The 288,358-nt window shown below is 41.8% G+C and overlaps 3 protein-coding genes across 14 annotated transcripts; 2 read left to right on the top strand and 1 right to left on the bottom strand.

Moving 5' to 3' along the window:
* The first annotated feature begins 1,550 nt into the window (after positions 1 to 1,550).
* On the top strand, positions 1,551 to 62,871 carry syt13 (synaptotagmin XIII). 4 transcript variants are annotated; one of them, XM_041197032.1, is made up of 7 exons: positions 1,891 to 1,905; positions 5,349 to 5,427; positions 8,959 to 9,181; positions 13,403 to 13,537; positions 15,446 to 15,756; positions 17,140 to 17,263; positions 20,133 to 21,888. In XM_041197032.1, exons 2-7 carry the CDS (start codon positions 5,416 to 5,418, stop codon positions 20,435 to 20,437), a joined length of 1,110 nt encoding a protein of 369 aa, XP_041052966.1. In that variant the 5' UTR covers positions 1,891 to 1,905; positions 5,349 to 5,415; the 3' UTR covers positions 20,438 to 21,888. The 4 variants fall into 4 exon arrangements, with proteins under 4 accessions (XP_041052968.1, XP_041052966.1, XP_041052967.1 ...); XM_041197033.1 differs by lacking the exons at positions 1,891 to 1,905; positions 5,349 to 5,427 and adding exons at positions 2,906 to 3,141; positions 62,670 to 62,871 and having other exon boundaries at positions 20,133 to 20,364; XM_041197034.1 differs by lacking the exon at positions 5,349 to 5,427 and having other exon boundaries at positions 1,551 to 1,905.
* Positions 62,872 to 69,458: 6,587 nt separating this feature from the next.
* prdm11 (PR domain containing 11) lies at positions 69,459 to 260,766 on the bottom strand. Of its 8 annotated transcripts, XM_041196775.1 has the most exons (13): positions 260,497 to 260,766; positions 238,123 to 238,486; positions 217,991 to 218,116; positions 210,694 to 210,814; positions 205,210 to 205,322; positions 204,583 to 204,845; positions 188,875 to 188,942; positions 177,430 to 177,617; positions 159,196 to 159,984; positions 137,876 to 139,002; positions 112,359 to 112,581; positions 98,066 to 98,214; positions 94,261 to 94,324 (listed from the first exon to the last, which is right to left on the bottom strand). In XM_041196775.1, the coding sequence occupies exons 4-12, from the start codon at positions 210,807 to 210,809 to the stop codon at positions 98,078 to 98,080; spliced, it is 3,024 nt and encodes a 1,007-aa protein (XP_041052709.1). In that variant the 5' UTR covers positions 210,810 to 210,814; positions 217,991 to 218,116; positions 238,123 to 238,486; positions 260,497 to 260,766; the 3' UTR covers positions 94,261 to 94,324; positions 98,066 to 98,077. The 8 variants fall into 8 exon arrangements, with proteins under 8 accessions (XP_041052710.1, XP_041052706.1, XP_041052707.1 ...); XM_041196774.1 differs by lacking the exon at positions 94,261 to 94,324 and having other exon boundaries at positions 96,277 to 98,214; XM_041196769.1 differs by lacking the exons at positions 94,261 to 94,324; positions 98,066 to 98,214; positions 112,359 to 112,581; positions 137,876 to 139,002 and adding exons at positions 69,460 to 77,391; positions 216,417 to 216,445.
* Positions 260,767 to 263,143: 2,377 nt separating this feature from the next.
* znf408 (zinc finger protein 408) lies at positions 263,144 to 276,601 on the top strand. Of its 2 annotated transcripts, none has more exons than XM_041198140.1 (7): positions 263,144 to 263,271; positions 264,617 to 264,713; positions 267,929 to 268,203; positions 269,948 to 270,021; positions 271,565 to 271,761; positions 273,102 to 274,055; positions 275,271 to 276,601. In XM_041198140.1, the coding sequence occupies exons 2-7, from the start codon at positions 264,632 to 264,634 to the stop codon at positions 276,539 to 276,541; spliced, it is 2,853 nt and encodes a 950-aa protein (XP_041054074.1). In that variant the 5' UTR covers positions 263,144 to 263,271; positions 264,617 to 264,631; the 3' UTR covers positions 276,542 to 276,601. The 2 variants fall into 2 exon arrangements, with proteins under 2 accessions (XP_041054074.1, XP_041054072.1); XM_041198138.1 differs by lacking the exon at positions 263,144 to 263,271 and adding an exon at positions 263,346 to 263,919.
* Positions 276,602 to 288,358: the final 11,757 nt, after the last annotated feature.

Genomic DNA, 288,358 nt, shown 5'->3' with positions numbered 1-288,358 from the left:
GCACTTACACAGCAATAACCTACTCACTGATGCTCAGTTTGGGTTCCGCCAGAACCACTCAGCACCTGACTTTATTATGGCCTTGGTCCAAACGTGGACATGAGCTGAACTCCAGAGGTGAGGAGAGTGTGACTACCCTTGATGTCAAGGCTGCATTTGACCGAGTGTATTTTCAAGAAGCCCTAGTAAAATTGAACTCAATGGGAATCTGGGGGGAAACTCTCTGCTAGTTGGAAGCCTATCTAGCACAAAGAAAGATGGTTGTGATTGTTGAATGTCAATCATTTCAGCTCCAGGACATCACTGGTTCTAAGCCCAACCATCTTCAGCTGCTTCATCAATGACCTTCCTTCCATAACAAGTGGGGATGTTCACTGATGATTGCACCATATTTAGTACCATTTGCAACTCCTCAGGTACTAAAGCAGTTTGTATCCACATACAGCAAGATCTGGAAAACTTTCAGGCTTGGGCTGATAAGTGGCAAGCAACATGCAGGCCACACAAGTCCCAGGTAATGATCATCTCCAACAAGAGAAATCTAACCGTTGCCATTCAATGGCACTACTATCATTGAATCCCTCACCATCAACATTCTGGGGACTATTATTGATTATCCCCACCACCTTCTCCAGGGCAACCAGGGATGGGTACTAAATGCTGGCCCAGCCAGCAAAGCCCACATCCCATGAATGAATAGAAAAAAAAAAGAAACTGCACTGGACTAGCCATATAAATACTGTGGCTAAAAGAGCAGCTCAGAGGGTGGGAAACCTGCAGTGAATAACTCACCACCTAACTCCCCAAAGCTTGTTCATTATCTACAAAGTACAAGTCAAAAGTGTGATGGAAAGCTCTCCACTTGCCTGGCTGAGTGCAATAAATGCTGCCCTTGCCAGCAACATTGATCCAATGAAAAATCTTTTTGAAGTATGTCAGCTTTGGCTCAATAACTAACAGTTCGATTAACATGCACACTGAGTGTAGTCATGGCCAGGCACCAAAATGTCATATTATTCAATACCTGCCAACATTAATGTCAACTGGAAACTAACAAAGAAGTCAAAAGGCCTGTTTCTTGCCAACTGCACCAGTGCCACCTGTACTGAAGACCAGGAGGAGGCAGGGTCTGTGAACAGGGCACTGCACAACGGCAGCTGGAACTGAAGGAGGTTGGGTAAAATAAATGCCCCAGTAGCAATAAAAGTGTCCCCTGTAATTCGGGTCTGAAGATGAGGTGAGTGCTGTGTTCATAATTTTTTCTAAGATTAGACCATCAAGTGGCAAGGTAAAGCGAGTCAAAAAAGTGTGAAAAAGCATATTGCAAGCATAAAATGACATGCAGGAAAAGACCCTCTGGTCTATCCAACCTTTCCCACATCACCATAATGTTTTACAATACATATTGGGCAGAACTGGGGAAGAATAATAAATTCCTGTCTCGTTACATTTTTTGCAGAAGTTATCATTTTTTTTCACTTTGGGTAATTACCTGTGAACAGACCCCTTTTTTAAGTAGCTAGATTGACATGAATCTGCATGGTATTTAAAAAGATGGAAATATGTAACTTAGACAAATATCTCCTTCCCTCCCTCCCCTTTGCCAGTGGTTCAGATGACTTTAGGCATAAAACAGAAGTTAGCAAATTGAAAATCCGTTTAAATTTCAATTCTCTTTTCCTTTGAAGAAAATCATTCAAGGTGTGAAAATAGCTGACCACTTTGCTATCACTTGTTTTCTCCCACTGATAAAAGTTAACTTTACTCCCACTGAGTGCGAAATCACAAGAGTATTAACATCCAGTTCATCTTTGTCAGATATAACATATGTGGAATGCAGAATTAAAGCTCCCATTATAGTTGCATGGTATTGCACCTGAACCTTTTTGAGAGCATCTTCTAGAGGTCAGTATGATTTTTCCATTTTCTTTAACCATCCTTGTGAGCTTATTATATAATCGATATGGCACCAAAATAGGCCACTTGGCCTAACCTGTCTATGCCGTGTTTATACTCACCTTGAGCCTCCTCTCATCTTTCCTCATCTGAATCAACTATCATAGCCATCTATTCCTTTCTCTCGCATACACTTGTCAAGCTTCACCTTTAATACATTTACACTGTTTGCTTCAATGACTCGCTGTGGTAGCGAGTTCCACATTATCATCAGTGTTGGGTGAGGAAGTTTCTTTTGAATTCCCTATTGGATTTTTTGGTCTTATCTTATACTGATGGCCTTGAGTGATATTCTTCCCCACAAGAAGAAACGTTCTCTCTGTGTCCACTCTATCAAAGCCTTTCATAATTTTAAAAATATCTATTAAGTCACCCCTCAGTCGTCTTGCTTCCAAGAGAGAGGAGGCCCAGCCTGTCAATCCTTTCCTAATACGTATACCCACACATTTCTAGTGTCATCCTTGTAAATTTTCTCTTCACCCTCTCCAGTGCTTCTATATCCTTTTTATAATATGTTGACCAGAACTGCATGCATACTCCAGGTTCAATATAGGTTTAGCATAACTTCCCTACTTTTCAGTTGTATCCCTGTGAAAGTGAAGCCTGGTGGTTGGTTTCTTTTTTTTTTTGGCCTTGCTAACCTGTGACACAACTTTTAGTGATTGATATATTTGAATGCCGAGATCTCTTTGTTCCTCTACTCTGCCTAGACTTGCACCTTCCAAGTAATAAATAAGCAGCCTTTTCTTCTCACCAAAAGGTACTACCTCATATTTATGTGTTGAACTTCATTTGCCAATTATTTGCCCATTTTGCAAGTTTATGAATATCCTCCTGGAATTTGTTACATTCCTTCTCAGTTGATTATTTCCCCACCCCTTTCCCCTCCCAATTTGGTGTCATCTGCAAATTTAGAAATATTATTTTGGATTCCAAAGTGTAAATCATTAATGTCAATTGAGAACAGCCGTGGTCCCAGCACTGATCCTTGTGGAACACCACTTCCCATATATGCCACTCTGAATTTACTCCTACTCTCTGCTTTCTGTCTTGAAACCAGCTAGAAATCCATTCTGCCACTTGTCCCCGACTCTACATTCTTTGACCGTTATTCATTAGTCTATTATGGGGCACCTTATCAAGGTCTTTTGGAAATCCAGATACATTGTTTACTCTCACATTAAGGTCAGTAATAACTAGTCACTGCTCAGTGAGATAATTTTAACCTATGGGCAAAAAGGGAAAATTTTAGTGTTAGCAATAGCCCATCGTTTGATGTTTTGGGTGTGTATCCTTCATAATGTCACCCCAAGGTTCCAGAGGCATGTGCCTTCACTTCAAGGCCTCTCAAACCCATACAAACTTGTACAGACTTTCACACCAAAGCTACACCCAGCATAGTCTATTTATCTGATGTAAGGAGCTAAAGTTTGATGATGACCACAAAACCATTGCCCATTGTTGTAAAAACCCATCTGGTTCACTAATGTCCTTTAGGAAAGGAAATCTGTGTTTACCTGGTCTGGCCTACATGTGATTCCAGACCCATAGCAATGTGGTTGACTCTTAAAAATGTGCTCTGAACATGGGCAATTAGGGATGAGCAACAAATGCTGGCCTAGCCAACAACGCCCACATCCCATGAACAAAAAAAATAAATCACCTTCAGGCTCCAGTTCTTTGCTATTCTGTTTCCATCAGTTTCACTGAATGTAAATGTACTTGTGTGACTGAGGAGGATATTCAATTTCAAATTCTTCTTCCAGGCTACCTCTGACCAGCAGTTTAGATTTGTAAGCACAAAAAACAGAAAGACTGTCAAAGATCAGTCAGTGAGCAGTTATCTCTCATTATAACATCTAGAGTTATGAGGCAATTTCGATGATTATATTTCAATTTAATGTGGGTCTTCTTCACAAGACAGATGATATAGGCAGAGACGCGATACTTGTATGCAATATCTGCTTGCCTCAGGTTAATGCACAATGGGTAATCACATTTAATAGAACAGGATGGACTTGAAAATCTAATTTGCTGGACCAAAATCTTGAAGCTCTGCAGTGAAATTAAATTTTATGTTCATACAATGAAACCCAAGTTTCTTCACAGCTCCCTAACTCAATATGAACATCAATAGTTCCCAGAAACATTTTCTTTTAAAAACCAGCTCCAGAACGAACTGTTCTCGCAGCTTCCGATTTAGGACACTGCCTTTAATGAAACTAAAATATAATTAAAATATTTCGACTGCAATCGGAATGAAACTTTGGAGGAATACCTAAAAGGCAACTGAGCCAATATTGATGTAAATTGGGGAGAGGTTTAACAGGGCTGGACATTCTGATAGATTTGCCTGATGTTTTGGTCAATTGCAGAGTAGGGCAGTTAGTTTATGGCCAGTGGTTTCAAGAGGATGAAACTAATGGACCACATGGGCTTTTTGTATTTGACCCCACTTATCTTCAGCTGGGCAATCTCAATACATACTGCTTCCCAAAGTCTGTGTGTGTGGATGTAATCAAGTGTTAACTGCTGCAAGGTCTGTTCTTTCCCCTATGCCCTTACTCTCAGAGGGGGTGTCCCCCTCCTTGTCCTTATTCTCAGTGGGTGCTGTCTCTCTCTCTCTGTCCCTGTCCTTGTCCACTGCAGTTGCTCTAAACCTCCCCCCCCATCATTACCCACCATACGCACTCTACCCCCAGCTGATTGTTCTGCTTATCTTATCTTTCCTGGCTGAAAGTCTCTGATCATTTGACCACTGCTGCCCCTTCCCTTATCACGTGGCACTCCATTGTACATCCCATGATACACAGTATTGCATCCCATGGTGTCGCAGCCTATTGCCATCATGGTTCACTAGTGTCCTTTAGGGAACGAAATCTGCCATCCTTACCCAGTCTGGCCTGTTTGTGACTCAAGACCCACAGTAATATGGTTGGCTTTTAACTGTCCTCTGAAATTGAATGGCTTGCCATGCAATTTCAATCAAACTGCTGGGAAAATCAATAAGAATAAAACTAGTTGAACCTCCTGGCATCAAACTAAGCACCAGAGATGGCAAAGGCACACCTTATCTAGACATCCCTGCAAAATCATCCTCACTAACGTCTGAGGAATTGTGCCACAATAGGGATAGCTGTCCCCCAGATTTGTTGAGCAACAGCCTGACATTGTCATATTCACCCAGGAATAGCTGTAAGGTATGACTTGGTATGTCCTGTCCTACTGGCAGGGTAGACCCATCAGAGATGGTATCATTGTGCTATACAGTGAGGAGGGAGTTGCCCTGGAAGTCCTTAACATTGACTCTGGACTCCATGAAGTCTCATGATATCACATCAAATATGGGCAAGGAAACGTCCTGCTGATTACCACCTACTGCTCTTCCTCAGCAGATGAATCAGTCCTCTTTCGTGTTGAACAAAACGTTGAAGAAGCACTGAATGGCAAGGGCACAGGATGTACTTTGAGGTAGGGGACTTCAATATCCATCAACGAGAGTGGCTCAGTAGCATTATTGCTGGCCGAGTCCTGAAGGACATATATGGCAAAGCGAGCTTGCGGCAGGTGATGAGAGGACAAACACGAGGGAAATCCTACTTGACCTCATTCTCATCAACCTACCAAGCGCAGATCCACCTGTCCATTGCAGTGTTGGTGGAAGATCAAAATGGAGCATCCATGTGGCACTGTGGGCCATCAGCAATGGTAGAATTTTACTCCACTACAATCTGTAACCTCATGGCCCAGCATGTTCTTTACTCTTCCATTATTATCAAGCCAGGGGACCAAACCTAGTTTGATGAAAAGTGCCAGAAGCAGCACCAGACAGACCTAAAAATCTGTTATCAACCTGTTGAAATTACAATATAAGATAAAGTTGAGGCCTTTGCAACCATCCTCAGCCAGAAGTGCCGATCCCTGCCTCCTCCTGAGGTTTCCAACATCATAGATGCCTATCTTCAACTAATTCAATTCACTCCATGTGCTATCAAGAAACAGCTGAAAGCATTGGATATGGTAAAGGCTATGGACACCGATACCATCCTGGCTGTATTAGAGAAGACCTGTGCTTCAAACATAGCCATGCTCCTAACCAAGCTTTTCCAGTACAGCTACAAGACTAGCATTTATCAAACAGTGTGGAAAATTGTCCGTGTATGCCTTGTCCAGAAGAATCGGAACATGTAGGTCCTAACCTCATTACAGCCTTGGTCCAAACATGGACCAAAAAACTGAACTCCAGAGATGATGTGAGAGTGACTGCCCTTGACATCTATCGAACATTTGGCCAAGTGTGGCATCAAGGAACCCTGCAAAACTGAAGTCAATGGGAATCAGGGGGAAAACTCTCCACTGATTGAAGTCATACCTAGCAGATAGGAAGATGGTTGTGGTTGCTGGAGGTCAATCATCTCAATCCCAGGACATCACTGCAAAGTTCCTCAGGGTAGTGTCCTAGGCCCAACCATCTTCAGCTGCTTCATTAATAACTTATCTTCCATCAGAAGCAGGGATGTTCACTGATAATTGTACAATATTCAGCACATTCATAACTACTCAGATATTGAAGTAGTCCATGTCCAAATGCAGCAAGACAGGGACAATATTCAGACTTGGACTGACAAATGGCAAGTAACATTCACACCACACAAGTTCCAAGCAATGACCATCTCCAACAGGAGAGAATCTAGCCATGTCCCCTTGACATTCAATGGCATTACCATCACTGAATTCCACACTATCAACTTCCTGGGGGTTACCATTGACCAGAAACTGAACTGGACTGGCCATATAAATACTGTGGCTGCAAGAGCAGGTCTGATGCTAGGAATTCTGCAACGAGTAACTCACCTCCTGACTCCCCAAAGCCTGTCCACCATCTACAAGGCACAAGTCAGGAGTGTGTTCGAATACCCTCCACTTGCCTGGACAAGTGCAACTCCAACAGCGCTCAAGAAGCTCGACATCATCTAGGACAAAACAGCCCACTTGATTGGCACCCCAGCCATCATCTTAAACAATTACTTCCTCTGCCACCGACGCACAGTGACAGCAGTGTGTACCATCTACAAGATGCACTGCAACAACTCATCAAGATTCTTTTGATAGCACCTTCCAAACTCTCAACCTCTAACACCTAGAAGGCCAGGGGCAATAGGTGCATGGGAACACCACCACCTGCAAGCTCCCTTCCAAGTCACACACCATCCTGACTTGGAACTATATCATTGTTCTTTCACTGTCACTGGGTCAAAATCCTGGTTCTACCCCCCTTCCCCCAATAACATTGTGGGTATACCTACACCACATGCTCTGCAGCATTCAAGAAGGCAATTCAGCACCTTCTAAAGGGCAACAAGGGATGGGCAATAAATGCTGGCATCCTGTGAAAGAAATTCTTAAAAACCCAATCCAGCCAATTACCATCCTATCAGTCTACTCTCGATCATCAGCAAAGTATCAGAGTTGTTGTTGATAGTGCTATCAAGCAGCACTTATGCTGCAATAGCCTGTGACCAATGCTTAGTTTGGTTTCCAACTGGGTCACTCAGCTCCCGACCTCATTAAAGCCTTGGTCCAAATAAGGACAAAAGATCTGAATTCCAGAGGTGAGGTGAGAGTGCCGGTCCTTGACATCAAGGCAACATTTGACTGAGTATCAAGGACCCGAACAAAGTTGCAGTCAAGGGGAAATCTCTCCATTGGTTGAAGTCATACTTGGCAGAAAGGGAGATTTTTGTTGTTGTTGAATGTCAATCATTCCAGCCCTATGTAGATCTCTGCAAGAGTTCCTCAGGGCAATATCCTAGGCCCAACCATATTCAGCTTCCTCTCTCCGTCATAGGAACAGAAGTGGAGATGTTCACTGATGATTGCACAATGTTCAGTCCCATTTGCAACTCCTCAGATACTGAAGCAGTCCGTGCCCACGTGCAGCAAGACCTGGACAACATTCAGACTTGGGCAGATAAAGCCTTTGTGCCATGGAAGTGCTCGGCAATGAGAGAGAATCTAACCACCATCTCCCTCTTTGACATTCAACAGTGTTACAATTGCAGAGTCCGCCACCAACAACATCCTGGGGTTAACATTGACCAAACACTTATTTAGACCAGACATATAAATACTGTAGCAACAAGAACAAATCGGACATTGGGAATTCTGTGGTGAGTAACTCACCTCCTGACTCCCTGTCTCCATCTGCATAGCATAAGTTAGGATTATGATGGAATATTCTTCATTACCTGCTTTAAGTGCAATTCCAATAACACTCAAGCAGCTCGACACCATCCAGGACAAAGATGTTCTTTCGACACCCTATCCAACACCTTAACCATTCCTTCCCTCCACCACCAGTGCACAGTGGCAGCAGTGTGTACTATCTACATGATGCACTGCAGCAACTCACCAAGCCTCCTCCAACAGCACTTTCCAACCCATGACTTCCACCATCTAGAAGGACAAGGGCAGAAGGTGCATTGGAACACCACCACCTGGAAGCCTCCCTCCAAGGAATCCTGACTTGAAAATATATCACTGTCCCTTCATCATCACTGGGTCAAAATGCTGAAGCTCCCTCCCTAATAGCACATTACCCACATCACATGGGCTGCAGCGGTTTGAGAATGCAGTTCACTACCACCACCTCAAGGGCAATTAGGGATGGGCACAAATGCTGACCTTGTCAGTGATACTCATATCCCCTGAGTGAATAATAAAAAATCCTTCATCTGTGCTACTGAGATGAATTTGCTTTTTAACTACCAATAGCAGAGCTGGGGACAACAAATCATCTCCTTCCCATCTTCAGGTACTACTTTATACAAACCAAAGAAACTAGTGGGGAAGGAAGTAAGCAGAAAGCAGCCTTGTTCACATGTGCAAAAGATGCCCAAAAATCACCTGATACCCAAAACTTGCCAGAACATTCCAAGTTCAATTTCTTATAAGCAATGTAAGGTGATGAATTCAACTCTTGTTCTTTAATTGCTGTCACAGTTTAGAGTGAAGAAGACAACTAAGCCAGTCCAGCCAAGGACACGGCTAACATCACCAAAAATTTACGGCCCTGATCCAGTAGCAACATCACCAGAATTCATTAATTACACCGACTACGCAGTGGGATCAACAAATGAACCTCTGTCAGCCTCCTCCCTGTTGGCTGACAAACCCAGTTTAATGATGGATTCGTCTGAAGAACTGTTTGTTGTTTCCAAGAATGGTAAGGTGGGAAGCTCGCGAGCAAATGGAGTGCTGTGGATTCTCCATGCTTTAACACATTGCCAGAATAGTAACATCGTTTTCAGTTTTGTTTTATAAATCTGCCTAAAATGATTGACTATTTTGTATCTGGTGTACAGCTGGGACAGCCACACCCCACCCAGTGTAAAGTCAGGTATATAAAGTCATGATTTATCATAAATTCTAGGGTGTGTCTTATAAGTGGGTGAAATTTCTTTTAAACTGAAACAGTACTGACTGAATTAGAAAGCGATGTACAACAGATTTTACAAAATGCTGCATCGTGTTAATCCCAAGGTTGTTTGCTAGATCAATTTTTGTCACGGAAAAGTGTCCCAGTTTGCTGGTGTACTGACATGGTGCTGAATTCCTGATCTTTGTTGAGTTTTCAAGAAAGTCGGTGAAGACGAAGTTCAGGTGAAGGTGGCATTTCTTTTGGGAAGGGAGGCATGGTTAAAATTAAAGAGGGGTTAAAATTCCTTCAGGCCCATTTTCAACTCTGAAACGAGGAGCCTTGAAATTGGGCCACAGACTTCATTAATGTTACTTGGGCGCGTATTGTACTAATTCTATACCTTAACCAGTTAGATATAAATACAAATAATCGTTGAGTGATATTTCTAAACTTGAAACCCTAATTAGTTAAATAAAATACAATAGAGATGGCAGGGCAGATGATGTGTTGCAGCTGTAGCATACGGGGGCTGGTGGACACCAATGTGCACCACAGCAACAACATCTGCAGTAAATTCTGCAGCTCAAGGGACTTTGGCTCAGAGTTGATGAGCTAGAATCTGAGCTTTGGACACTGCGATGCATCATGGAGGGGGAAAGTTACTGGACACTTTGTTCCAGGAGGCAGTCATCCCCCTTAGGATAGGCACTTCAGATTTTGTCCGTGGTCAGGGACAGGAGGGTATGACTACAAGTGAGGCAGGTATGGGCATCCAAAAGGTAGCACTGGAGGAGCTGCAGCCTTTGCAAGTGTCCAACAGGTTCGAGATTCTTATAGCTTGTTGGATAAGAGCAGGGACTGCAGGGAGGATGAGCAAACTGACCATAGCACCATGGTATAGGGGGCCATTCAAGTGGAGAGAGTAAGAAGGCATGTAGTAGTAGGGGACAGTATACTTAGGAGGATAGGCACTGTTCTCTGTTGCTGAGAATTTGAGCCCCAAAGGCTGTGTTGCCTGCCTGGTGCCAGGGCTATGGACATCTAAGGGCTGGAGAGGAACTTGGAGTGGAAGGGGAAGGATCCACTTGATGTGGTTCATGTGGGTACCAGCAACTTAGGTAGGACTAAGAAAGACATTCCGATGAGGGAGTATGAACAGCTAGGTACTAGATTAAAAAGCAGAGCCACAAAGCTACCAGAACCATGAACATATTGGCATAGGGTAAATAAGACCAAAGAGTTGAACGTGTGGCTCAAAGGCCGGTGTGGGAGAAATAGGTTTCGATTCACAGGTCACTGGCACCAGTATTGAGGAAAGAGGGAGCTGTTTGGGCGGTCTTCACTTGAATAGCACTACGATCGTATAACTAGGACTGTAGAGGATTTAAATTAAATGGGTGGGCAAGGGTTCACAAGAGGGGCAATTTAGAAAATTAACAACAAAGGACAAAGCAATAGTGTAGGGTAATGGTACAGGGAATGATAAACAGAGTGTGACAGGAAGGTACATAGTGTACAAACATAAGGGTGCACCAACAAATAAGGTCAGAGTAGAGAAAAATGGCAAAAAGGCAAAATTAAAGGTTCTTTATTTGAATGCACACAGCACTTGCAACAAGATGGATGAATTGATAGTGCCAGAAATAAATGGAAATGATATGATTTCCATTACAGAGACATGGTTGCAAAGTGACCAAGGCTTGCAACTGAATATTCAAGGGTATCTGACATTTCAGAAAGATAGAAAGGAAAAGGAGGTGGGATAGCTTTGTTAATAAAGAACAAGTACAGTAGTGAGAAATGACCTTGGTTCAGAAGATCAAGAAGTTGAATTAAGTTTGGTAGAAGTGGAAAAAAAAGTAAAGGGAAGAAGTCACTGGTGGTAGTTTATAGGCCTCCTAACAATATCCTTGCAATTACCTTTATTTAAATTTAAGACACTAGTTTCAGACCCACCAACAGCAAAGGATGACTTAAAAAAAATAGAGGGACAAACTGAAGCATGAGAGAGAACTAGAAAGAAATATAAAAACAGACAGCAAGAGCTTCTACAAGTGTATATAAAAAAGGAAGAGAGTAGCTATGGTGAGTGTTGGTCCCTTAGAGGATGAGACTGGGGAATTAATAATGGGAAACAAGGAAATGCTTTCGGTCTCCCTCCTTTCTTGAACAGAGGTGTTACATTTGTAATTTTCCATTCCACATGGACCTTTTCAGACTCTAGGAGATTTTGGAAGATTACAACCAATGCATCCACTATGTCAGCAGTCACTTCTTTTAAGACCCTTGGATGCAGGTCAGGGTCAAGGGAACTTATCAGCCTTTAGTTCTATTAGTTTTCCTAGCACTTTTTCTCCCTAGTGATAGCGATTGTTTTAAGTTCCTCTTTTCCTTTTTACCCCATGATTTTCTCCTATTATTATCGGAATGCTTTTTGTTTCTTCTGCTGTGAAGACAGATACAAAATACAGAAAGCAGAAAACATCTGTCCTAAGGAATCCGCAGGACATTTAGAAAATCACAATAAAATCTGGCACAGTCAACATGGTTTTATGAAAGGGAAATTGTATTTGACTAATTTATCAGTTCTTTTGAGGATGTAACAAGCAGGTTGGATGAAAGGGAACTGGTAAATGTAGTGTATTTTGATTTCCAAAAGACCCTCAATAAGGTGTCATATAAATGGTTACTGGACAAGATAAGAACTCATGGTATTAGCATGGATAGAGGATTGACAAATGAACAGGAAACAGTCGGGATAAATGCCATGATTGTCAGGTTTGCAAACTGCAACCAATGGAGTGCCACAGGGATCAGTGCTGGGGCCTCAACTATTTACCACCTCTATTGACATTGAAAGGATCAAATGTTTTGTAGCCAAATTTGCTGACGATCAAATAGGAAAATAAGGAAATCAAGTGAGGAGGACTCAGAGTCTGCAAAGGGATATAGATAGGCCAAATGAGTGGGCAAAAAATTGGCAGATGGAGTATAATGTAGGAAAATGTGAGGTTGTCCACTTTGGAAAGAATAGAAAAGCAGGAGATAGACTGCAGAATTCTGTGGGATAGAGGGATCTGCATATCTTCATACATGAATCACAAAATGTTAGCATGCAAGTACAGGAAATAATTAGGAAGGCAAATGGAATATTATCCTTTATTGCAAGGGAAATGGGGTATAAAATAGAGAAGCCTTGCTACAGCTTTACAGGACATTAGTGAGAAGGTACCTAGAGCACTGCAGTTTCAGTCTCCTTACTATGTTATGATAATTGTTGATTGTGGTAGTGGATTCCAATATTAGATACTATACAGTACTCCGTACTAGATATGGAGGTCACCTGACCTGGGAGTTGATGGTCAGATAGTACATGTTGGGACCTATAGATAGAAATCAATTACTGCAGATATGTGTTTATGTTAGGAAAATGTGTTAAAAATAAAGTTAGCTCAGCTACAATGTTGACAGCCTGTGTGCATCATTGAAACAAAAAACAAGACAGAGTGGGCTTGAGGGACCAAATAGCCCAATCTTCCTATTTCTTATGTTCTTATCCTTTACTCAGACAAGGCACAGCATTAACACTTATGTGAAATAAACTAACCTAAATGTAGGTAGGAGTGATCCTTCCTATGTTTTATTCAGAGGTGAGTCTATATGTAAATGTTCTGTGTAAGGGCAGCCCTCTGTGATATTAAGTAGTTACCCTGTTTGGGTAATTATTAGCGTGAGATAAACTTCATAAGATTTTGACCTGTCATATAATGTCTTAGAGATCAGTTTAACAGGTAAAACTTCAGATGGTATTAGGCCATGATGTAGGACTTTATAGAATTTTAATCAATTGCAAAAGTATCACAGTTCGTGATATACGAACTCGAAGGATAAAATACTGGGTTTGGAGGTGACTGGTGAAATAGTTAATAGTGGGCGAACCGGTGGTCATGTTGTGTTAGAAACTTTTCCTCATACTTTATCTGAACCACAGCTCACTACTATTCCTTCTTTCTGATTAAATGTCAGCTGCTGTTGATGCTGTTCCCCTATCATATGATCTGGAGAACGAAATATCCGAGGATTGGATGGCGACTGTGAAATTGCACTATGCAATGAAATATAACTACCAGAAGTCGGAACTGCATCTCACCATTATTAAAGGTTCAACATTGGTTCAATACTATTAACAGCACAGTATAAAGGAGGTTGTTGCCAAAGTAATAATTACATGGTACTGGAGGGGCTGAGTGTTTTGCTATTACCTACCATAATGAAGCAATTATGTGTAGTAATGTGACCAGTAATATGAATGCTGTTGATGATATTGCTATATTGCCTGTTAGTAAATCCCAGACACAATTTTACACACAGTCCAATTAATTGTCCCCACAGTGACACGTATATAATCAGTTGGGATAAAGAATATTTTTAAAGTTTCATTTTCTTTCCTCTTCTTTAGGTTGCCGTCCATCAACATGAGTGCACAATCCAGCATTGTCTGTCTAGCCTCTGCCCATCTCGCCTCCCCATTCCTGCTATGACTGAGATGGGGAACTTGCCATTCAGAAATTCACAGTGCCAATATTGTCATGGCACCGTATGTGTGGATCTGTCACTCTTACAGCCTTCTTCAATTTCAATCATTGCTCGCAAACTCTATCTAACAGCAATAATGATCTGAGGCATGCCCATATCAAGAACATTTTGGACTAATGTCTGCTTTAGGGAACAGCTTCCCATTGTTCCAGAACTGTCACAGATGTGGTGGAGTCTCCAATCACTCCAGTCACCTTGGTGTACGTGATTTACCATTTGTAAATAACAGTGCTATGATAGGCTACTTCAGCACTGTGATTTCCTGCTCCCCCACCCACTGTGGTTCACAGAATAGTCATTGTAACTCCTTCTACATTTCCATTTTCTTCCATTCCTTAGTATCCTTGTGCCAGCTGCTTGTGAAAGGATAGACCAGTGAACTGACCCAACATCTCCACCAGTGTTACTCTGAGTCAGGCATAAGAGATGTATATGGGTATCCCAGCATTCTCTCTCCCTTTGATTTCCTTCAGCATTCTGAGGAAAAGAAATTAGGATGGATGTACTTTGTATTTTCTATAGCACCTTTCTCATCGGCAGGGTGTCCCAATGTGCCTGAAAGACAATAAATGACTTTTGAACGGTTGTTTTGTTGTCAAACATGATTGTCAATTTGTGTGCAGCAAGGTCCCATAAAAGCAATCAGGTAAGATCATAGAAACGCAAACAGAGCTAGGCCATTTGGGTATTCAAGTCTGTGCTGGTGTTTGGGCATTCAGGTCTGGGCTGGTGGTTTACTTCATATATGTCACCTCATCTAATCGTATGTCCTTTCTCACTCCTCATTTACCTTCGTCTTTTCAGATACCTCTTTTACAAACTCTGTTCCAACAACATTGTGTGGTAGAGAATTGTACTTCCTAATCACCCTCTTTGTAAATAAACCCCCCATTATTCCACCGATCAGTGAAAACTGTCTATTAACACTTACCCTTTATAATCCTTCAAAACTTGAAAGGCACCTATCATGTCACCCTTAACATTCACAGCTCCAACCTCCTGAGGCTGATTCATATTCTACCACAGCAAGGTGGTTGCAATGAATTATCTTTGGTGAAGGATATTAAAGTCTTGAATTAGTGGCCTAGAACCTCACTAAGGCTGCATGTGAGGATTCCAACACACATTTTGCATTGCAAACACTATTCTGAATTTTGGTTTTCTTTGCCACGTCTCTTGTTCCTTCAACACAGGCTGTCATTTGTAACTTTAAATCTGGCTTCTTTATTTAGTATATTGGTAAATACTGGTAAAATGGAGAAATTTGAAAAAGCTGAGACCCCAAAAACCTTCCACCATGCTAGTGACTATTATAGCACCTGGTTTCACTTCGTGTAAAGCCATTCTCAGTGGTGATGACACCCCACGGTATGTGTCTTCATTCATTAAATATGGTACAAAGTAATATTGCTGCCACCAGTTCAGATTCTAAATTCATCTCTAGTCCCTTAACTTTCTCTCATTGTTCTCCAGCCCAGTATGCAGATACGGTGGAAAATATGAACTACTGCGACATCTATGTGGTAGGCACCTTGGTCACAAAACTGGGGAAGACCGAAGCTGAGACCTCCAACCAAACTAAGACCTTATACCCAGTTTGGCAGGAGACTGTGGTATTGCCAATCTCAGAGGAACATGTGGAGGAGGGGACTTTAACACTGGCTGTCTACAGCTGTGATAAGTATTCCAGACAAAACTGTTTGGGGGAAGGACAACTCAACTTATCTGATGTATTTGTGGATGTAAGAACCAATTCTTGGATCAATCTGAAGGCCCCTAAAAAGGTATCTTTTTCTTCCTTCTCCTCAGTTCAGCTTGCTCACTGAGATTGCAATGCGTGCCATTATGAGGCCCTGGGACAACATAGATCTACATAAGTGGATGCTGCAAGGCAGCTCAGCTTCTGAATCATTAATGGGACTAGTCAGGCAAAGCAGAAGTATTTGTAGGTTGTGGAAATGTATCTTGATTTTATGAAGATTTTTTTTTAAAGAGAAAATGAAAGCCATTGAATTGCCTAGTACTGTAATGCTAAATGTTATAAAAGGATATGCTGTCTCTACATTTACCAGTGTTTCCTTAGCCATCTCTTGTCTTTCTTTATAAAAACAAGGACAGACAGAAAAAAAGCCTCTGGTCCATTCAGCCCACTATAAACAGCTGTCACACTGTGTGTCACTGTACACGTGGGCCCTGATTAATGTCACACTGTGCTTACCTTTTTTACTAGGTGATCTCTATTCCAACCAGAAACAGGTTCAGCTCTCACTTGCAACAGTTCAATGAGGCAGTGTTCAACGCACAAACCAATACACTGGTGGGGGGAAAAAAACTTGAAGCCTAAGGTGTGTTTCCGTTGACCAGATATTATGGTCTCTCCATGTTATGCTCCAATTCCAGCCTAGAAGACAGGCTGCAAAGCTGCTCTGAGACCTTCACCTTTTTGCAACACATTTGTAGCGAATCCTTCATTGGTCCCCAGCCGCCTTCCTGTAGGAGGTGAGTGAGTGCAGTGCACGGAGTTGATTATTCCATCCCACCTCCCCAACTTTTTCAGAGAAGTCTGTCTTGCCGTTGTCACAGTCTCGAGCAGCAGCATGACTTTGAATAAGGAATTCACACCCTCAACAACTTGTTAAAGGGCGTTCAGGAATCATATGGGTTTTAGGTATTCAGCTGTAGACAATAAATCTACTTTTATGACCCTTGATTATATTTTTGCCTAGTGCATAAAATTACCCTTTCAAATTCTGTTTAAAAATAATGGGGGTATAAAATCTTGCCCTGGGCATATGGGACCTGTAAACATGTTTTTCTCTCTTTCTCTAAATAGGACTGATGAAAATCCAATTAGCTTGCGTTCAATTGCATGTGATTCTGAAGTGTTTATAGGTCTGAGATAAAACCGGAATCTGTGTGAGAAGCTCTGTTCCGTTTTCAAATTATAGGGCAGTTCAATGCTCAGAAATTCAATTGAAGAGTGACTAAGTGTAGCTCCATTGAGCTGCCTAATCTATATTTAACACATTTCATTGGAATTACAATGTGATTTTTGTCCTAATGTACCTAGGTAAAATTGATTTGACAAGAGGAGAATTTGCTCTGGGGAGCAGCTAGACCTGATGTTTAAGATTTTTTCGAATTGTCACCAGTGATTTGTTTTCTAGGACTCTGTAACATCGCCTGGTGAGATTTTGCTTTCCATCAACTACCTCCCGGCTGCCAACCGTTTGATTATTGTTGTTATGAAGGCACGACACTTAAACTTAGATAAGCTGAAAGATCTGATAGGTAAAAGACAGTCAATGCATATAGATATGCATGTGTATACTCGTTTTAAAAAAGCATTCTTATGCCGTATTTCAAGAATTAGCCCATTTATTCTTTGTGTAAAGCTCCATGCATCATGTCATGACCTGTCCTCTGATTGCGCTAATGATGAATAGTCTGATACCAATTATCCTGATGGTTGTTCTAGTGGTGTGCTCAGTACTGTCTCTTCAGATGTGGCCTCTGCCCGTGGTCTCTTCAGGTGCTTCCTGCTCAGATGCAAACTTAAATCAGACAGTTATCATAACACCTTGTGCCATCACACTGGCCTCAATGCCTATCCTTCAACTGTTCCAGAATATGTGCATTCCACCCATGCCCAGTGTTTTTCTATATTTGCAATAAAAGTTGTTGCTGCTTTATAATTTCTGATGTTTTACAATCTGCCATCAGCATTGGTTGGCCTATGGGAGTCAAACTTGTAGTGAAGCAGAGCAGGTGGAAGAATCTTGCCTCCGTTAAAGTGGAGTGTGCCATCCCTACATCTGACAGAAGATACCCTGGTATCTTTTGGCAGATCAGACTGGAAGGCAATTTTAAAGATCAGACCTGAAAATACCCAGTCACAAAATTCATGCCAATGCTGCTAGGCGGTGGCTCCATTATCAATGTATTTGCAAAATGATAGCTGCTGCTGCTGCATTATTAATCCTTGGTGCATTTGACCATTTCTCATTTTGTGTTCAATTTGTTTCTAACTTGTCAACAGGGCCCTGTTATAAAAGAGCCCTTACTCTCCAATAACAAATTAAATAAATTGGTGCAGGGAAGCTCAAAACATTCCCGCCCAGCAACAGCATAAATCAAATTAAGTACATGCAAAAATTCAATTTGGGCAGAATATACAAGAATTAAAATGCGTGCCTTCAGTATGTAGTGTATTGTAGTGTCGACCACACTCTTGATTCTAGTTATAGGTTTTAGGTCTGCCCCATGACTTGAGTGCACCATCTAGGCTAAATACTCCATTGCAGTACTATTAGAAGACTTGTCCTTCATAAGAGATGCCCTTTATATGAGATATTTATATCTACCAGTTCAGGTGGATGTTAAAAGTCGTAGGGTTGGCATTTAGAAGAATGAGATCGAATAGGTCAAAGGGTCTTTAATACCTGAACTTATGAGTGATGTGTGTTTACCCAAGAGAGGGGTAATAGTAATAAAAAAGCAAAGTACTGAAGATGCTGGAAATCTGATATAAAAACAGAAAATGCTGGAAATACTCAGTAGGTCTAGTAGCATCTCTGGAGAGAGAAACAATTAATTTTTGCTATCTAGGTGGCTCGCTCAAGTAGGAAATTTTCTGACTTGGCACACTCATCTCAATATAAAGAGCCCTTGTCACATGCAATTTTTGCACTGGTGTGGGTGGCCATCTGTCTCTCTTCTTACAATTCCCAAGTAGCTTTATTATGAATGTTTGGCTGAGCTCCAAGACTCACTAATGGATTAGCCCAGCAGGGGTTCTGTTACAACAGGTAGAAATTGAGTGTTTGCTTTGATTGGCATTGTTATGAGGTTATAATAAGATATCCTTTCTTTGTTCTGTTTTGTCAATGTCTATATGTTGATTTGGATATGATTGAGGTCTGAAGCAAGGGAAAGCTTCTGTCATTGATACTATGGCTCTGTCTGATTGGCACTTCTATACATAGTGCATACAGGATGAGGGTGCATGGAAGGACCATGAAAGGCATGGCAGGGGCATGGTTAAGACCTTTTTAAACATACCTTTTAAAAGATTCCTGAATTCAGACTATGGCTCATGACTTCTCAGAGGGGCTGTGAACCACAAGTCATCTAGAAGCTGGCCTACCTCCATGAAATTTCCAGTGGGGTATGAGATGCCAACCCCAAAAAAGAGCCGGCCAGATTGGGAGTGCAGGTTATGGGCTCGCTAACTGCACCCACACAAATATTGCTGGCACTGGAAATGGGAGCATGAATTCTGCCAATTTTTAAACGCCTGCAGATTCAGCCTGACTCTGCGAAAATCTAGGCCAGTATGTAGCAGGTCTGTGACCTATCACCAGATTTCATCAGTCCTATCATGGACCTGAAATGTTAACTCTGTTTCTCTCTCAGATCTATTAAGTATTTCCAGCATTTTTTTGTCTATATATGAGGGGAGACAGTTTTGGGAATTGGCACATCATTTTTACTTCCTGCTCCTGATGTCACGTTCATTGTTAGATGTGGTATACCCACATTCAGAGTAAGGGTACATCAGCTCTGTTCCATTGACACACTTTAGACCAATTTAGAAGACTGCTTCTGTGATGCTTTGGTCCCTGTGACCTCTGTGAGATTACCACTGCACTTTAAGTTACATTACTTTGTGCACTAGGGATTGGGTTGGTGGTGCCACATACTCGCTTCATTAAGGATTCATTCAGCCAGTAGAGGGAGGTGACTTTTAACCCACGAAATAAAGGCATGCCTATCTGCAGCTCCTTTAATGATTTCAGGAGGTCTCAATTGTAATGTAGGAAACACATCAGTCAATTTGTGTACAGCAAGATCTTACAAACATCAACTTAATAATGACAAGATAATCTGTTTCGTTGTTGTTGGTTGAGGGATAAATATTGGCCAGGACCAAATGAGTTTCCCAGGTTACGTCATTGGCATTCACTTTTTAGACAATATTCAGAAAATAACCTGTCAAATGACAACATGTTTTGATTCTTAAAAGCACCATTGTAAAGGGAATATCATGACAAAGGTCCAACTTCAAGTTACTCTTGCGTTAGCTTAAGGGCAGTAATATATAGTTAGAGAGTTTGTTACCCAGCCTCTGCTCTAGTCATTTGTGATTTATTTCTTACAGATATATCAGTCAAGCTCACCCTATTGCACCAGTCCTTGAAGCTGAAGAAAAAACATACTAGGCATGTGAAGCACAAGATAAATCCAGTCTGGAATGAGATGATAATGTTCGAGGTGCCCTATGAGCTGCTGTCTAAATCCTGCCTTGAGCTGGAGATGTTGAACAAGGACTGGACGGGGCAAAACCACTTACTTGGCAAATGTAGCCTGGGTCTGAATTCCAACAATTTAGAGTTAAGTCACTGGCAGGAAATGCTAAACAAGCCCAGGAAACAGATTGCAATGTGGCATAAACTGCATGCATAATCCCCTTCCTGCTCCACCTCATTTACTGGCAAATACCTAGCTCCCTTTTCCTGAACTATTGGCCTAGAAATTCAATAGTGCTGGGCCCACTTTTCAAGCAACAAGTGAGCTCATTACACACTGAAAATGCACTGCCTTATTAGTAAATGCATGAACAAAGAGGCACATGGAGCCCATGTTTGAAACATGTTTTTTTTAGATCCTTTGATTATGCAATTTGGGGCCTATTGACCGCCTCGTTTTAAGATTGGGATTCCCTGAACTCAAGAAAATATGCCCTACATGCAGGCTAACTAACTGTTCTTAAAGGGACCACTGAAGGCTGCCACCATAAAGGTAATTTTGTTGATAAATGCTTATCTGAATGTGGCGCCAGAATGTACAGGAGTGATTGTCCTACTACAGTCCACTATAGTGAGATGACCATTGCCAGTCACTGCTTAAACCCCCTCCTGATTGCCTCTGTCTCTCTCAATTTGCCTCCTTCTGATTGCTACTTTCCTCTGTCCCTACCTACTTCCTCACCCTCACTTCCCCATGTCTCTTCAAACATACCTGAGGACCACTGCCTGTAATGTGCTGGGTCGCAACTAAATTTCTTTTCTCTGGTGAGCTGACCATGAATGCCCAACAGGTTTCTGCAGCTGACTGTTCCCAAGTATAAGAGGCCCATTATCAGGTGGCTATGGGCTTACCCATTCCAGTGCACAGATCAGTTCCTGCACCCAATTTGCAATACCATCTAATTTCAAAGTCCTATTTTATGGTAAAAATGTAATGTTATAATTTGATTCAGGTGACAATTCATTACTGCATCAGTTGAAGGGTCTCACACATACTTGTCCAATTTTGTTTTTAGTTTCAACTGAAAACTATTTAAAACTTAGCCTTGGTAACCTGTCATGTGACCACATCTAAAATTTCAGCAGAAAAGCTTATTATAAAAATGAATACATTGTAAAATGCACCATTGATATATATGGAATCTGTTTGTAGGCTTTGGTGAAGCAGATTGTTACAGGCCTAGTGACTCAGTCAATTAGTAGTCCAATCCATGTGCAATGTGGTGTTAAAACAAACTGGGCTTTCCTGGCTGCAGTTCCTGATGTGCTGAATTCCTGATCAACAAAATCATCCAAGCAAAATGTTCCTTTGACAAGTGGTTGTAGCCTTATCAGAATGTATCTGTACTGTAAAAATATAGTACAGTATGTGCTGACATGCTTCATTTCATATCATTGTGCTTTGGTCACATGAGTACCAGAAATGTTCAACTATTATTATTCAAAGTTTACTTCCAAAATTTAAGTTCTGTTCTTGCCAATTTTTATTAGAGGGAAGCAAGACAATACTAATGGAAAGAAATTCTTAACGTTTTTGTTACAACTTCAATATTGGGTGTTATGTTAACCTTCAACTCTTCAAAATAATTGAACTCAGGAGCACAGTAACCTTTCATGCTTCAGATTATTAGGACACAGTCATGTTCATATGCTCTGAAATCATATCCATTTGATCACCATGCTCTTTGGACTGACATATATATTGGATATCTGCCATGGAGTTCCCAGTTAACATTATTATGTCGCTGAGTGACATTGAGCAGTGCATTACACAACATATCTGTATTGACTGACCAAGGGGGCGTTTATTAACGGAATAGCACATTACTTAGGGAAACCTACATGGACTGAACATTGTGTTACATAGGAACCAGCGTGTTACATTGTGGCCGCTGCATGGTGCAGTGGCAAGCAACATTCCTTCATTATTCATTCTCTTTGAATATTCTGATCAGCATCAAGTTTTATCCACGGCAAGCCTGTTGCATTTTCCGCTCTCTGGACTAAGAGCTGTGGGGCAGCGAAGATGTCCATGTTCAGAAATCATTAAAAGCCAGTACATAGTCACAAAAATTAACTAAAAAGCCTAATCAAATGTAGGCCTTTATCTCAAGAATGCATGAATTCAAAAGTGAGGAAAGCTTGGTCAGACCCTCTTGGGAGCGCTGCATTCAGTTTTGAACATCAAACCTTATGAAGGATATGCTGGCCTTAGAATGTGTTCACCAGAATGATACAATGGCTTAAAGAATTCAATTATAAAATCGCATAAACATAGCTGTGTTTGTAGAAAGTTGACAGATTATCTAACTGAGGTATTTAAATGATGTAGGGATTTGATAGGTTAGATACAAAGAAATTATTTCCTCCAGGAGGGGAATTTACGACAAAACACCATAATTTGAATTGGAGCAAGACCGATTAGGAGTGAAGTGAGGAAGCATTTCTTCCACACAAAGGATACTGGAATTCTGGAAATCATACCTCCAAAATGCTGTGGATGCTGGGTCAATTAAAATTTTGAAGACAGAGATTGAAGAGTATTAAGGGGTATGCAACAAAGATGGGTAAATAGAGTTCAGGTACAGATCAACCATGATCTAATTGAATGGTGAAACAGGCTGGAAGAGCAGAATGAGCTACTCTAGTTCTTAAGTACCTGATGGTGTTTCTTCCATTATCCATCTGACGCTCTGAACCATCTATATCATATGAATCACATTATAGGAAGGATGTGAACACATTGGAGAGAGTACAGAAGAGGTTTACAAGAATGGTTCCAGGGATGAGAAACTTCAGCTATGAGGATAGATTGGAGGAGTTGGGACTGTTCTCCTTGGACAGAAGGCGGCTAAGAGAAGATTTGATAGAGATGTTCAAAATCATGAAGGGGTTGGACAGAGTAGATAGGGAGAAACTGTACCCACTCATAAAAGGATCAAGAATGAGAGGGCACAGATTTAAAGTGATTTGCAAAAGAAACACATGTGACATGAGAAAGCTTTTTCGCATAACGAGTGGGTCAGGTCTGGAATGCATTGCCTGAAAGTGTGGTGGAGGCAGGTTCAATCGAGGCATTCAGGAGGGCATTAGGTGATTATTTGAATAGAAGCAATGTGCAGGAGCATGAGAAAAAGGCGGGGCAATGGCACTAGGTCATAATGCTCATTTGGAGAGCTGGTGCAGACACGATGGGCTAAATGGCCTCCTTCTGTGCAACTAAAATTCTGTGATTCAGTGATCTTTTTAAGCTTTTTCAATTAGACCACTTTTGCTTCTTGATAATCTGGTCATGTTCAATAATCATTAAGAAGGTTAATCTCCTGTTCCTTCTAACAACTGCCCTATTGCTCTTAATGTTGGTATTTTCTAAAGTTATGGATCTGAGATTCAAAATTAACAGTAGTTTTAGCAACAGTTTTTTTATTCATTCACAGGATGCGGGTGTCGCTGGCTGGGTCAGCATTTATTGCCCATCCCTAGTTGCTCTTGAGAAGGTGATGGTGAGCTGCCTTCTTGAACTGCTGCAGTCCATGTGGTGTAGGTGTACACACATTGCTGTTAGGAAGGGAGTTCTTGGGTTTTGACCCAACAACAGTGAAGGAACGGCGATATATTTCCAAGTCAGGATGGTGAGTGACTTGGAGGGGAACTTCCAGGTGGTGGTGTTCCCATCTATCTGCTGCCCTTGTCCTTCTAGGTGGCAGTGGTCGTGGGTTTGGAAGGTGCTGTCTAAGGAGCCTTGGTGAATTCCTGCAGTGCATCTTGCAGATGGTACACACTGTTGCTACTGTGCATCGGTGGTGGAGGGAGTGAATGTTTGTGGATGTGGTGCCAATCAAGCAGATTGCTTTGTCCTGGATGGTGTCCAGCTTCTTGAGTGTTGTAGGAGCTGCACTCATCCAGGCAAGTGGGGAGTATTCCATCACACTCCTGACTTATGCCTTGTAGATGGTGGACAGGCTTTGGGGAGTCAGGAGGTGAGTTGCTCTTCATATGATTCCTAGCCTCTGACTTGCTCTTGTAGCCACAGTATTTATATGGTTAGTCCAGTTCAGAATATAATCAATTGTAAACCCCCAGGCTGTTGATATTGGGGGATTCAGTGATGGTAATGCCATTGAACATCAAGGGGTGTCGATTGGATTCTCTCTTGTTGGAGATGGTGATTGCCTGACACTTGTGTGGTGCGAATGTTACTTGCCACTTGTCAGCCCAAGCTTGGATATTGTATTTGGACATGGGCTGCTTCAGTATCTGAGTTGTCACGAATGCTGCTGAACATTGTGCAATCATCAGCAAACATCCCCACTTCTGACCTTATGACAGAAGGAAGGTCATTGATGAAGCAGCTGAAGATGATTGGGCCTAGGACACAAATTACTATTTGTGCAAAAGAAATTTCCAAACCCCTATCACCTTTTGTGTAAAGAAGTGTTTCCCAGTTTCACTCCTGAAAGATCTGGCTCTAATTTTTAGACTATGCCCCCTAATTAATGAATTAATTATCATTGTCACAAAATCTTCAAAGGTTTAAAGAGGATCTGGTTCAGTGCAGTTCTAAACAATTCCCAGTCATCTGGCCTCTCATTAAAAATACGTTGATGCTCACTTAATTCCCTCTGAAGTCGCCCTGTGCTGTAGTTGATGGCTCACCTTTGACAGTCTTTCCATTAGTCACCAACTCCATGCTCACTATATCATCCAACGACCAGAATGATTAACGCAAAAAAATGGACCTTGGTCTTTTCTCATACAGAAATTTCTGTGTTCTTATGTGGCTAGGATTTATATTCCCTCAATTCTTTGCTCTTTGTCATCCCTTCAAACACCCCAATATCCAAATTCCTTGCTTTTAAATTCTATAATGTTATTTTCCTGTAATGAAAGATCTCTGCCAATGATTTGTACCATGTTGCAGTGCTTTGATGAAATCCAGCTTGTAGCAGTGGTTTCTTTTATCAGCATTGGTAGTCAGCTGTTGCTTCTCTGTCATGCAATACCTACCAGTAAGAGTGTAGCCAAGTTTATGTTCTCCAGTTTGGATACCTGGTGACCGTAAACAAAGCTGACATGTATTTATGCCAACAAGCAAGTTAATATCTGAGCCAATGTTCTTGGATGAAACTTTAACTCAGAAGTTGGCAATAAATGATGTTATCCTTTCCAAACAGGAACAAAACAGTTCAGCAGGCTAAAGAGTAGTTTAAAAACTACAAGAAGTCAGTATAGCCAGTCATCAGCATCCCCTTTCAAGAAGGAACAGGGCATTAGCCTGCAATGTTTGTTGTGACTAAACTATTTTGTTCTTGGTTTCTTTTTTTGAAGTGTTGCTTTATTAAAATTTTAAAATGTAGCAATTTAAAAACAAGAATGTTAGCTACTGAGATGAAAGATCTACCGTAATCCTTTGAAGGGAAAGCAGGAGGTGAAATTAGTTTTTGGTAGTAACACTAACATGTTCATTGTGATTTAGCGTGTCTTTTTTACACTGCACTCAACTTCCTTTTCCACTGACTTCAAGCAAAACACAATGCAAACATTTTGGTTCCAGTGGCACATTCAATACGGTAACCAATCATGATAATTTAACTAAGGGGTGGTGTGAAGAGGGAGGTCAATGTGGATGGGTTCTCTGGAAGGTAGGGAACATGTGTGTTCACCTGGACATCCTGGAATGTGAAAAGTTTAAGCTGGAAGGTGATTGTGGGGAGGTCAAAGGTTATGCCGTTGGGGTCTATTGTTATGGGGGAAAGGACATGGGTGACTGGGGGAAGGGAAATGGAGGAGCTCATCAGAAATATGACTGCAACCATCACTGTGATATCGAAAGTGGACGGACACAGGTGCTGCATGGGAGTGTGATCAGTGCGTGGGCGGAGATTTAGGTCAGCTTAGATGGATAACTGAAAGAGAACCCCAGCAGGCAGCATTGAAAATGCTCTGGACGTAGAGATGAGTATGATGGATGAAGGTTCCACATGTGGGCGAGTGCTTGCACGAGGCTCTGAATGGCCCAGCCACAGACACATTTCTCCCTCCAGAATCACCCGTGGTCTGGCTGCATGCAGCTGAACTGCTAGTGTTGTAGGGAATTGGATGATGGGCAGTCTCACCAAGTTTATATAATGACACTGAAACACAACAGTAGACGTTATTTAGTGAGAGTGAATATGTTTGCAGCTAATACAGTGACAGCATTCATCCGTGAAAGCACTTGAGATTAAAATTTCTTGATGTTACATTGCCTACCACTTCTAGGTGCTGCCCTGACATCTGCAACAGGGGTGGAGGCAGCCTGTGGAGTTATTTGCACTGTTGCCTTTGCAACATCATTGAACTCCATCATGGAAGTCATGGGTGAGTTCATGCAGTGGCAGCATAAGGGGTATGGGGCAACTTGATGTCCCTTCCCCTCAAGGAGTCAAGCCGGGGTTATAGGGCACCCAAAGGGAGGAGGAGTGGCAGCTAGACAGTTGGGCCATCCACTCAGGACTCTCACAGGTTTAAGAGGCAGCTTGACAAATACATGAATAGGATTGGAATAGAGGGATACGGACCCTGGAAGTGCAAAATGTTTTAGTTTGACAGGCAATATGATCGGCACAGGCTTGGAGGGCCGAAGGGCCTGTTCCTGTCCTGTACTTTTCTTTGTACTTTGTTCTTTGATAGATTGGAGAAGCTGGGACTATTCTCCTTGAAAAAGAGAATGTTGATGAGATTTGATAGAGGAATGAAAGTTCATGAGGGGTCTGGACAGAGCAGGTAGGGAGAAACTATTCCCATTGGTGGAAGGATAGATAACCAGAGGGCACAGGTTCAAGAATTTTTAGATTTAATATTTAAAAAGAAGCAATGGCAACTTGAGGAAAAACTGTTTTTAAGCAGTGAGTGGTTAGAATCTGGAACACACTGCCCAAGAGTGTGATGGAGACAGATTCAATCATGGCTTTCAAAAGGAATTACATAAGCACCTGAAGGGAAAAAGTTGCAGGGCTATGGGGAAAAGTTGGGGTGGTGGGATTGGCTGGTTTGCTCTTGCAGAGAGCTTGCACAGACACAATGGGCTGAATGGCCTCCTTCTATGCTACAACCATTCTATGATCTTGAGGTCAGAAAATAGATTTTCAAGAGATGTTATTTGGCTAATTTGTCTGCTTAACTCCATCATGAGCCTGTTCCAGAGTGCTGGTTTTTACAGCTTGCTGCTGTAATTAATTATATTTATGAATCTTCAGTCGTTTGGTTTGCTACATATAGTGTTTGGTATGGTTGATATAATTGTCTTCTGAAGTGCTGTAGTGAATTTTTGTTTGCTATCTAGTGACAATAAAAAAAATTCTTTATCCATCCAAGGTGTACTAATGCCAGTTTATGTTAGACATGAGATAATGCTTTGACTCATAGGGAGTGAAATGGAACCAGACTGTCTGCTTTGGGTGTGAGAAAAAAAGAATGTACCTGAACTGTGATAATTTGTCAATCGTCAGTGCCCCTTTATTTAAGGCAAGGAGAATGGGGTTGGAATTCCCTCCCGGAAGGGAATAAAGCCATTGATATACCTTTGTCTAGTTTATTTTTTGAATAAATTACTCTGATTTCCATGAGCTATGATGAGCCTCCTGTGGGCGAAACTATAGATGGCTAATCACAGCACAAAATTGCCCATAACCCGGCACCAGGTTAGCAAGTCTCACTGGAGAGACCAGCAGGAAAGTTAGTGAGGTGAAAGGAGATGTCCTATTGTGGTAGCATGAAGTACTCTTTTAGCTTCTCAATGGCCTAAAGAGTGAAGGCCATACTGACCAAAAAGCCCACCTTCAACTCACCATTGTCCCAAGTTGTCTAACCTCAGGTAGGACAGCAGTTGGAGTGTGACAATTGGTTTAAAATCTCTTTATTAGGCAGAAGAAAAATAAGCCAGGATTATCCAAAAGCTTTACATTTTACCTTTGCTTTAGCTGACTTGTAAGTGTTTGATGGTAACAAAAGAGGGAAAATATTGTCATCATCCTCAGCTCAACTTGATGAGTACAAAAAATATATAAACAATGAAAAAATGACAGTTTTAGAAATCTGGATCATGTCATTACATTACATATTCACTGCAGACTAATGTCACACCTAAAACAAAGTTGCAAAAAGGAACAGGAATAGCAGTGGTCAGCCAGGAATATTCGTCAATCACAGACAATTTTATTCCATCAATGTTCAGCTAGTGTACAACCACAAGTAAAGGATCATACAGGTTCTTTGGGAGCCACCATGATACTACAGCAGACCAACATTCCTGTCCTGTTGATGCCTGGAAACACCCTTGATAGTTGCAAGCTGGGGATAAGGAATCCGACTTCTAACCCATGACAAACCCCATGAGCACTTCAGTGACAGACAGGCTTAGCATCAAGAAATTATAAGTCTGCTGGAGACATTTTTCAGGTGCCTGGACATGCCTGAGAATTGTCCTTCAGTTCATGTCAGTGAGGATGTCGGGGATAATTGTGTGCTGTGTTTTGTACAATGTAGGACAACAGAGAAGACTAGAGTACAGGAGGTATAAGCCACTCAGCAGTGCTGATCTGATGAGGATTCCATTGGAGAAGACAGTGAGGAGCACCCAACATCACCCTCACATTGCCTTTTGAAATGTCAGGGATTCCCTAATAGCTCAAAGATTCACTTAGTCATTCATACTGGGCCCAAGTTACTATCACATCCCTGAGCACTTCCACTTCATTCACCATCACTATTCCCAATGACACAACCATCCACCATGTACCAATCGGTCCCCAACAAGTCAAGTTCTCACCATCATCCCCAAGCAACTGAAAGGCAAGTTGCTACTTGGTTGGAAAGAATGGTGAACATGGGAAAGTAGGGCAAATTAATTTTTTTTAAAATTCCACATGTAGTATTTTTGCAAACAGCCAGATGCATACCCTTAGTGAACCACAGCTTTTCATTTCCTTTCCCTAACATTCCAATGAGGTGCAACACTGGTGGCTTCAGCAGAGGTAGACGCTGTTATAATCCTTGTTCTGACTTTGAGATGCTCGTGGCTGAGAAGCTCTGAGTGTTGGAACCACGATAGCCAACTCAAAGACTTCTCAACTTGCGACTGTACAGGGGTAGTCTCAGCCCTTGGGAGAAGAAGCAGCAAGTTGAGTATTGGTTGAGAGGGATGCAATGTATGAGATTTAGGGGCACTTTGAGCAATGCTCAAATTCTCATGTCCACTTTAGCCATCATCCCTCTCCTGGATCAGCAGCACTTCACTCCTACCTCCCTGTAAGGGAAATTGGCGCTATCATCCTATTTAAGACCATAGACAGGTTAGCATCCACAATTTTGCATGGCTATGCTCTGAGTCTTCAGGGGCTGCTTAGCTTACCATGATCGAAGTTCCACTGTATCTATTGAAGACACCCTCACAATGGACTGTGATTTCAATCCACAATTGCTTATGCTGAACTCTTCCATCTGGTATAGGGTTGTTTGGTGTCTTACTTAGAGGTCTGAAAGCCTGTGTGGTTGAATGTAAACTGCTTGTTGGTAACCCATAACTATATATGTATCTCCAAAGTATAGCCCTATCTAGGTGCTATCATCATGCCGACTTCTCCCAGACCCTCCTCTGCACCACCCTGTCTACTGTCATGTGGTTCTCTATATCATAATGTGGACGGTATGGTTTTCCCAGTCCCACATTAACCCTTACAAATTCGAACACCCAGATACTACTCCTCCCCCAAGTCCTTACCCAAATATATTTACAATATAATATTTCTAGGCTAACCTTTCTCTCCCCGCCCCCCCCCCCCACCCCCCCCAAGTCCCTGACTTAACAAATTCAGAGTGTCTGGAGGCTTTATGACTCACCCAGATCTTGTGTTATTCCCATTCGGAGGAGTGATAGTCTCAGTTGCTCTGGGCTGACTTTGTTGGTTCAGAATTGAAGTTATTGTACTTGATGTTTCAAATACACATGTTTGCTTCTTGCATACATACAAACATACGAATTAAGAGCAGGAGCAGGTCACTTGGCCCCTCGAGCCTTCTCCACCATTCAATAAGATCCTGGCTGATCTGATTGTAACCTCCACATTCCTGCCTGCCCCGATAACATTTCACCCCCTTGTTAATCAAGGATTTATCTAGCTCTGCTTCAAAGACTCTGCTCTACCGACTTTGAGGAAGTGAGTTCCAAAGACTCCTGACCCTCTGACAGAAAAAAATTCTCATCAGTCTTAAATAGGTGATATCTTATTTTTAAACAGTGACCCCTAGTTCTAGATTCTCCCACAAGAGGAAACATTCTTTCCACATCCACCCTGTCAAGACTGCTCAGAATCTTAAAGGTTTCAATTAAGTCGTATCTTACACTTCTAAACTCTAGTGGATACAAGCCTAACCTGTCCAACCTTTCCTCATAAGGCAACCCGCCCATTCCTGCTATTAGCCTGGTACACCTTCTTTGAACTGCTTCTAACACATTTACATCTGGACTTAAGTGTGGGAGGCACGATTGAGAAGTTTGCAGATGACACAAAAATTGGCCGTGTAGTTGATAGTGAAGAGGATAGCTGTTGTCTCCAGAAATATATCAATAGTTTGGTTGAGTGGGCAGAAAAGTGGCAAATGGAATTCAGTCCAGAAAAGTGTGAGGTAATGCATTTGGGGAGGGAAACAAAGCTAAGGAATACTCAAAAATAGGAGGATATTGAGAGGGTTTGAGAAACTGAGAGACCTTGCAGTGCATGCCCACAGGTCCCTGAAGGTGACAGGACAGGTGGATAAGGTGGTAAAGAAGGCATATTGAATGGCTTTCTTTTTTGGATGAGATATTGAATACAAAAGCAGGGATGTAATGTTGGAACTGTATAAAATGCTGGTTAGGCTACAGCTGGAATTTTGTGTACAGTTCTGGTCGCCACATTACAGGAAGGACATAATTGCTCTGGAGAGAGCACAGCGTAGATTTACAAGAATTGTTGTCAGAGCTTGAAAATTGTAGCTATGAGGAGAGATTGGATAGACTAGGGTTGTTTTCCTCAGAACAGAGGAGGCTGAGGGGTGACCTAATTGAGATTTACAAAATTATGAGGCACCTAGATAGACGGGAAAGACCAGTTTCCCCTAGCTGAGGGGTCAATTACCAGGGGACATAGATTTAAGGTGATTGGTAGAAGGAATGGAGGGGACATGAGGAAAAACTTTTTCACCCAGAGGATGGTGGACATCTGGAATTCATTACCTAAATTTGTGGTTGAGGCTGAAATGCTCAACTCATTTAAAAGGTACCTGGATCTGCACCTGAAGTGCTGTAACCTGCAAGGCTACAGACCAGGTGCTGGAAAGTGGGATCAAAATGAGTGCCTAGTTACTTTCTTTTTCTCTTTTTTTGAGCAGCGCAGACACAATGATCTGAATGGTCTCTTCCTGTGCACAAATTTTCTATGGTTCTATCTTTCCTTAAATAAGGAGACCAATACTGTACAGAATACTCCAGATGTGGTCCCTCCCCCACCGCTTTTGTAATCAATTCTCCTCACAATAAATGATAATATTCTATTAGCACTCTTTAGTGTTATGTTTTTCTTTGTCAATGCACTGCAGGAACTCACCAAGGCTCCTTAGGCAGCATCTTCCGAACCCACGACCACTACCATCTAGAAGGAAAAGGGCAGCAGACACATGGGAACACCACCACCTGGAAGTTCCCCTCCAAGCCACTCACCATCCTGACTTGGAAATCTATCACTGTTCCTTCAATATCACTGGGTCAAAATCCTGAAACTCCCACCCTAACAACACTGTGGGTATACCTACACCACAGAGACTGCAGTAGTTCAAGAGGGCAGCTTACCACCATTTTCTCAAGGGCCATTAGGGATGGGCAATAAATGCTGGACAAGCCAGCAATGCCCACATCCCATAAATGAATAATAAAAAAAAGGACTCGGTTTTCTTTTTCCATGGGGTCTGACATGTTCTTCATGAAGCCTGACCTTTCAAAAATTGAACCTTCAGTTCCACTTGTTTCATAATTTTATCCAAATATTTGTTTATTATTTATTTTCCAGCTCTTTTTCAAACCGATTAATCTTTTCATTCAGTTCAGCAACTATTCTGGTGAGTTCAGTTGTCTTGTTTCAGAGTTATCTGTAGAACCCTTGTACAAGCTTAACAACTTCACCTGGGCATTCAGTTCCTTTTGGAATCTTTCTTCTACGGTCACTGGCTGTTCCTCAGACTTTTCCAATTTGCTCATTAGATCCTCAGTCTGTTTCTTAGAATTTTCATTATCTGCTTTTAAAGACTGGATTCGCTCTTTCATACTGCATATATCATCTTTCATGTTCTTCAAATTGGATCGAAGTTCAAGAATTTCATTGCTCTTTTCATGATGAAGTTCCAACATTTCATCAGTTTTGGTTGTTAATTCTGCTTTCATCCAGCCATTCTGATTCATTAGTAATTCCTTTTCTTGTTCCAGGAATTTTTTATGATACTTAATAGAGGCATCTGATACTTTATGTTCATCAAGTGCTAACTTTTCATTGGGCAGGGTTTTATGCCCCATGGGCAGGCAGGCGTGCACCCAACCCGATCGGATGTAAAATAGTGCACAATATTTCGGTCGGCAGGCACATGCGAGAATCGGCAGCACGCCCACGGACAATTAAGATGCCTATTAAGGCCCTTAATCAAATAATTGAAACCCATTTTTCGCTGCCCATCCAACCTTATGTTGGCAGGTGGGCAAATCGACCAGGCGGCATTTGGATTTTTATGAAACCTCATCCACGGGCAGGATGAGGTTTCCAACAGTAATTTTAAAAAATAAAAATTTTTGGACAACATTTTTAATATGTTCCTGTTAATGTGACTGTGTCACATATGGGGACATGTTTCTCTCATTTATGAAAGCTTTAGTTTTGTTTTTACAACTCTTCAGCTCCCTGAGGCAACTCTGTACCTTCAGGGAGCTTTCAGAGTGCGCTCCCCCGTGCATGCGCAGATTTCAGCACTCGCCCTCCTCCCGCCCTGACCCCGGCAGCGCTGAGCTTCTCAGCGCACCTTTCACGCTGACTCCGGATTAATTGGCCAGCCAGTGTGAAATAGCGGCGTGCCCACCGGACAACTGGAAAATCCTGCCCATTAGCAAACTCATGTTCTGTATTTGAGATTTGGTCCCCCCACACTCAACAGATTTTCCTTAGCAGCGTTTAATACCCCTGTGCCATCCTTCAAGCTCACATTTTGTAATTTTACTTCTGCTAATTGTTTCTGAAATTATCCCCACTCCTTTGTGAGAACTTCTACTTTCTCTTGCAACTGTTCAACTTTTTCTTGACATTCTAGGTTCTTGATTTTCATTTCGGCCATGCTATTTTTCAAAAAGCCAAAGTTTCTCCATAAATTTGAGGAATCCAATGCTTTGCTTTCTAGATATTTGATCTTGATCTTCATATTTACATTTTCCAATCTTATTTCTGTCTTTTCTTTCTCCACCTGCAGCAGCTTCATTTTGGTTTCACTGTTGGCCAGCCCTGGTGAAGTCTCAATTTATTCCAGTCTGAAACTTGTGCTACTCGTGGTTCTAGTATCAGCTAGCAGCTTGGAAAGCTCTATGGCTTGCCCTTTCAATTCCTCTTCTTTTTCATTCAGCTGGTTCTTCAACCTAATAATATCCATGTTCATCTCCTCTTTCAATTTGTTATAATGCAAAAGTGGCAGATAACTTTTTTTCTGACTGTTGAATTGGAGCAGCAAGTTTTCTACATTTTGTTGCTCCTTTGCACAAGAATCCTTCATCTTTTTCTTTTCTTCCTGCAGTCTTTCATTTTGTTGTTCAACTTCTGCGTAATTCCTCATCATTTTTCCACACGCTCACCTTTTCACACATAGCATTAACAAACTTGCTTTCCATTTCTCCAGATATACCTTTGGAAATGTAATGTTTTTCCAACACAAAAACAAAAATAGCTGGAAAAACTCAGCAGGTCTGACAGCATCTGTGGAGATGGTGGTGATATTATCTGAGGAATGTGCTAATGGTGACATTAAGGGTAGAAAGCAGGACAAGCAAGTGGCAGATGGCCCTAGTGGGGGTGGGGTCGGGGGAAGGAATCGAAACAGGCTAAAAGGTGGAGATAAAACGATAGGTTGAAATAAATTTTAAAATAGGTGGGTTCGGACTCGAAACGTTAACTGTGTTCCTCTCCACAGATGCTGTCAGACCTGCTGAGTTTTTCCAGTTATTTTTATTTTTGTTTCAGATTTCCAGCGTCTGCAGTATTTTGTTTTTATCTTAGTGTTTAATTGACTGCCACTTCTCTTCCAGGAATGTCTACCTTGAAGAAGTACTGTTCTTCTCTCCGACAGGATTTCCACTTGTCTCTTTTGCCCTGTTCACCTTCACTGCTTTCCATTTCTCTCCTGGTGGTTTGACAAGCTGTTTATTAAAACTCGCTTTCACAGCCATATTTCCTTCCTCAGTGACTGTCTCCATCTCCGACTCACCCCACATGGATTCCAAGTGAAGTTCCATCCCTCATGTTTCGAACCCACCCAGGATTACAGGTATCTCCGGGACATACAATGCTCCTCGGCCTGCTGTTCCCATTGCATCCTGAGATCCACACTCAGTGCCATGCACCGCCATATGAACACACTGGACCCCTCCCTCCAGCAGCACTGACTCACCCTATCTCTAAGCTGTCCTTGCCCCCAGTTTCATTTTAGTCTTCGTCTCATCCGACATCTCAACCAGAAACTTTGTCTCTTTCTTTCAGTTGCAAAGGAACGCAAACTCCAACAACTCATCGACACCAACGCCTATCCAGGATCCTCCACCCCTACCTATCCCGCTGACCCCATCCTATCTTTCTATACCAGCCCCAGCCATGTATTCACCATACTCCCTGACCTTCCTCTCCCTGATGCTGAACGTTCAGTGCTCAGTAAAGGACTCAGTTTCATACCCTTACGCCCTCATCTCAATGAATTTCGGGTTCGGCATGATGCTGAACTCTTCTTCCGCCGTTTTTGTCTCCATGCTCTTCCCATTCAATGGATCCTTTTACCCGCCTCCAATATTCTCCCTCCACCTGGACCCCTCCCTCTGGATTCTTACATGCTCTTGATCTTTTCATTGAGAACTGTCGGCATGACATCAGTTGACTCAATTTCTCTGTGCCTCTCATCCACCCTAACCTGTCTCTTTCCGAACTTGCTGCACTCTGTTCTCTCAACCTTAACTTTGTCATCAAACCTGCTGACAAGGGTGGTGCTGTTGTTGTCTGGCGCACTGACCTCTACCTCGTAGAGGCTGAACGTCAACTTGCAGACACTTGCTCCTACCTCCCCCTGGACCAAGACCCCACCACTGAACATCAAGCTATTGTTTCCAGGACTGTCACTGACCTCATCTCCTCTGGAGATCTTCCCTCTACAGCTCCCAAGCTCGGATGGTCCGCTTCTACCTCCTACCCAAAATCCACAAACAGGACTGTCCCAGCAGACCGATCGTGTCAGCCTGTTCCTGCCCCTCAGAACTCATTTCTTGCTATCTTGACTCCATTCTCTCTCCCCTTGTCCTGTCTCTTCCCACCTACATCCACGACTCCTCTGAAGCCCTACATCATATCAACATTTTCCAGTTCCCTGGTCCCAACCACATCCTCTTCACCATGGACGTCCGATCCCTCTACACCTCCATCCCTCACTGGGATGGTCTGAGGGCTCTCCGCTTCTTCCTCGAACAGAGATCTGAACAATCCCCATCCACCACTACTCTCCTCCGTCTGGCTGAACTTGTTCTTTCGCTGAACAATTTCTCCTTAAACTCGTCTCACTTTCTCCAAATAAAAGGTGTGGCTATGGGTACCCGTATGGGCCCCAGTTATGCCTGTCTCTTTATGGGGTATGTGGAACATTCCTTGTTCCAGTCCTACTCAAGCCCCCTCCCACAACTCTTTCTCCGGTACATCGATGATTACTTCAGTGCTGCTTCATGCTCTCATCGGGACCTGGAAAAATTTATTAATTTTGCTTCCAATTTCCACCCCTCCATCATTTTCATGTGGTCCATCACTGACACTTCCCTCCCCTTCCTTGACCTCTCTATCTCAATTTCTGGTGATAGACCATCCACCAATATTCATTACAAGCCTACTGACTCCCACAGCTACCTTGACTACAGCTCCTCACACCCCTCTTCCTGTAAGGACTCCATCCAATTCTCTCAGTTCCTTCGCCTCCGTTGCATCTGTTCTGATGATGCCACTTTCCAAAACAGTTCTTCTGATATGTCTTCCTTCTTCCTTAACCGAGGTTTTCCACCCACAACCGTGTCCGGCCCATCTCCCGTGCATCCACCCTCACTCCTTCCTCTCCCTCCTGGAACCATGATCCCAGATCCCGCTTGTCCTCATTCATCACCCCACCAGCATTCAAAGGATCATCCTCTGCCATTTCCGCCAACTCCAGCATGATGCCACCACCAAACACATCTTCCCTTCACCCCAATCCCGGTGGCATTCCGCAGGGATCATTCCCACTGGGCCACCCTGGTCCACTCCTCCATCACCCCCTACACCTCAACACCCTCCCATGGCACCTTCCCATACAACCGCAGAAGGTGTTACACCTGCCCCTTTACTTCCCCCTCCTCACCGTCCAAGGGCCCAAACACTCCTTTCAAGTGAAGCAGTGCTTCACTTGCACTTCCCTCAATTTAGTTTACTGAATTCGCTGCTCCCTATGCAGTCTCCTCTACATTGGAAAGGCCAAACGCAGACTGGGTGACCACTTTGTGGAACACCTTCTGTCTGTCCGTAAGCATTACCCAGACCTCCCTGTCGCTTGCTATTTCAACACACCACCCTGCTCTCAAGCCCACATGTCCATCCTTGGCCTGCTGCAATGTTCCAGTGAAGCTCAACTGGAGGAACAGCACCTCATCTTCCGACTAGGCACTCTACAGCCTTCCGGACTTAACATTGAGTTCAACAACTTCAGATCATGAACTCTCTCCTCCATCCCCATCCCCTTTCCAATCCCCCTTTTTCCAATAATTTATATTTTTTAAATATATTTTTCTTTTCCCACCTATTTTTAAATTTATTTCAATCTATCATTTTATCTCCACCTTTTAGCCCATTTCAATCCCTTCCCCCCACCCCATCCCCATTAGGACTATCGGTCACTTGCTTGTCCTGCTTTCTACCCCTAATGTCACCATTAGCACATTCCTTAGATAATATCACCACTGTCAACACCCCTTTGTCCTTTTGTCTATGACATCTTTGGCAATCTCTTCTTTGCCTCTACTTATCACTGGCCCTCTATCTAGCTCTACCTGTCCCAACCCCCTCAACCAACTTATATTTCACCTCATTTCTATATTTCTTTAGTTCTGATGAAGAGTTATTCAGTCTGGAAATGTTAACTGTGTTCCTCGCCACAGATGCTGTCAGACCTGCTGAGTTTTTCCAGCTATTTTTGTTTTTGTTTCAAATTTCCAGCATCCACAGTATTTTGCTTTTATCTTAATGTTTTTCCAAGTTTTCTTCCAAATGTCCAACGTTTTCTTCAGCTCTGCAGTCTCTTTCTTGTGCCTCTTGGTTTCATCCTGGAATATTGAACATTGTTGAGTCTTCTCTGCCAAATGGTTCTTCAGTTCTTTCAGAGTTACATTAAATTTCTTTTGCTTCTCTTCGTAATCTTCCAGAGGAACAAACTTTGACCTGAGGGATCCTTATAGAGTGTGACAGCCCTTCAACAGGTTTTCCGTTTCTTTGTGAAGCTCAATTGCTTCATCTTGAGTTTTCTGTAATTCAATGATCTTCTCAATTTTTTTCTGCTGTTCCTCCATTCTCTTGTTCAAGGCACTCTTAATGCTGCTGAAGGGTAATGTAACCCTTTTGCAGTTGATCTTGAAAGATAATTAGCTGCTCTTTTAACTGTTTATTTTCTTGTTGACCACTTGCCAACTCCTGCTGTGCTAGAGTGTATTGCTTTGTTGCTACTGATAGTTCCAAGCAGCTCTTTCTGAAGTAGTATTCATCTTTTTTAACTCTTCATGTTTTTCCAGGGCCATATATAGATTCTTCAAAGAGTCTTTCAGGGCAGTGACTTCTTTGACTACCTTTTCTGCCCGCTGTTATGTCTGGCTATACCTCTGGTAAAGTACCTCCAACTCTGCTTTGATACGAACATTTTCCTGTGGAATAGTTTCATTTCCTTTTTGCAATTTTGTTGCTTTTGGGTTACATTTGATAACTTTCCTTTATTTACAGCCATCTGCTTGCTCTGCACTGCCTCCTGCTGTTGCAGTTTGGATACTGTGCCAGCATTTTTAAAAAGCTCTATTTTGAAGCCTTTTGGCTGTTTTTCAGCCCTTTCTTTCCTCTGCACTAAACTCTTGGACTTGTGCACTTCATTGTGCTGACATGGTCTGTAACCAACTTGTGTTTTGCTTGAGTATTGTTTCCCTTACCCTGGGGTCCCCTTACCCTTTTCGTGCTGTATTGGGGGTGTTCTGGACCTTTTCTTAAGGTCTGTGCTCCACACAACTTGGGGGAGAATTTTCCCCATGTCGGGTAGGCCGGTCGGGAGTGGGCGCGGAGCCAATCACTGTCCGTGATCAGCTCCACGCTGCCATTTTACATGGGAGAGCCAATTAAGGCCCGTCCAGTGTGATGCAAGGTTGGGAGCGCTCAGCATTACCTGTGCAAGTGGGGGGAAGAGGGAAATTCGGAGCCTGCACTCTTTCATGCACGCGTGCAAAAGAGCACAGAAATCTTCCTGAGGCACGGAGATGCCTCAGGGAGATTAAGAACGTATTGAGAATTTTTAATAAAGAAAGTTAAAAATCATTTACATGTCCCCTCATGTGACAGTGTCACATGAGCTGGGACATGTTTATGAATTGAGCAAAATTTATTTATTAATTTAATAAAACCTTCATGAAACCTCAACCCACCCATGGATGAGGTTTCATGAAAAATATGAAGGCCACTTGGGCTTTTTGCCTACCCGCCAACCTTAAGGTTAGACGGGCAGCATTGATAATTACATGAATTGGTTTTTAAATGGCCTTAACAGGCCTTTGACAATTCAGAAGGTATGCAGCCGCCACTGGCGCTTGCCCACCAAACAAAAGATCTGAGTGACGCGCAGTGATGTCGGGGCACATGCCTGACATCACTGCATGTCATTTTACAGGTTGGCGTGCCAGGCCCGTCCCTGCACGCCAACGTGAAAATTCTCCCCTTGGTGTTTACAATACTTGTTAAAGGCTTTTAGTATCTCACCAAATGTGGTTGAGGATTCATCTGTACCTTGTCTTATGATTACCTTGTCAGCAATTTCACCAAATAAGTACAAGATTGTATTAATTGTACTTCCTCTGGTTTCCTACTTAATCCTGATGTACTCCTGTAATCTAAACTTTTCTTCTCCATGACACCCTATTTTGCATCTTGTTTGGTCCTTGCATGAGCTCAAATTGGTCTGGTAGTTTTAATTTACTCCCCAGAACTGTTTTTCAGAACTAGATACAGCTTTAATGATTCTTTTTCAAGGTGGCACCACAGTAGCCATATTTTTCTCTTCTTCCCATGCTTGTCGGGTTTTGGCAGGATCCATTGCAATCTCGGAGCAGTCTCTGCAACTTTGCAATTCTACAGGAAATCTTTCAAACTAACAGTTTTGCACAGCGATTTACTTCATTGAGTTTGAAAAATTGATTTGAAGGTGATTTTTTTTTAATGCTCTGCCTTCGGTTTTAATTTTTTTTCCATTCATTCAAGCTTGGCCGCCACTTGCTTGCATGGACCCAGCTGCAGCGTTCTTTCAGCTACACTGGTGAAACAATCAGAATGCTCCACCTGATTAGTGCCCTGATTATTTTTAAAAGGTTAGTTCAGCCTTTTCTCTGAATTTTCCTCACCCATTTTGTGATCTGGCTAGGTCCTTTGACTCTGCGTCTGATCAGCTTAGGCAATGGACCTCCACATGCTCTGGTGGAGTCCTTTTCAGCTGCACAGTGGATTTTACTTTTGCCCTTCAGTCTCCATGTCTGTAATGGAGCTTTTTAGGCGATCTCTTGTTGTGTTTTCAATTTAGATGCATTTCGCTCAGGTAAGACTGTACTTTCTTTATTTTTACATTCTCTGGGATTTCAGGGTCCTTCACTTGCTGCCACCATTTGTAAGGTTGTTTGGTGTCTCACTAAGAGGTCTGGAAGATTGTGTGGTTGAACATAAGCTGATTATTTGTAACCTGTAACCATATATATTTCCAAGGTATAGCCCTATCTAGGTGCTATCATCATACTGACTTCTATCAGACCCTCTCTGCACCACTCTGTCTGTCCCCAGTCTACTGTCATGTGATGCTCTACATCATAATGTGGGCAGTACTGTTTCCTGAGTCCCACATGAACCTTTACTGACCCAAATGTCCTTATACTGTCTGCTATAGTGGAATTATTGTCAGTAGTTCATGGGTTTACTATCGATCAGGGTTCTCAACAGTGATTAAATGTATTCATCGAGGTTTCATCACATGACCTGCCCCACAATCCAGCCATTAATCGGCCAACACATCCATCCTTGTGATATACTGCCTTCCTATGCCAATTGGAAAGCAAAAAGATTCATTACCCAATTAGATGATGCTTGACTATCAGCCAAACAGTCTTTTTTCTCCCCAATATTTTTATATCTGGTAAAGAGAAATGTTCAAAGAAAATGACAGAAGAAAACAACATTTTTGCTGTCCCTATAATTTTTCTCCAGGGTTGCATACAGAAGCATCCTGGAGATTGATCTTCAATTCCTGGAGATTTAAGGCCAATCCAAGAGAGTTGGCAACCCTCTGGTTGACCCTGTGTAATTATTCTTTTCGGTGATGGCACAAAGATGTGGGGACTTCTGTCAACGAACAGGAAACTTGGAAATGCTGGAATGTGGAGATGCTGCTGAATTTAATAGTAGGGCCCTGCATCAGCTAGGTTAAGAGGCTAACCAGCTAATGATAGGAAAGTCTGCAACACAAGGAAACAGCCAGGGATGGTCTTCAACAATCCACAATGCCAGCAATCATGGGGGGAGAAGGACAGCTGGTGCCTCAGAGAGTGGCGAAAAAGAGAGAGGGAGTGGCAGCTTGGAGAGTAGCAGAGAAGAGAGAGGACATGGTGGCTCAGAGAGTGGCGGAGAAGAGATGGGGATTGGCTGCTTGGAGAGTGGTGGAAAAGAGGGAGGGAGAGATCAAGGGGTGGGTCAGAAGTTCATGAGAGAGACCGGAAGAGTGGGGTGCAGGGTGAAAGATCATGTGGGCTCAGAGTGTGGCAGCGAGACCACCGGGGAGAGCAATCCTGAAATTTCGGAGCGTGATGGAGAAATTGCGGGACAGAGGTTATGGGACAAAGGATCGGCGGACCTCAGCTGATGGTAAGGGTGTTTGGTTGATTGGAAGGGAGAGATTGCAGCAGGTTTTCTTGGGGGTGTGGGGTGATGTGAGAAGCATTCCTGCTCTTCCTGGCCCAAAAGCAGTGCTGGAAAAGGGGACACATGCTGCATCTGGCTGCTCCCACCTCCCTTTGGCTGCCAGCTTTCCTGAGCCCTGGGAAACAGGCCTGCAGCTGGTAAATGCAAAAGACTCTCAAAATCTGAGGTATGGACCCTCATTTAAATATTATAGTTACCAACACACCTGTCTGAACTGGTTACTTGGCTAATCCCAAAACCACCATTGTTAAACCAGAAGTAAGTGTCTTCACAGTAGATTGGTATCAAGTTTCAAATTATATCAGGTTTAAACCCTTCTCCTGCCATCATGAGATAGGTTAAAATTATTCCAATTTGCCAAAATTAGTTAAAAATGCATTAAAAGGAATGAATAATTACACGTTATTCAAAGCAGAACCATTTTTGAGTGCTAGCAGTAACAGTAAAGTCAAATTATCTGAGGATGAGGAGAACCGTTTAAAAAAAATTATATTCACCAATATTTTGAACATTAAAGACATTTTGATTCTGGGCAACATGCATGAAGCAGAGATTAGACACATGCAGAAAAACATGCTCCTTTCTTCTTATGTCACATCAATAATTGAAAACTCCTTGAGATTGGAATGAGTAATTTAACTGTTAACTATTTAAACCTTGCATACAGACTGCAGTGTGAAGACACACTCACTAAGCCTGACAATAATGTAGAGGCCACCTTTGACTGGGTAGGGTGGCCATAGTAGGCCAAAAACATGGAATATGGTGGGAACACGGGAATGTCCGATTTCAACAGACAAGGCTCATCACCATCTTTATTCTGGGTATTACATTTCCACTGCAAATGTGTGGGTGTGATGTATGTGGTTTTACCTGGATTATTTAAAGGGTCAGTGCAATCATGAAATTTGAAAGAGTTAGGATAATTGCATTAGAGATGAAAAAATTAGAAATGGAGTCAGGTTGATCTGTTTCAATGGTGAGTCTTTTGATGTACTGCTGGGTGTCATAAGGAGCAGGAAAGGTACTATTCCAAAGCAGAAACCTATTGCTGTCCCAAAGAAAGAATGGGTATAGGTGGCTGAGTAGATCAGCAGCAGGAATATTGCGCCATATACCTGAAGTCAGAACTGTTTAATGGCTTAACCAGATCAGGAAAAGTGAGCACCAATTGTAGGTTTGCATACGTCCTGTAGTGCAATCCCCCCTACTCTGTCTTGTGAAGCGTACTCCATCACATCACCCCTCACAGCCACTTAGGTTTTAAGAGCACACATTGTTCACTTTTATACTTCCACATGTTTCCATTTATCAATTCACTCATCCCAAAACTTATGCAATGTCATTCCATCTCAGCCAACTCACTCAACTGTAAAGCACACCCTCAAATTCATGCTAGTGGCAATCATGATTTGATAGTTAACCTCATCAAATGCCCTGGATACATCATAGGTCTGTCGTTCCTCCTTGAAGAAGATGAAAGCACAAAATACAAGGGAGAGGGAAAAGTCTGGAGATGGCCCACCACAGATAGTGCAGCTGACATCGGCAAAGGAAGAGGCTATGGAGATTAGTGGCAAACATCCATCACAATTATCGGAGATGGAGAGACTGAGACTTCACAGATACAAGGGGACAGCATTAATTAACTCCAAACCAGATCTTACAAAAGACTTAGTCAGATTGACTTTACTTCTATTCTGAACAACATTTCTTCAGTTCATTGTGCTAAAAACAAGGCTAAAATCCATATAGTAATAAATAATTTGTATTTGCTGTTTGATTTGTCCCTTTCAGTTCCTCATACAATGACTTTCCTATGTCAAGCCAGGCCTACTGAGAGAAGGTGATAATTCCTTATGCTGGCAAAAGAAGGGAGGAAACTTCAGAGAAGGCAAACCCTGGGTTGTCTTCCACCTATATCCTAAACGCTGGACCAGGACCAGCACTGGCAAAGACTGAGGACAGACTCCATGTCCACCCTCTATGCAAATGTCTGCAGCAAGAGAACTGTATGAAAATAAGACAGCTTCCACTTGGCTAGAAAATATCCTGACCATTTGGAAATCAATGCTGGCTAGCACATGTTCTCCAGGAAAATGTTACATTCTTCTGAAGAAACTTATGATTGGGGAGAGAGGTTTCATTTGCTTTACAGTGCTTCTCTTTTCAGTTACTTTCTTCTTCAACCTGTTTCGAATGAGGAATACATTTTTGCATTGGGAAAATGGCCATCAGCTGCCAATAGACGAGATTTGGGAGAACAATCCATTCTCAAGGCAATATATCATAGTGTCATGACTCACTGGGAAGAGTGCGCTGTAATATCAAACCCCACTGTTCCCTGACCTGCAACACGTGAAAAAAATTGAACAAATCACCAGATTGCCCCAACTCTACTTGTTTAATTTAGCCTAATAGAATAGGAGCACCAGGTTTGTAGACATAATGGGCAGAATTTTCAGCCTGTTGGGTGGGCGGGCGCGGCCCAATCTCCGGCGGGCGGGGAGCCGATCCTTGCCAGCAAAGTGGGACGTACCGCCATTTTACATGGGCGTGCCAATTAAGGCCCGCCCAGCATGACCTCCGGCGGGATGCACTATGCACTTCCTGTGCGGGCGGGGGGGATTCCCTAAAAGTGACAGTGTGCTCTTTCACGCATGCACACAAAACAGCACACATCTCCCTAAGGCTATGTGCAGCCTCAGGGAGATTGCTTCCACTTTGAACAATATTAAAAATAGAAAAAAAAATTCCCTAACATGTCCCCCTCATGTGACAATGTCACATGAGATGGGACATGTTCTTAATTTATAGATTAACTTTATTAAAATTTTTAACACCCTGCACGAAACCTCATCCTGCCTGTGGATGAGGTTTCATATTTTCTCTATTTGCTGCCAGGGCTCCTGGCCTGCCCACCAACCTTAAGGTTGGATGGGCAGGTCCTTTAATTGTTTAAATGATCCTGTCAATGGCTTCAATTGGCCATTGACAGGTCGGCAGGCCCGCAGCTGATTTTGCTGCATCCCCGCCTTCCTGAAAATTTAAGTGGGGCGGGGTGAGGTCGGGGGGGCTGCCCGATGTCATCCCGCGTCATTTTACACGTTGGCAAGCAGGCCTCGCCACCCTCCCCCCCCCCCCCCCCCCACCACTCACCGACGGCAAAATTCTGCCCAATAAGTAAATAACTGTTTACTGAACAAACTGTCGTTAAACAGTGGCAAAAGAAAGAAATATGAATTGCTAATTTCTAACACTATAACTTAAACTCTACCCACCCCCCCCCCCACCCTTCCAAAATCCCGATACACACACATACAAGACACACAAAAACATGGATTTTAAGGGTAGGATAAAACAGTTCAATAGAGCTAATTCTGAAGTGCAGGATTCAATGGGTTGATTTTGTCCAATGTTTTCCAAATTCCTTTCAGTTCTTGTTGATGACACGAGGTGGTCCTCCAGCACTTTCAGTATTTAGTTCACTGGCTGAGCACATGCCTTTCAATGTCTCTAACAGTGATTTTTCCCTTTGTCTCTTGAAAGGGCTTTCAGAGAGAGAGTGGGTTATAGAGATATGGGAAGAAGCAACCAACCAGCTATTATTGTGGAATTACTGGAATCTTCCAGACACAGGAGAAAGAGATTTTAGGTCTTGTTCCTTTCAGGCTAGGAGCTATTCTGCTCTGCTCTCACACAAAACGTGGTTGCCTGGTCAGGAGCCAATTAAAATGCTGTTGTCAGGCAGCTCCCTTGGTCCAGGACTCCTTTCCGGCACCACCCTGTCTTTTATGGCACACACTGTTCCATGACTGCAACATTGTATATATTTCTCATCCTGTTCCAGTGGACATGTCTTTCAACCTGCAGCCATTATATTTTTAATTCACAGTCCAAAAGAAAATAAAAAGATATGTTCTTTACAACATCCAACAGAAATAAAAAGATATGTTCCTTACATGCCTCCACCCTTAAAGGAGATGAAACGCCATTTCAAAAATGTATTTCATCACAAGGTATGTGACCCATGGGCAACCAAACACAAGACTTATTTTCATTCATCCTTCCTCCCCCTTATACAGCTTATACAATCTTCAGCATTTCTTACCCCTTTAACTTACTCTAGTATTTTACACCTGGGGCAATGCATCTGCGATCACATTATCTTTGCCAGCAATGTGAACAATCTTTGCATTGAATAGTTGAAACAATAGATTCCATCTAAACAGATTTACATTTTGAGTTTTAAACTTTTCATTGTACGTCAGCGGATTATGGTCAGTGCAGTTTAGTGTTTCTTTGTTATTGTGTCGGACATAAACTTCAAAGTGTTGAAGAGACAACAACAATGCTAGAGTTTCTTTTTCTACTGTACAGTACTTCCTCTGATATTGATTTAGTTTCTAGAAAAGTACCCCACCGGCTTCTCTATCACTAATTGATCATCTTGTGAGGGGACTGCACATACCCCCAAGTCACTAGCATCAATTGCCATTTTAAAAGGTTTGGTAAAGTCAGGGGCAGCCAACACTTGTTCCTTTATTAAGATTGCCTTCAGTTTTTCAAATGTTGCTTGGTATTCTGCTGACCATATATCTTTTGCTTGTTTTCTTAACAAATTGGTGAGAGGTACAGCTATTGTGCTGAAGTTAGACACAAACTTCCTAAGTAACCTTATTAGATCTTTCCTTGGTCCTTCCTCTGAATATGAGAACAAATTGTCTAACTGTCCCAGTATTGTCGTATGGACTAATCGAATTGTAGGAGGTTTGCTTTGGGCACTGTCTACTTCTCCTTCTACCTTGTCCTTATTGTCTCTGTCATCCTCCACTACTCACACCACCTGGCACACTTCCTCTGTCTTAACATCTTCTCAGCGATGATATTGTTTCAACGTGTTTACGTGACATAACCGTTTCTTCTTCCTACACGAACAGGAGAGAGAGCACATCCTGAGTGGGGCACAGCCAAAGTGGATATTCGGAAGTTGGTGCAGAGCGGGAATTGGGTGCATAGGGGACGAGGTGCTCTTTGCATTTTTTCCTTGCTATCCAACTACTTAAATCTTCAGAGTGTGCTGCAGCAGGAGAGGCTACAAGGGAAAGGAATCACTGGTAATCACTTATAGTTTAAGGTCTTTTTGTGGTTTACAGTTTGTATATTCTACAGTAACGAGGATCAGGAAAGAAGGGCCCTAGAGTAATTGACTTAAAAGGTTTAATTTAAAGGGATAAGTCCTGGCAGGAGCGCTCAAAGCCGTGAAGTGCTCCTTGTGCTCCATGTGGGAAGCCGGGGACATTTCCAGTGCCCGGGACCAGCATGTGTGCAGGAAGTGTGTCCATCTGCAGCTCCTGGAAGCTCAGGTTTCAGAGCTGGAATGGTGGCTGAGGACACCGTGGAGCATCCGCGAGTCTGAGAGCATCGTGGATAGTACGTTTAGTGAGGTGGTCACACCGCAGATGAAGGGTCTTGAGGAAGGGAATGGGTGACCACCAGGCAGTCCAAGAGAAACAGGCAGGTAGTTCAGGAGTCCCCTGGGGTCCTACTCGCAAATCGGTATTCCATTTTGGAGGCTGATGAGGGCACTGGTTCCTCCAGGGAGTGCAGACAGAGCCAAGCTTCTGGCACCACTAGCAGCCTGTCTGTACAGGAGGGGAGGAAGAGAGGAAGAGCAATAGTAATAGGGGATTCTATAGTCAGGGGAACAGATAAGTGCTACTGTGGCTGTCCATGTAACTCCAGGATGGTATGTTGCCTCTCTGGTGCCAGGGTCCGATATGTCACTGAACGGCTGCAGGGCATCCTGAAGGGGGAGGGTAATAAGGCAGAGGTCATGGTACATGTTGGTACCAATGACATAGATAGAAAGAGGGATGAGGTCTTGCATCAAGAATTCAGGGAGTTAGGAAGTAGACTAAAAAGCAAGACCTCTTGGGTTGTAATCTCTGGATTACTCCCAGTGCCACGTACTAGCAAGCTCAGAAATAGGAGGATAGCGCAGATGAATAAGTTGGTTAAGAGTTGGTGCAGGAGGGAGGGTTTTAGATTCCTGGATCACTGGGACCATTTCTGGGGAAGATGGGACCTGTACAAATGGGACAGTCAACATCTGAACCAGAGCGGGACTAACATCCTTGTGGGCGGGTTTGCTAATGCTGTTGGGAGGAGTTTAAACTAATTTGGCAGGGGGAGGGGACAGAGAATGTTAGCAGAATAGGGACACATCATAATACAGTAAAACAATCAAGTCAGAGGGAGTACAGCTGCAATAAGCTTCAAGGGAGTAAGGCAAGGCTGGATGGCCTCTACTTTAATGCCAGGAGTTTACAGGTAAAACGGATGAGTTAAGGATGAAGACTGACACATGGAATTGTGATATAATAGCCACCACTGAGACGTGGTTGAGGGAAGGGCAGGATTGACAGCTCAACATTCCAGGATATAGAATCTTCAGGTGAGACAGGGGAGGGAGTAAAAGAGGAGGAGGCATTGCATTATTAGTTAAGGAATCAGTTACTGCAGTAAGGAGAGATGATATCCTGGAGAGGGCATTGAATGAAGCCTTGTGGGTAGAGCTTAGGAATAAAAAAGGGGCAACCACATTGTTAGATGTTTATTATAGACCCCCGGATAGTCAGCTGGAAATTGAGGAGCAAATATGTAAACAATTTATGGAGGTGTGTGAAAACAATAACAATAGGGTAATTATATTAGGTGATTTCAACTTTCCCAACATTAATTGGGACAGACAGAGTGTTAAGGGTTTGGATGGAGTGGATTTCTTGAAATGTGTACAGGAGAACTTTTTAGGTCAAAATGTAGAAGGTCAAACAAGGGTCGGTGCATTGCTGAACCTGATTCTGGGGAATGAAGCCGGACAGGTGGCTGAGGTGATGGTGGGGGAACATTTTAGTGATAGCGACCACAACATGGTACAGTTTAAGCTTGTTATGGACAAAGAAATTGACAAGTTGCAAAAAAATGCTTTGGATTGGGGAAGAGTGGATTTTAGTAAAATAAGGCAGGATCTGGCCAAGGTGGACTGGGAACAGCTACTTGTGGGGAAATCTACAGAGGAACTGTGGGGGGTGTTCAAAAAGGAAATGGGGAGAGTACAAGCTCAACATGTTCCCTCTAGGGTGATAGGAAGGAGAACCATGGATGACCAGAGATATTCAGGTTACGATGAGAAGGAAAAGAGAGGCTTTTAGCAGGTACAAGGGAAGCAAATCAGCAGAGGCATTAGTGGAGAACATAAAGTGCAGGGTGGAACTTAAGAAAGCAATTAGAAGAGCAAAGAGGGGATATGAGAAAGCTCTGGCTGGTAAAAGTAGGGAAAATCCCAAGATATTCTATAAGCATATCAATGGGAAGAGGATAGCCAGGGAAAGAGTAGGGCCCATAAGGAACTAAGGGGGTAATCTGTGGGTGGAGCCAGAGGCCATCGCTAGAGTGTTGAATAAATACTTCACGTCCGTCTTCACCCAAGAGAATGAGAATGAAGGTATGGAACTCGGGGAGAGAGATGGCAAGGTTCTTGAGCAAATTGATAGGGGGGGTGACAAGGTATTGGAGGTATTAGAGGCTTAAAAGTGGACAAATCTCCAGGTCCGGATGATTTGTGTCCCAGACTACTGAGGGAGGCAAGGGAGGAGATCGCAGGGGCTCTGACCCGAATTTTTAATTCCTCTCTGGCCACGGGGGAGGTGCCAGAGGACTGGAGAACAACTAAAGTGGTTCCGCTATTTAAGAAGGGTTGTAGAGATAAGCCAGGGAACTACAGGCCAGTGAGTCTCACTTCAGTGGTAGGGAAACTATTGGAGAAAGTTCTGAAGGAGAGTATCTATCTCCACTTGGAGAGGCAAGGTTTGATCAGGGATAGTCAGCACGGCTTTGTCAGAGGGAGGTCACGTCTAACAAATTTGATTGAATTTTTTGAGGAAGTGGCCAGGTGTGTAGATGATGGTAGTGCAATTGATGTAGTTTATATGGATTTCAGCAAAGCCTTTGACAAGGTCCCACATGGAGACTTATAAAGAAGGCAAATGCACATGGGATACAGGGTAATTTGATAAGGTGGATTCAAAGTTGGCTTAGTTGTAAGAGACAGAGGGTGATGACAGAAGGATGCTTTAGTGACTGGAAGCCAGTGTCCAGTGGCATACCACAGGGATCTGTGCTGGGTCCCCTATTATTTGTCATTTATATAAACGACATAGATGACTATGTGGGAGGTAGGATTGGTAAGTTTGCGGATGACACAAAGATTGGCCAGGTGGTTAACAGTGAGGTTGAGTGTCTTGGGCTACAGGAAGATATCGATGGGATGGGCAGATACGTGGCAGATAGAATTTAACTCTGAAAAGTGTGAGGTGGTATACTTTGGAAGGAGTAATTTGACAAGGAAGTGTTCAATGAATGGCATGGTATTAGGAAGTTCTGAGGAACAAAGGGACCTTGGTGTGTGTGTCCATAGATCTCTGAAGGCAGAGGGGCATGTTAGTGGGGTGGTGAAAAAGGCATATGGAACACTTGCCTTTATCAATCGAAGCACAGATTACAAAAGTAGGTAGGTCATGTTGGAGTTGTATAGAACTTAGTGAGGCCACAGCTGGAGTACTGTGTGCAGTTCTGGTCGCTACATTATAGGAAGGATGTGATTGCACTGGAGAGGGTGCAGAGGAGATTCACCAGGATGTTGCCTGGGATGAAACATTTAAGTTATGTAGAGAGGTTGGATAGACTTGGGTTGTTTTCATTGGAGCAGAGAAGACTGAGGGGCGACCTGATCGAGATGTACAAGATTCTGAGGGGCATGGACAGGATGGATAGGGAGCAGCTGTTCCCCTTAGTTGAAGGGTCAGTCACAAGGGGGCATAAGTTCAAGGTGAGGGGCAGGAGGTTTAGAGGGGATGTGAGGAAAAACATTTTTACCCAGAGGGTGGTGACGGTCTGGAATGCACAGCCTGGGAGGGTGGTGGAGGCGGGTTGCCTCACATCCTTTAAAAAGTACTTGGCACGTCATAACATTCAAGGCTATGGGCCAAGTGCTGGTAAATGGGATTAGGTAGGTAGCTCATGGTATTACTTTGACCTGTAGTGTTTCTCACATGTCGGTGCAGATTCGATGGGCTGAAGGGCCTCTTCTGCACTGTGATTCTATGCTCAGGAGTATCTGTCAGATAAATCACTTTACTAACTCTCCTAACCATCTTATCGGGGCCACTGAATTTCACTTTCAGGGGCTCACCCTGCAATGGTAATAATACCAATACTTCATCTCCTGCTTGGAACGTTCTAGTTGTAGCACAATTGTCTGCCCATTCTTTCATTTTGGCTTGGGAAATTTTTAAGCGCTCTCATGCTAATTTGCATGCTCCTGTGAGTCTTTCTCGAAGTAGGGACATGTAATCCAACATTCCTCATTCTGCTTTAGAAACTTTTCCTTAATCACCTTTAATGGACTTCTTATTTCATGACCATAGATCAATTCGAATGGACTAAATCCAGTAGATTCACTTTGAAAACCCCTGGTAGCAAATAGTAAGAAATCTAATCCTTTGTCCCAATCCTCTGGGTATTCAGGGCAATAGGTCTTAATCGTGGTTTTGAAAGTCTGATGGTATCTCTCTAAAGCTCCCTGTGTCTGTGGGTGATAGGCAGTAGACTTTAGTTGTTTGATGCCCAAACAGCTGATTATGTCCTTGAAAAGTTTTGACATGAAGTTAGAACCTTGGTCCGATTGTTATGGCCTACCAATTGAAATACAAGTGAAAAATTGAGTTAAATTTTCCACTACTACCTTAGCTGTAATTGTCCTTAAAAGAATAGTTTCTGGAAATCGGGTTGTCATATCCATGATTATAAGGATATACTGATGTCCTGCTTTCATTTTGGGTAATGGTCCTATACAATCTACTAACACCGGACTGAATGGTTCTTCAAAAACTGATATGGCTATTAAAGGTGCTGGTTTGATTACATGTTGAGGTTTACTTACTACCTGACATGTATGACACGTTCTACAAAATTGCACAACGTCCTTATGAAGTCTTGGCCAGATAAAATGCCTGTTTATCGATGCTTGGGTTTTCCATATTTCTACATATCCTGTCACCTGGATATCATGTGCTACTCACAATATCTCCTTACGATATTTGGGCGATACTACTATCTGATGAACAACCGTCCATTCCTCATCAGAAGTGTGTGAGGGTGTCTCCACTTCCTCCATTTTTCAGGTAATAGCATTCCAGAACTCATTCTGCCTCTGCTTCAGTGTGAGCTGACTATGCTAACTTGTTTAACTCTGGATCTGCTTTCTGAGCCTCAATTAATGAAGACCTGCCAAACACTTCCTTTGTATTGTCCACGTCCTTAAAGAAAGTTTAGGCTACTCTAACATCTGCTCATGGTATTACTTTGACCTCTAGTGATGGACTTTGTTTAGCCATTGCTCCGATCACCACACATAATGGAAAAATACTAGGAACCTGTGCTTGTAACTGCTCCATCTCTTTAGCCTCTCTCGGACTTTCTATAATTATGGGCAAAGCTATAACCTTCAATCCTGCCAAATCATTCCCCAGGAGTAAATCAGCTCCATCCACAGGTGATTTCTTAATCACTCCTACAACCACCTATCCAGAGAACAAATCACATTTCAATTGCACTTTGTACAACGGAACTGGGACATGCTCTCCACTTATCCTGTTTACCAATACTTTAGCTTTCATTAAACTTTCTGGAGGGAAAACTAGGTCCTTCTTCAGAAAGAGACTTTGAATAGCTCCTGTGTCCCTTAATATAGTTATAGGTTTAGCTGCAGCATTTGATGAAAAGGGGGATATCTTTCCTTTAGGCAAAAACCCTTTATATTTCTCATCTACCTTATTCACTTCACCTACATTCACAGAAGTGTTTATCTCCAGACCCTTATTTGTAGCTAAAGATACAATTTGATCCATGGCATTTTCTTTTTGATTTCCCTTTTCAGACTCACTCTTAGGAACTCCAATAAGTCCCATGGGCTTCCCTTGCAACTACCAGCATTCTGAATGAATATGTCCCATTTTATTACAATGGAAACACTTTGGCTTTCGAGTTTCACCTCTACCCTCAGTACCTTCCTTCCTGATCTGGGGATGAGATCTCAAGGTATTCCCAGCTATCCATTCTTTACCCTGGCTGCTTACCTTCCCTTTACTCTCCCACTTTTCAAATTTATGGGGTGATAGAAAAAGGTTTAGTTTTATGGATCAGCTCATAATCATCAGCCATTACTGCTGTCTGTCTGCCAGTTTAAACCTTTGGTCTTCAACATGGGTTCTTATTACAGAAGCTAGGGAGTTTTTAAATTCTTCCAAAAGAAAAGTTCTCAGAGAGACCAAATAGGTAGTTTCAACTCCTAATGCTCGTATCCACCTGTCAAAACTACTTTGCTTAATCCTTTCAAATTCAATGTAAGTTTGCCCAGGCTGTTTCCTTAAATTTCAAAAAATCTTGTCTGCATGCTTCAGGGACTAACTCATATGCACTCAAAATGGCCTTTTTTACCACATCATAATCCCTAGAAACCTCCTCTGACAGCGAAACATAAATTTCCTGTGCTCTACCTGTAAATTTGCTCTGCACAGGCAATGTCCAATTTTCTTTTGGCCAGTTCATCTGGCCAAATAAAGAATGCCTCAACATCCCTTTCCTCAAATTACGGAAGAGCTTGTACAAACTTAAACATCTCCCCGCTGGATTCTGATCTGGAAATAAGTCCAGCCTCACCTATTCTCTTTTTTAACTGCCAGCATTCTAAGCTGGAATTCTTTGTCTTTCTCTTTTTCTCTTTCTGTTCTTTCCTGTTTAAGTTTATGTTTCTCCATTTCTAACCTCACCACTTCCAACTCCCTTTGGAATGTTCTCTCTCTTTCCTTTTCTTTCTCGGCCCTTTCTGCCTGTTCCCTTTGGAATGCCCTTTCTCTTTCCTTTTCTTTTTCTTCTGCTTCTAGTTGCAATTTGTTTATTTGCAAGTGAATTTGAGCCCATTCCAATGAACCACCTCTTGGAGGACTTGGTCTCTCGGGTATTCCTTCCAATTTCAAATGCTGTGCCATCTCTTCAATTATCTTTGCTTTCCTAGCTTTGGCAGGCAATCCTACTCTTAATTTACTTGTCAATTCAACTAACCTGGCTTTTGAGATCCCTTGTAAGATGATCAGGGACATCCCTTCCACTTGCAGGAAAGCTTTAGCAGTTTCCAAGGCCTTATTTATCTTATTTGAGATATCTTATTTTTGACAGTACAAACCTGGTGTTTCCTTATAGCTTTTACTTACTAAATCTACACCCAAATCGTCTGTCTTTTGTTCCAAAATATCTCGGTCAAGCTACCAAACTTTGTCATGGCTCACTGGGGATAATGCATTGTAATATCAAGCCCCACTGTTTCCTGAGCCATGACAAATGTGAAAAGCTTGATCAAACCACCAGATTGCTCCAATTCTACCTAACTGTTTAATTTAATTAACAGAATAGGAGCAGCGAGTTTGTAAGCTTAATAAGTAAATAACTATTGCTGAATAAACTGTCATTAACCAGTGGCAAAAGAAAGAAATATGAACAGCTAATTTCTAACACTATAACTTAAACTCCACCCCCTTATCAAATCCCTATACACATACATACAAGACATAAGACACACAAAACATGGGTTTTAAGGATGGGATAAAACAGTTCAATAGCACCAATTCCAGGGTACAGGATTCGATGAGTTGATTTTGTTTGATGTTTTCCAAATTCCTTTCAGCTCTTGTTGATGATACGAGGTGGTCTTCCAGCACTTTCAGTATTTAGTTCACTGATTGAGCACTTGCCTTTCAATGTCTCTAGCAGTGATTTTTCCTTTTGCTTCTTGACAGGAATCTTTTAGAGAGAGAGCAGGTTATAGAGATATGAGAAGAATAAAAAGTTAGCTGTTATTGTGGAATTACAGGAATCTTCCAGACACGGGAGAAAGAGGTTTTAGGTCTTGTTCTTTACAGGTTAGGAGCTATCTGCTCTTCGCTCACACAAAACCTGGTTACCTGGTCAGGAGCCAATTAAAATGCTGTTGTCAGGCAGCTTCCTTTGTCTAGGACTCCTTTCCAGCACCATCCTGCTTTCATGGCACATTCTGTTCCAGGACGGCAACATTGTACATATCTCTCATCCTGTTCCAGTATCTCTCATCCTGTTCCAATGGAGATGGCTTTCAACCTGCAGCCATTATAATTTTAATTTACAGTTGATTAGAAAATAAAAAGATATGTTCTTTACAACAGTCCAACAGAAATAAAAAGATACGTTCCTTACAAAAGCAGCAGTTATATCTCAGACATCAGAACCATGAATGTATTTGTCTGTGTCAGTCATCACCCTTGGCTCCGAGTCAAAAAATTAGTCAGTCAAACCCCACTCCTGAGACTAAAAGCACAAAATGCAATACTAATACAACAGTGCAACACCAATGGAGTGCTACATTAATGGAGTTGCCTTCTCGTAGATACAACATTCAACCATCAGTCTACTCACGAGGATAAAAGATCCAATGGCATCATTTGAAGAAAAGTAGGGAAATATCCAAGTGTTCTGTCCAACACTTGTTCCTCAAACAATGCCTTTAAAAGTGTATCAATATTATTCACTGTTGCTCGTAGGATCTTGCACTCAAACAGATTACCACATTTGCCTATTTAATAATGACTACAATTCAAAACTACTTGCCACGTATCAAGTGGCTTCTTACATTTGATTCAAAGGCTCCATTGTATAGTTTGGACTCTTCAATATAATCAGGTAGAGTATTTGGAATACAATGAGAATAAAAGGGCATTTCCCTGGTGACATTGTAGAACACAGTGATTTATCGTATTAATATTATACACGTGCAAAGCATGTTTGCTTCTCACAGCAGGACTGAAGATTATATCCGTAGCCTGTGAGACATCCCTGCTCCTCACATAACTTCCCTCCTTCACTTTGTGTTTTAATATCTTTAATGTAATTTTTGCTATGCACTTGGATGATATTCAGCTTCTCTATAACAGGTACAAAAACATAAACTGATGATGAGAAAAAACTGTTCCCGATAGCGGACTGCACACACAGCCAGGCCTGTCACCTGCAACCCTTCTATCAATCATGACATTCATATCTTAACCTGACCCTCAAATATTTAACACTCCTGCAAGCATCACAATCACAACTCACTGCTTGCAAACTTTGGGTGGCATCTTTATCAGCCACCTGGAGGTGGCTTTGGTGGCAGATGGGGAGGAATTTTGTAAATAATGTGTTGGGATGCATTCCCGCCTCTACTGATCTTACCTGACATGAGTAATGGAAGTTGACTACCCGTCTGGCAGTGGGATGCCCCCAGGAGCTTATGGATGGGCCCCAGGCCTCAGTGAGTGATACCCTGTAGGGCATTTGAGCGGTATCCCTGCAGCAGGATGCGGGAGTCAGTGAAGCCTCCTTTATTTATTCCCCACCAACACCGCTTCTGTCACAGGGCACAGCAATGGGCACAGGCCATCCTGTGGAGGGAGCCCCCCCCCCCCCCCCCCCCCCCCGCCCACCCACCCCCCCACCCCACACCAAACCCTCCACAATGGTGGCCTGGCAGCTATGGCCACAAATAATTTAAAACTTGTCTTACATCTTCAGAGGGTGCCTCCACCTTGAAGTGCCCTCATGTTCTCCTACATATTGTAGTAGCGCCAACCTCTCCCATGGGGACTGGCAGAAGGACTGCATGCCCTCCCATTGGCAGCCAGGTGCATGGTGTGCCTGCCATCCTGAACTGTCCAGCAGTCTCGCAGGTGCTCAATCAGATTACATAGACGGGGTAACCAGGCATCACCAGCAGGGTGAGGACCTACTTCTGGTCCCAAACTCTGAACATTTTTATTGGCAGTCAGATTCCACCCATTTTCAGCTTTTAACTACGCCAACTACATCTCCCAATATATTGCACCGTATTCACTGACACTTCTGTTTCTATTATAGGACAAGGTTGAGAAAAGTGCATACAACAGCACCTAACAGGCAGTGGAAGTTCAGACTGAAATCATGCAAGCTCAACTTGTTGCCATGCAAATGCAGCTTGCTGTCACATATGCACTCAGACTGCTGCCATCATAATTGCAGATACCAATGTTCAAAGGGGCTTGCAGGGTCTCACACCAGTCCAGCAATCTGTCCTCCAACACATTGGCTTGGGTTTTGTGAGGATGCTCACCGCTGACCTCAAAGAGTGCAGTCCACACTGATTTGGCATTTTCTGAAGAACAACCCTTGAATCTGGCGTCAAGGCAAAGGGATATCCAGACATTCAGCAACAGGGATATAATTAACCAGGGCAAGAAGCCAATCACATTCAAGTATTCTCACAGACAACAAACCAGGAAATGAAATGTTCTGAATTTTTTGACTTCTAATTAAAAAGTTTACACTGATCGAATTAAATGATTGGGGCATACACTCAGGACAGGATTTTTATGCCCCATCAAGGTCAGGATGGGAGGCAGAGGGGGCTCAAATGTACCAACACCAGCCAGCCCCCATGAGGTAGGCAGCCAATGATAATCATTAAGAGGTTTGCAAAGGTAAGGAAAGGAACCCGATTGAGATTTTCCAGTCGGCCTCCAGTTTTGTAACCCAACAGGGGAGCAGATCAAGTGCCTGGAGATGGGCAAGCAGCAGCAGGCTGGGTGCCTGTGCTCCAAGCAGACAAACAGGCCCTCCCTGTCAGCCTGAATGGGGGTGCAGCCAAATGCCACTCTGTGGATAGATTACCCCCCCACCTCCCAACCCGCACCAACCCCTAATGGTGACCCAGCTGCTTTCTCTATTTTTTAAATTAAATTTATTAAAAAGTTGCCGAAGGGACACTTCATATTGAAGCGCCCTCTCAGTTACTTATCTTTACTATGGCCAGGTTCCCCTCTGAATCTAGAAGACCTCTGATTGGTCCTCCAGTTTTGAGAGACCACCCATCACCCTTAATTGGACAGTGAACCTGTCACTGTGCCAATTAGGAGGCACCCCTGTCAAATTTCCAATGAATGACTGCTTCCCTCTCTCTAACCCCCCTTTGGGACCCAGAAACAGATCCAGCTCCTGCTTCCAGCCCCCAAAGTGAAAATTCAGCCCTTGGACTAAGGTATAAGCTAAAAATCCACATTATGAACTTGGTATGCCATTAAAAACATTCACATATTCATATAACTTTTTCAAAGGTTTTTACAATAAGGGTTATAGCTGAAAAGGCCAAGTTTTCATCAAGTCAGTGATTTCTACTTAATTGTATTTTGGAGGCACTCTGCACCCCCTGGGGAAGCATAGAATAACTGACAGCAACTTCTGGACTTCCATTTTTAACTCTACACGTGCAAACTCTGGAACCTGTTATCAGTTTCAGAGTAATGAGGGTGAACACTTAACAATTTTGCCATAATTACTAAAACAAAATGCAGGCCACTACTAGGATTGCTGAGGCTTTGCTCCAGATGAGTGGCAGTGGCACCATGGAGCATGAAGCTGTTGTTTTTTTCTCAGGCTGACAACATTTGACCGCCAGTGCTCTAGCTGTTGATTGTTTGCCAGCAGCCCAGTCTGCTGCTGAGAAGGTGCAGTTCAATGCCAGCTGGGCATGGTAGTCCTGCAGGGCCACCTGCAGTCTTCCCACACTGAAAGTCAGCAGCCTTCCATCTGGACCACTGGGGTAGCACTGTGTAGGAGCAACTAGGCCAGACAAAGGGAACCACAGCACGGGCACTAAGGAAATGTACAAAGGTGATCAATTGACTTTTGTATGGCATATTGGATGATTTGACTGAGAAAGTTAGTTTGGAAAGTTTATTTTATGCTGGTTTTTATTTCAGCATTGTGTCCAAGTACACACTGTGATGGTCAGTTATAGAGGGAAGAAAAACTATGGGACTGTTGGTGGTTGGGGAATTGGGGTTTTATTCATTGTACTGCAGTTAGACAAGTCAATCGCAGACAACCTGTTGGAAAGGGGATGCACTAGTTGCCTCTTCCCTTACTCTTCCTCTTCTACCTTTGTCCTCCTCCTTCTCAGCCACTGCTGTATACCTGGTGACAATAACTGTGGTCTCAAACTGATGAGGTTGTGCAGGATGCAGCAGACTATAATAAATTGTGGCACATGCTCTGAAGCGTACTGCAGACCTCCTCCAGTGTGGTCGAGGCGGAAGTAGTGTTGTTTAAGCACTCCAATGCTCTGTTCAATTACATTTTGTGGGTAGCATGGCTCTCATTAGATGCATGCTGCCATGTGTGCATGTACTGTGTACTGGAGCCATGAATCAGTGGACAACCCTTGTTGCTCAGTAGATATCCTCTGTTTTTTCGGGTTGCTCAAAAACTGATGAAGGTATCGTAATGAAGGTATCATAACTGCCACCAGGATACGGGCATTGATTTGCATGATGTGCTGATATGGTTGCACACCAGCCAGATATTAAGGGAGTGGAACCCTTACCAGTTGTAGCACATGTCTGAATTTACAGGTTCAATCAATGGTACCTTGCATCATGAGGAAACCCTGTAACCTGACAAAGCTGTACGCATGCTCTGCCTCCTTCTCTCTGGAAAGAGAGAATGCAATGTATTCCCTTCTCTTTGCATACTGACCGTTACTGACCTCCCTTATACAACTGTGGACAGTGAGCTATGAAATGTTGGAGGTGTCACCTGCCCCAGGGAAAGAGCTCAATGCAAAGAATTTCATGGCCACGTTCACCTTCACAGCCATTACCAGTGTCATCTTCGGCCTGCTCAAGGTTGCAGGACTGACTGAAATGTGGGCAGATTTTAGTGAGTACCTCCATAGAGTGATCGAGATGTTGTACACTTTGCTCTTCATTGAGAGTGAGATAGGAGAATTGCTCCCTGAAGACCTTGGGTGGATATGACCACCTGCTGAGAGCATTTCTCCTCCTGCTCCCGCATTCCCTCTTCAAGCAACTGGTCTTGCTCTGTGTCACCTCTGCCCATTCTCCCTGTCATGCTGCAAGCCAAGGAAGATACGAACTATTGCACCCATATCTGGGAGTAAGTGGTCTGAGCAGAATCTCATAAGTCAGAATCAAGGACTTCACTATGTGTCATACCATTCCCTGTTGACTTCAGCAACTCCAAGTAGCAGCACAAATCTCTAAGCACAACTACTAACTCAGTAACAGCCAGGAAGAGTTAATCAGCAACTATGAGGTCATTGATGGGGGGAGGTCCTTCCCACTGCTGTGCGCTTGTTTGACTGCAGAGTTCACATCAGAAATGGCCCCACCAAAGTCAAATCAGCTGACTGAGGTCACAATCTGCATATGATGCATGCTTCTGGTGCACGCTTCCAGCTTCTGTGCCAATGATCTACCCTAAATGGTGTCTGCATACACTGTGCAAAATTTAATGTCCCTCTGTGGCGGGTTTGGAAGTGGGGACCATTTAATTGGTCAGGAGAGTGCAGGGTGGGGACCCTGCTGCCTTCCTGCCTCCACCTGATGAAGTCTGGGGCAGTCTTGTGGACTGCCTTTCCACCTGGACATTAATTAATGCCCACTTAACGACCTCATCTCACCGCCACTGGTCAATGAGTGACAGGACGGGCAATCATCATGCGCGAAACTTCTTGGAGGGTGGAAGGGGGTGATCCTTTGTTCAAAGGTACTTAGTGCCTGATTGAGGAATCCAGCATGGGGGATGGGCCAATTGAGAGCCACCCCCTGTCCTTTCTTCTGACCCCCTATCCGCCCCCAGTCAGTGAACCCCACCCCACAACACCCATCCTCACCTGTGGCCTGGGCACCTCGTTGATCCTAGGCCTCTGGTGGATGCATTACCAGCAGCTGCCATCATTTCCCCTGGTGGCACTGATGAGCAATGGAGAGCTACCAACATCTGACTGGCCGACAGCTTTTGGCAGGTGGCAGGATTCTTGGCTCCAGGATCCTAAATACCAAGGTGCACCCAATGTTGGCAAGTTAAGTGCCTGATGGTCACAATTCTGGCAGGTCAGGCTCAGTAGAGGCAAAGCAGGTCTCCCGCTAGTTCTCCAGTTGTAAGGAGAGACACCCCTCACCAACATTAAATTCCATCCCAGAACTGTGCACATGAAGTGCAGACATCACTTTGATCCTGAAATGGCACCCATGGTGCTGAAAATACAAGTGTTATGTAACTACATTTTGCAGCCCTGATGCACACAATATAATGCAGCAGTGCAACTGTCGCCATGGTAACCCCTTAAGTACCTAAAGTGGGCATTAATTACCCATTTAAGGCCTCAATTAGCACCTGGGTGGGAAGTCAGTCCACAAACCTTCCCATGCCAGACTTAATCAGTGCAATGCATCTGCCAGTGGCATTTTAACCCAGACACTACATTACCATATTATTTCTGAATTTCCTGACCAGTTAACTTGAGTAGGCATGATTACGGCCCGCATGAGTTGATTTCAACTTCAGTATTTCAAGGGACATTACAAACATGAAATTTAATAGATTCTGGAGTTGGAAGTAGAACTTAATTAATTGACAGAATAGAGTGCACATACTCTAAGGCTGTGCCTCATTTTTGTGATGCCCCATGTTGTATATTTTATATCTTGGATCTATGCAGAGATGACACTAGTTTCTATGTGCATAATAGGTTTAATTCATAGCACTTTAAAGTGTCTACTCCATGGAATGGATTTTACAGTTCCAACAAGGTGAGGGAGGCAGAACGGGATGTAGATGGTCTGATCTCTGCAGTCCCCCGCCATCACAACATGGCGAATTAGAAGTTGGATGGCCAATTAGCAACCGCCCGGACGGGAAGGCAGCCAACTAATGTTTGGAGGGGGGTGGGCTCCATGCCCAATTGGGCATTTAGGGCAGGGCGTCAGGCGGGAGAGGGGTCAGGCTATGAACTGGAAAGCAGTCACAGCTACCAATTTAAAGGCACGCTGGCATCAGTGGCAGCTTCAGCAGAAATCCACTTGTGGTGATCCACATTGTTTGAAATAGATCCAGAAGGCAGAATCGACAGCAGACACTGAAGCAGTGGAGCAGCGTCTGTTGAAAGCACATTTTTCCATTCTGGTGACTATTGTGCTAACAGTGTCTGATTCAGGACCCCTGCCAGGGAGGAAATAACGTCTGAGCATACCTGTTCCATTCCCCTTCTGATAAAACTTCAGAAAAAAAGTCATATTCTACCCTTTAACTCTGTTTGTCTCTCCACAGAGGTTGAAAGTCAACCTGGCCATTTCCAGCAGTGCCACTTGTTGCACTTACCAAGCCAAATGAAGGAGCTAAGACCATGGATGGCCTCATGGTCCGATGATGACTCCCTGTGAGTCCTCCTCCAAGCTGAGTGATCAGCGGCAGCTCCTCATGCCAAAGGATGGCAAGAGGAGACCTTCCTACAAGACCAAAGAAGCCTTGATGGAGGTTGCATTAGAGGCCAGAGGTCTTGGGGTCAGCCAAAGGTCCTGGCTGCAAAGCTGTAAGAGGCTGAATGACCTTTTACATTTGGCAAGGTTGAGTGTCCAGCCTTTTTGTAGATGGACCTTTATGGGAGGGTGTGACATGTATCAAATGTGGGATTGCCTAGTGTTTGGGCCATGTGTAGAAGGTAAAATGAAGCAGAAATGCCACACTACATGACAACAGGGGTTTCTGAGGGGATTCTGAAGTCCAGGACCTGTTAGCTTTCAAGGATCATTGCGAGGTGCTCATTGCCAACAATATACATGTTGGGCACACAAACAATAGCATGATCTTTCCACATAAGACTCATACAATGTCCTTTTGATTTTGCAGGAAGAGGACATATAATACTTGAGAGAGGTCCAGGACCGGAGTAGGAACACCAACTTGGCCATTTTGACTCTTCTGGAGGTGATGGTTTTGGAGTTGGCAGACAGCCAATGATGCAGGTCCACTGCCTCAGGAGGACAGGACTGGGCTGGTGAGGTTCCAAGGAAATTTTGGAAATATTGTCCTGAAGGGGGATGGAGAGAAATTGGGAAAGGTGTCAGGAGGGAATATCGATGGAAATGACTTTGGCAGCTTGCAGCATTTTGGGAGGTATGTGTGTCTCAAGTTTGAAGGATCTGAGGGTTACACCCTGATTAGCATTTTCCAATGGCAAGACTGTGAGTAGTTGTGTGGGAAGCATGTATCACTGAAGTCAGCTCAAATGATGATGTTGCTCTTCATAATCCTTGTTTGTTCACCCCACTGGAGAAACTTGTCAACAGTAGACACCAACCCTGAGGGAACCATGTTAACCTCTGAGAAGGAGGAAGAAGTCTCAGAGGTTGCACTGCAGCATCTAGCACCAGTGGAGAAACATGCACCTCTGTGGGTATAAGCAAGTCGACTGAAATGGTTACACACACTGATGCGAGTACATAACAGTCGCAGGACCACCTGTCAGAGACTGAGATATTGCAGGCCTCTGGCACTTAGTAGTTTGCTGAAGGTGACCTAGATGCTGAGGCCCCAGCTGATGAGGAGCCTCTGGAGTCATCCATCAGGCAGCAGAGTCTGGACATACAGAATGAGGTAAGTGTAGATGTGGCAAAGATTCCAGAGGAGTTGTGCGCGCTGGCACCAACAATGGAGTCGTCCAGGCCATGTGCACTGCAATCACCCTCTCTGCAGAAGGTGTGGCTTCCTCCATTGAGAGACTGGCTGACTGTCATGGAGAACCAAACCCAGCAGCTCACTGATGGGATATTGGATAAACATGCGTACCTGCACTTCACTGCCTTGTATCTGAGCTCAAGTGCCCAGAGTCCAGGCGAGAGGGACATGAGGTGCCTGGAGTTGCACCAGGTCCTGGTTCCTCTCAGGAAAGGATGGAGGGCCACATGGACTTCAGGAGGGTGGATGAGCAGCTGCTGATGCCATCAGGGGGCACTTCTTAGGACATTCCTGATGGGGACAGGTCCTCCTCTGCCCCTCTGCCATCGACACAGATGCCTCTGAGTGCCAAGGCACAGATGAGACTCCTGCCAACCATGCAGGAGACCCCAACCACACTGGGGCCCTCACAGCGTCAGGCAACCAGAGGATGTCTGCCAAGGTCATCCCAGGCTAAAGGTGTAAGTGTCAGCAGCTTGTCTCCAGCACAGCTGGTGGCGAGGGGAGAGCACCACACCATAGCAGCTGTAAGAGAAGTTAAAAAACACGTTAGTCACATATGGGTTCACAAGGGTGATTGTACAGTCTTCTTCATTTGAAGATTTGTGGCTTAAACTCTGTATTAAATTGATGGTATTGTGTCTACTTGTTGTTCTAGCTTTATATGTGTTTCATGTGTGTGACGTCCTGGTTTGGATTTGGACTGACTGACTGCAGACAAAGGAGTTTGTGTTCATGTGAAGCCCTCTGAACAACCTCATATTGTGCCCCACTGTTGGCACATGCACAGATAGCGCTGGTGTTGATGCTTGGGAGATGCAAAAAAGAGGTAATGATGTTATTGTTCAATGGATTCCACATTCCTAGTTAAAACGTTACAATATAGGAGACTCCCAGGTCTCGCTCTGACATCCAAAGCCTGTTGTACACTAGGTTCCACCGCTGGCTGGTACAGTTCCTCCTCCACATCCTCAGACTTGTTGTCAGGAGATGTGGTTCACTCCATTCGATCATCCTCTACCTTGGTCTCCCCTCTCTGAATTCCAGGATGTGTATGGTTCAGCAGACTGTGACAATTAATGAGGCATGAGCCGGAGAATATTGCAGAGAGCTGCATGCATTGTTGATGCATCAAAATCTCAATTCAAGCAAACCAATGGTCTGCTCAATGATATCCCTGGTAAATGCATGGCTCTCACTGTACCACATCTCAGCCTCTATCTGCTGATTTCTCAACAGGGTCATGAGCTATTTCTTCAGCAGGTATCCCCTGTCTCCAGGAAGCCAACCCTCCAGTGGCTTTGGTGAACAGAAAATCCATGACACCTGAGAGTGCCTAAAGTAGTAAGAATTGTGACTTCTCCCAGGATAGCAGTCACACAACTACAGGACCCTTTGACAAACACAAGTTGCACATTGATGGAATGAAAACCTTTTCGGTTCACAAATGCCCCTGGCTATACCGATGGAGCTTTGCTGGCCATATGCATGCAATTGATGACACCTTGAACTTTGGAGAATCCAGCAAGACAAGTGAAGTCTCTGGCTCTCTTGGCCTGACTAATGTCATTGGTCGTGAAGGAAATTAAGAAATTTGCTTGCCTAAACATTGCAATTGTCACTATCTTTATGCAATGGTGTGCTGAAGCTTGCGAGATGCTGCAGAGGTCTCTTCCTGGAGTGACCCTGATGCATAAAAGTTTGAGGCCATTCTCTTCCTGAGAGCAGCAGGTACATTGCGGCCACCAATGCAGTTTGAACTAATCTCCCCAGCCAGCAATTCACAAAGGGAGATCACTGTCTCCCTAGACAGACAGTCTGTGAAGACACTGGTGCTCTGAGACCTGAAGTAGTTTATCCTTTTCCCCTAGACTCTCTGCACAGGATAGTCTTCTCCTGCTATTGATGGCCTGTTGTTCTGTCTTGTCCGGCCCTTGCACTGCAGCAGGTCCCTCACCCTGGACCACAGGGCGCACCTATCTGCCCTCTGTCTCCTTCTCCTTTCTTCTTGACTGGAGTTGCCTCCTCTAGAGTGCACAATTCCCATGGGGGACAGTGAGCTCTGGTTCCTTTAATGGAGTTCTCAGACTCCAGGATATCATTGTCTTCCTTCCCTCTCATTTGTTATGGAAGCCTAAAAACAGTGAATCGATAAAGTGGAATAAGATCCAAATGCTGCCACCTTCACCAGCACTCTCTGCTATTGCATGCAGTCTTTTTATTCGCCTTTATGCCACCTCCTGATACCTTGTGTATCTCACTTCCAATGTTTTTCCAGTGCACCTAATGAAAAATGGGGTGGGCAACATAAACTCACAGTCAACTGGATCTTCAACAAGGTCAATTGCTGTTAATTGGATTTTTAAAAATGGCAGGTGTGCTTCTGATTTTGGCACCTAAAAGCCTTCTGTGATTGGATACTGGCATGATGATCATATTACATGTAAGCACGGTGGGGTGGGGAAAGGGAGCACCTGATTTGTGGCTGTAAAATCCAGCCCCTTATGTCACAGGGCATTCATCACCTGATCCTGTAGCACCATTCAATTATCTTATGGTTGATCTGTACCTCACCTCAATTTATGCACTTTTGCTCCATATCCCCTGAAACCCTTACCCAACAAAATTTTTTTTATCTACATGCATTGAACATTTAAATTAGTCCAGCATTCACAAATTTTGGAGGGGGGGGGTGGGGGGGGGGTGTTGGGGTGGGGGAGTGTGCCATATTACAGTATTATTTAGGTGAGAAAATGCTTCTAGACTTACTAAATGGTCTAGCTGTCTTTTAAGATTATGTGCAGTTGTTCTAAATTCAGCCATTGGAAGAAAATATGTCTACCCTGTCGAATCTCTTTACCATTTTAAACACAATCTTCTAAAACTTAAAAGAAATATTACAGAAATTTATGCAATCTGGTTTCATAATTTAACCCTTTAAAGCACTATCATTCTGGTGAATCTGCACTGTAACCTTTCCAAAGCCAATACATCTTTCCTGAGATTTGGTGCCCAAAATTGAAGGCAGTACTCCAGGTGAAGTCTGGTTAAGGCTCTGTATAACTGAAGCATTACTTTCTCACTGCTGAATTTGAGTCCCTCTTAGCCTTTTTCTTTGCCTGTGCACTTGCTGCTAATCATTTGTGTACATGGACACCTAAACCATTTTGCTCATCCAAAGGTTCTAGTTTCTCGTCATTAAGAAAATATTCCAATCTGTTGGCATCCTAAATGTATCCCAGTCGTGTGACAGTTGATCTTTGGCACACAAATCAGTGAATTTCTCCAACCTCAGAAAGTTCATCAGAGTCAGCAATGAGCATTCTGAGCAGTTATGTTGAGATTTATTCCAATCATGGATTTTCAGAACTAATAATCTCAAGGAGTGTAAAGCATTACAAAGAATAAGAGGCTTTCGTATTCAAGTGTTTTTGGCTGTGTATTTCACTATCAAGAGTGGCAGAAGATCCAGTATTTCTCTCATCTAGATTGAGCCGAGTGTGATGCATACAAGGAAAATGATTTGTCAGATGCCTCTGGGCAATGAAGAGAGAGAGGCAATGATAGTACTGTGGGGAGGTGCACCATGCATCCATACCCAAGTGTTTTGCAAAAGACGGAGAACACCTCATATTTCACTTCAAAGTCTGAATTGAAAAAGGGATTTTATTCATACTCTCAGCTATCAGGGAAATTCAATACAGTGGTTCTGCACTGCATCTTATTCCCAAAGGTTCAATTAAATCCATTTAAGGAGGTTAAGTTACACCATTCGACTAGGGGAAGAGCAAATTTCTCTATACGTGCAGCTGCTTTGATTAGGTGGGGGGAGAATCAGTGGGTACAATTCATGGCAAAACCCATGAACAGTAACTAGTTATCATTGAGACATTGACTGCTGCACCATGATTCAACTACAAGGGCTGGATATGCAATTTAATGCCAACTAGGTGGCACTGCAGACCCTACTACACAACAGTTGGAGTAAGATACCAAAGGCACAACGTAGAGGGCTAACACCTTTCTCAGACAGGTTTTCATGGTCTGTGGAATCCTGAGGGCTGGGAGGAGTGGCAGCTGTGACACAGATAGAGTGTATGGTTTTCAAGAGTAAATCAGTCGTCTCACATGCAGGGGCATTCTTAGTTAAGGAATTTTGTCACATTGAGATTTTAACTTATGTGGCCTGGAAGGGGTCATAGATTTAACTTTTGTTATGATGTTACTACGAAACTAAATTTGGTTAACATTGGGTTACAGCCAGAAACACACAAGTTATTTGGGTTGTTAATTAGGTCCATTGCTGGGGGTACCAGATTAAATAGTTAACAGAGCTGTACATGCTCTCAGTACCATTGAGAAAATAAATCAGCTGCAGAGGATTTTACATTGACAGAGCAGTTATTTTCTAGAATTCACTGCCTAAAAGAATGGTGGACGCGGGTTCAATTGTAACTTTCAAAAGGGAATTGAATGTTTGGGGGAAGGAACAGGGGAGAGGGACAATTTAGATACCTCTTTCAAAGAGTTGGCACAGGCACAACTGGCTGAATGGGCTCCTTCTGTGCTATATGGTGCTATGATTTAAAAGTCAGTATGGAAGAGATCTTGCTTTTCAATCAGCCATGGAAGATGGAGAGACTTGGCTGAGGTTTGAACATATTCGGGTAGAAATTTGACTTGGGGAGATGGCATAGAACAGGTGATGGCATAAAATGGGTGGTATCAGATAGTCCGTCTGTTCTATGCAAAGCCTGATATTTAATTCCATTGACTTCAATGGAACTGATTATCAGGCACTATGTATATGATCCAGATAGTCATAGGTACAGGATCAATTAAGGTGTTTTCGGACACATTAATACTTACTTGGAAAATAGGAGTATCAAGGAATATGAGGAAAGTGCAATGAATTAATATTTTAGAAAAGCTATCATGGCTAACAAAATGTGAGGACAGGCCCAAGGAGCTTCTCCTGTTTCTATTTGTTCGAAATTTTTTTAAAACCCAAATGTGTTGGCACTGAAGTCTGCTACCAACTTGCTAGGAACCAATCCCATTACTGTTAGTCTTAGAAGAAATCCACTTCAACTTGATTTGATATCATCAGTATTAGACTTGTTACTGTTTTTATTAAATGTATAGATTACACAGGCAGTTTTAATTAGACAGGAAATACAGTCTGATTATTCAGAAAAGGCAACACACTGCTTTTCCTTGAACAGAACCTAAAATAAGGAATAAAATCAATCTCTAAAAATGTCATAGAATTTGAGGGAGGAGGAAGATACTTGAGGACTGGGTCTATCATTGTTAGATGTTTGAGTCAAATCATACTGTCACTTCTGGATAGGAGACCAACAATAAATTTAATAAACCTCAAAGAATAAAACGATTCCTCTAAATTTTGAGCATTGTCTCTAACTCCCTTTATCAGCAGACATTATCACTATTCATATCAACTATTGTATAGCTTAAACAATCGCAATAAAGGTATTTACATGATGACATCAATAAAAATAACTTTGATCCACATTAGTTGATTATATCCTTCGGTTTACATGTTTATATGTAGCAAGGGTTTTTCTAATTTTAAATGTCTCATTATTGCTTTTTTTCTCAATGCCCTTCATTTGCAATTTTTAAGCTCTTAAACTAATGCTAAACCAATTACAATTACACAACTAATTGTAGTCATCACATGATTACTTTTTGTATACCTGGAATTAAGTTTTTTGTGGGCCTTTTTACTTTTATGTAGAGAAAAGTAGACCAGCCATTCAGGAGCCGCGTTTCCAAATATTTAAAAACATGCATTATTTGGTGCAGCAGTAAGAAGGTCTCAACTTCAATTCTCAGTCTGTGCTGCCCTAGCTCATTTCAGACAGGGCAACAGCAGGGATTCTTCAGTTCCTCAGAGGTGAGGAAGGGGAGAGTGGGTGAGAGGGGGGGGGGGGGGGGGGGGGGGGGGGGGTTAGGGAATAGCTGAGGCAAATATTTGTTATGCAGCAACTAGTTATGATCTGGAAAGAAGTTGGAAGCAAATTAAATTGTAACTTTCAATAGAGAATTGGGTAAATACTTGAAATGGAAAATTTTCAGGTCTAGGGGAAAAGAGCAGTTCTTTCAAAGAGCTGGCACCGGTATGTTCGGCCAAACAGCTTCCTTCTGTGCTATAAGGTTCTATCATTGTGCAGCCAGCAGCAAATATACATTTGTTGGATTCACTAAGGTCAATGGTTAGGATTACCCACTTTTTAATTCCTGGCCAAATATAACAGCAGCTTCAGGAAGTCATCCTTTGTATGACTATGAATCCCAATATCTCCTTAGTAAAAGTACTCAGGAAACCCTAAAGTTAATTCACCAGCATCTGCCATTACAGAGCCAGAGCATTGCAAAGTACTCCAAAAATAATTCTCAGTTTCCTTTGGATCAATCGCTTCTTATAGTATAGGCACATTAAAGTGCTGATGTGGTGAGATCAAAGAACTCCTAGGTCTGAATGTAATGGCCACAGTGGTGGCCCCATCCACTGGCTGAAAAGCTAAGGTTGTGTCAATGCTGTGTCAATGTGCTCAAGTACTTTGCAGCCGCAGCCCCACTTTTTAAACTTAGTTGACCTTAAGTTAAATGTTTAATGAGCAGGGATCTGAACATATACACCCAACCTGATTTCAGAGCAAAGCTTAGGATTCTGGAGAAGGGAGATTTACACAACTTTGGTTTGACACTATATGAAATATAAATCCAATGCTGTGTCGATAGTTTTCAAAGTGCTCAAGTACTTTGCAGCACCAGCCCTACTTTTTAAACTTAGTTGACCTTACATTAACCCAAGGAAATGCCAAGCAGAGATGAAGCCATGTGAATTGGGTGATCTGGTAAAATTATCAACCCAGCTAATAAGAAAATATTTTCAGAAGCCCAGGAGCAAGTTGCATTTAATTATGAATTTACACTGCAATCAATAGCTGCCATTCAGGTACAACTGCATTTACATGGTTTGACACCTGCATGATGGGAATTGACCTGCCCAACGCCAACAAAGAGCTTTGTCTAGATCTATGAGTGCCACCATACTCTCTATCAACAGTTAAAAATGCTCATGTTCAGATTCCTGCTCATTAAACATTTAACTTAAGGTCAACTAAGTTTAAAAAGTGGGGCTGGGGCTGTGAAGTACTTGAGCACTTTGAAAACCATTGACAGAGCTTTGGATTTATATTCCACGTAGAAATCTCTCTTCTCCAGAGTCTTAATCTTTGCTGTGAAATCATGTTGGATGTTGACTCCAGATGAATACTGTCAGTTTTCATCATTGTGAAGAGGAAGTCACTTTGTATTAACAATAAAAGTGTGTTGTAAATGCACCCTTAATCAAAGATTCTTTTCTGGCAGTTGGAGGAAGCCACATTCAAAGGGTACTAAATTCCTGACTACTTTGTGTGGGAACTGCATATATCCTATAATGCGCTGTGAAGGTGGATGAGGAGGTAAGTGAATGAGAACCAGATGGAATCAAAAGTACGAACAACATTTTCTTAACTCTTTCATTTAAAGAAATTCAAACAAAAGCTTGATTTCAAATAAAATACTATTGCAACTATCTACCTTTCAACTGATGATAATAGAGCCAAGCATTGGTGCATGGAGGCATTTGCTCCTTGTTTTTCAATTAAACAACCTATAGCAAATAAACATATCAAAACATAGCAGGTAACTGGTAAGTGCATTAACACAAACATCTGATTTTAAATATATTTTACTAAGGAACTTTCAGGAATTCAGCCTAACTTTATGTCACGTAATTGCTTCTCTCTACTGACTTGTAAAAAGTCAAATGTAAACAAGTTGGTTGCATTTCCAACCCATTCTTGGCTGTAATAAGTCCACAGGGCCAAGCAGTGCAATGCATCAGTGTACCAATGCAAACATCAGCAGGGTCGAAGGAACAGGGTTTACACCCATGATTCCTTCACAAGTATTCTTAACAGGGGCAGGTCAGGATAAAGGAAGAAGTGCTTCACCATATGGAGAACATTTTCAAAGAAAGTTAGCAAAGTGTTGCTCTCATCAACTTCCAAGGTAATCTGAGAGGTCTGGAACTGAAGAAGCTAATAGCACAGGGGCTGACAAGTAGGAAAGGAAAACAAATAGCAAGGGGAGAGAAAGAAATAAGTTTGCATAACTGAAAGGCTACTTAATTTGTTATTAAAATACAGCTGGCATTGCAATGAAATGGGTTCTGTTGAAGGAAACACAATATGAACAAATGCTACATCATGCTTAAAAAACTTATACTGACCAAACAAAAAACAGAAATGATATATGTAGCCCAGTAGTAAATATATCATAATTTTTCTTCAGCACCTTGAGTGACACCATCATCGATCATATTGCATAAGACGATATATGTCATTCATGTGGCTTTTATCCCCAGGTGAATGGCAACATCCAAGTGATATTTTGACAGCAAGTACAGTTTGAGGTGGTCATTGTCTCCTTGTGTTCCTTTGGACAACTGTGATTGATGATGCCAACTGTGTCAATGGTGACCAAAAAGTGATTTGAAGCTTCCATATTCTTCTATATTTGATTTTTTTGTTACCTTTTCCCCATAGTTTATTGTTTACACATATCATACACATCACATGAACCTTAAAAAGGCAAGTCTAAAAAGATAGCTAACTCCAAGCAGCCTTATTCCTATAATCCATCAGACTATTGCATGCACAATAGCCTTAGTTATATCTGTGCATTTATGCTACCCTTCTCCCCTCCAATTAATATTTGCCCACAAGGCTACCATATACATCCTGGTATCATGAGTAATCATTTAGTTTCTTTTTAACTGTAATGCTAATAGCCCCAGCTGTTAACAGTTCTGGGTAAAAAAAATGTAGGTAAATCATTGTAACTTAAGAGTATGGAAAATCAATTAATACATCGCATTTGGCAGCCCATCAATAATTTGGATAGTCCTTAGCAAGCAACTTTGAGCAAGCATATTCAGTTACTTCAAATATAGTTACAATCTCCACATGGTTACAAAAATAGACATGCATTTAAAAATATACAAACCATGTTGAGACTGGGGCTTTATTATGCTGATAAAAGACATTTGCTTTGGTCTCAACTTGTAGACATCAGAAAAGATGTTAATTATCTCAATGTAGATTTCATTCTGATCTTGAAATTTATAAAACAAATATTTTAATAGCTGGAGGGTTCCTGGCTGTTGCAAATTTATTTTCCTGGTAGCTTATTAAATTTAAGACAGTTTAAGCACTTGATTTTAGTGACAGCAACTTAGATCACAGCTAAGTTTACTGCTTATACTAAGGGACAGAAGAGACATTTTGAAAATATACAATATGTAAGTGGGGTTATGTCATGGAAGTTGATCTTACCTGCTAACAAAGTAACCTTCAATCATAGTGCTTTCCCTTCTCTGCTTTGAGCTCATCAAATCTATATTGATTGAAATGAAGCTCAAAGCCAACAGAATTACACTGTTAGGTTGTACTAACATTTCCACAGCATTTTATAAACCTTGCAATTTAGGATATAATGTAACAATTGATTTTAAAAAACTATACATTTCTCTAATTCTCGTCTAGGATATTATGCACTATAAACTGCCAAAAATTAACGTTTTTCAGGGCTATATAACAGAAATGTAATCACTAAGCCTCACTGTGATATGCAATGTATACATTGGTTGTGGTTCTTTCTGTAATATATTTAAAAGCCCTGGCATTTGTACTGTACTCAGGGATAGTCTTACTGCATCCTAAAATCTGTATTGAGCAATTAATTCATAAAGGACTAATTTTAATGGCTTAATGCCTATTGAGCAAATTGCTCTGAGATCAGAAAAGTGAGCAGGTAGAACATCCATTTGCATTATTTTCCTATCACCTTTGTTACTTGAGTTGTGTATTGAGTGTTGACCAAACTGACAGAGTTAAATTTGTCTCATTTTTTTTTAACAGCTTTCATGATAATTTGATGCAAATGTATGATGTGGTTGTACAATAATATCGCACAGCATAATATTCAGGTTTACATGGCATTTTAAGAGACTGTATTGTAGGAATTTCAGCTCTAATTCAGTTCTGCAGGAATTGGCGGCTACAAGTCAAAGTACCACCAATGTCTAGTCAATGTTTAAAATGGCTATAAGATTGTTATGGTCACCTTGGAAATAGCAGCCTTTCATATTTAACTGGTAAGAGTCACTGGCCACTGCTAATGGCACCTGGAGGCAGGAATCTTCTACTGGTAAAGTTAATTTAATGAGAAAATATCACATTAATAAAATATCCTTTTTTGTCCTACTAAAATTTATATTTTAAAACTCTCAAAAATCATATCTTCTCTACAACTGGTGTCTCATTCTCTGAGTAGGAGACTTTAAAAGAAAAAGTTAAGATTAAATGCTATAATTTGAATTTGTTGACCGAACAACAATGATGTTGATTCATTTGTGCAGTACTCTATTTAGAGTAAAAACTTGAAACACCACAGCATAAAGCATGACTAGGAACTGTCAAACTAAACGCAGTGTCATTTTTGGGGCATCTATATATAATAAAAGTGCTTTATAGCCAGTGAAAGCATCTGGCACTCTAGGCAAGGTGTGATCCTCTACAAATGCTATGAAAAATACCAAGTTTAAATACTACTCTCACACTACATCATATTGCTGTTTGACTTTGCCATTCTCAAAATGACCATCCTTACTCCCTAGCTGATTGAAATTATCAAATAATTTCAGGATCATCTAATTTTAGGACAGTTTTTAAGAAGACCATTAACCAGTGGTAAGTGGATTGAGACTGTCAAATTTTCTTAGATGTGAGAATAATTTCTATCAGCAGTGCTTTTGTATAAGCACATATGTTGATAGTTTTGCAGTCTAGCCTAGCTTACTGGACAAAAGTGTGCACGCTAAACAGATGCAGTGCCTGATATGTGTCTGCTTCCTCCACAGCAATAATGGAATGAGATGGAGTATTATATCCTCTTGATACATTCATTCCTTTCCTGGTGTTTTTTTTAAGACATGCTCACTGGACATGAAAGCTTGACCATCTATTGTCAATAATTGTAATCTATAAAAATAATATAGATACATATACTTTTTAAATCACTTGGGCTATGTATTTTACATCTCTTACAACCCCACAAATAACAAATCCCTCCCACTTCTTTCTCCCCAATCATTAATTGTTAATGCTTATTTATAATTTATGTAAATAACAAAAGGAGTTAGAGATTGGACAAGGTGACTCATATCAACCTTAGACAGCTTAAATAACCTTAGTTTCTAAAGGAAAATTAGAATGACCAATCACTTTTCTTATTATCTAATATCTGCATTACTAAAAGCAATATTGTTGGTGACAAAACAGTACCAAAATTTTAGCAGACCAGTCCACTCGCATCATTTTGAATTCTCAATATCATTGAGTACCGGTATGCCAAGGGGTACAATAAAACTGAAAAATCAAAGAATCGAGTCCTATGAGACTGCAGTGGTTTACTGGTGAAAAATGATCAATATCCTGTTGAATTTTCTGGTCTGGTATTTGTACCTGTCTGTCACCAATTACCATTTTTTTATGAAGTTCCTAAGTATGAATGGGTTTTGAGCTATTCCCATTAAATCGTGGAAGTGTAGGCAATTTTAAAGTTCCAATTATTTACATTATGGTTTCATGAATATCTGTTAGACAATCAGTTCCCGTGTCCAGACCATGTAATGTTGGTTTCTGGTCCAATGAAGTAACTCTAGTTATCATCTCTGGAGACAAGGAATATCTGTTCCCTGACTTCTCCTCAAACCAACAGTCTAGTGCCCTCTTAGCCTCAAAATTGGCAATGGGTGGTCCATTAACAGCAATTGTCAGAAGGTCATTGAGTTGGTCAAGGCTAAGTCGAGACCTGTTATTGTTACGTATCCGGTAGAAGGCACCACGACTTTTCTCACAAGCTGCTGTTGAAGTTGGCAGGACAAGCAATAACTGAGTGATCCGATTTAGTATTGGGAATCTTTGTTTATACTTAAAAATGTGACGGCTCAACTCTTTGAAACCATTCTTGTTGTAACACTCAGATTTGAGCTCTTTCCATTCCTGCAATAAGCTTCCTTGAATGTCTCTGCCATCCAGACATACTTCCCTTGCAAACGATGGAATTATTTCAAAGTGCTTATATAAATACATGATCTCTTCCTCACCATGACTCATCAGATTTTCCTCATTTTGGGGCCACGTGGCAACATCAAATACTTGACATGCTCGAATAATTGTGCGACTATTAGAATCTAGCCTTTGGGCGAGAATCAGCTGGGTTTTTTGGCATATCTTTTCTCTTATTGAATTGAACTTGGCTTCTGCTACTCTTAGGTTTTTCAGAGGAACACCATGAAAGTTTTCGTGAAAAGTCTCCTCAAACTCTTGTAGATATTCTCCTGGTGATTCCACCAATCTGCTGATTTCTTCAATGGCTTCTTCAATTTTGTCATCTGCATGGGTAATGAGGAGGTGATCGCCCTGGAAAACGAATGCCAATCGTGTAAGTACAGCAATGACATCTAACAAAAAATAGATTAGCTTAACTGACTGATAGTCCATCAGGAACTGCAGTAGAGCCAAAGCAATGGCAGCAGCATCTGCTTTATGTGCTTGACCACTAACATCTTTAAGATGAGCTACCACTTCCAAATAATCCTTGATCAATGCATTCAGGACATTCTGTTCTCCAATAATCCATCTAACAGCTCGAATGTCACCAAGGAATTCTGTCTCCTCACAAAGTGTTGCTGCGGTAGCTCTTAGTTCACACATGAGTTTAGGGGAATAACGATAAAAACTCAGCAACTGCTTTAAGTTGTTCTCTAGTTCTTCCAAACAGGTTAGTTCCTTGTTGCTTATGGCATCCAATACTTCCAAGTGAGGCCTATGCACCACACAAGGGACAGAGAGTAGCCAAGGCAAAGCCTTTTTGATCTTCATGGCCAAACCTGTCCTTAGCCCTGTTGTCATGGTGGCTCCATCTACCCCCAGTCCTACAATTAACTTTTCCTCTTTCCATTTGATCCCTATGCCCCCAAAGGCCCTGTCCAGTGCTTGAGTATAGCCATCCACTGTTGCAGAACTCAATTCCTGTAAGGACAATAACTCTGTAGCGGCTGGCCCTTCATTGGTAATATACTGAATGTAGATTGCAACATTATCAGCAACCAAGTCATCTGTCTGCCCATCCAAAATCACACTCATAAATGGTGATACCCTGAGCCTCTCAAAAAGATCCTCACGAAGAGACCTTGCAATGTGATGAATCAAAGTTTGGCAGTCTCCCTCATTCAAGTATTGGTCAACAATCTTTAAGTCACATTTTTTAAGGAGTTCAGCCAAAGGCCTGAAATCTGAAAAATGTCTTCCTTCAAAGGCTAGGTGATAGGCAACATTGAACAACAGTGTCATGTTTCGGCACATCTCTTCAGTTTTTTCTGGATGCATCCTAAGCTTATAAAGCTGCAAGCACTTCTTATGAAGATTACTCTGGGCATGCAACTTGATAGTGTGGATCTTGAACTGCTTAGAGCCCAAGATGAAGGCTGAGGTCCTGGAGGACTGAACAGTGTACTGCCTGCAAACATGGCACCACATTTCATTTAGAGTGGGTGAATAGCGTAGAAACCAGAACTTCTTCAGCCACTCATGCTTGAAGCGTCTGATTCTCCGACCAGTACCAGTTGATGTTTTCGATATTTCATCTGTGGTGGCCAACATTTCATTCGACATTGACTCATCAGCTGAATCCATCTCCTGCTCACTAGTGTCATCCATGACAACTGGGACAGGAGTCTGCGTGTCTGGAGCTACGATGGGCAAAGAGAAAAAAACAAACAGATAACTTCAACAACTAAATGTTTAACTTCTTTCTCTTAATCTCTTAAATTCACATCATATTGGACCACATTTTGCTGTAGGAGGGAATTTAATGGTGTATACCATTAGTTTGACTTGATCTCATATGTTTAGAATTTTTTTTTGTGTGGCCAGTTGCTGAAAGTATGAGGAATTAGCATTGCAGTGACAGAAAGGGTAACCTGAGTGAAAAGGGCAAGTAACTGTGTATCCCCTTAACCAATCAGGTTGAAGGTCTGTGAAATTAACAGTGCAAATGCTGAGAAGGAAGTGTAAATTAGAGAGGGTGAATGCAATGTCAAATCAGGTACAGAAAGGGAAATAATGAGAGGAAAAGAAAGATTGGATTTAGAGAGAGAGAGAGAGAGAGAGAGAGGGAGTCCAAATGGAAAAGCTGTTTTTCCAAAGTTAAAATCACAGCTTTAAAATCTCAAACAATTAAAACTTAAAAAATTAGACTCCACTCTGTTAATATAATTTTCAGTGCCAGAGAGGTTGATTAACATTAATTAATACTCATCAAATTATTGAAAGGGTACTTAGGTTGGAATGACAAGATTTAATTTTCTGTGGTGAGTTTAGTGGGTATCTACTGGGCAAATACAGCAACTTCACATCATTCAATGCATATGAATGGTGAGCCAAATGGCAAGATGATGTTTTCGTAAACCAACTCAGAGTGCAACTTTTGGATATTTGAGTTTAACTACGCATCTGCCCCTCACCTAAAGTTGTACGATTTGTGCACAAATAATGGCAAGCACCATTCGCTTCACTTTTATTTCCACAGAAAAATTTGGACCAATATCTCTCAAATAACAAAGGAAATTGTTATTTCCTCTACGCTTTATTTATATCCATGTCCTTATCAATGCAAGTGAAATCAAACCTTTCCCCCTACCCACCTCCAAGTGATATATTTCTAAGTTCAGTACCCTTTTGAAGGCCAGAGATTGTCTGACATTCAGGCAGTGACCGATTATACATAATTATCTTTACAGTTTAGGATAGGTTTGTAAAGGTTATTTAATCTAAAAATCTACCCAATAAAAAATAATAATTGTTTAACATTAAGAAATTGTGTGGATGCCATTAAAGCCAATTATGGTGATGGAATTGAGACCAGATATTAACCCTTCATAGGTTAGACATCAGTCTATTGAAGAAATATATCAGGGAACGAGCTATCTTTCTCCACAACGAGATATGCTGTGATACTAATTTTGTTTTAAAACTATGATAATTCACAAATGTTTAAGAGCTTTATACAAATAGAATCTACAATGAAACCTTTCACATAAATTTTGTCACAACTACTTACATTATAGTGCCTAAGTGCTTTATGATAGCTAACATTTGTTCTTGATACACTGTATAGATGAATAACTTACACAAATATCAGAAATTCAACTGATCATCCCAGATTTACCTACACCTGCAGTGGAAATGTTAAATTACCACTGTCTACATTGAATAGAATATTTACTGCAATTTATTATATTATAGCTGAACACTTAACCCCAAGAATGTGAGTCATCATCTCTGTGCACTGTATTCCATTTCTGTAATCTAATCTGTACAGTGCACTAAACACATAGCCAGGTGAATTAGATCCAGAAAGAAAATACAAATAGTACACACACATAAATAAATTCACATTCATCTATTATAACTTTCTTCGATCACTAAAATCCAATTCTAGTTTGCTCTGTCGCAGTATGTTCAGTGTTAGGCTCTGTATCATGAAACATTGATATATACAACATATGCGCATAAATTAAATGCACAGCAGGATAGGTAATACTGAAAGAGATAATTCATATATGAGGGAATACATACATATAAATGAGAATTTTATGGGAGGCAGACTCCATGGGGCCCGGTTTTAACTCTGTACAAGTGAATGTGTTTTGAGTCAATTAAAATTGACCCCATTTGTGTTAGTGCTGCTCCATTTGAGAACATAGCCAAATAAACAGTTTGCAAGTATTCCTTAATCAGTGACTAACTGGTTTTACCATTCTGCTTTACAGATGACACTGAAAACCAATTAGTATCACATTCGAATGAACTGGTATTTTTACTAGGGTAAACCATATCTAATAATTTATATTATGATCTTGATTCACTTGTAAGTGAAGATTATTTGCTCTTTCTTGAGCTTGGAGGGAAACAGAAGAATGGGAAGTAGAAGAAATCCACAGGCAAAGATAAACTCTATTATCATCCACTGGGAGGCAATCTACTGGTTCAGGGGAAAACAGCAATGAAAATGAATTAGAACTATTAAGACAGTCTGGAAATAGGTGAAGTAGGAAAGCCAACTAAATATGAAAACAAAGCATGAAGAAAATCTAAATAGATTTTTAAAATTTATATATGTGAAATGTCGTGCTACAGTTTCAATGTCAGTAGTATAAATAAATAAGTTCACAGGCAGTGTAACACAAGGAAACATTACAAACGTCTAATTACATTAAGGAATAAAGTATCACAAAATTTGCTGTACAAGTCTTTCCTTTATTTTATAGATCTGAAATAAAAACATCAACAAAGGAGTAATGTAAACTCTCAATATTATTGTGTATAACAAAATAAGCTTTGCAAGTAGATAATAGATCATATGTTGCTCAGTGTGGCAAATGAACAGCATTACATTTGCACTTTCCCACAGAATTACTGCAGGCTTTGCGTCGCACGTTTCTGTCAAACAACAATGCAAAAAGCAAACAGCACCTGGAATGTGTGTGAACAGGAGAAGAACTATGTATCTCCTTAACTAATCAAAACTAAAGAAAAATAATTGCATTTATATAGTGTCTTTCATGTGCTCTGGATGTCCCAGAGCACTTTACAGCCAATTAAGTACTTTTGAAGTGGTAATCACTGTTGTAATATAGGAAATATGGCAGTCAATTTGTGGATGGACAGCTCTTACAAACAGCAAAATGAGAATGACCAGGTAATCATTTTTAGTGATATTGATTGAGGGATAAATATTGGCCAGCACAGTGGTGATAACACTCTTGCTCTTCTTCAAAGTAGTGGTTATGTGATCTTTTATATCCACATGACAGACAGCACTATCAACAATGCATTGCACTCTTAATATTGCACTGGAATGTCAGTGTAGATTTTGAGCTTAAATCTCTGAAGTGGGACTTTAACTTTCTTGACTCAGAAGAAAAAGTTCTAACAACTGAGACTTTTAACTTTTAACAGATTGAGGAATCATTGGTGAGCAGTGCAGAATCTGAACTGGGAAATGAGAGTTAGAGCTTTGAATTCAATGTCAAATCAGGTGCAGAAATGAAATAGAAAGAAAGATTGGATTAAGAGAGGAAGAGATAAAAGAGACAGAAAGTGAAACATTGTGATTTTTAAATTTCTAATAATTAAAAGCTGAAGGAATGAGGCTCCACGCTTGTAAAAGTTCATTTTCAGTGCCAAAAAGTTGTTTATCAGTAATTAGGACTTACCACATTGCTAGAAGCATGTTTAAACTAGAAAGGGCAACCCCTACTTTGGCAAGTAGAGCCTGTACCTAAGAGGCAAGTACAGCAACTTCATGCTGTTCGATACATTTGAACGGCTAGTCAGATGGTGATAAGCGATTTTCAGAGAAGCATTTTGAACAGCAACGTCCAGATTTCCACATTTAACTGCGCATGTGTAGTCTTCGAAAGTTGCTGTGCAAATTTTCAGATAATATATAGTTTTCATCACTGAAAAACGCAAAGTAGCAGAAAGTAATAATTTGAGTTTGGACAAATTATGTAAAAATGTTTTGGAGTTCCTTTGGTGACAAATCAGGATTGATATATGAGTGGCTGACAGAATGCCATATGTGTGCCTTGCATTTTTTTAAAGCATTGAATAGGAAGCAGGGTTGATGGGCCATGGATGCATTACTTCAGTTTAGCTTAGAGACGTGGGCTACATTTCCAAGTGAACTCATTACAGGGAAATTATCTGGGATTCCTTTCTTAAAACTCAAGCTCTACTAGCTAGATGTTGGCTTGGTGTGAATTTTTGTCTGATTTATGCTTCATGAAGTGACTTGAGATGTTATACTATGTTAAAGGCTCTATATAAATGCAAATTGCTGTCAACACATACAGTCATTGATGGAGGCAGCTTAAAGGTACACAGTTATCTGACAATCAAGGGTCAATAACCTAGAAGATTATAAACACAGAAAATTGAGCAATAATATATATATTATGATTAAAATATAGATCTAGTTTGATTGCTGTCCCAATTCATAAATGCTGATTATTGTGGGTTTCCTCTTAGTTTGAAGCTAAAGGTTTCTTTTCAATATCTGGAGTATTTAAGAAACTTATCTGAAATGAGACATTTATTAACATTTCAACAGTAAGTGCAAAACAGATTTTTTTAAAAAGACAGTACAAATTAAAGGTTCAGACCAGATTTGCAATTAAATGCTACAACTAGGCTTCAGAACCAAACTACCTAATAGCAAAAGGAGTATAGATGGTACAGTACATTGCCGCCTAAAAATATCTAATTCAAAAGCTGGTGGCATCAAGGTATTGCAAACTATAACAGTGCAGGGTCTTATTCTAATATTAGCTCATATTACCATTTGTGCAACAAAAGATCAGGATAACCAAAAAATGCACTTTCACATGCTGATCTAATTGAATATATCACACTTCAAAATCATACATAAATAAAATATTAGCATTCCAATCACTTCCACAAGTTTGCTGTGAAACTCTAGGATATTTCTTATTTATAGGCAAACATTTCCTTATTCCCTGCCCCAAATGATCACATAAACCCATGAGCACATATAAAATAAAAATCAGAAGAATTGAGCTGATGTGTTGCATATAAGACTACACATAATCAGAAATGTCCTTTAGAGCAAAAACAAGAGGAACTGTAATTAACATTGATATGTTTTGAGAATTTCAGTCACAATACATTTAAGTTTTTCAATTTAGGAGATATGTGAAAGCATGTGCAAAGCTAGCAACTACAAAGCACACAGTGTTTGATTTGCAATGTGTACTTTTAAGTCAAACATAACTCTGCTTTAGAACTGAAAATAATTACCGTATTGTCTTCACATGCAAAACATGTGACATAATTGACAAATTCTCAGTCTTCCAAACAATGGAACTTTGCGTGGCTTTGAACTATCATTACAGTCCATTTTGTTTTGTTAACACTATTATATATGTTCAAAAACAGGAAACAGAGTATAAGGCTACAATCTACTCAGGATTCAGATGACACCCATTAACAACTTGATTGTTACTCTCAGGGTTTATGATAGAACCTAAAGCAAGAGTTAATAACAACACACTTGTAGTCATTCACAAATATTCACTTGATGGATCAGATTTTAAAGTGTGCTTACCTTTACTTTCAATTCTTCAATGTTTCACATTCAATAGTACCTTTCATAGTTTTCTCCTCTTCCAAAAAATGATGGTAAAACAAAAATATATAATTCGCCCCTCTGCCCCCTCCCCCCCCCAAAACTTGGATCAAATGGTCATATATGGATTTTGTAAGGGGAGGAAAAAAAGTCAACACATTCAAAGTTTACAAACTGTACATGTGACTAAATCATTGCTGTGGGGGGTTAAATATGAAAACAAGCATCAGATAGTGAAAGAATTAAATAAAAACAAGTACATTTCCATCTTTAAATATTCATTTTTAATTTACCAACAGTGTAACAATGAAATGTAAACAAATAACAAGCTGAGCAAAATGAAAAAATGTATAAATTACAAACCTACAACACAGGTATAAAAGGGTGGCAAACAGCACTGAAAACAAATGGAGACTGCTGTTTTTATCCCCATATGAATAATAATGGTTACATATGCACTACCCACCTTTTCCCTGCAACATGTCCAAGATAAAATCGAGAGAATTAACTTCTTCTGAAAAATATTGATCCCATATGAAACTACCAGACTTGAGAAAAATAAAACTTAGTAATTCTTGAGACCTGGAAGAGGACACTTCCATTCAGATTCATCATTCTCCCTTTCACTTTAATGTGTAAACATCAGTACAGTGAGTCTTAAAGTGCTAGTTATACCATTTTCTGGTGATACATGGAGATCTTGGGCAGAATTTAATTCGACTGACAGGGGTCTCACCTCTCCAGCGGTGAGAGTCCCACATTCCCTCCATTGGGGAAGGCCCGTCATTTTAAATGCCTATTAAGTGGGCACCGACAGGCCTTCACCAGGTTTAAGGACCCCAGGGGCTGAAATCCTGCCCCCTGAGAGCTGGAAGCCAATCTGAGGCAGCAGCTCTGCATTGCAGGCATTGCCACTGGGAGTGGTGGCAGCTGCCGGCAATGCACTCACCAAATGCCCAGGATCAGGAAGGGACCTAAGGCAAAAGATGAATAATGAGGGTGAAATAGGAATTGCTGAATGGGGGTTGGGAGAGGGGGTCGGAGGCAAGGTCAAGGAGTGGCTTTCAGAGGCTCCCCCTCCTTATCCCTTGTTCAGGCCTTTGAACGAGGCATATCCCCCATTTGCTGCTGGGTGAATATCAGTGACGGCAGGATGAGGCCCCTAAATGGGCACTAATTATTGGAGGTGGGAAGGCAGCGGCATGCTCCCGCCCGATTAAATGTGCCCAACTCCAAACTCACTGCCGGGGATGCATTAAATTCCACCCCATTTGATAAGCTGGGAAAAACTTCATTCACTTTATGATGTTATGTTTGTTTTTCATTCAACTTGTACTTCACTTTTCCTGTCTTCATCTTACATTTCCCACCCTCATGTTATACTTCAAAATAAATATATTTTCTGTAATTAGAAGTGGAAAGAAAAATCTTATCTATTTTAGAAAGGTATAAGTAGTTGGGAGCGCAAATTTCAACAAAGATCATTCAAAACAATAATATTTTATAGAGTTCTTCCAAAAATACCCTGAAATATTACTGATCAAACAATACAATGAAAAGCTTAATCCAATATTAGAGGTTATCCTGAAATTCTACTTTTTATTAAGCATATTTCTCTGATCCCCTATGATTTCTTGTTTTGGTAAACTGAAAAAAACTTACTAAATCCATCTTTATTCTTCCCTGAATCCTTCCATAGCCTCTGCTTTAAGTATGGTGTGCTGGTAGCATGTTCTGAAGCTGCTTTTATACTGCTACTATTTTAGTTCAGATTCTGATATAAGGGCACTGGATTTAGCTATGTATACCTGGGAAATTGGCTCAATGATACTAACCTCACAGAATCCAAACTGAAATAGTTTCACTGTAAAAGCAGATCAAGTTTGGTTTCATGAATGCTTTATAAAGTAGTAGCTTTTTCATAAGAATTGGGCTCTAGCTATATGCCTACAGACATGGCTCAGTTTGTAGCGCTCTCATTTCTGAATCAGAAGGCTCTGGGTTAAAATCCCACTTGAGGATTTGAGCATAAAATTTGAGGTTAATACTCCAGTGCAGCACTGAGGGAGTGGTGCACTGTTGAATGTGCCATCTTTTGGATGAAATATTAAACGGAGACACCATCTGCCCTCTTGGGTGGGAGTAAAAGATCCTATGGCCCCTATTTTGAAAAAGTGTAGGGAGGTTTTCAACACTGTCCTGGCTAATATTCATTCTTCAATCAGTGGCACAAAAATGAATTATCTGGTCATTATCACATTGATATTTGTGGGAGATTGCTGTGTGCAAACTGGATGCTGCACTACCTACATTACAACACTGACTACCCATCAAAAGTACTTCATTGACTGTAAAGCACTTTAGGATGTCCTGTGGTCATGAAAGGTGTTATATAAATGCAAGTTTTTCTTTCACAAATTCAGAATTTTCCCTGGAAAAATCATACCCAATCTGAAACCTGTTTTTCCAGAAAAAACTGCAACTCATTTCAGCAGTGAGAGCTCTTGAGGAAGTGGACAGCGGAAGAAAGTGTTCCAAATTTGTGTCATGGTTATGGAATTAAGATGGAGAATTTTGCTGGAGGACCAACTGACTACATCAGAGTGTCAAGGTGTGGTTTGATTTCTCATGTTGCTCAATTTTCATTTTCAGTTGCCAGGTAGAGGCCAGAAGTTTCCCTATAAAGAGGCTAGAGGAGAAAACATAAAGGAAGAGTAACCCCTAACGTGTTCTTCTGTACCTCCTGCCAACAGGTTCGGAGCAGGATTGGAGAAGACTTGGGAACAGACCACCCACCAGGTCACAGCTGGTGCATGATCCATGCAAATCAAATGTACTGTCAAAAAAAAACAATTTCTACCAATTCTGTATAGAAAAGTAGTGGAAAGAAAAATCCTATTTCTGTTGTGACAAAATCATAAGGCAGTTCCCTGACATTTTCCTTAAGGGTGCCATTTACATTGCAATTTCAGCGTCAGAGAAAAAGATCCCTGCTTTGCATCAAAACTATATTTGTGTAACGTAAATCTGAAGTTAGGGCCCAATCTGATTTTCAAGAGAGAGTGGATGTGTACTTCTAAGGGGTCTCACTCAGATTGTTGTGTCAAGTCGGATCTTGACTTTGTATTAATGCTGCCCTTACACCCTAACTGATAGTGTTAATGCAAAGCAAAACTGCCTCTCACCAATGCTACAGCTGTAATTTAAATGCCTTCTTATAAAACACAAAAAACAATTAAGATAACCCTTTTCCCAGTTGAAAGTCAATTTAAATGTTAAGAAATAGTAATCACACAACAACAACTTGTATCTATATAGTTCTTTTAATGTAATAAAATATTTAAATTGCATCAGATGAGTGTAAATTTGATGCAGCCATGTGAGAAGATGGCAGGACCGATAACCAATAGTTTGGTCAAAGAGGTAGGTTTTAAGGAATGTAGAACAGGAGAGAGAGAAAGGGAGGGAATTCTAGACATAGGGCCTAAGCAGCTGAAGGTGCTGTCATCAATGGTGGAGTGATTGGGGATGTAAAGAGATTAGAATTGCAGCAGTACAGCAATCCGGCGCTGCAGGGCTGGAGGACGTTACCGAGGTAAGGAAGGGTGATGCTAAGAGGAACTTGAAGACAAGGATGAGAATTTTTAAATTGAAGGATTGTTGGACCAATGTAGGTCTTGGAACAAAAGGGTTGATGGGTGGACAGGATTTGGGGTGAGTTAGGATATGGGCTTTGGAGTTTTGGATGGCACAAGTTTACGGAGGATGCAAGGTGCACATTGGATTGGTTGAATCTAGAGGAAAGTAACAAAGGCATGGATGAGGTTTTCAGCAGCAGTTCAGCTGAGGGGTACAGAGATAGGTGATGTTATGGAGGTGGAAGTAGGCAATGAAGGAGAGGATGGAGGTCAGAGCTCTGCTCAAGAGCAACATTCCCTCAATTTTTTTTCATGCCCATCTATTCATTGTAAATGTGTGGACCATTTAAATTTTTTGTGTGGTAACTTAAAGAGGCTGACTTGTGCTCAACCTGGAAGGGAACATCTGGGTTGTTGCACAGCCACATGGCCACAGAGCATAAAGGGAACATTGCTCAAGTCAAATAGGATGACAAGGTTGTGAATGATCCAGGTACAGTCTCAGACAGTGGCTAGGGAGAGTGATGGAGTCAGTGGGTAGGGAATGGAGTTTGCGGCAGGCACTGAAGACAATGGCATTGGAAGAATATATTGTCAGACAAAGTGGCGAAAAGATTGGAATCATTTAAGAAACAAGTGGGGAGACTGTGAAGTGCATCTGAGTGATGAAATATCAATATAATAAATATTTCCTACAAAAAGATTTTCATAATAATGTCATTGTGTTTTTAATGAACCTCAAATGTGAAAACAAAATCATGTCAAGCCACTTATGGTACATTCCAAGATCATACCAAAAAACGAGCCATGACTATTACTGCTTTATGCAAAACTAAAAGTAAATGCCAAGCTTTAGAACCAAACTCAGAAGTTCTTACACAGTCTTAAAGAAACAATAATCCTTCTATTGTGCCAACAACTCAATTTAGGAACAATTCTGATATAAATAAGTTGTTTACTGGATTCATTGTAAGAGTCAGGTATGACCACAAATTCTGTAAGCTTTGTTTTCAGTGCAACGCACATCACTAGCTAATGATTTTTTTGCAGAAACTTTTAGGAAGTAATTGAGGCTGTGTCTTTCGACCACGAATTCCATGGATTGGAAGAAAGTTATTGACCTGGATGAGTTTAGCATCATTTAGCGGGAACTCTTATAAAGAAGGCAAAATACTGCGGATGCTGGAAGTCTGAAACAAAAACAAAAAATGCTGGGAAAACTTAGCAGATCTGACAGCTTCAGCTCTGAAGAAGAGTCATACGGACTCAAAACGTTAACTCTGTCTTTCTCTCCACAGATGCTGTCAGACCTGCTGAGTTTTTCCAGCATTTTTTGTTTGTTTCATTTCTACATTCCTCTTGTACCTGACTCTTCACTGGAAAACAAGTAACTGGAAATAGTATTCTAGTTCTGCAATAAAAACACACAGGCCAGTTAACAGCCAAAAGAGAAAAGTCTTTCCTTTCTCAGATGCTGGCTGAGCCGCTGTGTATTTCTAGTGCTTTCTGTTCTTACATCAGATTTTCAGCATTGGTAGTTTTTTTTTGTGAATAATTGTTCTCAATGTAGAACATAATTCATAAAGCAGCAGCCCTGCCATATTGTAAAAATCACATATATTAGAACTGTTGCTACATAAAAATGTATCCTACAGCCAAATGTAAAACATTCAGAAAATAGCAGCATCTGAACCCAGAGTGCAATACAATCTAAATGTAGAGCACTGAACAGTGTTGCAATTGGTTAGAGCACTATCTTTTCACTTCCTACATTTGGGTTTGAATCCAGCCTAATCTGACAAGTTAAAAATTCTGATGGGTATAAATGTTTCAAATAAAATGAGTTAATCCATTGTCAATCCATTATCCACTGTTCCATGGCACATATCTACCCATAGTTTGAAAGGATATTGAGGGAGGGACAGGATCAAGTCATTGTGGTCCTTGTTGGGCTACCAGCAACATAGGACAGAGTAGGCAAGAGGTCCTGTTTGGAGAGCAGCAAGAACTATTCGCTAAATTAAAGGACAGGACCTAAAGGGTTATAACCTCTGGATCATTACCTGAGCCAAATGCAAATTTGTATAAGGATAAACAGATTAGGGAGGTGAACACATGGCTGAAGGAGTAATGTGGGAAACAGGAGTTCTATTTCATGGGACAGTACTAGAACAGGAGCTGCAACATTGGGACAGGCTCTACCTGAACCAGTCTGAGACCAGGGTTCTAGCGGAAATGATAAATAATCAATAATGATAAATGTCTTTAAGTTAGTAATTGGGAGGGAGGGCTCGGGTGGCAAGGGAGGCTCACATGACAAAGGTAGGGCAGATAATAGCTTGAAAACAAAAAAGAGTGTAATGGTCAGAAATTGTGCTTTAGGGACTACAAGTAAGGGAAAAAAACTAAAAGATTTACAGTAATCAAACCAGGAGACAGAAATAGAAAATTAGCAATTTAATTGCAAATGCACAGAGCATAATGAATAAATTGCATGGCACAAATTCAGCTTGAAGGCTATGGCATGGTTGAGATTACTGAGACATAGCTGAAAGGTGGTTGGGACTGGGTACCAAATATATCAGGATATAATATCTACAGGAAAGATGGAGAAAATTGTAGAGGGCATTGTGTGTCAGCTATAGCTTAGTTAGTAGCACTCTTTCCTCAGAGTCAGGAAGCCCTGGCTTCTAGACCCCTCTAGGACTTGTGCCCAAACATTTAGGCTGGCACTCCAGTGCAGTGCTGAGGGAGTGCTGCATGTCAGAAGAAATGTTTTTCAGATGAGACTTGAGGCCCTTCCTGATTATGTATAGGCCCCAGTAGTAGCTGTGAAGTGATAACCTGTAGAAATTCTGAGATTAGACAAGCATGTAGCAAAGGCAGAGTAGTTTTAATGGATGATTTTAACTTACGTATAGATTGGGATATGCAAACTAGCACCTGCTAGCAAGGTTGTGAATTCCTTGAGTATGTCAGTGATGGTTTTCTGAAACATATATCCTAGAACCAACAAGAGGGCAGGCCATATTATATTTTGTAATTAGTCAATTTTAATTAACAGACTAATAGTTGGTGAACATTTATCTAATGGTGATCATAATATGATTGAGCTCAACATAGTGTTTGAAAGGGAGAAATGTGAAACAGCTGCTAAGATTTTACATTTAGGTAAGACTAACTTCACTGTGATGATCACAGTTTGTCCACAATAAACATGACAGACAATCAGGGGGAAGTGTTCAAAAAGGAATTTACCACGGTACAGAACTAGTTTAAATGCCTAAAGGGCAAGAGCTCTACTTGCCAAAAAAGACCACCATGGATAGCTAGAGATAGGAGAGGACCTAAGTATGAAAAGAAAGTTGCAAGTGATATCAAAACCAACACAAATACTTTTACAATTATACTAGGAAAAAGAGCGTGGCCAGAAGAAACGTGGGCCCCTTGAAAACTGATCACATGATATTGTCAATGAAAATAAGGAAATAGCATGCGAGCTGAAAAATTACTTGGTGTCAACATTGTATTGGAAGAAATCAGCATGCCAGACACCCCAAGGAAACTATTAGTAAATCAGAGACAGGGACTCAACAAAATTAAGGTATGCAAGATATTAGTAATAGAGAAATTAATAGCATGAAAGAGCGACAAATTCCAAGGAAAAGATAGTTACCATCCAAGTGTTTTATAAAAAGTACGTGAGATAACATTATAGATGTCATAAATATAATCTTCCGATGTTGATTTGGCAACCATTTCTTTAGATTGTAAAATTGCACATGTCACTCTGCTATTTAAGGAAGATGACAGAGAGAAACCAGGGAATTATAGACTAGTTAGCCTAACATCAGTTGTCAGAAAATTACAAGTCCATACTTATGGATAAGATGGCTGAACATATCGAAAATCTTTGGCTGATCAGAGAGCAAGCATGAATTTGTGAAGGGGAGGTCATACCTGACGAACCTGATTGAACTTTTAGTAGAGATACCTAATTAGTGGACAGGAGAACGTCTATGGATGTTGATTATATGGACTTCCAGAAGGCAATTGATTATGTACTGTATTAGAGACTGTTACTAAAGTTGAAGCTCATCGAAGGCAAATTATGATGCAGTTGGGAAAATGGCTAGGCAAACAGAGGGGCGAATTTTCTCAATGTTGGGGGAGGGGGGTGGCGCTGCTGGGCGGGAGCGGGCAAGCAGCCGATTGCTGGTGGGGGTGGGTGCTGGGCGGAAGCAAGCAAGCGGCCGATTGCTGCCTGTGATCTGCTGCACATCGCCATTTTACGTGGGTGGGCCAATTAAGGCCCACCTAGCGTGACGCACGAAAAGAGCGTAGAAATCTCCCTGAGGCACAAAGCTGCCTCAGGGAGATTAGTTTGCTTTTTAAAAATTTAAATAAATAAAGAAAAAAATTTTAAGCCATGTCTCCACATGTGACAATGTCATGTGAGCTGGGACATGTTAATGAATTTTATTAAAATTTTCTATTGAAGTTTAAAAACCTTCATGAAACCTCATCCGCCTTTGGATGAGGTGTTATGATAAATGCGAAGGCCGCCTGGGCTCTTCGCTTGCCCGCCAACCTTAAGGTTAGACGGGCAGCTATGTGAGGTCACTACGTGTCATTTTATATGTCGGCGAGCAGGGCCCGCCCCCACATGCCGACCTGAAGATTCTGGCCAGAGAAGAGGGATAATGTGCAGGTACTGTAATTAGCAGGATGTGACTCATGGTCTTCTGCAGGGATCTGTGTTGGAGCCTCAACTATTCACTGTATTCATTAATGATATAGATGATGGGATGAAAAACCACATATCCAAATTTATGAATGACACAAAGGTAGATGGGCACTGTGAGCAGTGAAGGTGGAAAAATAAAATTCCAAAGTGTTATTGCTCTACACAAGATAAGAACTCATGTTGATGGGGCTGATATATTAGCATGGATAGAGGGTTGGCTAACTATTGCAAGGGGGATGGAGTATAAAAGTAGCGAAGTCCTGCTACAACTGTAGAGGGTATTGGTGCGACTGCACCTGGAGTACTGCATACAGTTTTGGTCTCCTTACTTAAGAAGGGATACACATGCATTGGAAGCAGTTCAGAGAAGGTGCACTAGGCTGATTCCTGAGATGAGGGGGTTGTCTTATGAGGCAAAGTTGAGCAGGTTGGACCCATACTTGTTGGAATTTAGACAAATGAGAGGTGATCTTATTGAAACATAAGATTCCTAGAGGAGATGACAGAGTAGATGCTAAGAGACTGTTTCTCCTCATGGGGGAATCTAGAACTAGGGGTCACTGAATCAAAATAAGAGGTCTTCCATTTAAGCTAGAGAGGAGGAGGAATTTTTCTCACAGAGGAGCATTAGTCTTTTGAATTCTCTTCCCCAGAGCGCAGTGAAGGCTGGATCATTCAATAAATTCAAGGTTGAGTTAGACAGATTTTTGATTTATAAGGAAGTCAAGGGCCACAAGGCACAAGGATTGTGCCCTCATCAGGTTGTCTCAGCGGGGGCGGGTGGGACCGGTTGGGAAGCCATCCACGATCGGGGCTGGACCATGATTTCACGCTGGCAGGCAAATTAAGGCCCGCATGCACGGTGAGGATTTTAATAAATAGAAATAGGATTTTAAAAATGTTGCAAAACATGTCCCCTTATGTGGCTCTGTCACATGGGGATGAGGTTTCCTAAAAAATGCAAAGGCCGCTTGGCTTTTTTGTCTGCCTGCCAACCGTAAGGTTGGAAGGGCAGCAAAAACTTACATTTAACTGGGGCTTTATTGGCTTTAATAGGCCTGTTAATTGTCGGTGGCACGCTGCAGACTCCTGCATTCGTCCGCCGACCGAAATATTGTGCGTCATTTTATGCTCATTTGGGTCTGGCACGTGTCCACCCACGAGGTAAAAAATCTGGCCAAAGGTTATGGGGAGTAGGCAGGAAAGTAGAGTTAAGGCCACAATCAGATCAGCCATGATCTTATTGAATGGCAGAGCAATCTCGAAGGACCGAATAGCCTACTCTTGCTGCTATTTTCTATGATCTTATGATTAAGTGAATGAGAAAAACTGGCAAATTAATTTCAAAGTAGGCAAATGGGTGGTCATCCACTTTGGACCTAAGAGAATAGAACAGGGTACTTTCTAAATGGTGAAAAGCTAGAAATAGTGGAAGTCCAAAGAGACTTAGGAGTCCAGGTACCAAGGCCATTAACATGTTGCGAATAGCTACAAAAAATAATCCAAAGGGCTAATGAAATGCTAGAAATATATCTACAGGAATTGAATACAAGGAGTGGAAGTCATGCTTCAGTTATACAATGCCCTGGTTAGACCACACCTGAAGCACATCTTAGAAAAAATATATTGGCCCTGGAGGGAATGCAGCATAGATCTACTTGATTGATACCTGGTCTCCAGGAATTAAGCTATGGGGGCAGGTTAAACAAACAACAACAAGAGCTTACATTTATGTAGCATTTTTAACAGTGAAACGTCCCAAAGCACTTCACAGTAGCATTATAAAATAAAATAAGACACCGATCCACATAAGGAGAGATTAGGCCAATGACCAAAACCTTGGTTAAAGAGGCAGATTTTAAGAAGTGTCTCAAAGGAGGAAAGCAAGGTAGAGAGGTGTAGGGAGGGAATTCAAGAGAGCCTACGCAACTGAAAGCATGGCCACCAATGGAATTATAAAATTGTAAAAGGGAATTATAAAAGGGAATGCACAAGAGGCCAAAATTAAAGGATATCTCAGATGGTTGTCGGGTTGAAGCAGATTACGGAGTAGGGAGGAACAAGCCATATAGGGATTTGCAACAAAGATGAAAGATTAGTGTTGCATTTCTTGAATTTAGAAGATTTAGGGGTGATTTGATCAAAGTATTCAAGATATTAAGGGAAGCAGATAGGGTAAATTGGGAGAAACAATTCCTGCTAGTTAGGGAGGTGAGGATCAGGAAATGTAGCATAAAAATTAGAGCCAGACCTTTCAGGAGTGAAATTAGGAAATAGTTCTTCACACAAAGAGTAGTCTAAGATTGGAACTCTTTTCCACAAATGGCAATTAATACTAGACCAATTATTAATTTTAAATCTCAGATTGATAGATTTTTATCCGCCAAAAATATTAAGGGATGCAGGACACAGGCAGTTATTTGGACTTGGGTCACAGATCAGCCATGATCTCATGAATGGTGAAACAGCTCAAGGGGCTAAATGACCTATTCTTGTTCCTATAATTTAGCACCAATCGACAATCCCACTCAAATTGGCCACAATGAATAATGTCTATCTCTCTTATTTAAGTCACTTAATTCAAATTATCTGGATAATTCAACTATTAATAACGTAAAATTACTTTGAATCATCAGAAGTTGGGACTGTATTTTGGGAAATTGTAATATCACATTGATGTAGCAGGTCTTGCTCATTTGAGACTCAAATTGGGGTACAGTGCCGAAACCTACATCTGATTTGTACTAAACCTTTTCCACGTATCTGATGGCGACATTGGATGCAAAAGATTCTGCTTGCCAGCATGGGCATTGTTCCCCTCAATGAGCACTAATGGATATACAGAATAAAAGAAAAAGGAGGATCAAGTCGTTACATTTGTCTAAAATAATAACGTTTACTGAAAAATGAAACAAGCCTATTTGTAAAAATATATTTTTATAATATTTTCAGTTGTCATGTACAGAATAAGTTGTCTGCCAGTGTGTTATTAATTGAGGGATACACAAATAATCACAACCTCCAGAACATATATCCCAGCTGACTATGCTGAAATATATTCTCATTTGTCATAGTTTCTTCAATTCCTGCAATCAACAAGGTGAGAATTATTAATGTTAGACCATCCACTATGTACAAACATTCAGCAACTACTTTCAAAATCTAGTTCAGGAACCATTAGCATTAATGCTAAGAGAATGAGATGCACCAGAAATAAATACTTCATTACTTCACAATGTGGGAGAAATTTAAATAGAAATTTGAACCTGAGTTTTGTTGAAACTTGATTACATAATTTCAGGAAGACTTTGAGGAGGTGAGTGAAAACACTTTGGGTAAATTTCCATCATTCAGACATGAGGAACATGTAGAAAATTCCAGTCCATCACATACAATCCTCAATGGACCAAAGTAATTATATATATTGTAAAGTTATGAGCCTCAAGTTATTAGTACCAAAATCAATCATAATTTGACCAGTCTATGGGTTTCATAAATAACTATAAAACTAGGAGTATAAGGTACATGCTCAAGGTTGCATTTATAGCCTCTTAAGAATAAGGATGTTACTTACAAACCAAGATAAAACATGTGGGCTTTTCAGTACTAAAAATAAATTTCTCAAATAGATGGACTTAGAAACAGCTCCAACCATTACATCAGATTTCATTGTAAGTGATTCAGACGTGCTAAGGGTATGAAAGTTAAATTCCACCGCTGATTGTTCCAAGATATTTAAACATAGCTTGAAAAACAAGTGACTATGCCAAAGCCACAATACAGCCCCTCCTTGCTGGTTATTGCCCAGAATGCAAGAACACTGTATGACTCTGGCCAGGATTTTCCAGCCCCGTCGCAGGTGGGACCTGCCGCAGGTGAGGTGCGCCCGAGCCAGAAGCCCATTGACTTGCGGCGGGACTGGAAGATCCCGGCGGCGGGCGGGTGCGGAAAATATCGCCCTCTGTATTAACCTACTCTATCAAATGGAACTAGAAAACTGAGCTCATTTGACATGCTTGATTAAACTGGACCAAATCTAGACTCTCAGTTTTAAATATACATATTAACAAAAGTAAATTAACTCACAGTAATCTCAAGTATTAAAGAAGCTCAATGGTGAATTTAACAGCTACATTTTCTAGAAAAATTGTACCAAAAAACAAGCAAATTGTAACACTTTGCACTTTCTTAAGCCATATCGGGGATTAAAAGATCTCCTTACAACTGATCAAGGGCCAAAAGGTATGAAATACATTCTAGCTTTGGTTGAACTGAAACCAAAGCAAAACACCAGTTTGCAAGGATCAATGGGATTCTGCCTTTTTTCAGTTCGCTCTTTCTGCTCTAGCTTTGATACACCCATTGTGTATTTTAGTTGCCTCTGATTCTTTCTTTTCTCACCATATTCTCCCCTCCTCATTTGTAGGTATTGACTGCTTGTCAGGGATGTTGCTTGAGTTCCTTCACATACTTTGTCCAAGTGGCCAATATTCTTATTTGAAGCACTGCCTAGACAAGACATTGCAAGCACACTTCTAGCATGGGCCACTGGACAACAATTTTCTCCTCCTTAAACTAGGGAGGTAGAGCCAAGCACAATGCTAATTGAAATCAGTTAACTCAAGATGGTTAGGAGGTCAACCCTCATTTCAGAACATTGGATACATTTGCTGAGCTATAAAGACTGTTGCATTTCAGATTCAATTCCTCTAATTAAGGTTAAAACAAGATTTTTTGGTAAATACATTGTTAAGTTCTCTGATAAACTCATGGTATTGAAGGCAAATTATTGACTTGGTTATGAAATTGGTTGAGCGGCAAGGATCAGAGAGGATCAGGTATTCTAATTGGCAGGATTTGACTACGGGACCTGTGCCAGGGCCTCAACTATTCACCGTATTTAACAACTTAGATGATGGCATAGTGGGCCACATATCCAAGTTTGCTAATGACACAAAGATAGGCAGCATTATAAGCAGTGTAGATGAAAGCTTAAAATTATGAAGAAATATTAACAGATTAAGTGAAGGTGCAAACCTGTGGTAAATGGATTTTAATGTAAGCAAGTGTCAGGTCTTTCACTTTGGACCTCAAACATATAGATCAGAGTATTTTCTATATATAAAAAAGCTGGATACAGTGGAGGTCCAGACATTTAGGGATCCATGTACACAAATTACTAAAATGTCATGGACAGGTACAGAAAATAATCAAAAATGCAAATGAAATGCAAGTCTTTATGTCTAGAGGACTAGAGTTAAAATATTTATTTTTACCATCATATTTAATATCGTTGATGAAATTAGATTATTCCTTTTATTAATTATTGCCTTTTTTCCTCCATAGAATGCATATCTAAAATTATACATTGTACTTTGGCGCACATGTTGTACAAAAACAAATAATATTGACCCTTTGCAAACCAGCCTTTAATGAAATCAGATGCCCTGCTGAAATGCAACAGCATTACCACCACAAATAAAGATGGATTGTCTAGTACTATTTTCAAATAACATATGCATCATCCTCAATGAAATAAAATAAACTTAGTATTGTGATAACTCAGGCCTACTTCATGTTTCTAATAATCCTTGTGGCCTTCCTTAGATCAGTGAGTTTCTCCTTCATCAAGATGATCATGATCTTCTTCATCATGATGAAGTTAGATGACTAACTACAAGAAGGGCCACTTAGTTAAAGTAAATAGTTGGATACCATAATGTTAGCCATCCGTGCCCCAACTAGGACTGGAATCAAAAGATGCTCAACTTCACATGTGCATTTTAACAACTGGAGAATCAAATGTGCAGCTTAAGAGGCTGCAAAAAGAAAACATATATCACCACAACACAAAAAATAAAATTAGTGTCATCAGTATAATTTTCCCTTCATCATAATGTAAAATCAATGTTTAAGAAGTTACTGGGCTGAATTTTCACATGGTTGGCGGTAGCAGCATTTTCTGCCAGCAGAAAATACCCTTTTTTGTAGCCAGCAAATTTAAATATGTTAATAATATGCAACTAGCAAACTCCGCTATCACTGAAGCGCAATAGGTGAAAAGTCCACCCCAGTATAAGTGTAATCTAAAAAAAAAATTGCATTCCTATTCTCTTTCATTTACTCTTAATAGGCCATACATACTTTATGTTAGGGATGGATGGGACAAAGTAATCTTAGTGTACTGAAGCCAAAGATAAAATAAGCTTCTAATTAGCTACATACCTAACTCAGGTAATTAGTTAGCTGAACCAGTGCTCTCCCTGGACTAGTGCTACAGAAATGGGGGGAAAAGATCAAAGCTATCACCAAGGTGGAAATCACAAAGCAGCTGGTAGTAATATCATTGCCGCTTCTGGCTACTATTAAAATCCACCACTCTGTGTAACATCTCACTAATAAAGCTCTTTTCCTTGCAAGTAGTTTTTTTTTCATCCAATACAGATCAAATTTCAGAAATAAATGACTAAAAACAGATTTCCATGTGCTTTATTTTGTAGTAGCAATGTTGTCAGCTGTTTTTTGTAGTATGAGACCTGAATGAATAAATTAAATACATATAGACTGCTGCGCAATGCTCATAGCAGGGGCTATTAGGACAAAAAGATTAGTAGATTAAAGCCAATTCTAATATATAATCAAATATAACTGAAATAGATCTAAGCTTTGGGAACTAATTATTATTTTCTGGTAGACTCAGTTAATTTGGGGATTGCCTAACATTAATAATTTAAACAAAACAAAAGTTTCCTTCTGCATGGTACTCCCAATTCCTGACTTGTCTCTTTCTTCATTGTTAGCCCCACAATTTCCACCATGGAACCCACATCAAACTCCTACTAGTTGGGAGCATCTTCAGTTCTGTCCCGGACTCCCAAAATGTAGCGGATCTTTTTTCTGCTGTCACTGCATTTGCTGTTTACCATAGCATAAAATGCCTTGTCCGTCACATATGTAAACTTCAGCTGTACATATGCTGCAAAATACAAAGTGGAAAGCAAAAATTTTGGTGAGTATCCTTCAACAGAATTATTTGACCATGATATTTAAGTCTTAATCCATTACCTGTTATGGGTTTAGACACAGCAGGAACCGGAATAAAAATGAAATTACGAATATTACATAACTCCACATTCAATCTGTGCAGATACCTCTGGAAGTAGTGGATCAATTACTTAAAGTATTAGAGTTGGGATTAGAACATGATACAAAGTTCCCACTGTAGCTCACTGAAAGTGTTTTATGGTTATGTCAAGTCAAAAAAGAATAATTCAATAATACAAATAGAACATTCTGAGATTACACAGCAGGTCCAGATTTTGGTAAATGGTCTCCACCAAAAAAAGATAGCTCAACAGAATCTATGGGCAGGGTTGTAACAGGGTTGGGGGGGGGGTTGCTTTTTTTTGGGGGGGGGGGCGGTGGTGTGCAGGCAGCAAGGGGAGGTTTAATCTCCCAAAAGCACTGGCTTGCAAGAAACCCATCATGATGCCATTCACTTCCACCTTTAACTGGCTTGCATTCAGAGTGCACAGGAAATATCTTTGGAGATGTTGGGTTATTAAATATATAAGGGCAATTAACAATGAATTTAACCCAGCATTCTAGATTTAACAGCCAATGCATGTGTTATCTGAATTGTGTGAAATTTGCCAGGGTCAAGAAGGTGAGGGCACAGTAGGGATTGATGGCTCTGTGAAATTGACAGCTGGAAGGCCATTGAAGACTGAACAGCATAGATTAAGTGAAAAGCTGTCGGTCACAGGACTTGTTCTGAGAGTGTGATTTCACTGCTTTGCAGGCGATTTCCAAAATCTTGGACGTCAGTTCTGCTATGTTGGCCTTTACTCACCTCGATTGGCAATTTCCTGCTGTCAGCCTTCACTGCAGCTTGGGAGCAACTTAAGCAGTTGCACGTTGGACCTCTGATGAGGAACAGGAGCAGCATCAGTATCACCAACAACACCAGGAGCAACACCAGCAGTAGCAGCTGCCTTCTCCTTCGGCAGATGCTGCTCCATAGGACAGAGGGGATGGACACAGAGCTCTAGCTCAAAAGAGGCGATGCTCCCAGCACAGGGTATATAAACAGAGGATCAGCTTTCTTAATGTGACAGAGCAAGAATGCCTCAGAGGATCAAGCTTTCACGTCAGGTCATTGTTGACATCTGGAACCTCCTGGTACAAGACCTTCTTCCCAGTCACCAGGTGGGCAAGCATTGCTGGTGGCTTTCAAGGTCACCACAGCTCTGCATTTCTTTGCCGCCAGGAATCTGCTAGTGACATCTGTAGGATTTCAAAATCAGCTGCCCCACAAGTGTATCTCCCAGGTGACTTTTGCTAGGGCTATCCACCTTGCTACTGATGAGGCCAACCAGAGCCAGGGAGTTTTCGAATTTGCTGTAGCGGCTGGATTCCCACATCTGCAGAGAGACACAGACTGCACACAAGTGACAATCAGGCTGCCCTCAGGTCAACCATCAGAAGGGATTCCATTCCATCAATGCTCAGCTGATATATGGTTAATGGAAGGTTTTCATGCATGTCTCTGCAAGATATCCTGGAAGCTGCCATGATGCCGTTATATTTCCCACAGGTCTTCGCAACTCCGAACAGAGTCAGCAGGTATCTCTTTGGGGACAAGAGCTTCCCTGTAAGGACGTGGTTAGTGACAGCTGGCGGGAGGCCTGCCACTGATGCATAGGAACAATATAACTGGAGAGCATAAGGGCACTCATTGATCAAGCCATTGGGGTTGCTGGAGACATAATTCAGGTTCCTAGATGGATCTGTGGGTGTCCTTCAGTATGTACAGCAAGGGCGCCATGAATGATAATGGCCTGCTGTGCCTTGCAAAACATGGTGCTGCAGAGGATTGGAGCTTCAAGGAGAGATGATGACACTCTGCACCCTCAGAGGAGAAAGACGAGAGGAGCCTGATGTGTTCAGTGTGCCTGCAGCTGCTCATCTAGCTGCCTGCAACAGTTTCATTCAAGCACAGTTCAAGGAGTCAGGCTCCCCCTTGAAGCCCTCAGCCCTCCTGACGCCCAGTGGGCCGGTAAAATCCAGTCCCTCATTTCCATGTGCATTTCTTCATCATTACTCTCATGGCCCACCCACGCTTACCTGCTAGCCAAGAGCTGGAAAGCATTTTGCTGCACTTCAATGAGGCACTGAATGGCCAAGATAAGGCTTTCCTCCATCCTGTTTAAGGTGGCAGTCTGACTGCGCAGGCCATTGAAGCATGCACTCAATTACCTGCCAAGCCTGATGCACCATCACTCTTTCCATGGAGATGCCTAATACATCACGGCACTCATATTTGAATCAGACTCCTTCAACTTCTTTCCAAGGGTGCACAATGCCTCTGGAAATGCTGACAGAACCTCACATATTTTATGTTGCTGCTCCAGAATTATCCTCTTTGTGGATGATGGCTCCCCCCAACCCCCGACCCACCCAAGGCTTTGCATTCACATGCAGTTGAGCAGAGCTTGCAGTATCCTGAAGCCATCAATGAGGACTCTCCATTGCTGACACTTTCTCCAACACTGAAGTCCCCAGCGAGGTGCATGTATCTGTGCTAGTGGAGAGTGTGCATGAGTCACATGATGGTGCTTCCTCAGAGTGCGCAACCTTCTATGAGGACTCCTCTGCCTCCTCCTACTCATGGATCACACTTGAAGGGCTTGTGGGAGATGAAAGACATGCATTAGAACTGACCTGGGGAAAAGGTTTAAAGTCATTGGCCTGGATCCTCCGAGTAGCAGCAATAATGAAGGGGTTGCCACTGCTCTTGAAGATTCCCTTGACTTGACGCTACTGTGCGTTTTTTCCAGGATCTACCACTCCCAGCTGTCAAAGAAATGCGCAGTGTGTCTCGGGGAACTCCTTCGGAGTGGAGCTGAGTCGGGGGAGGACAGGACACACCCCTTTTATTGCACTAGCTGCCTTATGGTAAGTTTAAAGGTCCAGTCTTTGAATGGATGTGTTGATGAATGGATGAATGAGTAGGAGGGTGAATGGGTGGGTGAGTAGATTGGGTGAGGTGGGTAGTCTGGGTGAGGTGGGAAGAATGGGTGAGATGAGTAGATGGTTGGGTGGGTGAGTGGGTAGGGTAGATAGTAGGGTATGTACTTGGATAGGTGGGTGAGGTAAGTGAGTGAAGTGAGAGATGGATAGGTGAATGAGTGGTAAGTGGGTAGGTGGGGGAGATGGCGGGTAGGTAGGCGGGTGAATGGGTAGTCAGGTCAGGTCGGTGGGGGAGGGTAGTTGGCTTGAGTTGGGGGCTGTTTGGTGATCAGAGGGTAGCTGGGTCAGGATAACAGTCAGATCTAGCCCGGGGTGGGGGGGGGGGGGTTGTTTGTTGGCTTGGTTTGGGAGGCAGTTGGTTGATTAGAGGGTAGTTGAGTCGGGGGACAGTCAGGCGGTTGGGAAGGTGGTCAGGTCCTGGAAGTAGTCGGGTTGGCGTGTAGATTGGGGTGGGGGGGCATGTGGGAGGGGTAGTCAGGTGGTTGTCAAATTGGGTCAATTGGGTGGTCGGGGGTTACTTGGTGGGGGTGGGGGTGCATCTGGGGGGCTCAGTTGTGGAGCTACCCAGGTGTTAGACTAGGTTTTAATCTGTCTAATATTTCCTGGGTCACTGTCCAGGTAAGTGTCGCAGAACTATCCGAAGTCTTCGATTCTACCTCAGAGTCAGCGACATTCGCGGAGGATCCCAGGGAACAGCGGAATTGCCCATCGGAAGTTTCCCTGGCAATTCCCATATAGGCCTGTGTGTCAGGACATCCACAGGGTTCCGACACGTATCTTCAGTCATACATCCAGTCTCCACTTATCAGGATACTGGAAGAATTGGCCCATTATTGTGCAGATACTCATATTTCAGTTAATGGTGACAGCAAAGCAACATTAGAGATTATTATGTGCCATGCGGCAGTGTGATTTTAAATTCTGTCGCCAGGTATCTGGGAAACCCCTATCTCCAGCGCCAATGGCCATGAATTCCAGAACCCTGCTGAGCTCCATGGCCTCCTCCACAACAATCAGGGTGGCTATAACTCATGCTAGGTTCTCTGCCTCTACTTGAAGTTCTGTACTGTCTTCCCCTGCAAGGAGAGAAAGCAGAGAGTTATGAGTTAGAGAAATGAGTTGTGTGGAGAGGAAGGAATTGCAACATTTGTGGAGGATGAGTGTGAGGGATGTGTGTGCAATGTAAGTAAGATTAGGGTAAGTGTCAGTGTTAGCTGTTCAGATGGGGAGGAAGAGGAATGAATGGAGCTATAAGGGGTGTTCCTACAAGGCTTGCTAGGTTGCTGCGGAGGAGCATGCTGAGGAAGTCAGAGTGTGAGGTTTGCCATCTGGTGGGATGCCACTCACTATTCCTGTCCCCATGAGGACACTGAACCTCTTGCAGCACTGAATCCAGATATGAAGGACCACATTCCTGCTGCTCACTGTGCCTGCCACTTACTGTCATGTCTTTTTGGTCTGATAGGCTTGCCCCTTCCTCCTGTACATGGGAAACATTATTCCTCTATGGGCCCTCACCACCTGTGGCAGGATCTCCAGGAAAGAGCGAGTGAGCCAGAGGCAGACTTCCAAATTTGCATTTCCATTCTTGTTGTTGCTAAAGCCAAAGGAATCAATTTTCTGACCCCTACAAGGTGCCCTTGAATAGAAATCCTTCCATGGATGAGTGCGGGTTGCCATCATGTTTGCACTCTGTGACTGGTCGGAAACCTGGAAGCGGGTTGTCAATGCCATGGCTGAGTTTAAATTCTGCCCTATACTTTTTGTGCATTTCCAATATTTTCTGTTTTTATTTCAGATTTCCAGCATTCACATTTTTTTCTTTGTTCCAAGATGAGGGCTGCTGATGGTGGGAATGGGACTCTTTCCGTTTCAGACAACAGTGTAAGTATCAAGTACTCCCAGTCAGGAACAGCACAATCAGATGTAGAATAAGCTTTCTTTACTCTAACGCAACAGTGGGCATCACACTCAACCACAGAACACTCAGCACTGCATCAATGTGGCATTTTATCCCATTTACCACACAAGTGATCCCGTAGCCTGTGAGACTATCAATTAAAAGTGATGGCAATCCTTTGCACCTGTTGCCCTTATTCTTCTTGGTGACCTTCCCATTGTGAACTTCTTTCAAAACTTCCTAGAAAAGTAATTTGAGGGCATTGTAGCAAATGGCAAATAAGGGACCTCAGAGATGGTGCATCCCTTGTCACATCCCATCTACATCATTTAAGCAGATCAATATTAGTATGACCCAAGTCACAGAATTCTAAAATTTAAAAACTTTCACCAAACTGAACTTGATCATTTGCAAGAAATTGATTACGCTCTACACTCATTCGGCTGCTGTATCCAGTTGTTAGAAACATTCTGAGGTACAGATTTTTTTTTGCCAAACATTTTAGATGACATTAGCAATTCGTAATTAATAATCTTCAATTAAGAAATGTAGGGTGATATTAGATTTTGTTTTGTCTATTTCTTGGGATTTGAAATGAGGAAATGAACTATTTCAGAGTGATGTCTCATGCCCTCAAAGGCATCTGGAATATGATAAATGTGATATTCATTGAGGCGATATTTAGGCATCCTTGCGACCACATTAAACAGGTGTTAATCCCCTCATTAGCTTTTACAAATACTGGCCCCTTATGTTTTCCAGTTCCTTCTGTAGCCTAACGAGAGTGCTGGAGACCACCAACATAAAGTTAAGTTTTTCTCTTCAACTTCATTTAATGTGGAGGCAGAAGGAACACAAGTACCTTAAATAGAAATAAAAATTGAAAGAGATGTAAAATGAGCTGCCAATTTACTATCACCTATTTCACACAACAAAGCAACCCAAGGTGCTTCACAGGAGCATTATAAAAGCAAAATTACACACCGAGCCAATATTAGGGCAGATGGCAAAAAGGTAGGTCAAAGAGATGGGTTTAAAGAAGTGTCTTACAAGAAAAGAGAGAAGTAGAGAGGTGGAGAGGCTTAGGAAGGGAATTCAGGAGTTTAGGGCCTAGGCAGCTGAAGGCACAGACACCAGTGCTGGAGCAATTAAAATCTGGGATGTTCAAGAGGCCAGAGCTAAACAAGGATATTAATGAGACAGGAAGGGGCAAGACCATGAAGGGATTTGAAAACAAGGATGAAAATTTTAAAATCGAAGCTGTTGCTTGACCACAGGGCATTAGAGATCAGTGAGCACAGGGGTGATAGGTAAACAGGACTAGGTGCAAGTAAGGACACAAGAAGCAGACTTTTGTAAAAGCAAAATACTGCGGGTGCTGGAAATCTGAAATACTCAGCAGGTCTGAAGAAGTCATACAGACTTGAAACGTTAACTTTTTCTCTCTTCACAGATGCTGTCAGACCTGCTGAGTTTTTCCAGCATTTTCTGTTTTTATTATAGCAGCAGACTTTTGTTGACCTCTAGTTTATGGAAGGTAGAATGTGGGAGAGCAGCCATGAGCGCATTGGAATTGTCAAGTCTAGAGATAACAAAGGTACGAATAAGGGTTTCAGCAGCAGATTAGCAGAGGCAAAGACAAACTTCAGGCAATATTATAGAGGTGGAAATAGGCAGTCTTTGTGTTAGCATTGATATGTGGTTGGAAGTTATTCTTGAGGTCAAATAAGACAAGAAGATTGTGAACAGTCTGGTTTAGTCTCGGACAGTTACCAGCAAGAGGGGTGGAGTCCATAGTGAGGGAACAGAGTAAGGACCGAAGACAATGGCCCAGATCTTACGCTCAATGGCAGAGCAGGGGTGAACATCGCTGATCACGTTTAAAACTATCCTCTTACCTTTTCACACTGGAGCCTTTGGACTTTCTGGTCCCAGCTTCAGCAACTAGCAGTCTGGGGTGGCCTTGTGGCAAAGCGTAACTAAAGCAAAACCTCATCCCCTTTCTCGCCATGAACTGAAGACAAACCCTTAAGGTCTGCCTCTGTTAACTGACTTGCAGAATTTTAAATGTTCTTGTCACCCCTAACAATGCTTAATCTCCCTCCCAGAAACTGCTCACCATTCCCCCACATGCCCAACAATGCACACCTTCCCTCCTGCATCCCTTGACAATGCTAACCCTTCCTCCCAGCTGAGCCTTCCTCTTGCACCCACCGACAATGCTCACCTCTCCTCCCTCATCCCATGACAATGTTCACCAGCCCCACCAGACCTGTCAATCCGGACAAGAGCAAGGTATTCCTGAAGGTAAGCCGGGAGGGAGGGAGGGATGGTTGAGCACTGTAAGGAAGGGAGGGACAGAGGGTGAGCAAGAAAGGGCGTTGAGCATTGTCAGGGGGTGAGGAAAGGACAGTGAGTTGGTGGGGCGGGAAGTTGAGCACTGTGTCATGGGGTGAGGGAGGGAAGGTGAGCATTGTTGGGGGGGCGGGGAGGGGGAGTGCAGAGGGATGGTAAGCATTGTCATGGTGTATGTGAGGATAAGAATTGTCAGGGTGTGAGGGAGGGTGAGCATTGTCAGGGAGTGGAGAGAGGGTGAGCATTGTCAGAAGGGTGAGAGACGGAGGGTGAGCCAGGAGGGAGGGCGAGCATTTTCAAGGAGGTGGGAATATAAGCAATGTCAGCCTTCAGTAAATGGTTGTACTCTGCTACAGGAGAAGAAGCTAGTTATTTGGTGGGTATCTGGTAAGTGACTGAGGTTTATTCTATTCCTAAGGTTCAAAATAGTCTAGCAACTGGCAGTAAGGATAATGAAATATATTTAAAAAGTAAAATATATAATTGAATAAAATAATTAAATAGTTAATTAAAACACATTAAGGATGTCAGGACAGATGATGTGTCACAGCTGCACCATGTGGGGGATCCTGGTTGCCAGTTTGATCCAGAGCAAATACGTCTGCAGTAAGTGTTTGAAGTTTGAGCAGCTTCAGCTCAGAGTTTATGAGCTGGAGGCTGAACTACAAACACTGTGATGAATCAGGGAGGGGAAAGTTACCTGGATTCTTTGTGCCAGGAGACGGTGACACCTCTTAGGACGGGCTTTTGATCTGGTCAGTGGTCAGGGACAGGAGAGTGTGACTGTGAGTGAGACAGGTATGGGGATTCAGAGAGCAGGAGAGCAGGAGTGTGGGCCTCTGCAATTGTTCAACAGGTTTGAGGTTTTTTCTGCTTGTTTGGATGAGACTGGGGGCTGCAGGGTGGATGAGCTAACTGGCCATGGCATCGTGGTACAAGAAGCCATTCAAGTTGTGGGTGCAAAAAGGAATGTAGTGGTAGCAGGGGATATTATAGTCAGAGGGATTGACATCGTTCTCTGCAGGAAAGAGCGTGAATCCAAACGGTTGTGTTGCCTGCCAGTGCCAGGGTGTGGGACGTTTGCTCGGGGCTGGAGAGGAACTTGGAGTGGGAGGGGGTGGATCCATGCGTCGTGGTCCATGTAGGTATCAACGATATAGGCAGGACAAAGAAGGAGGCTCTGTTTAGTCACTATGAGCTCCGAGGCACCAAATTATGAAACAGAACCTCGAACGTCATAACTTCTGGATTATTGCCTGAGCCACATGCAAATTGACATAGGGAAAATCAAATTATGCAGATGAATGTGTGGCTCAAAGACTGGTGTGGGAGAAGTGGGTTCCGGTTCGTGGGGGACTGGCACCACTACTGGGGAAAGGGGGATCAGGACCATTGGGATGGTCTACACCCGAACTGTGCTGGGGCTGGTGTTCTTGCAAGCCGCATAACTAGGGAAATAGAGAGCGTTTTAAACTAAATAGTGGGGCAAGGGATCAAATTTAGGAAGATGTGGTAAATCAAAGAGCAGAGACAAAAGAAAAAGGTATTATTACAGGAAATGAAAAACAGACCGTGACAGGAAGGGATAGAGCGTACAAATCTAACAGTAAATCAACAGATGAAACTAGAGATTATAAAAAGAATAAAACTAAAAGCTCTCTGTCTGAATGCACATAACATTCGAAACAAAGCAGATGAACTGAGAGCGCATATAGAAATAAATAATTATGATTTAATAGCCATTAGGGAGACGTGACTGCAGGAGGACATTGATTGGGAGGTGAATATTTTGGAAAGACAGGAAGTGAGGAGAAGGTGGAGGGTTGGCTCTGTTAGTTAATGATGGTATTAGCACAATAGAGAGGGATGACCTAAGTTCAGGAAACCAGGATGTGGAAATGGTTTGGGTAGAGATGAGAAATGGCAAAGGCAAGAAATCACTTGTGGGAGTTGTGTACACCCATTTAAGACAGGGATGAGGAGGATTTTCTTCTTTCAGAGGGTAGTCAATCTGTGGAGTTCTTTACCGCAGAGGGCTTTAGAGGCTGGGTCATTAAGTATATTCAAGGCTGAGATAGAAAGGCTTTTAATCAATAAGGGAATCAAGGGTTAAGAGGAAAAGGCAGCAAAGTGGAGTTGAGGATTATCAGATCAGCCATGATCTCACTGAATGGCAGAGCAGACTCAATGGGCCAAACGGCCTACTTCTGCTACCTACTTCTGCTCCCACATCCTATGGTCTTATTGTAAGAGGTGACTTGATTGAAACATATGTGTTCCTGAGGGGTCTTGACAGGGTGGATGTGGAGAAGATGTTTTCTCTTGTGGAAGAATCCAGAACTAGGGGTCACTGTTTAAAAATAAGGGGCTGCCCATTTAAAACAAAGATGAGACAAATTATTTTCACTCAGAGGGTTGAGAGTCTTTGGAACTCTCTTCTTGAAAAGGTGGCTCAATGGAATCTATCTCTGATCCCTGTTTTTGTCCCTGTCTGGGGGTTTCTTGTGGAACCTTTTTCTGCTCTACTCTCTTGTTTATCCCTGTCCCCCTCTCCGTGTCCTGTTCCCTGGGACACCTTCCGCTGGTTCCAGGTCACCTGACCTGTTTTTTTTGCACATTTGACTTCTGTGTGCAGGACCAGTTCCCAGCCTAAAGAACGTAAAGAGAACAACTGCGCATGTGTGGCCATTTCCCAGCCAACACACGCGCAGAAGGTCCCAAGCTCCGACCGCCGAATTAAAAGTAAGGTAAGTATTCACGTTTTGTCAGTTGTCAGCTGCATGTGAAAACTAATGCTGCATTTTCAGGTGTGTTGCCAAGGGACAGCACATTGATAAGAAATAGGAGGGACCCAAGGGTAGCTCCTTGGGGCACACCAGAGGCGACAATGCAGGAGTAGGAAGAGAAGCCATGAGTCAAGACATATTATGGCATCAGGGTGCCCTAGCAAAACTGGAGTCAATGGGAGTCAGGGAGGGGTGGAGTTCTCTGCTGATTGGAGTCGTACCTAGCACAAAGGAAGATGGTTGTGGTTGTTGGAGGTAATCATCTCAGTTCCAGGACATCACTGCAGGAGTTCCTCAGGATAGTGGCCTGGACCGAACCATCTTCAGCGGCTTCATCAAATGACCTTCCCTCCTTCTTAAGGTCAGAAGTGGAGATGTTCGCTGATGATTGCACAACATTCAGCACCATTCACAACTCCTCAAATACTGAGGCAGTCCATGTCCAAATGCAGCAAGCCCTGGACAAAACCAGGCTTGGGCTGACAAGTGGCAAGTAACATTCATGCCTCACAAGTGCCAGGCATCTCCAACAAGAGAGAATCTAATTTCACCCCTTGACATTCATTGGCATCACCATCGCTGAATCCCCCACTATCAACATCCTTCCGGGGGGGGGTTTACCATTGACCAGAAACTGAACTGGGCTAGCCACATAAATACTGTGGCTACAAGAGCAGGTCAGAGGCCAGGAATCCTAACTCCTGACTCCCCAAAGCCTATCCACCATCTACAAGGCTCAAGTCTGGAGTGTGATGGAATAATCTCCACTTGCCTGGATGAATGCAGCTCCCACAACACTCAAGAAACTTGACACCATTCAGGACAAAGTAGTCCACTTGATTGGCACCACATCCACAAACATTCACTCCCTCCAACACTGACAAACAGTGTGTACCATCTACAAGATGCACGGCAGAAACTATCCAAGGCTCCTTCGACAGCACCTTCCAAACCCACGATCGCTACCAAGTAGAAGGACAAGGGCAGCAGATACATGGGAACACCACCAACTGGAAGTTCCCCTCCAAATCACTCACAATCCTGACTTGGAAATATATCGCTGTTCCTTCACTGTCTCTGGGTCAAAATCTTGGAACTCCCTTCCTAATAGTACTGTGGATATACCTACAGTAAGAGCTTCTACAAGTATATAAAATTAGGAAGAGAGTAACTAAAGTAAACAATGGTCCCTTTGAGGATAAGCCTGAGGAATTAATAATGGGAAACGAAGAAATGGCAGACTTTGGACAAGCATTTTGTATCTGTCTTCAAAAGACACAAAAAGCATTCCAAGAACAGTCAAAAAAATCAAGGGGCATAAAAGAGGGAGGAACTTAAAACAATCACTGTCACTAGAGAAAAAATAAAAATTAATGGAACTAAGGGCTGACAAGTCCCCTGAACCTGATGCCTTGTATCCTAAGGTCTTAAAATAAGTAGCAGCAGAGATAGTGAATGCATTGGTTGTAATCTTCCAAAATTCCCTAGATTCTGAGTCCCAGTGGATTGGAAAACCGCAAATGTAAGACGTCTATTCAGGAAGGGGGAGGCAGAAAGCAGGAAATAAAGGCTAATTAGCCTAGCATCTGTCATGGGGAATTATTAAGGAAGTAGAAGCAAGACCTTTAAAAAAAAATACAAACAAGCAGAGTTAACATGGTTTTATGAAAGGGAAGTGCTTTTGACAAATTTATTAGAGTTCTTTTGAGGATAGAAAAAGCAGAGTGGATAAAGGGGAACAGAAGGTATGCAAGTTAGGATGGTAGGAAAATTTTAGAGAGCATAATATGAAATTAAATTAGTTGGCACTTGGAAAAATATGGGTTAATAAATGACAGACACTACAAATTTACTGAAGGCAAGTCATGTTTATATTAATTTATTTCAGTAAGGCCTCCCTCTTTATACTTCCTTTCTAACTTAATTACAGATGAGAACAGAAAATAGAAATCAGAGGGATAAAGAAAAAATATTAGAATATATTAGCAGATAACATAAATGAGAACCCAAAAGTCTTTTATAAACATATAAATAAAAAAAAGGTTAGTCAAAGGAAGGCTAGGACCAAAGAGCAAAAAGGAGATCTTCTCACGGAAGCAGAAGAAGCAAAATGAGTACTTTGCATCTTTCTTCACTAAAGAACAAGCTTTTGCCAATGTAACAGTAAAGGATAAAAACAAATAAACAGGAGCCATTTAAAAGGTTGTCAATTCTCAGAGTAGAAAAATTATTTGGTCCAAAAGGAATGCATCCTAGGTTATAGGTAAGTAAAAGTGGTGATAACTGAGGCTCTGGCCATAATCTCCAATCCTCCTTGGGAGCATTGCCAGAGAAATGCAGGTTTGCAAATGTTAGGATGGTGGGAAAAAAATTAGAAAGCATAATCTGAAACAGAATTAATTGGCACTTGGAAAATTATGGGTTAATAAATGACAGCCACCAGAATTGGTTGAAGGCAACTCGTGTTTGACTAACTTGGTTGAGTTTTTTGATGAATTAATACAAAGGATTAATGTTGTAGGCATGGACATGCAAAAGGCATTTGATAAAGTACCACATAATAGACTTCTTAGTAAGCTTGAAACCATGGGATTAAAGGGACAGTGGTAGTGTACATACAAAATTGGCTAACAGGAAGCAGAGAACAGTGGTGAAGGGTTGTTTTTCAGAGTGGAGGGAAGTATATGGTGATGTCCCCCAGAGGTTGGTATTAGGATTATTGTTCTTTTTGGTATACAATAATGGTCTGGACTTGGGTAGATAGTACATAACTTTAAAGTTTACAGATGACATGAAACTCAGAAATATAAAGAAAGATGTAGCATGTATGGATTCCCAAAAGGCATTCAATAGGGTGCTACATAAAAAGTTACCGCACAAGAGCTCACAATTCTGGGGGTAATATACGAGCATGGATAGAGGGTTGAGGGACTAACAGGAAACAGATGGTTGGGATAAATGGCTAATTTTCAGGTTGGTAAACTGTAACTAGTGCAGTGTAACAGGGATCAGTGCTGGGGCCTCAACTATTTATAATCTATATTAATGATTTGGATGAATGGAGTACATAGCAGCCAAATTTGTTGACGATAGAAAGTCAGCCAGAAAGTAAATTGTGAGGAGGACCCAAAGAGACATACAAAGGGATACAGATTGGTTAAGTGAGTGGGCAAATATTTGACAAATGGAATATAATGTGGGAAAACATGAGGTTTTCCACTTTGCCAGGAACAATAGGAAAGCAAAATAATATCTAAATGGGGAGAAACTGCAAAATGCTGTAGTTCAGAGGGATCTGGGGTTCTCCTTACCATGCAGGTACAGCAAGGAAGGCAAATGGAATGTTAGCTTTTATTGCAAGGGGTATGGAGTCTTGCTACAACTGTACAGGGCTTGGTGAGACTGCACCATAACTACTATGTACAGTTTTGGTCTCCTTATTTAAGGAGGGATATACTTGTATTGAAGGCAGTTCACAGAAGGTTCACTAGGCTGATTCCTGGGATGAAGCAGTTGTCTTATGAGGAAAGGCTGAGCAAAGTTGGTCCTATAACTTATTGGAGTTTAAAAGAATGAGAGGTGATCTTATTGAAACATGTAAGATCCTAAGGGGGGCATGACAGGCTACAAGCTGAGAGGATGTTTATCCTCATAGGGGAATCTAGAGCTAGGGGCCACAGTTTCAAAATAAGGGGTCTTTTAAGATGGAGATGAGGAGGAATTTCTTCTCTCTGAGGGTCGTTAATCTTTGGCATGGACTACCCCAGAGAGTAGCATAGGCTGGGTCATTGAATATATTCAAGGCTGAGTTGGACAGTTTTTTGATCTTCAAGGGAATCAAGGGTTTTTGGGGCCCAAGATCAAGTTTGGGCACTTGCAGATCAAGTACAGCCCAGGCTAGTTTCAAACTAAAACATCCATGCTGCTTTTTTGTGACTTCTTTGCAAAGTTGTAGTTATGGCCATGACTGAAACTTTAAATTAACAATTGCAGCTTAACATTATCCTCACAGATGTTATTGCCTGAAAAAAACTCAGTGTTACATACCTTTGATTGCATCCACAACATCTGGATCAAGAGCTGGTCTGGACATGTTGAACCCACTGTTTTTTCCTTTGCCTCGAGCACAGTGTGAAGCCAGATGCTGCTCAGTATAAAAGTATTCTAGCAGTGCTCTTGTTAGTTTGCTGGGGTCACTCCTCTCAGCAGGACTGATGGAATTTAAGTTAAGGCAGCAGACTGAGATCCCAGAGCCTGGTTGCACTCCTTCCTTTTAAATATAAGCAACAAGAAACATTATAGAACAGTGTCTTTAAAATATTTCCATGAACCCCAACCAGGCCCTATGTTAACCTAAACTCCAAGCAATTTACTTCTGTTAATGTGTGAACTAAGCAACTGAACTTGTTTGATAAAGAGACAAATTAGCCACTGACATAAATTTTTGCCGTGCTAACATAATGTGCCAAGTTGTGCATTTACCACTGTGATCTCCCAAATAGCTAGATCCTCATTTAGCTGGGAGGTGGCCAGTTGGTAGGGGAGGGGGGGGCTGAAAAGAGGGTAAGTACTGCATCAGAAAGGACAGGAAAAGTTACAAGAAGCCTTATTAATGGATGAGTAAAATACAGAAAAATCTGAGACCAGGGCACATAATGCCTGTTCATTGTCTTATACCCTAATTTATGTGCAGCTGCAGGACATTCTGAAGGGAGAGGTCATGGTCCATATCAGTACCAATGGCATAGGTAAAAAGAGGGATGGGGTCCTGCAAGCAGAATATAGGGAGCTAGGAAATAAATTAAAAAGCAGCACCTCAAAGGTAGTAATCTCAGGATTACTCCCAGTGCCACATGCCAGAGAGATCAGGAATAGGAGAATAGACCAGATGAATGCGTGACTGGAGAGATGGTGCAGGAGGGAAGGATTTAGATTCCTGAGGCATTGGGACCAATTCTGGAGAAGATGGGACCTGTACAAGCTGGACGAGTTGTACCCCAGCAGGACCGGGACTAATGTCCTCACAGGGATACTTGCTAGTACTGTGGGGGAGGGTTTAAACTAGAGTGGCAGGGGGATGGGAATTTGAGTGGGGAGACACAAGACAGGGAAAGGTGGAAATGAAAGACAGAAAAGTAGAAAGCAAAAGTGGAAGGCAGAGGAAACAGGGGCTAGCAGCAAATAGGGCCATCGTACAAAAAAAATGTGTAAAAAGACAAGTCTAAAGACACTGTATCTGAATGCACAGAATATTCGCAATATGGTAGATGAATTAACAGTGCAAATAGATGTAAATGGGTATGATATGCTCGCAATTACAGAGACATGGCTGCAGGGTGACCAAGGCTGGGAACTGAATATCCAAGGGTATTTGATATTTAGGAAAGACAGGCAAAAAGGAAAAGGAGGTGGCGTGGAATTGTTAGTTTAGGATGAAATTAGTGCAGTAGTGAGAGAGGATATTGCCTCAAAAAATCTACATGTAGAATTAGTTTGGGTGGAGCTAAGAAGCAACAAGGGGCTAAAAACATTAGTGGGAGTTGTCTATAGGCCTCCAATCAGTAGTGGTACGATAGGGTGTGGCATTAAACAGGAAATTAGGGATGCACGTAACAAAGGTGCTACAGTAATCATGGGTGACTTTAATCTACATACAGGGGAGAATCTTCTTCCTATTGGATGGAGTGGTCGGGAATGGGCGCGGAGCCGACCGCCACCCGCGAACAGCTGTGCGCCGCCATTTTACGTGGGCGGGCCTGTTAAGGCCCATCCAGCGTGATGCGCACCTGGAAGCGCTCATCGCTACCTGTGTGGGTGGGGGGAGGAGGGAGATCCAGGGCCTGCGCTCTTTGGCACATGTGCGCGAAAGAGTGCAGAAATCTCCCTGAGGCAAAGAGTTGCCTCGGGCAGATTAATTTCATTATGAAACATTGAAAAAAAAAAATTATGCAGACATGTCCCCTCATGTAACAATGTAACGTGAGCTCGGACATGTTTATAAATTTTGATAACATTTTTTATTTCATTAATAAATCTTTCATGAAACCTCATTGCACCCGTGGATGAGGTTTCATGAAAAATGCGAAGGCTGCCTGGGCTCTTCGCCTGTCCGCAAAACTTAAGGTTGGACGGGCAGCTTTTACAAGTACTTTAACTAGTTTATTAATGGCCTTAACAGGCCTTTAACAGTTCGGCGGGTGCATAGCCGACTCTGGTGCGTGCCTGCCGAACTAAAGAGGGGAATGACGCGCGGTGATATCGGGACGCATGCTCGACATCACTGTGCATCATTTTATACATCAGCGTGTGGGGCCCACCCCCACATGCTGAACAGAAGATTCTGCCCATAGATTGGACAAACCAAATTAGCAATAATACTGTGGCGGATGAATTTCTGGAGTGTGTATGAGATGCTTTTTTTAGACCAGTATGTCTAGGAACCAACTAGGGAACAGGCTATCCTAGATTTGGTACTGTGCAATGAGAAGGGGTTAGTTAATAATCTTGTTGTGCAAGGTCTTTTAGGGAACAGTGGCCTTACCATAATAGAAATCTTCCTGAAATTGGAAAGTGAAGTAGTCCAATCCGAAACAAGGATCCTAAATCTAATCAAAGGAAGCTATGAAGGTATGAGGTGTGAATTGGCTAAGATAGATTGGGGAAATTCATTAAAAGGTGGATAAGGCAATGGCTAATAATTAAGGAACGAATGTATGCATTGCAGCGGTTATATATTTCTTTCTGGCACAAAATCATAACAGGAAAAGTGGCCCAACCATGGCTAACAAAAGAAATTAAGGATAATATTTGATCCAAAGAGGAGTCATATAAAGTTGCTAGAAAAAGTAGCAAGCCAGAGGATTGGAAGCAGTTTAGAATTCAGCAAAGAAAGACTAAGAGATCGATTAAGAGGGGAAAAATAGAGCATGAGGGTAAACTTGCAAGGAACATAAAAGAGGACTGTAAAAGCTTCTATAAGTATGTAAGAAGAAAAAGATTGGTGAAGACAAAGGTAGGTCCCTTACAGTGAAATGGGAGAATTTATAATAGAGAACAAGGGAATGGTAGAGCAATTAAACAACTACATTATTTCGGCAACCCCACTATTTAAAAAAGGAGGGAGAAAACAGCAAATTACAGACCAGTTAGCCTAACATCAATGTAGGGAAAATGCTAGAGTCTATTATGAAGGATGTGATAACAGGACACTTAGAAAATATCAGTGGGATTAGACAAAGTCAACATGGATTTATGAAAGGGAAATCATGTTTGACAATCCAACTGGAGTTTTTCTGAGGATGCAACTAGCAGAATAGATAAAGGAGAGCCAGAGGATATGGCGTATTTGGATTTTCAGAAAGCTTTTGATAAAGTCCCACATAAAAGGTTAGCGTGCAAAAGTCAAAACACATGAGATTGGGGTAATATTATTGACATGGATTGAGAATTGATTAGCAGACAGCAAACAGAAAATAAAAATAAATGGGTCTTTTTTAGAATGACAGGCGGTAGTAGTGGGTTACCGCAGGGATCTGTGCTTGGGCCCAGCTATTCGCAATATATATCAATGATTTGGATGAGGGAACCAAATGTAATATCTCCAAGTTTGCTGATGACACAAAAATAGGTGGGAATGTGAGTGGTGAGGAGGATGTTAAGAGGCTTCAGGCGATTTAGACAAGTTGAGTGAGTGGGCAAATACATGGCAGATGCAGTAACGTGGATAAATGTGAAGTTATCCACTATGGCAGAGTATTTTTTAAATGGTGAAAGATTGGGAAATGTTGATGCACAAAGGGACCTGGGTGTCCTTGTACAGCAATCACTGAAAGCAAACATGCAGGTGTAGCAAATGGTATGTTGGCCTTCATTGAAAGAGGACTTGAGTACAGGAGCAAGGATGTCTTACTGCAGCTATACAGGGCCTTGGTGAGACCATACCTACAGTATTGTGTGTGGTTTTGGTCTCTTACCTAAGAAAGGATACACTTGCCATAGAGGGAGTGCAGCGAAGGTTCACCAGACTGATTCCTGGGATGGCAGGATTGTTGTGAGGAGAGATTGGGCTGACTATGCCAGTATTCACTGGAGTTTAGAAGAATAAGAGGGCATCTCATTGAAACATATAAAATTCTGACAGGGTTGGACAGACTGGATGCAGGGATGATGTTTCCTCTGGCTGGGGGAGTCTAGAACAAGGGTACACAATCTCAGGATACGGGGTAGGCCATTTAGGACTGAGATGAGGAGAAACTTCTCCGCTCAGAGTGTGGCGAACCTGTGGAATTTTCTACCACAGAGGGCTGTGGAGGCCAAGTCACTGGATAAATTTAAGAAGGTAATAGATAGATTTCGAGATTCTAAAGGGGTCAATGGGTATGGGGAGAGAGTGGGAGTATGGCATAGAGATACAGGGTCAGCCATGATCATGTTGAATGGCAGAGCAGGCTCGAAGGGCCGACTGACCTACTCCTGTTTTTATTTCCTATGTTTCTATACTATGTTCTTTTGTGTCAAGTTTAACACATTTCTACTGCAGGCCAGATTTTGCAGTATTAGACAATTACACTTATGAAAGATTTATGCATGTGTATGAAACTTGCATATGCATAGTCAATACAAAGTCACACTTATGGCTTTGTCAGTCTTTCTAAAGTTGACAAATTGTCAGGACAAGCTAAGTATACGTGATTAGTAATGCTCAAAATGCCAAGTCTAAAGCAATGGACTCAACCGGCAGCAACACTGTTTATATTTATTGCTATTAATTCATAGTGATAACTAGTACATAATGATACATAGCAAAGCCTCCACCAAGGGGTGTCTTCACACCTTCAAAGGCACTAGGTCACTGCATTTTGTGTAAAGGTATTCCCTCCAATAATGCTCTTGCCATAGGCAACCCTACAGATAACTGGGCATTGGTTGGGGATGATGCAAGATGTTAAGGTCTTAAATTAGGGAAGAATCTAATCTTCAATATTTAGAGAAATTATATTTTGCAAAACAAAAATTAGCACTTTGAGATAAAAATCATCTCTAGTATCACAGGTTTGGAAACTGTGCTTTAAATTTAAGTTATAATAGCAAACTTCTTAAAAGTGATGACACCAATATATCTCTTAATACGATTTTAATGATACTCAAAAGGTTTAAAATATTGAATCTTCAACATTATTGTAAATGGCTTGTTCTATTGATAATGTCATAAGTTGAGGGCAGTTCAGCCATTTTTAAAACGTGACTGAAACAATGAAATTGAAAATACAAAGTCAGAAATTTGAACTCATTAGATTTAAGGAAGAATCCAAGAAAAGTCATGGATGAAAAATGGCCAAACAGTCTATCAAAGCTCATTCCTCTGGAAAACAGATGAGTTGCCAGAATTTCAGAAGTGTTTTAATGGGGCCAAAATACTCTTTTGAACAAGTTTTTTTTTAACATTTTCTGCCCTAAAAGACAAGTTATTGCAAATGTTTATCAGTTCAGAAAACTTGTTCCTCCAGATATTTGTTTTAAATTAACTTTCACTAAGCTCTATTTATGCCCTGTGGCCCTAATTTTCTGGTTTATTTTGAAGGAATATTTATATTATTTACTTTATTTCAATAAGGCCTCCCCTTAATACTTCCTTTCTAACTTAAGTATCTCTATTATTCAATGACAGCTCACCATCAATACACTTTGAGCAGCCCAGTTACATTTTTCTGTACCTTTCCAATACATGTATATTAGGTTTTGACTTAAGTCACCAAACTGAACATCATACTTTCACCACAATTTTGGAATCCTTGGATTTATATTACTTTCTACCGATTATTACCATGTCTCCAGGGTTTTTGTTGTAAAGACTTAAGACCCACAATAAAGAACCTGAAGATCTTGTTACTTAACCCAGATAGAAAACACCACACTGTACAGAACCAAGCTGAACACAAAAAAAATACAGATGAGAACTGAAAAAGGAAACCCGAAGGATAAAGAAAACAATATTAGAATATATTAGCAGATAACATAAAAGAGAACCCAAAAGTCTTTTATAAACATATAAATGAAAAAAGGTTATTCAAAGGAAGGCTAGGACCAAAGAACAAAAAGGAGATCTTCTCATGGAAGCAGAAAACACAGATTAGTACTTTGCATCTGTCTTCACTAAAGAACAAGCTGTTGCCAATGTCACAGTAAAGAAAGTGGTATGAGAGAAATTAATTAGGATAAAAACAAATAATTAGGAGTCATTTAAAAGGTTGTCAATGCTCAGAGTAGAAAAATTATTTGGTCCAAAAGCAATGAATCCTAGGTTATAGGTAACTAAACGTGGTGATAACTGAGGCTCTGGCCGTAATCTCCAATCCTCCTTGAGAGCATTGCCAGAGAAATGCAGGTTTGCAAATGTTAGGATGATAGGAAAAAATTAGAAAGCATAATCAGAAACAGAATTAATTGGTACTTGGAAAATTATGGGTTAATAAATGACAGCCACCATGAGTTGGTTGAAGGCAAATTGTGTTTGACTAATTTGGTTAAGTTCTTTGATGAAGCAATAGAAAGGGTTAATGCACATATGGACATGCAAAAGGCATTTGATAAAGTACCACATAATAGGCTTGTTAGTAAGATTGAAGCCCATGGTCAAAGGGACAGAAAGCAGAGAGTTGTGATGAAGGGCTATAGACTCGTAGATGGTTACAGCACAGAAGGAGGCCATTCGGCCCATTGTGTCCATGCCGGTCAACAAAGATCTGACAACACTAATCCCATTATCCAGCGTTTGGCCCATAGCCATGGAGGTTATGGCAATGCAAGTGAATATATAAATACTTCTTAAATGTTACAAGAGATTCTGACTCAACCACCCTTTCAAGCAGTGAGTTCCAGACTCCCACCACCCTCTGGGTGAAAATATTTCCCCTCAACTCCCCTCTTAGCCTTCTACCTCTTACCTTAAATATATGCCCCCTGGTTATTGACCCCTCTACTAATGGAAAAAGTGCATTCCTATCCACCCTATCTATGTCCCTCATAATCTTATATACCTCTATCAGGTCCCCTCTCAACCTTTGCTGCTCCAAGTCTATCCAATCTTTCCTCATAGCTCAGACCCTCCAGCCCAGGCAGCATCCTGGTAAATCTTCTCTGCACTCTCTCCAGCGCAATCACATCCTTCCTATAATGTGGTGACTAAGACTGCACGCTATACTCCAGTTGTGGCTAAACAGCGTTTTATACAGTTCTAGCATATCCTCCCTGTTCTTGTATTCTATGCCTCGGCTAATAAAGGCAAGTATCCCACATGCCTTCTTAACCTGTGGATATGCACACCAAGGTCCCTCTGATCTTCAGTACTTTCCAGGGTCTTACCCTTCATAGTGTTATCCCTTGCTGTGTTAGCCTTCCCCAAGTGCATTACCTCACACTTTTCCGGGTTGAATTCCATTTTCTACTGCTCTGCCCACCTGACCAGTCCATTGGTATCTTCCTGCAGTTTACAGCTATCCTCCTCACTATTTACCACCCTATCAATTTTTGTGTCATCCGTGAACTTCTTGATCATGTTTTTCAGAGTGGAGGGGAGTGTTTGGTGATGTTGGCCAGGGGCTGGTATTAGGATTATTGTTCTTTTTGGTTTCCAATAATGTTCTGGACTTGGGTAGATAGGCCATAATTTTAAAGTTTACAGATGACACGAAACTCAGAAACATAGTAAAGAGTGAAGCAGATTTAAACTTAATTTAGGAGGACATAGGCTGGTGAAATGGATGGATACAGCAGATAAAATTAAACATAGAGAAGTGTGAAATGATGCCGTTTGGTAGGAAGAATGAGGAGAGGCAATACAAGCTAAGTGGTGCAATTTTAAAGGTGGGGTGCAAGAACAGAGAGATCTGGGGGTGTTTGTGCACAAATCTGTGAAGGTGGCAGAACTGATTCACAAAGCAGTTAATAAAGCATATGAGGTCCTAGGCTTTAAATAGGGGCCACAGACTACAAAAGCTATGAAGTTATGCTAAATCTATATAAAACACTAATTCAGCTCAACTGAGTACTATAATAAATTCTGGGCACCACACTTTAGGAAGGACATCCATACTTTGGAGTGAGTACAGAAGAGATACGAAAATGGATTCAATGATGGGGAACGAGTTATACGGACAGACTGGAGAAACTGGGGTTGCTGTCCTTAGAACAGAGGAGGTTAAGAGGAGATTTGATAGAGATGATAAAACCATGATGACTAAGGGTTGATAACTAGAAGACACAGATTTAAGGTGATTACCAAAAAGAACCATAGGTGGCATGAGGAGAAGCCATTTACGCAACAAATAGAATGTATATGGAACGTACTACTAATAAACTGGTTCAATAGTAGCCCAGAACGGAATTGGAAAATACTTGAAAACAAAAAATGGAGGGACATGGAGAAACAACAAATAGGACAAATGGCCTCCTATGCTCTACTATTCTATGAAATAGGCAAACACGTCAGAGATGAAATTTAACAGAAAGGGTAAAGTGATTCATTTTGGTAGGAAGAATGGGGAATATAATCTAAGGTATAATTTTAAACAGGGTGCAAAAATAGATAGACCTGGTGATGTACAAACACAAATCTCTAAAGTGGTAGGACAAGTTGAGAAAGATGTTAAAAGCATACTGAATCATTGGCTTTAAAACCAAAGTGCAACAGTATGGATCTTTTCCTAAAACTCTTATTAATTACTGGTTTGGCCTCAGTTGGCCGTATTGTGGCCAATTCTGGGCACCATGTGTTCGGAGGATTTCAAGACTTTGGAGAGGATGCAGAGGAGATTTATTAGAATGGTACCAGAGATATTAGACTTCAGTTGCATGAACAGGCTAGAGAAGCTGGGGCTCTTGCTAGCACAGAGGAGCTTGAGAGATTTAATAGAGGTGCTCAAAATCTTGAAAAGTTTGATAGGGTAAATAAGAAGAAACTTCCAGTGGCAGAGAGGTTGATAACTGGAGGACACAGGTTTAACATAATTTGAAAAAAAAAGAGAGCTTGAATGAGGAAAGCAAAATTCATTTATCAATCCATATTTTTCCAAGTGCCAATTAATTTTGACCCTGATTGTCATCTCCAAATTTTTTCTCACTGCCATTATCAGCCGGACTGGCCCACACTTATTCAAGTTTCCCCATTTTTGAACAAATTTTGTAACATTTGCAACACTTCCATTCTCTGGCACCACTCTTGTATCAAAAAGGAATTGAAAGATTGTGGCCTCAGCAATTTGCCACCCACCCAAGGAACTTTAAGGAGAGATTTAATAGAGGTGTTCAAAATCTAGAAAGGTTATATTGAGTAAATAGAGAACCATATCCAGTGGTAGAAAGGGTGGGCAACCAGAAGACACATAAGAACCAGAGGTGAGAGAAGGACTTTTTTTATTCATTCATGGGATGTAAATGTTGCTGGCTAGGCCAGCAATTATTGCCCGTCTCTAATTGCCCTTGAGAAGGTGACAGTGTGCTGCCTTCTTGAACCATTGCAATCCATATGTTATAGGAACACCCACAGTGCTGTTAGGGAGGGAGTTCAGGTTTTTGACCCAGCGGCTGTGAAGGAATGGCGATATATTTCCAAGTCAAGATGGTGTGTGACTTGGAGGGAAACTTGCAGGTGGTGATATTCCCATGCATCTGCTGCCTTTGTCTTTTGAGGTGGTAGAGATCATGGGTTTGGAAGGTACTGTCAAAAGTGCTGTTTTTATATAAACACTGAGTTGTTATGATCTACAATGCACTAACAATTTCAAAAGGGAATTCAATAAATGCTTTAAGGGGAAAAGTTTGCAGGGCTCTGGGGAAAGGGCAATGTTAGTTATCAATGTTAGGAACTATCTAATTAGATAGTTCCTTCAAAGAACCAACACATATATGATGGGCTGAATGGCCTCCCTCTGGGTTTTATAATTCAATGATTATCTAAACTCTATTTTTATTTAATGCATTTAGTAGAAATAATCTATAGCAACTTTTCCAATCTAGTAGTGTTCCTGATTCTTGATATGTAGGCCTTGATTCGTCAGCAGCACTATGGAACATGAATATACATGACTGAAGGACCAGCAGACAGCTGGTACAGAACTTTAACGAAACAGGCCTGCTCACAATGGGGGAACTGCAGTGGATCATAAACCCAATTGTTGCAGCAGCAGCTTTTGGAGTGGCTAAAATAAAAGCAAAAAACTGCGGATGCTTTGGAGTGGCTATTTAACTCAGCCAAAACATTAACATCCTGCCTCAGGGTTTCCTGATTTACCACAGAGTGTGGGCATGACAACCTGCATCTTTCAATGAAAGGATCTCTATTTAAAGGGAGCCTAGAGGGACGCAAAATGGCTGCATCTGGACATTCTGGAAGCAAAGCAATGGAAGCAAAACATGGAAAGACTGCTTCCAGTTCTCTGACTCTTTCTTGGAGGTAATGCTGGAGGCAGTGAGAGCCTGAAGAGACATGTTATTTCACACTGACAGGAAGAAGTTGACAGCCATGACTTGAAGTCTCTGACGCAGTCAGCAGCAGGAGTGCAGTCCCTAGAACATGGATGCAGTGGTGCAGGGGGTCCATTGACCTCCTAAGGGCAGGGAAGGTAAGTAAGATACCACTTTCATGTGTCAAAGCCCAACTCTCCAACTTCCTCAACATTTTCCTGTACAGCACTCCTCAGAAAACACAGCTTTCCTGTACAGCACTCCTCAGAAAAACACAGCATGCAGCTCCAATCGTTCCTCTCTCTCTCTCTCTCTCTCGGCACCTCCTCATAACCAACACCCACACATACTCTCATCATAATGCCCTCTTGCACCCATGTGATTCCATCCCTTCCACATATTCCATTTCTTACATTCATAACTCTGCAGGAAAAGAGAACGCTCAAATCCAGGGAGAGGCAGAGAACCAGGAGTGGCCCTGCAATCATGGCTACCCTGCCTGCTGCAGAGGAGGAAATGCTGGGTATTGGCAGGGAGGCATAATCCATAGGCAATGGAGAACTGGGGCTGTCCCACATACTGGGAGAAAGAATTAGTTATCACACTGCCAGTTGGCACATTACAGGCAATCATTGAACTGCTTTCACTTCTAAACTGAAATATCAAGATCTGCACAATGTAGACTTTGAACCCTTTCCATGACAATTCAAATTCACATCTTTCATCTCCAACAGGTCCTTCAAGGTTGACAGAGGAGCTGGAGCAGGAGGGGGCAGATGAGTCTTCAGAAGGAGGCGCGTTCTGAGGGAGCACCATCACAGGGCTCATGCACACACCCCGACTAGCGCAGAAATGCACTCCTCAGTGAGGGAGATAGCTAGGTCATCACATGGTTGACTACCAATATCACAAGTCAGAACCTGGCAACTGACCCGAGCAGTGAAGTCCCAGGTTTCAAACTTCCAAGCAAAATCTGGAAACCCTCAACTGCTTGAGGATGGGCCAGGGAAGGTATGGTCACTCACTCCATAGGTGGAACATAAGGAACAGCTCAAATTGTGATTGTGACCACACAAGTCAGACCACATACTGAACTTCTGCCTTGAGAGTTCCAATCCTGGTGGCATCACAACCATTCACACTGTGTCAGCTGAAGCCACCGAATGAATTGTTGACCTTGACATTAAACTTTTAACTGCTTCTCCAGCCATACAAATAATACATGGTGAGCTGCACATCACTTGTGAGTAACAGCAGGAGCTGGAGGTACACACAGCAGTGGAGAGATCCAATGTAGGGCCAAGGACACGCCAAGCTCTACTCAGTAATGCTGAACCTCGGGGATCATTCACGAAGAGGACAATTCTGGAGCAGCAATGGGAAATGTGTGTAATTCTGTCAGCATTTCCAGAGGCACTGCACAGCCTTGGACAGAGATTGAAGAAGTCCATCTCTACCGTAAGTGCCATGATGCCTCAGGTATTTGCGTTGATGTCCACCTCTGTGAAATGAGTGGTCACCTGCATGGAGAATCCCAAGTGGCAGGCAACTGAGTGTATTCTGCCCTCACCAATGACTGCCTACTTTGAACAGGATGGAGGAAAGCCTTGCCTTTTCAACTTAATGCCTCACTGAACTGGTGCAAAGTGCTCTACATCTCTTGGATACCAGGGAAGTGCAGATGGACCATGATGGGGAAGGCAGGAAAAGGACAAATGGAAGTGGAGACTTGTCTCAGGATGCTCCCACTTCACTTCTTACCCCTCTCCCCAGGCAGTGCTTCACATGTTGTCTCCTGCTCTAATGACCAAGTCTAATAGTAACATAGGGGCAGGTGGGGCAGTCTTTGAAAGGACCCTTAAGGGCACCTAAGCTCAGAGGGTGTCTGCCACTGGCATCTCAGTTGTCAGAGCTGGGGAATTAGCAGCCTGCTTCCAACTCTGCTAAAGCCATCGGGTGGTGCTAAGTTGTGATAATTGAAAGTGGAAGAAGAAGACTTCTTAGTTGCACAAGGGGATTTACTAGAGCGTTTTAACAATGTTAATGTCATTCTGTCTGTGGAAATTTAAATGAATTGAGCACTTTATTATAAATCTCCATTGCCCTGTCATCTATTGTTGCATTTCAAATTCCAAATGGACAGTAATCTTCAGGAGAATAGTATGATCACAGCATCATAGAGTCATTACGACACAGAAGTATGTCATTTGGCTCCATTGAGGCCAAGCCTCTGTGGAACAATCCAGTCAGTTCCATTTCTCTGCTCAAATTCCATAGACCTAAAGTTTATTTCCCTCAAGTACCTATCCAATTGCCTTTTGGAATCATTGAACATCTCCGTTTTCATCACCTTTGTCGCCAGCGAGTTCCAGGTCATTAGCAATCACTGTAAAAAAGTTCTTCCTCACATCTCCTCTGTATCTCTTGCCAAAAATCTTAAAAGTGTGTCCCCTAGTACTTGTATCGCCAGCTAATGGGAATGGCTTTTATTTGTCTACCTTATCCAAATCTGTCATAATCTTATACACCCCCATCAGATATCCCCTGAACCTCTTATATGCTCCAAGAAGAATAATCCCAACTTCTCCAACCTACTCTTGTAGCTAAATTCCTTCATCTCTGGAACAATCCAAGTAAAACGTCTCGGTACCCTCTCAAGTACCTTCACATCCTTCCTAAGGTTTGGTGACCAGAACTGGATGCAATATACCATTTGCGGCATATCCAGAGCTTTATAAGGGTTCAGTATGACTCTTCTGCTTTTGTACTCAATAGCTCTATTTATGAAGACTACAATCCTATGTACTTTGTTAACTAGTCTCTCCATTGGGAGATGCGATCGCATCGTGGTATTGTTGCTGGACTAGTAATCCAGAGACCCAGGGTAACGCTCTGGGGACCCAGGTTTGAATCCTGCCATGGCAGATAAAAATCTGGAATTAAAAGTCTGATGATGAAACCATTGTCGATTGTTGTAAAAACCCATCTGGTTCATTAATGTCCCTTTAGGGAAGGAAATCTGCCATGCTTACCGGGTCTGGCCTACATGTGACTCCAGACCCACAGCAATGTGGTTGACTCTTAAATGCCCTCTGAACAAGGACAATTAGGGGTGGGCAATAAATGCTGGCATAGCCAGCAATGCCCACATCCCATGAATGAAAAAAATAATGTCCTGCCACCTTCAAAGATCAACGCCACAGGTCCCTCTGTCCCTGCACACTCCCTTCTGCCAAAAATGTATCACATCACACACCTTGTTCTTAAATTCCATCTGCCACTTGTCTGCCCATTCTGCTAGCCTTTGTCCTGTTGTAGTTGATTGGTATCATTCATCCTCACTGTCTGCCACACCTCCAACAGCAATTTTTAAAATTTTACTCTGTATCCAAAATTCAAATAATTTATTTCTATGAAAGTAGGCGGTTCTTGCACTGATCATTGGGGAATGCTACTGTCTAGCCTGAAAAATAACCATTTACTATGACTCATTATTTCCTGTCTTTAAGCATTTTTTTAAATGCAAGCTGACAATGAATCTCCTATTCCATGAGCCCCAGTTTTGTTAACCAGCCTTTTATGTGGCACTTCGTTAAAAGTGTTGTTAAAATCTATACAGCCCTGCATTTTCTTCATCAGTGAGACAAGATTGAACCAGCCAAAAAATTGTGACTTGTTTCCTTATTTATCCCTTCATATTACATTCAGATGGCTGTTATGTAGCCATTCACACCTCAGTTGGACACATTTTTTGTTTCTTTACTATGCCCATTACGAAACTTTGGCTTTTGCACCATGAAATCTTTAGTTATTTAATTTCTCCTGCCCGCCACCCCATCACAGCCCAACCATGTCGTTCTTTCTGTCCCTCCCCCTTCCACTGGCTTAAAACCTACTATACTTCTATCTTAATATAAAAGCAAAAGACTGGGTGATCACTTTGTGGAACACCTTTGCTCAGTCTGCAAGCAAGACCTTTCTGTCGCTTGCCATTTCAACTCATCATCTTGTTCTCATGCCCAAATGTCCATCCTTGGTCTGCTACAATGTTCCAGTGAAGCTCAACGCAAACTGGAAGAACAGCACCTTATTTTCCGATTAGGCACTTTACAGCCTTCCAGAATTAACATCAAGTCCAACAACTTCAGACCATGAACTTTCTTCTCCATCTTGACCCCTTTTCTTAATCCAATTTTTATTTATTTATTTTTATTTATTTTAAATGTTATTATTTTATTTATTCATTTTTTAATATCCTTTTTCCCCAACCAACACCCCCTCCCCCCACAGGGCCACCTGAGACTTGTTTCTATGTTGTGCTTTCACTGAGTGCTGAACCTTATTCTGCTATTAACACGTTCTGCTATCTTACCTTTATGCCACTTTCAGCATCTTCTTTACTCTTTACCACTACCATTAGCACTCCCTTTGTCTTGTGTCCATGACATTTTTGTCAATCTCTCCCTAGCTGTCACCTATCCCTGACCTTGTACCTCCACCTCCTCTTAAACTGTATAAAATCAATCATATCACATTTCTAAAACAAAAACAGAATTACCTGGAAAAACTCAGCAGGTCTAGCAGCATCGGCGGAGAAGAAAAGAGTTGACGTTTCGAGTCCTCATGACCCTTCGACAGAACTTGAGTTCGAGTCCAAGAAAGAGTTGAAATATAAGCTGGTACACCTTAAACCAGCTTATATTTCAACTCTTTCTTGGACTCGAACTCAAGTTCTGTCGAAGGGTCATGAGGACTCGAAACGTCAACTCTTTTCTTCTCCGCCGATGCTGCAAGACCTGCTGAGTTTTTCCAGGTAATTCTGTTTTTGTTTTGGATTTCCAGCATCCGCAGTTTTTTTTGTTTTTATATTTGTTGTTTATATCACATTTCTATTTCTCTTTCGCTCTGAAGAAGAGTCATATAGGCTTGAAACATTAACTCTGTTTCTCTCTCCACAGATACTGCAACACCTGCTGCGTTTTTCCAGCATTTTCTGTTTTTATTTCATATTTCTATCTTCAGTTCTGATGAAGGGTCATCCCAGCCTAAAACGTTAACTGTTTCTCTTCACAGATGCTCCATGACCTTCTGAGTATTTCCAGCATTTTTATTTCCCCCCGAGGCACTGTTGTTCCATCATGTTGAGGAAGCCAATCCTCTGCCTTTTTGCCCTGTGCAGGGGGTATTGCCCCCTTTGAATTGGAGCTCTCTGTCCATCCCCTCTGTCCTGTGGAGCAAAATGGGGCTGCGGCGAAGGCAGCCGCTGTTGGTGTTGTCGCTGCTCCTGCTTCTGCTGGTGTTGTTGGTTTGGCTGCTCTTGTTGTTCCTCATTAGAGGTCCATAGTGTAGCTGATAAGTTGCTCCCATGCTGCAGTGAAGGCTGACAGCAGGAAGTGCAAATCTAAGTGAGCAAAGTCCAACGCAGGTGAAATGACTGGCAAAAATCACCTGTAGAAGTGTGAAAGCACACTCTCAGAAGAAGTCCTGTGACTACAAGTCTTTCACATAGGCAGGATAGCAGCTATGGAGTCCCTGCTGTGCTCTCACCTTGTTGACCCTGGTGAGTTCCTCTTAGGTCAGGAAACCTGTACACTGGTTGTTAAAGCCAAAATTCTGGGTTAAAGGCTCAATCAATTGGATATTTAAATATCTGACCTGACCACTCCACAGGAGTTTTCTGCTCACCTCAGAAAGCGCCCCTGTTAAAGGCAGAAGTGAACAGGATCATGTCAAATCTCTGACATGCCAGCAGTTGTCTGGTTTTAAATCTCTGCCTGCATCCGAACCCACACCCTCTTGGCAATTAAAATTCTCTCCCTGGTCTTGCTGGGTCTCTTGGTTTGCCACTGGTTCCCAAGCTCCTGCACGACCAGTCAACATGATAGTAAACATGTTTGTCAAATTTTGAGCACTTATGGATTAATGTCACATGCTGTGGATGTCATAACTTCAATACTTTGTACATACAAAATGGCACAGCAGTGACACAGCCAATCACACTTCAGTAATTAAGCAGCATCATGGAGCTGATCTACGTAGAAGCCAACTCCACTGAAGTGTGCAAACCCATGACATGAACCAAAATAAGCCTCTTTCCCAAGGTACAGAATGCAAAGAAATGTCAAAGTACCTTATTGGACTACAGTGGATAAGGGGACTAAGTGGCACAGTCAATTAGAATACTATTGTTTTACCTCTGGATAACCTACACTATAACTGACCCCAAGAGTATGCAATGTGGACTCAACTTATATAAAGTGCAAAGAAGTATGCTTAACTTAACAGATACAAAACTTATATAAATACACAGAATAAAATTAACACAAATTTACAGATCTAAACTAACATCTTCTCTTCACTATTGATGAGCTGGACTATTTCTGTCCATCAAAACATTACCATAAGCAGGAAACCTGCTTAATTGCTGAAGTGTGATTGGCTGTGGAATTAAAAACACAGACCATGGTCTTATATTATGTACACCTTTTATGATCAAATGAAAGAAAGTCTTAGGGAAGCGCTTTTTGATCTAATAACACCTATTTTTAATAAAAGAAAATTATACTCCCAAAGAAAATTCAGTTGTTATATTCATTCTCAGGATGCGGGTGTCATTGACAAAGTCAGCATTTATTGTCTGTCCCTAGTCACCTTGAAAAGGTGGTGATCTTGAATCACTGCAGTCTAAATTAGTTTAAATATTAATTTTTCTGCTGACATGGAGACTCTCTAACTGTTCTTCTCTCCCTGCTGGGCATTCTGGTATCATCAACTAAAGAGAGTACTCCAGTGACCTTAAGTGACACTAGTACAAACAAAAGGTGCACAACTGTAAGTCAATCTCACAACAACTTTGGAACTCCCAAACTTGGAAAGCATTTTATAGGCTATTGCATAGTTTCCTATGTTCATGCAGCTTCAGAGTAGCTCTCCAGCCAGATTGGATTCATGCCTCCTGCTGTTGAAATTGAGCTTCCCTGGGATATTTCCTGTAATTTATGCTCACAGAACAAGTTAACAAGGAACAGATTTCTGAGAATTTCCATGCTAGCAAGAAAATTTACATTTTTAAAAAATATCAAAGATTTTTCTTGGTGAGAGTGCATTTTTTTAATTAAAAAGAGAACATGCTATTGTACCACTGAATTCCCCTTGTCTTTTCAGTTTGCACACAATGTCGCAACTCCGGCACTCAGGTAGGCATTACTATTTTTTTGCTAGAGTAAAATATTGAAACTCTGAAAGAAATTTTTTTTCGTTTATATGTTTATTAAAAACATCCTCATCGTCAGATCAAATGACAAGACATATCAACCAAAGCTGCAAATTACTCAAACAAATATCTTTTTGTGCGGATATGGCTTTCTCCCTCTCTGTATATTCATATACGAGTCAGGGCAAAAGAGTGTTACAACCTCCCTGAGGCACGGCGCTTTTGAAAATAATAAATAAAATCAATAAAAATGTAATGAAACAAGTCCCCTCATGTGACTGTGTCACATGAGATGAGACATGTTTTTATTTTTCAGGAAAACTTTTTATTTAATTCATAAACGCTTTAGGAAACCTCATCCCGCTCATGGATGAGGTTTCCTAAAAAATGTAAGGTTGGACAGGCAGTGTTAACTTGACATTAATTAATTTGTTAATGGCCTTAATAGGCCTATCAATTATCGGCGGGTGTACAGCTGACTCCGGCGCGTGCCTGCTGAACGAAACATCTTGATGACGTCAGGACAGGTGCCCGACGTCATCGCATGTCATTTTATGCGCCAGCATGTTGGGCCCGCCCCCGCATGTTGGCTGAAAAATCCTGGCCTATGAGTGGAAAGCTCAGAAGCTCTGGGAAATGTGTTCTCTAAGCTGTACAGCATTGCCGTAACTCCAAATTTCCCACTTAGGTTGCGCAAGAGAATTTAATGGGGTCGTGCACTTAAACAAATTGCTGCAAACTCCAAAATAAATTAGAAGGAACACTGGCTCTGGGCACAATCTTCCAATCCTCCTTAGATATGGAGGATTGCAAATGTTATACCCCTGTTGAAAAAAGGGAAAAGGTTTACCCAGCAAATATAGGCCAATTAGCCTAACTTCAATGGTGGTGAAACTTTGAGAGACATTAATCTGGGGCAAAATAATAGGCACTTGGATACTCCATGTTTGATACCCTCCAGTCAGGTTTCTATCCTGTCACGGCACAGCACAGAAATAGCCCTCAAAGTCTTAAATGGTCTATGTGACTGTGAACTTAGTAAATTAACCGTCCTCATCCTTTTTGATCTGTCTAGAGTTTGACACATTTGAGTACACTGCCCTCCTTCAATGCCTCTCTCCATGTTCTAGCTGGAGCAACTAACCCACCTGGTTTCATTCTTATCTATCCAGTCCTTGCCACAGTATCACCTGCAAGGGTTTCTTTTCCCACTCCCACACTCTGGAGACCCTGGGGCCACTCTTATTTATCATCTACATGCCGTCCCTTGGTGACATGATCCGAAAACATGTCAGCTTCCATGTGAATGCTGACAACAACCAGATCTACCTTACCAGCATCTCTCTCTCAATCCTTCCACAGTCTCTGATTAATTAGGCTGATTGTCCAACATCCAATTCAGGATGAGCAGAAACAATCTCCAACTAAATAATGAAAGACCAAAGCCGTTGTCTTTGATCCCTGCTCCAAACTCAATTCCCCAACTCAAGCCACTAATTTCATCCCTTTGAGGCTAGAATAGATATCTGCAACATCCTATTCAGCCAGTGTTCATGAGCTCTGGCCGCAATCTACTTCCACTTCCATAACATCCCCCATCTCCAACTCTGTCTCAGTTCATCTGCTGCTGAAACCCTCATCCATGCCTTGTTACCTTTCAACTTGATTATTGCAATACTTTCTGGCCAACGTCCTATTTTCCCTCCATAAACCTTATCTTATTTTCAACTTTGCTGCCTGTATCTTAACTCACACCAAGCCCTATTCACCCAACACAACTGTGCTTGCTGATCTATATTGGCTCCTGGTCCAACAATGCCTCAATTTTAAAATTCTCATCCTTGCTTTCAAATCCCTTGATGGCCTTGTCCCTCACTATTGCCATAACCTACTCCAATTCCATAACCCTCTGAGATCTCTGTTTTTCTCTATTTCAGGCATCTTGCATATCCCTGATTTTAATCACTCCACCATTGATAACCATGCTGTCAGCTACCTAAGGCCTAAGCAGTGAAATTCCTTTCCTAAACCTTACCACTGTTCCAGCTCTCTCCTTTTTTAAAATGCTTCTTAAAAGCCATTATGTGCCTTGTGTCAATTTTTATTTGATAATGCTCTTGATGAAACACTTTGCAACATTTTACTATGCTAAAGGTCCTAAATAAATGCATATGTTGTAAGCCAGAATGTATTTGTTAAAGGAAAATTGTGTTTCACTAATTTGATCAAAGTCTTTGATGAAGTAAAGGAGAGAGTGGGTTTAAATACCGTGTTTGATGTTGTGTGCATGGACTTTCAAAAGACACTTGCTAAAGTATACGTAATAGATTTGCTAGCAAAATTAAAGCCCATGGGATTAAAGGGATACAAAATTGGTCAAGGGACAAAAAGCAGAGATTGGGGGTGAACAGCTGTCTTGCTGTGATATCTCCCTGCAGTCACTTTTGGACAATTGCCATTTTAGATATATATTAATGACCTAGACTTGGGTATACAGGACATAATTTCAAGGTTTACAATTAGACAAAATTCCAAATGTTGTAAACAGTAAGGGGGGCAATTCAGGAGGACCTAGGCAGGCTGGTGGAATGGGCAGAGACATGCTGATGAAATTTAACACAGAGAAGTAATTGTGAACTGGCTCATTTTGGTAGGAAGAAGCAATCTAAACTAAATTGTACAAATTTTTACATAGATGCAGGAAAAGAGAGCACTGTGGGATAAACATACAGAAGGCTTAAGTGGCAGGACAAGTTGAGAAGGCTTTGTAAGGACATAAGGATCCTTAGCTTTATAAATGGAGACATAGAGTACAATAGCAAGGAAGCTATGCTTCACCTTTATAAAACTCTGGTTAGGGCTCAGTTGGAGGTTGCAGAAGAGATTTACTTCAGTTCTGTTGAAGGGTCGTGAGGACTCGAAACGTCAACTTTGCTCTTCTCCGCTGATGCTGCCAGACCTGCTGAGTTTTTCCAGGTATTTCTGTTTTTGTGTTAGAAATTTACTAGTTTTGCTCCTGTAATAAATGACGTCTGTTACATTGAGAAACTAGAGATATAGGGGTTCTGCTCATTAGAGCAGAGAATGTTAACGGGAAATTTGATAGAGGTGTTTAAAATCTTGAAAGGTTTTAATGGAGTGAATAAGGGCAAACTGCTTCAGTGGCTGGAGGACACAGATGTAAGGTGATTTGCAAAAGAACCAGAAGTGACATGAGGAAAAAAATGAATGTCTTTTTTTCATATTCTTCAAATCACCAAATCATTTTATTCCTGATTGTTGTCTCTAAAACACCACCGTCAGGTTTATCTCTCTCCATTTTCTTGAACTAGGTTGTAACATTTTCAATCCTTCAGTACTCTGGCCCCAGTCCCATATCTCTAAGGAGGATTAGAAAATTATGGCCAGAGCCTCAATAATTTTCACTTTTACTTCCTTCTGCAGCCTAGGAACATATGACTTTTCCACTTTGAAGGCCATCGAACTTTTCAATCCCTCCTTACATGTTTTTATCCTATCCAATTTCAATATTACTTCCTCCTTTACACTGGCAGCATCCTTTTTTGTGAAGATATGCAAAGTTCTTATTTAGTCCTCAGCCATGATTTCTGCCTCCACAAAAAGATCTCCTTCTCAGTCCCTAATCAGCCCCACCCATCTTATAATGACCTTTTTACAATTATATATTTATCAAAAATATTTGGGTTCTTCTTTATGTTACCTGCTAATCTAGTCTCATACTTTCTTTGTACCTCTTATTTCCTTTTTCAGTTCTCCTCCATATTTCTGCATTTAGCTTGTTCTCTACTATATTATGAATCTGACATTTATCATAGGCTTCCTTTTTTCTGTTACATTTTAACCTCTATGTTTTTGGTCATCCGGGGAGCTCTGACATTGGTGGCCCATCCTTTCCCCCTCATGGGATGCGTATCCACACTATCTTTTTTGTAAGGCCTCTCAATTGCTCATTTACCATTTTATCTGCAATTTTGATTCCAATCTACCTAGGCCAGATCCCTTTTCAGTTCACTGAAATTAGCCCTCCTTAGTTAAATATTTTCACAATTTGATTTTTTTCTTGTTCTTTTCCATAACTACTCTAAATCCAGTGATACTGTGATCACTCTCCCAAATACTCTCCAAATGAAATATGCTCCGTTTGCCCCAGTTCATTCCCAAGAACTAGATCCAGCACTGCTTCCTTCTTCTTTGGGTTGAAAACACATTGATCAAGAAAGTTCTCTTCTATACATTTCAATAATTTATCCACTCTTTACCCACAGACTGTTATTTTCAAAGTTAACACTACTCTAGAGCATTTGCAGTTTTGGGCAATTTGCCTGGAAATGTGTGCCTTTATCTCCTTTCCACTATTTGGTAGTCAATAGTATGGTCAGAATTTTACCTTCAGCGTGCGGACGCACACCCGACACGCCGGAATGTAAAATGATGCGCAATGTTGTTGACATCCTGATGTCACCGCGCACCATCACAATAGTTTGTTCGGCGGGCGTGTGCCGGAGTCAGCTACACGCCCACCAATAATTGAAAGGCCTATTAAGGCCATTAACAAGGTAATTGAGTTGAGGTTTATGCTGCCTGTCCAACCTAATGGTTGGCGGGCAGGCGAAAATACCAAGCAGCCTTAAATTTTTTAGGAAACCTTGTCCACGAGCGGGATGAGGTTTCCTAAAGCTTTTACAAATTAAATAAAAACTTCCTTTTGAAATTAAAAACATGTCCCATCTCATGTGACACAAGGGGACATGTTTCATTGAATTTTTATTGTACTTAATTTTTTCAAAAAGTGCTTCAATCTCCCAAAGACAGCTCCGTACCTCAGGAAGATTGAAGCGCTCTTTCATGCGCAGGCGTGAACTGCGCGCCAGGCCCGCTCTCCCTCCTACCCCCTTAATTGGCCTGCCTGCGTGAAATCATGGAGCGGAGCCAAATCGCAGGTGCCACCCCCATCCGCTCCTGCCAAGCCTGCCCGACGCAGACGTGTCTGAAAAATTCAGGCCCAAGTAGCGTAATAGATTCTCTGTTGTTCCTTAATTCTAACCAAATAGTTTTGTCTTTTAATCCTCAACCACATCATCCCTTTCGAGTGCTGTAACAGTATATTTGATTAATACAGCCACCCTTACTCTGCTAGCTTTTATCCTGCCCCATATTTCCTGAATACATTGTAACCAGGAATATTAATTGCCCCGTTTGAACCAGGTCTCCATTAATGCCGCTGTATCATAATTGCTTGTTGCTATTGTGCCTACAGCTTGCCAACCTTATTGACCGTGCTTTGGACATTTAAGGTGCATGTGCTCTAAACCCCACCATCAATATCGTGAGGGTCAATGTTCCCTCTAATTATTTTTTGTTGCATGCAGTCTATTCATTTAAGTGTACTGGACCTCCAAAAGCCTTTCTATCATTGAAAAGCCTTTCTATCATGAGTTTGAACACTAAAGTTCTCGACCTCATGCAGTACAAGCACCCCACCCACAACCTTAAACATTCAATCCCTCCATCACTGGCACACTGTGAATCTACAAGCATTGCAGTAACTCACCAAAGCTTTTCCAACGGTACCTCCCAAACCGGCAACTTCAACCACAGAGGACAACAGAAACAGGTGCATGGGAACCACCAGCTGCAAGTTACCTCCATTCACAAACCATCCTGACTTGGAAATATATCACAGTCCCTTCAAATCCTAAAACTCCCTAACTGTGCTTTGAGAGGAACAGTGGTTCAAGAAGGCAGCTCACCAATACTTTCTCAAGGACAATTGGGGTTGGGTAGTCAATTCTGGACTTGCCTGTGACAGTAATAAATGAGTTAAAAAGTTTAAATGCTGGAATCACAGAGCACAGAAGGGAGCTTTTGGGCTGATCATGCCTGTTTTTCCTGGAGTTTTGCTCCTAAGTTAGGCAGCGGGAGTCAGGAAATTTCCCCACTCCCTCCCGCCTCAAAAAAAGGTGGCTCGAATGGCAGAATCTGCGTTCTGGAGGGCAAGGTGTGGGATGGATTCAGGCCTGTTGTTCCCGGACACAGATCAGAGGCGGCTACAGCAGCCGAGAGCAAAGGCAAACTGTTGAGAAGGCCTGCCTAGGTTTTCTTCGTCCTAATTGTTTTCTTAAACTTAAGGCCCTCTAACCCTCACCTGTCGAACCACCTCATTCCTCCCCCATCCACTTCCTATACATGCCAACCCGTGCCAACCCATGCCCCCTGATCACCAATGGTCCCTCATACCCTCGTCAACCTATGTCCCCCACCCAGTCCCAATGACTCATACTCTCCATGCCAATCTGTGCCCCTCACCCATTCCTAATGGACCGCATACCCTCCATGCCAATCCATGCCCCCACCCATCCCCATGAGCCAGTATTGCCTCTATGCCAACTTCATGCCAACTCATTAACCCCCACCCTCCATGTCAACTCACCTAGTATCCACCACAGGAAGATCTCAGAAGCCATGCTGAGATGAAAAAAAAAGTTCTAAGTGTCTATTACAGTGTTCACTATATTAAAAAAAATCCCATTCATGAATGCCCATTCAAAACATTTAAATTCCCTCAAGTACTAAACCCCCAATAACAACAGACTATGAACGTAAACCCACATCAAAGAAGCTAATCCTTTAATAGCCTCTTTAAGCTGTCAAACAAACTGTGAACTTAAAGTCTTCCACTGTGGTTATGACAGTTTGTGGGAAGCAGGCAAGCATCAATAATACTATAATGATAGCACTTAGGAATATGTTAACAAATAGCTACCGAAACTGCTGGAAAAGATTTTTTTTACCTCATACAGGCGCAGGCAGGCAGTTTTTTTTTTTCAATTTTTAAAGAACTAGCTATTTAAATAACTTGGCAGTTCTCCAGGCCTTATCCACCCTTCAAGAGCATTTACGACTTCTCTAAAGACTCATCAGTCCCACACAGAAGGATAAGGCCCTTACTCCAGCAAAAACATTTGAACTCAGCCTGGCTGAGTTCAGGGTTCCCACATGTGGAATAACATTCCATCTCTGTTCCCAATCCTGTCCCCCTCCCCTCCCGCACCCGCCGGCAAAAATAGGATCTGTCAGTAATGCAGGCAGGACTTCCAGATCCAGATGCCAACCCGGAATTTTGGAAGGTCCCCAGAGTCTCCATGGCTTTGTGAAAATACAGGCCTTTGAAAGAGTTATCCAATTAGTCCGACTGCCCTACCCTTTCCTCATAACCCTGGAAATCTTTCCTTTTCAGGTATATGTGTAATTTCCTTTTGAAAATTATTATTGAACTGCCCCAACACTCTTTCAGACAGTGAAATACCAGATAATAACAGCTTGCTGTATAAAAACATTTCTGACCCCCTGGTCCTTTTGCTAATTGTCATAAATCTATGTCCTCTGGCTACCAAGTCTACTGACAGCGGAAACAGTTTTGCTGCCTGTACGCTATCAAAATCCCTCCTAATTTTCAACAGATCTATTGAATTTCCCCTTAACCTTCTCTGCTTTAATGAGAAAAATCTTAGCTTCTCTAGTCTTTCCACATAACCAAAGTCCCTCATCTCTGTAACCATTCTAGTAAAATCCTCTGCACTCTCTTTAAGACCTTGGCATCTCTTTCTCACTCTTGCACACACATGTACACACTCCCACACACTCTTACACAGACGGTCCAAGTAATCAACTTTTTCACACCCTCCATTCATGTAGACTATAAAAGTTTTATCCTGTGAATTCATAACCATGGAAATCACATTTATACCTCTTTCACTTCGGGGCCATTGGTAAATTGGCAGAGAGTGACTTTTATCTGATTTATATACATTCAATTGAAAACAGCTAATCAATATAAAAGATCTATTTTATATAAAAAGATGATTCTTACCGATGGTTGGCTTTGTCGCATACGTTTACGAGCTGCTACTGCTTTCAGATTACGACATATATCTTTGAAAGTTGAAGGCTGCAACCTATGTTGCAGATGTGGTGGCTCCTGGAGTGAAGGGCATTGGTACTGTGGAAGCTGATGGTGAAGTGGATGTTGGGGACGTGGCGGTGCTGGTGGCAATGGTTGTAGGTCATCTTGCTGCCATAAGAATGTCTTCTGGTCAGGTACTTGCTGCTGGGGTTGTGGCAGTTGGTGGGGGGATGATTGCTGTATCTGTGGCAGTTGATGTGGCGATTGTTGTTGGAGTTGTGGCAATTGATGTGGCGATTGTTGCTGGAGTTGTGGCAACTGATGTGGCGACTGTTGCTGGAGTTGTGGCAATTGATGTGGCGACTGTTGCTGGAGTTGTGGCAATTGATGTGGCGACTGTTGCTGGAGTTGTGGCAATTGATGTGGCGATTGTTGCTGCAGTTGTGGTAACTGATGTGTTGACTGTTGCTGCAGTTGTGGTAATTGATGTGTTGACTGTTGCTGCAGTTGTGGTAATTGATGTGTTGATTGTTGAAGTTGCGGCAATTGATGTGACGACTGTTGCTGGAGTAGAGTTAATTGGTGTGGTGACTGTTGCTGGAGTTGTGTCAATTGGTTTGAATTCAATGGATGGTGCTCCACCACCAGCTGTTGTTGACATTGGCTGTTATTTTGTGGTACTTCACAGAACTGCTCTTTGTGGTTTTTCTGCTGATACTGCTGTTTTGGTTGCTCTGGGTAATATTGTTGGCTATGATGCTGTGCTGGAATTTCATCACATTGTTCAACCTTAAGCTCTTGTTCTGAACACTTCTGTTGTGTCTGTTGAGGTTCTGGACCCTCCTGATCCACTGGTTGTTGTTCTTCTGGATGTTGAATTTGATACTGTTGCTGAAGGTGTAGCTGCATTGGTGGGTGATGAGAATGATGTTGAGAATAATGATGTTGAACCTTATTCTTTAATGGTTGTTGTTGGTGATCTGGTACCTCAGGTATCAGGGTGCCTCTTTCTTCTCCAACGTCTGATTGCAAGAGATGGAGTCTGTAGTACTGGACAAGATTTTCCAGAAAGGCAAATGTAGCCACAGAAGGAACTTAAAAAATAAAACACAAGTTAATTGCATCAAAATCAGTGCCTATAAGTGAATAAATGATTAAAAACTGCTGTCACAGTGATAAACAAGATGTTGAAAAGTAGGCATTAACTTCTGCAAGTGTTACTTATTTGTATGAAGAGTAGTTCTGCAGTTAATTGTGTAGAGTAGACAGTATCTCTTTTGTTGGAACACATAGGCTGCATTTAAAAACAAGAAAATACTTCTTAAATGATGAAAAAGAAAACGTTATGTAAAAAAGTGTGAATTTTCTAATTTTTTTGGGGGACAAATACAACTTCTTCTTCCCCTGAAACACACATCAACCTTGGCAAAACATCTCTATACAAGTTCATTTGCAGATCATCTTTCTGGTGCACAATTCTTTCTAATCATATGGGAGTGGCCCAGTCTAAACCATGTTTCTACTTTGAATCTATTGACAGTACTAAGCACTTCTACCAGGCTTTTCTCTTTACCAATAAAAAAAACCACAATGCATTAATCATCTTAACAAATGGATTAATCCTCTAAACATAATGCCCTGCATTTCTGCTGGGCAGAAAAAACACAACTAGTGTTTATTTTTCTTTAAATAAAGGTAAAATGAGCCATCTAAAGGAATGTCAACCAATGAATTAATTTTACAATCTCATTCGCAAAACCAAAATAATTATTTCCATATTTAAGTGCATGTCACCAGAACGATACCATTAGCAAGAAGTCGCACGTTCTGGCCAAAGAAAGTTTGTTTAAAATTGTAGCTAAATAATGAGTCAGCAGGATATGTCAATAAGATTAGACATTCTTGCCATTATTACATTTAACAATACTGGATGGATTATGATCAGCTAATTTTACTTTTTTGGAAAGAAAGTTCAAAAGTTCAAGACTTAATTCATTCATGATGCCACAACCAGGCGTAAAATCCATAAGAAAGAATGTGCTTGAATCCTATTAAGAGATTAAAGCATTCAAAGGTGAATCGTTGTAAAGTATTCCATACTGCATGAAAATTTATGGGGCAATATTTAATGGAGGTGATGGGGATCTCCCTGCTGGCTGGAGAGCCAGCAAAAGCCTGGTATTGCCTCCTTTCGGGAAGGCCCGCTATATTATGTGCCTCTTGCCAGTGGCAGGCCTTCCCTGGGATCAAGCACCCTGGAAGCAGAAATCCTGACTCCCCCAACCCCCACCACCCCTCGGAGAGCCGCTGGTCAATCAGAGACCAGTAGCCGTCACTACAGGCAACGCCACTGGTGGGAGTGGTGGTAACTGCCGGCAATGCACCATGGAGAGGCCAAGGATCAGCCTGGGACCCAGGCCACAGGCAAGTGATGGCAGAATGGAGGTGGGGGTCTCAGGGGAGAGGGGAGGATGGTCAGCAGCAAAGGAAAGGGGTGGCTCTCAGCAGGGCCTAACCGCTTTCCGGTGCCAAGTCCCCCCCCAGCCACTGTGTGTCTTTGAATGAGGGGACCCCGCAAGCAGGGTTTGTTTTTTGAGCTTCCCACATGACGAGTCCTCCGACTGCCATTGGGTGAATACTAGTGGTGGTGGGATAAGGCCCTTTAGTGGGTATTAATTGCCGACTTAAGGGCCTCAATTGGCGGTGGGGTGGGAAGGCCGTCCACCAGCCTTCCTACTCTGGACTTAATCAGGGCAGAGGCAGAAAGGCAGCAGGGTTCCCACCTGCCACCCTCCTGCTTGATTAAATGCATCCTGCCACAAAACTTGACTCAGGGGAGGGCATTAAATTCCACCCATTGAATCAACATCCAATAATTGGAAATCTTACTCCAACTGCAATGGAACTTTCTCACAACCTATGAAGTATTTGTTTTCCTGAGAATCTCAATCAGCTCAGACTGAGAACTTGAATAAATTATCTAAGTAAGTAAAGTTCTGAAGGGGCTGCAACCTAATGAAACCTGTCCCTGATCAGGTTAGGTTTAATGAGAGTTCTTGCACTGTTAGTCTATTCTCTCTACATTGTTTAAGAATTTTGATGCAAAATTTTATCCTGTACCCCAAGTCAAGCAACACCTCTATTTTAAAATTCTCATTTTCAAATCCCTCCATGATCTTGCCTCTCCCGATCTTTGTAATCTTCAATCACAAAATTCTCCAAGTTTCTGTGCTCATTTAATTCTGGCCCCTTGAACTTCCCTAATTTTAATTGTTCCACTATTGGTGGCTGTGCCTTCAGCTGCCCATACTCCAAACCTCTCCAACCCCGTACTGGTCTTTCTTCCTTTAAGACTCTCATTAAAACCTATCTCTTTGACCAGCTTTTAGCCATCCGTCCCAATATCGTCTTAAATAGTTCAGTCTAATTTTACCTTGTAACATTCTGTAAAGTGCCTTAGAACATTTTATTATATTACAGACACAATGTAACTCTGTTGTATATAAAATTGTTGTTGTTGTTGAAAATGTTTACGCCCTTGAGTGAATGGCAACTCGGCAATGCTTTGAATAATGTGGCTGTGTGGGAGGGTTTCACGATGAAAATTATGTTTCCCATTCAGTCAATAAAATAATGGGAGAACTGGAGGTTTTCCTCTATTAAAAGATTCTTCTTTGTGTGAGAAAGAGGTAGCATATTTAAAAAATCTGTAATCATCAAACTATCATGTCAGAAGCACCCTCTGACTATTTTGAAGAATAATTCTGCTGAACTACAGAAAATTTCTTTGAAATAAAATGAATAACCTTCCATAACATTTAGCTCACCCATAAACACACCATGATAACCCACTGAATCACAAAATGTTGGATTATGTGTCAGTATTAGAAGTATTGACAGAGATCAAAAAATTTGCCTTGCACCCAAAACTATCACAAATCTAAGATATAATCACTCTATCTGCCAGTCCATGCCATCCTGAGGCCTGAATCAAATTCGTTGAACTGGCCAACAGTTTCAGGGGTGAAGTGGGGAGAGATGGTCTCAAGAGGTATCCACAAATAACGCTAACAGCATGCTGCTGTTTTATTATGGGTCCAGGAACAGTCTTAAAAAAAGTGTACTGTTTTTTAGGCAAGTTCCATTGGTCCCTTCAAGAATTGCTTGGTGGGCTGCTCAATATCTGGTGCAACTGGGCAAAGCACATGAATTGCAAGCTTTGTCCATTCATTTTTGAATTTTAGAGAGACTCCAATTTTCATATCTAAGGAGCCTAATGCCTATTTCAAGCAGGTGCCCTAGACACCTTGAATCAATATGGTTATCATTGAAAGAAAAAAAGCTCCTTCTGCTTAGTACCTTCACTGTGACACAGTCCAAATGACTGCCTGGGGGAGAAAGTCAACTCACTGCCACCCATTCATCTGCATCAGAATTCCACCCATGGAATCAACATCCAATAATTGGAAATCCTACTCCAACTGCTATGAAGAGGCAAGATCATGGAGGGATTTGAAAATGAGAATTTTAAAATAGAGGTGTTGCTTGACTTGGGGTACAGGATAAAACTTTGCATCAAAATTCTTAAACAATGTAGAGAGAATAGACTAACGGTGCAAGAACTCTCATTAAACCTGACTTGATCAGGGACAGGTTTCATTAAGTTGCAGTCCCTTCAGAACTTTATTTACTTAGATAATTTATTCAAGTTCTCAGTCTGAGCTGATTGAGATTCTCAGGAAAACAAATACTTTGTTGGTTATGAGAACGTTCCATTGCAGTTAGAGTAGGATTTCCAATTATTGGATGTTGATTCCATGGGTGGAATTCTGATGCAGATGAATGGGTGGCAGTGAGTTGACTTTCTCCCCCAGGCAGTCATTTGGACTGTGTCACAGTGAAGGTACTAAGTGGAAGGAGCTTTTTTTCTTACTCTTTCAATGAAAGCCACTCGCCTTGAAAGGTACCCTGCTTTCTTTTATAACTCAGAGGTTTAAACAAATTGACAACTGATCAAGGCACCTATGTCTGGGATTTCTTTGATATTCTATTGTTTCTAAAAGGCATCCAGTATCTCCTCAATTTGCCTCTCAAAAAATGATTTATTTCAAAAGAGATTGCAGTAGATCAATAAGGAAATCAATAGCATTGTGCTGACTGATGAAAAGCAGAAGGGTACAACTCCATCTTCAGGCTATCAACCTCAGATTGCTTCAATGGCAGTGCATATTATCAGAGATCCGTCTGTTCTGTCGCTTCAACATTAGTTCAATGGAAATCTCATTTACACACGTAAACAGGCTTTACACTGAACATCAAACAAAGTTATGGTTGGGGGACAGGAGAAACTCCAAGAAAATTCAACCTCTTTAAACTTAAGCTTAGTCGCAGATGTAAGTGCGAGAAGAACATATCATGGCATACGTAATGGCCATTAAATCAATCAGCTAATTTCTTCAATTGGCCATTAATTCACTTTATTATGAACTCTACTCAACTTATTCCCACCTGCTAACTTTGCATTCTATATTATTGATCCATGATAGGTTGGTTCCTTCTTTGGCATGGCACATCTATGACCCCAGCAGCTAAGACACTGTCATACCTTGCCTCACCTCTAATCTGAATTTATCTATATTCATGGGGTCCCAGCCGACCGTGATATCTCATGTGGCCTCTCTATTCTCATGGTTTCAATCGCATACTATTAACAGACCTGCCAAAACCGTAAAAAGCAAATTCGAGAGGACCTGTCAAAAGTATCAAGAGGAACTGTCGAGAGGACCTGTCAAAAGCGTCAAGGAACTATCAAAAGCACCTGTCAAAGGGAGCTATCAAGGCATTTAAAAGTCCTGCCTGAAAAATCTTTGGAAAAAATGTTTGGAATGTTAAATAAAAACATGGCTTGCTATTTCACTCTGTTGACATAGCCTGAGAGCCTCCATTACTGGATTAGTGCTGCATGACTGATTTCACAATCATCGATTATCACAGTACACTGCCAGCCATTTTACAGTTCGATTGACAGCTATAAGTGGTTATATATTCTTTGAAGTGGGACTATGAATTCCAATGTTTGCTGTTACAAGGGATTGTGTGCTTGAGTGAAATTATTGTTGTTATAAGGCTCTATGTAATTGAAAGAATGTAAATTTTGTAAATGGGTTTTTATGAATTGAGTGTGTTTTTCAACATAGTGATGTCTGCAATGGACACTTAGAACTTTACTATATAGAACTTCATTTTATCTTACCTCTGCATTGATCCTGAGGTCTGACAATGGTGGATACTGGGTGACTTAACATGGTAGGAGTAAGGGCAAAGTGGAGGGCATGAGTTGGCACTAACTTGGCATGGGGCTACAAGGGGGTGAGTACAGGGGCACGGATGGTATGAGGGTCCATAGTGATGGGTACAAAGCATAAGGTGGCAAGGGTTGGCAGGCATGGAGAGCATGTGGGTAGGGTGAGGGGGGTGCTGAGGGCTGGAGGGGTGTTTCATGGTTTTTAAAAAATTTAGACATAGCACACCTCTGCACCCAGCACCCTCCTCACTGCTTTCAGGATCGCCCACCCCGACTTCGAACAAAGCCCACCCCCAACTGAAAATCCAGTGTCCAGGCAGCCATTTTTAAAAGTCAGATTTGCTGAGTGGGAATTCTCTAAACACTGCACACCCGACTCATGGACTAAAATCCAGTCACGGTCTTCAACCGCTTCTTTATATCCCTCAGTACCCACATCCACCTATCCCCTTCTAGCACTTTTCTTCTGCATCAGCCCTGGGAAAACTCTCCACTTGGTCATTTACAATTGCAATTTCAAGCTGCCAAATGCCTAGTCATTGGCCTTCCATTCGCCACAAAATGAGGAGGTTTTTGCTAATTTAACAATGGAAAAATTGGTGGCTGTGAATTGAATTTCTGCTCCAGAGTCCTCCTGATTGTGTAACAGTGAAACCCCTTTGAGGGAGCTTTTTCCTTACACTTTGCTAATGTCCTGCATGAGCCTCAAACTAAATGTTATGGTTACCTTCTAGCTTGAAATGGACTCTAGTAGCACTGACCAATATTGTTCCATGGGAACAAAGGGGCTATACTTAATTCCATTGTGATCAATATACGCCTTGACTGAAGACTGAAACAACCAAGCTTCAAAACCTAGAGCACAATGATGACAAAGAAGCTACAGTACTAAAAAGAGCTTGTTTAAAAGGACCGCTAAAGAACAAATAAGAGCTTACAAAGTAACTCAGAAGAAAGTAAAGAATTAAGCTATGAAAGAACTTTATCCTGGTGTGCAACCTACTACTACTACTATTGCTGCTGCTGCTACTACTACTACTACAACAACAACAGGAGAAAAAGTGCAACTACAAGTAATGACAAGAGAAGAAAAATCGAAGTGCAATATCCAGAATATAGCATGGGATACGGAAGAGTCTTAGAACTAGGGTACCAATTTCTTCTTTTAGGACAATCATCTATTCACTTAATGTGGAGTGTGAACAAATATGAAATAATTGTCCCTCTAGGTTTTGTTTGGACCTTGTTTAGACAGGTATTAAACACTGTCTCACATTTTCCTTAACCCACAACATGGCATGCTGCGCAGCAGGATTTGCAGGGGCTTATAACCAGTGATGTGTCCACCTGAAAAGTTTGTACTGATCATTAATAAAAGATGAATACCTAATTAAAACATATGGGATTTGATTAACCGATTTTTAGTAAACATCAGAACACAGTTAAATAGTCATCATAGACCTGTAACATGCTCCAAACCTTCCTGGCACTATCATGAGATTTTACAGAGACTTCGTGAGGATATTACTTAGCAACGAAGCATCAAGAAATGCATACTATCAGTATGAAGTTATAAGACTAGCTGTAGGTTTATGATTTTAAATACAAAAATTAATTTTATTACTAAAATAGCATTAAACTTTATTATTTCAGTCATAATCTGAAACTCCAGTAATATTAAAATAGGTTTATATGATTGATTAACTGTCCCTGAACATTGCAACTCCTGTTAGTGGTTCTACGGTGACATTTTACACAAAAGTACAATTTAAAAGTAAGCTGCAGACATTGTAAAGTAAAAAAGTTGAGGATATGAATGTAAGCAATTTTTTTCACATTAAAAAAGCCTAACCTAGATTAGCAATTCACTGCCACTGAAATCACTAGCTAATTGTTCATAAATTACCCCATCCAATAATGGGGCAGGGTACTGGAAATTTTGTACTTAAAGCATGAAAGATCTTTATTTTATTCTTGTAAGGCAGAAACAAGTTTAGCATCCGCTCTTGACATAATTCCCCTTAATTTTCCCTCTAAATACAGAATTATTGATTTTATTATAGGTGAAAATACTTAAATACCAACAAATTCCAAAAATTTCATTGTCTTGAAACCAAGGACCAAACAACAGTACTTGTAAAGAATATATCTAATGCAACTAGTTTATTATTTCTTTGATGCTGTCATTAACTAGGGACTAATGAGCTTTAAACCACGTAAAAACTAAAGTAGCATAAAACACTGTCTGAGTCACTGCAGATGTACTCTATCTACCTAAGTTCTGTTTGGTTAGGTAGCTGAGGTGGTTGAATGCTGGAATAAAAAGGGTGGTTCTGGGTTACAGTCCCTGTGCCACTTGTTCCTGGTACTTATTTGCTCAACTCCATCAGTTTTTAGCTTGGAAACAAGATACAACATCACACTGAGCTCATAAGGCTTGTCCATCTTCACTGTGGAGCACCATTGCCAGTTATGTAAAAGTTTGAAGTTCTTCTAGAAGTGGCATCCAAAGGAAGGTAACAATTTGCAGGATAGAGGGAATGGGGGAAATTAATGTTAATTTCCAGATTTCTAGAAAATGCACCTCCTCAGTGTTTCAGAAAATATGTAACAACTTGATGGCATTTAACTTATTTGTGGAACGAATTTAATTGCCTGACAAGAGTGCCATTATATATATGGAAGTAAAAGCTTTCAGAAAAGTCTAACCCTTATTACTGTTAAATCTTTTAGAAAAATTTTTAACAGTTTTAAGGTCATGCACCATTCCTACAACAAAAATGGAAGGAAAGCTAACTTCATCCAGGATTTCATCAATATAAGCTGCTATGAGGTACATCATGGTTGAAATGCCCTCTAATTTCACCTATCTAAAAGGTCTCCCCACTTGATTGAAATCAGTACTTCACGACATGGGAAAGCACAGTCACGAGGCAGCATCCTACCACATCAGTAATACCCAGCTGCCTGTTATTTGTTTTGGTTTAAAATTCTAGGTACTGTAATATCTCAATTACCCCACCAAAAGTATAGAATGCATGTTCATAAGCAGTTCAAAAATGATCCAAAGCTAACCATCAGATATTAAATCTGTATTTAAGAGAGCATTTATTAAAACATGATGTTTCTCTTCATTTTCCTTCTCGGACTCCTGCTGCTGATTTGTTTTCTGCTTGACTAAAGACTACTTAGTACTGTCACAAAATACAAAGTGAAAAAATATTCTATAATCCAGTGAAGTGCACTAGAAAGAAAATTGGTATGGTACTACCACTACCATACACAAATAGTTTCTAAGAAGTTCCTGAGCATAACCTTTTAGCCTTTCCTCCTTGTAGTGCAATGCTTGCTCTTTGTTCTGTCTTTTTTCCCCAAAGGGACAATTTTGATGTAAACTCATCAGACAGGGAAATTGCAGGTTCAAATTGATTTCCTAATAGATGTATCAATGGCATAAGGTTTTGGGGGCTCAACGCTCTGTGCTGCCCAGAAACAGCTCATTTTTGTTCTAGAGAATACCTAAATTTAAATAAAAGAAAAACCTCATGTAACAAGATTCAACTACAAGGGTACTAATATAATCCCTTAAAGAGGACAATAGCGAGATAGCATAGAGCAACCAATCTGATGTATTGTGTAAAATTCTGGTAGTCTCCACTTTGTAGAGGGTACAGAGAAGATCAAGTAAATGATATTGGGAATTAAGCACCACAGCTCCAAGCAGATACTCATGAAAGTCTAAGTGTTACCAGAGAAAAGAAGGGAGACCTTATTAAAGATGTTGAGGATCTAAGGGGCATAGATAAATGAAATCTTTTTTAATTGCTTTACATAACCACAAACAAGAAGTAAAAAACCCAAGCTCAGAAGACAGAAGATGAACAGTTTAGATTTTATTATTTCACACAGAGGGTGATGAATATGTAAACTACAATGGTTTGGGGTAATGGCAAAAGGTGGTGCTGGAAAATTTAAGGGGGAGATGGGTAGTTTTATGGCATAAGAAGTAGCAAGGGCTGTAGGAGACAAATATAGTGACGCATTTTTTTTAATCTTGCTAACAGCTGGATGAAATGCAATGGTCCTTTCTGGTCCTATAGATTCCTATGTTCTTAAATGAGTTTTATTTAATTCGCAACACCATCCATTCCTCACTGCAGAAAGCAAAATTTTAAAAAAGGTGTATCAAAACTGTATACATGGCATTTACTTCCATATTGTGCAAAAATCAGTTGTCGATTTCTACGTGAAAAGACAATAAGGAATTGCAGAATGTATACTATTATCTCATTCATGATATTCATCCTTCACAATCTAGAATATGGTTTTATTTTATACAATTTTGAAAGTTATCCCACAGATATAATAAACCACACATGCTATCAGTCTGCCCCTCTACCCTTTGTCTAACTGCGTGTTGTGGTTTCCACAGGTAACCGGTCATTTAGAAATCTTTGGGTGCAATTATGTAAAATTTATTGTTATAATCATTCTTCAAAATCAACACAATATTTCAATAAATAAGGAAAATCAAACAAAAATTTAAATTTCTTACCTTCATCAGTTGCCATCATCATTCCATCTCTTTCGGTAGGATCTCAGAAACTGAAATACAGCTATCAGAGTCTTCATTCCTCTGGTGTATGACAGCACTTCCAGATTTTTATTTTCTTTTTTTTTTGGTGTGAGCAAAACTCAACAGCAGCATTGCATAAATGCATTAGTAAATTCAAAAGATCATGTTAGAAAAGGGCTTGTTGTATAAACCAGATTATCAGCACCCCTTCCTTGCCTTATGACTCACCAGCATCAAAGCAAAATTAACTCCTCCAGAAATGTGCCTGCATCTTTCAAATTAATACTTTACTGATTTACCACCTGCAGAAACCAGAAATATATTTTTCACTTACCAAAAGATTTATTAGCTAGTAATAATTAGGAAGTGATGAATCAATAAGACATTTATTAGTCCCATCATAAAATAGCACAAAGGAATGAAAGCAGCAAGGCCTTCTTTCCTTACCACATATTAATTTTGGATACTGAACTTAGAATTGATCAAATTAGATCCAGTAAAGTCATAAAAATTGTTGATGGCCACATGTATTGTTCTGAAGGGCCATATGTTTAGATATCTTTAACTAGATTAAAAAGCAAATATCTTCACTTTTAGTTTAGACATCCCCATTGCATTCTGAATTTCTTTGTTACAATAAAAACTGTCAGAAACATATGTACTCCCGAGTCTGTACATTTTATTCTTTGTAGAGAGGAAACGAGTTCTTAAATATTTGTGTGAAACATTTTGCATCGATGACAAGTATATGATAAGAGACAATACATTAGATTTAAACAAAAAGGTCATTCGGACATTGTGTAACTTGTCAGTTTATAAGCACAGTGCTCCATTACTACACTCTACTAACAGGAAAAAAATAAAAAAGATACAGAAAAAAAAGATGTGGTGCAAGCAGACCCAGAGCAGTTTCAAGAGAGAGAGAGAGATTAAAGACTGAATATAATCTGAACCAGAGAAAAGCTTTGGTCCAAAACTATACAGAAGTGATGTCATCCACCCAGTGGGCACCAACATATCAGGGATCTCACACCACACATGGACCTCCAGGTTATATCAAGTTGTTACATCATTGACATACTCCTTTTTCTTTTCAAGAAGAATGTCTTAAAGAATAGAATACTGATAGTTGCGCAATTAGCTCATCTAATCAATTCACAGCATAACAGTTCAGAATATGTTCACTTTGGACTTAGATTATTCTATTCCGCTGGAAGAAGTTGGTTAATTATGTATTAATATCTCTTCCTTATGGCTTAGTACTAATTTGGCAAAAAATAAATTCAGTATGGCATTTCTACAGTGCATGGGATTAAAGAAAATACCACACTTTTTTTTCTTTCTCACCCCCCAGTACAAATATTTAATTATAAAGCAATCTGAAGAATCTACTGTGGAACAGTACTGCATTCAGCTGAGAGTTGTTACATTCTACTATCACACACTTATTCTAAGTTATCTTCTTTTTACCACGTAACTTCTATGCCTTCCTTCCTCTCCCACTGCTCCACAAAATGACCCACCTGATATTAAAATTATATTTCAATGCAAAATGGCAGGCACAAATATGCCCAACCACACCAATGTGCAAGGTGTTGGTGAATGTTCAAAAAGTAAATTTGATTAAATTTTGAAATTTCTCATCATTAAATTAGAAATTACAACCATATACAATTCACCACTGTGTCCGATTAATAACATACTTTCAATATCAAGATCAACACCTAATGCAGGCTTTAAGCACAACTCATAAACATTGGATTTCCAGTGCTTTTTTGGAGCGATAGTAGCAAATCTTCAAAACCGTGTAATTAGCTAACTTTTTCATATTTAGTTATTAATTTCAACAGCTAGTTTTAACTGACAAGAGGCTGCAGAAGATTATCAGTCACGTTGACGTCCATGAGATCTTCCTGTGAGCATAACAGCTGGCACATTTACCAGCACTTGCACAACGTAATTCATCCAATGAGAAACACTTTGAGATGATTCTAAAAGATGTGAGAAACCACTATGTAAGTACATGTTTGTTTTATACGTATTAGAGGACTTTCTTTAATGTTAAATCAGTTCAAAAATAATGAAAACACTGAAAATACTTATAGACATTTATGGTATAAGCATGATTATTGTACAATTAATCTTTTAGAGCACTGTTCTATTGTACAATTAAAATTTAAAAAACATTAATCATGAAAATATGAAATGAAAGCAGAAAATACTGGAAATATGTAACATTTCCTGTCAGTACCTGTAAAGAAAAATACGAGTTAACATTTTGGGTAGAGGTTCTGTCAGAACTAGAAACCGGAAGATAAGCAAGTTCCTTTAAAGGAACTTTACAGAAAACAACAAAGTTGAAAGAAAAAAAAGACAAAAATCAAGGGCAGAATTATACAATTCTCCACTGGCAGGTTTGTAGATGACGGGGGGTGACCGTCAAATTTTTCGAAGATCCTTCCCACTGGGATCCAGCCTGCCCCAATCTCTCCACAATTTTACGCTGAGTCAGGCAAGGCCCAGGCTGGCCGGCCCATCCTTGCCTCAACTGAGGCCCTTAAGTAGTCAAATATTGACCACTTAAGGGCTGTTTCCCAGCCAGCGTAGATTTTCAGGCTGGCGGGAGGTGTTCAGGGGCAGGCTGAAAAACCCTGCTCAGGCCTTGGGCGGGATGGCGAGGGGTGCCTCCATCAGAAGCCTCCTTTTAATATCGAGCACCAATCCCCCAAAACGTCTTACCCCTGTGGGGGCTCCCTCCCCTGCGGCCTCTCCACCAACACACCAAACCCCTTGTGTCCATCCCCCCAGGTCTCACCTACTCTCCCTGCCTGAGGCCCCTAAAACATAACTGGTCCTGGCCTCCTGGGACTTAGGCTCTGGGGACTGCTTGCAGTCCCAGTGCTATCCACTGCAGCTTCTGGCACTGCAGGGTCCAGAGAGCTCTCTGCGGCAGGTCTTCCTCCCGACTGAGGGGCAAAAATCCACCTCCAGCTAACTGGAGCATGAAATGGGTGCGGGGCAGCCAGTATGGGTGGGTTTGTTTGCCGCCAATTCCTCAGATGACAGGAAGGGAAATTCTGCCACACGGAATATACTGGCCCAAGAGTTATGTACGCAACCTACAATCACAATTGGAGCTAGAAATAGACAACAACTGCAAATTTGGTCTATCTTCTCTCTTCCAAATGCAGGTGAGTCTGTTACGCATTTCTAGAATTTTCTATTTTTTATTTCAAATTTCTTGCATTTGTAGTTGGTTCTTTTCACTCCATTTGCTTATTTTTCCAAACCTTTTATTCCTTTCTGTTGCCTTACTTGGATGATCTCCATACATTACCCATCAATTTTCAATTATTTTCTAGACTTTAAGAAATAAATTGTCCAATTCATTAGCTTGCCCTTCTCTCACCCACTGCTTTGTCCCACCCTGTGCCCCCATTTTTATTTTATTCAGTTCCATTAAGGATCTCACTTATCTTTCAGCTTAAGGTTGTGATATGGGTCTACACCCAAAACGTTAACCATCTTTTTCTTCTTTCTGGTGCTGACGGACTTGCTGCATAGTTCTGGCATTTTCTTACTTTATCACTGCTCTTCTGTAGTTGTGTTTGCTGTTTCCCACCTGCATTTAGGGTCTTGTGAGTGCATTTTTGTATTAAGGTGAAGATATCCCTGCTCAGAAATTTAACATTTTTTCCACTTTCTGTAACCAGTCTCACCCTTAAGTACTTCATTGGTCAGAAGCAGAACAAATCTTTCCGTACTCTGTCAAATAATGCTCCTTCACAGCCATTTCATATCAGCATTCTTTCCTGTACAAATGTTATATTTCTATTTTGAACATCAGCCACTCCTGTGCTCTCTCTGAATGATCCAACCAAGTTAGTGTTAAATGGTGTTCAACTGTGGATAGCTTTGTGTGATGGGCTCGTTTCTATGAGAAACTAAATCAAGACTTACTGAGCTCATTTATAAGCAGACAGAAGTTCTTCTTCCAGTACTCTAGGCTGGCTTTGAACACAGTTCACAAAACAGGAAGGATATCATACTACCTTACTATGGCACATACTCAACAATTTTATTCAAACTCTGTTGGATCAATATACAAAATCACAATCAAGAAACAGTACTGCTACAACAGTCATGTTCAGTGACATGGGTTGGAGGTTGGAGTAACTTCTAGAATGAAAGTGGGGAAGGAGAAATCAGAAAGAAAGTCGTAGCTGGGCAACACGTAGATGCTTCCCGTTGTATAGGAGGAATTGGCAATTTCTTGGGAGCTGATCATTAAACACCATCTCTTCAGAATTGATGAAAAAGAGAGGCAAAACTGAAGATCAGAAAATATTAAAAATAGAAAAACAAATGGACACAATGAATTACATGCGAGTAAGTCTTTCCACATTAGGTGCAGACCAAGAAGCACCAATACATACAGCATAAAATGATTTGCTGAGTTTAAAAAATAAATTCCTTACAAAGCTGCAACAGGTCTCAGGATTTTGAGGAATTGCTGCAGTAGGTAGCATTAAAAGGCTAATTGATTGTAAAAGACCCATACATGGCATAATGTGTCAATGGCATGGGAATCACAATAAGGGGTAGGCTATTTAGGGCTGAAATGAGGAGGAATTTCTTCACTCAGGGGGTGGTGAAACTCTGTGATTCTCTACCTCAGAGGGATGCGGAGGCTCAAGTCATTTAGTATATTCAAGGCAAGAGATTGATAGATTTCTAGATATCAAGGGATAATGTGGAAAAATGGCATTGAGGTGGAAGATCAACCACGATCTAGCTGAATGGCAGAATGGGCTTGCAGGGCTGAATGACCCACTTCTGCTCCTACTTCCTATGTAAGTCATTAGCCTATTAGGTTATAAAAAAATGCTATATAGGGAAATCATGTACCGTTTATATGAGAAGCAAATCTGAGTCTCTGCAAGAATTAGCCTCACCCTATCTTCCTGTCCCCATATCCGTGAACATTTTTAGCCAAACATACCTCTCCACTAAGCCAGAAACAGAGACCCAATGAAAGAATACAGAAGGTAAAAAAAACAGACCACCCCCACCCCCACTACACTAGGCAGATATATTGGTCACCTCTCTTCCCGCTGAGCAAGATTCCCTACCTCCAGGTCAAGATTTTCACCTCCCACTTCCCGCACTATCCATTTCAACTCATCCATTGGTTGTTTATCCTTTTTCCACATACAATATTCCACTGGTTGCAGCCAGCCATCAAAGACTACGCTATGGCACTTTATTTCCCCTTTCCCAGTAACTTCAACTACAATGTTTATTTACAGAATCTCCTCCCCAACAACTACTGGTTACATCGCTCCTCCCCTCCACCTACTGATCTGAATTTACTTTCTCCATCACTACTTTCATCTCCCTTTCTGTATAGTAACTAATAATAGAGGCAGAAGCCTGCAAAAAAGTTTGAAAATAAAGTTTATAATATAGCATCAGGTAAGGCAACTAGACTGATTACTTGATGGTGTGGCACATACTAAACTGTAATAGAATTTAAAATATTTGACTATAATGTTTTATGTTGTGAGACTAAAACAGGTTAAACTTCATAGTCAAGATTAAATTTAAATTGCTTTCCAGGCAAAAAACCTCATATATATCCCTGTAAAATAGAAAGCCCACAAGGTAGCAGGTGAAATAATTTCCATTGTCTGAAAAATTACTAACTAGATAGTCCTACAGAGAGAATCTCAATGATCCGAACAGGGTATCACTCTCTTAATAACTCAACTCTCAAGCAGCATGAATTTCAGAATTATGCTTCCTTCATTGCTCTCCCACTGGAGATCCCTGAGCACAGTGGTAACAGAAGGAAGAACTCAGTCATTAAAAGTAGTCTTTTAAAAGTGGACTTAGGAGCTGAGACACATCCGCACAAGTAAGTGAAGCCAGCAGTTAACATCTCAGACTATTAACCATCATAATAAAATAAATGTCACCCTCTGTAGGCTAATAGCCATTAATCATCACCATGAACAAATTATTACCTTGAAATATTCACTAAGTGCAACAGCCCCACCTACTGACAAAAAGCAGCCTTACATCCTGAAATTACTTTGTCATAGTTCTAAAAACACTTATTTGATGTGAGAATAAACCATCCAGTCAGAAACAAAACTTCAGATGTCTAATTGAATTATTTTAATCTAAAAGCGAAACTATTTGCTGCCAGATTATGTCATTCATTAGTAAATATGTAAATTAAGGCCTGAAATTTCACCAGCATGTGATAAGAGTGCGGGCAGTTAGCCTGTGCGCAGCACTCCTGGCTCCAGCTGGCTCCATTGCAGGGATGAGAGGTTCAAACCACCATCACCACCCCCGCCCCTGCCCGCCACGCCCCCCCAGCAATTTTAAGAGGAGTTAGGCTCCTTCTGTTAGTAGACTGGGTTTGGACTTCTCAGAGAATCATGAGCCACAGGGGAACCCCAATCCCAAGTGGGGAACCAAAAAAACCAGTCACCTGCTCCTGGAATTCTTTCACTGACAGACTTTCAAATACAAAAACAAAGTGCTCTTTCAGTTTCAATAGTTAGATACTGTATTGTAAATTAAATGTGTTTTTACTGCAGTTGATAATAGAGCTCTGTCCTGTAAAGGTAAGTTGACCATGACATTGATCAGCACTGTGTAAATGTTGAGATGCCTTTGAGTACTTTTCCCACATGGAAAAGTACTACTATCCACTCAAAATTGAAGAAAACAGTGGTTGGAATCTCTAGTGCTTTAATCTGAAGTGACTTAAATGTCCAGAACCCTTTTAAATTGAAAAGAAACACTTCAGCAGCTTTCACTCAGAGAAAAAAACAATCATGTGCTCCTGGACTGCTTTGATTGACAGAATGTCTGGTGTAACTTAGAAAAATATCACAGAATCACAGTATTGTTACAACGCAAAAGGAGGCCATTCAGCCCATCATGTCTGCACCAGGCCTCTGAATGGGCAATTCACTAAATGTCATTTTCCTGTCTTCTCCCTAAAACTCTGCATATTCTTCCTTTTCAAATACCAGTCTAATACGCTTTTGAATGCTTTTATTGAACCTACCTCCACCACACTCTTAAGCAGTTCATTCCAGACCTTAACCACTCAGTACATTAAAAAGTTTTTTCTTATATCGCTTTTGCTTCTTTTGCCAATTACTTTAAATCTGTGCCCTTGGGTTCTCGATCCTTCCATGATTGGGAACACTTTCTCCCAACTACTCTGACCGGAAACCTCATGATTTTGAATATCAAATCCCCTTTCAGCCTACTTTCCTCCAAAGAAAACAGGCTGAACTTCTCCAATCAATCTTCATAACTGAAGTTTCTCATCCCTGGAACCATTCTCGTAAATCTTTTCTGCAATCTCTCCAAAGGCTTCACATCCTTCCTAAAGCGCGGCATAAGGCCATCTGTTTTTTCAGTTTCAACAGACTCCGCTGTTCACATTTCCCAGGCTTTATTATTACAGCTGAGCCCATTATAAATCCTTGGCTGAGTTTCAAAAGCTGAAGAACCACTTATCTCGGCATGGGGCTGTGTTCACATTTTGATTGACAGTTTTAGGAGGTTATTAAATGATTATCTGTCTTTAATGTGGCAAGTGCTTGTTTATCTTTACAACAGAATGATCACTTGAGGGGACTTAAATTTCTTTAAATAGCTTTTATGAACGACATTTTCTCAGTATGAAGTGTATTTGAAAGACAGCTCTACTAGATTACTAGAAGCTTGGTTTTTAAAATATTAATTTTGAAGACATCCTGAGGTCTGTCCATAGTGGAAATTGAGTGAGTGGCTATGGAGGATAAGTGGGGGGATGGAGGGGAAATGGGGAGTGTGATGGGGTATGGAGTATATGAGGAGGCATGGGGGAAGCATGCGTACGAGAGGGTATGTGGGTATGAGTTGGGGGACATGTGGGTGGGGGGTAGGGGTGAAGATTTGGGGGCCTGTCATACATCATTACAACTGGACCAACGTCCCAGTAAATGGAGATGAACATTCCAGTCTGCCTGCCTCGCCATCCACCCACCTCCATTGCAGCCTTGGGCTTGCCTCCAGAGGTGGCAGATCTGACTCCATCTCACCCTCACCTCCCCATAACAAAAAGCCAGGAGGCTTTTTAAAGGAGTCAGGAAACTTCTCAACCCAACCTTCCCGCTTCTTCCATGAAAATTGGGCCCTAATTGTTTTTGACCCATCTTCATTCTCAAAGAATTGGAATGCTGCTCCTTATGACTCCATACAAATGCTCTGCCTATGTAAAAGTCATCATTTCTGAGATGGTATACAAAAACTTGTTATTACAGTTGCTTTCCAGTTGAAACACTTTACAAGTGTTATAAATAGAACATACTTAGAACAGATTACTCATACATAACTGTCTCATCTACCATGATGCATGCTACAGTGGTTGATTTTAGATACAATCCATATTTCTGATTCACTTCACATAAGATTAATATAAAATATATGCTCATAGTGCACAGTTGGATTTTGTTTCTCACCATTTTCACACTAACACATATTGGTTATTCATGGTTTGGATAGTTTGATTAAAACACTAATTTAAGGTCTTCAATGAGCTCAAAAATTTCAAAACCAACCAATAATGTGAGAAACTACTATAAGTAAAATCAAAACATACTACTTTTCATAATTCTTATAGCTGAGATCAGCTACAGTTTTCAAGATGGTTTGTGAGTACAGCATTCATGAAATATAAGTAAACCACTGCTCTGAAAAAAATGAAACAGCACTCTGCATTTGAAATGTACAAAAAGAATTGAGGAAGTCACACTGTATGAGATATATAATGCTTATTTTGAAAGCTGCAAAGTGAATGTTTTAAATTTAACAGTTTTGTAAGTTTCAGGTCTGACCATCTACATGCCTGGCTCTGGTTTTCCTATGTTTAGACCATTCAAAATGTGATTATCAACTCACAAGGAAAAATAGACAAGTCAGCAAACCTGCATTTCTGTTTTAGATCCAGCAGGATGAATTGTGCTGCCTTATTCATAATTCAATCCTAGTGATTGTATCTGGATAGAGAACAAGGGAGTCATTAAGATGGGCTAGAGGTAAGCAGGAACGGAATTGTCTAGGCTAGGTATGGAAGAATAGACTGAAATATGGCTGGATCTTAAAGTGAATCGTAGCTCTGTAAGGTTACCAAGAGGCCCTAAGTTCAAAACACAAAGAATAAAAAGAAAAAAGTTGTCCTTTCTCCAAACACACAGTAGGTAACAAAATTACAATTTTGTTCCATTCTCTCTTATTCAGTAGTTTGATTATAAGTGATATTAAAGGATAAGGTTAACTGAACGAGGATTAGACTACTTATTTACTTGCTCGGGAAGAGAAGAACTACTTGACAGATTGAGAGTAATCCAAGTGTGTTTCTTCCATCATCTACAGTCTGACTTCTTCCACTTATTTTCCTACCTCTTCTTTTCCAAATTGTTGTTGTCACTGATCTTCCCTCACTTTCTCCTAACCCCTGCTCTGACACTGAAAGGGTTGGTTGAGTTATTTTCTCCAGCTACTATTTCTGGCAACTAAAAATTAACTTGGAAGAATACAAAATCAAGATGTATTTTCAAAATAAAAACAGAAAAGAAGTGTCGACTCAAACTTTAGTGGCAGAAAGGATCTAGACTGATTGAGAAACTGGCACAAATGCTTGCTTTTTATTAAAATAGTGAACCTGGAGTTGTACAGTGCAGAGAATACAATTGTTAAATAATGTGCATTCAGATCAAAGTCACCTTTCAGCCTTTTGTTTTTCTTTTCTTTCTACTGACATCACAAATCATATATCACACTTAACAGTTGCCAAAAAAAGGCTTGGTTCTGCTCACAGATATTTTTTTAAAAGGTGTCTTCTAACCTGGCCTGGGGAATGTCAGATACCATACACATACCTAAAATCAAATCTTTAACCACAAGATGATCTGTGAAAGAAGCATTGATTTAAAATACAGCCTATGCAGGCCAACAAATAGGATACTGTCTCTTTGTTTCTACTTTACATTTGAATCCCCTTACTGTCCTCCCTCATTCTCCTTTCCCATCTCTTTCACATGACAACACATCTAAATATTCTTCCTCCCTCTTTGCAAGAGCTATGGATATGCAACACCAAGGCTATTTCTTGGATCAACCAGCAAGGCATTTGTCCACAAATAGAAGGAGCATAATTTTCCTATGGGTGAGCTTTCCCAACTCACAGCTAAGAACTGTGAAAACTATAGATAGGCTGATAGGCCGGTTAGAGTGCCAGCCACAGCTTTAAAAATCAAACTTATTACCAGTAAAGTGTAAAAGCAAGCACATGAACCTCCAATCTTCTGGGACACTTCACATGTGTTGACGTACCTGGTAAGTTAGACTTCAACCGATCTAGTTCCTCCTGAAGCTGTCGAATTTTCTCCTGCAGTATTACACAATTTGGACAGTATGAGGAGGGCTGGCTTTTTGGAAGATCTTCCTCAACGACACCCACATGCCGTCCACCTGAAGTTTCTGGTGGCAAAACACCACTGCTTTCTTCAGTGTTTTGAAGGAATCCAGAATTTAAATGCTTTTCATTAACCCTTTGTTGGGGCCTGGAGTCTACCTCAACTCTGGTGCTGGACAGAGATAAAGCACTTTGTTGTGAGGAAGTTCCTGGCCTGTTGAATGTATCACCATCTTGATGCTTGAGCCTTTGTCGAGCAGGAAAATGACTGTCAACTGGCGATGGATACTTGGCTTGTGCTGTGGTCAATTTATTAATTTCATGTTCCTGTCCACTGCGGCCTACAAACTGAGGCTTTTGAGGTACAGGAGATGAGGTAGTTATCTGAAGATTGCTAGTTTGCTTCATTGAATATACATGCTCATATGGGCCACGACCAGAAACTGGATAACCAAGTTTTTCTCTTGAGGTGTCAACAGGTGAGTCATGGCTACTTTTAAACAACTGTTCCAGCTTCTTTTTTTTAGGGCTTGGGCTGCTGTCGCCATCCTTGTTGCCTCGTTTTCCACCCTTGTTCAAATTGGTATTTTCAAGTCTTTCAATATCTTCCTTATTTAGAATCCCTGGTTTTCTGGATGTCCCTGGATTTCCAGTGAATTTTTCAGTGGAATGTCTTCCTAGGCTAGCCTTCTTGCACTTTGATTCCGCTGAAATGGTACATGATGTAAATTACTGGCAAGGTACAGGGTTTGAATGTCATTTTTTTGAGCTCACAGCAATGACTTATCAGAAGAAATGATCATGTTCACAGTAACATTTATTTAATGTCACCAAGACAAAGGAGTATTGGACCCCAATGGAATGATGAGCTAGACCAAATAGTTTACTATGAATTAAGTCAACACAGTCTGGAATTAGCTTATTGTTTTTATGAATCACATTTCAAATTTCTGATGCTCTGGTCTAAAGCAGGTAACGGGAATTATAGTCTGTCAAAAAAATAGCCTTACTGAGGTATCTGTGGCTAACATAAATCATCAATCACTAGATTCACAACATTTATAACTATAGCTTAATACATAAAGGGCATGAGTTAGCCTTAAGTTTGTTGGGAACAAAATTACTCGTTTAAGGAAAAGGAGGTTTTTATGTGCAATTAAAAATACCAAAATTGTAGGAATGATCAGCTTTGAAACATGTGATTTTGCTAGCAGCCCATTAATCACAGGTAAGAGCAAGCATTCCTCCATTTTTTGTTCAAAAAATATCACCCTCTCAAAATGAAGGCTTGTGTAGGAATAACAGTTACAATCCTTATAATCCACCAGATAGAAAGGGATGCTAGCTGCAGTATATGATGACAGATAATTGGAAAATTTCTGTAATAGATGAGGTTTTCTTGCAGAGCTCATTTTCAGTAGCACCCAATGATTCTTGAAGGAACAATAATCTTTTCGAACCAGATTCTCCAATAGGGGGTTCCATGGCTTTTTGAGTGCTTTCTCTGAAGAGTACCAATCGTCACTCTATATACTACAAGTTATACAAGAAGTTATACTAAATTTGTACTAGAAGTTTATGCTATATGTATTAAAATAAAATCTGTAAATGCATTAAGTTGTCCTTTTTGCAGGTTTTGTATAAGTTGTAAGCCTAGAGGTAAGCCATATTTTATTGCTCACCTTGTCACAACCTTGCTAGGTTTAAAATTTTGATGTAAACCATACACCTATTAGTTCTTAGTTAATTAATAAGTTGACATTTTCCTGGCTTTTGTAGACTTCTGCTAAGATATATGCATCTAATGCTCAATGGGTCTTTGATTTTAGATTTTTATTATATAGGGGCTGATAACATTGCTGTTAGTTCAACTGTAACTTGGAATAATATTCATTGCACTTGTGCAACTCCTGGCGGTTTATAGTTTTAAGACCAAGGAAAACAAGGTTCCAAAATATGGCCCAGTGCAGCAACATTTTTAAAATACTTACCATTTAAATTTTTTTGGTAAAATTAACATTGTATATTCATTTTTTAATGATTTGAATGGGATGGAAGTGACAAATACTGATGCTTTTTCTCTACTAAAAACTAAGGGCACAATGCATGAACATTTTGTAATACCTACAGCAAACTTACTTGCGCATTTCCACCTCTCTCCCAGTTCTATTAGCATGCATTAAAGTGTGCTATAATGCATTCTATTAGCACACGAGAAATTAGATTTAGATTGGATATGGCATGTTAAATAAATACCCTTGTGCAAAAGCTTATCCTTGCTTGGGCAATATTATTTCCAAACATAAATGAAAAAGGTCATGTTCTACATTCACTAAACACAAAATAAAACCTTATTGGGGTAGAAACTGCAAAGTTAGAATGATAGAATGGTTATAGCACAGGAGGAGGATATTCAACCCATTGTGTCCGTGACAGCTCCCTGCAAGAGCAACTCAGCTAGTCCCGTTCCTCTGTCCTTTCTCTGTAGTCCCACAATTTTTTCCCCCTCAGACAATTCTCCAATTCCTTTTTAAATGTCATAATCTTAATCTGACTCTACCACATTCTCAGGGACTGCATTCCAGATCCTAGTTGCTGCTTAAAAAAGATTTTCTTCATGTTGCCATTGCTTCTTTTGCCAATAACTTTAAATCTGCGCCTTCTGGCTCTCGATTCTTCCACCGAGAGAACATTTTCTCTCCACTTACTCTGTCCAGTCTCCTCACGATTTTGATTACCTTTATCAAATCTCCTCTCAACCTTCTCTTCTCTAAGGAGAACAGTCCCAGCATCTCCAATCTACGTAACTGAAGTTCCTCATTCCTGGATATTTTCTACACCCTCTCTAATGCCTTCACATTTTTCCTAAAGCATTGTACCCAAAACAGGATGCAACACTCCAGCTGAGGCCAAACCAGCATTTTATACAGGTTTATCATAACTTGCTTGTTTTCACACTCTACACCCAGTATTAATAATTCCCAGGATCGAGTTGCGCTTTCTCAACCTGTCCTGACACCTTCAAATGAATTATGCACATATACCCCCAGGTCCCTCTGCTCCTGCACCCCCTTTAGCATTGTTCCCTTTATCTTATATTATTATCTTGTATTATATTTCTACCAAAATGAATCACTTCACACTTGTCTGCAATAAATTTCATCTGCCACTTTTGTCTGCCCATTTCACCAAACTTGTCCTTTTGAAGTTTAACACTATCCTCCTCATTGTATACAATAATTCCAAATTGTGCAGTGCGCACAATTTTAAAATTGTGCCCTGTACACCAAAGTTTAGGTCATGAACGTACACAGGGATAGAAATGGCCAAAGACAAAAAAGTCAGAAAATTCATGGCCAAAGACCAAAAGGTTTGAAAATTCTTTGTGACTAGGAACTATGGGCTGGATTTTCACCAAGTTGAGATGACTTGGGAGCCCTTTAAAAATGGTAAGCGTGTGTCAATTCCAGGATTCCTGACCCCATTCCAGGTTGTCTGATTTTTGGGAGTGTCCTTAAAGGGTGAGGGCTGGTTTGAGTCAAAAGCCTGCACCCAGCACTCCCGAATAGGCCGGAAATAAGCATGACCTACTCCTCCACAATTTTCATGAAATTGGCCAGGTTTTTAAAGAGTCGTGGTTTACGACGTGGTTCCCAGTGGAGTCATGGCCCTAGTCTCCATGAGGAGACCTTTTAAAAGGTGAGTTCAAATTGTCCTCCTTATGACCCACCCCATACCAAAGTAAGGCCCCCCCCCACCCCCCTATGGCCCATCATACAGTGTATGGTGGGTCAATGGGCATAGAAGCACCATAGCTTTGCACATGGGTCATGAAGCACCATGGGGGAGGGGGAGTGCATAGCTTAGCATAGGAGGTCATGAGGTTGGGTGGGGGGCACAACCTGGCATGGGGGCATTAGGTGGCATGGATGAGTGGGTGTGAGGGGAGAGAGCTAGAGGGCCTTTCAGGTTTTATTTTAACTGGGACAAGATCCCAAAACACTAAGGCGGACCTTTTAAACATGCCACCTCAGCAGCTGCCTCCTTCCTTCTTTCCCAGATTGGCTGGCCTGACTCCAGCCCACATCCATCCTCACATCCATCCTCTTGGCAATGAAGATCCCGCTTTTGCGGGCATTTTCTCCCGAGGGTGGGGCCAAGCCAGGAATTTTCCCAACTCCTGCTACCCACCTCAGTAATGAAAATCTAGTCATATAATTCCAGAACTCTTATGTTGACAGTGAAATATAACTCTCTAGGCCACTTCAAATATGTGAAATTATTAGACTTCAAGTGGGTAGAAACATTAGGTTTTCCTTTGTTTACCTTCTATTATTGTCAAGACCAATGCATTTGTATCAAATAACCAAAGTGACCTCAGCTTTTCAGAATTCAATAAAGTTAGTGCATGTAATGCAGAATAAAGCCCATACTGACAACAGAACATGACCTTGTTGGATTATGTAGATGCAAAGTGAAGCAAATGACTATGGCACTGCTTCACAAGACTATTTTCCAATGTGACCCCATTTTAACTCACCATCACCTTCTCACAGGCAATTTGGGATAGGTAACAAATACTGGCTTTGCCAGCAACGCCCATATCCCATGATCCGATATGTAAAGAAAACTCTTGAACTGTTGACACCAGCATTAACAAAACAGCAATAAAGTAGCAAAGCAATATTTAGTGTATAATTATTAAAGTTCACATATCACATATCATTTAAATATGAAGATCTGTGTTTTTAAAGTACGTTGTAAAAATGTCATTATTTTATATACTTATGTAGGTTTCAGCCAAGCTTTCCATATTCCCTGATAACAGAAGACTTAGTACTGCCCCCACCCTGTAATCATCCCCTCATCCCCCACCCTGCACATACACCCCTCTTCCCAGCAGCCCTCCCTAATTCACTCACTCAACAACCCCTCTCTTTAATCCTTTCCCCCAGTCACTCAGCAGTTCCTCTTCCCAAACCCCTTTCCCTAACCCACTCATTCAGCAGCTACTCTCCCCAAACCACCTTTCCTTCCCCCACCTGTCAAACCCCATGGAGGCTCTGCCTCCACGCCCCATTCTGCTGAATCCTGTGGAAACTTAGGCTCCACTGCCCCCAGTCCTCCCAGCCTGCCGAAGCCAGTGTCTCCACCAAGCTAGCAGCAGAGCATGCCCTTCTAGTGGGATGAGTGACAGAAGCTGGGTCCGGAATGGCGCAAGGCTGAGTGGTGGTTCCCCTAGCCTTTGTACTGGCAGAGATTTTTCAGGTTGGGACTCTGTCCTTCCGACTTTGGCAGCATTGTAGCCAGCAGCAGCAGCTGAGGGGAGCTGCAGGTCAGGAAAAAAAATATAAAAGGGTGGAATTCCATTATCCCCAAGTCAGAATTCCATCAAGCGGCAGAAATTTCTCACCTCTGGATATATCAGAATGAGCAGGGATCTTAACAATGATCTCTGGGCAACTCCAGTACAAACTTTCCTCCAGTCCATAAAACAAACATTCACCACTACTCTCCGTTTCCTGTCATTCAGACAGTTTCATATATATGTTCCTTTTATTCCATGAGCTCTTGAAGCGGATTATAACCCTAACCCCTTTTTTAGGGTTATCCCAGATCAGGAGTAATCTCTTAATAATCACCTTCACTTGAATTTAAAATAGCCACTTCCTGCAGACACTTACTATGGGCCTGAGTAAGTGAACTACCTCTCCCTCAATGAAGATAATCAAGTGATATTGCCTTCTCCCAGATAGCCTTTTTGAATGATTATCAGCTAGGTTATAATTACCTGGATATTATAAGTGTCCAGGGATATCCCTTCAAAAATTGCATCTCCCCACTTTGGAGAATACAAGAGAGGGGGTTCTTAAAGTTGTATACAGAAGGCCTACATTATATTTTACTAACATATTTACAAGTTTATTAAAGAACCGTAACACGCAATACACTAAGTGCGTAAGCACATCACAATGTTAAAGATCATAGAAAGATGGAAAACATAACCTTAGTTCTAATATAGAATCCAGTATTTAAAAAGACTCTTAAATTGTTACTGATTAAGTTATCTTAGGATGTCCATCAAATACTTAAAGAAACATATTACCTTAAATCCCCGAGTGTTTTAGCTGTCTGATGAGCTGGAGCTGGAGCTGGAGCTCACTTAAAGTATCCAGCTTTCCAGCATCTTGAGTTGCACTGACCTAAGATTTTTTTTCAACACTTCTGTGTTTCTGTGGCAAAAACTGCTATCTTCATACAGTTTCTAATTGATTAAATCATCTTTAGCAAATGTGGGCATTGCCTCTCTGTATAAGCTCCTCCCCTTTTTATAAGGCTGCATCATACCTTATTAGTAAATTAATTAATTGTTGAGGATTGCTTTATTATGTAGTGAGCTTTTATCTCGTTAATAAATGTTGTAATATCTTCCAATGCCTATAATGACTTCTCCTTGTTTCTTATTTACATAATCTGTGTTTTTATAGAAAAAGGTTTAAACTTTAAATCTTAGAGAATGGTCACCTTAATGTTTCTTTGTTCATAATTAGGTAATCCAAAACCTGCCTTTTTCTCAGTTCAGCCAAGATCTTGTAAGAGTAATGTGCACTATTCCATTTAAGTTGATTCATGATTTTAAATTAATTGATAATAATTCAAGCGTTGTATCATCTAAAGTGAGCTTGCAATGAATCTTTTTCCTTAAAATAAAAACACATCAGTGTGCCCTTTTGCAGACAAAGCTGACCCCAGTATATTACGATGCCATTTTAACATTTCTTTTGTTAAAGAATGTTATTTAAATAGTGAAATAGATGGTATTTAAATGTTCTGCTTTCCTTGGGATACTCTTGTGCTTTGGCATCTATGTCCTTGTGACCTTCTGTAACAGCCTGTACCAGAACATTTATGCGTAAAGGTTTCTAAGAAATTCTAGTGAATTTCACCCCCGTTTGAAATGTTCTATCTGGTGTATGTCAGATTCAGAGATTGGGGGGGTGGGGGGGGTAAGTTTTTTTTTGCGTTTAACAAAGGAAACCATTTATTCAATTCTACAGTATAATTTCCTAATTATATATGAATTCTATCTATTATCTATATTTCACCTAACTAATCTATATTTCCTTTACACTCCAACTTTTCTCACAAGCCTGTTGTGCATCCTTTATTAAATGCCTTTTGGAAGTCCATGTACATCACATCAACAGCATTACCTTCATCAATCCTCTCTCTTACTTCATTAAAAAACTTGAGCAAGTTAGTTAAACACAATTTGCCCTAACAAATCCATGCTGGCTTTCTTTAATTAACCCACATTTGCACAACTGACTATTAATTTTGTCTTGAAGCATCATTTCTAAAAGCTTCCCCAACACCAAGGTTAAACTGACTGACCTTGTAATTGCTACGCTTACCTTTACATCTTTTCTGGAACAAGGGTGCAACATTGGCAATTTTCCAGTCCTCTAGCTCCACCCAGTGTCTAAAGAGGATTGGAAAATTATGGCCAGTGCCTCTGCAATTTCCACCCTCACTTCCCCCAGTATTCTCGGATGCAGCCATGTGCGGGAATAAAGAAGGTTGCATTGCCTGACTGCTGCCAGAGTTAAGGACATCTCCTTGAGGCTGGAGACGAACTTGGGAGTAGGTTGGGGAGGATCTAGTTGTCATGTCCCACATAGGAACCAACAACATAGGTAGAACAATTAATGATGTTCTGCTGAGTTAGGGTCCAAACTAAAACGCAGAGCCCCAAAGATAATTTCTGAATTGTTACCAGAGCTACACACCAATAGAGAATTAAATATGTGGCTCAAAGATTGGTGTGAGAAGGGTTTTGATTCATGGGGCACTAGCACCAGTACTCAGGAAAGAAGCAGCTATTCCACTGGGATGGGATCAGTGTCCTGGCAAATGGAATAACTAGGGCCACTAACAGAAAGGGAAAAGGTTCAAGTTAAGAAGGTTTAGAAATCCAAAGAAAAATGTCAAAACAATAGAACAGTGGGGCAAAGTGGGTAAAGATAACAGAGTAGGCCAGGAAGCAACAGAGAGTTTAACAGTAATAGTAAATCAGCAAATAAAGTCCATGAAAAGAATAGTAGTGTCATGATGATGTGAAGTGTGCACGTGTAATATTAATCTTTAATTTCATCAGCAGGTCAAATATATATTGAACTTCTTTAAAAGGATTTTTAAAAGCCAGCAAAGGCACTGACTTAAGATGGCTGTCATACATCACTTGACATGTCTGGTATTACAAGTTGTTCAGTTTCTGGCAGTTTCTAATGTGGACTACAGTTAGGGCATGCCAAGGTCTGTCTAGACATGAGCTAATCAATTACCTTCTATTGGATACTGGGGAGAGGCCATATGGCCAGAATCACCGTTTTGAAATGTCTTTTATTACAACATCCTGGTTACTTTTGGGCAGTCTGAAGAAGAAGTCTGTAAATGGGCAAGTAATACCATCTCTCTCAAGTTCAGAGCCCTATCTCTGTTACATTGTGAAATCCATCACAGAGCTAGAGAATTTCAATCGAAAGGACTCTCAGGTGCAATAGCATTGATTTTTGGAAAAGAAGGGTTATGGTTTAAAAGAGACCATCTCCAGGAATTGCAGTTTGCATTGGCCTCAACCCCATTAGAATTTTAAGACCACTTTGGGAAAAACTGCTTCAGCTATGAATCACAGCGAAGGACTCAAAGAGTGAACTCTTTTTTTTAACCGTTTTAACTTTTTATCATTAAACCTTAATTTGGCCAAAAGCTAACCTCCTCTACTGTATAACTTGTAATGTTGGTGAATGTGTGTGTGTTGTGAAGGTCGGGGCACGCGTTCACCTTGTTAAACATCTTTATATCTTTACCTGGTGCCTTTCTGGTACGATAAAAACTAACCACTTTTGTGTTTAAACTCAAGAAAGCCTGTCAGATTGAGTTCTTCGCAATCAACAAGTAAACAGTTAAGTACAGACACTGAATTGATACCTTCATCCTTATAAATTTCAAAAAGCCATGTTACAATCAATCAAAGAGTGGAAAAGAAAGGGCAAGACCTGACACGTGTCCTCACAAGTCGTAACAGTAGTAAAAAATAAAATTAAAGGCTCATTATCGGAATCGTGAAGCATCTACAATAAGATAGATGAATTAGTGACACAAATAATTTAGATCTAACTGCCATTACAGAGATATGGGGTGAAATTTAATGCTTACCTCTGGGAGCAGGCTGGGAAGCCAGGGGTGTCATTTAATGGGCAGGAATGTTCAAGGTGGAGAGCTGTTACCTTCCTGACTTCCCCAATTAACTCCTGGGTAGAAAGGGTCAAGAGTGGCCTTCCTGCCCGAAGTCAATTGGTATTCAGTCAGCAGCAGGCAGGAACCACACCATGTGGGCCACCAGGTAAACTCTGACGGGCTTGTCTACAGCCTGATGGGGGAACCTCTCTCCTTTTCGGGCATCCTGTGCCCAACAAAGGGACCTGCTAGCAGCAAGGGAGGAGCCCTTGGGAATACAACCCCCTGCCCATTACACCGACTGCCAGAACCACCTTATCAGAGCCTCCCTGACCCCAGTGATCCTGACCAACCTACTTGTGTTCAGGGGCTCCAGTGACAATCCGCACCCATGGGTCTACTATACCAACACTGGTCACTGATTCTGACATTGCTGCTGGTACTGGAGAGCTGCAAGCCTCTGTTTGGCCAGGAGCTCTGAGGTGGGACAGCTGCCCTGCAGGAGAAATTCCTGCAGCAAATGCCCGCTGCAGGAGCATGGAACCCCAAAGGCAGCCAACAAACTGCCTGATTAGGATGTAATCCAGACAGGGTCCCTGGAAATGGTCACCGCGTGATTGCCTCTGGCTTATCAGCTGGGGAACGGGCCTAGCACTGTTATCATTAGATGCCACCCTTGGTTACAAGGTGACTCAAGCTGGGATATAAATATTCCAGGGTACACAACATTATGAAAAAGACAGAGAGAATGGAAAAGGAGGAGGAATAGCCCAAATAGTAAAGGATGACATAAGGACATTTGTAAGAATCAATCTTGGCTCAGAAAATCAGGCAGTAGAATCAGTATGGTTGGAGCTTAGGAATAACAAGGGTCAGAAAATGCTGGTGCCAGTAATTCATGGGCCCCTAAAAGTAGGTATACCAATGGACAGAGCATTAAGCAAGAAATTATTGGAGCTTGTAACAAAAGTAATATAATAACTGTGGAGAGCTTTAATCTTCATATAGACTGGACCAATCAAATCGCAAGGGTGGTCTGGAAGATGAGTTTTAGAAAGCTTTCATGACAATTTCCTGGAACAATACATTATGGAACTAATTAGGGATAATGCTACTGCAATGAGGCAGGGTTAATTAGTAATCTCATAGTAAAAGACCCGCTGGGAAACAGTGATCATAATATAACCGAATTTCATATTAAATTTGAAAGTGACATATTCCAATCACAAGCAAGAATTTTAAATGTAAACAAAGCCTTTATTTAGGTATGAGGGAAGAACTGGCTAAGGTTGATTAGTAAATAGACTAACAGGTAATGGTAATAAATAAACAGTGAGAAACATGGAAAGAAACAGTGCAAAATGTTCAACAAAAATACATTCCATCACAAAAACAAAAACTCATCAAGAAAGAGCCATCTGTGGCTTACTAAGGAAGTATTAGATTAAAAGAAAAGGCTGATAATGTTGTAAAGAATCATAGTAAGTCTGAGGATTGGGAGCCAGCAAAGGACCACCAAAAAGTTGTTAATAAGGAACATAAAAGCAATTTGTATGAGCTTTTAAAAGTACATAAAAGGAGAGTGGCTAAAATAAATGTTGGTCCCTTAGAAGCTGAGACCAGGGAAATTATTGTGGGGAATGAGGAAATGGCAGAGATATTGAACAATTATTTTATGTCTGTCTTCATAGTGGAAGATGCCAGAAATGAAGGGTAGCCCAAGGGCTAATAACAGTGAGGAAATTAAGGTGATTGATATCAGCAGAGAAGAAGTACTGGAGAAAGCCAAGGGACTAAAATCCATTAACCCCCAGGACATACATCCAAGAGTTCTAAAAGGGATAGCTAGAGAGATAGTGGATGCCCTGGTTATAATTTGCCAAAATTCCCTAGATTCTAAAATTGTCCAGGGGGTTCGATGTTAGCAAATGCAACATCATGATTGAAAAACAAAGGGTGAGAAAACAGGGAACGACAGGCCAGTTAGCCTGACATCAGTTGTTAGGAAATAACTGGGACCTATTAGCAAGGAAGTCTTACTAATGCACTTAGAAAATCATAGTAGCATCAGACAAAGACAACATGATTTTACAAAAGGGAAATCATGTTTGACAAATTTATTAGGGTTTTTTCAACATGTAACTAGTAGGGTAGATAGCGTTCAGTAAATGTATTATTTTTGGGTTTCCAAAAGGCATTCAATGATGTATCAGACAAAAGGTTAATATGCAAAAATAAGGGCTCATAGAGTTGGGATAGAGGATTGGTTAATGGACAGGAAACAAAAAGAAAGGGTAAACAGGGCATTTTCAAGTTGGCAGGCTGTAACAAGTGGAGTGCCACAAGGATTAGTGCTGCAGCCTCAGCTATTTACAATCTATATTAATGACTTAATCAAAGAGACATGTATCTAGGTTTGCTGAGGATACAAAGGTAGGGGGGAATACAAGCGGTGAAGAATACACAAAGAGGCTGCAAAGAGATATAGACAGATTAAGTGAGTGGGCAACAACATGGCAGATGGAGTATACTGTGGGTGTGAGGTTATTCACTTGCGTAGTTAGAATAAAAAGTAGATTATTAAAAGGCGTGAAACTTGTAAATTTTAATTTTCAGAGGGACTTGGCTGTACTCATACAAGGAACACAAAGTTAGCATGCAAGTACAGAAAACAATTAGGAAGTCATTTGTCCTTTTATTACAAGGGGATAGGAATGCAAGAATAAAGAAGTCTTGCTACAATGGTAGGCTTTGATGAGACCACGCCTGTACTAATGTTCAGTTTTGGTCTTCACATTTAGGGAGGGATATACTTACACTGGGGGTGATATAGTGAAGTTGGTTCCTGGGAGGACAGGGTTGTCGTAAGGTGAGGGACTGAGTAAACTGGGTCTAGGTTCTCCGGAGTTTAGAAGAATGAGAGGTGATCTCATTGATATATACAAGATCTTGAAGATGCTTGACAGGGTAGACACTGAGAAATTGTTTCAACTGGTTAGGGAATTAGAACATGGGGTAACAGTCTCAAGAGGGTGATAATTTAGAACTGAGAAGAGAAATTTCTTCACTCAAATCTTTGAATCTTTAGGATTCTCTACCCTAGGGAATTGTGGATTCTACATCATGGAATATATTTAAGGCTGAGATAACAGATTTTTGGCCTCTTAAGGGATCAAAAGATCTGTGGAGTGGGCAGGTAAGTGGAGTTGAAGCTGAAAATCAGCCATAATTGTATAGTATGATGGAACAGGCTTGATGGGCTGTATAGCCTACTTCTGCTCCTAATTCTTATGTTCTCATAACAAGTGAAACCTATTACTCCACAGTTCTTCTGCTAGGATTCTATTTATGCATCTATTTAAGGAACACAATATGACAAGTTAAATTAATTATGCTAATTATATGTGAAATTTGTAGGGAACAGAATACACAATGATTGGCACATGTAACAAATAGGCTACAGTGAGTTATTAGAGTTCATTGAATGATTTGGACGACCTTATATGTCATAACAATGAAGCTGAAATTGTTTATCAATCCTACCTAATTAAACTGTCAGAAGTATGTTGTGCACTAGTCATGCCTACCTGCTTTTGTTATTTTTCATAACAGATAGTGTTAAAATTCATGGACCAATTTTGTTGTGTTTTTAGCACTTTTTGTTATTGGTAGCAAAGCATGTTAATGTTGCAAATGTGACAAATGAGGGCACGGTCTAGTTGTAATTAAGAGCAGCTGATACTAACTGGGGATACATATATAAGAACCAGTTTCCACCTGTGTGGTGGAGAAACTGAGGAAAGTAGTCTTCACTTGTGTTATACTGGGTTTTGTAAATAAATCTATGTTGAAGACAGACTAGTTCCAGTTCCTTCCTTTACCAGATGCCTGTTCGGCAGGTTAACAAAGGGTGTCATGACAGATAGTTAAGTGTCGACTACCACAACAAAATTATTTGATTTCAGATAAACGTCATTGTACCATGTGAACTAAACTGCAAGCAATACTGGTGTAATATTTCACAGTAGTTTCAAGGGGAAATATAAACAACAGATTTTTGTGACAGCAAATCTCGACAGGTTAACAATGTCATCTAATCCCAAAAGTACGTCATGGTCTCAAACATGCTTCCCAACATTACTCATTTTTTAATGTGGAATTTTCTTAAAACCTTCATTATTTAAGTTTCTGATGCTTTATTGTAGGTGTTTTAACACAGTCCATAAATCCTGTTAGTTCTAACTACCACTGAGTATTTCTGTGGTAATTAATTTTACATGACACAATGAAAATATTTTTGCACAAAAGTAATGTATTTCGCTATATAAAGTCATGAAAGTCAAAATCACTCATTTTTCAAGACCATGCTGTTGCGCACTGTGTGCTTTTAAAAATAATAAAATTGACAATACATGCATCAATCAACAAAAGGGAATGTACTTATAATCCAAAACTGAAAACAGTGAACCATTTTGGTGATATATATGAGACAAGCATGACAAGTGGAAATGATTATCAAGTTGAGTCTGTACATAGCATGCAGTGCAGAAGCAAGTATACAAGGTTTACAATAAAATAATGGAGCATTTACTGCAACCACAGGAATCTAGACATAAAATAAATGATAAAGCCGTAAGAATTAAACAGTGATTCACAAAAACTGCAAAGCACGGAAAAACTTTTAGAAAAAATGTGCCCATACTTATTTTCACCCAACTAAAAAACTACTTATTATTTTACAAGAGGTCCGATAAGACAGGATCTAATTTCACGTCAAATAAATAGAATTTCCTTCAATTTATAACTTAGCAATCAAAATTTAAGTTACACAACGTTAAACACAGTAAATATTCTCTGTGCACTTAAGGTCAGTATCTTACTTCTTCTGCATTGTCTATATTATGCATACAATTGATGTAACATTCTGTTACATGTACAATGGAATCTGACTCCAAAGTTTTGCATGTAAGATATGATTTAGTTGGCTTCTTTTTAAATTAATTTTAAAAAAGAGCTGAGATAAATATTTAAAGGCTGAATCCACCTTTATGGTATTACATTTCATTTGCAGCTTTCAAAATGCATATGTTCCTCCATTATTAAACGAAGTATTAGGAAATTTCTTAATGCACAGTATTCTCTGATAAAGGTATTTGCTGCCTTTCTCACCATTGAAGTGCACTGAATGGCATGAAGTCGGTGGTAGATATGAACTAAACATGCCACAGAAAGTTGTCTTGTCATTTCAAGTCTAAGTTATTATCTTAATGACTCGATAAGTGTTAGTTGCCACCAATTAACCTTTCCAGCACTGAAAATTAATTATTAAAACTGTGAAGTCTCTTTCCTTCAATGCCATTTTAAGGATGATAGCTTTAGGCTGTTTAGATGTTTAAAAGTAAGATTGATAGAACTTTACACCAAGGCTGAAAACACGAATCCATGTGTATTATTCCCAGGTCAATACTTTTGTTGTTGCTAATTCCAACAGGATAAGCAATTGCAATATAAATGAATGTGTCACGCAGCTGCCATTTCATAGCTTGCTCCAGGATCACATTCTGCAGTTTTTCCATACTACATATGTCGTACCCACAGAATAAATAACATGGCTCGATTATATGGTTGTAATCTCACAATTGGCAGCATTCGCTATCATCACAACAATGAAACCAACAGAAATATCTGGCATCTGCACATGCAGTTAAACGTAGGAAACCAGAAGTTGTCGTCAGTGGTTTCTTGTTCCTCCACAGGGTGAGTTGTTGAAATCCCCATAGATGGAAATCTTTAGAAATCACTTGATTATGTTATATTGTGAGCTTGCACTTCTTATGCTCTAATCGCACTTATAAAAAACACAAAAAAGCCTTGTTGAATGAGGTGTAACTGGATTTTTAACGACGTACTAAGTCATAATTACTGCCGAACAACCTCTCTGGCCCGGAAAACATAATTTTATATTTGTGGAAAATCAAATTTCTCCATTAAAATAAAAATTCCATATGTTTTAATATAATTTTAAAAGTTTATTTACGACATTTCAGCTTCTATCTTAATCCCATATGTATGTTCCAATCTTTATTTCAGACTGCATAAAAGGATTAAAAAGGGAAGGATAATCAGTACATTTTACTTCCTAGCTTTCTGTCTGGGAAAATTTTTCAATGTGATTGACAGCTTAGCCAGACGGATAACATCACTGTTTCTGGACAGCAGAAGCTCCCTATAGTTGGTGACAGAATCAAATTAACAATGGAAAAGGTGAAATCCATAGAGGTTGCTAGATCTTGTGAGCAGCTTCCTTCGAAGTCAACAGGGAGCTCCGTCGCTTCACCGCTGATCACAAAATCTGGGCCAGTATTGCCTTGATTACCCTGGTACATCAAGATTAATATGATGTGCTATGTTCTTTTCCTATTATAACAAATGAACACGTGTTCAAGTTTGATCCAATAGCCACTCTGATCAGTAAGATTGGTATAATGTAAATGATATACTGCTGCGATAAGAACTGGCGGTTCCTGACACAATATACTAAATGAAATTGTTTAGCAAAAATGCCAAATTACAAGGTTCAGTCACAGATCAGCTTAATCCAAATAGTGGAGTTTTTGCCGGAAAATTTATGAGACTTATTTAATTCCCAAACTATTCACTGGCCCACTTATACATCCTATATCTGCATAAGCTATACAATTAGCAAGTGTAGTTCCAAATTACCCAAAGGGCTCTTTTACAATTGGATCTTATGCTAAGAAGACACGGGTCTTTTTAAAGGTTTGAGGCACCAATTTCCCTTCGTCATTTCTACTTGGAAGTCCCTCCTTAATTACACAGGATTTGTGATTCAGTGGGCTAGGCAGGAGCCCGTTCATCAACTGTCAAGGTTATGAATTTTGTTTAGACCTGCAACCACTAGAAATACAGTTTCAGTTTCCAGTGACCATAGGCCCAACATAAATCTGCCCAGGATTATATACATCATTAATCTCATTCAGAAAGGCCATAAAAATGACTAGCATGGAACTATCACTCTAGTGGATGGTAAAGTACTCTTCTGTGACTGAATTTAAGATATGTAATATTGCTTGAGTGGAGATGGAGGAGATCTGTTTACTCTGCGTCTGATGCATACTCTTTCCAAGCTGCAAGTGGTTGACAATGAGTGAAAAATGTGGAAAAACTGTCCCATTATTTATCTCATCGCATTTTAAAATCCTTTAATAAAAGAAGCTAATAATTAAAATACACTATTTAATGACTGCACTATTCTATAATAACATTCCTGAATAATCTACTGTTTCAGAGCTTTAGTCCCACTCTCTGTGGAATGAATAATAAAGGTACATTTACTAAATTTTGTTATTACATAGAATAAACAACAGTTGTTATTTAATATAAATCTTGCAGTAAGTTTTCAGTTTAAAATACTTGAAATTGACAAATAACCTTCCAAATAAAAGAATTATGGATTATTTTTCTTTTTGCCATTAAGACTTGATGGGCCGAAGGGCCTTTCTCTGTGCCCCTCTATGACGTGTGGATTGGATGTAACTATTTCATTTGCAGTGAATCGTTTCTGAAACTGGTCATTTTTGCTGCATGCACAATCCCAAGGACAACAGCCTTTAAATGACCTTCTGTCACACCAAATGTTTCACACCATTTGCAACTGTTTAATATTTGCTCCAATATCCCTTACAAAATTGCTACTATTACTATAAAAAGCAATCAAAAATTTAAATTCAATTTTATACCTTTGCGTACAAAGCAGCCCCACTTTATACTGTACAGAATTTGGCTGCCATATACCACTTCTGCAAAGAGCATGAAGCAGTCTTCTGCCAAGCCAAAAACAAACAGAATAAAACTATTAGGCTATCTTACATTTATAATAAAACTAATGCATAAACTACAGCACTGTGTGGTCTAAGGAAAGTACCCATTAGTGAGTTGGGCCTGTATGACCCACTCACTTTTTGGACATGAATTACAAGCCTTACATCATTCATCGTAGTTTTCAATAAACAGAACCCATTTTATATCCTTTCATAAACTGCCCTAATTACATCAACAACAGTCATTTTAGCAGCATTCTATACCTGAGTAGCACTGTGATATTTTCATCAGTTACTGCAGAAGCCTTCAAATAAAAGATGTGCCTTTCCCACCTCACTGTTGCATCAATTTGTACAATAACCATTGTAATGCTTAATAAAAAACAAAAATAAAATATTGGCAGTACCTACAGTCTCCTATCCCCAGACCTACAGTCTCCTATCCCCTAGATACATAGCATTGATTTTTTGATGGCATACTTCTGCTAAAAAACAGCACTGTTCAGAAATAACAGTTTCAATAGTCAGTGATCAATACAAAGTTTATTCTCAGGGGCAACCCAGTAGCATAGTGACATACATGAATCAGGCACATAACACAAGGAATATTGCAATTACCTCATTTGGATTGAGCCCAGAGTCTGTGTTAAGGTTTTACCAAAGGGCATCCATGAGGCTTTGAAAGAATCAACATTTCCATTGCATTAAGTTTTATACATTTAAAATGTATGCAATTGATATTCTATGAATAAAAGTTTAAGGTACTTCACTGAATACCCACATAATCTGGCACTGATGCCTAACAGTACTAGATCATATTGAACTTTAATATGCTGCAAGAACCAATATCACAATGGTTCTGGGATAGGTCACTTTCAGCATGTAGAAAAAGGATCACAGCAAAAACATTTTTAAACCAATTTTGAATTATGATTCCTATTATTTCTATCCACCAAAACCAGAAATCAATAGTAGTAAAAATAACATATTGTAACAGTGCTAATCCACCAAAATGGTGAACCCCACTATTAATTCCAACTGATTCTTATTTTTATTGCATAAAGCACTTACCAGTTAGGAGACTTCTGTCAACAGTGTCCTGTGTAGTTGCATGCAGACGTTTCATGTAATCATCACTGTACCAAATTCTCAGCCTCTCTCCGGGGCGAATGTCCCTACACACTCGGAAATATATCTTCTCATTGTGCTGGAATGCCATGAGGTTCTGTTCATTTTCTTCTCTTGATATAACTACATACCTACAACAGAACAATAAATTTAAAAAGTTCAATTAGTGCTAATTAAGTATACATTCTCATCTTAAATATGATTGATGTCTGAGCTCTGGATTCTTGAAAAATTGGGTAGAATTTCAATCCCAATTCAAGACATTTTTAAATTTGGCTTTCTTTTGGCTGAGGTTTGCTCACTTCAGCCTGAATGAGGAGGGTACTTCATTGTGAAATAAAATATGCATTTACTGATGGATGAATTGAGCAGCAGTATTAGCTATACTTATGGAATTGTCTTGACTTGTACCAATAAATTACATTTATAAGAAGTTGCAAAATTAAGGAAGATTATCTTTCTAAAATTAAATCTAAAACATTATCATTTTAAAAGGAGACTAAATCTTTTCCATTCTTCAATCCTGGTTCATAATTTATGATGTTGGATGGACAATAAATGCTGGTCTAGCCAGCGACTCCCACATCCCATGAATGAATAAAAGAAAACAATCACAGCATTTTGTTCCTGGCAATGATCTAGAAAAGAAACTTGTATTGCTAGGTTTCAGGTTGAAATTCTCTTTTCTCTCCCCTCTTGTAACAAATATAAAGTTTGTAAGATTGTTATGTTTTGTGACTGTCTCTTTAGTTTAGGGTAAACTGGAGAAATGAAGGGAGACATGTGATATAAGATTTAGGAGCAGGAGTTGGCCTTTCAGCCTTCTCCACCATTCAATAAGATCTGTTCTGAATTCTGCCCGACAACAAGTTTGAGTGGCTTGGTTATTAAAGGGGGGGCCAAGGTTGTCTTACTGGGAAGAAGATATTTACACGAGTAGACATGGTCAGCTAGGAGTCTCTCCAACTCTTACCGCCAGCCATTGGTGTATGTTGGAAGGATTTACCGGTTGATAATCAATCTGTTTGGCTATGTTTTGAATTCACCTTCCCTGATTATAAAGTCCTGGAGTGGGACTTGAACCTGGAACTTCTGGCTGAGAGTCAGGGACACTACCCACTGCACCACAAAACCACCCTTGCAACAGTTAAAAAAAAGGTTAATTTGAAGGCGATAGCAGAGAAGTTGGAAATAGATTTAAGAGTAGGTGCTAAAAAGGCAGAAATTGTCGAGGTATTCGTTCAACATCTGAACTTTGGGAAGAAAAGACTAAAGCAGATAATATGCAGGTTGACTTAGCCAGGATTGAGTTAGAAATTAAACAAGCAGAACTTCGGAAAGAAATAGAAATGAAAAGTCCTGAATTTGAAAGAGAGGAAAAAGAAAGAGAAAGGAAAATGCAAAAACTTGAACTTGAGTTTCAAAGGGAAGGAGAAAAGGAAAAATTAGAAAGGAAAAGCCTTGAATTTCAAAAAGAAAAGGAAGCAAGGAAATTTGATCTCAACAAAGAAAGGCTTTGATTATGCAAACAGGAACTTGATAGTGAGTCAGTTTTTGTTTGACTTGGCAAGGAATATTCGCTTAATGGCTAAATTCAGTGAGGAAGGAGTTTAAATGTATTTGCATAGTCGAAGGAATTGCTACACAGTTACAATGGCCTAGAGAAATTTGGATATTTCTATTACAGAGGGTTTTGGTAGCGAAAGCGTTGGGGGTTTATTCAATCTTTTCAAATGAACAGTTTGCACATTATGATGCACTTAAGACTGGTGTGCTTAATGCGTATGAGTTAGTTCCAGAAGCTTATAAGCAAATATTTAGAAATCTGAGGAAGAGACAGAATTAAACTTTTGTGGAACTTGCTAGAGAAAAGGAAATGGCATTTGATAGATGGTGCAGAGCTATGTAGCTTGAGCAAGGTTTTGAAAACCTTAGAGAGGTAATGTTAATGGAAGAATTTGAAAACATTACCCCTTTAGGAATTAGATAATACCTAGAAGACCATAAAGCTTCTAAGAGAAGAAAAACTGCTGTTATGGCTGATGGTTATGAACTATCCTACAAACACATAGGTAGCAGCAAACCTTTGTTTGCAAACCAAACCGCCATAGAAGCTGGAGAGAAAAGAGAAGTGATAATGAACAGAACACTAATTACAATGAGGGGGGAGATAGAAGAAACGAAAAGGCATAGGCTGCTCCGAGCAGTTAAAAAAGATAGCATGGAGGATAAGTATGATTTGAGGGGACCAAAATGTTATCTTTGCCATAAGAGAGCACGTGAAAGCAGATTGCTGCAAATTAAAATCCAAAATTGCAGCACTTGAGAGCATTCATGGTGTGACTACAGAAAATGTTCCAACAGTAGGTGACACTAGTGACAAATGATAGCTTCACAGAATTGTTATGGTGTAAAAGGGGGCCATTTGGCCCATCGTGTCTGCACTGGCTCACCAAATGAGCATTATGACTCAGTGCCATTATCCTGCCTTTATCCCATAACCCTGCACATTGTTTCTATTTAAATAATCATCTAATGCCCTCCTGAATGCCTCAATTGAACCTGCCTCCAATTCTAGGCAACGCATTCCAGACCCAAACCTTTGTTTTTCACTCGCTGTGTGAAAAAATTTTTTGTATCACATTGCATTTGCTTCTTTTGCAAATCACTTTAAATCTGTGCACTCTTGTTCTGGATCCTTTTACAAGTGGGAACAGTTTCTCCCTATCTACTCTATCCAGCCTCCCCATGATTTTGACCACCTCTATCAAATCTCCTCTTAGCCTTCTCCTCTCCAAGGAGAACAGTCGCAAATTCTCCAATCTATCTTCATAACTGAAGTTTCTCATCCCTGGAATCATTTTTGTAAATCTCTTCTGTGCTCCCTCCAATGCATTCACATCCTTCCTAAAGTGTGACACCCAGAACTGTACGCAATAGACATCCAACTGAGGTCTAACTAGTGTGCTATACAAGTTCAGCATATTTGCCTTGCTCTTCTACTTTATGCCCTTATTAATAAAGCCTAGGATACTGTGTGCTTTATTAATCCCTCTCTCCACTTGTCCTGCCACTTTCAATGACTTATGCACATATACACCCAAGTCCCACTGCTCCTGCACATCCTTTAGAGTTGTACATCTATCTTAATTTATATTGTTTCTCCATGTTCTTCCTACCAAACTGCATCACATCACACTTCTCTGCATTGAGCTTCATCTGCCACCTATCTGCTCACTCCACCAACTGGTCTATGTTCGTATAAAGTTCTACATTTCCAAGGAGCCCTAGCAATGGGGATCCGGAGGGAAACTCTCCACTACTTGGAGTCATACACAGCACACAGGAAGATGATTGTGGTTGTTGGAGGTCAATCATCTCAGTTCCAGGATATCACTGCAGGAGTTCCTCAGGGTACTGTCCTAAGCCTTCCTTCCATCATAAGGTTAGAAGTGGGGATGCTTGTTCATGATTACACAACGTTCAGTGCCATTCACAGCTCCTCAAATACTGAATGACCAAATGCAGCAAGACCTGGGCTGACAAGTGGCAAGTAACATTCGTGCCACACAAGTGTCAGGCAATGACCATCTCCAACAAGAGAGAAACTAACCTTGACATTCAATGGCATTATCATCACTGAATCCTCCACTATCAACATTCTGGGGCTTACCATTGGCCAGAAACTGAACTGGACTTGCCACATAAAAAATACTAGCTACAAGAGCAGGTCAGAGACTAGGGATCCTGCAGCGAGTAACTCACCTCCTGACTCCCCAAAGCATATTCACCTTCTACAAGGCACAAGTCAGGAGTTGATGGAATATTCTCCACTTGCCTGAATGAGTGCAGCTCCAACAACGCTCAAGAAGCTTGACACCATCCAGGACAAAGCAGCCCGCTTGATTGGCATCCCTTCTCTTCCACAGACATTCACTCCCTCGACCACTGACGAACAGCGGCAGCAGTGCATACCATCTACAAGATGCACTGCAGAAACTCGCCAAGCCTCCTTAGACAGCACCTTCCAAACCCATGACCACTACCATCTAGAAGGACAAGGGCAGCAGATACATGGAAACACTACCACCTGGAAGTTCCCCTCCAAGTCACTCACCATCCTGACTTGGAAATATATCGCTGTTCCTTCGCTGTCGTTGGGTCAAAATACTGGAACTCCCTCCCTAGCAGCACTGTGGGTGTACCTACAACACAGGGGCTGCAGCAGGTCAAGAAGGCAGCTCACCACCACCTTCTCAAGGACAGTTAGGTAAGGGCAATAAGTGCTAGCCCAGCTAGCGACACCCACGTCCCCTAAATGAATTTTAAAAAACCTTCCTCCTCACAGTTTACAATGCTCCCAAGTTTTGTGTCACCCACAAAATTTGAAATTATCCACTGCACACCAAAATCTCGATCATTAATAAATATCAGGAAAAGCCAGGGTCCCAATACTGACCCCTAGGGAACTCTACTAAAAACCTTCCTCCAGCCTGAAAAATATCCATGAATCATTACTTGCTGTTTCCTATTATTCAACCAATTTTGTATCCACATTTTTACTGATATACTTACTATTGGTAAAAATCAAAACAGAGGATTATAAGGATTTTGTATTCATGGGTGAGGTCTCCACATCTTTGTCCGGTGAAGCAAGCAAACAATAGTCTAAGAGATAAGAGTCTCAATCGCTGATGGTGGTAGATGATGGAAAGGTCCACGTACAAGGTATGCTATCTAGCAATATATTGGTTAAGGGTATGAATGGATGTTGTTGAACCATTGTGTGGCAGAAAGTTATTTTAAAATGTGGTTTATTTTCTGGCATTCTAACTCTGGGAATGGTGTTAAAGAAGTTGCCTATTAATGGTATTAGTTTCATACTAGGGAATGACCTCGCTGGAAATAAAGTCCTGCTTTGTCCAGTGACGTCAGACAACTCCAGTTAATTGGTAAAAGTTCAAAATGTATCAAATACATTGTGAAGTACAGAAATCCATGACTATCTGCACCCCTTCTGTGAAAATTACAGTTTCAACCAAAGAAATGTCCAAAAAGACAAAACCTTAGACTTCTGAGATTAAAAAGACACTGAATCCTCAGGCATATTAATTCTATCAGAAGTCAGATGGTGAAGTAAGAAACCATATGCTAATCATTTTCATTAATTCAAGAATTATTTACATAATGCAACATTACAAATGTCTACCTCCTCCCTAACCAACACCCAGTGTCCCCAAAGTTTCTCTTTATACATGCTTAAGACACAATCAATCACCTGTGTATCCTTAGCCTTAACAATACAATTAAAATGTTAACAAGTCTGTCAAGAGCTTAAAAACAGCTGGAAACAAATTGAAACTATCTGAATTAAGCCTGCAGGCACACCCTAAGCCATAGGTGTCAAAGCAAAATACAGCAATAGCCCTCTAGGCTGATGGAGAAAAACAGGAAGCAGTGCTTTAAAACAAAATGACTTGGCCATAACGAATACTGATACAGTGGAACTATGAAGAAGAATTTGAGTTCTGGAATCTAAATTAAAACTTCAGAATGATAAAACTGTTACTCGTATGAGAGAAGATTTGAGGAGAGCTCGTGCTGAGTGAAGAAAATGATTTAGAATAACTTATGAGCTGGCTGGAAGAGTATCAGGATTCTTCTATAAATTAAAAATAAAATAACTAATACACAACAAATATGGCAGGGCAGGTGATGTGTTGCGACTGCAGAACATGGGAATTCTTGGGCGCCTGGGTGATCCAAAGCAAATATATCTGCATCAAGTATTTGTGACTTGGGGAGCTTCAGCTCAGAGTCAGCCGGGCTCAGGCACTACAATGCATCAGGGAGGGGGAAAATTACCTGGATCAATGGTCAGGGACAGGAGGGTATAACTATGAGTGAGGTGGGTATGGGAACCCAGAAGATAAGTGGAGGAGCATTAGTCTTTGCAATTGTCCAACAGGTTCAACGTTCTTGAAGCCTGTATGGATGAAAGCGAGGGTGCAGGGAAGATGAGCAAACTGACTATGGTCCCATGGTGCTGGGAGCCATTCCAGCAGGGAGAGTTACGTAGTGGTAGTCAGGTGGATAGGCACAGTTCTCTGCAGCCAAGAGCAGGAAACCAGACGGCTGTGTTGTCTGCCCGGTATCAGTGTTTGGAATATGTGCTTTGGACTGCAGAGAAACTTGCAGTGGGAGGGGGAAGATCCAGTGGCCATGGTCCATGTAGATACCAATGGCATAGGTAGAACTTGGAAAGAGTTTCTGCTGAGGGAGTATGAACAGCTAGGGGCTAAATTAAAAAGCAGAACCTCAGAAAGGTAATAATCTCTGGATCACTACCTGAGCCATGACTAAACTGGCATAGGATAAATCATATTAGAAGGTTAAATTCGTGGCTCAAAGATTGGTGTGGGAGAAATGTGTTTCAATTTATGGGGCACTGGCATCAGTAGTGGGGAAAGTGGGAGCTGTACCGTTGGGATGGTCTTTTACCTGAAGTATGCTGGGATGAGTGTAAATAGGGCTGTAGAGAGGGCTTTAAAGTAAACAGTGAGGCAAGGAATCAAGTTTGGGAAGATATGATAAATTAAATAGAGAAGATAAGGCAAGGTAGGAATAAGGGAAACAATGATCAGGAAGGGGCAGACTGTACAAACCTAAGAGTGCACCAGCAGATAAGGCTAGAGGTCACAAAGATAGTAAAACAGGCAGAACCAAAGGCCCTGTATCTGAATGCACATAGCATTCAGAACAAAACAGATGAACTAACAGTACAAATAGAAATAAATATGCATGATCTGGTAACCATTGCAGATACATGGATGTAGGATGACAAAGACTGGGACCTGAATATTCAAGGATACAAGTCATTTAGGAAGGAAAGGAAGCTAGGACAAGTTGGAGGGGTGCTCTGTTAATTAAGGATAACATTGGTACAATAGAGAGAGATGATCTTAGTTCGAGAAATCAAGATGTAGAATCAGTTTGAGTAGAGATGAGAAATAGTAAAGGTAAGGGGTCACTTGTGGAGTGGTTTATAGGCCCAATAGTAACCACACTGTAGGATGGGGTATACGGGAAGAAATAATGAGGCTTGTGAAAAAGGTACAGCAATAAATCATGGGTGATATTAATCTACATATAGATTGGACAAATCAGGCTGGCAAAGGGAGCCTGGATGATGAGTTCACAGAGTGGTTTTTGGGATTGTTTCTTAGAGCAGCATGTTTTAACACCAACCAGAGAGCAGGCTGTACTAAATCTGGCAACATGCAATGAGACAGGGTTAATTACTGACCTTATAGTGAGGTAGCAGTGATAATAAGATTGAATTTCACATTCAGTTTGAGGGAAAGCAAAGTGGATCTACGACCAGCGTTTTAAACTTAAATAATGGCAATGATGAAGGCATGAAGGCAGAGCAGAGCTGGCTAAAGTGAATTGGGAAATTAGATTAAGGGATGGGTCAGTACAGATGCAGTAGCTGACATTTAAGGAGATATTTCAGAACACTCAGAAACTATACATTTCAATAAGAAAGAAAGACTCTAAGGGCAGGAAATACCATCTGTGGCTAACTAAAGGAGTTAAAGGTAGTATCAAATTGTAAGAAAAAGCATATAATTCTGCAAAGATGAGTGACAGCTCAGAAGATTGGACAGAATATAAATAACAGCAAAGAATGACTAAAAGATTAATAAGGAGGGAGAAATTAGAGTACAAGAGAAAGATAGCTAGAAATATAAAAACAGATGGTAAGAGTTTCTACACTTATTTAAAAAGGAAAGGAGTAAGTAAAGTGAGTTTTGGTCTATACAGAGTGAGAATGGGAACTAGTATTGGAAAATAGGGAAATGGCAGATGAAATGAACAGATATTTTGCATCTATCTTCACTGTAGAAGGTGCAAATAGCATCCCAGAAATAATGGTGAATCAGGAGGTAAAAGGAGGTAGGAACTTAAAACAATTACAGGGAAAGGGTAGTAAAATAATAATTAGAACTAAAAGCTGACAAGTCCCCAGGTCCTGATGGACTTCATCCTAGGGTCTTAAAAGAAGTGGCTGCTGTAAAAGTAGATGCATTGTTTTAATTTTTCAAAATTCCTTAGATTCTGGAAAGGTTCCATCAGATTGGAAAATAACAAATGTGACTCCTCCATTCAAGAAAGGAGGGAGACAGAAGGCAGGAAACTACAGGTCAGTTAGCTTGACATCTATTGTCGGGAAATTGTAGGGCATTTAGGAAATCTTGATGCAATCAGGCAGAGTCAACATGGTTTTGTGAAATGGAAACCATGTTTGACTAATTATTGGAATTTTCTGAGGAAGTAACAGGCAACCTGAATAAAGGGGAACCTGTTGATGTGCTGTACTTAGATTTCCAGAAGGCATTTGACAAGGTGCCACATCAAAGGATACTATGCAAAATAAGAGCTCATGGTGTAGGGAGTAACAGTTTAGGATGGATAGAGGATTGGTTAGCTAACAGGAAACAGACAGCAAGCATAAATGGGTCATTTTCGGATTGGCAAGACGTAATGAATGGAGTGCCACAGGGATCAGCACTGGGGCCTCAACTATTTTCAACTTCTCTCAATGATTTGGATGAAGGGACTGAATGTATGGTTGACAAATTTGCTGATGACACAAAGATAGGTAGGAAAGTAAGTTGTGACAAGGACATAAGGAGTCTGCAAAGGGACAGAGTTAGGTTACATGAGTGCGCAAAAATTTAGCTGATGGAGTATAATGTGGGAAAATGTGAACTTGTCCATTTGGAAGGAAGAATAGAAAAGAAGCATATTATTTAAATGGAGAGAGAATGCAGAACTCTGAGGCACAGAGGGATCTGGGGGTCCTGGTACATGAATCAGGAAAAGCTAGTATGCAGGTACAGTAAGTAATTAGGAAGGCAAATGGAATGTTGTCGTTTATTGCAAGGGGAAAGGGATGTAAAAGTAAGGATGATTTGCTACAGTTGTACGGAACAATGGTGAGACCACATCTAGAGTACTGTGTACAGTTTTGTCCTCCTTATTTAAGAAAGGGTACAAGTGCATTACAAGCAGTTCGGAGAAGGTTCACTTGACTGATACCTGGAATGGGGGGGATTATCTTACCAGAAATGGGCGGGCATGCTGAGTCTGTATCCATTTGAGTTTAGAAGATTAAGAGGTGATCTTATTGAAACATATAGGATCCTGCTGGGGCTTGACAGGGTTGATGCTGAAAAGGTGTTTCCCCTTGTGGGCAAACAGTTTAAGAGGCCACAGTTTAAAAATAAGGGATCTCCCATTTAAGACAGAGAAGAAATGTTTTCTCTCTGAGGATCATGAACCTTTGAAACTCTCTTCCATGAGAGCAGTGGAGGCAGGGTCAATGAGTATTTTTAAAAGGTATATAGATTCTTGACTAACGAGAGAGGTTATTGGGGTAGGTGGAATGTGGGGTTGAGGTTACAATCAGATCAGCCATTATACTATTAAATAGTGGAGGAGGCTAGAGGGGCCGAATGGCCTACACCTGCTCCTAATGCATATGTTCGTATGGCTGCTCATCGACATGACCGTATGGAGATTCTTAAAGTGGGGAAGAAGAACTGTTAGCATGCAGTTAAACAGAAGGAGAGTGATTCAGTTGTGTGGCTGGCTGAGAATTTCTTTACTGACCTAGACAATAAAACACTTACAACCATGAAAGGAAATGGAGATCTGGAGTTAAGACCTGAGCAAAGTGACTCACAAACTATGTTTAAAAGTGAACACTCTTTGTGAATGTAATGTTTGATTCTAAAGAAGCCACATGAAAAAGGGAGTAGCGACAGAGGATTTTGTCTCGATTTACAGCTTACACCTAATGAAATTCAAAAATCACAGGGATTGTCAACAAGTAACAGCGTGGCTCTTGACAAAGTTACCAAGACTGAGCCAATTGTGCCCTCTTTTAATCAAGGATAACAGAAAATGATACAAACTGTACAAAGTGAGAAGGGTGACGTTTTGCAACACATAACGGAAGGCGAAGCCACTTAGCAGTAAAGCAAATTCTCATTTATATGAGAAAGAAGTTTAAAGACTTATACAAACTGAACTGTAAATCTTAATTGTCACATGCGATTGATGGTAATAGATTAATCTTTGTAAGAGTGTGATGTGGATTGTGTAACGGTGAAATGTGACAACAAGGGAGAGAATATTACATGTATTATATGTAGTAAGTTAGTTGATAAAGTATTTACAATGTTATATTCTGTTAGCGTTGTAGAAAAATCATCACCTCAGTGATTATTTTTCATCTTTTCAGGTGACATGTTACAAATAGGAAGTTTATAAGATAGTTATGTTTTTGGACTATCTCTTTAACTTAGGGTAAATGAAGGAATGAAGGGGGTCATGTGACCTGTTCTGAATTCTGCCCAACAAAAATATTGGGTGGTTTGTTTGTTAAAGTTTAAAGGGGGACCCAGGTTACCCTACTGGGAAGAAGGTGAGAGATATTCACACGAGTAGACAATGGCAAGAGCAATTGTGTTAATTTGGGTACACTGTTTGTCTCCAGGTCTCACAGGGTGGTGTTAGGAAGGTCAGGTTTTATAAACGGTTATACTTTAAACTGTCTATATAATTTCAAAATAGAATGGAGGTGGGGGTCTAAAGTACAGATAATTAGCATTTCTACCTCGATACAGGGCCCATGTGATTTACATTTCTGTGGAGATGGGCTTTAGAAGGGAAAGGTCCAGAGGAAGCCACTGTAGAATTGGGTCGCAGGTTTCTTAAGATATCCCTGAAAGTCGCCAACCTGGTCAGCCTGCAAAAATCTGAGAAAGAGAGAGGGCAGAGAGATAGAGCTAGCCAGTCTCTATAGTTCACCACAGAGAATACAGGTGGGAGCTCGCACCTGTTTGAAGAGGTCAAGTTGGTGAGGAGTTAAACAAGGCTAGGACATTTGCCTAGCTTTGGCTAGCGGGAGCAATCTCCAAGGTAACACTCAGCGGGAAAGTCAGTTCGGGGATGAGGAAATGAAAAAGAAAGCAAGGATTCGGGAGCTGAGAAAAGCTTTGGACTAGCTCCTGGAGAATAAAGTATTCACTTAAGAGACAGAGTAAATAAAATATAATTGTGGAGGGGGCCATTTTAAAAGTTAAATGGGGGACCCTTTCTGTATTTTAGAGTATAAAATTGCCTACTGAATATTGTTTAGACAATATTGCTTTTAGTTTATTACAGTGACAGTATTAAAACTTGAAATCTTGTTGTGTGATCGTTCTAGTCACTGGAAATTCAAATATCTTTTAAAGGTTACCAGACTCTACAGGGATCATAACACTCTATACCTAATCTCAAAAGTAACAATTTTAACCAGAGTTCCTGGCTTACCTCATCCAGTTGGCTTTGGTCTCATCCGTGCCATCAATGGACTTGTACGTGTTATTCTTGCCAAGTATCTGAATTAAGAAAAAAATAACATTTAAACAAAACAAGATTTGATCAATACACAGCTGAGATTTCAGCTCTTAAAGCCACAGACTGGCAGAGAGCCAATCATTAACAGTTTTAGGCAAATTTCCCCTTGTTTCTTTAAACTGTTTAAAGTATTCTGTAGGAATTAAAAAATATAAGTACAGATGTCAAGAAGTCAATCCTTTACAGTTAATCAAATTAAGAATACATTAAAAAATGAATTATATTAAACAGTTAAGACATAAATATTTTGATATCAATTATTAAGTTCTCCCTAAGGACCAACTGGGAGATTATGGAATACTATTTGTATAGAAACGTGAATAGGTCACTCAGGCCTCTAGCCCTATTCCGCCTTTCAATTAGATTATAGATCATCTGCACCTTAACTCCATCTAGCTACCTTGGTATCCTAAGCTGTAATAACCTTGTATAACAAAAATGTATCAATCTCAGTTTTGAAATTTTTAACTGATTTCCCCCCCACCCCCAGCCTCTCATCTTTTTGAGAGATTTCCACAACCCTTTGTGAGAAGAAGTGGCATCATGGACTCTTGTTACAAAGATTGAGACCAGCTGCCTCTACTGCTTCCCTCCCTTCCCTTAGCCCGCCAGGCCCAACTTCCACTTAAGGATTCCCCTGCTCTAACCCAAATTAATATCTTTCTCTAGGTTCTCTTCCATCCCCCTTTATGCCCTCTCCAACCAAGCTTATCCCGTCATTGAGACCCACCTCTTGTTCTCAAGACCCTATTCCCAATAAACTGATCACCCAATATCTCTTCCTGGTTTCTATGCTAGTTGATATTAGAACCATAGAACACTAAAGCACGGAAAAACAGGCCATTCGGCCCTTCTAGTCTGTGCCGAAATATTATTCCGCTAGTCCATTGACCTGCACCCAGTCCATAACCCTCCAGACCTCTCCCATCCATGTATCTATCCAATTTATTCTTAAAACTTAAGAGTGAGCCCGCATTTACCACGTCAGATGGCAGCTCGTTCCATACTCCCACCACTCTCTGAGTGAAGAAGTTCCCCCTAATGTTCCCCCTAAACCTTTCCCCTTTCACCCTAAAGCCATGTCCTCTCATGTTTATTTCTCCTAATCTAAGTGGAAAGAGCCTACTCGCATTTACACTGTCTATACCCCTCATAATTTTGTAAACTTCTATCAAATCTCTCCTCATTCTTCCACCCTCCAAGGAATAAAGTCCTAACCTGTTTAAGCTTTCCCTGTAACTCAACTCCTGAAGACCCAGCAGTGTAATGGAATACTCTCCACTTGCCTGGATGAGTGCAGCTCCAACAACACTCAAAAACTTGACACCATCCAGGACAAAGCAGCCCACTTGATTGGCACCCCATCCACAAACATTCACTCCCTCCACCACCAATGAACAGTGGCAGCAGTGTGTACTAAATCCAAGATGCACTGCAGGAACTCACCAAGGTTTTTCAGGCAACACCTTCCAAACCCATGACTGCTACCATCTAGAAGGACAAGAGCAGCAGACACATGGGAACACGACCGCCTGCAAGTTCCCCTCCAAGACGCACACCATCCTGACTTGGAAATATATCGTTGTTCCTTCACTGTTGCTGGGTCAAAATCCTGGAACTCCCTCCCTAACAGCACTGTGAGTGTATCTACACCACATGGATCCAGCAGTTCAAGAAGGCAGCTCATCACCACCTTCTCAAGGGCAATTAGGGATGGCCAATAAATACTGGCCTAGCCAGCAATGCCTACATCTCATGAATGAATTTTTAAAAAGCACTCCTTCACACTAAGGGTAGAAATCTGGAACATTCCTTTCGCAAAAAGCTATGAGGCTGGGGAGATCAATTAAAAATTTCAAAACTGAGATTGATAAATTTTTGTTATGCAAGATTATTACAGGTTATGGTACCAAGGCACCTGGGTGGAGTGAAGATGCAGATGATCTATAATCTAATTGAAAGGTGAAATGATTGGTAGCACCTTACCTATCCAGTCAGGGCCAGAGAATCACTTTCAATTGCTTCTCTTCTCACTCCCAAAAAGTCACCTCTACCCTGGTGTCCTCTAAGGATAGCTTTAGGCCCCCTCATATTTCTCATCTACATGCTGCTCCTTGGCAGTGTCTGAAATCACAGCGTCAGTTTCTACACATATGCTGAAAATATCCAGATCTATCATATCTTCACCAATCTTCACTCCTCAGCCTGCCACTGTCACTAAACTGTAAAACTGCTGGTCTGATATCCAGTACTGCTTGAGCAAAAATTGCCTGCAGCTAAATATTGGGAAGACAGCAAGATAGAAGCCATTGGCTTCAGTGCCCGTTATTCTATTCTAGAAAGCAAAGCGGTGAAAGATAGAACTGGAGCCCAATGTTTATACACACAGATGCAGATTACAAACATGCACCTCCAAAACCAACAACCACTTCTATATATATTAGCTCGTGTAAATTCCCAGTATTGAATACAATTAAATATTAAGTTACTATACAATTGTGAGATAATGCACTTGGGGGATGGGGAGGGATGGGGGGAGCACAGACAAGCAAGGGAATATACAATAAATAGTATTCTGAGAAGTCTAGAGGAACAAAGGGACATGGAGTTTATGTCTATAGATCCCAGAAGGGAATAAGACAGGTAGATAAGGTGGTAAAAAGGACATAAAGGAAACCTGTCTTTATTGGCCAAGGCATTGAGTGTAAGAGCAGATAGCTTATGGTAGAATTGTATAAAACTATGAACTAACCACAGCTGGGATACTATATACAGTTCTGGTCACTGCATTACAGGAAGGATGCAATCATACCAGAGATAAAAACAAAAAAACTGCGGATGCTGGAAATCCAAAACAAAAACAAAAACAGAATTACCTGGAAAAACTCAGCAGGTCTGGCAGCATCGGTGGAAAAGAAAAGAGTTGACCTTTCGAGTCCTCACGACCCTTCGACAGAACTTGAGTTTGAGTCCAAGAAAGAGTTGAAATATAAGCTGGTTTAAGGTGTGTGTGTGGGGGGCGGAGAGAGAGAGAGAGAGGTGGAGTGGGGGTGTGGTTGTAGGGACAAACAAGCAGTGATAGAAGCAGATCATCAAAAGATGTCAACAACAATAGTACAAAAGAACACATAGGTGTTAAAGTTAAAGTTGGTGATATTATCTAAACGAATGTGCTAATTAAGAATGGATGGTAGGGCACTCAAGGTGTAGCTCTAGTGGGGGTGGGGAGAGCATAAAAGATGTAAAAAAATATATATATTTTTTTAATAATGGAAATAGGTGGGAAAAGGAAAATCTATATAACTCATTGGAAAAAAAAGAAAAGGGGGAAACAGAAAGGGGGTGGGGATGGGGGAGGGAGCTCACGACCTAAAGTTGTTGAATTCAATATTCAGCCCGGATGGCTGTAAAGTGCCCAGTCGGAAGATGAGGTGTTGTTCCTCCAGTTTGCGCTGGGCTTCACTGGAACAATGCAGCAAGCCAAGGACAGACATGTGGGCAAGAGAGCAGGGTGGAGTGTTAAAATGGCAAGCGACAGGGAGGTTTGGGTCATTCTTGCGGACAGACCACAGGTGTTCTGCAAAGCGGTCGCCCAGTTTACGTTTGGTCTCTCCAATGTAGAGGAGCAACGAATGCAGTAGACTAACTGCAGTAGTCAACTCACAGACACTTCCTCCTACCTCTCCCTGGACCGTGACCCCACCACTGAACATCAAGCCATTGTTTCCAGGACTGTCACTGACCTCATCTCCTCTGGGGATCTCCCTCCCACAGCTTCCAACCTGATAGTCGCCCAACCTCGGACGGCCCGCTTCTATCTCCTACCCAAAATCCACAAACAGAACTGCCCCGGTAGACCGATCGTCTCAGCTTGCTCCTGCCCCACAGAACTCATTTCTCGTTATCTTGACTCCCTTCTCTCTCCCCTTGTCCAGTCCCTTCCCACCTACATCCGTGATTCCTCTGACACCTTATGTTACATCAACCATTTCCAGTTCCCTGGCCCCAACCGCTTCCTCTTCACCATGGACGTCCAATCCCTCTACACCTCCATCCCCCACCAGGATGGTCTGAGGGCCCTTAGCTTCTTCCTCGAACAGAGGCCCGAACAATCCCCATCCACCACTACTCTCCTCCATCTGGCTGAACTTGTTCTCACGCTGAACAATTTCTCCTTCAACTCCTCTCACTTCCTCCACATAAAAGGTGTGGCTATGGGTACCCGCATGGGCCCCAGCTATGCCTGTCTCTTTATGGGGTATGTGGAACATTCCTTGTTCCAGTCCTACTCCGGCCCCCTTCCACAACTCTTTCTCCGGTACATCGATGATTACTTCGGTGCCGCTTCATGCTTGGACTTGGAAAAATTTATTAATTTTGCTTCCAATCTCCACCCCTCCATCATTTTCACGTGGTCCATCTCTGACACTTCCTTTCCCTTCCTTGACCTCTCTGTCTCAATCTCTGGTGATAGACTGTCCACCAATATCCACTACAAACCCACCGACTCCCACAGCTATCTCGACTACAGCTCCTCACACCCCGCTTCCTGTAAGGACTCCATCCCATTCTCTCAGTTCCTTCGCCTCCGTCGCGTCTGTTCCGATGATGCTACCTTCAAAAAACAGTTCCTCTGACATGTCCTCCTTCTTCCTTAACCGAGGTTTTCCACCCACGGTCGTTGACAGGGCCCTCAACCGTGTCCGGCCCATCTCCCGCGCATCCGCCCTCACACCTTCTCCTCCCTCCCAGAAACATGATAGGGTCCCCCTTGTCCTCACTTATCACCCCACCAGCCTCCGCATTCAAAGGATCATTCTCCGCCATTTCCGCCAACTCCAGCATGATGCCACCACCAAACACATCTTCCCTTCACCCCCCCTATCGGCATTCCGTAGGGATCGCTCCCTCCGGGACACCCTGGTCCACTCCTCCATCACCCCCTACTCAACTCCCTCCTATGGCACCACCCCATGCCCACGCAAAAGATGCAACACCTGCCCCTTCACTTCCTCTCTCCTCACCGTCCAAGGACCCAAACACTCCTTTCAAGTGAAGCAGCATTTCACTTGCATTTCCCCCAACTTAGTCTACTGCATTCGTTGCTCCCAATGTGGTCTCCTCTACATTGGAGAGACCAAACGTAAACTGGGCGACCGCTTTGCAGAACACCTGTGGTCTGTCCGCAAGAATGACCCAAACCTCCCTGTCGCTTGCCATTTTAACACTCCACCCTGCTCTCTTGCCCACATGTCTGTCCTTGGCTTGCTGCATTGTTCCAGTGAAGCCCAACGCAAACTGGAGGAACAACACCTCATCTTCCGACTAGGCACTTTACAGCCATCCGGACTGAATATTGAATTCAACAACTTTAGGTCGTGAGCTCCCTCCCCCATCCCCACCCCCTTTCTGTTTCCCCCTTCCTTTTCTTTTTTTTCCAATAAATTATATAGATTTTCCTTTTCCCACCTATTTCCATTATTATATAAAAAAAAAATTTTTTTTTTTACATCTTTTATGCTCTCCCCACCCCCACTAGAGCTATACCTTGAGTGCCCTACCATCCATTCTTAATTAGCACATTCGTTTAGATAATATCACCAACTTTAACTTTAACTCCTATGTGTTCTTTTGTACTATTGTTGTTGACATCTTTTGATGATATGCTTCTATCATTGCTTGTTTGTCCCTACAACCACACCCCCACTCCACCTCTCTCTCCCTCTCTCTCTCCGCCCCCCACACACACACCTTAAACCAGCTTATATTTCAACTCTTTCTTGGACTCGAACTCAAGTTCTGTCGAAGGGTCGTGAGGACTCGAAACGTCAACTCTTTTCTTCTCCGCCGATGCTGCCAGACCTGCTGAGTTTTTCCAGGTAATTCTGTTTTTGTTTTTGCTTTGCAATCATACCAGAGATGGTTCAGAAAAGGTTGATGAGAATGTTCCCTTGAATGGAGTATTTTAGCTACAAGGCAAGGTTGTGGTTGTTATCTTTGTGACAGGGAGGCTGAGGGGTGATTTAATTGAGGTGTATAAAATGATGAGGGCTTTTGATAGAGTGTATAGGAAGGACATATTTCTACTAGTAAAGAGGTCAATAACTAGGGGCATAGGTTTAAAGTAATTGGTAGAAGGATTACAACGGAGTTGAAGAGTAATTTTTTCACTCAAGGATGTGGGTATCTAGAAAAACACTTGGATATGCACGAGGTGCCAGAACCTGCAGGGGTACCGATCAAGAGCTGGAATCAGGATTGGACTGGATAGCTCTTTTCAACGGGCATGGGCCTGGTGGACTGAATGGCCTTCTTCTGTGCCAAAACTCTTTTGATGTTTCTACATTAACAGTTGTCACAAACTCTGTTCCCTTGCCACCAACACCATCCCAGTCCATGGCAACTGTCTCAGGCTGAACAAGACTGTTTGCAACCTTATGATATAGTTGAGCCGAAGATGAGCTTCTTACCACACATCTGCGACATCACTAAGGCTGACTTTATTATTGCAGGATGGAAGAAATTACAGATATATGGAGGGGCAAAGCCATTGGGGGATTTGAAAACAAGGAAATAACCACATATTTACACCATCACTAGGACTGCCTTTATCCACCACCATAACATCACCCAACTCCACTCTTGCTTCAGCTCAACTGATGAAATCCTCATTATGGACTTTGTTACCTCTAGACTTGTTTATTCCAATGTACTCCTGGATGATCTCCCACATCCTACCCTCCACCAACTTGAGTTCATTCAAAAATCTGCTGCACATATCCTAACATGTCCCGTTCACCAATCTTTCCTACGCTCAGTGCCTACATCGGCTTCCAGTTAAGCAATGTCTCAATCTTAAAATTATTTCCTTGTTTTCAAATCTCTCCATGGCTTTGTCCCTCCATATTTCTATAATTTCCCCCTCCTGCAATCCTCAGAGATCGGTGCTCTCTGCCAATTCTGGCCTCATGTACATTCCCAATTTTAATTGCTCCACCATTGATAGCCATGCTGTCAGCTGCCAATGCCCTAATCTCTGGAACTCCCTCCCTAAATCTCTCCACTTCTGTATCTTTCTTTCCTCCTTTAGGACGCTCCTTAAAACTTACCTCTTTTGGTCATCTGGCCTAATACTTCCTTTTGGGGTTTGTGTCAAATTTTGAGAGATGGTGCTCCTGTAAAGCTCATTGGTGCATTTATTACACTAAAGATGCCATTATCAATGCAAGTTCAATCATTGTTATTAGAGCTTTTTGAAGATGTAACTAGTAGGGTTTATAAAGGAAAGCCAGCAGATGTAATATATTTGAATTTCCAACAGGCATTTGATAAGGTGACACAAAAAAGCTTAATATGCAAGAAAGGACTCAGGGAGTTGGGGTACTCATGGAGTATTAGCATGGATAGAGGGTTAGTTAACCGACAGGAACCATAGAAATAAACAGGGTGTAAGATGGCCTAGATTTTAGATCTTATTTTCGTAGGATTTAATGTGCTTCCTTCACTTGGCTATTTTGTACTAACATGAACAGAGAAGAAGTCATGTTGATGCTGCTAACCTTTTTCAACAAGCTAACAACATAACACTATGAAGTAGTCACCGACTAGCAACATGTGATTCTATTAGAAGTATCTCAATTACCCTGTGATTGAAGGATAAGTATCAAATAAGTCAGATTTCTGTACTTTTCCATTAACACCCCTATGTAAGAATTAAAAGCATTGTCACAGAGACTGGAAAAGAATGAGCCTGACCTTTTCATGGGACCCTCCCATATCAAGAACACACTGGCCTTGGACTGGCTCAGTCTTAGCTTGATGGATGGGTTGCCTGTAAGCCGTTAGGATAAGGGACACAGCTTGAAGCAAGCCATTGTCTTAAGTTTAAGGCAGTTTGCACAATTAGCTAGAACATACAGAATTAACCCTTACAACATTATTGACCAATTAGCCATTTCCAGCGATATGGGCTAAGATGGTGTAACATTATTTTTAGGTACAAAAGAGTGTTGTAGGATCCATCTTCTTGCATACACCAAGTGAAGGAAAATTTATATCTTCGGGGACAGAGGTCAGAATTCCTGTCAGCACGGAGATCATGATTGTGGTACTAAGTCAGGGGCAGAGGCAAGATTCCTGTCAGCGAGGATGCTAGGAAGGTGGAATGTCCTTCGGAGGCAGAAACGAATATACGTCAAAGGGTTGAGGTTGTTGTCCATTTTTCCTAGGTTGGCCAGTTCATCAAGTAAGTTGATTGATTAATTAATGATTGTTTAGAAAGTGTATTGTTGTTTTATCTTGCTTGTGTTCAATAACTTTTGTTATTATTTGCTAATTCAGTGTCTGAGTCTTTGCCTGATGGTTATATCTATGTTGAACTAATCAGTTTAAAGAGTTCACTGGGAATCAAGTCATTAGGCTGCATGCAACTAGATTAAGTTAAAGCTAAAATTATTATATACCCTTTTGAAAACATACATAGTGACGACCATGAAGGGACAGAAATAAAAGGCTAAGACACCTGAGTTGTGTAGGTATCAAAATGTAAGGTAGACCCAGGATAGTCATGGATCCTGCATCCTTACCGTACTGGCTCAGTAAAGACTTCCATGCGTAATAGATCTACTTTGGTGCCCATCCAGCAGAAGTAACTGCAAAGCAGTCACTTCTACAGTTTCAAGGGGAGAACTAATTCTGGATCTACCCCCATACCTAGGAAGAGTACACTACTGGGAAGAGACGTCAGATTGAGGATGGCCAGTTCTACCTCCACTGGTAGGATGGAGTGCTGAAGAGATTGTCTTTCTCTCTGAGCCACCTATGCAGCCCCTCTCGCTCCCTAGCCCCTGCAGCCATGTATGCCACCCTGCCTCTGAGAAAACATTAGCTCCCATTTCAGTAATACCTCAAGATGAAGCAATTAAGTGAGAAAGAACAGGCTGCTCCTTCTTTTCAAGCCAATGCGCAAACTTGTGTCAGGGAGCTAGGAACAATCAATCACAACCTTGAAGTGAATAGGCGGCGTAGATACATGACGTAGGGTCGCTCAGAATTAGAAAATAAAGATTTTAAAAAGACTTGGAGAGAGAATGGCTAAGTTGCAAAAGAGCCTGTTTGTATTTGTGTATGCATGTGATTTGTAAGGTCTTTAACCCTTTGTTGTCTGTGTTTTTTAAAATGTTGAACGCATAAGCTTGTTACTAATTCTATGTAGATATCTAAATACATGTCTGTCTTCATGGAAACAGTATGAATATGATTGTTGAGTTAGTCAAAACATGGAAAATGAGTTACATCAACATTTTTAGTTTAGAATGAGTGTTGCCCTTTCAAGATCTAGTCTGAACCTTGAGGTGTCAGGCAGAAATCCAATTGGAAATTATTCAAAACATTCCAGCTGTTGCAGGTTTTATTTAATTTGGAATATGTTCAATTTTAAAGTTAAATTGGGAGCTTTAAGGTTAATGAACCTATTAAGCTATTAACTAGAAGTCTCACAAGTGGCCACAGTGAAACTGTTAGTTATAATGTTGAGGTGTATATGGGAGTCTTTAATTCCAGATAAAAAATATACACATAAAATGCTTGGCAACTTTAAATTCTAAATGTTCGATTGTGTGAATTGGAAATTGATGCTGGTTAATGCTTGTACCAGAAAAGGTAAATTTTGAAGAAAAAACTCTTACATTAAGCTAAAAAAGGCTTTGGGAACAAGCAATGTTTAATCTCATGGGCAAAATGCTTTCTTTTAGATTTAATTTCAGTAAAGATTCATTCTTTTTTGCTGTGTTGTGTTTAATTCCCAGGGACAGACTTGTAGGAATTAGAACAGGAGGGAAAAGTACAAAATTTAAGAAAACAAGAGTTTAAAAACAGTGTCTAGATTTTGGTTTGTTTGATAGTCGTTTTTTAAAATCACATAAGGTGATTCAACTGCCTGCATCTAAGAATGTTTTGCTCTGCCCTTGAAGCTCTACAGAGAAGTTAACCCTATCAGCTGACAGCTGATTTTTGTTTTAAATGAACACAGCTTTTGTATTTTTAAAAATAACTTTTTATATTAGACATTATTTCTTTTTAAGTTTCTTGACCGCTATGATTGAACATACTGATTGACTTATTAGGCTTCCAAACACAACCACAATGAGCTTTTTGTTTCTTCTTAAAAAAAACAGGTAATAGTGGATTCCAGCTCAATGTAAAGAATGAGATTTGAAAAAACTAAAAAAAAACACTTCTGGATTTGGCCATCCATTTGAAAGCGTGAAGTCTGCACGGTTTCATTGATAAGTATACTCTACCTTTATTTCCTCTTATTAGTTAGTTGATAAGTTTTAGTTCATTAAGTAAGTTGATTAGTTTATGGTTGTTTGACAAGGGTATTGATGTTTTATATTGCTTGTGTTCATTAAACTTTAGTATTATTTGCTAATTCAGTGTCTGGGTCTTTGCCTGATGGTCTATCTCTGTCAAATTAAATCAGTTTAAAGGGTTAATTTGGGATCCAGTAATTAGACTGCATGCAACCAAATTAAGTCGTCTAAATTTATTTTATACCCTTTTAAAACATACAGAGGCACTTTCAAGTTGGCAGGCTGTAACTAATGGAGTGCCTCCAGGATCAGAGCTGGAGCCTCAGTTGTTAATAGATATATTATAGCCCATCTTTTTGTCTAAGCTTCCTGATAGTACAAAGCTAGGCAGAAATCCAAACTGTGAGGAGGACACAATGAGGCAAGAAATCTGGAAAGGTTTGGTGAGTTGGCAACAAGATGGTATTTGATGTACGATGTGGGGAATGTGAGGTTATTCACTTCGGTAGTAAAAATAGAAAAGCAGAACATTTTTATAAGGTGTGAAACTTTTAAAGGTTTAGGTTCTGAGAGACATGGGTGTACTCGTACAAGGAACAAAAAAAGTTAGCATGCAGGAACAACAAGCAATTAGGAAGGCCTTTATTGCAAGAGTACTGGAGTACAAGAACAAGGAAGTCATGCTACTGTTGTACAATGCTTTGGCGAGAGCATACCTGGAGTACTGTGTACAGCTTTGGTCTCCATGTCTAAGGAAGGATATCTTTGTCCTGGAGGTGGTACAGTGAAGGTTCACTAGATTGATCCCTGGGATGGGAGAGGTGTCCTATGATGAGAAGCTGACTAAATTGGGCCTATACTCTCTGAAGTTAAGCAGGATGAGACAATTTCATTGAAACATACAAGACTCTGAAGGAGCTTGACAGGGTAAACACAGAGGTTGTTTCCCCAGCTGGGGACTATTGAACATGGGGGCACTATGTCAGGATTAGAGATCGATCATTTAGGATTGAAATGAGGAGAAACTTCTTGACTCAGAGGGTTGTGAATCTTAGGAATTCACTACCCCAGAGGTTGCGGATGCTCCATCACTGAATAAATTCAAGGCTTGAGATAGGCAGACTTTTGAATTTCATGGAATCAAGGATAAGCAGGAAAGTGAGTTGAGGCAGAAGATCGGCCATGATCGTACTGAATGGCGGAGCAGGTTTGAGGGGCCATTTGGTCTATTCCCGTTCTTATTTCTTTTGTTCTATTCACCCATCTACAGCCTAGCTCTAGCTTTAAGGTTATCGCCCTGTGTTCTGAAATCTTCCACCAGAGGAAACAGCTTCTCTCGATCTACCCTATCAACTCCTTTGACACCTTAAACGTCAATTAGATCACCCTTTAGTCCTATTTATTCAAGTAATACAAGCCTTGTCTATGCCCTTGTTCTTCAGGATGGTAGCAGTCACAGGTTTGGAAGTTGTTGTCTGAAAAGCCTTGGTGAGTTGCAGCAGTGTATCTTGTAAATGGTAAACACTGCTGCCAATGTTTGGCGGTGGTGGAGGAAGTAAATGTTTGTGGATGGGGTGCCTATCAAGCAGGCTGCTTTGTCCTGGATGGTGTCAAGCTTCTTTCGTACTGTTGGAGCTGTACTCATCCAGGCAAGTGGAGAGTATTCCATCACACTCCTGACTTGTGCCTTGTGGACAAGCTCTGGGGAGTCAGGAGGTGAGTTACTCACCTCAGGATTCCTAGCCTCTGACCTGCTCTTGTTGCCAGTATTTATGTGGCTAGCCAGTTCAGTTTCTGGTCAATGGTAACCCCCAGAATGTTGATAAGGAGGAATTCAGAGATGATAATACCATTAAATGTCAAGGATTGATGGTTAGATTCTCTCTTACTGGAGATGGTCATTGCCTGGCACTTGTGTGGCACAAATATTACTTGCCACATGTCAACCCAAGCCTGGATATTGTCCAGGTTTTGCAGCATTTGGATATGGACTGCTTCGGTACTTGAGGAGTCATGAATAGTGCTTAACATTGTGCAATCATCAGCGAGCATCCTCACCTCTGACTTTATGATGCAAGGAAGGTCATTGATGAAGCAGCTGAAGGTGGTTGGGCATAGAACAGTACCCTGAGGAACTCTGCAGTGATGTCCTGGGACTGAGATGATTGACCTCCAACAACACAACCATCTTCTTTTGTGCTAGGTATGACTCCAACCAGCTGAGAGTATTCCCCCTGATTCTCACTGACTCCAGTTTTGCTAGGGCTCCTTGATGCCACAAATGTTGCCTTGATGTCAAGGACAATCTCTCTCACCTCACCTCTGGAGTTCAGCTCTTTTGTCCATGTTTGAACCAAGGCTGTAATGAGGTCAGGAGCTGAGTGATCCTGGTGGAACCCAAAATGAACGTCAGTGAGCAGGTTATTGCTAAGCAAGTGCCACTTGATAGCACTGTTGATGACCCCTTCCACCACTTTACTGATGATCGAGAGTAGGTTGATGGGGCAGCAATTGGCTGGCTTGGATTTGTCCTGCTTTTTATACACAGGTCTTACCTAGACAATTTTCCATACTGCCAGGTAGATGCCTGTGTTGTAGCTGTACTGGAACAGCTTGGCTAGGGACGTAGCCAGTTCTGGAGCACAAGTTTTCAGTACTATTGCAGGAATATTGTCAGGGCCTACTGCCTTTGCAGTGTCCAGTGCCTTTGCAGTGTCCAGTGCCTTTAGCCATTATTTGACATCACGTGGAATGAATCGAATTGGCTGAAGACTGGCATCTGTAATGCTGGGCACGCCTGGAGGCCAAAATGGTTCATCCACTCGGCACTTCTGGCTGAAGATTGTAGCAAATGCTTCAGCCTGTCTTTTGCACTGATGTGCTGGGCTCTCCCATCATTGAGAATGGGGATGTTTGTGGAGCCTCCTCTTCCAGCGAGTTGCTTAATTATCCACCACCATTCACAACTGGATGTGGCAGGACTGCAGAGCTTAGATCTGATCCATTGGTTGTGGGGTCACTTAGCTGTGTCTAATACTTGCTGATTATTCTGTTTGGCATGCAAGTGGTCCCGAGGTGTTGCTTCACCAGGTTGGCACCTTATTTTTAGTTATGCTGGTGCTGCTCCTGGCATGCCCTCCTTCAACCTTTTGAACCAGGGTTGATCCCCTGGCTTGGTGGTAATGGTAGAGTGGGAGTTATGCCAGGCCATGAGCTTACAGATTGTGGTTGAGTACAATTCTGCAGCTGCTGATGGCCCAGGGCCTTATGGATGCCCAGTCTTGAGTTGCTGGATCTGTTTGAAATCTATCCTATTTAGCACAGTGGTAGTGTCACACAACACGATAGAGAGTATCCTCAATATGAAGGAGGAACTTCATCTCCACAAGGACCTTGTGGTGATCCTACTGATACTGTCATGGACAGAAGCATCTGCGACAGGCAGGTTGGTGAGGATGAGCTCAAGTATGATTTTCCCTCTTGTTGGTTCCTTCACCACCTGCCGCAGACTCAGTCTATGTCCTTTAGGACTCGGCCAGCTCAGTCAGTAGTGGTGTTACCAAGCCACGCTTGGTGATGGGCATTGAAGTAACCCAGAATATATACAGCACCCTTGCCACCCACAGTGCTTCCTTCAAGTGGTGTTCAACATTGAGGAGTACCGAAATACTGATCCATCAACAGAGTGTGGGGGGGGGGCGCGCGCGCGCAGTACGTGGCAATCAGCACAAGGTTCACTTGCCCATGTTTGACCTGATGCCATGAGAGTTCAGGGTGTTCGGAGTCGATGTTGAGGACTCCCAAGGCAACTCTCTTCCGACTGTACATCACTATGCCACCACCTCTGCTGGGTCTGTCCTGCCAGTGGGACAGGACATAACCAGGGATGGTGATGTCTGGGATATTATCAGCAGCAAACCTAAATAAGTGGCTCTATTCCTTCATCCAAGCAATTTGTATATATAATGAAAAGCTGAGGCCCAAGTACAGATCCCTGGAGGACATGGCTAGTCACATCCTGCAAATTACAGTACATACCTATTATCCACACTCTCTGCCTCATGTCTCCTAATCAATTTCCCATCCAAGCTAATAGATTCCTCCAGTTCCATGTGCTCTTATTTTTGTTAGCAGTCTCCTATGTGAAGTTACAACTTGCCACTCCCTTTTCTACCATGTTTGTTACCTCCTTAAAAAATCCAACGACATTTGTAGATTTAACTTGCCTTTATAAGTTCATGCTCTGTCTGGACAGTTCAAATGTTCAGTCTTTCAGTGTGATGCGCTATTGTGTTATGGGGAATCATTTGTGTTCGTAAAACAACCTTCCTTTGATTCCACTGCATACAGGACTGTCTAATCTCCATACTTCCTGATTTATGTTGTGTCCCCAAACAGTAGGGCTTTTGCTCTGGACATTTTTTACTTTTCTTTGTGACGATGGCATTCTATTTTCCCTATTTTATTTGTCAATTTTTTTTTCTCTTCAAGACCATATCCTTCCTTTCCATCATCAGCATTTTGTCCACATTCTTCCTCCATATGCACCCAAATTCTCCCATTAATTCCATTTACATCTGTATCTCTTCTGCTCCACATCTGCCTAAATTCCACCTCTTTCCTGCTCCATGTGCACTTCAATCTCTGCTGCCATTCTTTTATGCACCCAATTCCCCTCTTGCCTACTAAGCATGTTTCCTTTAAATAATAAGGAATTCAGAAGAAAGTTATTTATCCAACAAGTGGTGAGAACGTGGAACTCGTTACCACAGGAAGTGGTTGGAGCAAATAGTGTAGATTAATTTAAGGGAAAGCTGGACAAGCATACGAGGGAAAACAGAGGAGGCTCAAATGGAGCATGAACGACGAAATGGACTGATTGGGCCAAATAGCCTGTTTCAGTACTACGTATCCTATGTAATATTTATCCTTTCCTTTTACTCTCTCAGTAGATGATATGCAGTGAATGCTATTGTGAGCCTCTTCTGCAGCCCGGGAGCAGTCCATCACCCATAAGGGTAAATTTTACAAGGCATGAGACTTCACGGTGTTTCTCATTCAATTGGAACACAGATCAGAAAGGTCAGAGTGCCCAATTCGCAATGTTCCAATCTCTGTGTTCTACATTCCCATCAAGCAAGGTTCTACATTAGGTACCTCACCTCATAAAATGTGCCTATAATGTTATCCTTATTCTGGTCTAAAGGCAACGTTCAACTGCCAAAGCCGTGTGCCCCTCACCTTACTGTAGTACTGCATCACACACTGTAAAGTGCGCACGTTCTCTTTAAGTAAAGAAAGCACATACCAGCCAGGAAAAAAACCCGGATGACTTATCGGTTTGGCACACTTCTCCTTCATATGGTCCAAATATCCTTCCCCTTGGAATGATGGCATCCAAACAACGTACATCAATCTCTCCTCCAGGCTCCTTCACAACTGCTACTCCAGCAGGAACCGTGAGGGCTGCCCTGTCTGGTGTACCTACTGGTATAGGTGTATCAGTAACAAATATTGGGCATCCATGGAGAGCACACTCGTCTATGAAGTACTCCTGGCAAGTCTCGCAAACTAGGATAAAAACGACAATAGTCAGTTAGATGCACATTCATAGAAGAAAAAAATTTACAGTTAAACCATCTTTTCTGAATCCCATTTGCTCCAAAAAATTCCCTTATTCTAATATTCCCTTTTTATTTCGAAAAAGTTTACCATGACAACCCTCCTTATTTCAACAAACACAAATCATTTTGTAACAAGGATTCTACCTGGTCTAAACTGAAATTGCAGTCGAGAACCTCACATCTCAAAGCTGAGGTGTGAAGGACTTTACTCAGAAATCACTTTATTCATATTGTACTGGTTAGATTTGTTTCAATGGGATTATATGATTGAACAATTTGACTTATTTCCATAAGATCATAAAGCCACTTACACCAGTAGTCATACTGCTCGGGGGATTCATTCATCATCACTTCTTCACCTTTTACCTTCCCCAGTTCCAGTTCCGTTTCAGTGGGATATACCTGGGTATGGCCTGGCACAATGCTATGAGAGGACAAAGGAAGCAAAGATGAGTTTGAATGAAATTTAAACACCTGAATTCAACCTGACATCAAGAACAAAGATATATGGGCATAGTTTTTGGTTTGTGCAGTGTAAGATTCAGCTGATGTGACAAAAAATAATGATCTAGAACAGCAGCCATTTTCTATAAAGTGAGTTTACCTAGGTTTCGAACTCTGCTTGGATGTCCTCCTGGAGATTTCATCATATGACCTGTCACCAATCATCCCACCCTGTTCCTGTCTCTCCATCGTCAATGTTTTTAGAATGAATAAAAACAAAGTGTTGAAAGGAAACAAAAAAGTACACTTTTTTAATGCTCCTGTGGTTTACTCACAGCAGTGTCTAGGAAATTAATCTTTAATTTCTGGATGATTGGTAATTCCTATGGGAATTTCCTTATCTCACCTAGGTGTTTTTGAGGACACTGAGCAGGGACCAGGTGCCTCCTTATGATGGGAGAGGGGAAAGAGCCCATTAAATCATTCTAAGGTAATTTGCATAGACTTCCACTAGTCTTCCAATTACAGACGATAGGAATAAATCATCAGCCCCTCCACTCATGCAGGAAATATTTACAGCATGGCACCTACCAAACCCCCTAAAGAACCTACATAAAGCTAGGCTGCACTGGTTAAAGGAGGTACATTTTGGTTACAGTAATTGTGAGGGACATGAATCTGACCTGGGAAACACTGAAGAATGGCACAACATGGAAGAGGGTGGACTCCAAAGTTTTTAAACACTTACACTAGAGACATAGGTAGAGGAGGTGGGAACAGAAAGAGACATCATGTATCCACAGGGCCCTAACAGCTCCAAAGACAACAGGAGAAGATAGCTGTGGAGATCAATGCCATGGGTCCAGCCCTGAGAACCTGAATGCAGTGCTGCATGAAGTTCAATGACCTTACACAAATGGTCAAGGTGGATCAATGAATCTTCATATTCCCTATCTTACCACTGCACTACTATCCTCAGAACTTGCTCAAATCACAAAGTCTCCCATCACTTATCTCCCAACAATCTCTATCAATCAGGATACATCCCTAAAACTCACGTTTCACCTCACCTTCACAAACTTAGCACTGCTGCAAATCTCATACCCACATCTCAGCTTGCACATACTACTTGCTATTCAACTAGGACAACCACATCACCTAAACGCATTTCATGACACTCACTGATACACTTCCCTTTTCCTTGCAGGACAAGGTGGTGCATAATCAGTGGCAACAGGAGCTAACCGGAGGGTACAGGTGCACCTGCACGTCCCAGTTTCTGTGGAGGAGACGGTGCTGGCTATTATTGAGGTGCCCACTGCTGAAGCCGTGACAAAAGCAGGGTTGAAACTATCGAAGATGACAGTATCCGAAAATCCTTCTTCTCGCATACCACCTCCCACTCATCCGACACTCAAATATTCCGATATAAGCTGCAAATGATGTAGGCATGCACCTCTTGCTGCCTAACCTCCTAAATCACTTATTATTGTACTTGCTCCTTTCAGATACCCAAAAAGAGCAACGTGGCCAGGTTGTGTACAAACAGCAAGAACACAGTGATGATAAAGACACACTGTCACTTGGTTTCACATTCACAGGCACCAGTTCTAATAATGCACTCAGTTGTAATCCCTGTAACAGGTCTAAAGTTTAATATTCTGGACCAAAACTGATTGTGTTCTCGGGGCCGCAATGTCCCTTTAAGAACCGCTGTCTCTGTCTTTTCCCCATAATTCAGGAACTCTCGTCATAAATTAGTTTATAGCAAAGATTGGAGGCTGGATCTGCATGTGATGTGATGAGGAACTGGGCATAAGTGGCCTGTAGCAGGGCAGGAGGCAAGGATAGTACAGGTGCCAGCTTGATGGAGGTGAGGCTGTATACGAGTTCTGCTGCAGAGGACTCAGATTAGGTCTTTGATGGGGCAGCCTACAGAAGAAGACTGACAAAGAAATGCTTGGTGCACTTGGTGCAGCAAAGCAGCCCAGAACTGCAATTTCACTTACCCTGAAGCACCAGCCACCAAAGTCACAGTTGGAAAACAGTCATAGATTATCAGTTTTCTGAATGTAACAGACTGGTAACCTGAGCTATCAGCTGCCAGTTATGAACTAATGAACAGCTGCCTGTCCTTTTATTCCTTAATATGTCATCTTGTCCTGCATTTGTTCTCAGATCCTCCAGATAACATGCACAGTTGGGGTCACTACCTGCTGTCAAGATGGTGCAGTGCCGTCCTCTGGAGAGGATACAAGAGGGCCCAAGACAATCATCTTCATGCATAACTCAATCAACAGCACCTTGAATTCATCAGCCATGGAACAGAAGTCCCTTGCTGCATTGCACTTTGACAGCCTTGGTTTCCTGTTTTCACACTAGGGCTCCTTTCACTTCATTTTTGCTGACATTTCTTTCTCTAGTCTCCCATTCAGTCTTTGTAAAGCCCACAATGCCAAAGAGTTACAACATATCCTGAGCTTTTCTAAAAGCTTGAAAATATATATCTGCCAACATGGTCACATCTTTAAATGGTCACATCCCTTTAAATTACAGCTAACGCATGATTTATAGTGCCTCTATCATGCTAGCTCCCTGCATAAAGCTTCACAAGCAGCTACAAATAGTAGTGCCATTGAGCTGACATTGCCAATTGTAGGTACTCTGTTCACTGTAGGCCAGCTCTGTACAAGCAAGTAGACACTCAAGCCTAAATAAACCACAAATTTGACCCCTTAGACCATAATAACAAAACAGGATTAGTGAAAGTGCTTTTCCTATATCTCCTTTATGTGCTCCTCCATAGCAGTTACCAAGTAGTTATTGCTAGTCGGACATCTGTTCCATTCATCCACCAAAGTGGTGGATGAACAACTTCTGCATCACCCCACTGACCACATTGTGAACAACTGCAGAAACAGACTCTCAGTACACCCTCAGCATATGATGTACATATTACAAAGATCAGCATATGCTTTCACCTTAATGCAGCATCCTTCATTTGAAAGCAAACTCCATGAAGTGTCATTCCTGAAGCAACAAACAGAGCAAGTTGCAATGCCAGGTCTACCAATTCCAGCCTGCCTTACTCTTTCCACTAATTGTATCCCTTGTTCACACATGCTGTGTTTCAACCAGTGATCATTCCTCAAACCCATTAAAATTTTCTAAGGTATAATTTCTGGATTGATGCCCCCCTTAGGTGGAGTTAGTACAAAGTGCCTTGTGCAAAGTGTACTTCTGCCTGAGAGAGCCTGGCTTCCTTCCATGAGAGTGTAGTTTGTGTTTGAGTGTGCAGCTTCTTATTTTGTAATTATGTCTTTCTGTCAAAAGGCCAAGACAGATGGCACTTTGTTAATATTGTATTAGATTATTTAACATTTACAGTCCTGCCAAAAAAGGGTGTCTCTTGCATAGTTGCTCTATCACAGTATGTCCCTAGATTATTGTAAATACACAATTCAATACTAATATCAGAGTCATCTACGGAAATGCCATAAGAATTTCCTTGAAAGTGCATTCAAAATGAAGTTTCAGTAATCTGTGAATTGATAATCAGCAATCTTGAATTACAGTGATATTACTAAATTGCCATTGTACCTCCATTAATTTAGTCGATAACCCTCTATAATAAACAATTTGCACATTCATTGTCTGTTTAAATAATTCTAATTATGATCCTGAGCTTACTAAACAATTGTGAGTTCATGATCGTCTTCCTTGAGGGCTTAGCAAGAAAAGGCCAATTCATTCACTGAGCAGCTTGCGTATATCCTATGGGAAGGTTGCTGGTGTGAGTGCTAAACTAATACAAACTATTGATAGTCTCTGCTGTGATAAATATGAAACTATATTTTCTATACATATGCTAGCTAAACTAGTACCACATTAAAGTCCAGGATCTTGCCAGTTCTTCAGCTGTGATGACAGCTATTTAAATGGTACACTTTAAACGGCCATCTTGGATACATCTTTCAGCCAAATGTAAATATAAACTCATCCATTTTAATCTCCGATTAACATTCTTTTTCTTCAAATTAAGTTTTTGTTAAATATTGTAACTATAGTACTAGTGCACAGATCAATGTCTTAGCTTCTGCTTTGCTAGAAATTCAAAATGAATATCGTACCATTGAAGCTGAAACACTTCCTTGATGAGTTCATCACAAGTGCAGCAGATACAGGACACAGTATTGATCCTCTTTGCCTTTATGCCTAGTGTATGCTTCATTTGCTTTCTAGTTGGATACGCTTTAGCCCTATCAATGCTAATTTTCCTTCCTCACTCCTTCTATGATAGCCTGATGGGCATCATCATTGAATCACACCTTCCTTTAATACCTTCTGTGCTCCGAGAAAAATTCAGTTCAATTACGGGAAAATGCATGTCTTAAAGTGGTTAAGATTCTTGATAATTCATTAACAATTGACTCAGAAACATTAATATATATGCATTGTGATCAGCTTATCTGCAGTGTATGCACTATACCAAAACAGATCTTGGCAAAAGCACTGTGCTTTTCACAACAATGCGATAAAACAGTACAAGAAACTTAACTCTCATTTAAGAAAGAGTGAGGTGAAAGACATAAACGTCTTTGTGTTGAAAAGCAAGTATCACATCAAGTAGCATGTTACCAGCAATTCTATTCAGCTTGATCCACTCATTAAAACTGCAATAATGTATGCATCACTACTGCTATGCTGTGCACTTCTGCTGAAAATTGTTTCTGAATAAATGTGCTCCCTACTCTGAAGATTCCTATAATCAAACTTTACAGCATATAGTTTTGGTCTCCTTATTTAAGAAGGGATATAATTGCATTAGAAGCAGTTCAGAGAGGGTTCACTCATCTGATTCCTGGGATGTGGGATGAGGGGGTTATCTTATTGAAGTTTAGAAGAATAAGAGGTGATCTTATTGAAACATGCAAGATCCTGGGGGCGCTTGATATAGTGGATTTTGAATGAATGTTACCCTTTTTGGGAGATACTAGAACTAGGAGACACAATTTTAAAATAAGGGATCCCTCATTTAAAATGGAGATGAGGATTTTTTTCTCTGAGAGTTGTGAGTCTGTGGAATTCACTTCCCCAAAGAGTGGTAGAGAAAGGGTCACTGAATATTTTTAAGGCAGGGGTAAATAGATTGTTGACTAACAAAGGAATCAAAGGGTATCAGGGGTAGACAGAATAGCGGTGTTGAGGCCACAATCAAATCAGCCATGATCTTATTGAATAGCTAAGCAGGCTTTGGGGCAGAATGGCCTACTCCTGCACCTAATTCGTATATTCGTACATTAAGTGTAAACAACATCAAAATCAGATTGGATGTTTATTTTGTTACTTACCACTGCCCATACTTTGCTTCCTCTTCAGGCAAAATTTTCTCAATCTTCACCTTCACACCTGCTTGCCTGTGGTCCAATTGGTCTTTGATTTGTTTTGAAGACCAGTTTTCATTCATTTTATCTGCAAAAAATTAAATATGGTTTGAATTGGTTTAAGAAAGCAAAATTTGGGTGTATGTATCAAACTGAAAGATATTTATACTAGGAATTGAAAGGTTATTCCTCCTTGCAATGTACCCACTAATAGCATTAAGTGTTGTCAGGAACATACGAATGTACGAACAAAGAGCAGCAGGCCATTCGGCTCCTCAAGCCTGCTCCGCCATTTAATAAGATCATGGCTGATCTGATAGTAACCTCAAATCTGCATCCAATAACCTATCACCTCCTTGCTGACCAAGAATCTATCCATCTCTGCCTTAAAAACATTCAAAGACTCTGCTTCCACCACCTTTTCAGGAAGAGAGTTCCAAAGACTCACAACCCTCAGAAAAAAAATTTCACCGCATCTCCATTTTAAATGGGCGACCCCTTATTTTTAAACAGTGACCCCTAGTTCTAGATTCTCCCACAAGAGGAAACATCCTCTCCCCTTCTACCTTGTCAAGACCCCTCAGGATCTTATGGTTCAAACAAATCGCCACTTACTCTTCTAAACTCCAGCAGATACAAATCTAGTCTGTGCAACCTTTCCTCATAAGACAATCCATCTATTCCAGGTATTAGTCTAGTAAATCTTCTCTGAAATGCTTCCAATGACATTTACGTCCTTCCTTAAATAGGCTGGCCAACATTGTACACAGTACTCTAGAAATGGTCTCACAAGTGTTCTGAATAACTGAAACATAACCTCCCTACTTTTGTATTCAATTACCCTCGCAAGAAATGATAACATTCTATTAGCTTTCCTAATTACTTGCTTTACCTGCATACAAACCTTCTGTGATTCATGTAGTAGGACACCAAGATCCCTCTGCATCTCAGAGCTCTGCAATCTCTCACCATTTAGATAATATGCTTCTCTTTTATTCTTCCTGCCAAGATGGACAGCTACAAACGTTCAAAGCATCCAATCAAGATTTAGCTACTGCCTTTTGCCTAGTCCTAACCCAAGGAGAGGCGAGTTGCAGAAGTTTTGCGAATGAGGCAAGAAAAAATTGAAGGCCAGAGAAAAACAACACTCAAATGTGGCAATGGAAGCATATTGTGGTAATTGGACACATATTTTAAAAATGCCCCATTCATGGCAGAGCAATTTTTAATGTTACTTTAAGGACCCTATGTTAAACAAACAATAAAAGGACCATGTGTGACATCATCCAAAAGCAAAGCAGTTTACATACTACGTTAATGACACCCAGCTCTATCTCATTACCTTGACCTCTCCACTGTCTCTAAATTGTCAGGTTGTTTATCTGACATCCAGTAATGGATGAGCAGTAATTTCCACCAATAAGATATGCAGAAGATTGAAGCCATTGTTTTTGGTCCCTGCCACAAACTCCATCCCTCTCCCTCGTAACTGAGGCTCAACAAGATTGCTTGCAACAATGGTGTAATATTTAACCTTGATGTAATATTTAACCTAAGATGGGCTTTCACCACATATCTACGTCATCACTATAACCGCTTATTTCCACCTCCATATCATCTGACTCTGCCCCTGCTCCAGCTCACCTGGTGTTGAAACCCACGTTTGTGCCACTCTTAATTCTAAACTTGATTAGAGTCTTAGAGGTTTACAGCACAGAAAACGGCCCTTTGGCCCATCGAGTCTGCACCGGTCAAACAACTACCTAACTATTCTAATCCCATTTTCCAACACTAGGCCCATAGCCTTTTATGCCATGGCATTGCAAGAGCACATCCAAACACTTCTTAAATTATGAGGAATTTATTCCAATGCACTTCTGGTCAGCCTCCTATGCTTTACCCTCTGCAAACTTAAGATCATTCGCAACTCTGCTATCATGTCCTAACTCGTAAACACCACATGGACTGCAGCATTTCAAGAAGGCGGCTCACCAGCACCTTCTTAAGGGCAATTGGAGATGGGCAACAAATGTTGGCCTAGCCAGTGATGCCCACATTCCGTTAAAGAGTAAATAAAATTACTACAGGGAGGAGTTGAAGCAAATACATAGGCATTTACAGGATAGCTAGATAAGCATACAACCAGGCATTTACCCGACAATGTGGAAAATTGTCCAGGTATGTCTGTACATAAAAAGCAGGACAAATCCAATCAGGTCAATTACACTCCATCAGTCTACCCTCAATCATCACCAAAGCGATGGAACTTGTAATCGACAGTTCTATCAAGTGGCACTTACTCAGCAACAGCCTGCTCGCTGGTGTTGAGTTTGGGTTCTGCCCAATGATCATATCCAGCAAGTGATATTGGGGTGCACAGAGAACTGGGAGAGAGAGAGAGAGATAGCTCTACAGTAGGAAATGATAGAGTAAGAGGGAATGAAATAAGGTCTAAATTAAGTTTACTGTGCATGTATGTGAACGCACAGAGTGTGGTAACTAAAGTTGATGAGCTGCAGGGGCAGATAGCTATGTGGGAGTATGATATCATGGCGATAACAAAGACCTGGCTCAAAAAAGAACCTGAGTTCCTCAGGGTAGTGTCCTAGGCCTAACCATCTTCAGCTGCTTCATCAATGACCTTCCTTCCATCATAAGGTCAGAAATGGGGATGTTCACTGATGATTGCACAATGTTCAGCACCATTTGTGACTCCTCAGATACTGAAGCAGTGCATGGTCAAATGCAGCAAGACCTGGACAATATCCAGGTTTGGGCCGACAAGTGGCAAGTAACATTCGCACCACACAAGTGTCAGAAAACGACCATCTCCAACAAGAGAATCTAACTATCGCCCCTTGACGTTCAATGGCATTACCATTGCTGAATCCTCCACTATCAACATCCTGGAGGTTACCATTGACCAGAAACTGAACTGGGCTAGCCATATAAATACTACAGATACAAGAGCAGCCAGAGGCTAGGAATCCTGCGGTGAGTAACTCGCCTCCTGATTCCCCAAATCCTATCGACCATCTACAGGCACAAGTCAGGAGTGTGATGGAATACTTTCCACTTGCCTTGATGGGTGCTGCTCCAACAACAGCAGCCTGCTTGATTGGCCCCTTTCCACAAAGATTCACTCCCTCCACCACCAGCTAACAATGGCAGCAGTGTGTATCATCTACAAGATGCACTGTAGAAACTCACCAAGGCTCTTTAAGCAGTACCTTCCAAACCCACTACCGTTACCATCTAGAAGGACAAGGGCAGCAGATAGATGGGAACACCACCACCTGTAAGTTACCCTCCAAGCCACTCACCAACCTGACTCGGGAATATATTGCCATTCCTTCACTGTCACTGGGTCAAAATCCTGAAACTCCCTTCCTAACAGCATTGTGGGTGTAGCTACACCATAGGGACTGCAGCAGTTCAAGAAGGTAGCTCACCACCATCTTCTCAAGGGCAATTAGGGATGGGTAATAAATGCTGGCCAGCCAGCGATACCCACATTCCGTAAATGAATAAAAAAGGATTGGGTCCTGAATATTCCTGGATTCAAGGTACTCAAAAAAGACAAGGAAGGAAAGAAAGGAAATAGGGTAGCAGTACAGATTACGGTGAACATTACAGAGCTAGAGAGACAGGATGTCCTAGAGGGATAAAAGACAGAATCTATTTAGTTACAGCTAAGAAACCATTACATTACTGGATACATTCTATAAGCCAGCATCTAATGGGAAGATATGGAAGAAGGCTGGCATCTGTGATGCTGGGGACCTCCAGAAGAGGCTGAGATAGACCATCCACTCAGCACTGGCTGAAGATGGCTGTAAATCCTTCAGCCTTGTATTTTACACTGGTGTACTGGGCTCCCCCATTGTTGAAAAGCCTCCTCCTCCAGTTGTCCACCACCATTCACGGCTGGATGCGGTAGGACTGCAGAGCTTAGATCTGATCCGTTGGTCGTGGGATCGCTAAGCTCTATCTATCACATGCTGCTTCCGCTGTATGGCATGCAAGTAACTTCATCAGGTTGACACCTCATTTTTAGGTCTGCCAGGTGCTGCTCCTGCTATGCCCTCCTGCTATGCCCTCCTGCACTCTTCATTGACTGAGGGTTGATCCCCGGCTTGATGACAATGGTCGAGTGGGGGATATGCCAGGTCAAGAGATTACAGGTTGTGATTGTATACAATACTGCTGCTGCTGATGGTCCACAGGGCCTCATGGATGCCTAGTTTTGAGTAGCTAGATCTGTTTTTATCCCATAAAGCACAGTGGTAATGCCACACGACACAATGGAGAGTATCCTCAATGTGAAGGCAGGACTTCATCTCCACAACTACTGTGCGGTGATCACTCCTACCGATACTGTCATGGACAGATGCATCTGTGGCAGGCAGGTTGGTGAGGACAAGTTCAAGTAGGATTTTCCCTCTTGCTGGTTCCCTCACCACCTGCCGAAGACTCAGTCTAGCAGTTATGTCCTTTAGGACTCGGCCAGCTCAATCAGCAGTGGTGCTACCAAACCATTCTTGATGATAGACATTGAAGTCCCCCACCAGAGTACATTCTGTGTCCTTGCCACCCTCAGTATTCTTCCAAGGATTGTTCAACATAGAGAAGGACTGATTCATCGGCTGAGGGGAACTGTAAATGGTAACCAGCAGGATGTTTCCATCTCCATGTTTGACCTGATGTCATGAGGCTTCATGAGGTCCAGAGTCGATGTTGAGGGCTCCCAGGTTAACTCCCTCCCGACTATGTGCCATTGTGCTGCCACCTCTGGTGAGTCTGTCCTGTCGATGGATAGGTCATACCCAGAGATGGTAATGGTGGTGTCTGGGACACTGTCTGTAAGATATGATTCCGTGAGTATGACTATGTCAGACTGTTGCTTGACTAGTCTATAGGACAGCTCTCCCAATTTTGGCACAAGTCCTTAGGTGCTAGTAAGGAGGACTTTGCAGAGTCAACAGGGCTGGGTGTGCTTTTGTCATTTCCGGTACCTAGATTGATACTGGGTGGTGCGTCTGGTTTCGGTCCTTTTAGACTTTGAGGCAGTTTAGCACAACTTTTTTTTATTCATTCATGGGATGTGGGCGTCCCTGGCTAAGGCAGCATTTATTGCCCATCCCTAACTGCCCTTGAGAACCGAGTGGCTTGCTAAGCCATTTCAGAGGGCATTTAAGAGTCAACCACATTACTGTGGGTCTAGAGTCACATATAAGCTAGACCAGGTAAGGATAGCAGATTTCCCTCCCTAAAGGACATTGGTGAGCCTGATGGGATCAGATAAGGACGGCAGATTTCCTTCCCTAAGTGAACCAGATGGGTTTTAACAACAATCGACAATGGTTTCAACATCACCAGTAGACCAGCTTTTACTTCCAAATTTTTATTAATTGAATTTAAATTCCACCAGCTGCTGTGGGCCTCCAGTGAGATTACCACTATGCCACCGCCTCCCCCCTGATACTGAAGCAGTCTATGTCCACAATAATGATACCTGGACAACTTTCAGGTTTGGGCTGACAAGTGACAAGTACAATTCATGCCAAACAAGCGCCAGGAAATAACTATTTCCAACAAATGAGAATCCAACCCTCTCCCTTGACATTCAAAGGCATTACCATCGCTGAATCACCCATCCATAAACATCCATTCATTAGAAATTTACTCACCTCCTAACTCCCCAGAGGCTTTCCACCATCTACAAGGAATAAATCAGAAGTGTGATGGAATATTCTCCATTTACCTGGCTAAGTGCGTCTCCAACAACACTCCACAAGCTCAACATCATCCAGGACAGAACAGCCTGCTTGATCAGCACCCATCCATCGCCTTAAACATTCATTCCCTCCAGCACCAACGCACAGTGGCAGCAGTGTGTACCATCTACAAGATGCACTGTAGAAACTCACCAAAGCTCCTTAATCCAAACCCCGACCACTACCATCTAGAAGGACAAGGGCAGCAAATACACAGAACACCACCATCTGCAAGTTCCCCTCCAAGCTACTCACCATCCTGACTTGGAAATATATCGCCGTAACTTCACTGTCGCTGGGTCAAAATACTGGAACTCCCTTCCTAACAGCACTGTAGGTGTACCTACAACACCATGGAGTGCAGCGGTTCAAGAAGGCAGCCAAGGGCAACTAGGGATGGGCAATAAATGCTAGCCTAGCCAGCGATGCCCACATCCCATAAATTAATAAATAAAAAGAAAAAATCGAGATGCTCTGGCTGCAGAGGGAGGTGGCTAGGCGTGGTGCAGGTCTCGAGAGTCTTGTTAGGGTACATTAACATCAGGGATGATCTGCTTCAGGCACATTTTGAATGAGCCCCTTTGACCCACGAGGAATGGCATGGTATGGAACTCACTCTGAGTTACCTACGCTAACACTTCCACTGTAGATGCAACCTGGAACACGTCAATTCTTAATGCCAATGGATGTACATCTGATTAGAGGTTTCACTGCCAGGATTGTCAAACCCTCGGTCTCCTTCACTATTTACATATATATTGCATACCATACACGGCACAGAAACAGACTGTTTGGCCTAACCTATCCATGCCGATGTTTATGCTACATTTGAGCTTCCTCCCGTTTCTCTTCATCTAAATCTACCATCATGCCCCTTTAGTCCCTTTTCCCTCATATGCTTTTCCAGCTTCCCTTAAATGCATCTCAACTATTCAGGTCAATCATTCTTTTGTAGCAAGTTTGACATTCTCACCAATTTTTGGATAAAGAAGTTTCTTCAGAATTCCCTATTGGATTTCTTGGTGACTACCTTATATTGATGGCCTCTAGTTATGCCCTTCCCCATGAGAGAAAACATTCTCTTTGTAACCACTCTCTCAAAACTTTCACAATTTTAAGGACCTCAATGAGGTCATCCCTCAGCCTTCTTTTTGCAAAAGTAATCTAGCCTATTCATCCTTTCCTGATATGTATACCTACACAAATCTGATATCATCGTTGTAAATCTTCTCTGCATCCTCTCCAGTGTCTCTATATCCATTGAATATTATGACGACAAGAACTGTACGCAGTATCCTAAGTGTGGTACACTCAACGTTTACTAAAACTTCCTTAATTTCGAATTCAACCCTCTAGAAATAAAGCTTATTTCTTAGTTTGCTTTTTTATGGCCTTGCTAACCTGTGATTGATGTATTAGTGATTGGTGTATTTGTACTCAGAGATACCTCTCTCAGTGCAGAAGTGTTTTAAAGAGCAGCCTCTCACCTGGCCACGGCTGGTGCTTCTCAGTTTCACTGATCAAAGCCTTCCCAGCTTGTCAGTTTCACTGAAGAACCTCTTCACTTCAGTATCCTCGGTGAGGTGTTGACAGGCCAGCAAACAGAAACCTGGCTGTTAAATCCAAAATTTAGGGTTAAAACAGTAATTAACTGACATCATATCTCGTTTCTTGCACCACCATTGATAAAAGGGAGCTCACAAAACAGGCTTCAAGTGTTATTATTTACATTGTGCTCAAAAAGGTAAACAGTACACAGTTACAGGAAGAATACATCCCAGTGACCCACTCAGTGCTCTGTGCAACGCATTGGCCTCTGCATTTGGCCACTTCCACATATTATTGCCATTGGGAACTCAGAGGAGTAGAGGCAGACTTCTCAATTGCTTCTGCCTGCAGCTGAGATGCACGTGGCAGTCACTTTCATCATGAAGGTGCCTGTGGGGACATCTCCAGAAGCTGCTGCACCTTCATCATTGCGGGGTCAGCCTCCCTCACTGGGCGCTGCTGTACAGATGTTCCTCCTGTCATTGAAGCCAAGGAGGCCAAGGATGATAATGGCACCCCATGAGGGGTGGCACCCTCTCCCTCCTTGGTGATATCCTCAGCCCTTGGTTGGCACTCCAGATGGTTGGTGGGAAGCACTAGCTGGGGAACAACTGGAAACCCTTTATGACATGAGGGCAATGGTGGTGTAGTGCTAATGTCGCTGTACTAGTAATCCAATGACCCAGGCTAATGCTCTGGGTTCAAATCCCACCACAGCAGTTGGTGCAATTTGAATTCAGTTAATAAATCTGCAAAATAAAGCTAGTCTCAGTAATGGTGACCATGGAACTATCATCGTCATAAAAACCTACCTGCTTCTCTAATGCCCTTTAGGGAAGGGAATCTACCATCTTTATCTGATCTGGCCTACATGTGACTCCAAACCACAACAATGTGGTTGACTCTTAATTGCCCTCTGAAATGACCTAACAAGATTAGTTCAAGGGCAATTAAGGATGGACAAATGCTGGCCATGCCAGTGATACCCACATCCCATGAAAGAATAAAGAAAACATAAACATCCCTGTGCTATCAGCGCCACTGACCAATCCATGTTACGTAGTGTGGCATGAACCCCTTGTACATCAGTGCGCAGTTCCTACATGCGTCGAAGTGCTGCCACATATGGCATTCCATGAGGTTGCCACTCTCTCACTAGAGGAGCTCATATGCTCAAAGAACTGAGCCATGGTGACACACATGAGCTGAAATATCCTAGAATGTCTCCTATGTTCTCTGCCCATGACCCCGCACTGTCTCAGGGAACTCCAATGTATGATAGCGTATTTGCTGCTGTTGATCTAGGTAGATCCTCCTTTCCACTGGTCCCTGAGGCCCTGAGTCTGTGCCCAGATGAGCAGGGTCATGTCTGACCTCCCTCCTCGGAGGAAGTCTTCCCACGGCTGCCTCTGGCACCCTAATGTCATGCTTATCACCTGTGCCACCCTATCTAGCCATGCACAAGAACCAACCAAGGTAATTGTATCTACCCTGGTGGGCAGTGAGCTTGTAACTGTGACAGCGCTGCTTCAAGCTCTTGGTCCAGTGATGGTGAAGGAGATTATGAGAGCTAGCCTTGGAGAGCAGAGTCATCTGCAATGCAGAACCTTCTCAACTCAACTCAGTATTCTGCATGTTATCAGAAAGGGTGGAGTGAAAGGTTCCCTCTTAATGAACACATGGCCCTCACTAATCACCATCTCCACAAGTGTCCATCACTCCATAGCCGACTTCTTCATGGTCCACGATCCTGGCTAATTCCATGACTGCCTCGTCCATGGTTCATGTGAAGGTAGGGGACTGCTGCACCATTCTGGGCCCTCTCCCAGACATTATGAACCCATTTCTCCTGCAAGGATAAAAGAGCGAATGCCAGCTGCTCTTACTCATTAGAAGTTGCATGTACCAGTGCTGGCAGGTCCTAAGTAGGACTATGGCTCTGAATAATTCTGAGGGGTCATTATGCAATGTTCAGGAACAGCATAAGCCCTGAGGCTCTTCAGCTGGTGTGCCTTCTGGAGGGTGAATACCCAGAGGCCTGTCCTGAGTAGTACTCACCTTATCAGAGTTCCATAACGTCATATCAGATCAGGCCTACCCTGATGCATAATATGAACCCAACAGCTGGAACATTGCATATCTTGAAAGTAGCCAAGACATTCATTCAAAAGACAGGGAAATACTGCGCAAATAAACACTTACATCAAGAAATCCAAACTGCCGGTGACAATGGAAATCTACCTGCTATGTATGATGGGATCAAAAGTGTGCTCATCACCAAAGATGATCAGATAATCATCGACAGAAGTAAACAGATGTCTTGCTGGGTTGAACACTACTATAAGCTGTACTCCTATGAGGCAGACATCTTCCAGTCTGCATATCACGCTCTCCTGCTGCTGCCTGTCATGGTTCACTTAAGACAATGAACCCTCGTAAATTGAGCTCAAAAAGGCCATTAATTGCTTAGTAAGCAGAAAGACACCTGGCAAGCATGGAATTCCAGCTGAATGGCTCAAGCATAGAGAGTCTCATCTACTGCTAGACCTTATGACCTCCTCCTTCTCTGAAGGATCTGTTCCACAGGAAATAAGTGATGCAAAGATCATCACGTTATACAAAAACAAAGGCAACAGAAAAGATTGCAACAATACAGAGGCATCTCACTCCATCGTATCACTGAGAAAGCCTTTGCTAGGGTCATGCTTAAAATATTCCATCCACTTGCAAACTGAGTGTATCTAGAAGCACAGCGCATTTTCTGTGGTGGCAGATTTACAGTGGACATGATCTTCCCCATAAGCCAGCTACAAGAGAAGTGCAAGGAACAGGATGTGCCTCTTTACCTTACTTTGGTAGATCTCACTAAAGTATTTGGCACAATCAGCAAGCTAGAACTCTACAAGACTTTGGGGAAAACTGGCAAAGCTCCTTGTATTCCAACATGCACTGTACTGTACAGTGTGACAGCACCACTTCCAACAGTTTCAGAATGAAGAATGGAGTGAAACATGGTTGCGTTCATGGCCCCACTTTGTCTTGGTACTTCCTTCTCCATATTCCTACCTTTGCCTCCCTTGCAGATAAAACAAGGAGTTTATCTATATGCTAGGTCACGCAGCTTTACAATCTGACCAGACTGAAAGCAGAGACAAAAGTACAGCATGTCTTGATCATAGAATTCCCCTATGCTGATAATGCCATGCTAGTCGCTCACAGAAACCCATCTACGAAGTCTCATGGATTCTCTCCCCCATGCCTGTAACTTGTCCTTCTTTACTCTAAGCTTCAAGAAAACCGTGGCTTTGGGACAGGGTGTCACATATCTGCCCTTGGTCAAGCTAAATAACACCCTACTGGAAGTAATTAGCAATTTCTGCTACCTTCGGTCCATAGTGACAGACAATCTGTGCCTTGACAAAGAACTCGATACACACATAAGGAAAGCAACTACCACCTTTGGCTGAGTCATGAAACATTGAATAACATCAAGCTGACTCTTAGGATCAAGGTGTTGGTTTATTTAGTTTGTATTCTCAGCATCTTGTTATGCGGCTGTGAAACATGTTCGAATTACAGTTATTAAGAAAGGTAGCTCAACACTTTCATCTTTGCTGTTTGCGTCCCATGGAAGGACAGAATCATGAATGTGGATATTCTCTCAAAGGCAACTCTCCCAAGTCACTCATCAAGCATAGGCAATTTCGCTCACTTCAGCACATCCATACTATGGTATTCAGCTGCATAATAAGGATTTCTGTATAATGAGATGGCTGAAGCCAGAAGACCAGTATAATGCCAAAAGACCCACTTCAAGAATGTTTACAAGCATGACGTGGGACCCTAAAAATCATTTTTCACACCAGGAAACACTAGCTGATGAAAAAGGAAAATGGACACATCACCTGTGGCCCGGTATGCACCACCATAATGACCAATGACTTGGCAACAAGCAGCAACACCAAAAACAACAACCCACAATGACACCTGAGAATCACCTCATACGTGGCATTTTGGCAAACCTGCCTCTCACAGGCTGGTCTATTCATACATCAACAAAAGTGCACCATTTGAAGTTACTCCATCCTCAACATGCCCATCATCTTACATAGATGGAAGGATTCCAACAATGATGAACCTCTTCCGACACTAGATCCAATTTCTACAGACTACACTTTTTCTGCTGAGTCCATTCAGGCCTGTTTAGACATATAAAATTGCATAGAAGTGATTACATTCTTCATTGTTGTATAAAAATACAATATTTCTTTCTTATCCTTGCCTACCTTTCTTTTCTGTTTCTCTATTCTTTTTCAATTCATTTAGCTGTGATATTTTGAAGTATATTTTGTGCATTTTCTCCAATAAGAGGAAGAAAAAGGAGAATGAAAAAAATAACTATGTAGATATAGCAATCATACTATCCAGAGCAAAGCTGAAATCTATATTAAAACTAAAAGTCCTAAAATTTACTTCCAAGTATCACATCAGGTGGTGAAAACAGAAACTGACAAAAAGACAGAGACTGAACTGAGAAAACGATATACATCTTTTTAAAATGACATGAAGGTGTCTTGGCAATCTACGACATTTAAGTAAGATGTAAACTCCACTCAATTATAAGTTAAACCAGGTTCTTTTGTACAATTTAGGGCCTTCTACCTTTGAAGAGCATTTATGCCTTAGAGAGAGCCCAGAGAAAAGTAACAAGAATGATTCTGGCACCTAGGACTCTCAAATTACAGTTTCAGTGAAACTCCTGCCCCACAAATTGAATTTTAAATATAATTGATTTCAACATGTGTGTGGAAGTGGCAAATGCAATTAAGTTTATGACTTTTAAAAAAAAAGAACAGAATAAAGAGGAACATAGAACTGAATATGTTCTTGTTTGAAAATAGGTTTGCAAGTACGGCATGTACCAGAACTAAGGAACAGGAAATGGCCATGTGGCTAGTGGCGTCAGGATGATGTGAGTGCAATGGGACTTGATGGTGAAGTCTGGGAGGAATGAATAGTTGTTGAGGTCTGATCTAATTAGGTAGGGGGCTACTGATGGTAGGAATAGTGGGAACAGGATCTTGGAAAAAATCAGTCAGAGTTTCTGCCCCAGGTCACCATGCAATGCCACAGCAACTCACGTTCGCTATCTTATTCCTCAGGGCAATACCTTGACCAATCAGGGTCAGGCTGCCTGGTTTAAATTTTAAACAATAGTTGGGAGTTAACTGTTTGTCACCATCACTGGTGCATTCTCCATGGCAACGCCTCTACCAGAGTGCACTTGCTACCAATCAGCACTCTCTTCTCATACAGTATAAACTGCTGTTTCTCCCTGTATTGGTATTCTTGTGAAGTGTCCTGATGAGTGCAAGATGAAAAGCTTCAACATGTCTCTTTTTTCAGTGATATTCAAGTTCTCTACCACCAAACAACTATTTGAAACAATATCTCTTTTCTCTGTGGTCTCTGTGCTGTAACTCTTTCTTTTCTCGATCCCTCTCTTTATTATCTCAATACAAGGGGGGTGCTGCGAACCCTCTTTCACGTTTTGAGCGTATGCAAATAAACGACTCCTTTGAATGCATCCTATCTTGAATTTGCTGTGGGGGTTATTAATAAGAAATGGATCTCACCAAAACCAAGGGGTTGGGAAATATGCCACTGCTTATAAAGAGGGGAATCAATATGTTTACGGATGGGTGGTGAGAGGAGAAATTAGTGCTGTTTAAATTAACCCCCACTTCCTGTGCGTAACACTACTCATCAGTCTACTCTTGAACACCAGGAAAATGATGGATGGTGTCATCAACAGTGCTATCAAGCAGCACTTACTCAGCAATAACCTGCTTACAAATGCTCAGTTTGGATTCCACCAGGGCCACTCAGCTTCTGCCCACTTTACAGCCTTGATCCAAATGAACAAAAGAGGTGAATTCAAGAAGTGAGGGGAGAGTGACTGTCCTGGCATCAAGGAGCCTTAGCAAAAGTGAAGTCACTCGGTATCAGGGGGAAAAATCTCTGCTGGTTGAGTCATACCTAGCAGAAAGGAAAATGGTTGTGGTTGTTGGAGGTCAATCATCTCAGTCCCAGGACATGGCTGTAGGTGTTCCTCAGGGTAGTGTCCAAGACCCAACCATCTTCAGCTGTTTCATTAATGGCCTTCTCTCCTTCATAAGGTCAGAAGTGGTGATATTCGCTGAAAATTGCACAAAGTTCAGCACTGTTCATGGCTCCTCATATACTGAAGCAGTCCATGTCCATATGCAGAGGACCAGGACAGCATTCAGGTTTGGTAAGTGGCAAGTAACATTCGCGCCACACAAGTGCCAAGCAATGACCATCTCCAACATGAGAATCTAACCATCTCTCCTTGACATTCAATGGCATTATCATCAATTAATCCCCACTGTTAACACCTTGGGGGTTACCTCTGATCAGAAACTGAACTGAACCAGCCATATAAATACTGTGGCTCCAAAAGCAGGTCAGAGGCTAGAAATTCTGTGGCAAGTAATTCACTGCCTGACTCCCCAAAGCCTGTTCACCATCTACAAGGCACAAGTCGGGAGTGTGATGGAGTGCCTGGATGAGTGCCAACAACACTCAAGAAGCTCGACACTATCCAGGATAATTCAGCCCACATGACTGGTACTCCATCCACCAAGTTGAACATTCACTCCCTCAACCACTGACACACAGTAGCAGCAATAGGTACCATCTGCAAGATGCATTGCAGCAACTCACCAAGGCTCCTTCGACAGCACCTTCCAATCCCATGACTTCCACAACCTAGAAGGACAAGGGCAGCAGACACATGGGAAAACCACCACCTGCAAGTTCCCTTCTAAGCCACGTACCATCCTGACTTTGAACTATATCGCTGTTCTTTCACTGTCGCTGGGTCAAAATCCTGGAACTTCCTTCCTAACAGCACTGTGGATGCACCCACACCACATGGTTCAAGAAGGCTGCTCAGCACCACCTTCTCAAGGCAATTATGGATGAGCAATAAATGCTGGCTTTGCCAGCAATACCCATATCCCATGAACAAACAAATAAAAAAGTGGAAAGATAAATTACTTTTATTTACAGCACTTCCATTTACTAATCCTTCCACAAATAGGCTGCAGTACTAACCAACAACTGTACCCAATTAACTCCATATGCTAGAACCTTTCTATTAATATGTCCTGTCAGAAACAAATGTTCTCTCAAAACAGTGGCATGTATTTGGGTAGGTACAGTGGTAATTACATATTTACCCTTAGTTGTGTCACAAATATTTTTGTCTTTAATCAGCACATTTGACATAAATTGTAATAGTTACACAGTTCCTCTGCAAAACTGTACCACCATTTTTGCAAGGAGTAACACTGAAAATTAGAGCAGGGAGATCTCTTTGAAAGTATTGGTAGTAGCATTATGTTTGCTTCTATATACTGATTTAAGTACATTTTGGATTTTTGTCCAAAGTCTCAGCTTAATTTTTAAAAAGTAAGTTCCCAGAAGAATCAGATGCTATGGGCTGGAAACCAAAATTCTCCCGAAGATGGAATAACATCTTTCATTTGTGGAAATTAAGTTAGGTGGCATGTGCAAGACCCTGAGTGCCATGTTGATGATGACATGAACAGGGGACCAATGTTGTAGGAAGGACAACAATCTAACCAGGGAAGAAAATGTGAGCATTCTGAGCTCTTCAATTTAGAATTTTCTTACTAAACTTACTAAGGCTGTGTGCTTTTTCCAAAACACTGGACCACAATTGTCCTTCTTTTCAGTGCTTGCAGAGTGAAGGAAGGTTAGATAGTTTACTGTTTATTTGTTCATCAATCTCAATTCTCTTGGGAAACATCAACAGTGGCTGAAGAAAAGATTCCAATGCCCATAAAGTAAACTAAGCAACCAGTGTTTTACTCTTTGTATTCGCCCCACAGAGCAAGATATTTCATAATAAAGTAATATAATACTTATATTATAATGTGTGGGAGGAGGCCCAGTCAGGAAATGGGTCCCTTTGCTAATGCAGCTGACGTTGCACAAAGTCAGGGCCCCAAAATTGCAACAGTGGATGGAGCTGTACTGGGCACAATAAAGTGAATGTCAAAGCCTCTAACTTTTTCCTTAGCCAGGACTCAGCCAAGGATGGAAGTAGGTGGGTGGGAAGGGAGCATTAGAGATTGTGAAATGTATGTGTTCAATCGATTGCATGATGAAAGCCTCTTTCCACTCAGGGCTGCAGATTGGCAAAAGAAAATTTGGGTGGAAGGATGCTTATGCAGGTCAAATAGCCTTTTTTCCATGTCATGCAACAAAAGTGAAGGTGACTATGACTGGCAAATGAACATGCAACACCATTGCAATCTTTTGTTCTTCCTTCCCACAGCGACATATTAACCAGAGTGAATAGCATCCCTATGTTGCACCATGAGAGGCTTCTCCTGACAGTGGCCACATTCGATGCACTCCAACCGCTAGAAATCCACCATCCTCTCCAAATCCCAGCCCCTCTAACCTCTTTGCGGGAGGCGGGGGAGCAGGATGTATAGATTGAGGGGAAAAAAAACGCATTAAAAATCGTATTCAAAAATCAGATAAGAGTCAATCTAGCACTGACTTAACAACCTGACTTCCTTACATCTTATTTCAAAAGAACAGATGCAATATCAATAATTTTAACAAACATGCTTTCCCATCTCACAAATTTCCAAATGGGACAATCACGTTTTAATCTCTCGTCCCTGTTACAGCAGTAGTCAGGACACTGCAATTAACTTCAGCATCACAAGGTTCTGAACTTGCGTGTTACCCATACAAAAATTGCCTACCAACAGTCTAAGCTACATGTAAATGGCAGCCATTTGGAAGACTGCTGGTGCAAGTAGAACTGTACTCCACCAATAAATCATCAAAAGGAATTTCACAAGAGTTTTATCAGACAAAATGTGGCACTGAGTTACAATAAGACAATATTAGGACAAGTGACCAAAAGGTCAAAGTGGTAGGTCTTAAAGGAGGAGAGATGTAGCGAGGCAGAAAGGAGTAGAAAGCAAATTCTATTTAATTGTTTTACTTAAGTATTGCACAGGTACAATATTGTCCAATTGTGTATTCTACACATCAATATACAATCCCCAAGCTGGATTTTCATTTGCCCATGGAGATGAGGCTAGCTGAAGTGGCGCTTTGAAAATAGCTGTCTCAGATGGGGTGTCAATCTTCTGACACCTCCATGACATGCTGCAATTTTTAAAGGAAGGGTTGAGGGGGGCAGGAAGCCAGCAACCCGCTGCTTCCAATTAACAATGAGCTTAATAGCAATTTAATGGGCTGGAGAGGAACAGAATTACATTTTCAAAGGAAAGAACAAGAAGAGAGAACGGTCTGGGGCATGTTTGTGCACAGCTGTGGGGGGACATTATTGATTGCGGCTGCTGATTTAAAATCCTGTTTAAAAAAAAGGATGGTCAAACTGAGGTGCACATACAAAGGCACAAAGTTGCCATCACTTGAGCAAAGCAGATTAAGTACCTGCTGAGTGAGCATTTGAGATCTTTTTTGGGGCCATGAAGCTACTGGTACTCCGTTCTCCTGCCTGCTCCAACAGAAAGCCAAGTCACGGCTGCCGTCTGCCTTTCAAAATCACCCTCCAGAACTAGTTCCTGCCTGCAGGCAGTGCCTGCTGCCACTAATTGGGCACCAAACTGACCCAATTAAGGCCTTTGAATTTAAAAATCGCATCGTGTCACTGATGCTGACATAGGACAAGCCTCGGATATGATCCGGGTGTCGGGTTCTGGATCCGGGTGTCGGGTTCTGGATCCCAGATTGAAAATCGAACATCCCCACCCCCAACATTTGGTTTCAGGGGTGATGTGAGGATATGCCAATGGCATTTTTGTTTGGTCTTGAATTTCTGGTTTTCTTGCCAGCCACTTAACTGCTACTGATCATTGTGCCATCAATGTTCCAGTTTGTTTGAAAATATCATAGGATAGTACTGGCTGACATATGCTTTTTAAAAATAATGGCATTAGTTACATGATCTAATCTCACATAGAATTGCACCTGCATTTTTTCCTGTCATGTTCCTATGTAACAAGGCAGGTACATAAACTGTTTACAGGCCCCTGTGAATGCAACTTTTAAACTGGTCTCCTGCTGCTACAATAGTGCAGCTCAAGAAAATGACTGCCAACCCTCCGGGAGACAACCTGACACGATTTCACATTTTCTGCGTCTACTTCAAAATATCTCTATTAAATTTGGGAACAGTTTGTGCGCATGATTTTGGAGCACATAGTATCCTAATACTCCATGGTGCAGTACTACATCAACATTATCTATTAAACCACCCAAGAACCACATTTTAAACTGTTAACAAATTTAAAAAATTCCAAAGCAAAAGCAGTAATAAAGTCATTAATATTGTGACATCATCAACAATACGCTAACTTAAAACTGCATAATTTTAAATATTAGCAGGCTGCACAGATTGCAGGGTATTACTCCATTGTTACTAAGATCATAAGATCATAAGAAACAGGAGCAGGATTAGTCCATCTGGCCACTCCAGCCTGCTCCACCATTCAATAGGATCATGGCCTTAACTCCACTTTCCTGCCTGCTAACACCCACCCCCCCCGCCTCCGCCAACCAAAATAACCCTCAACTCCCTTGCAGATCAAAAAACTGTCTAACTCGACCTTGAATCAATGACCCAACCTCCACTGCTTTCTGGGGTAGAGAATTCCAAAGAAAAACGACTCTCAGGGAAAAAATTTCTCTCCCTCTCCATCTTAAATGGGAGACCCCTTACTTTGAAACTGTGCCCCTTTGTTCTAGGTAACCTTCACGATGGGAAACATTCTCCCAGCGTCTACCCTATCAAGCCCCCTCACAATCTTATATCTTCCAATAAGATCACCTCTCATTCTTCTAAACTCCAATGAATATAGGCCCAACCTGCTCAACCTTTCCTCATAAGACAACCTCTTCAACCTAGCGAACCTTCTCTAAACTGAATCCAAAGTAAGGAGACCAAAACGCTACTCTAGGTATGGTCTCGCCAATATCCTGTACAGTTGCAGCAAGACTTCCCTACTCTATCCCTCTTTCAATAAAGGTCAACATTCCGTTTGCCTTCTTAATTACTTAATCTAATTGGTTATCCAGTAACCACCCACCATGTGATATAATATTCTTAAAGAATCCAAAATGATGCATGACCAACAGTGAACCTAGACAAGTTTCTTTCACAGCGACAAAGATTTTTGATCCCCTTTCTTTTTTTCGTAAAGGAATAAATACAAGGGCTAGCCATGGAATTTGATAAGGATCCACACAAGGGATGAGCAAAATGAGAACACATGGAATTGAAGGTCACCTTGTGACAAGGGTTGGCACCTGGTATTGGGAGGTAGGAAACAGAAAGTAGGGATAATGGGAATGTACTCTGAGGCTTGGGACCACGTCATTTCTGGATTTTGGAATTTTCTGGACTATAGAATAATATGAGAATGCCTAATCACAAGTGTGTGAACTGGACAGAACCATAGATATAAATATTTACCTGAAACATAGAAGAGTGCTAAAACATTATAAAACAGCAATAAAAATTGTGTTACTTATCCAAATGCTGTACCTTCCATGTTTCTACTCCCGAAGTAGTGTACTAAAATGATGCCAATGACATAAAGGGTCTGCTCAAAAAATTTCCAAACAACTGGTATTTCTGAACAAAAGACAGATTTTTCATCTACAAGGGAGTGGGGGGGGGGGGGGTGGTGCAAATGGACTAACTAATCCTGCTAATTTAATGTCATTTGTAAATTTGGGTATAGAACTAGCTATTCCTTCATCAATGTTAAATTAGCAGGCACAGTAAATTGTGAAGTTGGGATTAGGAAGTTCCAAAGGGACATGGACAGATTAAGTGAGTGGGGAAAAACTGACAGCTGGAGCTCAATATGAAAAAGTGTGAGGTAATTCACTTTGAATCCAAAAAAGACAAATTAGAATATTTTCTTAATGGTGAGAAACTAGAAATTGTGAAATAGCAAAGGGATTTTGGTTTCTAGGTACACAAGTCACTAAAATGTACAAAAACTAATCAAAAAAAGCTAACAGAACATTGACCAGGGTTGAAATAGGGTTGTAATATAAAGGGGAGGTGGTTATGCTTCATTTATATAGAGCTTTTGTCAGTCCCCATCTGGAGTACTGGATTCAGTTTGACCACCATACCTCAGGAAGAATATATTGCCCTTGTTGGGGTTACAGCATGGGTTCACCAAATTATATCAGGACTTAAAGGGTGCAATAATGAGGAAAAGTTGCATAAACAGGTTGTACCCCCTTGAGTTTAGAAGGCTGAGAGATATCTAAAATTATAAAAGGGTTTAATAGTTTTGCAACAGAGGAAGGTATTTCCTCATGAAGGAATCCAGGAGGTATAATCTTAAAATCTGGGTCAGGTCATTCAGGAGTGAAATCAGGAAACACTGTTTCACACAAGAATAGAAACAGAATTCTCACCCAAAGGCTGTGGATGTTGGGTCAATTGAAATTTTCAGAACTAAGATAGATATTTTTTTAAATATCTGTCTATCATCAACAACAGCAATCACTTGCATTTATATAGTACCTTTAACATAGTAAAACATTCCAAGGCACTTCATAGGAGCATCATCAAACAAAATGTGACAGCAAGTCACACAGTATATGATACATATAATTAGAACATACAGCACCAAAACAGGTTGTTTGGCCCAACCAGTCTGTGCCAGCATTTATGCTCCATTTGAGCCTTCTCCCCTCCTTCACCAGCTGACTTTATCAGTATAACCGTCTATTCTCTCTCTTGTATGTTTATCCAGTTTTTCTTTAAATGCATCTATATTATTCACCTCAACTACTCCCCGTGGCAATAAGTTCCACATTTTCACCACTCTCTGGGTAAAGAAGTTTCTTCTGAATTCCCTATTTAATTTTATGGTGACTATCCTATATTGATGGCCTCAGGTTTTGCTCTTCCCCACAAGCAGAAACATTCTCTCCTTGTCTGCTTCATGAAAATCATTCATAATTTTAAAGCACTCTATTGAGTCATCCCTCAGCCTTCAAGAGGAAAGAGATCCAACCTGTTCATCCCTTTCTGATAGCTATAACCTTGTCGTTCTGGTACCATCCTGTAAATCTAAGTACTTTTTAAAGGATGTGAGGCAACCCGCCTCCACCACCCTCCCAGGCAGCGCATTCCAGACTGTCACCACCCTCTGGGTAAAAAAGTTTTTCCCCTAAACCTCCTGCTCTTCACCTTGAACTTATGTCCCCTCGTGACTGACCCTTCAACTAAAGGGAACAGCTGCTCCCTATCCATCCTGTCCGTGCCCCTCATAATCTTGTACACCTCGATCAGGTTGCCTGGAATGCGCAGCAATTTATTTAAGTGCACAGCCCCTTTAATTATTTTTTTGCATGGTTGTGCACACACACTAATTTAAAGGAGTCAACTTTTGTGTGGCTTGCCAGGAACTTTTGAGTAGCTGCACAGCTTAGAGGGAACATCTATGGAGAGGTTTAGGGAGGAAATCCTGGAGCTTAGGTTCTCGGTGGCTTAAGGCATGGCCATCAAAGATGGAGCAATTAAAATCTGGGATGTGTAAGAGGCCAGATTTGGTATCTCAGAGGGTTGCAGGACCAAAGGTTACAGAGATGAGGGGTGAGGTCATAGAGGGATTCAAAAATAAAGATTTGAAAATAAAGATGAGAATTTTAAAATCAACTGAGAGCCACTATTGGTCAGCAAGCATGAATGATGGATGAAAGGTACTTGGTACAAATTATGGCAGCAGAGTTTTGGACGAAGTTAAGTTTATACAGTGTGGAAGATGGGAGTCAAGGATACAGGGCTAAAGTGGGTGAATGGCATTGAGGCACAAATCAGTCGATATCTAGTTGAGTGGCAGAACAGGCTGGAGAGGCTAAATGGCCGACTCCTGTTCCCATACCTTTTCCTTTAAAGAAAGCTTTAAAGTAAAATTATAATACAAACCTATTGCAAGTTATTTTTAATTGAAATTAAAATGATTTGTTTTTAGGCTGCACATTTATGTCAGAAGTGTTCCCAAATTCTCTGCTAGCCTATCATTATGTCTAACACTTAACTGCACATTCGGAAATGCTGCCAAAATAAGGCGCCATTTAGAATACACAAACTCTTTCAGAACAAAACACAGGGAACTATAGGCCGGTAAGCCTGACATCAGTGGCAGGGAAAATGCTAGTATGTATTTTATGGATGTGGTAACAGAACACTTGGAAAATCATACTATGATTAGACATAGTCGATATGGATTTATGAAAGGGAAATTGTGTTTGACAAATCTATTAAAGTTATCTGAAGATGTAACTAGTCAGGTGGTAAGGGGGAGCCAGTGGATGTGGCATATTTGGATTTTCAAAAAAGCTTGCAAGAGGTTAATATTCAAAATTAGAGTTCATGGATTTGGGGGTAATATATAACTATGGATTAAGGGTTGATTAAAGGACAGAAAACAGAGGAAAGGTTTAAACGGGTCATGTTGTCAAACTGTAACTCACTGGTACTGCAAGGATCAGTGCTTGGGCTTCAGTTATTTATGGTGTATGTCAATTGCTCAGATGAGGGGATCGTGTGTAACGTATCCATGAATCTTGACGATACAATGGTAGGTGGGAAAGTAGATTCCTAGCCTCTGACCTACAAAAGCAGGTCAGAGGTTAGGAATCCTGCTGCGAGTAACTAACATCCTCACTCCCCAAAGCCTGTCCATCATCTACAAGGAACAAGTCAGGAGTGTGATGGATTAATCTCCACTTGCCTGGATGAGTGCAGCTCCAACAACACTCAAGAAGCTTGACACCATCCAGGACAAAGCAGCCTGCGTGATTGACACCCCTTCCACAAACATTCACTCCCTCCACCAACAATCCACAGTGGCAGTAGTGTGTAGCATCTAAAAGATGAACTGCAGGAACTGGACAGCACCTTCCAAACCCACGACCACCACCATCCAGAAGGGCAAGAGCTGCAGACACATGGGAACACCACTGCCTGGAAGTTCCCCTCCAAGCTGCTCATCATAGACTTGGAACTATATCGGCATCTCTTTGTTGTCACTGGGTCAAAATTCTGGAACTCCCCCACCCCCTGCAACAGCACTGTGCGTGTCCCTACACCACATGGATGCAGGGGATCAAGAAGGCAGCTCACCACCACCTTCTCAAGGGCAATTAGGGGATGGACAATAAATGCTGGCCTAGCCAGCAACGTCCATATCCCATGAATGAATTTAGTAAGTGCTGTTGAGGATGCAAAAAGGCTGCAAGGGGATATGTGCAAGTTAAATGAGTGGCCAAGGACATGGAAGTTGAAATACAATGTGGGAAAGTTTAAAGTTATCCATTTTGGAAAGACAAGTAGCAAAACAGAATACTTTTTAAAAGGTGAAAGACCTTTAAATGCAAGTATTCAAAGGAAACATTTTTTTATTCATTCATGGGATGTGGGCTTCACTGGCTGGGCCAGCATTTATTGTCATCTCTAGTTGCCTTTGAGAAGGTGGTGTTGAGCTGCCTTCTTGAACCGCTGCAGTCCACATGGTGTAGGTACACCCCAGTGCTGTTAGGAAAGGAGTTCCAGGATTTTGACCCAGCGGCAGTGAAGGGACAACGATATAATTCCAAGTTAAGAATGGTAAGTGACTTGGATGGGAACTTCCAGGTGGTGATGTTCCCATCTATCTGTTGCCCTTGTCCTTCTGGGTGGTAGTGGTCGTGAGTTTGGAAGGTGCTGTCTAAGGAGCCTTGGTGAATTCCTGCAGTGCATCTTCTAGATGGTACACACTGCTGCTACTGTGCATCAGTGGTGGAGGGAGTGACTGTTTGTAGAAGTTGTGCCAAGCAGGTTGCTTTGTCCTAGATGGTGTCAGCGTTGTGGGAGCTGCACTCATCCAGGCAAGTGGAGAGTATTCCATTACATTCCTAACTTGTCTCTTGCAGATGGTGGACAGGCTTTGGGGAGTCAGGAGGCGAGCTACTCGTTGCACAATTCCTAGCCTCTGACCTGCTCTTGTAGCCACAGTATTTATATGGCTTAAAAACAAAAAACTGCGGATGCTGGAAATCCAAAACAATAACAGAATTACCTGGAAAAACTCAGGAGGTCTGGCAGCATCGGCGGAGAAGAAAAGAGCTGACGTTTCGAGTCATGACCCTTCGACAGAACTCAATTATATGGCTTGTCCAGTTCAGTTTCTGGTCAATGGTATTCCCCCAGGATGTTGATAGTAGGGGATTTATGGTAATGCCATTGAACGTCAAGGGGTGATGGTTGGATTGTCTCTTGTTGGAGATGGTCATTGCCTGACACTTGTGTGGCGCGAATGTTACTTGTCACTTGTCAGCCCAAGCCTGGATATTGTCCAGGTCTTGCTGCATTTGGACAGGGACTGCTTCAGTATCGGAGGAGCCGTGGATGGTGCTGAACATTGTGCAATCATCAGCGAACATCTCCACTTCTGACCTTATGATGGAAGGAAGGTCAATGATGAAGCAGCTGAAGATGATTGGGCCTAGGATACTATCCTGAGGAACTCCTGTAGTGATGTCCTGGAGCTGAAATGACTGACCTCCAACAACCACAACCACCTTCCTTTGTGCTAGGTATGACTCCAATTAGGGGAGAGTTTTCCCCGATTCCCATTGACTCCAGTTTTGCTAGGGCTCCTTGATGCCACACTCGGTCAAAAGCGGCCTTGATGTCAAGGGCAATCACTCACACCTCACTTCAGGAGTTCAGCCCTTTTGTCCATGTTTGAACCAAGGCTGTAACGAGGACAGGAGCTGAGTGGCTCTGGCGAAACCCAAATTGGGTGTCAGTGAGCAGGTTATTGCTAAGCAACTGCCGCTTATTATCACTGATGATGACCCCTTCCATTATTTTACCGATAATCAAGAATAGACTGATGAGGCGGTAATTGGCCGGGTTGGATTTGTCCTGCTTTTTGTGTACAGGACATACCTGGGCAATTTTCCACATAGCCGGGTGGATGCCAGTGTTGCAGCTGTACTGGAACAGCTTGGCTAGGGGCGCGGCAAATTCTGGAGCACAAGTCTTCAGTACTATTGCCGGAATATTGTCAGGGCCAATAGCCTTTGCAGTATCCAGTGCCTTCAGCCATTTCTTGATATCGCGTGGAGTGAATGGAATTGGCTGAAGACTGGCATCTGTGATGCTGGGGACCTCCGGTGGAGGACAAGATGGATTATCCACTCAGCACTTCTGGCTGAAGATTGTTGCGAATGCTTCAGCCTTATTTTTTGCACTGCTCTGCTGGGCTCCTCCATCATTGGGGATGGGGATATTTGTGGAGCCTCCTCCTCCTCCAGTGAGTTGTTTAATTGTCCATCACCATTCACGATTGGAGTGGCAAGACTGCAGAGTTTAGATCTGATCCGTTGGTTGTGGGATCGATTAGCTCTTTCTATTACCTGCTGCTTATGCTGTTTGGCACGTAGGTAGTCCTGTGTTATAGCTTCACCAGGTTGACACCTCATTTTTAGGTATGCCTGGTGCTGCTCCTGGCATTCTCTCCTGCACTCTTCATTGAACCAGGGTTGATCCCCTGTCTTGATGGTAATGGTAGAGTGGGGGAATATGCTGAGCCATGAGGTTACAGATTGTGTTTGAATACAATTCTGCTGCTGCTGATGGCCCAAGCGCCTCACAGATGCCCAGTCTCAAGCTGCTAGATCTGTTCGAAATCTATCCCATTTAGCATGGTGGTAGTACCATACAACACTTTTCTCATGAATCACAGAAAGTTAACATGTAGACAAGCAATTAGGAAAGCAAATGAAATGTTAGCCTCTATTTTAAAGTGATTGTCTTGGAAAAGTATGGAAATCTTACCGCAATTGTATAGGGCATTGGTGGGACCACACCTGGGGTACTATCTGCAGTTTTGGTTTCCTTACTTAAAGATATATTTGCCTTAGAGGGTGTGCAACAAAGATTCACCAGACTGATTCTTAAGATGAGGGACTGCCCTGTGAGAAGCGATTGAGTACCTAACATATTCCCTAGAATTTAAAAGGCTGGGAGGCAATCTCATTGTAATATATAAAATACTAAAGGGGCTTAATAGGGCAAATGCTATGCAGATGTTTCTCCTGACTGGAGAGTCTGAAACTGGCAGGTCACAATCTCAGAATAAGGGCTTGGCCATTTGGGACCAAAATGAGGAAAAACTTCTTTATTCAAAGGGTTGTGGCTCTTTGGAAATTCTGGTGTGTCAGCTGTGGCACAGGTGGTAGCAGTCTTGCCACTGAGTCACAAAGTTCTGAGGTCAAGTCCCATTCGGAGACTTGAGTTCAAAATTCATGGCTGACATTCCAGTGCAGTATTGAGGAAGTGTTGCATTCTCAGAGAAGTCTTTGGATAAGAAATTAAACCAAGGTCCTGTCTGCCCTCTCAATTGGGCAAAAGGTCCCATGGCATTATATTGAAGAAGAGCAAGGGAATTCTCCCTGGTGTCCTGGCCAATATTTATCTCTCAATCGATATCACAAAAAACTGGTTATCGCATCATGATCACTTTGCTGCCTTTGGGAGTTTGCTGTGCACAATTGGCTACTCTGTTTCCCACATTACAACTGACTAAACTTCAAAAGTACTTCATTCACTGAAAAGCACTTTGAAACATCCAGTGATTGTGAAAAGTGTTATATAAATACAAGTCTTTCTTTTACCCCAGAGAGCTGTGGATACTCAGTCATTAAATATATTCAAGACAGAGATCAACAGAATATTGGATGCTGAGGTAATGATGGTATATGGAGATAGCCAAGGAAAATGGAGTTGAGGTAGAAAATCAGTTATGAATCCTATTGAATGGCAGAACAGACTTCAAGGGTTGAACTAACTACTCCGAATCTTCCTTCTGATGTTCTTAGCCTACTGTTATTTCCATTCTGACAATGTTTGTTGGTTTTGATATTTTGGTAGTGAAGCACCTTGAAATTGTACTTTAACCCCAATTCGCTTGATACCCACGTTAATAAGAAAGCTTGTGGTCTGATAACAATTCAGAGGTCAATGAGACTCTACACGCTCCGTAGTTACAGATTCATAGGAGTTATTTACGGCACAGAATGCCATTCAGCCGATCAAGTCCATGTCGGCTTTCCATGGAGTAATCCAGTCAATCTCACTCCTCTACTGAAACCGCGTACCCCTGCAGGCATATTACCTTCAAGTGCCTGTCCAATTTCCTTTAGAAATCATTGATTGTTTCCAATTTCGCCACACGGGTGGCAGTGAATTCCTGGTCATTACCAGCGACTGCATAAAAAAAGTTCCTCCTCACATGTTACTACCAACAAGACTCAAAACTCTTTCCAGTGGGATGTAAATGCTCCCCAAAAACATGTTTAGCCATAAAACTATAACCACAAGCCCAAGCCATCAGACCTAAACTCTGCAAATCAGAATTTTAAAAATTGCACAAAATCCAAACTCATGATGTCATTAAAATTGACCTCACCACCAAACTTGCTGGATCAAGCCCCGCCTTTTTCTGTCGTTCGGTGACATCACTCCTGTTCCTTTCTCGAACGTGCCGCATCCAGCTCCCATCTCCATTGGCCGGTCCAGCCGTCAATCACACCACATCCCGCCCCCTTTCCAGGTTTGGTTGAGCGCTGCTTTTTCTGCCCCCCCCCCCCCCCCCCCGCAAAGTGGGCAATGAGCCACAGCCATTGATTAAACCAGATCCTGTCTCAATAAAAAAAACACGACCTCTCCAAGTTATCAACCGAGGCTTCCAACAACAACAAAATAAAAAACAAGACCGCAATCGCTGAGCGTTTCAATACTCTCGCCAGTCTCTTTAAATTTTTAATTTGGAAAAAAAAATCCCGTCCCATTAAATCGCACTTGCTTATTATGGCAGGCGCTGGCGATCTTGTTCTTCCAGCGAACCATTTTTTTTATTTGCCACCTTGGCTAGTGTAGCTCACTTACCCTGCAAAAAAAATACTGATGATGGGTTTTTAAATCCTCTCCACTTTTATATTTAAAAAATCGTCCGTGCCGAGTAAGGTTTGCTTTCTTGTAGGCGTCAGTCGAGGTCGCTCCCTTTAGCTCCTGCTGCCGACGGCGCTGCAGGTTCCACTAGTCAGAGAGGCGAGGAAGAAGTTGTTTGCTGGTGTTGGGAATATATATTTTTTGGGAGTCGGGCTCGTCTCTTTGCCTTGACCACCATGTTGCAGGAAATGACATGTAAAAGTTGAAGCGGAAGAAAGGAGTCGAGACCCTCAGACAACCTCTGATCGGCGCAAACCACACGAAAGTTTGGCGGCAGGCGGTCGAGAGGAGGAAGGCTAACCTGCAAGGGAGAAAGTAGAGTTTGTTTAAAACTGACGGATCATGCAGAAGCAAATCAGAGTGCTTTAAAAAGAATTGTCTTTCTCTATTTTATTTGGTTAAATTGAATTAAATTACGTGAAGTGTGGGCAAAATGTTAGGGTTTTTTTGAGTTTGTACGGGGTAATCTCTTAAATGATATTGAAATATCTTATTTTAAAATTACCCAGAGGTGATACGTGGCGTGTTGTTTTAATGTGGGAACAGGGAGGCAGGTCACTCCGGGTCAGCCTGCAAAATAGGAGGAAAACAGGTGCAGATTTCATTTCAGGCGAAAGCGACAACCGAGTCGCTACTACGGGGAGAGAGAGCTTCCCGTGGACACGGAGCCTCGCGTTGCTAACGGTCACCCTCTGCCCGCCTTCCCGCGCGGGCGGCCAAGGGTCACGCCCGCCCGCCTGCCTGCCCTCCCGCGCGGCCAAAGGTCACGCCCGCCCGCCTTCCCGCGCGGCCAAGGGTCACGCCCGCCCGCCTTCCCGCGCGGCCAAGGGTCACGCCCGCCCGCCTTCCCGCGCGGCCAAGGGTCGCCCCCCGCCCACCTGTTTCTATCAGTAACACCCGTCCTGTGCCGCTCACAGTCACCTACTTTTCACCCTGACCTGCTTACAGTCACCCACCTTCACCCTGCCCTGCGCTTGCCCTCTCCTGCCCCCCCTTCTCCTGCAGCCCTCTTCTCTGCCCCTTACTCTGTGGTGCTCACCCTGTTTTCCCCCCCCTTGCCCTGGGGCACTCACCCTCTCTCCCCCACCCCATTCGCCCTGCAGTGCTGGTGCTTACCCCTTCTCTCCCCTTATCCACTGCACTGCTAATGGTCATGGGTTCTTCCCTTGCACTACAAACAATCATGGGCCCCACCACCCTGTACTGCTGTTGGCCACAGACTTCCCCCATCACTTCCCCAGACTGCTAATATAACAATAGAGCAAATAGAAATAAATAAGTACGATCTGAAACCCATTACAGAGACATGGCTGCAGGATGAGACAGATTGGGACCTGAATGATGAAGGGTATGTGACATTTAGGGAGGACAAGAAGCTAGGAAAAGGTGGAGGGGTGGCTTTGTTAATTAATGATGGTATTAGTTTATTAGAAAGGGATGACCTAAGTTCAGGAAACCAGGATGTACAAGCAGGTGGGTTGAGATGAGAAATGATACAGTCAAAAAGTCATTTGTGGGAATGTAACTACATGGTAGGACAGAGTATAAAGGAAGAGATCATGGGAGGTTGTCAGAATGGTACAGCAATAATCATGGGGGATTTTAATCTACAGATAGACTGGAAAATTCAGATGGGCAAAGGTAGCCTAGATAAGGAGTTCATAGAATGTTTTCGGGATAGTTTCTTGGAACAGCACATTCTGGAGCCAGAGAGCAGGCTATACTAGACTGATACAATGCAACGAGATGGGATTAATTGATAACCTCATAGTGAAGGTACCCCTAGATAGTAGCGATCATAATATGATTGAATTTTACATTCAGTTTGAGGGAGAGAAGAGTGGGTCCAAATCTACTATTTTAAACTTTTATGAGGGCATGAAAGCAGAACTAGTTAGAGTAAACTGGCAAATGAGGTTAAGGGATAGGTCCATCAAGTTGAATGGCAGACTTTTAAAGGGATATTTCAGAATACATAGATAAGTGTTTCTGTGGCCATAGACGTGATTCCAGGATGGTATGTTGCCTTCCTGATGCCAGGGTCAAGGATGTCACGGATGACTGCAGGATATTTTTCTGGGGGAGGGTGATCAGCCAGAGGCCGTGATCCACGTTGGTACCAATGACTTAGGTAGGAAAGGGGATGAGGTCCTAAAAGCAAACTTTAGGGAGCTAGGAAGGAGATTGAAAAGCAGGACCTCTAAAGAAGTAATCTCAGGATTACTCCCAGTTCCAGGTACAAGTGAGTATAGAAATAGGAGAATTTAGTGAATAAACACGTGGCTGGAAAGCTGATGTAGGAGGGAGCGCATCAGATTTCTGAGGCATTGGGACCGGTTCTGGGGAAGGGACCTATACAAACCGGATGGTCTATACCTGAACAGGACTGGGATGACTATCTTCACAGGGAGAATTGCTAGTACTGTTTTGGTGGGTGGGTGGGGGGGGGGGGGGTGGTTTAAACTAGAATGGCAGGGGGATGGAAACCTGATGGCAAATTCAGGGCAGGGAAAGGTAGATGGACAATTAGTGAGTGACTCTGATTAAAAAGTGTACAGCACAGGAATTTGACAGTGTTAAAAGATATATGTGTAAATGCAAGCAGCATAGTAAATAAAGCCGATAAGCTGAGGGCACAGATAGACACATCAATTACAACTGTGAGGAGGGATGATCTATTAAGTGAGGCATCAAATGAGGCCATATGGGTTGAGCTCAGATATAAAAAAGGGGTAGCCACACTGCTAGGAGTGTATTATAGAGCCCTGAATACTGGGAGGGAGTCATAAGAGAAAATATAAAGACAGATTTCTGAGTGCATAAACTACCATAGTATCAATTGGAATACGAACAGTGTGAAGGGTGCAGAGGGCACAAAATTCTTGAACATGCCCAATGAGAGGGGCGCAATTCTAGATTTAGTCTTAGGAAATGAAGCTGGACAAGTGGATGAATTAGCAATGGGGGACCATTTTGGAGATAGTGACCATAATATTTTAGCATTGTTATGGAAAAGGACGAAGAACAGGAATAAAAGTTCTAAATTGGGGGAAGACAAATTTTACAAAGCTGAGAGGTGAGCTGGTGAGAGTGGACTGGATATAGCTATGAGAAAGAAAAACTGTCAAATCAGTGGGAGGCATTCAAAAGCAAGATTTCAGGGGCACAGTGTAGACATGTCCCCAGAAAGAAAAAGGGCGGTACTGCCAAATCTAGAGCCCCCTGGTTATCCTGAAGCACACAGGCCAAGATAAAGCAGAAAAAGAAAACTTATAACAGTCACTAAAGACTATAGAAAGCCTAGAGGAATATAGAAAGTACAGGGGTGAAGTAAAAATGGAAATTAAGAAAGCAAAAAAAAGGATATTAATAACATTAGCAGGTAAAATCAAAAAAAATCCTAAGATGTTTTACCAGTATATTAAGAGCAAGAGACTAAGGAAAAGGTAGGGTCTATCAGAGATATACATGGTAACTTGTGGGTTGATGCAGAAAACGTGGGCAGGGTTCTCAATGAGTACTTTGTCTTCACTAAGGAGATGGATGTTGCAGATATTCTAGTTAAAGAGAAGTATGAAATATTAGCTACAGCAAGCATAATGAGAAAGGAAATATTGGAAGACTGGCATCCTTGAAGGTGCAGAAATCAGCAGGGCCAGATGGATTGTAACCCAGGCTGTTGAAGGAAGCCAGGGAGGAAATAGCAGATGCTCTGAGGATAATTTTCCAATCCTCAAAAGATATAGGCAAGGTCCCAGAGGATTGTTTAACTCTGGATCTGCTTTCTGAGCCTCAATTAATGAAGACATGCCAAACACTTCCTTTGAATTATCCTCATCCTTAAAGAAAGTTTCGGCTACTCTAACATCTGCTCGTGATATTACTTTGCCTTTGGTGATGGACTTTGTTTAGCCATTGCTCTGGTCACCGCACACCCGATGGAAAAATACCAGGAACTTGTTCTTGTAACTGTTCCGTCTTAGGCTCTCTCAGACTTTCCTTAGTTATGGGTGAAGCTATAACCTCCGCTCCTGTCAAATGATTCCCCAGGAGTAAATCAACTCCATCCACAGGTGATTTCTTAACCACTCCTACAACCACCAAACCAGACAACAAATCACATTCCAATTGCACTGTATACAATGGAACCCATTTACCAATATTTTAGGAGAGGAACACAGTTAACATTTTGAGTCCATATGACTCTTCAACAGAACTAAGGAAAAATAGAAGAGAGGTGAAATATAAGCTGGTTTGTTGGGGCGGGCGGGGGTGGGACAAGTAGAGCTGGATAGAGGGCAAGTGTTAGGTAGAGATTGCCAAAAGATGTCAGACAAAAGGACAAAGGTGTTGACGGTGGTGATATTAGCTAAGAAATGTGCTAATAGGTAACATTAAGGGTAAAAAGCAGGATGAGCAAGGTACAGATAGCCCTAGTAGGGTTGGGGTGGGGGGGAAGGGATTGAAATAGGCTAAAAGGTAGAGATAAAACAATGGATGGAAATACTTAAAAATAATGGAAATAGGTGGGAAAAGAAAAATCTATATAAATTATTGGAAAAGGGGGATCGGAAAGGGGGTGGGGATGGAGGAGAGAGTTCATGATCTAAAATTGTTGAACTTAATATTCAGTCTGGAAGGCTGTAAAGTGCCTATTCAGAAGATGAGGTGCCGTTCCTCCAGTTTGCGTTGAGCTTCACTGGAACATTGCAACAGGCCAAGGACAGACATGTGGGCATGAGAGCAGGATGGATTGTTGAAATGGCAAGCGACAGGGAGGTCTGGGTCATGCTTGCGGACAGACCGAAGGCGTTCCACAAAGCAGTCACCCAGTCTGCGTTTGGTCTCTCCAATGTAGAGGAAACCGCATAGCTACCTGTACCTTGCTCGTCCTACTTTCTACCCTTAATGTCACCTATTAGCACATTTCTTAGCTAATATCACCACCATCAACACCTCTTTGTCAAAAGATGTCAAAGACAAAAGGACAATCTCCACCTATCACTGGCCCTCTATCCAGCTCTACTTGTCCCACACCCCCTGCACACCCCCCCCCCCTTAAACCAGTTTATATTTCACATCTTTTCTATTTTTCCTTAGTTCTGTTGAAGAGTCATATGGACTCGAAATGTTAACTTTTCCTCTCCGCAGATGCTGTCAGACCTGCTGAGTTTTTCCAGGTATTTTTATTTTTGCTTTTGTTTTGGATTTCCAGCATCCGCAGTTTTTTGCTTTTATACCAATAGTTTAGCTTTCACTGAACTCTGGAGGGAAAACTAAGTCCTTATCCAGCAGAAGTGTTTGAGTAGCTCCTGTGTCCCTTGATATAGTTATGGGTTTACCTGCAGCATTTGATGAAAAGGGGGATATCTTTCCTTTAGGCAAAAACCCTTTATATCTCTCATCTATCTTATTCACTTCACCTGCATTCACAGAAGTGTTTACCTCCAGACCCTTATTTGTAGTTAAAGATACAATTTGATCTGTGGCATTTTCTTTTTGAGTTCCCTTTTTGGACTCACTCTTGTGAACTCCAATAAGTCCCATGGGTTTCCCTTGCAACTTCCAGCATTCAGAATGAATGTGTCCTATTTTATTACAATGGAAACACTTAGGCCTTCGAGTTTCACCTCCACCCTCAGTACCTTCATTCCTGATCTGGGGAGGATATCTCAAGGTATTCCCAGCTATCCATTCTTTACCCTGGCTATTTACTTTCCTTTCACTTTCCCACTTTCTATCCTTTTTAAATTTATGGGGGTGATGGAAAAAAGGTTTGGTTTTATGGATCAGCTCATAATCGTCAGCCATTACTGCTGCCTGTCTAGCAGTTGCAACCCTTTGGTCTTCAACATGGGTTCTTATTACAGAAGGTAGGGAGTTTTTAAATTCTTCCCAGAGAATGGTCTCTCTGAGAACTTAATAAGTAGTTTCAACTCCTAATGCTCATATCCACCTGCCAAAACTACTTCATCCATTCAAGTTCAATGTAAGTTTTCCTTAAATTTTGAAATTTTGTGTCTGTATGTTTCAGGAAGCAACTCATATGCACTCAAAATGGCCCTTTTCACCACATCATAATCCCTAGAAAACTCCTCTGACAGTGAAGCATAAATTTCCTGTGCTCGACCTGTCAATTTGCTCTGCATGGGCAATGTCCAGTTTTCCTTTGGCAAGTTCATCTGTTTAGCTATCTTCCCAAATTAAATAAATAATGTTTCAACATCCCTTTCCTCAAATTACAGAAGAGCTGGTACAAATTTAAACATCTCCCCACTGGGTTCTGATCTGGAAATAAGTCCTATCTCGCCTTCTCATGCCTTTTTTTTTTAAACCATCAGCATTTTAAGCTGGACTTCTTTCTCTTTTTCTCTTTCCTCCTTTCCTAACTTCACCATTTCTAACTCCCTTTGAAATGTCCTTTCTCTTTTCTTTTCTGCCTGTTGCTTTTGGAAAGCCCTTTCTGTCTGTTCCCTTTGAAATGCCCTTTCTCTCTCTGCTGCCTCTAGTTCCAATTTTTTTTTATTTGCAACTGAATTTGAGCCATTCCGATGAACACCCCTTAGAGATTCTGATTGCTCCTTCCAATTTCAAATGCTGTGCCATCTCTTTGATTATGTCTACCTTCCTAGCTTTAGTAGGAAATCCTACTCTTAATTTACTTATCAATTCAATTAACCTGGCTTTTGGGCTCCCATGTAAAATTGTCAGGGACATCTTTTCCAATTGCAGGAAAGCTTTAGCAGTTTCCGGTGCCATCTTACTTTTGACAGTACAAACCTGGTGTTCTCTTTTAGCTCTCATTGCTTACTAAATCTACACCCAAATCGTCGTTGTCTTTTGTTCCAAAATATGCTGGAGCTGAGACCCCAAACGTTGTCATGACTCACTGAGGATAGTGTGCTGTAATATCAAGCCCCACTGTTCCCCAAGCTGCGACAAATGTGAAAAGTTTGACCAAGTCATCAGATTGCCCCAATTCTACCTAACTGTTTTGTTTAGGTTAACAGAATACGAGCACCAGGTTTATAAACAGTTATTTACTTATTAAGTTTATTGAACAACTGTCATTAACCAATGGCAAAAGAAATAAATATGAACTGCTCATTTCTAACTCTATAACCTAAACTCTACCCCTTCTTAAATCCCTATACACACGCATACAAGAAACATAAAAATAAGGGATCTTACGGGTGGGATAAAACAGTTCAATAGCACCAATTCCGAATACAGGATTCAATGGGTTGATTTTGATCGACGTCTTCCAAATTCCTTTCAATTCTCGTTGATGACCCAAGGTGATGTTCCAGGACTTTTAGTATTTAGTTAACTGGTCAAGCACTTGCCTTTCAATGTCTCTAACAGTGATTTTCCCCTTTGCCTCTTGACATGGGTTTTCAGAGAGAGCAGGTTATAGAGATAGGAGGAGAAAAAGCCAGCGAGCTATTATTGTGGAATTACTGGAATCTTACATACACAGGAGCTAGAAGTTTTAGGTCTTTTTCCTTTCAGGCTAGGAGCCATTCTGCTGCACTGCCCTCACACAAAACCTGGTCACCTGGTCTGGAGTCAATTAAAATGTTGTTGCCAGGCAGCTCCCTTAGTCCAGGACTCCTTTCTGGCACCATCCTGTCTTTCATGGCACACTCTGTTCCAGGACCGAAACACTGTATATATCCCTCATCCTGTTCCAGCGGACATATCTTTCAAACTGCAGCTATTGTAATTTTAATCAACAGTCCAACAGAAAATAAAAAGATGTGTACTTTACAACCGTCCAATAGAAATTTAAAAAATGTTCTTTACACTCGAAAGTTGCAGCTATGAGGAGAGATTGGATAGGGTAGGGTTGTTTACCTTAGAACAGAGGAGGTTGAGGGGTGACCTAATTGAGGTATACAAAATTATGAGGGGCCTAGATGGGGTGGACAGGAAAGACTTGTTTCCCCTAGCCGAGGGGTCAATTACCAGGGGGCATAGATTCAAGGTGATTGGTAGAAGGATTAGAGGGGACATGAGGAAAAGCTTTTTCACCCAGAGGGTGCAGACACGGGCTGAATGGCCTCTTACTGCACCATAACTTTTCTATGGTTCTATGACTCCACCCACCCCCCCCCCCCCCCCACCTCCTCCCAGTTGCGTTCCAACAGTCATGGGCTCTGCCCCTCAAGCTCTTCACCATTTTGGGTTCCATAAGATACCTTACATCCCTTAGTCCTGTATACATATATATGTAGGGTTAATGGATGGTTTAATTTCTTAAAATTAAGCTTTTTGTTTTCATTTATGGGTGGCTTGTGGATTTGTAATGTAGATGGAAATAATGAAACGGTTAAAGCTCATTCCCACTTTTTTAGAATTTAATGCGTCAGGGTACAATTTAACTGAATGTTCTTTTGCTTCTGCTGAGTTGGAGGATGTGGTTTGCAAGATGTGTAATTGGCACTTGTTGACTTCCTTTCATTGCCACATTGTGCCAAGTTGGTCTTGAATTAGGAAGTGGGACAATAGTCCAGGATGGTAAATAATTTGGCGTATGGTGTTTGTACAAAATATCTCATATTTGGAAGTCTTGTTCACAAACATATCATGCCATAATGAATCAGCAAGGATAGTATGCATGCTGAGAATTCAATAAAGATCTTGAGCCTTCCTTAACTTGAGAAGAGTCAGGATCGAAAATTTTGCTGAAGGTTACATCTCTACCCTAGGAAAAGGTAGGTAATCACAAACTCACTTGTCCCCATTAAAACTGTAAACCTAGTGGTTCCCCTGGTAGAGCCTTCATCTCCAGTCTCCAAAGTGCAAATAACACAGACTTGAATGTTTATGGCAGACAACTAGTTTAGCCATTCACAGTCAGATCTGGCTGAGTCACAAAATACTAGTGGGTCCTGCTGTTCTCTGCCAAAACTGCTCACTATCCCGGATAATCCAGGAATGCAAAGAGAAACAAATGCTCTACAAACTTCACTACAAACCATCTTCTTAACCCCTCTCCTCTGCATCCTCCATCCTCTCCTCCAACAAGTGCAGAAACGCATGGACTTATGAGAGTGTACTTCAGATACCTCTGCTGCTTCCCTCCTTCCCCCAACCCCACCAGACCAAAGTCCTCCCATGCCCTAGTGTTGAACTTACATCTTTGTCTGTTTCCTTCATATCTCCCTTTGTCACCACGCTGAGCTTATTTTGTCCATGTAATGCACCTCCTGCTCCCACCAAATGGCTGACCACCCAACTTCCCTTCCTGGCTCCCAATTTAGCTCATATTGTTAATGGTCATCTCTGCTCAGGTACTGTTTCCCTCCCTTTCAAACCTGCCTTCACACTGCTCTCAAAAATCATTGTTAGCCCTTCTGTTCTTGCAATCTACCAGCCCATCTCCAAACCCATTCCCATCTTTCACTGAACTTCATATTTGAATCCCATCAATCAGATTTCTGCGCTGCCACTGTACTGAAATGAACCTAATCAAAGTCACAAATAACATCCTAGGTAACAATGACACTAGTGAACCATAACTGTTCATCCTACACAATCTATCTGCAGCCTTCAACGTGGTTGACCGCACCGTTCTTCTCCAGTGCCTCTCTGCCAATGTCTAGCTGGGTGGGGCTGCATCACCTGGTTCCATTCTAATTTATCCAGTTTTAGCCAAAGAACCACCTGCAATGGCTTCTCTTTCCACTCGCATGCTCACTCATCCGGATCTATCCTTTGTCCCTTCCTACTTCTCATTTGCCTGCTGACCCTCAGTGACAGCATCTGAAAAAAAGCCAGGTTCCATATGTACACTGACAACACCCACCATGTACCTCGCCATGACCTTTCCCAACCTGTTCACTGTCTCTAATTTGAAACATTGCTTTGTTAGTTTTCTTAAAATATCAATAAATTGCAAAGATTAATATAAGCACCATTTATTATCAATTATCTAATCAATCAGGATCAACTGCAACCAATGTGGTGGGTATTTACGACAAGATAAAACACACTAGTTGTCCTGCAAAAACATTCATTGTGTTCAGTTCCCACCACAAACTCTGTCCCCTACCACCAACTCAATCCCTCTCCTGAGCAATTGGCTGAGGCTGAACCAGAACCAGATTCCTCGCCATCTTAGTCTTATTTGACACCAAGTTAAACCTTCAACACATATCCGTTTTATCACCAAGGCTACTTACTTCCTACTCCATAACATTTCCCATCTCTGCCACTGCCTCAGCTTAGCTGCTGCAGAAACCCTCATCCATGCCTTTGTTACCTCCAGAGTTGACTATTCCAATACATTCCTAGCCAGCCTCCTATCTTGCACCCTTGAACTTATCCAAAACTCTTTCCCATTCCCTAACCGCACAAAGTCCAATTCATCTATCACACTTTTGCTTGTTGACCTAGACTGTTTCCTCGTGCAGCAAAGCCTGTTTTTTTTATTCTCATCCTTGTTTTCAAATGCCTCCATAGCCTCCCCCATCTCAGTAAGCTCTAATGGGAGAATGTATCTGTCACAACACAGGAAACAACCAGGAGATTTGATCTTTCGAACAGTGCAGGGGTGATGCCCTTTAACCTTGTGCATGGTGTAGTGCTGAAGAGTTTTGAGTGCAGGCCTCAGAGGTGACTGATCACTCAGTACATGGGTTATAAGGGTGACAGCTGCATCTCTGGCTGTGTATCTCATTTATAGATTATCAATCACAAGTACCTTCAGTCACTCAATGAGGCATGAGTTGGCTGAAGATTGAGTGTGGAGCCAGGCCTGCCTGTTTTCATGATTCTGCTTAGTGTCCACGGCCACCAATACCAGCTGTCCCTTTAGCTGCCTAGGCACCAAGATCTGGAATTAACTCCCTAAACCTCCCCGCCTCCCCATCTCTTTTTCCTCCTTTAAGATGCTCCTTAAAGCCTCGCTCTTTGGCCAAGCTTTTGGTCATTTCCTTGTGTGGTTTTGTGTAAAATTTTACTTGATAAGTTTCTTGAGACATCTTACTACATTAAAGGTGTTATATAATGAAAGTTCTTTCAAGCGTGTATTTCTGTATAAGGCTACTGTTTAAAGGTAAAGGTTTAAAGGTTTCCCGTCATTCCCTTGTCACAGTCTACCACACACTGCCTCTCACGCATCTCAAGGGATTGGCTACTTAGTTACTGTTACTGTTCCTGTTTCTATCACTTCCTCATTCATTCCCGGTCACCTGCTTTCATGCTCTCAAAGGTCATGGCATTCAATCACTACCCCTTGCACTCCTACTGTCACAGACTTCGACACACAACTCTACACACGGCAGTAATCACGGGCTTCCAATGCCTGTTTGTCCTCTTGGTGGTTGTAGACTCCCAGTCTTGGGGTTCCATTCACTGCTTGTGTTCCAGAGATCAATGACTTCTTGTCACTGCACCTCACACTCCCGAAATCACTCTCCTCCTGTCACTGCCCTCAATCCAAAAATTCAGTTTCTGCTTACTTTTAGTCCCTTGGATGCACTGAAAGTGGTTCCTTCCTTTGCATTCTCAATTGTGATGAGGTCTCAGCCAGTACTGCTCACAATCTCAAGTTATGATCTTGTGGTTACTATTCCTTTCATTCTTATAGTTCTGCTGTGGTCCCTGATTCTCACTAGTCACAATTATAACTGGCCTTAGTTAGGTTGGCTAAGATGGTTCTCCTTTTGCCCATTAGAAAATCTTGGCTTGAGCACAAAATTTTGTTTGACATTTCACACAAGTGTTAAAGGAATGCTGCATTGTAGGAGGTGTCCGTTTTATTAAACGAGGCTCTATCTATCCAACTACTTAGGTGAAAATATACAAAGACCACGAGTTCTGGTTTCTTGGACAAAATTCTTTCCTTCACTAACACCATCAAACAACTGATTATTCATCTCATTTAATATTTGTTGGAACTTGTTGTCCACAGATTGCCAACTATGTTTGCCTACATAACAATTGCACTTCAAAAATAGTTCAACAGATGTGAAGTATTTTAGCTACCAATAGTCACACGTCTTAGTCACCAGCCTTTTATAGTCACCAGTTCCCTATTATGCTGCCCTTTGTTCTCCTTTCTCTTATATACAGTAATCTGAGACAACTCCAGCTCCTCTCTACTTTTCCTGAACCTCACTCTTTTAGGCTCAGCTGGCTCTCATTCAAGTAGCAATTGTCTTTTAAAGGTTAGGTTTTTAGAGGGTTCATACCCTTTCTTTTAAAGGTGAACTTTCTTAAAAGAAAAGGACCCGCATCAGCCTGCAGATGCCATACAAACCCTCAATAACCCACCTTTGGAATACTCCCAGTACCACATAGAAGTGAGTATAGAAATAGTTGGATAAAGCAGACGAATGTGTGGCTAGAAAGATGGTGCAGGAGGGGAGGACTTTAGATTCCTGGGACATTGGAAACAGCTCTGGGGGAGATAGGACCTGTATAGGCCCAGATCTAAACAGAACTGACACCAATTTTCTTGCAGGGCGATTTGGTAATGCTACTGACAAGGGTTTAAACTAACTTGGCAAGGTGTGGGAACCAGAAGTTAATATCAGTGAGGAATACCAAGGTGCACAGAAGAGAGACAGCACTATAGTAAGTTATTAGATGGGTTCAGAGTAAGAGAGAAAGTAATAAAGTTTAAATTAGAGTAATTGTGCATTGATGTGAATGTGCGGAGTGTGGTAAATAAGATTGGTGAGTTGCAGGCACAGATTGTTATGAGCACATTACATTTCCACATGGCAGAGACTTAGAAACATAGCACTTAGGAGCAGGAGTGAGCTATTCAGCCCATCGAGCCTGCTTCGCCATTCAATAATATCATGGTTGATCTGATTGTGGTCTCAACTTCACTTTGCCATCTGCCCCCATAGCCCTTGACTCCCTTGTCTATCAAAAATCTGTCTAACTCTGCCTTGAACAAATTCAATGACCCAGCCTCCACTGCTTTCTGGGGAAGAGAATTCCACAAACTAACGAGCCTCTGAGATAAAAAAAATTCTCCTTATCTTCGTCTTAAATGGTAGACCTCTTATTCTTAAACTGTGCCCTAGTTCTAGTGTCTCCCACAACTGGAAATATCCTCCCGGTATTTACCCTATCAAGTCCCCTCAGGATCTTCTATGTTTCAATAAGATCACCTAATTCTTTTAAACTCCAATGGATAATGCCAAGACAAGTTCACATTTTCCCACATATATTCCATTTGCCAAATATTTGCCCAATCACTCAACCTCTATATCCCTTTGCAGATTCTCTACCTCCTCTTGACAACTTACTTTCCTACCTTCTTGGTGTAATCAGCAAATTGAGTTACTATACCAAATATCCTTGCTCAAAGAAGGGTAGGACTGGATATTAAATATTCCTAGATACAAGCTGTTCAGGAAAGGAAGAAAAGGGGAAAGAGTGGCAGTATTGATTAAGGAGAACATTGCTTTGTGGGAAAGAGAGGATATTCCAGAGAAGTGAAGGACAGAACCCATTTGGCCACAGAACTAAGGAACAAAAAAGGTGCAATTACATTGTTCAGTGTAGTCTATAGGGCACCAACCAGGGGAAGGATGTAGAGAAACAAATTTGCAAGGAAGTTACAGAGGTGCAAGAATTAGAGTAGTTATAATGGGAGACTTTAATTATCGAAATCTAGACAAGGATTGTAGTAGTGTAAAGGACAGAGAGGAGCAAGAGTTCCTAGAATGTGTTCAGGAAAATTTTTCTACAGTATGTTTCCAATCCAATGAGAAAGGAGGCATTGTTGCACCTGGTTCTTGGGAATAAGGTAGGCCAAGTGGATCAAGTGTCAGTAGGAGAACATAGTATCATAAAGTTTAGGTTTTCTATGGAAAAGGACAAGGAACAATCCAAAGTAAAAAGAATTAACTGGGGGAAAGCCAACTTCAATGGGGTAAGAATGATTTCAATTTATTTTGGTCAGATCCAAAGGTTGGCAGAAAAAACTTTAACTGAAAAATGGGGAGAGAGAGTTTGGGTACAGTCAAGGTGAAAAATAGAGCAAACAAATCCAGAATAAAATAACAAAATGCTAGACAAACTCAGGTCTGGCAGCATCTGTGGAGCGAAAACAGAGTTAACGTTTCAAGTCCAATATGATTATTCTTCAAAACAAATCCAGAGCTCACTGGATGACAAAAAAGGATAGTAATTAAGAAGAAAAAGTATGCTTATGACAGATGTCAGGTGGATAATACAATCAAGAAGGTTCAGAGGGGAATTGAAGAAGCAAACAGAGTGATATCTAACATAAAAGGGAATCTAAAAGTCTTCTATAGGCATATAAATAGTAAAAGGGTGGTAAAACGAGTGGTGCTGATTAGAGACCAAAAATGGGATTTATACATGGAGGCTGGGTGCATGGCTGAGGTATTAAATGAATACTTTGCATCTGTCTTTACCAAGGAAGAAGATGCTGTGCAGATCATGGTGGAAGAGGAGGTAATTCAGACACTTGAAGAGTTTAAAATTGATAAGGAGGTGGTATTGGATAGGTTGTATATACTGTTGTTAAGGCACCAGGACTAGATGCGATGTGAGATTGGAAATTGCAGAGGCACTGGTCATAATTTTCCAGTCTTCCTTAGACTCGGGGATGGTGCCAGAGGACTAGAGAACTGTAGATGTTACACCTTTATTTAAAAAAGGATGTAAAGATAAGCCTTATTACAGCCTTGGTCCAAAGATGGACAAAAGAGCCAAACCCAAGAGGTGAGGTGAGAGAGACTGCCCTTCACATCAAGGCAGCATTTGACCAAGCGTGGCATCAAGGAGCCAAAGTAAAATTGAAGTCAATGGGAATTGGGGGCAGAACTTTCACTGGTTGGAGTCATACTTAGCACAAAAGAAAATAGTTGTTTGTTGGAAGCCAATCATCTGATAACCAGCACATCACTGCAGGAGTTCTTCAGGGTAGTGTCCAAGGACCAACCATTATTTTCTGCTTCATCAATGACCATCCTTCCATCATAAGGTCAGAAGTGGGGACATTCGCTGGCAATAACAGTGTTCAGTACCATTCACAACACCTCAGATACTGAAGCAGTCAGTGACAAGTAACATTCATGCCACATAAAAGGAGAGAACTTATTCTCTGAACATTCCAGGGCATTACCATTGCTGAATCCCCCACAATCAACAACATGAAGGTGGTTGCAAGGGCAGGTCAGAGACTATGGCAAGTAACTTAACCTCATGACTCCCCAAAGCCTGTCTACCATCTACAAGGTACAAGTCAGAAGTGTGATGGAATACTCTCCACTTTCCTGGATGAGTGCAGCTCCAACAACACTCAGGCAGCTCAACACCATCCAGGACAAAGCAGCCCGCTAGATTGGCATGCCATCCACCACCTTAAATATTCACTTCCTCTACCACTGATGCACAGTGGTAACAGTGTATGCTATTTACAAGATGCACTGCAGCAACTCGCCAACCCTTCTTCAGCAGCACCTTCCATACCCATGACCTTTACTTGCTAGAAGGACACCATCAGCTACAGATTCCGCACCAAGTCACACAATATCCTGACTTGGAAATATATCACCATTCCTTCCCTGTCATTGGTCAAAATCCTAGAACTTGCTCCAACAGCACCTTGGGTTGAGCTACACCACATGGACTGCAGCAGTTCAACAAGGCAGCTCTCCACCATCTTCTCAAGTGCAATTAGAGCTGAACAAAAAAATGTCCTTGTCAGTGAAGCCCACATCCCACAAATGAATAAAAAGAATCCTGGTCCTAATCTTGCTCAACCATCACGCCTTTGCTTGCTGATCTACACTGGTTCCCAGTCAGTTACATGCCTGCAGGGTCATTTGGAAGTGTTTAGTCATGATGCTTCAGGCATCATGAATGTGGGGCAAGCTTAATGGACCAGCTGGTCTTTTGCTGCCCCTCAATGTTGTATATTTGTATATTCCTAAAACAGTTGTATGCATTTATTATCTATAATTATTTTACTTCTTCCTTCCATTACCTCTATTTTAAAATCCTCATCCTGGTTTTCAAATCTCTCCACGGGCCACTCTGCTCCCTATCTGTTTCCTCCTCTACCCCGACAAGCCTTCAAGATTTCTGTGCTCCTCCATTTCTGGCCTCTCATGCATCCCCAATTTTGATCAATCCACTATTGTGGAGGCTCAGTTGGTAGTCCCCTTGCTTCTGAGACAGAAGGTTCCAGGTGGGTGGATATGCAATCATGTATTATTTCCAAAAAAAGGTATCAGGATAAAACTGGGGTTATCAAGATGGCAAAATCAGTATGCTCCGTGGCAGCTAGAAAGTGCACAAACACTTTATCTGCTACAATTCAGACCTTTTCAATGTACTATTTTCTTAATTTTCAGGAATTAGTAGTTAGAAGATGTGATCAGTACTGCAGTAGGAAGACTTTAATCGGATCACAGATCTTTGCTTCTCTTCATTAATCCTCACGCAAGTTAAATTGCATTAAACGGAAATCAACCCTGCACCAAATCTATAATAATGCTCATTTTTTGTCTATCCAGACTGTTTTGATTGGTGAATTTAAGGGGCACATCTGTTGGTAGATTTATTTGGTGGCAAGTGCTTGGCATACACTGAGACACATGGGACAGGCAGAGGACTGGAGCACATGACCCATTTTTGGTGCCAAGTTTGTAGTAAAGGCAGGGTTGTGGGGCAGGGGGTGGTGGAAGCAATTGGCGGAGAATCAAAACAGCAGAAGGTAAGGGAAGTCCAAACAAAGTTACCCTGGCTCAAGCAATTATTTCCGTGAGGGATGGGATAGGAGGATTGGGGATGACAAGATTGGGATGTGGATGGCATGGGAAGGAGGGAATGGGATGGGGCTGGCAAGGTAGGAAGGGGATAGCATGGGAGGGGTGGATGAGATGATGGAATTGAAGTGTGGCAAAATGGTGGGGATAATTAGTCTATGCAACTTATTCAAAAGCTATTCTTTGTGTTAAAATGAAGATTCACCAGATTTGAATGAAAAAGTTTTTTTTTAAAAAATGAATTAAAAGATTACATCAGCATTGATTCTATAGACAAAGATAACAGTCTATACCCTCCAGAGATCCTACACAGTAGCTCAAATGGACATGCCGCCACACAAATAGTTATAATGTTACTATGAAACTTGAGTCTCTACAAAGACTTTGTCAAAGAAAAAGATTGGTAGTTAGAAAACCAATTTCTTCAATGATAGATGCTGAAATTATAACTGGGAGATTTCAAGGAAATAGTGTTTCTTCTTCTTGCGTTCTCAGCCCAAAGGCAGGTCCAACCCACACCAGCACAATCTCCAGCATAGGTAGGGCAAGGAGGCAGATCCTGAATCCATTCTAGCTGGAATGGGGATCAAACTCTGTGCTGTTAGCACCAATCTGATCCACATCAGCCATCCAGCTAACTGAGCCAGGTGGCACCTGCTAATATATAGTTTTGCAATATATAGTTTTACATGCATGTTGGAGCCTGGAGCTATGGATAGTAGAGGTTCCAATTTCTTTCCATCACATGGGTGACCATCCCTCCAGCTCTTAGTGCCATTAGCATATGTTGGAAGGATTTACAAGTTGATGCTCAACCTGTTTGGTCATGTTATGAGCATACCTTCCTTAGCCATCAAGTCCTGAAGTGGGACTTTAACCTGGAGTTGGACTTGAACCTGGAGTTCCTGACTCAGATGCAGGGACTCTACCATAGCACCACAAGACCTCCAATAATTTTTAAATAAAAACAAAAAAACTGCGGATGCTGGAAATCCAAAACAAAAACAAAAACAGAATTACCTGGAAAAACTCAGCAGGTCTGGCAGCATCGGCGGAGAAGAAAAGAGTTGACCTTTCGAGTCCTCATGACCCTTCGACAGAACTTGAGTTCGAGTCCAAGAAAGAGTTGAAATATAAGCTGGTTTAAGGTGTGTATGTGGGGGGTGGAGAGAGAGAGAGAGAGAGAGGTGGAGTGGGGGTGTGGTTGTAGGGACAAACAAGCAGTGATAGAAGCAGATCATCAAAAGATGTCAACAACAATAGTACAAAAGAACACATAGGTGTTAAAGTTAAAGTTGGTGATATTATCTAAATGAATGTGCTAATTAAGAATGGATGGTAGGGCACTCAAGGTATAGCTCTAGTGGGGGTGGGGAGAGCATAAAAGATGTAAAAAAAATTTTTTTTTTATATAATGGAAATAGGTGGGAAAAGGAAAATCTATATAATTTATTGGAAAAAAAAAGAAAAGGAAGGGGGAAACAGAAAGGGGGTGGGGATGGGGGAGGGAGCTCACGACCTAAAGTTGTTGAATTCAATATTCAGTCCGGATGGCTGTAAAGTGCCTAGTCGGAAGATGAGGTGTTGTTCCTCCAGTTTGCGTTGGGCTTCACTGGAACAATGCAGCAAGCTAAGGACAGACGTGGGCAAGAGAGCAGGGTGGAGTGTTAAAATGGTAAGCGACAGGGAGGTTTGGGTCATTCTTGCGGACAGACCGCAGGTGTTCTGCAAAGCGGTCGCCCAGTTTACGTTTGGTCTCTCCAATGTAGAGGAGACCACATTGGGAGCAACGAATGTAGTAGACTAAGTTGGGGGAAATGCAAGTGAAATGCTGCTTCACTTGAAAGGAGTGTTTGGGTCCTTGGACTGTGAGGAGAGAGGAATTGAAGGGGCAGGTGTTGCATCTTTTGCGTGGGCATGGGGTGGTGCCATAGGAGGGGGTTGAGGAGTAGGGGGTGATGGAGGAGTGGACCAGGGTGTCCCGGAGGGAGCGATCCCTATGGAATGCCGATAGGGGGGGTGAAGGGAAGATGTGTTTGGTGGTGGCATCATGCTGGAGTTGGCGGAAATGGCGGAGGATGATCCTTTGAATGCGGAGGCTGGTGGGGTGATAAGTGAGGACAAGGGGGACCCTATCATGTTTCTGGGAGGGAGGAGAAGGCGTGAGGGCGGATGCGCGGGAGATGGGCCGGACACGGTTGAGGGCCCTGTCAACGACCGTGGGTGGAAAACCTCGGTTAAGGAAGAAGGAGGACATGTCAGAGGAACTGTTTTTGAAGGTAGCATCATCGGAACAGATGCGACGGAGGCGAAGGAACTGAGAGAATGGGATGGAGTCCTTACAGGAAGCGGGGTGTGAGGAGCTGTAGTCGAGATAGCTGTGGGAGTCGGTGGGTTTGTAATGGATATTGGTGGACAGTCTATCACCAGAGATTGAGACAGAGAGGTCAAGGAAGGGAAGGGAAGTGTCAGAGATGGACCACGTGAAAATGATGGAGGGGTGGAGATTGGAAGCAAAATTAATAAATTTTTCCAAGTCCCGACGAGAGCATGAAGCGGCACCAAAGTAATCATCGATGTACTGGAGAAAGAGTTGTGGAAGGGGGCCGGAGTAGGACTGGAACAAGGAATGTTCCACATACCCCATAAAGAGACAGGCATAGCTGGGGCCCATGCGGGTACCCATAGCCACACCTTTTATTTGGAGGAAGTGAGAGGAGCTGAAGGAGAAATTGTTCAGCGTGAGAACAAGTTCAGCCAGACGGAGGAGAGTAGTGGTGGATGGGGATTGTTCGGGCCTCTGTTCGAGGAAGAAGCTAAGGGCCCTCAGACCATCCTGGTCGGGGATGGAGGTGTAGAGGGATTGGACGTCCATGGTGAAGAGGAAGCGGTTGGGGCCAGGGAACTGTAAATTGTTGATGTGACGTAAGGTGTCAGAGGAATCACGGATGTAGGTGGGAAGGGACTGTACAAGGGGAGAGAGAAGGGAGTCAAGATAACGAGAAATGAGTTCTGTGGGGCAGGAGCAAGCTGAGACGATCGGTCTACCGGGGCAGTTCTGTTTGTGGATTTTGGGTAGGAGATAGAAGCGGGCCGTCCGAGGTTGGGCGATTATCAGGTTGGAAGCTGTGGGAGGGAGTTTCCAACCTGATAGTCGCCCAATCTCGGACGGCCCGCTTCTATCTCATACCCAAAATCCACAAACAGAACTGCCCCGGTAGACCGATCGTCTCGGCTTGCTCCTGCCCCACAGAACTCATTTCTATTTATCTTGACTCCCTTCTCTCTCCCCTTGTACAGTCCCTTCCAACCTACATCCGTGATTCCCCTGACACCTTACGTCACATCAACAATTTCCAGTTCCCTGGCCCCAACCGCTTCCTCTTCACCATGGACGTCCAATCCCCCTACACCTCCATCCCCCACCAGGATGGTCTGAGGGCCCTTAGCTTCTTCCTCGAACAGAGGCCCGAACAATCCCCATCCACCACTACTCTCCTCCGTCTGGCTGAACTTGTTCTCACGCTGAACAATTTCTCCTTCAACTCCTCTCACTTCCTCCAAATAAAAGGTGTGGCTATGGGTACCCGCATGGGCCCCAGCTACACCTGTCTCTTTATGGGATATGTGGAACATTCCTTGTTCCAGTCCTACTCTGGCCCCCTTCCACAACTCTTTCTCCAGTACATCGATGATTACTTTGGTGCCGCTTCATGCTCTCGTCGGGACTTGGAAAAATTTATTAATTTTGCTTCCAATCTCCACCCCTCCATCATTTTCACGTGGTCCATCTCTGACACTTCCCTTCCCTTCCTTGACCTCTCTGTCTCAATCTCTGGTGATAGACTGTCCACCAATATCCATTACAAACCCACCGACTCCCACAGCTATCTCGACTACAGCTCCTCACACCCCGCTTCCTGTAAGGACTCCATCCCATTCTCTCAGTTCCTTCGCCTCCGTCGCATCTGTTCCGATGATGCTACATTCAAAAACAGTTCCTCTGACATGTCCTCCTTCTTCCTTAACCGAGGTTTTCCACCCACGGTCGTTGACAGGGCCCTCAACCGTGTCCGGCCCATCTCCCGCGCATCCGCCCTCACGCCTTCTCCTCCCTCCCAGAAACATGATAGGGTCCCCCTTGTCCTCACTTATCACCCCACCAGCCTCCGCATTCAAAGGATCATCCTCCGCCATTTCCGCCAACTCCAGCATGATGCCACCACCAAACACATCTTCCCTTCACTCCCCCTATCGGCATTCCGTAGGGATCGCTCCCTCCGGGACACCCTGGTCCACTCCTCCATCACCCCCTACTCCTCAACCCCCTCCTATGGCACCACCCCATGCCCAAGCAAAAGATGCAACACCTGCCCCTTCACTTCCTCTCTCCTCACCGTCCAAGGACCCAAACACTCCTTTCAAGTGAAGCAGCATTTCACTTGCATTTCCCCCAACTTAGTCTACTGCATTCGTTGCTCCCAATGTGGTCTCCTCTACATTGGAGAGACCAAACGTAAACTGGGCAACCGCTTTGCAGAACACCTGCGGTCTGTCCGCAAGAATGACCCAAACCTCCCTGTCGCTTGCCATTTTAACACTCCACCCTGCTCTCTTGCCCACGTCTGTCCTTGGCTTGCTGCATTGTCCCAGTGAAGCCCAATGCAAACTGGAGGAACAACACCTCATCTTCCGACTAGGCACTTTACAGCCATCCAGACTGAATACTGAATTCAACAACTTTAGGTCGTGAGCTCCCTCCCCCATCCCCACCCCCTTTCTGTTTCCCCCTTCCTTTTCTTTTTTTTTCCAATAAATTATATAGATTTTCCTTTTCCCACCTATTTCCGTTATATAAAAAAAAAATTTTTTTACATCTTTTATGCTCTCCCCACCCCCACTAGAGCTATACCTTGAGTGCCCTACCATCCATTCTTAATTAGCACATTCGTTTAGATAATATCACCAACTTTAACTTTAACACCTATGTGTCCTTTTGTACTATTGTTGACATCTTTTGATGATCTGCTTCTATCACTGCTTGTTTGTCCCTACAACCACACCCCCACTCCACCTCTCTCTCTCCGCCCCCCACATACACACCTTAAACCAGCTTATATTTCAACTCTTTCTTGGACTCGAACTCAAGTTCTGTCGAAGGGTCATGAGGACTCGAAAGGTCAACTCTTTTCTTCTCCGCCGATGCTGCCAGACCTGCTGAGTTTTTCCAGGTAATTCTGTTTTTGGTTTTGTCTCCAATAATGTTTGTTTCTTGACTAATATTAAGTCCATCACATGTAAACCTGCTTTGCCAACTCAGGAGAAAACAGTTCCCAATTAAACTTTCACATTCTATGATTATAAGCAAGTCACAAAGCTCAGTTCTTGACAAAATTTGTATTAATATTCCTAGACCCGTTTGGAGAGCTTTATGTAGTATTTCCAGAACGAGAGGTTTTGATTCGTTGGTGAAAGAATAACTAGAAATCATGTATTTAAAAAAGTCTGCCCGAATATAGGTCGTCTGCTCATTTCTTCATACCTCACGATTCTACGCTTTGCTCTTCAGTTGCTCGTAAGAGCGTCCCATTTTCAACTTCAATAATTAGGGTGACCAGAAACCGGGACAGTCCGGCTTCGACCTGGTGTCCGAACAGTTTTCTCCAGCTTGTTCAAAGATCAGGGTTTTCATTTCCACTGTGGCCCCTCCCCTCATATTCCATTTACTGTGCAAAGCCCCCAAAATAACCCCTTCTCACGCTGCAGCTTGGGAATCGAATCCTGACCCTCTAACCGATAAGAAAGCGCCTACTTCCGGTTTAACTGCGCCGGGTTTTGGGCATCCAAATAAACTGCTTTGGAGAGGCGAGTCGGCAATTATGATATTTAAATAAGGTTTCATTCCTCCAACTTTGGCAGCCATTTAAATTTAAGCAGCGAACAAGGCAGCTAAAGAGAGGTGGGGGCTGTCAGCTTCAGCAGGTACGTGCAAGAGGACCAGCACTGCGTACCCCACCCACTGATCCTCCCCAGACCTTTCCCTCACTATCGGTATCCCGGCTGCAGCTTTCCACTGCTGGATTTTCCACCCGGCAGCAGGCCGGCCTCTCAATCTAGCTGAGGGAGGGAAATTGAATTCTGAAAAAAAAAGGTCTTCCTGCCATTAAATTCACCAGAACAGCTGCGTCCCAGGCATTTGTGGGCTCCCTCTGCAAACACGTGCCCACACACCTCTCCACCTCCTCTTAAATATCAGGATCTGTTTGTCTCGCTGAATAAGCGGATGGACCTCGCTTTTATGTCATTTTAAAAACAGCCTCTCCTTCAGTACTGCACTGAAGGATCAGCCAGGATGATGTGTGCAGACCCTGGAGTGGAGCACAATGTTCTGGATCATCAGCGCAGAAATTGAGCCAGGCCGGCACAATATGCAAGCATTTTTTGATTTTAACACCTAGATTATTCTGTTGCTGTGAGGTACCCTGCATATTCTCTTCAAGTTACCAAACGACAAAATGAATTTTAATTATGAAATAAAAACTGAAAATGCTGGAAAAACTCAGCAGGTCTGGCAGCATCTGTGGAGAGAGAAACAGTTAACCTTTCGGGTCCATATGACTCTTCAATATGTACTGGAGACTGCCTTCTCAATTACAACAAATGGAAATGTCTTTTGGAAACCTTTCCCAAAAAGCGTAGATGAGCTGAGATAGCTTCAAATCCAAGGGTCACTTAGTTACCGAGAGCCGCTGCCGGCTGCTGACAAATAGACACTGGTTCACACACACACACCGGTAGCATGAGCCGGGTTCCAGCCGAAGGAGAACAGGAGGCCACCCTTCAAGAGGAGATCTTTAGCGCCTTCCAGCAGCATGCCACAGGCGGCGGACAGTGAGAGAGGGAGCGGGGAGCAGCAGCAGCCAGCTCCAGGCACAGAGGTTGCAGCAAAGACCTGGACAGGGCTGCACTGGCCTTCACTGATTCCCCTCCACAATTACTTTAATACAAATCTGACGATATAACAGCACCCTAAAATCAGCAAAAGGTAATGCAAACAGAAACAACTATGCCAGTTTGATCACAAACTTTTCACACATTTGATTACATGACTGTTGAGTGTTTATGCTACCGTCATCACCTTCAGCTGCCCCGCCCGAGGACGTCTATTGGTTACATAGCATGTCAATCATCACACTACCCCGCCCCCGGACCCCCAATGGTCACACATATCAATCATCACACCCCACGATTGGGCACATACGTCAATCATCACACAGCCCCGCCCCCACACTCTCATTGGGCACAGCCTGTCATTCATCACAGCTCCTTCCCAAGGCTTTTCAGTTTTGGCTTTTGAGAACCTGATCACACTGTCACTAAGATGAGGGAGAACAACACATGAGGTGGTTTCTTGCTGCCTTCCTCATATCTGCTTACACAGGTCCCTGCTTCCCAAATCATCCTCCGCCTGTAAACAGCTGTCACCCCTCGAGGTTCCAACTCTTCTGCCATCAGCGCCAAAAATTGGTTGTTTCCGCTGTCGGCCATGGCTCATAACCCTGAGCGTGGGACCCTGACCTGGGGCTGGGGTGACTCGCAAAAAGGGCAGGGCCGACCACCCCTGATTCAAATAAATATTCTACTGTTGCCATAAAGATATTATTTTGACCGCAAAGGTTTTGAGGGTCCATACAAGTTTCAAATATCTGAATGACTGTTCATGGACCTGCAAATATTTTGATGTCTAAGATGTTTTCTTCAAAACCACCATTCTTTAAAGTAAAGTACCAAAAAGCGTTTGGCAGACGTTCCTTTATTGAGACTATAGGGATACGAGCCACACATCATTTTCACCCACAATATACAATATGTCCTGTGAGAAAACTTTCCTCGTTTGTTTTCAAACACTTATTTTCCTGAAATCTAGTTGGGATTTTTTTTAAATTAAAGCAAAATCGATAATTACTGAAATGAAATAAAGATGGTGAATATTGATTTATGGTCACACTGTAGTAACGTTTTGTATTGTGTGTGAGACAAGTGCTCCTTATCATAACTGATATCGTAATTTATTTTGGTGTAAATCGAAACCAGGACAGCTGGACATTTTTTAATGATGTTCCAATGTGTATCAGTGAAAGTTCTCTCCACCATTCCTCCAGTGGGGCCGGAACGTTTGTTGCGAGTTAATTTGCGGGGAAGCAGAGAGGGGTCGGTTCCAGCTCGCTCGAATATGGAGTCCCGCAGCGGTTTGGGTTGTGATGTTGGTGCCTGCAGTCCGGGGATGGAGTCTGATCATCTTTGACAACAAAATCAGGTCAGATCGCTGGGGGGAGGGGGGAAGAGGAGGAGGAAGGAGAGGTACGTGTCTGGAAGACCAACTATAATCTTAAAACCAAAGAGTCTGGCCGAGTAACAGCACAGGCCTCATAACGAGCAGTAAATAAACCTCGAGCCTGCTTTTAAAAAACTGAACAAGTTTCAGTTCTCACCGAGGCTTGTCTATTTAAAACATCACTCCTCGTTAACCTAGCTTAATCTGGTTAACAGGGATACCGGTCGTAATATATATTCAATTTTCATACTCGGATGACTTCCTGTGGTGTTACTCAGGGACAAAAATTAAATTTATGTCTCCCTTCTGTGACTATTTGCCTCTTTCACCCTAATTCTTTCTGTCTCCTATCCTTGGTTTTCCCTTTCTCCCATTCTGCCGAGCATTTTCCTCCGGATCTTTCTCTCTCTCTCTCTTTCTTTCCGTTTCAACCCCACCTACTATCTGCTTTTTACACACATTATGTCCGCAAGGCCGCCACTCCTTTTCCTCTTACCTTGGCAAAGAGACTTCGAGACAGGCGCAGGCGCCAGGATCCACTTCTCTGCGCCATGCGGAAATCATCTTGTCTTTAAGGGACACATCTACAGGTTTCCTCTTGGGCATCAGTGTATTCTTGAAACCTACCTTGTAAGTATCTAACCCCCTTATAATCGTCACCCCAAACTGTACCTATCTCTGTAACCACCAGAACTTCACTTGAATGGTATGAAATTCAAGATGTTCATATCAGGCATTATTTGTAATATAATAAATGGTTTATTGCTCTTGGGTGCCTTTTAAGCAGAGTATTAACGTTTTACATATCTACAATGGTATGTTACTGAATTCCAAGTGACAACACTGTTAGAACTAAGTTTGCCAGACTGGTATTGCTAGCATTGTCAGACTAGTTTTTTATTTAAGAAAATCTATTGGAGACTGTCTTCTTTTTTACTCTCTCTTTGATTCCAAAATGTACACACCCAATTGACTGTGTTTAGCAACATGTATTATGTATTGGGTAATTCCAGCGTGTGGCTTATATTCTTGAAATTAGTAGGTTTTCTGTAACTTTTGCTGTGTGAGGTGTGGCCCATGATATCTTTCACCCAGGAACCAGACTCATCCTCTACGTAAAAATCCCCATTTAACCCTTTCCCAGCTGCGATTTAGCCAGAGAGGGCCTGGTTCCAATTAAACTCTATTGTTTGAGTGTAGTTTAGGATTAGCTAAATACAAGGTCATTATATCAAGGTTCACTAGGGGTAATGATATAGGTAGGATTTGTTCTGTTTTATTTTTATTTATTTTTCTAATTTTGAATTAACAGAGCTTCTCTTTGTAGGTATGTTACCACAAAATGCCACAAGTAAATGAAGAAAGTGAGGGATTAGGGCTAACTGAAGAGGGCCTTATTCCAACAGACCACAAGCAGCAGCTGTGTAAGTAAAACCCTGTACGTATTTTTTTCATTAAAAAGCTATCAATTGTGGCATAACTGACTTGGATGAAGGGGTCTAATTCCCAATTTGTACTGAGTTTATCTCAGCTGAGGCAACAAGTTGAAATTGCTGCTGTTTGTCTCTATGCCTCGTGGCTAAGGGGGTGGAGAGCAAATTAAGCCAGAGTATCTACTCCTGCTTGTGACCAAGCAACCCCTGATGGAACATCTAATGTGTAGACGTTGAGTGTAAGGGGAGTTATGGACTCGACTGTGGCATCCTCCTGTCAAATACCCTGGTAGCACTTGTCATCCTTGATGAACAGCAAGTCCATGTTTCTCCTGTACTGCGAGCCAAACCACTATACCATCTTATTTTAGTTACCAGTCCAAGTGCAACTATAGGCTGTAGAATCATTACTATAAAGTATATTTTTTTGGAATCTGTCAGCTGAGTATCTTGGGCTACTGGAAGATATAGACAGGATGGTTCAATGGGAAGATAAGTGACAGATGGAATTTAACCCTGAAAAGTATGAGGTGATACACTTTGGAAGGAGTAATTTGACAAGGAAGTATCCAATGTACGGCATGACACTAGGAAGTTCTGAGGAACAAAGGGACCTAGGCGTGTGGGACCATTGATCTCTGAAGGTGGAGGGGCATGTTAGTGGGTGGTGAAAAAGACATATGGGACTTACCTTTATCAATCGAGGCATAGATTACAAAAGTAGGGAGGTCATGTTGGAGTTGTATCGAACCCTGGTGAGGCCACAGCTGGAGCACTGTGTGCAGTTCTGGTCGCCACATTATAGGAAGGATGTGATTACACTGGAGGGGGTGCAGTGGAGATTCACCAGGATGTTGCTTGGGATGAAACATTTAAGTTATGAAGAGAGGTTAGATAGACTTGGGTTGTTTTCGTTGGAGCAGAGAAGACTGAGGGGCGACTTGATCGATGTGTACAAGATTATGAGGAGCATGGACAGGGTGGAAAGGGAGCAGCTGTTCCCCTTAGTTGAAGGGTCAGTCACGAGGGGACATAAGTTCAAGGTGAGGGGCAGGAGGTTTAGGGGGGATGTGAGGAAAAACTTTTTTACCCAGAGGGTGGTGACGCTCTGGAATGCGCTACCTGGGAAGGTGGTGGAGGCGGGTTGTCTCACATCCTTTAAAAAGTACCTGGAAGAGCACTTGGCATGTCATATCATTCAAGACTATGGGCCAAGTGCTGGTAAATGGGATTAGGTAGGTAGATCAGGTGTTTCTCACGTGTCGGTGCGGACCCGATGGGCCGAAGGTCCTCTTCTGCACTGTGTGATTCTGTGATAAAAATTGGTATTGTGATACTTGTCCTATCATGCTGAAATCCTTTAGGTTATATATTAGAAGTATTTTAAATTGAGCCCTGAATTCCTATATTTTCTTCAGGCACCATGCATAAGTCCCAACTCTCTCCCAGTCAGACCCATGCCAGTGTTAAGATAGATTAAATGAAAAATCATTGTTTCTTAAAATAATGCCTGTGTTGTTTTGAGCTATTAGAGGGTTCTAACAATGGCCATGGGATTGGGACTTTGTTCTTAGCCTCTGCTTAGCTCTTTCTAACATCAGTGTGGGAGAGGTTAGCTGAAGACCGTTGTCCTCACTGTATTCTTCTGTTGGCTCTCCTATCCAAATATGCTATTTAAATGCAAGTTATCATTGTTGTAGTATTTTATTGTAACATATTTACTTAATTTTCTTTTACTCATAATTTTTAACACTATGCAGATGTGCTAAATTGTGCACAAAAAACACAGCAAGCGTGTGGTACAGTGTGTGTTAATATCAATGTGAATTGCTTGAGGACACTGGTAGCAACAGGAAAATACCTAACAAAACATGAACACACAAAGAAACATGGAAAGAAAATAGTATATTAAATTTCTGACTCTGTGTCGGCTATTTAAAAAATGGGGCGTGGGGGGCAAGTTATTAACACTACAACATCTTGCACTTTATATAGCATCTTTAACATAAAAACATCCCAAGGCACTTCATAGAACACTCAAACAAAAGGAAGTGGTGACTATTGGCAATGCAGCCTCTTAGTTATTTCCACCAGACTCTTTAAGTGGATGGGGTGGAGTGGATGAAATGGAACAGAAGAAATAGAAGCATCACAGAATACGAATATGTAGTTTGATCAATGCTACCACAGCACATCTGACTCCTTCATAGAACTCCAATAAATTGGTTAAACATGATTTCCCTTTTATGAAACCACGTTGACTCTGCCTGATTGTCTTGAATTTTTCTAAGTGCCTTGCTATAACATCTTTAATAATAGCTTCTAACATTTTCCCTGTGACAGATGTTAGGCTAGCTGGCTTATAGTTTTCTGCTTTCTGTCTCCTCTTTTTGGATAAAGGTGTTATAATTGCTATTTTCCAACCTAATGGAACTTTCCCCAAATCTAGGGAATTTTGGAAAATTAAAACCAGTGCACCAACTATCTCACAAGCCACTTCTTTCAAGACCTTAGGGTGAAGTCCATCCAGACCTGGAGATTTGTCAGCCTGCAGCCCCAGCAATTTGCTCAATGCCACTTCCTTGGTGATTTTAATTTTCCCAAGTTCCTCCCTCCCTTCCTTTTCCAGATTTACAGCTATTTCCAGGATATTACTTGTGTCCTCTATAGTGAAGACCTAAGCAAAATAACTGTTTAGTTCATCCACCATCTCCCTAATTTCCATTATCAATTCCCCAGGTGCACTCTCTTTAGGACTAACGCTCACTTTGTTAGCTTCTTATTTAAATATCTATGGAGAGTCTTACTATCCATCGTTATATTACTTGCTAGCTTTCTCTCATACTTTAATTTTTCCCTCCTTATTAATCTTTTTGCCAGTCTTTGCTGTTCTTTATATTCTTTCCAATCTTCTGACCTGCCACCCGTCTTTGTGTAGTTATATGCTTTTTCTTTAAGTTTGATACTGCCTTTAACGTTTTTTAGTTAACCACAGATGGTGGGCCCTCCCCTTGAGATTTTTCTTTCTCATTGAATACACAGAATATATACATTCCAATGAGAATTGAATATTTGATAATTTAACACCAAAATAGAATCCCAAGTGAAAGTCCATAGCTTTATGCACTAAGCTCTTGTTTCACCTGGTTGTTCTTGAACTTTAAATATTGTGTAAATTTTACTGTTTCATTTTTTTGTTCCTTCAGTCTGTGAGGATTGTCAGGAGTTCTTTGAAAAGAGATGTCCAGTGCATGGCCTGCCATCTTTTATAAAAGATACACCAGTGGAGCTTGGGTTACCATGCCGAGCCTTCTACACACTCCCCCCTGGTCTGGCAGCAGGACCTTCCCAGACTCAGAAAAACCAGCTGGGTATCTGGTGTGTTTCTAAGGCACTTCCCAGAGGAATATTTTTTGGACCTGTCGAAGGAAAACTGGAATGTGATGACGTAAATGGAATAGCATCCTTCATTTCAAAGGAGGTACAGAGTATGTTAGTTAACTCTCCTATCTAAAAGCCCTTTAATATCTGGGGTCTGCATGATAGATGTTGAAAATAGATAGTAACATTCATCAGTCTAAATTATCAATTAAAAGTACAAAGCTGAAAAAAACAGACATGCTGTCAAAGTAGTAGATGCGATTCCATGGGTGGGCAGCACTTGCTGAACAATCCCGAGTGTGCAAAGAATTAAATTAACAACCGGTTTAAGACTATCAGTCGGGCTTGCAACGTAGCTCACTTAGCCTTGCTGGAAGCTACATATGTTCATTTGCAGGGATCTGTCCTCTGCAGGAAAAAGGAATATGTCAGGGCATTGCACCTTTTTTGAATTAAACATATGCATGGGGGACAAAAGTTTCCTGGTGCTTTCTCCAACTTGCCAACCAGTCTGCACCCTTTTCTCATGCAGTATAAATTGTTGCTTCCTTTGAAATTTGACATTCTTGCATCTGTACTGAAAAGTTCAAGAAGAAAAGCTTCGACAGCATGTGTCTTTTTTCTCAGCAATACTCAAGTTCTGTACTACCGGGCAACTAAAAGTACATCTGATATGTGAGCATGCTGAATCTTTAAATTACTGTGGAAATCTTTCATTCCCCACTACAGAAATGTCTGTTGCTTCTTCTCTGTACTCCTCTCTTGATTTTACTGGATGTTTTACAGATTTTGTAAACAATTGATCCAGACCGAAACTCCACGGTAGTTGTCAGTGTGCTTGAGTACTTGGTGTTTAACATTCACACAGCAGTTTTAAGACTTGTTAAGCCTGCTGCAACAAATTCACAAGAAATCAGCTGCCATGTACAGATTCATAGCCACCTACCCCATCAAACACAAGGTACTGCCCCAAAGGGAGAGGAGCAGTAAATTATGAGATGGAGAAAAAGATTTGCTACTTAGCAATGATGAAACAAATCACTCCTGATCTGTTGCAGTACAAATATTCCTTTATAAGTGCACTGTGGAGCAAGTTGAGGATATGCGGTGGCATAATGGTATGCCAGTATTCCAGAGAGTAGTAGTATTCCAGAGAACCAGGGTAATCCTCTGGGGACCCGAGTTCGAATCCCACCATGGTGGTGAAATTTGAATCCAATAAAAATCTGGAATTAAAAGTCTGATGATGACCATGAAGCCATTGCCGATAGTCATAAAAACCCATCTGGTTCGCTATTGTCCTTTAGGGGAGGAAATCTGCCATTCTTATCTGGTCTGGCTTACATGTGACTCCAGACCCACAGTAATGTGGTTGACTCTTAAATAAGCTCTGAACAAGGGCAATTAGGGATGGGCAATAAAAGATGGCCTAGCCACAATGCCCACATCCCATGAACAAATAATAAAATTAGAATATATTTCCGTAAGAATGTTCTTGAAAAGAATTTCAGATAACAAATGGCATTGTTGCAGAACAGGATGTGTTTGGAGGAACTAGTAGTTGTGATTTTTATTCAGTAATCATTTATGTTTATGACTTATCAAACCTATGTTATGTAATTAATGTTAACACCCTCACTTAAGTGAGGTGCATGTAGTTAGAGTACAGTGTAAATCTGACAGGCAGCCAGATCCTCATGTCATCACCTGGACAGTCAGCCTGTGTATAAACAAGTGCAATAAAAAGCGACGGTGGGCTGACTACAGATATGTAATGAATCTGGGTACCTTTCCTTCTTTTGAAAAGGCTTATTTCAAAAGACTGATTGTCTTTGTTACCACAGCTTAGAGAAAACAATGAAAAAGCTGGATTGCCAGAAGCACAGAGGGTCAATCAATCATTCTCAAACTGGATGAGGTAATGCAATCTTTATGTATAAATATAACGGCACACAATAAAGATTCTCTGTTAATGTGGTTTTTATATTTTGGTTTATTCTAAATTCTAATTCAATGCTGCTGACCTGCCTGTTCTCCCACCCCTCAGTTTAGGAGAATTGAGCTACAAAAATCCTGTCTTGATCCAAGAGAGTCAATACTTGACTTTCTGGTGAAACGTGTATGTTGGCACCTTGATCTACAGTAACATAGTGAATCATAACCCCAAACCTCTGAAAACATTCAATAAAGTAATTATCTTCAGTATTAAGGTGCTTTTCCTAATGATGGAAGCTTTCAGCTCCATGTTCTGTCACCAATGTAATTTGGTATTCACAGTTTTAAAATCATTAGAGGAATTGGAAATGACTAGCTGCAGTGCAAAAAGTCAACTGGCCTAGTAAGGTGGTAGCACTGTGATTTAATCAATGACCAGCTCCTATACCTAAGTTAGCATTATCAAACAGTATCTAAAGACTGATGACTCCTCCATGATCGTTATTGGTGCCAGAGCTCATTCAAGCAGAGCAAGTTGAGTCCGCTCAATTATTTTTCCTTTCTTAATTCTCCTTCCCTTGGCAGATGTGAGAACAAGTCAGTGCTGTCACATTGCTTCATCAGGCTACTTGCTGTGAAGTGATAAAGCACATTTATTTCAAACACTTCAACTTGAGTTAACTGACCCACCTACACCTTATCCCAAAAAGGACTCATCCCCCATGCAAGTGTGCGAGGATACTCCATTTCAGTAAAGATGTACAAAACTGAGCAGCTGAAAATGGTCTAAAGAAAACCTGAAACAGTCAAATTGGCCTTTACTCACTCTTTCTGCCTCTTTCCATTTCATGACCATCTGGTAATTTTTCTTATAATTTCATTCTAGATTTTTAATGTATTTTTAATGTCAATTTTAAAAAGGGTCGCCAGTACCATTCACTTACTGCCTGATTTGTTTGTATGCAGACATTTCTGCTGACTTACTCTCTTAAAAAATGCAGATATTTCACCCTAGACTGACCTTAACAGTGGAATACACAGCAACAATTCCGAGGTAGTATATAAGGAATTCAGATATATTGGAGGATGCTGGAGAATTAGCACAGGCTGAATCTAATTGGGAGGTTTAGGTGGTGTCATAAACGTGAAAGCAAACCTCTAATGAATTACAGCTGTCCTATGGACTTCATTCCCATGTGCAATATATACACAGACAATAAGACATTTCTGTAGAAGTTCCATTTTAGTTGTGATTTTACTACAAGATCCCTTTTTTCTCCTCAATTCACAATCCTCCCTTATCCTCAGGTCACATGCTCAGAAGATACCTCTGTGCCCCTGTTGTGCATCAGTGGCAGGACATGCATTGGAGTACTGTGGGCATTTTAAATTGAAAATAATACATTCCTAAATAGTTCAATAAATTGAGCTGTGATTTGATCAAATGGACAGCTGTATCAGAGCATGGCTGCAGAGGCCCAGCCTCAGCTACAGTTGGGTAATAAATTTGAGGGTTTTTTTTACAGATATGCAAACAAGGCAAAAACAAAAGAGGAGAGCAATGCAGTCATTTTCCAGTTTTATGGAAAGATCTACTACAGGGTTTCTAAAACTATCGAACTGGGTCAAGAACTTCTCTTATGGCCAGAGGAGAATCAAGTTCAAGTAATAAAGGATATAGACAATGTGCATGAGGACATTGAGACAGTCAAAGTTCACACAGGTAAATGTGGTATGCAGTTTGCTTCCATACCTTCATGTAGATACCATACAGTTTATGTTTCCATAATTTCAGTTGGATGGACTACAAGTTATGCTTCTAAAGTTCCACATTGATACAGTGTAGCATTCTAAAGCTCATCTAATTGAAACATGGATACTGATTCTGTTTATTGGAAGTGGTAATGCAGAGACTAGCCCCTGCATGCACTCTACATTGAGCTTTGGACACAGTGTTTGATTCATTCACTCCTGGTAGATCAGGCAGACTGTGTTTTCATCACTCTTTCTGGTTGGGTTGCAATATCTTGTCCCATTCCCAGTAGATGGAATACATTCTCTGTTTCTACCTCTCTTGCTAAATAGGGAGCAGTTTTTTTTGTCCCACCATTCTTGCTAGATAGGGCACAGTTTCTTGTTCAATCACAGTCTCTGGCTCTACTATTCTTAAAGGATTAATAAATTTGGGTTTATTCCATTGAGTTTAAAAGTATGAGGGGTGACCTAGTTGAGGTGTTTAAAACGATAATGGGATTCAATTGGATTTACATAGAGCAACCATTTCTGCTCGTGGGGGATTCCAGTTCAAGTAGACATAATCTTAAAATTAGAGCCAAACTATTCAGGATTGAAATTGGCAGGTGGTAGAATTCTAGAACTCTTCCCAGATGGCTGTGGATGCTGGGTCAGTTGTAATTTCAAGACTGAGCTTAATGGATTTTTGATGGGTAAGGGAATCAAGGGAGACAGATCAAAGATGGGTAAACGGAACTGAGGTACAGATCAGCTATAACCTGATTGAATGACTAGATAGGTTTGAGGGGCTGAATGGCCTAACCTGATACCTATATTATGTGCCCAGTAGGAAAGACATAGTTTCTGCCTCTGTCATTCCTGTTAGGTAGAACAAGATCTGTGGCACCATCACATCCAGTAGAAGAAACATTCCGTGCCTACTTTTAAAACACATATCTCCACTATGTGAACTCATGAATAGGGATGATAGGCCGTGGCCAATTGATATTCAGAATGTTCCGTTTATACAAATTATATTTGTTCCCAGAGTGTCTCTACGCAGCAGTTTAACAAAAGTTTAACTTCTGTTAAGAACAAGTTAACAGTAAGCAGCTGATGTCTGTTTTCACACATTGAGGGCTATGTATCAATACTCAAGAGTATACTTCACCTTTTGAGTACTAATTATGCTTAGATATCTTCAGTCCAGTAGAGTTGCTATGGAGGAGGTTTGGTACTATGTCATTTTATACTTGAGTTACTAGGTAATCACCTGTAGTTACATACAGACGAGTTTTTATATTGAATGCTCTGACCTCTTATTAACAGATGTGCTACATGAAGAGCCCATGGATAATGCACCAGCGCATGCTGTTGTCGTGCCAGCCGAGCCTTCTCTGCCTAGGCCACTGTGCAGCAAACCACTTGTAGCTGAAAAAGAGCCAGAGTGCGTGAAAGTGGTGAAAATAGATCAGCCAGTTAAAAGATCACAGCGGCTTCAGATCAAACATAAAACCCAGAACACGTTGTCAGAGAAGAGAGTGAGTTGGGTTGCCTTGGGGCGTCCACCAAAATTAAACCGGCCCAACAACATTGAAAAAATGCTGTTCCCAGCCCCTTTCTCCAAACGGGATGATACTAAGAAACAGCATGACCCTGGGATTGACAAATTGGCACAAGATGTTAGTGAAATTAAGCCCAAAAAACAGAAGAAAATTAATCAGTCTGGACTTGGTGAGAGGACCTTACGATCATCAACATGCAACAAGGGCCCTGGAACTTGTGCTGCTGGGAGAGCTCGAAAGATGCACACTGGGCTCAATTCACAAACACTGAAGCAACAGGTACCAAAACAGGACAGGAGGAAGAAGGCAATGCTGGGAGACAACCAGGAAAAGTCTAAAGAAGCAAACGAGAAATGTTGCGATCAAAATACAGAAGCCAAATCTTTAGAGAATCACGAGACAAAGAAGAAACCAGGTGATGATTTGACCACACCAGACAAAAAGGTGGACGGGCAAAAACCTCCTGCTGAAAACGGAGAGCACATGCGAGCTATTGGCAAACGCAAACCTAAAACCAAATCAGGGGGCAGGAGAAAGTTCTGCCGCCGTGACAGCTCCCAGATCGACCCCAGTGAGAGAAGGTACAGATGTGACGACTGTGGAAAAGGTTTCATCCAGTTGTGCCACCTGAAGAAACATCGGTTCACTCATACTGGCCATAAACCATACTTGTGCAATGAGTGTGGGAAGAGCTACAGCTCTGAGGAGAGTTTTAGAGGTAAAAGAAAGGGGTTACCTAAAATTGTTGTGGTCATTTTCACACCAGAGAATTGATGCTCTGTGGACTTTTATTTTTATGTAAAGTATTCTGGATCTGATTTTTTTGTTACTATGCTAGACCCTTGGACTTTATGGAAGAAAAGCAAGAGAATTCTTCTGGCTTTGTGTTAAACCATTTTTAATATACCTCCCCACACCCTTCACTGTCTCCTGTTGGAATGCTCCCTGTGTCAGTTTGGAGGGTTTGGCAGACTGACATACAGACCTCACCAAGTGTATTATTTCATTGGATTTGCTGCAAGAGGACCCAGCTGGTCTTCTGCATCATTGGCACTCTGCACCTGAACAAGCTGTCTGGCAAATTGCCGCTGATGGAGGATCGGCTGATACAGTCTTGCATCCTCTGATTCAGAGTACATCCTTTTATGCAGAGTACCTGATCTTTAGTACTACATTTACCTGTCTTAAATTTGAGAAAGAGAGAGATATAGAACTTGAATTATGTTGCACCCTTCAGGGCTGACCTCAGGATTTTACAGCTTTTTATTATAGTCGCTTGTAATTAGGAAACACGAGCCAATTTGCTCACATTTCAGTCCCATAAACAACAATGAAATAATTATTAAATAATCTGTTTTAGTAGTGTTGGTGAGGGATGAATATTGGTCAGGATGATGGGGAAAGCTCCCCGGCTCTTCTAATTTTGCCTGGGACTCTTCTACATCCGGGACCACTTGGATCCTGACCTCAATGTGGCCTTGGTCTAAACATGAACGAAAGAGCTGAACTCAAGAGGTGAGGTGAGCGTTTGACTGAGTGTGGCATCAAGGAGCTCTAGCAAAATTGAAGTCAATAGGACTCTGGGGGAAGGCGGGTGGGTGAGGAACACTCCACTGGTTGGAGTCATACCTAGCACAAAGGAAGATGGTTGTGGTTGTTGGAGGCCAATCATCCCAGCCGAGGACATCACTGCAGGAGTTCCTCAGGGTAGTTGCCTAGGCCCAACCATCTTCTGCTGCTCCACCAATGACCATTCCTTCATCATAAGGTCAGAAATGGGGATATTTGCTGATGATTGTACAGTGTTCAGTACCATTCATGTCTCCTCGGATACTGACGCAATTTTAGCCCGTATGTCCAAGAACTGATTGACATGCATGGCTTGCTGGGCTATTCCTGTTTAAAACAGTCTTTTGACCATCTTTTTTTATAGCCCACCAGATGCTGCACAGAGGCGAGCGGCCATTCAAATGTCAGCAATGTGACAAGGCCTATGCATTGAAGCGAGATCTCCGAGAACATGAGCGGGTGCATTCAGGGGAACGCCCGTTCGTATGCGGTGAATGTGGAAAAGCATTTGCCAGGCCACCATCCCTCCGGATTCATAAGAAGCTCCACCGCCTCAAGGCCATGAACCTTGGCAACCCAAAAGCCTGCCGTTGCAGTGTATGTGATAAGGAGCTGGCCAACCCAGGCTCACTGAAGAACCACATGAGGCTACACACGGGTGAAAAGCCATTCACTTGCACGTACTGCGGTAAAGCCTTCAGGCAGATCGGCAATCTTCGGGGCCACCAACGAATCCACACTGGAGAGAAACCATATAAATGCGAGGACTGTGGAGAGTTTTTCTCCCAGTTGCCTGAATTGCGGAGGCACCGGATTTCTCACACTGGGGAGGTCTATCTCTGTACAATATGTGGGAAAACTTTGAGGGATCCACACACTTTCAGAGCTCATGAACGCCTGCACACAGGAGAGAGACCCTTCAAATGTAATGAGTGTGGGAAGGCATATACCCTTGCCACCAAGCTTCGTAGGCACCAGAGAATCCACTTGACTGAAAAGCCATTTAAATGTGACATTTGTGGAAAGGGGTACACCATGACCCAAAGCTTAAAGAGACACAGGGCATCCCACAAGAAAAGCAATGCTCGAAGTTTAGGGGAGGTTGCAGAAGCTATCGCCTCTTTGGAAAAGGAAAGCTCTGAAAGCAAAACTCTTACTTTGACTCCAAAGCGTGTTAGGAAAGTCGGCTTAAATACCGTCAGCCAAGAGAGTGCCGACTCGGGTGGAAACGAAAGTGTGGTTTTAAACCTTTATGTGCACACCATTGAAATGGTGGAAATCCCGAGTGCAGAACACAAGGAGAACATGATGTTAAATACTGATGATCAGAGCTCAGGTGAACCCAGTGTTACATTCCAGCAGGTGGAGCACAATGTAACTTTGGAGACTGAAGGAGTCGTTGGAAACCCCTCGCAAGATGTGGTTGCTCAGGCCCTGGTAGAAAGTCAGCAACCTCTCAATGAAGATATCATAGAAATAATTATCCCGGACACTGAGGATTATGGAGAACGAGTCACTAGCAGAAACTGTGTTGTTGTAGAGCAAGAGAAATTGACCAACAATGCTGTTGTTATTGAGGAGGATATTGGGTTTAATACTGTTGCTGAGATTATAGAGATATCAACTGGCAACTGAACTCCAATAACGGTGTCTTTATTAGTGTGTGTGACTTGGTATTAAAATACATTTCCTACATTTGGGAATCTGATATATTGCATTTGTGGATCCTTTCCACAGTAACAGGCCGTTCTGCTGTGTGACTAGTTTGTTTGCCTAGAAATACCTATTCCTAGATAAACACAACAGTGTACATCCTGGAAGCTGCATCTTTACACTCAACTCCCACAAATTGCTTTGCAGGTGCAATTACATAAGTCATGATTCTCTTTTTATTTATAATGGGTTTATTTATAATCCATTTCCAAAGTTAAGAGTTGATAGAAATACAGATTGGGAGTGTTGCCAGTGGTGGTTGTTAAGCCCACTACAGTGCTTCTAGGATTTCCTGAAGTATCAATGATAAACCGATACAAAAACAGAATTACCTGGAAAAACTCAGCAGGTCTGGCAGCATCGGCGGAGAAGAAAAGAGTTGACGTTTCGAGTCCTCATGACCCTTCGACAGAACTTGAGTTCGAGTCCAGGAAAGAGCTGAAATATAAGCTGGTTTAAGGTGTGTGTGTGGGGGGCGGAGAGATAGAGAGAGAGAGGTGGAGGGGGTTGGTGTGGTTGTAGCGACAAACAAGCAGTGATAGAAGCAGATCATCAAAAGATGTCAACAACAATAGTACAATAGAACACATAGGTGTTAAAGTTAAAGTTGGTGATATTATCTAAACGAATGTGCTAATTAAGAATGGATGGTAGGGCACTCAAGGTATAGCTCTAGTGGGTTTTTTTTTTTATTTTTTTTTATTTTATATAATGGAAATAGGTGGGAAAAGGAAAATCTTTATAATTTATTGGGAAAAAAAAAAGAAGGGGGAAACAGAAAGGGGGTGGGGATGGGGGAGGGGACTCACGACCTAAAGTTGTTGAATTCAATATTCAGTCCGGAAGGCTGTAAAGTCCCTAGTCGGAAGATGAGGTGTTGTTCCTCCAGTTTGCGTTGGGCTTCACTGGAACAATGCAGCAAGCCAAGGACAGACATGTGGGCAAGAGAGCAGGGTGGAGTGTTAAAATGGCAAGCGACAGGGAGGTTTGGGTCATTCTTGCGGACAGACCGCAGGTGTTCTGCAAAGCGGTCGCCCAGTTTACGTTTGGTCTCTCCAATGTAGAGGAGACCACATTGGGAGCAACGAATGCAGTAGACTAAGTTGGGGGAAATGCAAGTGAAATGCTGCTTCACTTGAAATGAGTGTTTGGGTCCTTGGACGGTGAGGAGAGAGGAAGTGAAGGGGCAGGTGTTGCATCTTTTGCATGGGCAAGGGGTTGTGCCATAGGAGGGGGTTGAGGAGTAGGGGGTGATGGAGGAGTGGACCAGGGTGTCCCGGAGGGAGCGATCCCTACGGAATGCCGATAAGGGGGGTGAAGGGAAGATGTGTTTGGTAGTGGCATCATGCTGGAGTTGGCGGAAATGGCGGAGGATGATCCTTTGAATGCGGAGGCTGGTGGGGTGATAAGTGAGGACAAGGGGGACCCTATCATGTTTCTGGGAGGGAGGAGAAGGAGTGAGGGCGGATGCGCGGGAGATGGGCCGGACACGGTTGAGGGCCCTGTCAACGACCGTGGGTGGAAAACCTCGGTTAAGGAAGAAGGAGGACATGTCAGAGGAACTGTTTTTGAATGTAGCATCATCGGAACAGATGCGACGGAGGCGAAGGAACTGAGAGAATGGGATGGAGTCCTTACAGGAAGTGGGGTGTGAGGAGCTGTAGTCGAGATAGCTATGGGTGTCGGTTTGTAATGGATATTGGTGGACAGTCTATCACCAGAGATTGAGACAGAGAGGTCAAGGAAGGGAAGGGAAGTGTCAGAGATGGACCACGTGAAAATGATGGAGGGGTGGAGATTGGAAGCAAAATTAATAAATTTTTCCAAGTCCTGACGAGAGCATGAAGCAGCACCGAAATAATCATCGATGTACCGGAGAAAGAGTTGTGGAAGGGGGCCGGAGTAGGACTGCAACAAGGAATGTTCCACATACCCCATAAAGAGACAGGCATAGCTGAGGCCCATGCAGGTACCCATAGCCACACCTTTTATTTGGAGGAAGTGAGAGGAGTTGAAGGAGAAATTGTTCAGCGTGAGAACAAGTTCAGCCAGACGGAGGAGAGTAGTGGTGGATGGGGATTGTTCGGGCCTCTGTTTGAGGAAGAAGCTAAGGGCCCTCAGACCATCCTGGTGGGGGATGGAGGTGTAGAGGGATTACAACTCTTTCTCCGGTACATCGATGATTATTTCGGTGCTGCTTCATGCTCTCGTCAGGACTTGGAAAAATTTATTAATTTTGCTTCCAATCTCCACCCCTCCATCATTTTCACGTGGTCCATCTCTGACACTTCCCTTCCCTTCCTTGACCTCTCTGTCTCAATCTCTGGTGATAGACTGTCCACCAATATCCATTACAAACCCACCGACACCCACAGCTATCTCGACTACAGCTCCTCACACCCCACTTCCTGTAAGGACTCCATCCCATTCTCTCAGTTCCTTCGCCTCCGTCGCATCTGTTCCGATGATGCTACATTCAAAAACAGTTCCTCTGACATGTCCTCCTTCTTCCTTAACCGAGGTTTTCCACCCACGGTCGTTGACAGGGCCCTCAACCGTGTCCGGCCCATCTCCCGCGCATCCGCCCTCACTCCTTCTCCTCCCTCCCAGAAACATGATAGGGTCCCCCTTGTCCTCACTTATCACCCCACCAGCCTCCGCATTCAAAGGATCGTCCTCCGCCATTTCCGCCAACTCCAGCATGATGCCACTACCAAACACATCTTCCCTTCACCCCCCTTATCGGCATTCCGTAGGGATCGCTCCCTCCGGGACACCCTGGTCCACTCCTCCATCACCCCCTACTCCTCAACCCCCTCCTATGGCACAACCCCTTGCCCACGCAAAAGAAGCAACACCTGCCCCTTCACTTCCTCTCTCCTCACCGTCCAAGGACCCAAACACTCCTTTCAAGTGAAGCAGCATTTCACTTGCATTTCCCCCAACTTAGTCTACTGCATTCGTTGCTCCCAATGTGGTCTCCTCTACATTGGAGAGACCAAACGTAAACTGGGCGACCGCTTTGCAGAACACCTGCGGTCTGTCCGCAAGAATGACCCAAACCTCCCTGTCGCTTGCCATTTTAACACTCCACCCTGCTCTCTTGCCCACATGTCTGTCCTTGGCTTGCTGCATTGTTCCAGTGAAGCCCAACGCAAACTGGAGGAACAACACCTCATCTTCCGACTAGGGACTTTACAGCCTTCCGGACTGAATATTGAATTCAACAACTTTAGGTCGTGAGTCCCCTCCCCCATCCCCACCCCCTTTCTGTTTCCCCCTTCTTTTTTTTTTCCCAATAAATTATAAAGATTTTCCTTTACCCACCTATTTCCATTATATAAAATAAAAAAAAAATAAAAAAAAAAACCCACTAGAGCTATACCTTGAGTGCCCTACCATCCATTCTTAATTAGCACATTCGTTTAGATAATATCACCAACTTTAACTTTAACACCTATGTGTTCTATTGTACTATTGTTGTTGACATCTTTTGATGATCTGCTTCTATCACTGCTTGTTTGTCGCTACAACCACACCAACCCCCTCCACCTCTCTGTCTCTCTATCTCTCCGCCCCCCACACACACACCTTAAACCAGCTTATATTTCAGCTCTTTCCTGGACTCGAACTCAAGTTCTGTCGAAGGGTCATGAGGACTCGAAACGTCAACTCTTTTCTTCTCCGCCGATGCTGCCAGACCTGCTGAGTTTTTCCAGGTAATTCTGTTTTTGTTTTGGATTTCCAGCATCCGCAGTTTTTTTGTTTTTATCTCTATGATAAACCGATGTTCTGTGTTACAGCTAGAAGGGCAGAAGCAGATGAACCAGCCGCCCCTTGACAAATTTTCAAAGGTTTTTATGTTGCAAAGCAATCACAAATTGCTAGTTTTTAAATATAATATATTCTGGTGTTATTTCTTGGTCATGATCTGCAAATTATCAATCTACACTTGTAGCAGACATGTCACAATTGTTAACCCTTCAGTGTGAAAATCATTGTCACACTGGAAAAAAACTGAATCAATGCAGCCCCAAAAAACTCCTCGATGCAGACTTGTTGAAATTAGTTCAAGGCACATAATTCAGGTTATGACCATCAATGAATTCTACCTAGTATCCTAGATTTGGACTAATAATTCACAGGAAGTGAGTTCAAATCCCAGCAAGGCAGTTTGAGAATTTGAAATCAGGTCAAACATGGAAATAAAAAAATGGTATCAATAAAAGTGACAACAAAGCTATTGATTGTCATAAAAATCCGACTGGTTCACTAATGTCCTTTAAGGAAGAAAACATGATGGCCTTGGCCTGTCTGACCTACATATGATTCCAGATTCACAATAACGTGCTTAACTGCCTTCTAAAGTAGCCGAGCAAACCACTCAGTTATACTAGAGCGTGTGCAATGGTTCAGGAAGACTGGCTGTCATCACCTCAGGGCACCCAGGGGTGGACAATAAATGCCACCCTTGTTAGTGACATCCACATTCCCAAAATTATTTCTGTTTTAAAAGTTGGTTTGAAGTCACTTTCAGCTGTTCACTAGAGATATCAATTTTTGAAATAATAGCTTGTTTTGCCACATGAGAAGGTGATTTAAAACAAAGAGCAGCCTGGAGCTGAGTGCTATGCTTTACCTTTCTCCCAGGCAAGCACTGTGGGAAGATGCCGGAGACTCACTAAAAAGTCCCTTAGGTCATCTCACATGGAAGGAGGCAAAATGAGCTGAGTCAATGATATGTTAACATGAATTACTGCAGTTACTTTCCAAAATAACTCCTACAGACCACACTGTCTGGAAATGAGGGTACAGTATGGTTTGATCAAAACAAACACTGCTCTTTTTATGTGAGGATTCTTTTTCCTACTGTGGGAAGTATATATAACAAAAATAATTGCCAAGTGAAGAGAAACTCAGTTCTGGGTTGGAGTACAAGAGTCTTGGAACTTCTGTTGAGAGTTAACCGAATGTGTTAGCAAATCATCATTGAGTACTTAACACTGATAATCTCTGAAAATTCCGTGTTTTTCTTCATATTTTGTCATTGAAGGATTTGTCAACAGAGCTCAGAATGCTAGCTCGTTTTGGAATTTCCTAACGTCAAGTGAGCATAAAATCTAGCAACTGTTAGCTACCTCGAAACAATTGGTCAGAGTCACAGAAGGTCGCAGTACAGAGGAGAGATCATAGGGCCATCAAATCTGTGCTAATGTTTTCCTTCACATGACCTGCCTATTCTACCCTTTACCTTTTAATGCTCATCTTTTTGTAAAGAATTTCACATTCTAAGCACCCTCTGTGAAAATAATTTTTTTCTAATCTCCCCTTTAATTTTCTTTGCTATTATCTTGAATTTTTTCCTTCTTGTCAATGTTGTTTTCCCCCTTTATATTAGTATTCTTGCAAGTGTCCTGATGAATGCAAGATGAAAAGCTTAGCCATGTCTCTTTTTCAGCAATAGTTCTGCACTACCAAATGACTATCTGTAAGTGATAGCTGCTCAAGGAACAAAGTGAGGAATTACATATGTAGCATTGTTCAAACAAAACATACAAAATAAATACATATGAATGCTGGAAATACAGATGTCAGCCAGCACTAAAAGGATAAATTTTCAGGTTGGACTTGCATCAGCTCTGGCATAGTCATTATTTCACCAATTTCCTCCTTGCCCTCTTCCATCTGTTCTGAAGAAGTTTAAGTTCTAGCTGTGTGTCAAGTTTGAGATTTTTGGTCACTTTCTGCGCAGAAAAATGTATTTTGGGTGATGTTACAAGCAACAACTCTATTTTCGACTGACACAAGGATCCATTTTCTCATCCCAGGAGTGGACATCTTAAGGATATTATTATCTCACAGTAGCCAAGCAAACATGGTAGTGATGACATATTTACTCGTGGACACAAAAGGAGATATCTGGAGAACTTAGCCCTAGTAGAGGGAGTGGTCCTGACGGGCCCATTGATGAATCCCTGCCCAGAATGACGTAAGGTATTGCAATCACCGAACCGAGCTCGCAAGGACATAAAACGATCAGCACCTGCGCCAAGTTGTTGACGAGTGACTGTTCACTCTGTCCCAGGCAGAGCCAGAGGGGTAGCCAGAGATTCAAAATCTGAATACAACATCATCAAGGTATTTTTTTAAAACAAGTTGAGTCCCTTTGTAAAACCAGTGCAGATCTCATGGAAATCTTGAAGGTCATTTGGGCTTGCAGTGTTTGAGAAGGCAATTTATGCACTGATTGCCCACTTAAGTATGATAGACCAATTGCTTACTTTCACCCAGCTATGGTGAACATGACAAGTACAGTGTTATGACCCACCCCTAGCTGAGGTTCCCCAAATTTGTTGATTCAGGTGAAACCCCTCAATTCGTCGCCATCTGGCTGGGTCACCCCAAAATTGTTATGTCCCAGGTGAGGAAGGATGAACTCGCTCTCTGTCTTTATTCAGACACCCACAAGTCCCAACCCCCCCCCCCCCCCCCCCCGCCCCCCTCAGTTGGTCGCAACAAGATTTAATCTAAAAGGGATCCCTTTCGCAGATATTTTTTCCAGACCCAATCGTTATGGTTTTGAAGGAGCTAATTTGATCAGCATTTCTTAAGTTTCAGGTAAGAGTAAGTTTATTAACTACTAAAGACAAAGGATAAAACATATGCATATACGATCATCCTACAAGCTAAATTCTTACTTTTAACCTGTAGGTGAATATATATATATTGAAGTGTACAGAACATTCCTTGACTTGTGGAGAGCAAGTGATTAACTGAGTGTTGAGATAGAGGTCTACAGCACAGATTGAGTGTTGCTGCCATTGCAATTTGAGATTCCAGTAGAATTGACTCCAGTGGACGAATAGTCAGTTTCAAAGTTCCAGTAGAGTTGACTCCGGTAGAGAAATAGTCAGTTTTAAGGTTTCAGTAGTGTTGAAAGGAGGATCGGGATAGCTGAAATGGCGATTTGCAGGTGTACTGTTTGTGAATGTTACTTTTGAATCAAACTTCCAGCACTTGCTCTCTCTCTCTCAGAATACCCACCAACAGAGACACTGGGGCAGCTTCTCAGCTCACTTTTAACCCATTCTATGTATATTCTGAGTGGGATGCAAATTCACAAATCCGTCTGGACATTGCTGACAGGATTTCTTGATGATATTCACCTCCCATTATTTCCCACTGTCCCTACTGGAGGGAGCAATTCATTTCTGGATGTCTTTAGAAGTAACTTTGGCAATAGGATGAGGTTCCATTATCTCTTAGGGAGTCACCCTGCAGCATTCCAACTAGTGGCTTGTGTGCATTTTAAAAACTCAGGGCTTATTGTTAAAGTCCAATATTTCTGGGCGAAATTCGGTGTTTTTCCCCTCATTATCATGACATTTCCCCTCCTACCTGGAATGAAATGAGATTCATTCTCATTTCATTACAAAAAACTTATAAACAACAAAACACTCTCATACACATATTTATTCTTTTAGCAGTGGTCAACTTATCTTTTTCAGTTCTAACTGGGCTCCTTTAAGTTCTGGACAGGGCGTCTGCAATCACATTTGATTTCCAGCAATGTGGGTGATTTTTAAGTGGTATGACTGAAGGAAAAAACTCCAACAGAATAACCTGGCATTCTGGGTTTTAATCTTTTCCACAAAAGTTAACGGATTGTGGCCGGTATAGACTGATCTCTCTCTACCCATTTCGGACATGTATCTCAAAGTGCCTGAGGGCCAGTAATAAACCGAGGGTCTCCTTCTCCACTGTGGGGTACTGTTGCTGATACTTGTTGAGCTTTCTAGAGAAGTACCCAATTGGTGTCTCTATTCCGGATTCATCTTCCTGTAAGAGAACAGCCCATACCATGATGTCACTTGCATCAATGGCACTTTCTCAGTCTATAAATTACCCTTGATTTTTTTCTGCAGTAGGTCTGTCAGTAGGGAGGCCTCTGTGCTAAAGTTTGGGATGAATTTCCAGTAGAACCCACCCAAGAACCTCATGATTTCCCGTTTTGTGGTGGGAATGGGGAACTGGGCTATGGCTTGTACCTCGGCAGCCCTGGACAGTACCCTGTCCATGACTGACTACATGTTCTAGATAGGTCATTTTAGCCTTGGAGAACTCACTCTTTGCGAGATTGACCACTGTCAGCTGACTGTACTCTTTGGAAGAGGGTTGCTCTATGTGGTTTTCCCAGGTGTCACTGTACATTAGGAGGTCATCCAGGTACACGATACAATTAGACAAATCCGTCATTACCTGGTTCATCAATCTTTGGAAGGTAGCCGGGGCATTTCAGAGTTTGAAGAGCATAACCCGACACTGGTATAACCCATCTGGAGTTATAAAGGCAGAGATTTCCTTCGCGTGGACCATCAAGAGAACCTGCCAGTATCACTTAAGTAAATCTACGTGGTATAAGCTGTTTTACCTACCCTATCTATACAGTCTACTAGCCAGGGTATTGGGTAGGACTCAGCTCAGGTCACTGCATTAACTTTTTGGTAGTCAATGCAGAACCTTGTGAAACCATCCGGCTTGTGCACAAGCACAACTTGGGAGCTCCAGCTACTGTTGCTGAGCTCTATTAGTTGGTGCTCCAGCATGTAATTAATCTCTTCCTGAACCTGAGCCTAGACAGTAGGGATATCGTCATATGGGAGGGGCCTCTCCCATATCCACATCATGCAGAGCTAGGATGGTGTGGCCTGGCTTGTCTTTGCACAAGCTTTTAAATGCAGTGAGCAGCCTCGTCAGATCTGCTCACTGTTCTGCACCTAGCTGGAGAACAAGGAGCCTAAGTTCGCTACTATTTCTGTATTGGTTAGCCAGGTAGTAGGGGGTTCAATGTGGGCCTCACGCACTTCTTCCTCCAATTCATCCTCACTGCTACCCTCCACCTCTAGATTGGTGGCAATGGGACTGCTACTTGCTTGTCCCCTTCTCAGCTGTGATATCGCCTTGACATATTGACATGACACAGCCTTTGCTTTTTCCCTGATTTGGGGTCTCAGTTAGATAGTTCACTTTCCTGAGTTGCTTTGAACCAGGCATGTAAAGGTTCAACTGGTAGGAGCATTAACACATAGTCTCCTGGCTGAAAAGTTTGCGTCTTGGCATGTCTGTCAGCCTGTTTTATCATAGCCATCTGGGAGATTTTCAAGTGCTCTCGGGCTACCTCAGGCTCTTAGGAGTTGCTCCCGGAACACAGCTACGTAATCCAACATGGAGAGCTCCTCCTCGGCTCTAAAAACCTCTCCCTGATTAGTTTCAGAGGCCCTCGCACTTGGTGCCCATAAATTAATTCAGAGTAAACCTGGTGGACTCATTTGGTGAGTCCCTGGTAGCGAACAGAAAGTAACCTAGTCCTTTATCCCAGTCATGGGGTACTCATGGCAGTATGCCCTGATCATTGTTTTTAGGGTTTGGTGGTACCGTTCTAGCACCCCTGGGACTGTGGGTGGTACACTGAAGACTTCAGTTGGGTCACATCCAGGTTACCTATGACTTCCTGGAATATCTTGGACATGAAATCTGAGCCCTGATCTGATTGGATATCGGTGGGTAAACCATACCTGGTAAAGAATTGGGACAATTCCCTCACCACTGTTTTGGCAGATATGGTTCTCAGGGAAACCGCCTCTGGGAAACAGGTAGTCACGTCCATGATGGTAAGGATATATCTGTGGCCCCTTTTTGTTTTGGGTAGGGGCCACAAACAGTCCACTAACACATTGCTGAATGGTTCCCTAAAAGCCAGCAAGGGAATCACAGCTGCAGGTCATATTGCAGGTTGGAATTTCCCCACACTCTGGCACATGTGGCCGGTTCTGCAAAATCTTACTACATCCCTGTGGAAGTGTGGTCTGTAGAAATGCTGGCTGATGCGGCCTTAGGTTTTGCGTATACCAACATGCTCAGCCATGGAATTTCATGAGCTAGCCACAAGATTTCCCCACGGTACCTCGGCAGCACTACCACCTGGAGGATTACTGTCCACTCAGTTGCAGGTCTGTGACAAGAGTATTCAATTCCTCACCGGCACGTCATTTTAACGTAGTAACATTCAGGGACTGCTTCTGCCTTGGCCTCATTGTGAGCAGTCTGAGCTAACGTTTTTAACTGTGGGTCAGCTTGCTGGGCCGCTCCCACGGAAGATTTATTTATTACCTCCTTAGGGTCTTCTAGACTCCCAAAAAAGGTTTCAGATTACCAGACCAGAGGATCTTCTGTCTGCAGTGTCACTTCAACTTCCTCTGTTGGAGCTTATCAGGCCATTGACTGGGTTACTGCACAGTCAGGGAAAATGCCAGGCACTTCCTCCTGCAGCTGTTCTGTCTCCCTGACCTCAGTGGCTTCTTTGAGACCACTGGAGATGCTATTACCTTTGATCCCACCAGGTCATTGCCGAGGAGCAGGTCAACCCTATCCACAGGCAAACTAGGGACAACTCCCATGGTCACTGGCCCTGACACAAGGTTGCACTCCAGATGTACCCAGTATAGGAGAATGGGCATTCTCCTCCTTCAATCCCCTTTACCAGCACCTTGGCACTTATGACACTCTCTGGTGGGAAGGTCAAGACTTTTCCCAGGAGTAGAGTCTGGCTGGCCCCTGTATCCCAGTATTACTACAGGCTTACTCACCTCACTCTGGGAAAATGTGGTCACCCTTCCTTTGGATGCAAAATCCCAGTAACCCTCAGGGATTCATTTAATCTCATCCTCACTCTCAGGAGTGCACCTTCAGGGATTCGCAGCCGCAGTCAGAACTGTAGCCTGGTCTGCCATGCTTCTCTGACTGACTCCCATTCTCTGCACAGGATGTACATGCCCTGATAAATTCCATTGGTTTTTGCTGTAGCTTCCAGCAGTTGACTCAGACATGCCCTACCTTCTGGCAGTTGAAACACACAGGCTGCTTGGCTTCATTTTTCATTTCCCTGAAATCCCCTGCTCATCTAGGTGTGCTCTTATTGGAAAGGGTAGGGAGTTTTTAAACTCCTCAAGGAGAATTATTTCACAGGGTTTTCGTAAGTGGCTTCTGTTTTAAATGCCCACACCCACCAGTCAAAAACAAGTTGCTTCAGCCTTTCAAATTCCAGGTAAGTCTGGTCAGGCCATTTCCTGGGGTATGGAATTTCTGATGGTACACCTCTGGCACTAACTGGGATGCACTTATTATAGCCCTTTTTACTCCCTCATAGACATTTTCCTCAGGCAGGAGGGAGTATGTCTCGTGAGCCTTCCCTGAAAGCTTCCTCTGCAGCAGTTGAGACCACTGTTGGACTGGCCAGTTTAACTGCTGTGCTAACCACTCGAAAGACATAAAGAAGGCTTCCACCTTTGCTTCATCAAATTTAGGGATTAGCTGAGCAAATTGGGTTGCCTTAATCCTTAAATCCAAGCTAGTGGTGTCTTCAAGGGACCCTGCCCCTCAGTTCAAGCTGTTTTAGTTGAAACTCCCTTTCCTCTCTCCTAAAGTTCTCTCTCTTCCTTTCGTGCCCTATCCTGAAATTCCCTTTCTTTTTCTCTCTTCTGAAATTCTAATTTCCACTTCTCCAATTTTAATCTCTATTTTTATGCTATCTGTTTCATCGTCCTCAATTTCCACCTGTAGTCCATTGGCCACCCCTTTTAAAATTTCAGGTTTTCTGGCTTTCTGGCTGAAATTCTAATCTTAAATGCCTCTTTTAACTGTTTGAGGGACAGAAATTTTAGATCGTCAAAAGTAACTGCT

This window comes from Carcharodon carcharias, chromosome 10, assembly GCF_017639515.1.
Source record: "Carcharodon carcharias isolate sCarCar2 chromosome 10, sCarCar2.pri, whole genome shotgun sequence".
In the NCBI taxonomy this organism is placed as follows: domain Eukaryota; kingdom Metazoa; phylum Chordata; class Chondrichthyes; order Lamniformes; family Lamnidae; genus Carcharodon; species Carcharodon carcharias.
Note: the sequence above shows the minus strand (reverse complement) of the source record. Positions and strands in the feature narration are given on the sequence as shown.

Excerpts from the sequence above, each read along its gene's own strand:
- syt13 (XM_041197031.1), top strand. The coding sequence starts at position 3,082 with ATGGGGCACCTTATCAAGGTCTTTTGGAAATCCAGATACATTGTTTAC. Across the intron at positions 13,538-15,445 it reads GCATCTCACCATTATTAAAG|CCCAGTATGCAGATACGGTG; the intron begins GTTCAACATTGG and ends ATTGTTCTCCAG. Across the intron at positions 17,264-20,132 it reads TAAGCTGAAAGATCTGATAG|ATATATCAGTCAAGCTCACC; the intron begins GTAAAAGACAGT and ends TATTTCTTACAG.
- prdm11 (XM_041196769.1), bottom strand. The coding sequence starts at position 210,809 with ATGAATGAAAACTGGTCTTCAAAACAAATCAAAGACCAATTGGACCAC. Across the intron at positions 159,985-177,429 it reads TGACAGAAGTCTCCTAACTG|CGGAATCAAAGTGCAAGAAG; the intron begins GTAAGTGCTTTA and ends GTACCATTTCAG. Across the intron at positions 77,392-159,195 it reads GTTGAAGTCTAACTTACCAG|CTCCAGACACGCAGACTCCT; the intron begins GTACGTCAACAC and ends TGCCCATCGTAG.
- znf408 (XM_041198138.1), top strand. The coding sequence starts at position 263,752 with ATGTCCGCAAGGCCGCCACTCCTTTTCCTCTTACCTTGGCAAAGAGAC. Across the intron at positions 268,204-269,947 it reads CATCCTTCATTTCAAAGGAG|CTTAGAGAAAACAATGAAAA; the intron begins GTACAGAGTATG and ends TTGTTACCACAG. Across the intron at positions 274,056-275,270 it reads CTCTGAGGAGAGTTTTAGAG|CCCACCAGATGCTGCACAGA; the intron begins GTAAAAGAAAGG and ends CTTTTTTTATAG.